Source organism: Ictidomys tridecemlineatus, chromosome 10, assembly GCF_052094955.1.
Source record: "Ictidomys tridecemlineatus isolate mIctTri1 chromosome 10, mIctTri1.hap1, whole genome shotgun sequence".
Taxonomy (NCBI): Eukaryota; Metazoa; Chordata; class Mammalia; order Rodentia; family Sciuridae; genus Ictidomys; species Ictidomys tridecemlineatus.
Window position 1 is genome coordinate 28,652,845 of NC_135486.1, and position 288,358 is coordinate 28,941,202.

The 288,358-nt window shown below is 41.1% G+C and overlaps 1 protein-coding gene, 1 long non-coding RNA gene, 2 other non-coding genes and 3 pseudogenes across 7 annotated transcripts; 6 read left to right on the forward strand and 1 right to left on the reverse strand.

Moving 5' to 3' along the window:
* Nucleotides 1-17,140: 17,140 nt before the first annotated feature.
* LOC144367681 (U6 spliceosomal RNA) lies at nt 17,141-17,247 on the forward strand. Its single transcript, XR_013427215.1, has one exon. It is a non-coding gene; the product is annotated as a U6 spliceosomal RNA (small nuclear RNA).
* Nucleotides 17,248-17,261: 14 nt separating this feature from the next.
* LOC101971144 (T-complex protein 1 subunit alpha pseudogene) lies at nt 17,262-18,056 on the forward strand (annotated as a pseudogene).
* Nucleotides 18,057-27,836: 9,780 nt separating this feature from the next.
* Trnaa-ugc (transfer RNA alanine (anticodon UGC)) lies at nt 27,837-27,909 on the forward strand. Its single transcript has one exon. It is a non-coding gene; the product is annotated as a tRNA-Ala (tRNA).
* Nucleotides 27,910-77,447: 49,538 nt separating this feature from the next.
* On the forward strand, nt 77,448-205,813 carry Nr5a2 (nuclear receptor subfamily 5 group A member 2). 4 transcript variants are annotated; one of them, XM_078022543.1, is made up of 8 exons: nt 77,448-77,778; nt 89,624-89,761; nt 93,674-93,792; nt 95,308-95,449; nt 98,333-98,979; nt 152,889-153,008; nt 162,761-162,908; nt 204,901-205,813. In XM_078022543.1, the coding sequence occupies exons 1-8, from the start codon at nt 77,715-77,717 to the stop codon at nt 205,146-205,148; spliced, it is 1,626 nt and encodes a 541-aa protein (XP_077878669.1). In that variant the 5' UTR covers nt 77,448-77,714; the 3' UTR covers nt 205,149-205,813. The 4 variants fall into 4 exon arrangements, with proteins under 4 accessions (XP_077878669.1, XP_077878671.1, XP_077878672.1 ...); XM_078022546.1 differs by lacking the exon at nt 77,448-77,778 and adding an exon at nt 88,938-89,081; XM_078022544.1 differs by lacking the exon at nt 77,448-77,778 and adding an exon at nt 89,208-89,437.
* LOC120887751 (small nucleolar RNA U3) lies at nt 101,960-102,123 on the forward strand (annotated as a pseudogene).
* Nucleotides 205,814-222,954: 17,141 nt separating the features above from the next.
* Nucleotides 222,955-229,425, reverse strand: LOC144367163 (uncharacterized). Its single transcript, XR_013426462.1, has 3 exons — nt 225,261-229,425; nt 225,095-225,164; nt 222,955-224,687 (listed from the first exon to the last, which is right to left on the reverse strand). It is a non-coding gene; the product is annotated as an uncharacterized LOC144367163 (long non-coding RNA).
* Nucleotides 229,426-279,433: 50,008 nt separating this feature from the next.
* Nucleotides 279,434-280,616, forward strand: LOC101972267 (glyceraldehyde-3-phosphate dehydrogenase pseudogene; annotated as a pseudogene).
* Nucleotides 280,617-288,358: the final 7,742 nt, after the last annotated feature.

Genomic DNA, 288,358 nt, shown 5'->3' on the forward strand with positions numbered 1-288,358 from the left:
TTAATATGTAGTATTTAATTCTGAATCCCAGGAAGAAGGAAAAAGGAATGGTGCTACACAGAGGTGTACATTGAACTAAGCACAGGGTTAAGAAATGAGTGTCCCAGAGGGGTTAAAAATGGTCTAATGGACAAGGAGACCAGAGGAGATATATTGGAAACAGCTTTACTGAAGGATGAGGCGAAACTAGCCACTGTAAACTGGATGTGCTCTAGTGTAACAGGGGTCTGCTTGATGCTTTGACTACGTCTCTTGTCACTTTAAAACTTACATGTTTAAAAAAAAGAAAAAAGAAAAACATATATTTTTTATTCATTTTCCCAACTTTCTTTTCCCTGAGCTTCTCCTCCCTGATCTTCTTTTCCCTGATCATTTCCTTCCTGATCTCTCCTCCCTAATCTCATTTCTCTGAAACACCTCTTTTAAAAACCCCTGTTTCCCATAATGGGCAGAATCACAGGCTCTGAGACAAGAGTCCTCTGTGGTTTTTTTTTTTTTTTTCCTTTGCTAGCAAAGCAATAAAACTTTTCCCCTTTTTCTCCAAACCTAGCCTTTGTTTTGGATTGGCGAGGAGCTTTGGTTTCCACTAGGAAAGCACCTTAAGATGCAGCTCACAGCAAGGAACTGCCTCCAGCTAAACCCAGAGGAGGAGAGCCCAGGCCAAAACAAAGAGAGGAACCTCAGATCTCGCCTCATCTAATTTTTTGTGACTCCAAGATCAAGTAAATAAATAATGGGCAATAACTGACTTCGTTTGGAGCCACTTAAGATGACCGCCTCCTTCCGCCGTCCTGCGGAACAGCCCGCGCGCAGATAGGAGCTGACAAGCCGCGGTTAGGGGATGCTCAGAACGCCCCGCGGAGGGTAGGAGGGGATTTGGGAAAGAGAAAGGCAAATGAAAGGAAGCACTTGCCTGAAATCCCCAAAGCCTTCTCCATTAATGCCGGTTTCAAAATGCCCAGAGCATTTCTGTGAACTATTAAGGGTAGGCAGAGTTACCTAATGAGGCTGTTAAATTCATTAGTTGTGTGCTTGATCCATCTCAGTTTCAAACGGTGCATCTGAACCAGGGACCCGATGGTAAGTCTGTCGGAGGTCACAATCGATAGCCGTGTGGTCACTCTGTCCTGAGCCATCATGAAAGGTCGAAGGCTCCTCCGCCTAAACCCTTTCTTTGAAAATACCAATAGATTAATGATTGTCATTTGCATCCGCACTATGCAAGCTATGGTAATGATGTGCTGTAATGAAATCTATGCCTGGGGCTAGAAGCTGATGACCTGGGGAGGGCTGAGGGAAGAGTCTCTCTACCTGTGTCCAGGGATTGCACACTTTCTAAAGGATGTCAGAAAATTTCTGGAATCGTTCATAACTTGGAAAGTAAGTTTCTAACTGTAGAAAAGTGGTACTACATTTTATATTAATATTTTCCAGGAACACGTTCATGCCACCATTTAATCTACGTGGTGCCCAACACAGCATTTATTTGGGTCGAATACTATCTAATCACAACTGGATCCTAATTTATAATTATCAAAATTTGTGCAAGAAGAATACCTTGTTTCTAATCTATTTTTTTTTCTATTTAAAAGAGTGTACTGTCTACATAAACACAATGATAATCTTGCTTGTTTTTGTGTTTTGTTTTGTGTGCCAATGATAATCTTAACGCTCTTTAAGCAGTGTTATGATTTTTCACATCTTGGGAAATTGTTGTATATTTATTAATACTTACTAGGAAGGAAGCTTTCTTGGTGTTCATGCTTTCTTTAATATCAATTGTGTGTTGTACAAAATAAGAAGTTTCGTAAGAACCTTAAAAGACCATAGACTGAAGCTGGACGTTGGGGTGTACCCTTGTAATCTCAGCAACTCAGGAAGCTGAGGTAGGAGGATCCCAAGTTCAAGGACAGCCTGGGTGATTTGTGGAGACCCTGCCTCAAAATATAAACCGCTGGGGATGTAGCTCCTGGACTCAATCCCCAGTACCACAAAATGTTATTTATCTTGATATTTCAACATATTAAGTTTTCATTTCTCATCCAAAAATGTTATAGTTGGATAGCCTTCTGTCAGGTGTCACAACTACACACTTCACTAGGCAAACTCTAATAATTATTTCATCAGTTTCAACTTTGTTTATTGCATTAGTCACAGCAAGATGGGACAAATTTGAAGGTGAAACAACACACTGGGATTTTTTTTTCTTCTTCTTTTCTTTTTCGTGGTACTGGGGATTGAAGCCAGGGGAACTACCACTGAGCTACATCCCCAGCCCTTTATATTTTGAGAGAGGGTCTCACTATATTGCTCAGGCTGGCCTCAAATTTGTCATTCTCCTGCCTCAGCCTCACGAGTCTCTGGGATTACAGACGTGTGGTATTGTTGTCAAAAGCTTGGTCTTTGTCCAATAACAAGGACGCAATTTTCAGAAAAAGGAAAAAGAGTCATTGCTTTGCTAGCAAAGGAAAAACACAGGGGACTCCTGGCCCAGCGGCTCTGATCTGCCCACCAGCAGGAACAGGGGGCTTTTATGGAGCTGATTCAAAGGCTACATTCCTATTCTCTGTGTTTTCTGTTGGAGTTGTAACTCACTTGTTAATTTAGGAGATAACTCAAGATCTTCTGGTGCCATTCCCAAAGTCTGGATTACTTCGTTCCTATGGTGGGTGTGTATTCAAGGATGGATAAATCTGCCTAAAATGGAGAAGAAAGGTAACATAAAGTAGACCACTGTTATAGCACCAGACCTGGCCACGAAGAACTTTTGCATATCATCTAACACAAATCACTCAGCTGATATAAAAAAAGAAAAATTTTACCCAAAACCCTGTTTGTTGGCCCATTGAAACTTTATGATAAAATGTTTAATAAATATTTCAAGATTTTCTTTTACCCTAGTAGGGTTACCACTTAGTTACATTTTAACTTCACACAAATAATCTGTTTAGTATTAATATGTCCATGCGATATTTGAGATGTTACTGAAAAACTATTGGTTTTATATCTGAAGTACAAATTCAATCTGGTATTCCGTATTTTACTTATCAATCCTAATAATGAAGAGCAACCTAAAATTTCTCTTCTACCCAGACTATCCAGACTATCAAGTATTTGTTTCAGTAGAGAACACTAGAACATGCCCTCTTTAGAGACAGTCTGGCTAAGTAATTTAGTAATGCAAAGATTCCTTTTATGAAACAATCATGCCTTAAGGTATCATTTTTTAATATTTGTATTTTTGTGTAATATGTTTCTCAAAGTATTTCATGCCATTAAAAGCATAATTTTGAAGTAGAAAAAAATCATTCCTGTATGAGTCCTGTTTCAGACTCAAATGAATGACAAAGGAACTCAGTCGTTTAAAAAATAATAATAATAATTCAGCAGCAAAAAAAAAAAGTGATGAACTTAACTTATTGTAAAGACAAAGAAATTAAAGCAAATGAGGAAGAAAAAGTGCCTTTTCCAGACATCATTTTAATCAGCCAGAATATGATTGACTCCACTTTATTTTGGTCTGTAAATATAATACATAGAGGCCTTGTCTTGTTCCTGACAGAAGGTGCAGTGTTTACATGGGGCATGTGGAAGTTGCAATTTTTCCCATCAGGAAGATGAGTAGAAAGTCTGGGTCTTAAGAATAAATCCAAGCCAGGCAAAATGCACATGCCTGTCATCCCAGTGACTTGGTAGGCTGAGGCAGGAGGATCTCCAGTTCAAAGCCAGCCTCAGCAACTCAGTGAGGACCCAAGCAACTCAGTAAAACCTTGTCTCTAAATAAAAAGATAAAAAGGGCTGGGGATGTGGCTCAGTGGTTAAGCACTCCTAAGTTCAATACCCAGTATGGAAGGAAGGAAGGAAGGAAGGAAGGAAGGAAGGAAGGAAGGAAGGAAGGAAGGAAGGAAGGAAGGAAGGAAGGAAGGAAGGAAGGAATCCAGAGCTCCAGATCTGTCTGTGCAGAGCTTGGAATACGCTACTCAACACAGACTTGGGGGACCATCAGCCAGGGCCCTCTACTCGCTCTTCCAAGTCCCTCTGAGCCTCCATCAATTCCCTCCGGTTGCTATTATCAGGAAAACAACTTTCCATGTGACGTAATGCCAAGAAAGCCCAATTTGAAGCATCTGTATTTTTCAGGGTCTTATGTTCAGATTAAAAGCTGCTTTCACTGAACCTATCGTGGCATAATCCTATGCCATAAGACAAGGAACCAGCTTGGAGAAGGAAAACTGAGGTCACATTCACCTCAGACCTCCACAGTGTTTAGAAAAAGATATGAGCGATGATGCTGTCCCGGCCCATCCTTGGGAAAGTTCAAGTGCCCCAGCGTTTCAACAGGGGCCCCTCCTCCCCGGTGACTTATGGCATGAGTGTTCTCATAAATAATACATGCGGGAGGCTGCAATTGTATTGTTTTGAAGCTGAAGGCCATCAGTATGCTTTCCAAATTATCACAGTGGTGATTTTATTTTCCCAGAACTTGCTTGTTTAGAAGGGTTATTCTATAATTGTTTGCATCTGTTTAGGACACAAGGCTCATGACCGACCAACACAAACAACCAAAGGGCAGGTCATTTATTCAAGATAAAACCCGAAGGGGGATAAAACCCACAATATTTAGAATTAGATATCTTCTCCATAGAATCATACGAAACAGAAGAGGCTCCTCCTGTCGTATCAGGGCTCCTGGGAATCCAAAATCTGTCACTCTTTCGGATTGATTCAATTATTTTAACAAGTAAAACAAAATAAATTTTCATCTTTCCCTTCATCAATCAGCTATCTTTTTTTTTTTTTCTGAAGTTGCACGATGCCTGCTTATGACTCACTAGGAATAAATAATGATCATCGGCTGAGGGCAGTGGCCCACGCCTCTAATCCCAGCCACTGGGGAGGCTGAGGCAGGAGGAGCACAAGTTCACGGCCAGCCCGGGAAACTTAGCAGGACCCTGTCTCAAAATAAAAAGTAAATAAGGGCCGGGGATGTAGCTCAGTGGCTGATTGTCCCTGGGTTCTATCCCCAGTACAGGGGAAAAAGAGAGAGAAAGAGCAAGAATAAATTGTAAAAAAAAAAATAGGCAGTTCACCACTGGGGTGGGCTTCTGGTTCATTTTGTTGTTTTGTTTATTTGTTTGCTTGTTGAGCATCTGCTCCAGTGTCCACTTTCTGAGTTCAGGTGACAGCACCCGATTTTCCCTTTAGGGAACCTGATCTCCTGAACAATCAGTCATGTTCCCGAAGGGCCAAGAGAGTGCAGGGCAGGAAGAAAAGGGTCCAAGGGAGAATTTATTCTCCAGAGTTAATTTAAACTCCAGAATTTATTAACTGCTCGGTAGAAGGTGAAACCTCCAAGGAGATGGGGAAGAGGTGGCAAAAGAGGAGGAAGCAAGGTCTAGAAGATCCGCATCCTGGAGGCCAAAGCTAGCCATGTTTCTGGAGGAGAGCAGGCCAACAGTGCCACGGCTGCTAAGAGGCCGAGACCCTGGACACTGGAAAATATCCCCTGGATTTATTAACAGGAAGATAACCGCAGAGAGAGAGAGACAGATGTTACCAGAACAGACGATTGTTCTGACCCTTTAAAGCATTTTACTGTTCAAGAAAGATAACAGTAAGGGAATGGAGGACCCAGTGAGGGCTGGCTCATTTTTAACTGGATACACTTAGACCTGTTGTAAAGACCCTGGGAAGACCCCGAGATGGAAGGTGGGGAGCACCGTGCTCCAGAGCACAGCCGGCAGGTCCTCCATGGAGACGGGAGACAGAAGCGGGGGCAGAGGAGAGGGAGCTTGGTGTCCAGAAGGTATTCTCAGACCATGGCTTCCACTTGCTGTGTCCAGTGGGAGGTATGAATGGTGTGGGGTTAGACACCAGGACGGACCAGAGGTAAAAGGGGGAAATCAAATTGAAATAGGGGGATAATCTGCCACATAACTCCACAGGTTGATTTTTTTAAAATACAAGTATTTATTTGTACATTGGCTCAGTGTGCCCATCCAGGCAGCTATAATGGAAAAAAAAAAAAAACCAACATTAAGGATACTTAAAACTATTCTTCTCATTCTTGAAAGTAGGCTCCGTAAATTGCAAGTAAAATAATACTCTTAACCCTCCAGCCTCAGCTTTCAGCAGTCTGGGTAAATGCAAGTTTCTCTCTCTCTCTCTCTCTCTCTCTCTCTCTCTCTCTCTCTCATGTTGGGGATCAAACTTAGGGCTTGCACATGCTAGGCAAGTGCTCTGTCATACCCATAACCTTAAATGCAAGTTTTAAATGGTAAAATTGAAAGTAGGTTTTTTTGTTGTTGTTTGGGTTTGGGGTTTTTTTGTTTGTTTGTTTGTTTGCTTTTTTGTTTTTTTGGTACTGGGGATTGAACCCAGGGGTACTTAACCTCTGAGCCACATCCCCAGCCCTTTCTTAAACTTTATCTCACTGAGCTGCTTAAGGCCTCGATAAAATGCTGAGACTGGCTTTGAACTCACAATCCTCCTGCCTCAGTCTCCCAAGTTGCTGAGATTACAGGTGTGCACTACCATACCAGGCTGAAAGTAGGTTTTGAAACCAATTAAGTTCAGATTGTCCACTGGTTAATATTCTCATCACTTAAGAAGGGTTCATTTTTGTAAATTACATAAACTGCAACTACTGGCAACTACTTCATTCAAATTTAGTCAGTATAAGAATAAATAACTGGATGGATGGATGGATGGATAGATAGAAAGATAGATAGATAGATAAAATAACGGTTTTGTCTTCGAGGCTTGCCTCTAAAAGTCTTATTCCATCACAAATATTTTCAAGGTATCATAGTCAACAGTCATCTAACATAAATCAGAGTATATACCTTGCAAAGCACTATCTCTGATGTCTATTATCTAGCTCTGATTGATTATCTGCTTACCCTAAACTCATCTTCATGCCAATCCAGAGTGTATACTGAAAGCCAGTTTGGTTCTAAAAATAGGGAGAAAAATTTTAAAAGCCAGTGCATTAGTAGTTTAGAATTTTTAATTACACATCTTAAAGAGACTCAAAATCTGTGATAAAAATAATTGTTAGGTGGTAGCACAGTAGCCAAAGGAGCATGAGAGATGAGAAAGATCTTGGCATGATCCTTGGAAATGGAGTTTTGTTGTACAACTTTAAAGACAGCTCTGTTTAAATAACACAAAGCTGTCAATGATTATGTATTATTTTTAAATATTTGGACTTTTACCATTTCTGCTTACTTAGTGTAACCCACAGCTCCTTACACCTCATGTCCTTTAATGTGCAATTATCTCTGACACCCACCTCATCTGCCAAAATCTATTTTTAAATGCCACCTCCTCTCTGAAGCCTTCCCCTATCCATTTAGTAAATTAAACCCACTCTTCTCCTTATAGGCCAATACGTGTAGTTAATCACCGTCTCCACTTCCAGACCTCTCTGTGCACTCTGCACGGAGCACAACTCCTGAAATTATTTTAAGACTCACTGGAACTTAGGTAGGCACTAAAACAGCTGTAGCATGACATCTCAGTGCTCCTTTCTTCATCCACGTTACCCATCCATCTCCTCAGACAATAGGCAAAATACAAGGCCTTTCAGGCACTCCTCCTGACCTCGACTCATTCCATGTTTAGGACCTAGTACTCTCATATTCCCACCCTCACCGACGTTCCAATCCCAATCTCTCCCCCGACTCTCACTTATCATTTTGCATCACCTGCTAATTGCTGCTCTCATACTATTCCTCCTGCACCTTGATCCACCAAACCTCCCCACCTGAAATCCATGCTACTTTCTCCTACCAGCTTCTCCCTTTCCCTGCCAATTCCAATTACCCGTTTTAAGATCATTACCCAAAAGCCACTGGTGACAAGCAGCACCTAGTTCACATCTCTCCTTTCCTACCTCATTGCAGGCAACTTCAATCATTATGTGGAAGCATTAAAAATCACTAGCTGGTATTTACTGAGCACTTTCTGTGTGTCAATCACTGTTTCCATGAATTATCTCATTTAATCTCCCCACCAACCTTTTGAGGCATGGGGCACGATGAACTGCATTTTACAGAAGAAAATATAAAGCTTAGAGGTTCTTATCGACCCTGGACAAGGATACAAGTTGAGAGTGAAACTTTGGCCACCTGACCACTCGGGCACCGACAGCACCCCACTGGAGTGTCTCTACGTTGACCCCGCAGCACTGGTTCCTTCCTCCAAACCCAAGAGTCTGGGGCCAGCAGGAACCGCTCACGTATGAAATCTGAGTCTTCCAAATCCCATGACACCACCATACCCTTGCACCTCACCTGAATGCCTGCCCTCCCTCCACCTGTTCCCTTGCTCCATGGCCATCTCCAGTCCATTCCTTCCTCTAACTTCCTTGATTTGTCCTTCCTAGACCATCAGTCACCAGGCAGCCAGACCCTGCAACAAGAAACCCTTGTTCCATGCTCCAGCCTCACCTACTCCCCAGGATTCCCAATCACATGCTGCTTGGGTTGGAGGTGAAATGTCCCTAAAAGCTCACGTGTGTGATAATTGCAATGTTTGGAAGAGAAATGATCAGATGGTAGCTTTCATTTAATCACTGAATTAATTCCTAATGGAATTGACTGGGTGGGTGGTAACTGGAGGCAGGTGGGGTACGGCTGGGGGAAGTGGTTCTTAGGGGTGGGGCTATGGACTCTATATTTTGTATCTAGAGAGTGGAGAGTCTCTCTGCTTCCTGGTCACCATGATGTGAGACTCTTCCCTCTGCCACACAATTCCATCAATGATGTTTAGCCTCACCTTGAATCCTTGAGGAATGGAGCTGACCTTCTAAGGACTAAGACCTCTGAAACCGTGAGCCCTCAAATAAATGTTTCCTCTTCTGAAATTGTTCTGGTCAGATCCTTTTAGTCACAGCAGTGAAAGAGCTGACTCAAACACAAGCCATTTTAGTCATTGGCCTGTCCCCTCCTATAGCTAGTCTTCTAATTATCTCACCACGCAGCAGCATCTGATGGAGGTGCTTTCCCATCCCATCCATTTGCAATGCTTAGGACTAAACTCTCCATCCTAATTTGTTCTTTTGGCTTTTCTACTGTTTCCTGACCTCTCTTTCCAAAAATCCTTATTTGACTTTTCTGCCCCACCATTCAAGGCTAGCTCCCTAGGGTTCCCTCAATGACTCTTTTATAAGTTTTAAATTAATTCTATTATGATCTATTTTAAGATCATGAAAAAGTACAAAGTGAAATAGGAAAGACACCAAAAAAGCATGATAGATTTGTCATGTTTTTAAAGAAGTATATTATAAATATAATAGAATTCCCCTGAGTGCCCCTCAGCAGTACCGTTCTCATGCCTCCTGCTCAAAGATAACACGGTCTTTATTTGGGGGTTCATCGTTCTCATGCATATTTTTGCAACGCACGTGCAAGTCCTAAAAACTATTTATATGCACGCAATAATTTTTCAGAGTTTAAACCTTTGTTATGTAAGCTGTACATAGCTTTCTACAACTTGTTCTTTGGGGTCAAATTTTCAACATGATTTTTTAGAGACTGAAAATCGTTTCTTTATCTTTTCTTCTATTGAAGGACAATTTTAAGCGGTTCCCAGCTTTTCACAAATATGATGCAGTAAGCATTCTTCTACATTCCTCTTTGTGGACATTTATGAGAATTTCTCTTGAAACTCTTGGGACTCAAGACACCTTTAAACTTTCAAAAATTAGGACCAGGCTGGGAATGTGGCTTAGCGGTAGAGCACTTGCCTAACACAGGAGGCGCTGGGTTCCATCCCCAGCAGAGCAAACAAACAAATAAAAATTACCAAGGACCCTGAAGAATTTGTGCTTATGTGGAGTATACCCACTGATATTTGCCATATTAGAAATTAAAACACAGATGTTGACAGTGCAGGAGCTCTCCGCATGCATTGATGATGACCACGATGGTGCCATTCTTCATCCTCAGTCTCTGGAAAAGTCCATCATAGCTGGAGGGAACGAGAGTGTGAAAATCAAATAACTTCTCAGCATTATGATGGAAAGTTGTGACCTTACAGAAGGGTCTCTGGGGCCATCTACAGCTCCAGATCACATTTGGAGAACCGCTGCTCTGAGGTGTGTGATAGGTTGCAGATCTCTGTGCTAATAGGACATGGTCAGATTGCTCCCCAAAGTGGCTGTACAGATACATTCCTAGCCTCTGACAGTTCTGCTTTTTATTTTTGCCCAACTAATGGGGATGAATGACATCTCTCTTTTTTTTTTTAACTTTCTATTTCTCTGATTCTGAAGGTGTTTGGGTGTGTGTGTGTGTGTGTGTGTGTGTGTGTGTGTGTGTGTGAACTCAGGGGCACTCTACTACTGAGCTACATCCCAAGCTGCCACCACCACCACTACCCTGTCTTTTTTTTTTTTTTTTTGCAACAAGGTCTTGCTGAGTTGCCCAGGCTGACCTTGAACTTGCAATCCTCCTGCCTTAGCCTGGAGTTGCAGTGGTATTACAGGCATGCACCACCGCACCTCGCTGAGTCAGGTCTCTCTGATGTCCTTGGCAAGCTTTTTCCTCCAAAAGAATCTGCTCCAACCACAAGCAGAAATCAGATGTTTAATACTCCCATTACTATTTAATATTCATATGTGACTCGACATCTTAATAAATAGTTCTGTTCTCCTGACCAATGCAAACACCTGAGCCAGGGATGTAGCTCAATGATAAAGCACTTGCCTAGGATGAGTGAGGCCTCTGGCTTGGGTTCAGTCCCAGCACTGCCAAAAAAAAAACAGCGCAAAGACCTAGAAACACTTCAACTTTTATCCTCTTCTTTCTCAGTCCATCTGTTCTTCTCTCAGACTCTTTTTAAATTCATTTTTACTGATTTCCAGCTTTGCAAGACTTCTTACTTCCCTAAATGTAATGTGCATTTAGGACACTAGGACACCAACCCTTTCAAGAAGAGAGCCCTCCTGTCAAATCGCCCCCACCACGCACCCCACTGGCCTAGCAATATCCTGGCATCTCTTAAGTGTCAGTTCAAGAATCATTTTGCTCCCGGACACCTTCCCTAACTTTCTAGAAAACTGCTTCAGGCAACATGAACATCCCTTCGAATTCCCACGGGACACATGCCAACTACCATCTATCACACTGTTTGGAAAAACCATTTCAGTTTCTGTCTCCTCCATTAGACTGTGAACTCCTTGAGGGGAGGGATTGCTCTCTATTATTTATCTTTTCACTCTGGGGGCCTCGAAAAGTCCCTGACCCATGGTAAATATTATCCTGACTCCTCAATAAAAACTGTCATTCCTGCAATTTAAGAAGGCCTCTTGGGTCCCTTACAGATCTAAGACCTGCGACCTTGTATCTTCAGCCAAGAGTCAAAGTAATTTCACCTAGAAGGGTACAGGCAAAATATGCTTATTCTTTTTCCTATTTGTAAGCCCTGTGTTGAAGGCTCTCTGTAACGTCAATGTCACTGTACGCTGCCCCCTGCCTGTGCCACCTCCAGCTTCAGTCTGTTTTTTAGAAAGCATAGGGATGAGTGTACATTATCCTCTCTTAGAGCAAATGGCACTTCAGCTTGACCAAGTTTAATGTCCATATAAAAATCAGAAATGCCACAAATTGAGGCATATAGAAACATCTCTCATCTCTCCTTCAGGCTCTGTCTGCCATCTGCATCCTACATCCCCCCTTGCCAAGCGGCCTCTGACCACTTTTAATCTAGAAACCTCATTCTCTGCAGAATACTCGAATCAGAACTAATTACAGCAATAACTAAAATGGTCCTATGAATGCATGCGCTACACAACAAGAATACTTTGACCGGATTACTTAGCCGTGCCATGCTAGGTCTGTTAATGTGCTCTGCCTGGCTTCACCTGCAGACATGCTTCAGAAAATGTAAGCCTGCAGTTAAAGTAATAGAGGGCCAAAGAAACCTGGAGGAAGAAAGAAACAAATTCATCTCCTTGAGAATATGTTTTAAAACAATCCACTAATGGGAATAAGGGATTTAAGAGGTTCATTTCGGAGCAGATGGCAAAGCTGAGGACAGTTCAGTCTTGGAGCTTTTATTCACTGGTTGCATCCATTTGACTTCAGTTTTTTTGTTTTGTTTTGTTTTGTGGGGCTGGGCATTGAACCCAGGGCCTTGTGCATGCGAGGCAAGCACTCCACCAATTGAGCTGTATGCCCAGCCGCTTGACTTTATTTTTTCAGATTGAATCCTGGAGACTGTAACCTCTGAGCTACCATCCCCAGGCCTTTTTATGTTATTTTGAGAAAGGGTTTCACTAAGTTTCCCAGGTTGTAATCCTCCTACCTTATCCAAGTCCCTGGGATAGTAGGTATGGGCACTGCATAAAACGTTGCACCGGGTTATGAGGTTCAAGCTCCCTCAACATGCAGACACCCACTGAGAAGGAGGAATGAACAAGGCCACTCCTCGGTCTCCTCTCATCCAGTTCTAACCTCACAGTTTTTACTCTCTGAAGACATGATGAAAGTGGAGAATAAAACGATTTCAGTATGGCTTGCCAAAGCATAAAAGTAATCAGCTCCGTCATTAGCTAATTCCTGAGAGACAGAAGGAGGCAGGGGCAGTGGCACATGCCTGGAATCCCAGCTACTCGAGAGGCTGAGGCAGGAAGATCTAGAGTTAGAAGCCAGCCTCAGCAATTCAGCAAGGCGCTAATCAACTTAGTGAGACTCTGTCTCAAATTAAAAATTTAAAAGGGCTGGGGATGTGGCTCAGTAGTTAAGCACTCCTGAGTGCAATGCCCAGTACCAAGAAAAAAGAAAGAAAGAAAAGAAAAGAAAGAAAAGGAACTATGGGAATAAACAGACAACAGGACAGGCATACAGCATGGCAGTCAGTACTTTGGATGATGAATCAAAACAGAGACAGATTTAAGCCTTATTTCTTCTAGGACTGGGGGTGTAACTTAGCAGTAGAGAGCTTATCCAGCACACATAATCCTCAACACTGAAAAAATAAAAACCACCACAACAAAACACTTAAATTTTCTATTTAGAGTTGTGTGACTTTACGTCCTTGCAACTATAGGGTCTCTGCCTGTAAAATAGAACAATAGTACCTAGGGTGGTAGTAATCGTTACCTGAGGTTTGGCACAAAAAGTAAGAATTAATTTAAGACATATTTGTTTTAGCCCAGCATGGTGGCACACACCTGTAATCCCAGCAGCTGGGGAGGCAAAGGCAGGACAATCCCAAATTCAATGCCAGCCTCAGCAATTTAGCACTAAGCAACTTGGCCAGACCCTGTCTCAAAAATAAAAAGAGCTGGGGGATGTGACTCAGTGGCAAAGTGCCTCTGGGTTCAATCTCTGGTACTAAAATGTGCATGCATTTTATTAGGCTATGAGGGGTTTTCTTTGTTTTTTTGGTACTAGGGATTGAACTCAGTGCACTGGACCACTGAGCCACTTCCTCAGCTCTATTTGTATCTTATTTAGAGACAGGGTCTCACTGTGTTGCTTAGTGCCTCGCTTTTGCTGAGGCTGGCTTTGAACTCACAATCCTCCTATCTCAGCCTCCAAAGCCACTAGAATTATAGGCATGCACCACCACACCTAGCCAAAATTGAGTTTTAAGTCTGTAAAAAGTACTTTTTTTTTTTCTTTTTCTTTTGATGGGAGAGGGGAGGTGCTGGGGATTGAACTACCACTGAGCTGCTACATCCCCCGCCTTTTTTAATCTATAAAGTTTTGTTTGTTTTTGAAAAAGGGTCTCACTAAGTTACCAAGGCTGGCCTCAAACTCCTGATCCTCCTGCCTTGGCCTCCTGAGTCCCTGGGATGAGTCTTTTTCACCACATTGAGTGAAAAAGGTGATTCTTCAAGTAAAAGGCCAAAATCAATGAAAAGTATTCATTTATTTCCAAAGAAATGTTAAGGTCATAGAGATGGATGATTTTGCTATGTGCATGAAAATCAAAACCTATTCTAAATTAGCTATCATTTTCATAAAGAATTATATCTCAACATCTCAAGAGGTGGCATATACAAGGAAACAGAATTGATTCTAATGTTAATGGAAGCATGGGAAGACGGGCGGGCGGTTGATCCCAGGAAAAAATTTAAATGCTCTATTATTCAATAAGATAGTATTTCCCCAAACTACACACGCCTGTAACCCCAGCAATTTGGGAGGCTGAGGCAGGAAAATCTCAAGTTCAAGGCCAGCCTTGGCAATTTAGAGAGACCTTGCCTTAAAATAAAAATGAAAAGGGCTGAGGATGTATTTCAGTGGTAGAGCACCCCTGGGTACAATCCCCAGTATGGGGTGGGTTGGGGCAGGATGGGCAGGTTTCTCCAAAATCCAGACATGGTGTGCAGTCCCAGCACTAAGGATGCCGAGGTGGGAGCCTCCCTCGACTCCAGGAGTTCAAGACCCGTCTGGGCAACATTATAAGATACCATCTCAAAAAGAAACAAACAATAACAACAACAAAAATCCTAGAAAGTTCTTTTCCAATAGGTAATCAATTCCTTACATTCAGATGCTCAAGCATGAACAGGAAACCATTTCTTCATTCAAAAAAATACCTACTAAAGTCTCCTCTTATCTGTGGCTTCACTTTCCATAGTTTCCATTATCTGTGGTCCACTGCAGCCCAAAAACATTAATTGGGATATTTCAGGAAAAAAAAAAAATCCAGGGCTCAGGTTGTGGCTCAGTGGTAGAGTGCTGGCCTAGCATGTGAAAGGCCCTGGGTTCCATCCTCAGCACCACATAAAAATAAACAAATAATAAAATAAAAGTATTGTGTCCAACTACAACCAAAAAAAAAAACTTTAAAGAAAAAATCCATAAGCTTTCAATTATGTACCATTCTGAGTAGCATGATAAAATCCCATGCCATAGCATCTCATCCCACTCAGATGCAAATATCCTTTGTCCAGCATATCCACAAGGTATACTCAACCTGCCTGCTAGTCACTTAATAGAAGTCTTGGGGTTAGCATATCACCTGTCACACTACCACAGTGCTGGTGTTCAGATAGCCCTTATTTTACTTAATTATGGCCCCCAAATGTAAGAATATTGATGCTGGTGATTTTATTACAGTATATTGTTAAAATTGTTCTATTTTATCACTAGTTATTATTGTTTATCTATTACTGTACTTAATTGACAAATTAAACTCTATCATAGGTATGAATGTCCAGAAAAATACATAGCATATATAGAGTTCAATTCTCTCTGAGGTTTCTGACTTCCACTGGAGGAGGCCTTTGAACACATCTTCTGTGGATAAGGGGGAGCAGCTGAAGCTGCTAAGGCAGAGTTCTTAGTCCTGTGCTAGTCACAAAAGTGGGATCAGTTATGATTATGGGGCTAGGAGAATTTACAGCCCACTTGAGGAACTATAATATAGGGATGTAAATGCCATTAGAATACCATAAATAAATTAATGGAAGAAAACCAACACATTTGCTCAGCTTGGGGCAATCAATGAGGTTAACAGAAGAGGCTAAATTTGGGCTGAATCAACCGAAAAGTGGAAATAGGCCTGGGCACCTCCAAGAACCTTTGGTTGTAGGAAGGCTCTGTATTTGAGGAGGGCTGGGCATGAAACCAGGCATGGTACTCCATGATGCGAGGAAATCTCATCCCATAGCATCCACATGTTGACACCAGGTGAGCTATTTTGTTTGTTCCATGGGTATCAGAGTCTGCAGGTTATTTTAAATAGAAGGAAGTTACAACTACCACCACTTTGTCCAGGACAAGATGGTCCATCATCATCCAGATCAACAGTTTACTCACCTGGGCAATGAAGATACTCGCGTCCATTACTGCCTGCCTGCTTTCTAAATCATAGTTGTTACTGAAGGTCCCGATTCTCAGTTCTGACCTCCAACTGGTCTTTGGTCTTGATTTCACTGATGTGCCCCTTGGATTTTCTGAGAATTTAGATTTAGACTAATCTTTTTGACTTTTTCCAAGTTTGGTCCCTCTTCTGCAGGTCTCTGTTCAGTTAGATACCACATATAATGTTAAAAAAAGAAAAGAAAAATCCAAGCCTGGTGTGGTAGACAATCACCTGGGTTTAGGAGTTTGAGAACAGCCTGGGTAAGACAGGAAGATCTCATCTTAAAACAAAAACAAAAAGAATTTTGAAACAGGTGTAACTGACAAAGAATTAATATAAAGAATTCCTATCTATACATCAATAAGAAATATGGGTTCACAGAGAAGAAATCAGAATGTCTGATAAATACAAAAAGACTAGTTACCAGGAAAATGCAAATTGAAATAAAATAACATTTACAACTCATCATATTGACAAAATTTAAATCTCTAGCAATATCAAAGGGTGGAAAATATGTGGATCAATACGAAATCTCACATATGACTAATATATTTACTCTCTAGAACAGATTAGCCACATCTTAGAAAATCAGAAGTTACCCATACTCTACCTATAAAGCCCTAGTGTATGCCCTAGAGAAACAGACACAGATTTATGCAGTGGGACATGTATGAGAATGTCTTCACACAGCTTTTAATAATAAACAGTGAAGCAAACATCCACATGACCGTGAAAAAGAAAGAACTGATCCATAAAGAGGGATATGGTACAATATTTAAAACCAGATGACAATATGCTATTGTATCAAAATACAGTCATCTTAGAAAACATGAAATGCAGCAAAATAATCTGTACAGTATAATTCTGCTTACATAAAATAGAGAAATGCAGGGCTGGGGATGTGGCTCAAGCGGTAGCACGCTTGCCTGGCATGCGTGCGGCCCAGGTTCAATCCTCAGCACCACATACAAAACAAAGATGTTGTGTCTGCCAATAACTGAAAAATAAATATTAAAATTCTCTCTCTCCCCCTCTCTCACTCTCTCTTAAAAAAAAAAAAAAGATAAATGCAGAAGTAGCTACACATCTGGGGATGTGTCTCATATAGGGGTATAAACCATTATATATGGCAGCAGAAAGAAGGAACAGCAGATACCAAGTTTAGCATTCTTATTTCCATTCATAGCACATGACACACTGAAGAATAAAGACCTGAGAATTTGAACAAAAGGATAGGGCTAAGGTCTGCCCAAGTCTTCCCATGAACCACAAGGCTAGCTATGGAAGAATAGTCTATTAAAACCAATTTCCAGCTCTCTCTTCGGCAGCACATATACTAAAACTGGAACGATGCAGAGAAGATTAGCATGGCCCCTGCTCAAGGATAACACGCAAATTCGTGAAGCGTTCCATATTTTTTGGTGGAATTGATGATGTGTCTGAAGTACTTTGTGGAGGCTGGCCCCACGGTAGTTAGAAGAGTTTTGAAAAGGGATCTTAAGCGCATTGCTAAAGTTTCAGGAGCAACTATTCTGTCAACCCTGGCCAATTTGGGAGGTGAAGAAACTTTGGATGCTACCATGTTGGGACAGCAGAAGAAGTGGTATAGGAGAGAATTTGTGATGTTGAGCTGATCTTAATAAAAAATACTAAGGCACGTACATCTGCATCGATTATTTTATGTGGGGCAAATGATTTCATGTGTGATGAGAGGAAGCGCTCTTTACGTGATGCTCTTTGTGTGGTGAAGAATTTTGGAGTCGAAATCTGTGGTTCCTGGTGGGGGCGCTGTAGAAGCAGCCCTTTCCATATACCTGGAAAACTAAGCCACCAGCATGGGCTCTCTGGAACAGCTTGCAGAGTTGGAAAGATCTCTTCTTGTTATTCCTAATACACTGGCAGTTCATGCTGCCCAAGACTCCACAGTTGCAAAGTTAAGAGCTTTTCATGAGGAGGCTCAAGTTAATCCAGAATGTAAAAATCTAAAATGGATTGGTCTTGATTTGATCAATGGTAAATCAAACGAACAACAAACAAGACAACAAGACAACAAACAAGCAGGGGTGTTTGAACCCGCCCTAGTTAAAGTAAAGAGCTTGAAATTTGCAACAGAAGCTGTAATTACCATTCTTTGGATTGATGATCTTATTAAATTACCCCCAGAAAGAAAAGATGATAAACATGGAGGTTTTGAGGAAGCTGTTCACTCTGGAGCCCTTGAAGACTGATCTGATCTCCCTTTTATTTATAACAATGTTAGTTACAATGTCCTGTACCTTGAGTGTTATGCACTAAAGTACAACATGCTATAAAAAAAAAATCCATGCAAAATAAATAGCTCTGGTGGATGTCACAAGCACTTTGATCTAAAGATAAGATTATATCTAATCTAAAGACAGATTTCTATTTTCATTCCATCTTAAAAGAAAAATAGGAACATTAAATTTCTTTCTTTTTTTTTTTTTTTTGTACTGGGGATTGAACCCAGGAGTACTTATCCACTGACCCAGTCATATGCCCAGCCTCAAGCCCTTTTATAACTTTTAAATTTTTGAGGTAGGGTCTCATTTTCTTAGGGCCTCACTAAGTTATTGAGGCTGTCCTCAAACTTCCCATCCTCCTGCCTCAGCCTTTGGAATCTCTGGGATTACAGGTGTGCATGAAACTAAGGTTTTCTCAGATTGGTAAAATAAGAAATATATTTGGTCTTTGTCCCCTCTTCCTGGCATGAACCTCCTAAAACCTTTGAGATTTTCACAGTGAGAGGAATGTCTTTTTTTTTTTTTTTTTGGTATGTCAGTACTAGGACAATTTTTATTATTAGAACATTTTCAATCCTTGGATATAAAGGATCACAGTGGTATAAAAAGACTTGACTTAACATCAAGTCAGTTGAGTTGGGGATTGCTGTCAAGTTACCAAAAAACAGGAGACACTTGTTTGATTTCTAGCTTTTTGGATTTTGGAATGGGGGACTCAGAATAAAAAGACATTTTCTGACAGCTCTCATGGGCTGGACGCTTTTGCCACTTCAGCTCAGAAGGCCTGCAGGGTAGGTGCCACGGTGCAAAGTCCCACTTCCCAGATGAGGCACACAGAAGCACAGAGAAGTCACTTGCCCAAAGGCACTCATTTTGCAAGGGCCAGTCCATTCCAATTTAGCACATGAGAGAAGGAGAAGCAGAGAACTTGAGCCGTGCCCCAGTGGCTGGCGGAAGAGTGGATTTAAGACTGCAGCTGGGGTCGTCCTCTCTCTATCTTGGATTCAGGGCCATCTTTGGCAGGTCTCTTGGGTAGATATTAGGAATCACAAGATTCCTCAATCTGATCCTGATGGTGTGCATGGAATGGAGAGGGCCAGGGTCACAACCTCGGGACCCCACCAAGAGCCTTGAAGCTCTTCCTGGCATGGTGCAGGGCGAGGCAGAAAGCTGGCAGGAACCCTGCCCCTTTCCCCCACAACTCGGTTCCCCAATCCCTGCGGCTCCCGCAGCGTAAGATGCTGCTGCCACCCGCACTGCACGCCAGGAATGTCTTTTATTATTCATAACGAGTCCTTTATGATCTTACCAAAGTTTAGGAAGTTATGTAACTTGGGATGGGGCCTTCACCACAAAGCCTAAATGATTAGTGGGTTGGAATCTTCAGCCCTACCCAAAGACCCCCGGGAAGGGGGAGGAGCTTGGGTAGGTGAAAGTATCAATGTGTTGAGAGTGACACACACCAACCCTCAGGGACAGAAGCTCCTAAGCTCAGGACTCTTCTAAACTCTTTTTGCATTTTGCCCCGGGCCACATTCCCAGCCCTTTTTTACTTTTGTATTGTGAGACAGGATCTCACTAAGTTACCTAGGGCCTTCTTAAATTGCTGAGGTTGACCTTGAAATTGCAAGCCTGAGCTGCTAGGATTCCAGGCAACATCTATATCCTTTATAATAAATTAATACATGTAAGTAAACAGGTTGCCTTGAGTTCTGTAGGTTCTGATGTGCACATAGAGAAACTGTTTATCACTCAAATAGCTTCATTTGTGTCTTCAATTATCTTACAGATTCTCAAAACTTGAGAGGAGGCACAGTAAAATTAGTTGACTTTGGTTAAATGCAAATATGCGTGAGTTTAAACTATAAGTATCAAGAAAGGATTCTTCTCCACAGTCCAGATTTTGAAGCTATTCCAAACTCTTGATAGAACTGAGAAGGAATTTAGTAGTTTCTAAATCTGATGAACAGACCAAACCAGCTGCAGAACTTAAAAAAAAAAAAAATTTAAAAAAAGAAGAACCATTGAATGAGAATAAAAATCTCCAGCACTAGAACTTGAAATTTAAACTCTAGAAAACTGGGGCCGGGGATGTGGCTCAAGCGGTAGCGTGCTCGATCCTCAGCAGCACCACATACCAACAAAGATGTTGTGTCCGCCGAGAACTAAGAAAAAATAAATAAATGTTAAAATTCTCTCTCTCTCTCTCTGTCCCCCTCCCCCTCTCTCTCTCACTCTCTCTTTAAAAAAAAAAATTAAAAAAAAAAATTAACTCTAGAAAACTCCTCATGAAATTCTGGTGGTCAGTTGGATTTGCACACCACTGATCTTCTTCCTCTTTTTCCAATCATATGTCAGTCCTAAACAAACACAGATAATGCCAGTCCAGCATGCCCACCACTGGGGCAATCATAATTAGTGTGTAGACAGTGTCTACTGTGCACCAGATTCTTTTTTTTTTTTTCCAGTAGCCAAGGCCTCACACATGCTAGGCTAGGACACCACCCCTGAGCTACATCCCCAGCCCTTTCTTTATTTTGTGACAGGGACTGGCTGAATTGCAGAGGCTAGGCTGGAACTTGGAATCTTCCCGCCTCGGCCTCCAGAGTCTCAGGATATAGGCACACACAAGGCACTTTCAATGATTAGTGGATTGGAATCTTCACAAAATCTATTGCTTACAACTGTGCTTAATTCATGCCGTGAGCAGATAACTTCTGACAGCCTACTTTCTCTCAATGATCAGGACTTTTCTTATGCAGTTCAAACTCTGATATGCTCTTGATGGACACATTAAGTTTGTTTGTGTTACTGCAGAAAATCCTCTCATCTAAGCAAAGAGAATTAAAGTGATTGAGTTGCCTTTTCTGTCAACAGCAGATTTCCCAGATATAGACCATACCATTCCCAGGGTTGTGGGTTTGCCTGGCAACCCCCAAGACAATCAAGGTTCATGATCTGGGCTGGGAATGTGGCTCAAGCGATAGCGCGCTCGCCTCGTGCGGCCCGGGTTCGATCCTCAGCAGCACCACATACCAACAAAGATGTTGTGTCCGCCGAGAACTAAGAAAAAATAAATAAATGTTAAAATTCTCTCTCTCTCTCTCTCTCTCTGTCCCCCTCTCTCACTCTCTCTTAAAAAAAAAAAGGTTCATGATCTGTCAGAGTACAAAATTACAACAATTTAAAGATCTTATTTGGCTTTTTTTTTTTTTTTTTGGTACTGGGGATTGAACTCGGGGCACTCAATCACTGAGCCACATTCCCAGCTCTTTCTTATATTTTATTTAGAGACAGGGTCTCACTGAGTTGCTTAGCACCTCGCTTTTGCTGAGGCTGGCTTTGAACCCATCATCCTCCTGCCTCAACCTCCTGAGCCACTGGGATTACAGTGTGTGCCACCATGCCGGGATGGCTTCATTTTTTTACTTTAGAAAATAGAATGAATCTTCCAAGTATCCCAGCTGAAGAGGTTGATTTTTATGGACAGAAAAGGGCTGGAAGAAAACAGACTGATCATTTCAGAATTACTTTCCTTGGGCAGGGACAGGGAAACAGTAGGAAAACAACTGTTTAGTTATCTTCAGGTTATTTCAGGTCACTTTTTTTGTGTAGGATTAAAGCAGAGGGAACTTCATTATCATGCCAGTTGAACTTGACTGCCTTGAAAATGTGGCTGTTATCTCTCTAATCCTGATTTCTCCAAAGGGCAGGTAAACAGTTTCAACTTGGTGAAATGGAACTTCAGCCTGGGTGACTTCATTTTGATTTTTAATCTTGTCCATCAGGGTCCAGTGCAAGTGTTCAGTTCGAACCAAGGGCCTCCTGGAATGTTTATTTAACAGAACTTTTGTGAAATGAATGGGTGCATGATTCACCAGCTGCTGTGATCCACCCAATGCAAACCTTTTCCAGGAGCCAGGGCTCCCAGAATTCAATTCCTTTCCCATCTCTACCCATGTCCATGTGGAAGTCAACATACGATCTAAATTGGTAGGCCCACCCAAACCAGTGAGACACCTGGCTGTATGTCTAGGCTTTCATGTAGACAGTCATTTGGCTCTCATTGAAAATAACCACTCCCCTACCCTGGCACAAAAAAAAAAAAAAGAAAAGAAAGAAAGAAATTTCTTTTTCTTTTTTTTTTTTTTAAAGAGAGAGTGAGAGAGGAGAGAGAGAGAGAGAGAGAGAGAGAGAGAGAGAGAGAGAATTTTTAATATTTATTTTTTAGTTCTCGGCGGACACAACATCTTTGTTGGTATGTGGTGCTGAGGATCGAACCCGGCCGCACGCATGCCAGGCGAGCGCGCTACCGCTTGAGCCACATCCCCAGCCCCAAGAAAGAAATTTCTACAGCAAAATAAATTTAACTTGAAGCAATTTTGTTACTGCTGCTTGCTTCTAGAATTTCTAGCAATGCACACTTTGACTTTTATAAAAAAAAAAAAAAAAAAAAAACTTCACTTTTTATTTTTTTTAAAGAGAGAATGAGAATTTTTTAATATTTATTTTTTAGTTTTCGGCGGACACAACATCTTTGTTTGTATGAGGATTGAACCCGGGCCGCACGCATGCCAGGTGGGCACGCTACCGCTTGAGCCACATCCCCAGCCCCAAACTTCACTTTTTAAATGATTATTTGGCACCCTAAAGAGAAAGTTTACCTATTACTGTAATTTGCCAAAAGGATGGAATGAAATAAGATAGCACCCAAAACTAGGCCTGGTACCGCTCCTTCAGTTCCTGCTAGCTTGACTCATCTCCTTGAAGTCATTTTGCTTTATTTTATTGATTTATTTTGGGGAGTGGGGAGTATTAGGGATTTAACCCAGGGACACATTACCCCTGAGAAACACCCCCAGTCCTTTATATTTCTTATTCTGAGTCAGGGTCTTGTAACAGTGGTCTACTTTATAGTTAAATATAGCCCTTGCTGCTCAGCCCCTATAATTTATTTTTTAAATAAATGGAAGTTTCTTTATCTTCTTCTCTCCCTGCTCCTCTCTAATCTCTCCCCTCCCTAATCTCAGGGAAAACAGGATTACCTTTCTTCCCCATCCTAGACAGAGTCACAGTGTCCTTGAGTCAACACCTACCGAAGGCAGGAAGTAATTCAGAATTGGTGATGGTATCAGAAGATCTCAGAAATGACTATCTCCCAAATTAACAAGTGAATTACTACTCCTGACCCAGAACACGTGCAAAATTGCCTTTGAATCATCTCTTTCAAAGCCCCCTGCTCTTGCTGATGGGCAGACTCACAGCCTCTGGGACAGGAGTCCCCTCTCTTTCTCCTTTGCTAGCAAAGCAATAAACCTTCTTTTTTCTTTTTTCTCAAAACCTTGCCCTTGTTATTGGATTGGCATTGGCCACAAGGACAGAACTTTCAGCAACAGTTTCCCTAAGCTGCTGAGGGCTTCACTAATTTGCTGAGGCAGCCTCAAATTTGCAATCCTCCTGTCTCGGCCTCCAGAGTCCCTGGGATAACAGGTGTGTACCATCACACCCAGCAACTTTAAGTTATTTCTGAACCTTAATCCATGTCTCTCAGGGAAACATTTGGCAGCCTGAAGATATAACTAAGCTAATCCCCTTATAAATAGTTGTTCTTCTAAATTGCCAGAAAACTGAATGGATTATAACACAATAGAGCTATAAAAGTTAGTGCCTCCACAATAAATGCCAATAACACTGCTTTGTGATAATTTAACCTCCCTCATTCAATCATGTCATTTAAGCTATCCAAACTAAACTATGGATGAAACAGAGAGGATAAGAGATTCTTACAAATTAAAACCCACATGAGCCCTACTTACAGAAACATGGCTATTCCAGGGATTCCAAGATCTCGGGGTCATACATAGCTCGTGGTAGTTTTCCAAGCCTGTTCATAGACACTGTGGTGCTCGATCCTCACAAGAGTCATCGGAGAAGGCAGTAAACCCTGAAGAACAGTGTCCTGAAGTCTGATCTTGAGTTTGAGTCCAAGTTCTCTGACTTACATGCTATCTAATAAAATGCTCTTTGATCTTTCTGAAGCTCCATTTTCATACCTGCAAAATGTGAATGATGATAACTACTTTGATTTGCTGAAAAGACTAAATGAATTAAAGACATAAAAGCATCTGACTTATTCTCTCCTTGCAAATATGGGTTTGGAGGGGTTGTTTGTTTGTTTTACATACTAGAGATTGAATCCACTATATCCCTGGCCAGTAAACTGTTTTAAAGAAGAGCAATAGTCCCCAGGAGTGGTGGCATGTTCCTCTAATCCTAGTGGTTCAGGAAGCTGAGGCAGGAGGATTGCAAGTTCAAAGTCAGCCTCAGCAATTTACCAATGCCCTAAGCAACTTAAAGAGACCCTCTCAAAATTGTTCAAGGACCTAAGAAATAAGAAAAGCATAAGCAATCTCTTAAAAACATGGCTGCAATAAGTAAGAAAGGGATTACCCAAGCATATGAATAACCTTTCCCTACAGGTCTGACTTCCTTTCTTTCCTTCTGAGTTTATGTTTCATTTGTATTTTAAAATTTTTAAAGGAATTTGGTTATGGTAGCACATGCCTGTAATACGTTTCTTCCCCATCCTAGACAGAGTCACATGTCCCTGAGTACACACCCACTGAAGGAAGGAAGTAATTCAGAATTGGTGAAGGCTGAGGCAGGAGGATTCCAAGTGATAACTTGCAAGGCCCTGTCTCAAAATAAAATAATAAGAAGGGCTGGGAATGTAGCTCAGTGGTAGAGCACTCGTGGGTTTAATCCCCAGTAATGCAAAAGGAAAAAAAAAAACTTAAAAGATATTGAATGCGTAAGTTTAATTAAAAATTCATGAGAGATTGTGTAATATATAAAATACAGGCTAGGCCTTATCATTGAGAATTGTAAGATATAAAAACAAAAGTAAATTTAAAAATCAAAATGAAAGAGTAAACTTCTTAATTTAGTGACTAAAATATATACTTACTTTCTTCTCTTTTCTCACTTATATAAAATGAACTAAAGTCCGGCTGGGGTTGTGGCTCAGCAGTAGAACCATGTGAGGCACATGTGAGGCACTGGGTTCGATTCTCAGCACCGCATATAAGTAAATAAAATAAAGGTCCATCAACAACTAAAAAAATAAATTTAAAAAATGTTTTAAAAATATTATAAAGTCTAAGACAATTGAAAAAATTACATGAAAGTGATGTGGAGTGTTCTGCTTTATAAGCATTGGTTTTATTTGGATAAGGCCTTATTTCACTTTCTACATGTTCTTTTGGTGCGTATATGCCAGTATTATAATATTAAAATTTATAGACAGGAACAGTGGGACACACCTATGATCCCAGAGACTCAGGAGACAGAGGCACGAAAATCACAAGTTCAAGACCAGCCTCAGCAATTTAGCAAGGCCCTTAACAACTTAGTAAGACCCTGTCTCAAAATAAAAAATAAAAAGGGGCGAGGCACCATGGCACAACCTATAATCCCATCAGTTTAGTAGGCTGAAGCAGGAGGAGCATGAGTTCAAAGTCAGCCTCACCAACTTAGTGAGGCCCTAAACAACTCAGGGAGACCCTGTTTCTAAATAAAATATTTAAAAGGGCTAGGAATGTAGCTCAATGGTTAAGCACCTCTGGGTTCAATCCTCAGAATGAATGAATGAATGAATGAATAAATGAATGAATGAATGAATAGGTAGATAAATAAGGTTGGGGATGAAGCTCAATGGTAAAACATCCCAGAGTTCAAACCTGAGTACAAAAAAAAAAAAAAATGGGAATAAACCGAAACCATTCTGCAATATATTCCTTGACCAAACGAAAGCTGTATAATCCCATGCAAAATATCCTAAATAAGATAATAAAATAAGTAGAATTAAAGCTGTACTATACAAGGGCACATTTATATTTCTGACAACTATAGATTATTCAGTAATACCTCTCAGTGCACCAGTAAGCAGAGAGCACAGAGAGCTAATAAAAGTAATGAAGTCTTCGAAGTACGGTGAACTCACTGCTATTAAATCTCTTCTGAGAAATGGGATGAGCCTGCCAAGTTTGTTGTGCCGACAGCTAAATTTGTAGGCTGGTGGAGTGAAAATAAGTACCGCCATATGGCAGTGGTGGTTGAGCGAGATAATGGGTATTAATGCTCAGAAACCGAATGCTTCATCTAGCCTTCAACTTTATTGGGAAGTGATGGTGACAGAGAGCTGGGTTTATCCTATTTGTTCTTGTCAGCAAATCTACTGATCAAATCATAATTTTATAACCATCCAAAGCTTGGGTGGGTCATGTTGCTATCAACACAGAGGAGCTAATAGAAATACAGCCACCAAATGCAAACTCCACATTTTTCATCCAACCACGGCTCATCATTTGTCATGACTGTTACAGGAGAAGGAAGCCTGGGGGAGAGCCTTAGTAATCCAGAATCCCTGAAATGCCGGGAGAAGGTTGAGGTCTATGGAAGGCAATTCTCAAGTGTGTCGCTCGAGGACCAAGCAGGACACCACATGCTAGGGCACAGCCATGGGGCACATTAACCATCCTGGGTCTAATGGGTCCAGGGAAGGGAGAGGTTACGGGAACCTGGAGATAGCAAAAGTTATGCAAGAAACTCACCCTGCAGGAGCTTGACCTTCAGCAGATGCATTCAGCGGCCCAAAGCACCCTGCATGGAGGGAGACTCCTGCCCAGTCTCTCTTCCCCCTACTCTCCATCAGGGGCCGCCTATTGACTGAACCCAACCAAAAGCCAGGTGTCGGGAGAATCCCTGGAAGCCATATCCTGGGACATGAAGTATGTGTATGGAGTAGGAAGGATGAAGAGTAGACCTGAAGGGACACATGGAAGGTATCCAATCTAAATAGGAAGACAGGAGTGCTGTTTGAAGTAACTCACGGGTTTGTCTTTATTTAACCAACAATTCCTTAGAGGAAATAATTTGCTTTTCCCTGAAACATGAAAAGTTCTAACATGGGTAAAGGGCATTGATCTCAATTTCCCTAAGCATTTCTAGGTAACATGATATTTTGCTTCCCTGAAAAAAAAAAAAAAAAAAAAGACTTCAAGAATTCACACTTAAATCCCTGGGAGATATTTATTTTCATTTTACAAAGATTGCCTGTTTTTGAGTGGTGATGTTTTTTAAGGAGAATAATTAAACTCTTGTTTTTTTTGTTTTTTTGTTTTTTCTTTTTACACATCAGATGAGCAATGCACTTAATCTGAACAATGACCGTTTTTTGGCTGCTTGTGAACCCTGGAAATATTGATCAGTTAAAAATATTCGGATGCTTGCATCTCTTGAATTTGCTTACTGCAGCCCTTCTTCCTGGTCGCCCAGAAGAACACCAGCATTTTTGTTATCATGATAAATTACCCTCCCTGGTAGGTCACTCTTTTTTACCAAAAGTCACAATTTGCTACTTCCTTTAGGTCATAACCTGATTTTTCAGGGTGACAGATTTATTGCTTGCTTTGTGCTCCAAAAAACAAATCGCCACCATTGCTCAAAATACAGCCCTGTCACAATAACTTTGGATATTTCCCCGTGGGAATGAGACCCAGCATTTTTATTCGTGTGTGAATATGGTAAGGAGGGTCTTTCCATATTCCTCTGGACTGGATCTGGGAGGACGGTAGCTAGGTTGAAGTCACTGCTGCTATTTAAGCAATTGATAAGCAGGTGTTTGTTGGCATGGTCTTGGGGGATTGTTTCTTCTTTTGAGGAAGCTCAAAAAACAGAGCAAAGGCTGGGGATGTAGCTCAGTTGGTAGAGTGCTTGCCTTGCATGCACAAGGCCCTGGGTTCAATGCCCAGCACCACCAAAAAAGAAAGAAAAAAAAAATAGAGTAAATAACTCTTTCTATCCTCCAAAGCAAGGTTTCTCACTAATGGCCCAATTTCCTCAGCCATTGATAAAGTGGTGTCCCTCATAGAATGTCCCTAATGCTGAGAAGGAATCTGTAACATTACCATGGTTAGGGAAGGTCAGGTAGGCCAAGCTGTCTTGGTAGAATGTGAACCAAAGTGATAACACCTCTATTTATAGTTCATTAAGTCCCAGGCCCAGCCTGCACCCTTTCTTCACCAACCTCACACAGCCAGGCACACCACTAATCTACAGTCCTGCATCTGGTCCAGATCCTGCACCTTCCCTTCTTTTTCTTCTTCTTTTTCTCATTTTGCAGTACTAGGGATGGAACTGAGCATCTTTGCATTCAAGACAGGTGTTACGCCCCTGGGCTACACCCTCAGCCCTGCATGCTTCACTTCTCAGTACGCACTCCACACACTGGGCTCTCTAATTTCACCAAGCATTTAACACAGTCCAGTGACCTAGGATCTAACCCATCCATTGACCGTTCCTTCTTTACCTACTTTAACCCATTTTTGTCCCATCACTCCAGATATGCAACACTTACAACATTTTTGATTGAACAACAAATATAGCACTCATGGTAACTTTGAAATCATTATTAGGTTTTTAGAGGTCTCTTCTTTTGAGAAAAGTAAAAAGCAAATGGTTTAGAGCATTTGAAAATATTTTCAAATTTATTGTGAAAGTAGCATAAACTTTACTGCAAAAATCACTTCTACTGCTGGGTACAGTGGTGCACACCTGTCCTGAGACTGGGGAGGCTGAGGAAAACGGAATCACAAGTTCAAGGCTAACCTGGGCAACTGAGTGAGACGCTATCTCCAGATAAAAAATAAAAAGAGATAGGAATGAGACTCAGTGGTAGAGCATCCCTGGGTTCAACCTCCAATACTGGAAAAAAAAAAGTTATTTACATTAAATGTTTAACTGAACAAAATATTGCATACATAACTGACAATTAATATAAAAAAATGAAAGTATTTTGTAGAATTAGGCTGTCATTTTACTTCAAGGAATGCACTATATTTTAAATCATCAATGGTAGAAAATAGCTGCCAGGTCAGTAGGGCACTGGGACAACATATACTGCATAGTAATGTGCAGTGTAGTGACCGAATGTTCCAGGTCCCTGAAATGAGCCCATCTGCCCTTGTTATTCTCTGTTTGTACATCAATGTTCACATTTGCCCTCTCCACCCTGCCTTGAGTTCTGAGCCTGACCTTAAAGGATCAGGATTCCCCTCTAGACCCATGTCTGGACTTGCCCAATGAAAGTTGTTGCCAGAAATTGAATGAGAAGTCAGGGTAATTGTTCTCTGTGATCCTGTGTCACAGATGGCAACATGACCGAACCTCTATTCAGAGTCACAGTTTCAGCACTCACTGGTTTTGTTAGCTGCTGATTAATAATAATAATGTGGGTAATAATTGCCACCTTCTGTTGGTAATCCCTGGTGTTTCGCCCTATCTGATAAGGTTCTATAGCCTTGTTTGTTCCTTTGTAAATAGTTTCTTCTTTGCACTCCCTTCAACTACCCCTTTGGAATGCTATTCTCTTTCTGCTGAGGCACTGGCTAGAGTACTGCCCTTGAGAAATAGTCTCATAGCAAGTCAGATACACAAGTAAACAATATGTTATGCCTACTGCTATAATAAAGATAAACTAAAAGTTCAATAGATACATGGGTAGTTCTTTTTAGTCATCTACTCCAAATCCATTTTCCTTTTTTTTTTTTCCCCTTGGGAGTAGTAGGATAGTTTTACAAATGCTGGAAGTGATAGAAAATCCACAGACACATTTTAGTTTCTGTTTTTGTTTTCCAATCATCTAATCATTGCTTATGACTTATGGTGTACCTTCAAAACACTGGATTTCCAACTACAGGTACCAAGAGGGAAAATAGACAAGTGTCTTCTGAAACCAACAATATTGATGAAAAAAATAATCAAGAGGGCGATATGATTACAGATTCAATGCAAATAATTAAATTCCCATTGCAAAATGGTGAGATGATAAAAAAAGTGTCATGTTGAAATGAAATATGACACAGTGGAACCCCTTGGCAAATGTCACTGGTAGAAAAAAGAAAGAGCAGAACCAATAGGCCTCAACCACAGGTAGAGGGACCTAGGATAGTGTCCGTGGTGTGTGGATGAATACAATCTGTTGGTCTCCAAACTTTCCACTTCCATTAGAAGTAAAAGATGATATTGGCCTTTGTTCAATTGAAAAATTGATATGTGTGTTTTAAATGCATAGATTATTCACTATGCATTTACTATGCATTATTCAATTTGTAAACAAAGACAAGGAATCTCATTAACTTCGAGCATTTATAAAGAGACATCTGACAGGGTGTGGTAGCACATGCCTGTAATCCCAGTGACTCTGGTGATTGAAGTGGGAGGATAGCAAGTTTGAGGCCAGCCTCAGCAACTTGGTGAGATTCTGTTTCAAAATAAAAAATAAATGGGCTAAAAAAATAAAAATAAAAAATAAATGGGGGTGAAACTCAGGGTGCCCCTTTGTTCAATCCCCAGTACAAAAGAGAGAGAGAGACATCTGCTTAGCATGCCTAAAATGATACAATGAGAATCCAGCAGGAGGAAGAAAGTGCAACACTCTTAGACCTTCCACTGTCCAAGATGATGCCAGATTTGACATGAGAAACCATAATTATTCACAAATGATAAGAATGACAGTGTCAAAACAAGCCATGTCATGGAAAACCAACACATATATCAAAAGTGTAATGCAACCCTTTATCTGAGTGATTTACTCCTTTCCAGAAAAAATAATCATTTACAGATCATGAAAGCTACTTCTTTGTATATATAATATGTGCCCAGTATCCTGTTTATAAAATGGCTTGTGTATATGTACTATATTGATCCAGGGTTATTAATAGAACTATCTGTATTTTTGTTCTCATTGACAATGAAGGCTATATAACCTGCAGATGATTATGATTTCCTATTATATCACACCTGTATCATTGAAATATTCACAGAATTGAAAACTTAGAACTTCATGGGTTAAGTTCATCCCTTGCCCCAGAGAATTAATTCTTTTCCTATACTCCTGATCTCAGGACTGGCACCAAGATCACCAGATAAATCCTCTGGACCCATCCTCCTCCTCAATTCATCCATCTGAAAAGTTTCACTTTTCCTAAATATGCTCCAGGTCTACAAGGGTGTAGTGTATTTACAGAATGGCACACGATCAAGTGATTTTCAAAATACTTATAATCAATAAGTACAAAAGAATTCCATGTTTCATTGTGGGTAAACCTCTACAACATAATATTGAAAGGGGAAAAGCCACAAATAAATGCACATTGTTTCTATTTAATGTGCAAACAGAGAGGCTGAAGCATTGTTTGACCCTGTCATGAATGGCTATCTTGGCAAACTGTAGGACAAGGTCAAATACAGATGGCCATGGCCAAAGGACCATTCTAGAACTGGACAACAGTTTGTTCCACAAAATAGAGTCTTTTTCAATGGTCTGCAGAGAAGGGGTTGATTTTTATATACAGAAAAGACCTGGGGAAGGGAGAAGCCAAAGAACAAAGAGCAGACTGGTCATTCCAGAGTTAGTTTTATTGTAAAGTGAGACAGAACAATAGAAAAATAACTGGATGGCTAACAGCAAATTAGTTCATCTGACTTTTCCTGAGGATTAAAGAAGGCAAGAACTAAAGCACAGGAAACTACATTATCATGCGGATGAAACTCATCTGTTTGGGAAATTTGGCATTTTCTCTCCTTTGGTTTCTCGAAAGCACAGATAAGTAGCTTAGTTTCTTGGTGACATAGAACTTTAGCATGAGTGACTCCATTTTGATTTTGTCTGGTTTGGGGGAGCCTCGTGTACAGCTACCTAATGTCTTTCTACTACCACGTGAGGGTACAACGAGGAGACAGCTGTCTACAATCTGGAAGGGACCCCTCATCAGAACTCAACCACACTAGCAGCTCAGTCTCAGACCTCTGCCCTTGAAACTGAGAAATAAAATCTCTGTTGCTGGTAAGCCACCCAGTGTATGGCACTTTGTGATAGCAATCGGAATTCACTGGGGTAGAGGGATTCTTTTCTTTTCTTCTTTCTTCTTTTTTTCTCTTTTTTTTGGGGGGGTGGGGTGGGGTGAGGTACTGGGGATTGAAACCACGGGTGCTATTTTACCACTGAGCTACATCCCCAGCCCTTCTTTTTTAATTTTTTATTTTGAATCACAGTCTTCCTCAAGTCCCCCAGACTGTCCTTGAATTTGTAATCCTCCTGCCTCAACCTCCCAAATCACTGAGATTACAGGTATGCACCACCATGCATAGCTGTCATGTTTTAAATGTAATTATAGAACATGCCTTATACGATTGATAGCTATACAATATTAGATGATTTTTGAAAAATCAGTCTGGTTATAAAGAAGTAGTATCTCCCTGTGATTTTTCATTTACGTTTCCCAAAGTTACTACACCTTTAAATTGTTAGTGTCTGTCTCTCTCGCCCTCTCTCCCTCCCCCTCCCTCCCTCTCCTTCCCCTCCCCCCCTCCTTTTTCCTCCCTTAGTGCTAGAGATTAAACCTGGGACCCTGTGCGTGGCAAGTAGTTGATCTACCACTGAGCTACATGCCCAGCCCCATTAGTCTTCTTTCTATGAATTCATTAAAACTCTCTATATATTCTGGATTAATCATGTGTTGTTTACATATTTTGCAAATATCTTTTTTCACCTTGTGTCTTGTCTTATTCACTCACTTTAAGATATATATAATATAGATCTTAATCTCAGGGGAAAAAAACTAACTTAGAAAATTTAAATAATAAGTGAAGTATTTATTCCAAATGAACTGACTGCCAGCATTCATAAGATAACCTTATAACATTATAACATTCATAAACTATATAACTATATATTCATAACCTTATAACATTCATAAACTAACCTTTCCCATAGCTGCTTATGAAATCAAGCTGGCCCAAATATCACATCAACTTCTTAAGTCAGAATAAGTTTATATTTTTGTAATTGCCAATAAAAACAAACCCAGAGATACATGGGGATATAAAGCACTGTTCCTGTCTCCATCAGTTTTAACATCTAGCTATGATGAAGAAGATTAAAAAAAAAAAAAAAAGATCTAAAATGACAAGGCAATACAGTTGTCAGGCAGTAAGCCCTGCTGTATACAGTCCTACAATTCATTCTATACTCAGGAAATCCACTTCCTAGGTCACACTTACAAAGATAATGAGTTGGGGAAAGCTCATCTCCTACTGTGTTGACGGTGATTCTTAAAAAGTCACCCCGTGTGGCTGGGGTCATTAGTCCAAAGATGGGAAATAGCCACAGGCCCCAAGAGGATGATGGACTGCAGGAAAATCACTGTTCTATTCTCCTGACCAGATGCCATTGATGGTTCCAAACATTTTGTGCAGATTGAGCAACTTGCATCCTTTTAAAAAGTTAGGCCAGGGACAGTGTCACACACCTGTAATCCCAGGTACTTGGGAGGCTAGGGTAGGAGGTTCACAAGTTCAAAGCCAGCCTGAGTTAAAAAAAAAAAAAAAAATTTTTTTTGTTGTTTTTTGGTTTGTTTGTTATTGTTGTTGTTGTTGTTACTACTAAGGACTGAACGTAGGGTTGTTTTGCCACTGAGTTACATCCCCAGCCCTTCTTATTTTATTGTTTTGAGACAGAATCTTGCTAAATTGCTGACACTGACCTTGAACTTGCCATCTTTTTGCCTCAGCCTCCCAAGTAGCTGGGAGTACAGGTATGGGCTACCATGCCTGGCCAAAATAAAAACTGTTTTTTTTTAAAAGAAGATTGGGAATGTAGCTCAGAGGTAGAGATATGCCTAGCACATACAAAGCCTCTGTACTGGGGGGGCGGGGGGGATTATCTCATTTCTGTAGGAAAACATGGTTTCTTCCTGAGAGTCATTTGAGTTTTTCAAGGCTCTTTCTATGTAAGTCCTCAATAATAACATGCAAGTTGGTTGTAATTATTTTAATTCTTGATTATTTGATGAGCCCTATGGATTCTGAATATTAAAAGTCTAAGCTGTTTGTTTCAAATCAATCCAATTTTGACCTCTAGTTCAATGTCAATTATCAGAAAACAAGAAATATTTTTTAAACACAGTTTTCTCTGGACATTAAAAATATATTTTGCTAACCAAAATTGATTCCAAAGTTATTTTAATTTTTCTTAGGAACCAAAGGGCCAATTATCAGAAACAAGTATTTGAATTCTCATTTATTGTTTCAATTCAACAAATATTAATAATAATTATAGCTAATATTAAATGAGTGTGTCTGTGCCAGGCCCTGAGCAAGGTGCTTCATGCGGTTACTTCGTGTGATCTCAACGGTGACCTCATGTGCTCGGTATCATTAGCATCCCTTTTGAGGGGGTACTAGGAATTGAACCCAGGGCCTCCCATACACTAAGCAAGTGCTTTACCACTGATCTCATTCTCAACCTCTCTTTTTGTTGTTTTTGCTCTAGTTTTTATTTTCTTTCAAGACAGGGTCTTGCAAAATTGCTGAGGCTGGCCTAGAACTTGATTGCAATCCTCCTGCCTCAGCCTCCCAAGTCACTGGGATTACAGGTGTTACTGTACCCAGCAGTGTCCCCATTGTTGAGGGCCAATCTGAATTAGGGCTCATCATTCAAGTCAATAAACATTTCTCGTGCACCTGTCATGTGAAAGGTGCTGTTTTAGGAATTTTGAAGACTTTAAGGTTGCAACACCACTGATTAGTCTGCAAGATAGTACAGAGCTATAAAGCCTCCTATGAGAAAAACAATTGTTCTGATAACTCACAGACAGGAGTGCCCACATCTCTAAAGGAATCCAGAAAGGCTTCATTGAACAGTTAGTATATTACAGCTTTAAAATGGAGGAAGTCCCTCCCCTTCCTTCCCACTCCACACCCTCCACAGAGGCTCTGCCTTGGGCCTTTAGCAGAATCATCTCTTCTGTAGAACACTGCCACGTGACACCATCTGGATTTGCAACACAGGATTTCTAATCTCCTCTCCCCATCCATATGCTTTTTTGGGTCTGATTTTGTGTTTGAATTTGGTTGTTGATGGTGTCATTTGTGCATAAATTGGCTCCTGCTCGTGGTTCATGCCAACCTTAGCCCGTCCAATATCCTCCAAAAAGATCAGTTAGTACAAAAAAAAAAAAAAAAAAGAAAGAAAGAAAAGAAAATGCAAATCATCACTTAAGTATGGTAACATGTGCCTGTGGTCCCAGCTACACAGGTGGCTGAGGCAGGAGACTCACTTAAGCCCAAGAGTTCAACGACAGCTTGAGCAATGTAGCAAAACACTTTCTCAAAAACAAAATGAACAAAACCCACAAATGAACAAAAAATTACATCATCACATCACTGAATTCTTTTTATAAAAATTAAAGATGGTGCCAGGCATGGTGGCATACACCTGTCATCCCAGCAACTAGGGAGGCTGAGGCAGGAAAATCGAAAGTTCAAAGCCAGCCTCAGCAACTTAATGAGGCCCTTAGCAACTTAGCAAGGTCCTGTCTTAAAATAAAATATAAAAAGGACTGGAGTGACTCAATATTGGATTGTTTAAAAATTTTTTTTTTAAAGAGAGAGTGAGAGAGGAGAGAGAGAGAGAGAATTTTTAATATTTATTTTTTAGTTCTCGGCGGACACAACATCTTTGTTGGTATGTGGTGCTGAGGATCGAACCCGGGCCGCACGCATGCCAGGCGAGCGCGCTACCGCTTGAGCCACATTCCCAGCCCTCAATATTGGATTGTAATCCTCAATGGCTATAAACATACAAGACATTTGGGGGAACTATCTTGGGCAAATAATAGCACCATGACTCGAACTCGTATTTTCCCAATTATTATTTTGTAAATGATCTGTAATAGCCTGCCATCAGAAGAGGAATACTTCCCCCAGGAATCCAGCAGAATTTTCCAAGGCCCTGTTCAAACCACCCTGCACATATGCACACAAACTGAGTAAGAGAATCTCTGCTCTCCTGTCAGTCTTTTTCTTTTTGTGGCCATCAGAAGCTACCAATGAGATAACCCAGGAAATGTCATACACCCAATGCTAATGGGGACGGAATCTGCCACAATGGTCTCAGGAAGCCCACCTCATGCAAGACATTCCAGAGGCCCCCAGCCTGACTCAGCAGGCAATTTGTCAGAATTCCATGTACAACTCCTCCTGCTCTGGGCATAATCACCTCCAGGGGACAGGAAATGAAAGCCAATCCTGTAAAAAGTGGTCTGTCAAAAAAACATCCTTTCCTCCTCACCCTCATGCAAACTGCTAATAAGAGAAGTCAGTGACCTCAGAGCAGAAAGAGAGGAGATCTAGTCTGCCATGAGATAATCCTCAGACTTCATCTAAGTCAGTTCTCCAGTTTCTTTCCCTATCAAATGGGTGGTGCAGGAACTGAGCTCTGAGATTTCTTCGTGGTTTGAACGTTTTCTTGCTCATTCTGAGTTGCTATGCAACAGACTGGCTTCTCTCTACACAGTGGGAGGAATCCCTCAAAGTGGCAGAGGTTAGATTTCAGGTCAGAATCTCTTTTAAAGATTAGATTTTTTTTTTTGCCAGGTGCAGTGGTGCACACCTGTAATCCCAGCCACCGCAGAGGCTGAGACCGGAAGATCTCAAGTTTGAGGCCAGCTTCAGCATCTCAGTAAGACCCTGTCTCAAAAAAATAAAATAAAAATATAAAAGGGCTTATGCTGTAGCTCAGTGGTAAAGCACCCCTGGATTCAGTTCCCAGTACCAAAAAAAAAAAAAAGTTTAAACTTTTTCTCTACAATCCAAAACAAATAACATCTCTCAAATTGATTGGCAAAAATTGACTTTCTCCATGCTTTTTCCAAACCAAACTGATAAAAAATTTTTAAATATATTTAAAAAGTCAGGTGTGGTGGTGCACACTTATAATACCAGCAGTTCAGGAGGCTAAGGCAGGAGGATCATTGGTTTAAAGCCAGCCTCATCTACCTAGCAAGGCCCTAAGTAACTTAGTGAGACCCTGTCTCAAAATAAAGTACAAAAAAGGACCAGGGATATGATTCAGTGGTTAAGCACCCCTGGGTTCAATCCCTGGTACTGCTAATAATCATAATCATAATCATAATACATTAAACACTTGTTGGTTAAGTCTGTTATTGCATCATTGAGTTATTCAGATATGAGAATTGAAATTTGCATTCAGCACAGGATGAATATGTCTACTGCAGGACTGCCCACACCTCTCCTCCCCATTTATTCAAAGATGTCTTTCCTAAGGGGGTCCTTCGCTGGCCTCTGTGACAGCCCATTCCAGAGGCCCTGCCCTCACCCCTGCTTTCCTTCTCTCATTAGCACTTGTCATCATCTAACATATTACATATTTTACTTATTTAACTTATTATCTCTCTGCTGTCTAGGAAAATAACTAGTACATAGTGGACACTCAAATACTTGTTGAATGGTAAATGAATATTCTTTATTATGAGAATATGATAATTGCCATTTATAAAAGAGTGGCATATGTTAGAATAGATTCAACCCCTTCCCTCAGGATGTTTTCCAGTTCCAGGTTACAAGAAAGGTCGGTCTCACACACACACACACACACACACACACACACACACACACACCCCAAAAGATAACCTCATTGATCAACACTATGCACTGACATGCGCAGTCTGAATGTGCATGGCATCATCAGGGGATACCGCCTCAAACAATGAGAGAATCAGAGAAGCACGTTACTCTACATAGATTTTCAGTGGGGGGTGGGGGGCGGGGGACCCTTAGAGCTAGCACAGGCTTCTTAGAAGCCTTTTCTGCTGCTGCCGTGGCTTCCATCCCAGGGCAGCCACAGCCTTGGCTTCTCAACCCAGTAAGCCCCAAGTTTCCAGTCCTGTGAATACTTCAGTGAAATTGACCCAGGTGCATTATAATAAGTTAGAAATCATACTCTAGACCTTATTACATAATTTATGACCATTAATAATATTAATGACAACATTAATAATATTAATGGATATTATCAATAATCATTCATCACTTTTCTCAAAAGAACTCCCAAAACATAAATATCTATTTCTTTCTTTTTTTCTTTTTTTTTTTTTTTTTGTACCAGTGATTGAACCCAAGGGCACTTAAGCACTGAGTCACATCCCCAATCCTTTTTTATATTTTATTTAGAGACAGGGTTTTGCTGAGTTGCTTAGGGCCTTGATAAATTGCTGAGGCTGGCTTTGAACTGGCAATGCTCCTGCCTCGGCCTCCCAAGCTGCTGGGATTCCAGGCATGCACCATTGCGCCCCGCCCATGAATATCTATTTCAGAGTTACCATAAGTGATGTTTGTGTCTCAATTCACATTTTTTAGGTGTTCCACAGATGGGAGGACGGGAGATAATTGGTTAAGCACAAATTATAATGAATATCTCACCAGTAAAATAATATTCTGGTTCTACATTCCAGAGTAGAAGGAAATCCAGAATCTCTCTCTCAGGGCTCCTAGATTATTCCAACTGCAGCAGCTCCAGTAGTCTAAAAGGGCAGCGGGCAGCCAGTGAGATGCCCCCTCTGCAGTGAGAGGGGCCATTGGATGCCCTGTCTACCCGTCCAGCCCTCTGAACGCTCCATCGACCTCACATTCCAGCTCCAGCCAGCAAGAGAGCACTGCGTAACATTCATTCTGTAATCTAGCCTTTATGGATCAAAATCACTGTCCTATTTTCCCTCCCAAAGATCAGAACTATCCCCTCAACCATTGACACACAGTTTCCTTGTGCAGTTCCTATTGGTGGATCAGGCCTGGGGATATAGCTCAGGGGTAGAGCATTTTCATAGCACAAGTGAGAGCCTGATTTGATTTCCAGCACCACAAAAATAAATTAATTAATTAATATTGGTAGTTCACTTTCAGGAAGCTCAGAGCTGGAAACACAAGAGACTACTTATCATCTTGCTGCCCAACATAAACAGGAATGAGTCTGTAAACTTCATTAATATGAATTATTGGAATTGCAAGTGGGTCAATTTTGATCTAATATTTATGCTTAGTAGAAGTGGTCACAGCTAAATTTTCGTCACAATATGCTGTTATAATCTAACATGAATTCATGCAAACCACACTGTGCAAAATCTCAGTCATTAGTAGTAACAGTTTGATAAAATGAGTGGAATGAACAAATCCCATTAGATGGAGGGGATGCTTGAGGGGCTGGGCGGGTAGCTCAGTGGTAGAGCACTTGCCTGGTATGCCTGAGATTCTGGGTTCCATCCCCAGCACTGCAAGGAAAAGAAAGAAAAAGACTCATTTGGGAAATTAAATCAACAGGGCAGGGCTGTAGCTCACTGGTACAATGAGTGATTAGCAGGTGCAAGGACTGGGTTTGATTCCCAGCCTGGGGGTGGAGAGGGAATACTTAAATGATAAGGAAGCCAGGGAAAAATGAAGAAGTGTAGGGTAAACATCGAGACTATCGGAAACAAGAGGAGATTTTAACTTTAGAAGTGAGTGTTTCTAAATAAATGGCTTTAAATTCCAAAACACAGAAAACAGCTGCCTGTTGGCAATTAGTGAGATCTTGTCCCAAAATACAATAAAAAGGACTAGGGATGGAGCTCAGTGGTAAAGCACCAAGGGGTTCAATCTCCAGGACAGCAGAGAAAGAAAAAAAGAAAGAAAGAAAGAAAACAGCTGCCTTTTGAAGGTGTGGTCACCATCTTCATCATCAAGCAATGATCACTATGTCCCTATCAGTCCCTGATTAGCCCGTGGGAGATTCCCTGAGCAGTTCACACCTTTAGAAATCCCAGAAAGAAAGAAAGAAAAATTCCCCAGTCTCAGAAGTCACATGGCCTCTTCCAGATCACTAACTCTTGCTCTGGATTGACACACCTAAAATAGTTATTCACATGACCTTAACATCCTCCTAGAGGGGTGCTTTATGTGCCAAGAGATTGTACAATGCATGGAGTGCCTACTGCCTACCAGCTGTCCGGCTGTCTGGGGAAAAAAAAAAATCACATCAATTCTAAAGGAGTTAATCTTTTCTTCCACAGCACAAAGCCCAGTTTGCAATTAACCATGTTTGTGTGGTGATTATTGATTTGAATTCTGGCTCCTGTATTACACAGTAACTTCCTGAAGCCTAAATAGGACACAGTAATTACCTTACAGGACTCTGAGATCACACTATATGGGTTCCAATCCTGACTCTGTTACTTACTTGCTATGCAACTTAGACAAATTACTCAGCATCTCTGCACCTCAGTTTCGTCATCTAGAAAATACTAATACCTACCCCTTGGGTTTGCCATGATGATTAATCAAAATACATCTATAAACCCCATAGTATAGTGCCTGCTATACAGACTTGCTCCAAAAATATTAGACATTTTTAGGGCAGGAGCTCTCACATTTGCTTATAAGTGTATTCCTTGAACCGGCAGATGCTAAATGAAATAAATTAGTTCCTTTTGGCCATGTTGTAAAATATAGAATAGGCACTGAAAACACAACTGGATTTTTTTTTTCTCCCCAGTGCTAGGAACTGAACCCATAGAACTTAACTACTGAGCCCCATCCCTAGCCCTTTTTATTTTATTTTATTTTATTTTTTTATTTTAAGATAGGATCTCACTAAATTGCTCAGGGCCTAAGTTGCTGAGGCTTGTCTTGAACTTGCAATCCTCCTGCTTCAGCCTCAGAATTTGCTGGGATTATAAGCATGTGCCACCATGCCTGGGTCACAATTGAAATCTTTAATTCATTCAGCAAAACTTTCAGTGCATTGCTGCAGATACTGGACAGCAATTAATTAACCAGTCAAATATCCCTATTCTTTTTTTTTTCTTTTTCTTTTTTTTTATTGTTGGTTGTTCAAAACATTACATAGTTCTTGATATATCATATTTCACACTTTGATTCAAGTGGGTTATGAACTCCCATTTTTACCCCATATACAGATTGCAGAATCACATCAGTTACACTTCCATTGATTTACATATTGCCATACTAGTGTCTGTTGTATTCTGCTGCCTTTCCTATCCTCTACTATCCCCCTTCCCCTCCCCTCCCCTCCCCTCTTCTCTCTCTACCCTCTCTACTGTAATTCATTTCTCCCCCTTGTATTATTTTTCCCTTTCCCCTCACTTCCTCTTGTATGTAATTTTGTATAACCCTGAGGGTCTCCTTCCATTTCCATGCAATTTCCCTTCTCTCTCCCTTTCCCTCCCAAATATCCCTATTCTTGTGGAGGGTATAATATAATGGAGGAAAGACAGATTGAAAACATAATGTTCTATGCAAGAGGTTGAGGCAGGAGGATGGCAAGTTCCAGGCCACCCTCAGCAACTTAGTGAGATCTGTCTCAAAATAAAAAGGGCTGGAAGAGTATCAGTAAAAGTGTCTCTGGGTTCCATTCCCAGTACTGCTAAAATAAAATAATGTTACTATTATGGTTTGGATATGATGTGTCCGCCAAAAGTTCACGTGTGAGTCAATGCAAGAAGGTTTGGAGGAGAAATGATTGAATCATAGCCTTAACATAATCAATGAATTAATCCCTAATGGGGGGGCTGGGGATGTGGCTCAAGCGGTAGCGTGCTCGCCTGGCATGCGTGCTGCCCGGGTTCGATCCTCAGCACCACATACCAACAAAGATGTTGTGTCCGCCGAGAATTTAAGAAATAAATATTAAAAATTCTCTCTCTCTAAAAAAAAAAAAAAAAAGAATTTATAATCCCTAATGGGATTAGCTGACTGGTAACTGGAGGCAGGTGGGGTGTGGGTGGCTAGAAAAAGGGATTCACTGGGAGCATGGCTATGGGTATATATTTTGTATCTGAAAAGCAGAGTCTCTCTCCACTTTCTGATCACCATGTGAACTGCTTCCCTCTGCCACACTCTTCCTCCATGATATTCTCCCTTGCCTTGAGCCCCAAGGAATGGAGCCGGCCTTCTATGGACTGAGACCTCTAAAACCGTGAGCCCTCAAATAAACATTTCCTCCTCTAAAATTGTGCTGGTCAGGTCTTTTAGTCACAGCAGCGAAAAAACTAAAACAGCTACGGACTGAGATTTCTGAACAAATTAAACTTCTAGAGGACAATCAAACCCACTCCTGATTTGCTGATTCCACTCACAATTTGCATACGAAGAAAAACACTCTGCCCTTTTTATTTTGAGACAGGGTCTCATTGCTGAGGCTGGCCTGGAACTTGCCATCCTCCTGCCTCAGTCGCCCAAATTGCTGGGGTTACAGGTGGGCGACACGGCAACTGATCCTCAAGCATTCTCTTTACCACTGGGCTCATTTATCCTTTTGAAGTAAAAGTAGAAGGGGGTTTCTCTGTAGCTGTCCTTTGGTGAGTCTGTCAAATCTCTCAGGATCATCTTTCCCGAAGGGGAAAAATCATATGGAAGCTGGGCGCATGGCGCACACCTGTATTCCTAGTAGCTCGGGAGGGTGAGGCAGGAGGGTCATCAGTTCAAAACCAGCCTCTGCAACTTAGGGAGGCCCTAAGCAACTCAAAATAAAATACAAAAAAAGGGCTCAGTGGTTAAGTGCCCCTGGGTTCAATCCCTAGTACCCAAATAAATAAATATCATATGGGCGAGTTACTTAAAAGATGCCCTTTATTATATTCTTGTGCCTTTAATTTATTCTGCTGATACTTATTTTATTGAGGGTTTTCCGTGTACTAGGTATTAAAGTTGTTGATACAAATGAGAAGAAAACAAAACCCACCTTCCTAAGGCACGTTCGGTATTCTCCAACCATACAATCATGTACAATGTTCCATCTAACAGCAGAGCTGGAAATCTGAGCATTCCTTGGGGTTTGGCCTTGAATTAGAAACAAATAAGCTGGTTAAAAAAAGGTTTTCTATTTTTGTTTTGCTGTTGGTTTGGTCTTTGCTTTTAATTATTCTGTACAGAATGCTAATCCGCTACACTGTAACTGCCTTCTTGAGCATCAACTTGTGAGAAACCAAGGCAGAAGGTAATTTCCACACAACTTCTGACTCCAGGGAGCTCCCGGGCAGAAATGGCCAGAATCTGAGTTTTCTAGTAGTTAAAAGGAAAAAAAAAATTGCAACTACTAGAATCAATAACTGACTACCTCCATCATCCCTGTGGCCATATGTGTGGAAATATCCTGGCAGCCCAGTCAGTATTTGTGCTAACATTAGCACACTCAAGGAAAATCAAAATTGCTCTTTAAGGCTGTCAGGCCCTCTTAAAAGCTCTCCCCCTCCCACATCTCTTAGATGAGACTGACATAGATGCAGGATAATGGAAGAGAAGGCAAAGCCCATTTCCCTCTGCAAGGACTATGGCTAAAATTACCTAGAGAATCTCTTCCCCAGATAATTACATGTCATATCTACCTAGATTAACAAACAGAAGGTTGAGTAAAATAGAGGAAACAAGTGGATTACTCAGCTGACCTTTCTGGATCTCAGGATCTTACTCCTTGGGACTCTCTCTGCCTGGAACCCACTTTCCTTAGAAATTTGCTTAGCAGCAGCTTCTCTTGAAAACTCTCCCAGCTCATGCATAGCCCCAGATGGGCCATCCCTGACCTTCTAGAGCAGAATTCTCTCACCCCAGCCCCACAGCCTTGTATGATGATGAGAACCTGGAGCTGATGTGACTGCACCTGTCACTCTGAAATGATCTTGCTTACTCTTCTGGCCCCACCCCACATACTCGGGATTGAACTCAGGTGCACCCTACCACTGAGTTGTATCCCCGGTCCTTTTTATTTTTTATGTTGCGACAGGATCTTGCTAAATGGTTCATGCTGGATTCAAATGTGCAACCCTCTGCCTCAACCTGGGATTACAGGTGTGCGACACCATGCCCAGCTTGATTACTTGATTTTGCCTTTTCTCACTTGGCTATAGGCTTCATAAGGGCAAGCACTTAGTCCTTTTGGGTCTCCATTGCAGGACCAGGGTCAAGATGCTGTTCAGAATGAGGCAAGTGCCCAATAAATTTTATTATCAAATGAGAAATTGCAGGAACTACATTACCCAAAACATGGCCTGCAATAAAGTCTGAAAATCATTTCTGAATTGCCCATGCCAATAGGTTGAATCCCTCAAAAGCTAGTCAAAAGCAAGCATGAAGCTGGGTGTCATGGCACACACCTTTAATCCCAGCTGCTCAGCTGGCTAAGACAGGAGAATCTCAAGTTCAAAGCCAGCCTCAGCAAAGCAAGGCACTAAGCAATTCAGTGAGACCTTGTCTCCAAATAAAATACAGAGTAAGACTGGGTATGTGCCTCAGTGGTCAAGTGCCCTGGATTTCAGTCCCTAGTACTGGTATCGAAAAAAAGAAAGAAGAAAGAAAGAAAGAAAGAAAGAAAGAAGGAAGGAAGGAAGGAAGGAAGGAAGGAAGGAAGGAAGGAAGGAAGGAGGGAGGGAGGGAGGGAGGGAGGGAGGGAGGGAGGGAGGGAAGGAAGGAGGGAGGAAGGAAGGGGGAAGGAAGGAAAGAAGGGAGGAAGGAAGGAGAGAAAGGTGGCAATTATCCAGGTAATTCAGATTTTTTAAAAAATCTATTTTGACTTCAAATACTTGTTTCAAGACAACATTAATCTTTCAAGTTCCTTCAATTCCCAACTTGACTTCTGATGTGACTATAAACACTTTCTTTTCTACTCTTAAAATAAAATTGGCAAAAGACTATTTGGACTATGTTCCTACACTGGGCCCAGCATACCAAACCAATATGGAGTCATTTATGCCAAATGAAATTAAACTTGAGAGGAAACTTAGCTGAGCAAATTCCTAGGTGAGTTTCAGCTATTTACCGTGATTGAGTTTTAGTCAATCCTGGGTGCTAGTTGGTTCAAATAAACTGGAACCGATTAAGGTTTTCTTTTTATCTCTCTTCTGTTTTCTATCCATAAATATTGCTGTCCATTTTGCAGCTCTGGAGTTCCTGGAAGGTTTTCTGGTTCTGGGAGCTGCCCGATCACTAATTGTAGCCCCTGCCCCACCCACACACATACACTGGGGCCACCACCAAATCATCATAAATTTAAACTTGCTTACTTGTTTTTTTTTTTTTTTTTGGTACCAGGAATTGAACCCAGTAACTGAGGAATGAATGAATGAATAAATAAATAAATATTAAAAATAAGTAAATCATTGAATCCTCACATCAACTCTAAGAAGTAGAAAATAAAATAATCATTGTTTCACAGATAAAGAAACTGAGGCACACCAGAGATGACAATCTTGCTTCAAGTAGCAGAGCCTCACTTTATTGCCAAGCAAGGACTTTAATGGTGTCCATGGTTCCCGAGTTCACATGTTTAATCCCATGCTATGTCCCTGGATACAGTATTGTTCCACACCTGGAACAGAGGAAGATCCATGCCTTTATTGAAAAAAAAAAAAATATATATATATATAAATCAGCTTAATCTTTCTTGGAATTTTTTTTTACAAATAAATACCTGGAGCATTAAAATCAATCATAAATGCAGAAACACATGGATGATTTTGAAAATCTTGACAACTGCACTCTCTGGATAGCAGGTTATATGAGGGATCATTATATTTGATTCTACTTATGTTTACATTTTTACATGAAAAATATATTTAAGTATTAAAATATTTTAATTCAAACTTTTTAACTTTTATTAAAAATGTTTAATAAACATTTTATATTGAAATATGTTGGTTCAAACATTTTTATTAAATTTAATTAATGTTTGAACCAACATATTTCAATATAAAATGTTTATTTTGCTATTTTTTGGTACTGGGAATTGAATCAGGAATGCTAAACCACTGAGCCATATCCCAGACCTTTTAATTTTGAGATAGGGTCTTGCTAAGTTTCTTAGATCCTTGCTAAATTGCTGAGGCTGGCCTCAAACTTGCAATCCTCCTGCCTCAGCTTTCTGAGTCACTGGGATTACAGGTGTGTACCACCAGGCCTGGAAGAAAAATTTCAATTTAAAGAATTTCAATTCCTTTTATGCAACAATTTAAAGTTTAATATCACCAGGTATGGGATAATCCCAACTACTTGGGAGGCCAAGGCAGGAGAATCACAAGTCAGAGGACAGGTTGAGCAACTTAGTGGGACTCTGTCTCAAAATAAGAAATAAAAAGGTCTGTGTGTATAGTTCGATAGTAAAACAACCCTAGGTTCAACTCCCAGAACTGGGGGAAAAAAGTTTAGTACAATATTATTCATGTTAACTTCACTTATAATACAAAAATCACACACACACACACACACACACACACACACACACACACACACAAATAAAATAAAATAAAAGCCCTTTTACAATAATCGAAAATGGTTTTAAAAATAGTGCCAGATTGAGGCAGGCTTGGTGGCACACTCATGTAATCCCAGAGACTACAGAGGCTGAATCAGAAGGACAGAAAACTCAAGGTCAGTCTGAGCACTTAGTAGGACCCTATGTCAAAATAAATTAAAAAGGGTTGGGGTGGAAGTTCAATGATAGAACACCTCAGTACTACTACTACTACTACTACTAATAATAATAATAATAATACAGTGCCAGATTGATATGATGGAATATTAAATAGCAATTCAAAAATCATATTAATCTAGGGATGTAACTCAGTGAAACAGTGCCTGCATGGTCTCAATTCCCAACACCCAAAAAAAAAAAAAAAAATTCAAGTTTTCACCATCCACTCTTGCAACAGATGTCAGACCCCTTATCTTTTGGCTACATAGAAGGCATGTCACCTTGAGGTAGTTGAGAGAGAGAGACAAAGCGCGCACTCTATTTGTAATAAATTACACCGATACTTTGATTATTTATTTATTTGATTATTTATTTGATTATTTTAAAATTCTAAAGATGAGCTTGTGTATAGAAAAATATGTCCATAGAAATGATTGTTCGTTTCGAAAACTTTCTGACTTGTTATTGGCTTCTTGAATTTTTCACAATAGAATTTTTGGAAACTATTAAAAAAGAAGAGAAAATGTTCCATGCGATGGAAAGATATTCCTGGGAAAACATCAAGTAGAAGGAAAATAAAGTTACACCATTTTGTTTTTCAAATACACAAACACACACACACATACACTAGGGAGGGATTGAACCCAGGGGCACTCTACCACTGGGCGACATTCCCAACCCTTTTATTTAAATTTTGAGGTAGAGTCTTGCTACATTGTCTGGACTGGCCTTGAATTTGTGATCCTCCTGCCTTAACTTCCCCAGTAGCTGTGATTACAGGTGTGTATGTGCACACCCAGCTCTCAAAAACATATTTATGCCAATTGGGCTTGGGGGCTAGTGCCTGTGGTCCCATCTCCTCCCAGGGATGCAGTGGGAAGATAATGTAAGCTCCGGAGTTCAAGTTCAGCCTAGGTAACAGAGCAAGCACCATTTCAAAAAGGAAAAGATATCTATATATATACATGTGTGTGTATCTTATATAAATATGAATATAAATATAAATATAAATATAAAATACCACCCAAAAAATATGGAAGAAAAATACCCAAATTAAACACAGGTTTTCTTCGATGGTGGGATAATAATGGCTTTTTGATTTTTTAATACTTTAAAAAGTTTTTTTTTTAATTTTTCTACAATATTCATGTAGTAGAGTTGTAACATTACATTATAAAAGGGAAATTTTAATATAAATATTTGACAGTAGACAGAAAAAAGAGTGTGAAAGAAAACCACAAATTTAAAAATTAATTACACTTGAATTCATTTTGTCATGTCCCTAAAAGTACAAGTATAGTTTTTTGTTTGTTTCACAATGCTGGAGATGGAACCAGGGACCTCTGCATGCTTGGGAGGCCAGCCTCTACACTGAGCTATGCCCCTGGCTTGGCAGCAACCATCTTTAAGAGAAGTGTACAATAAACATGAAAATGTCCCGAGATGTGGCACTCGTGGCCACATCTCCTGAAAGGACTCTTCTCTTTCTCAAGACCTAGAATTTTAGGAGTACTGGCATCTATTCAGCTGACATCTGGGATTCTATTTGAAAACAGTGTGTCAAGCCCTGCTGGAGAGCAGTCACTTGATGCACAGGTGATAGAGTTTGCAGGCATGTGCCACTTTTGCTGTTGTTCTTTCAAAATGAAAAAATCTGCCAGGTGCAGGGGTGCTGACCTATAATCCCAGCATCTCAGGAAGCTGAGGCAGGAGGATCTCCAGTTCAAAGCCAGCCTCAGCCACAGAGAAGCACTAAGCCACTCAGTGAGACTCTGTCTCTAAATAAATACAAAATAGAGCTGGAGATGTGGCTCAGGGGCTGAGTGCTCCTGAGTTCAATCGCCAGTACCCCCCCCAAATATTAATAATAATTAATTAATTAAAAAATAATAAGTGTTGGTTAAGCACCCCAGGGTTCAATCCCTGGCACCATAAATAAATAAATTGGCAAGATTCCATTGTATCTACAATGATATCTGGCATTCAGATTCAAAGAGCTTTTGAAAGAGATGAATAAGTGAATATCTTTAGTTTTCCTTTAGTTTTTCAGGACAAAATGTCTGACGTTCAAGCCTGTTCAGACTCAAAGTTCTCCCCTTTAATCTTCTCTACGGCAGCCTGCTTTATCCAATCACTGCTTCTCCTGCACATTCTGTTCCTTCAAGTCCTCTCATTTTCTTTAGGCTCCATCTCACCTAATGTTCTCCATCCTTTCCTCATCTCCTCCCATCCGTCCTTCAAGACCCAGATGCCTCCAACCTCACTGAGGAAGCTGTTGGTCATTCTTCCACCCCACACCGACCTACCCCTGAACTTTCCTTCCGTGAATTTCCATCCTTGGCTCTGTGTAGATACTGGTTTTTACTGGTGGTTGATATATTGTCATGTGTGTAAGTCTTTTCTCTCTAACAGGATTGGGAACTTCTAGAATACAAAAAGCACAGTTCCCTGCACAGAGATGCACTCTCTAAACTCTGTGCATTTTTGACTAAATGGCATCTAACCTAGTCTATGGTGTTTCCCCTGTAAGAAAAGTGGGTAGCTGGAAAGGCCATAAAGATCATCTCTCACTGCTGCAGTTGAACTGGAACAGAACCATAAAGGATCATGTCAGTTCACGATGGCTAATCCAGACTTATCTCCCAACAAAGCTTCTCAGACAAGATCTAAACACACGAGTTCCACCTTCACTGGATGATTAAATGACTCAAAGCTAAGCAGGCCAACCTTCCCCCGACTCCACAACAACTGGTTACATGGTAGAGGAACAGATTATTGGAATGGTATACGAAGAGACATGTTAGTAGCACTAGGGTCTATTTCCAACGAAGCCAGCTTCTTCTGACATGCTTTAATCAAAGCCAGCTCCTGTTCTTCTGCAAAGGAAACAAACTTTTAGCCAGGCACCATAGATTTTGCCTGTGATTCCAGCACTCTGGAGGCTGAAGCAGGAAGATCACAAGTTCAAAGCCAGCCTCAGCAACTTAGCAAGACCCCATCTCTATGCAAAAACTAAAAAAGGAATGAGGATGTAGCTTAGTAGTAAAGCACTCTTGAGTTCAATCCCCAGTTTCAAAAAAAAAAATATTTCAAACTATTTTTGTATAAACAAATATATATGCTTGGTATAATCTCTCATGGAGTTCTACAGAGGTGGAAACATTTGTAACTTAAAAGAGCTGAATCGAGAAAGGTATGTTTGTGTAATGAGGATAACCTGACTTGGTTGACAGAAGACCATTTTCTGCTTAAAAGCTGTTTTAGTGCTATCGTAAGAAACCCCTCTTCTTTTTCAAGCCCATCCCTTAGAAGAAAAGAAAATACGGCTGGTGATCATTAGCCAGTTTTATTTTATTTACTAAGATAAGATTTACAGCTTCCAAGTGAGACTAAACTCCGGTGCACTGCCTACAATTGCCTTGTGACATGGAATATGGTTGTCAAGACAGTGAGAATTCCTGAGCACCATTTGCTCCAGTGACCTCAGAGAGACAAAGCACAGCTCACACCGATTGGCACGGTTGCATAATAGAAGGTGACCTGTGGAAAATCAGTTATCCCAAAACAACGGAGAAGGGAAGATTATTTTTAAATGATGTTAGGATAACCAGATAACTCTGTGGACAAGAGAAAGGAGACAAGACAATGATTTATCTTAATGCTTAAAACCCAACACCCAAACAGGATCTATGAATTTGCTTTTAAATCCTTAAAAATGAGCAGAAAACCAAATGCATGTTTGGAAGACTGATAATAATTTCCTCAGATCTGATGAAATAAAAGAAAGTATGAAAGAAAACTAGATAAAGAGAAGTAAAATCTTTGTAGCTCTATATAATAAAAAATTAAGATTAGCAGAAAATCAGTATACATATGGTAGAATGGTACCAATATCTCATCTTAAGGATTAAGAAGGACAAAGAGGGGTTGGCCACTGTGGCTCAGTGACAGTACTTGCTGAGCATGTGTAAGATCCTGGGTTCAACCCACAGCATCGGGGGGAAAGAGTAACACATAAGGCCTCCCAAAACCCCCAAATTTAGGACTGATTTACATAAAAGAAAATTAAAATCATAAAACATTATATGAGGTGGGGCATGGTGAGACGTGTCTGTAATCCCAGTTACCTGGAAAGAGAAAACAGGAGAATGGCAAGTTTGAGGCTATCCACAGCGACTCTGACCCTGTCTCAAAACAAAAGACAAAAAAGACTGCAGAGAAAGCCCAATGGTACAGCGCCCTGATCAATCCCTAGTATTGGGTAAATCAATTAATTAATTAAATTTAAATTATTTTAAAGTCTAGGGACTTATTCAGTGGTACAGTGCTTAGCTAGTTTATTTATTTATTTATTGGTACCAGGGATTGAACCCAGAGGCACTTAACCACTGAGCCACATCCCCTCTCCCTTTTTTTTTTTTTTTTAATTTTTATTTTGATACAGATCTCACTAAGTTGCTGAGGTTGGCTTTGAACTTGCAATCCTCCTGCCTCAGTCTTCCAAATTGCTGGGACTCGGCTTGACTAGCATTTTTAAGACCCTGAATTCAATCTTCAGTACTAAAAGAAATAAAAAGACAAATACTACATGAAAAAAATATTCAACCTGTTAGTAGCTTAGAAAATAAGAATAAATCCTAATGGTTATAGTAATAATAATAAACATTGATTTTAATTTTTACATTAAACATATGACTTTATGTTTTTATTCTTGTTTTACAGATGAGGCAACTGAGCTTAGAGATGCACACGTATAATCCCAGCAACTCAGGAGGCTGAGGCAGGAGGATTGCAAATTCAAAACCTGCCTCAGGATTTAACAAGGTTCCCTGCATCTGTCTCAAAAATTTAAAAAAAAAAAAATTTAAAAGGACTGGGGATGTAGCTAGGTGGTAAAGCACCTCTGGGTTCAATCCCCAGTACCAAAAAAAAAAAAAAAAAAAAAATTAAAGAATTAAGAATGGAGCTCAGTGGTAGAACACTTGCCTAGTACATGCACGGCCCTGGGGTCCATCCCCAGTACTATAAACAAACAAACAAAACACTGCTTTAATAAAATTAGAAAGGCTGTTTCTGACTTCTTGTAGTTTCTCTGGAAGGCAGCAGAGTGGAAATGAAGGATGCAATAGAAAGCAAAGCTTTCTTCAGCTTGACATTGCAGCAATTCCCTGGAAATTCAGGACTGATTAAAAAAAAAAAAAAAAAATTAGCCATCCGCCCTGTGGCCAAGCCTGCAGAGGGGGGAAGCAGGAGACCCAATGGCTGGCCACCTGTCTCTTCCCCCACAAACTCCAATGAGCATCACCCCTACATACCCCGGCCCTTCCTTCCTCTCTCCCAACCAGAGGAGGGCAAATGTGTCCCAGGCCAACAGAGGTGAATGGGGAGACTGAGCCCAACTGGAATTTCTCTATGAGTTTGTTTACTGTCTCCTCTCCTAAAATCTAAGTTTCATCAGGGAAAGGACCATCTCTGAAGTCTTGACTAGAATATCTCCACACCGAACAAGTGTGTGCTCATGGTAGGAACTCAGAAACACCTTTGGAAATTTTACTCATTTACTTATAAATTTCAGCTCATTGATGAAGGCCCTGGGACCTCCCCCACCAACACCCAAATCCACAGATGCTCAGGCCCCTGTATAAAACAGCCTGGTGTTTACATATAACTGACACACGTCTTCCTGGAGGCTGCATATCGACTCCAGATTACTTATACCTAGTACTGTACAATACCTAGTACTGTAAATGCTGTCAGCAGTTGTTACCTTGTGTGGTTTAGAGAATAATAGCAAGAAAAAAGTCAGTATATGTGCAGTACAGACGCAGTTTTGTTTTCAAATGTTTTTCTCCTAGAGTGAGTGGAATATTTTCTCTGATATAAGGAGGCTGATTCACAGTGAGATAGGGAGGGGGAGCATGGGAGGAATAGACAAACTCTAGATAGGGCGGAGGGGTTGGAGGGGAAGGGTGGGGTCATGGGGTAATTAATGATGGTGGAAAGTGATGATCATTATTATCCAAACTACAGGTATAAAGACACGAATTGGTGTGAATACACTGTGTATACAACCAGAGATATGAAAAATTGTGCTCTGTATGTGTAAGAATTGTAATGCATTCTGCTGTCATATATAAATTTTAAAAATTACATTAAAAAAAGAGTGAATGAATCCACAGATACATCATCTGAAGATATGAAGGGATGACTCCATTTTTTTTAAATAAAGCTAGCATTATGAGGCAAAGAGACCTCTTTAATCCTCTAAGCATTTTTTTTATATTTTTAGTTGTATATGGACATGATACATTTATTTTGTTTATTCAGATTTTGTTTGTTTGTTTATGTGGTGCTGGGGATCACACCCAGTGTGTCACACGTGCTAGGCAAGAGCTTTACCATTGAGCCCCATCCTCAGCCCTCTAAGCGTCTACTGAGTGATTATTGCCTTTTATAGTTGATACTAGGGATTAAACCCAGGGGCACTTTACCACTGAGCTACACCTCCAGCTGTTTTTATTTTTTTATTTTATTTTTTTTCATTATGACAGTAGAGTGTATTTTGATAGATTTATACAAACATGGAGTTTATTTTTTTATTTCGAGACAGGATCTTGCTAAGTTGTTCAGGGTCTTGCTAAGTTGCTAAGGCTGGCTTTGAACTTGTGGTCCTCCTGCTGAGTGGCTGTTACCTACTAGTAACTGAATTGGGTGTCATGGAGAACACAGAGATACAGGACAAAAAGTCCTGTAAAAAAAAAAAAATAGATATGAACCTACAGAACTTTTTCAGGACAGATGACAGGTGCTATGAAAGAAAGAGAACCCACTTCTAGCTGGAGAGCTCAGTGTCTCTATGGGCACTCACTTAACTGTCTGTTAACTTACCTAAATCTTACACTAAACTGAAAAATTCCTAGAGAATCAGGGTTTATGTCTTATCTACCCTAATATCTCTAGCACCTAGTATGATGACTTAGAGTAAGCACTCCATAAATATCAGTTAAATAAATGAGTGAATGAACTGCTGTAACAAAAACCTTTTACCTTCAAATCTACCATCCTCTTTCATGGATGATCTTGGTTAGTCCCCAGAATAAAGACCAAATAGGGTTGTTAAAACAGTTTAAATTTGAAAACTCCATCTCGAACACCAACTCCAGTTTGAAAAAAACAAACAAGGCAGCACCTTAAGGAATGTTCATAAAAGGACATTTCAAGGCACTAGACAGTAAGAAAATATCCCACTGAATCATCCTATGGCAGCCAACCAACCCAAGAGTTCTACGAGGAGCTAGTTAGCTCTGGTCTTCTGACATAAATAACCCCAGGCTTTACAGCCAAAATGTAAACACTGCAAGACAGCAGGGTCATGGAAGTTTCCTGCCCTCAGGTACCTCTCTGTGCCCAGATGGAAGAGTTAGCTGACACCACTTGATTTCACGGACATATAATTGTCCGGTAAATTAAGACTAAAGCAGGAAAAAGAAAAAAAGTGAAAATGGCAACTAAGTTGGTTTGTTTCTATGAACGTCAAAGGAGAAGTTGAGCACCTGGAAGACGGCCGTCTTGAGGAACTTAAGGTGTCTATGGTCTTCCACCAACTAAAATGAAATGAGTGAAGTTACAATGTTCATTTTTCACATTGTTTCAGTCTGTTTTCCATGACTGTAACAAAAATACTTGAGGCTGGGTACTTTATAAGGAAAAGAGGTATAATATCTTACAGTTCTGGAGATTCAAGGATGTGGCACTGGCATTAGCTGTCAGCTCTGGTATGGCGCTGGCTCAGCTCTGGTGTGAGCCTCTTGAAGGATGGTCTCGGTGGTGGGAGCACTTGTTGTTGGGGGGGCGACATTATACAGTGTGGAGCAAGAGACAGGGAGGAGCCAGGCTCACTCTCTTTCAAAAACCCACTCTCTCAGGATGTTCCCCTCCTACCAGAATCAATCCACTCACGAGAGACCAACATTAATCCCTCTGGGAGGCTGGAGCCGTCGTGACCTAATTACCTTACCCTAGACCCTGGAGACCAAGTTTAAATGCACGAAGCTCTGGGGGATGCACCAAATACAAAACATGGGACGCACATGGTGTAGTCTGCACCTACACAACTTGCACATCTGTCATTCCTTTTCTTAAAAATCACAAGACTAAGGGAGAGGAAGTCACTTAGTGAAGGGTTAGGAATTGGGATGCCTGGGATATAAAAAATACACAAATGAAGCTGGGCACCGTGCACAGGCCTATAATCTCAGCAGCTCAGGAGACTGAGGCAGGAGGATCTCGAGTTCAAAGCCAGCCTCAGCAAAGGTGAGGCCCTAAGCAATTCAGTGAACCTCTGTCTCTAAGTAAAATGCAAAATAGGGCTGGGCATGTGGCTCAGTGGTCAAGTTCCCCTGAACTCAATCTTTGGTATGGAAAAAAAAAAAAACGATACAAAAATGAATGTCTTCACAAGAATGATTGCTAGGGGCTTCAATAACTGTTAATGATAACAGAAACAGCTACCACTACCAGTAACTCTGATAAGAATCCCAGAGCTGGCCCTGGGGGTGTGACTCAGAGGGAGAGTGCTCACCTAGCATGCATGAGGCACTAGGTTCGATCCTCAGCACCACATAAAAATAAAGATATGTGTCCACCTATAACTAAAAAATAAATATTAAAAAAAAAATCCCAGATCTGGCTGCTTTAAATATATCCTCCTTAATTTATCTTCAATCCTGAAAGGTGGGTATTATCCTCCTTCTACAGATAAGTAAACTGAGGATCCAGCTGGTTAAGAAATCTATCCAAGTCGGGCGTGGTGGCACACTCCTAGAATCTCACTGACTTGGGAGGCTGAGGCAGGAGGATCAAAAATTCGAGGACAGCCTTAGCAATTTAGCAAGACCCTGTCTCAACATTTTCCAAGGGCTGGTGGTTTAGCTCAGTGGTAGAGAGCTCCTGGGTTCAATCCCTAGGACTGCCCCCCAAAAGAAAAAAATCTGCCCAAGATCAGACAGCTACTAAGGGAATTTGGACTTCAACACAGGTCATTGTGACTCGGAATCCCATGCCCTTCCCACAACTTGACATTATGAAACCCAAGTTACTCGTGCCACCACACACCTGCTAGGGTAGGTTAGTAAAAAGAGCAAACCTGAGGCCAGATTATCACCACTTGCACCTGCCACACAGAACTAGCACCTGCCCCACAGTCCTGGGCAGGGAGCACCACCGTCATCCTGCCCTCTGCCTTCTGCTCTCCTCCCTCTCGGGTCCTCCGTGTGCTGAGTCCCTTGAGCCTTCCTCCCTTGATCAACTCTACGTCTTCAGTTCAACAGCGATCACCCTGCCAGGCAGGGTGGCACATGCCTATTACCCAGCAACTCGGGAGGCTGAGGGAGGAGGATCTCAAGTTCCAGGCCAGTCTGGGCAACTTGTCAAGACCCTCAGCAACTTCACAAGACCCTGTTTCAAAATTAAAAAAAAAAAAAAAAAAGACTGGCCGTGTAGCTCAGTGGTGAACGGAACTTGGGTAACTGGGTTCCATTCCGGGTACTGGTACTGAAGTGATGAATAAATCAATAGCAGAGTGCTCACGTCTGGCTCTTCTTTGTGCCTATCACATTTGTGACAGAGATCACCTCACCGCATTTTATCCTCTTTTTGTCCCAGAGAGAGAGTCGGGACACCAATGGAAGCCCTTAAGCTTCCGGAGACCGTCTCCAGTACCACCTCCCGCCACATCTGTCCTATTGCCTGCGGGGTCTGCAGCCAGCCATCAGTCATCGAGCACTAGGAGCTGCTGCGTGGCTAGACACTTCACCTTCACCTGATTCTCACAAGCAGCCCAGGGCGTCGATACTGTTGCTGATCCCGTTTCATAGACGAAGGCACAGGGGTGGAGAGAGCTCCAGAGACGGGGTGGCCGTCCCACTAGGTCGTCTGGAGTTCATGTGCTTCACCACCACGCAGGACAAGGCCCTGGACCGCCCATCTCTCCACGTCCTCCTCAAGCTTCAAGCCCCAATTCCAGGTGTGGGGACTGTCCAATGCCAGATTCCCATCTCATGCTGTCCTCTGTTGTTCCGTGGCCTCTAGTCTCATGGACTAGACTCTGAATTCTAAAGACAGGGTTTACCTCTCCCATAGTGCTCAGCACGGGGATCAACACAACTTCAAGGTGGCAGAGAAAGTGTGTGTGTGTGTGTGTGTGTGTGTGTGTGTGGATGTGTGTGGGTGTTGATAAACAGCAATCATGCTGTATTTCACAGGAAGTTCATTCATGGTGAAAGAATTAAGATGGATCTTTCTGTCAAAACAGAAATAGAGCAAATGTGCCAAACTTGACCTCTCTGATGCCTTTTGTTGGAAGAGCGCAGGTGAGAGGTAGGAGATTTGGCTTCAGTCCCCACTCAGGAACCCACTGGGCGTGTATTTGTTCCGGGTCATTCCATTCTATACTTGTGTTCTCATACACACAGAGCAGTAGGGCAAGCAAGACTCCAATGTTTTGTTCAGATCAAATTGGTATGGTCTTGGGGCTGGGGATGTAGCTCAAGCCATAGCGCGCTCGCCTGGCATGCGTGCGGCCCGGGTTCGATCCTCAGCACCACATACAAAGAAAGATGTTGTGTCCGCCCAAAACTTAAAAATAAATAAATATTAAAATTCTCTCTCTCTCTCTCTCTCTCTCTCTCTCTCTCTCTCTCTCTCTCTCTCACTCTCTTTAAAAAAGATGGTATGGTCTTAAGTGAAATCTTAGAGCAGACGAATTGTTCAGGATGGATTTTTCATTTGTAGGAATAGAAAGTAAAAATAAAAAGAAGGAAAAATTATACACATAGCAAGTTTTATATTTTCTCCCCAGTACTAGGATCAAACTCAGGGCCTCATGCATGCCAGACAAACACTCTTCCCTCTGAGCTCATCCCAACTCTATGTATTTGTTTGCTTATTTACTTATTTTTATTTATATGTGCTGAAAATTGAATCCAGTGCCTCACACATGCCAGGCAAGTGCTCTACTGCTTAGACATTAAACTTTATTTTGAGGCAGGGTCTCGCTAAGTTGCCTGGGCTGGCCTCAAACTTGCAACCTCGTGCTATAGCCTCCTGAATCACTGGGAATACAGTAGTGAAGGGGTTGCTGCTGCCTTCGACTGTCCCCCAGTTAAGCTTCCCACATCTGGAACATCCATGCCCAAATGAAGTGCTTCTATTCTTGCTACTTAAACATTTAGTTCATGCTGTCTTTTTTATGGAGGGTAGGGGGGGTACTGGGGATTGAATTCAGGGCACTTGACCACTGAGCCACATCCCCAGCCCCATTTTGTATTTTATTTAGAGACAGAGTCTCACTAAATTGCTTTACACCTTGCCATTGTTGAGGCTGGCTTTGAACTCAATATTCTCCCGCCTCAGCCTCCCAAGCCACTGGGATTATAGATGTGCAACACCATGCCTCTTCCTCCTCCAAACTGTTGTTGAATTAAAAATAGAAAAGAGAGACTGGAGATATAGCTTAGCAGTAGATTGTGTTCTTAGCATGTGCTAAGCCCTGGGTTCAATCCCCAGCACCAAAAATACATAATAAAAATAGAAGGGCTGGGGTTTCAGCTCAGTGTTTGAGTGCTTACCTGGCACCTATGAGGCACTGGGTTTAATCCTCAGCACACATAAAAATTAATTAATTAATTAACTAACTAACTAATTGATTAAAGGCACTGTGTCCATCTCAAATAAAAAATGTGGTTTTTTATTTATTTATTTTTTTAAAGAGAGAGTGGGGAGAGAGAGAGAGAGAGAGAATTTTTTAATATTTATTTTTTAGTTCTCGGCGGACACCACATCTTTGTTTGTATGTGGTGCTGAGGATCGAACCCGGGCCACACGAGGCGAGCGCACTATCGCTTGAGCCACATCCCCAGCCCCCCAAAAAATGTGTTTTAAAAAATAGAAGAGACAACAATTATAAATCAAAGGGGGGGCACGTTTTGGTTATTCTGTTCAGTCCTTTATATCACTTGCGGAAATAATGTATCCATTGTAGCTTGTGATTTTCTCTAGGAAAGGCCCTGAAAATAGACACGTAACATCAAATGATGCCTTAATAGACACTAAGTATTGGGATACATTTGGGGATTTTACTCAATGAATACAAGATATTGCCACAATTTAACTCTATTCTCAGCCAAACCAACTTCAGACACATTGGAACGTCAATTAGACATTGTTACCCAACGGAGTCCATTCAAGGCAGATTATCTGCTTGGTCTGGGGTCACGTCACCATCACCTCCCAGTTCCTTAAAAACCCAGTTCGACCTGAATCCTTTTCTTGTTTCCTCTAAGCAACCAGTGGAAGCCTATATAATTCTCATCTTATAAAAGAATTCATTTAAAGGTGGTTTGAGAGTTAATGGTTAAACCCATTGTTTGTGCTTCCATGAATATAGGTCACAATAGTAACAAGCCTTTAGACAGAAGGTACATAAAGAGGTAGAGAACAGTTCAGGACCTTATTACAACATGTCTATCAAACCCAAAGGGACAAACAATGTGTCAGATTGATTTAAAAAAAAAAAAAAAAAAAAGGGCTTGGAAGACAACACTCATTGTGTCACTAACCGCCCCCGCCCCCCAGTACCTTGTCCCAAACAAAAACTAGAAGCTGAAGCCAAAGCTTTCCTTACTCAGCTTCTCAGGAACAGCATCCTTCAGGGCAAAATTGTTACAATCTTGGTTCTAATCTTTCCTCCCATAAATTCAGCTGCTGGTGACCCACAAATGCCCACGTGTAAACAATGATCCTCAGATGGGTACACTTATGGAGAACAAACCAGACCCACCCACCTGCCCCCAACAGCACACATTAACTCAGACTTTCACTGTCCCCCACCCAGTACTGGGGATTAAATCCAGGGGCACTTTTACCACTGAGCTCCATCCCAAGCCCTTTGCATTTTTTTTTTTTTTTTTATTTTGAGACAGGATCTCCCTAAGTTGTTGAGAGCCTCACTCAATTGCTGAAGCTAGCCTCAAATTTGAAGTCCTCCTGCCTCAGTCTCCCAAGTCACTGGGATTACAGCTGTGCAGCGTCATGCCCAGCTTGCCTGTCACTTTGGTTACATCCATCTCTCTTTCTTGTGAAATAGGCCAAGACCTCACATAGCCAATGAACAATATGCATGACCCTTTGGGAATAGTTTAGGGAAAATACCATAGTTTGTGATGCTCTAGTTATTTTTTTTCCCATATTGATACCATATCTAAAGTCTCTTATTACCAGTTATTTGGACTCTTTGAAGCCTATTGGTAATATTATATTGTTGTCTTCCACATGGCCAAGCATGTTCCCTTGATTTTCTTACGCCTGCACCACATCCAGTATGGGTCACAGGAGAGGAGATGGGAGAAGGTATGTGTGATGAAGAGCTCTGCAGGCAAGACTCGTTTAAGAGGTTCAATATCAGGACACACAGTCTGTATCAAGTTATGGGAGAAGAATATTTTAGATTCAAACAGGTAAAGGGAATGCAACCAGAAACTAGAAGAGTAATGAAAAGAAAATTGGACCAGGCACTGTGGCACATGTTTGCAATCCCAAGAATCTGGGATGCTGAGGCAGGAGGACTGCAAGTGTCAACACAGTTCAGCAACTTAGCGAGACCCTGATTCAAAATAAAATAAAAAGGTCCAGGATGTAACTCACTGGTGAGTACCTCTGGGCTCCATCCCCAGTGCCAAAAAATAAATCAATAAGCTGGGCGCAGTGGTGCACACCTGTAATCTCAGCGGCTCGGGAGGCTGAGGCAGGAGGATCACAAGTTCAAAGCCAGCCTCAGCAATGGTGAGGCACTAAGCAACTTAGTGAGACCCTGTCTCTAAATTTTAAAAAATACAAAATAGGGCTGGGGATGTGGCTCAGTGGTTGAGGGCCCCTGATTCAATCCCATTATGATAATTCCCATCATCCTTCCCAAGCAAATGTTGGGTGTTCTTGGTTTTGTTTTTGTTTTTCTATTAAAGCATATATAGGGGCTGGGGCTGTAGCTCAGCAGTAGAGAGCTTGCTTCACACATATGAGGCACTGGGTTCGATCCTTAGCACCACATAAAAATAAATAAATAAAGTAAAGATATTGTGTTCATCTTAAAAAAAAAAACTTAAAAAAATATGTAGAGCTGAGCATGGGGACACACAACTGCAGTCCCAGCTACTGGGAATGCTGATGCTGGCCTGGAGCATGTGATCCTCCTGCCTCAGCCTCCCAAATTGCTGAGATTATAAGCATGTGCCACCATGCCCAGAATGTGCCAGGCTTTAATTAAACAATTAAATCTTCATAATGTTATGATATAGGTACAATTGCTATCTTGATTTTACAGATGAAGAAATTGAGGCACAAAGAAGTGCCCAAAGTCTAGCATTAGCTGAATTCAAGTTGATGCAATTAGATTCAACCAACCTGCACACAGAACCCCAGAACTCTGCTGCCACTGGACAAACACACTCACCTCAACTTGAAATTAACATCTTGATTTCTGTTTGGCATCAGGAATGTACCTTCTTAGCATCTTCTTAGCACATATTTGGTAGATATTGTGATCTAATAACATACCGAATAAAAGCGAGGACAAGCCAGGCAGGGTGGTGCATGCCTCTAATCCCAGTGACTCAGGAAGTTGAGGCAGGAGGATGGCAAGTTCCAGGCCAGCCTGAGTCACTTAGCAAGACCTTATCTCAAAATAAGGAATAAAAAGGGCTGGGATGGAGCTCAGTGGTAAGGTGCTCTTGGGTTCAATACTGGTACCAGAAAAAAAAATAAAGAAGAAGGAGGAGGAGGAGGAGGAGGAAGGGAGGAAGAGGAGGAGGAAGAGGAGGAGGGGGGGAGGAAGAGGAGGAGGAGGGGAGGAAGAGGAGGAGGAGGAGAGGAAGAGGAGGAGGAGGAGAGGAAGAGGAGGAGGAGGAGAGGAAGAGGAGGAGGAGGAGGGGAGAAAGAGGAGGAGGAAGAGGAAAAGGAAGAGGAAGAGGAGGAAGAAGAGGAGGAGGAGGAGACAAAGTTGGTTAATATATCACAGGGCCAGCATTTCATTTGGTCAGAAGAGTTGGCCATTTTCTGCCATAACAACTGACTCTGGGTTTCACCTGACTCCCTCCTAATCTCTCCTTCTTAGCCATTAAGATGAAAACCCCACAGAGGGGATGTTTGCATTCCAGGGATCCCCAATTAAAGATAGGTTTGTACTGCTCTAACATAGACAAGGGACCTGCCAGGAGATTTTAGGATTTCTCTTCTAAAAAAAAAAAAGAAAGAAAGAAAGAATGCTTTTTTTTGTTTTTTAATGACTCTTTTTGTTGCAATGAGATGCCCAGAATTTCTGCAGCTACCCAGCAGCCATGAGAACTACCAGAGGACAAGGAAACCTTGGGGTTCTGCTGGCAAGAAATGGAGCAGAGAAAGCAGTCAATTCTGTGTGCCATGTCTCTTAAGTTCTGTTGGTGACAAAGGCAGGGACAGAAAGAGGAGGGATCCTCATGAGGTCACTGAGCCATGGATTAACTAGCCTTGGAGTATTCTGCCTCCAAACTTCAACTACCTGCAGCAGAGTATATTTTCCTTATTGCTGAGGCCAATTGGGGTCCGGCTGTCTGTTACTCCAAGCTCACCCAACCCAAGGGGAAGCAGGGTCCTCAAGGGGGAAAGCCCCTGAATCAGGGACAGAGACAAAGAACATGGACTGTGTCTTGGTGGATTCACGTGTAGTAAATTAAATTAATTAATTAATTGTACCAGGGATTAAACCCAGGGGTGCTCAACCACTGAGCCACATTCCCAAGCCCTTTTTTATTTTTCATTTTGAAGCAGGGTCTCTCTAAGTTGTTTATCTCCTCGCTAAGATGCTGAGGCTGGCTTTGAGCTACTGATCCTCCTACCTCAGCCTCCCAAGTGGCTGGGATCAGGCATGCACCACGGTGCCAGGCCAAAGCTGAGTTTTGATATTCCCCCAACAAACTTTGGATTGAAAAATATTCAGTGTTGAACACAAAACTGTGGTCTTTATCCAAAGATGGATAGACCAAGAGCCCTTTAATTTTTTTTTTTTCAAATGCCTCAAGTTCATCAGTCAAATTAAAAGTCAAATCCAGCTGGGAGGAGTAACACAGGTCTGTAGTCCCAGCGGCTCCGGAGGCTGAGACAGGAATCGTGATTTCAAAGCCAGCCTCAGCAATGGCGAGGTGCTAAGCAACTCAGTGAGACCCTGTCTCTAAATAAAATATGAAATAGAGCTGGGGATGTGGCTCAGTGGTCAAATGCCCCTGAGTTTAATCCTTGGTATCCAAAAAAAGAGTCAAATCCAGAATCTATTCCTAATCATATAGAGTTTATCTTAGGTGATGTTATGAAAAGAAAATCACTGGGTTCAATGCCCACTACAGAAAGAAGAAAAGAAAGAAAATCAATGTTAATTTTTCAAACCATTAGTTCCCATTAACTGACACCCCGAATCTGACACAGTGATTACTTGCAGACAAACCCAACTAACCATGGCAACTCCCTATTGAGACTGAATTTAGGCAAGATTGTAAGTGACTTTTACCTTTGGTGAACTAAATAGAAGGAAAGTATTTCTCAAAACGCCCTCCAGGTGGGCAGCCTCATTAGGAATTTGAGCCTCACTGGGTAAGGTAGCACACATCTGTAACCCCAGCAGCTCTGGAGGCTGAGGCAAGAGGATCTCGAGTTCAAAGCCAACCTCAGCAACACAAGGCACTAAGCAACTCAGCAAGATCCTGTCTCTAAATAAAATACAAAAAGGGCTGGGGATGTGGTACAGTGGTTGAGTGCCCCTGAGTTCAATCCCTGGTATCAAAAAAAAAAAAAAAACCCAAAAAACAATCAAGGTAGCACACGTCTGTAATCTCAGCTACTCAAGGAGGCTGAGGCAGGAGGATCTCAAGTTTGAGGCCAATCTGAATAATTTAGTGAGACGCTATCTCAGAATTTTAAAAGATTATTTTTATTTGTTATAATATATTCATACGTTCACAAAATAAAACAGTATAATTTAATCAATTTCATTCCCCAGTCCCTCCTGATTCCCTCTGCTCCATTCTCCTGTTCCCCTTCTTCTATTCTACTAGCCTCCCTTCTTTTTTTTTTTTTTTTTTTTATTTGTTCCAATCAGTCACACATGGCAGCAGAATGCATCTTGACACATGGTACATAAATGGAGAAAACAAAAATATTTTTTAAAAGGCCAGGGGATGTAGTTCAGTGGCAGAGTATCCCAGGTTCATTCCCAGGACTGCCACCCCAAAAAAGAAAAGAAAAAGATTTTAAAAAGAGCTGGGAATATGGTCAGAGGTAGAATGGTTACCTGGCATGTGTAGGGCCCTGGGTTCAATTCACAGCACAGAAAAGAAAGAAAGCTCCTGTCTTTATTTTATTTATCTAGTTTTTCTATTTTTCTGGGTGCTGGGGTTTGAACTCAGGGCCTTACATATGCTAGGCACAGTCTTGGCTACTGGGCTACACCCCCAGCCTATCACGTCTTGATTTTAAAGAAGTCTGTTTGCTCCTAGAGCTCTCAATTATTAAATAATAATAATATATGTGTGTGTGTGTGTGTGTAGGCATATATATGCACATACATGTATTTTCTTAAATTCAACTGCTTTAGCTTCTTAACTGCTAAAGTTGTCAGAATTCGAGTCTCTTGGAGAAAACAGAGGTTTGGGTTGTGCCCTTTACCCTGCCCACGTCGCCCTGCCTCTCTACCCGACACTGGGCTGCTTTTCCACCATTCATTAGAAGAAAATCTCACCTCCCGTCTCCTGTGTCTGCTCATCGCTTTTCTGTTCACGGATGACTCTGAAGCCATCAGGTGACCGAGGTGGCTCCACAGACGGCCCAAGCCTCACGGCTGTGGAGGAAAAGGGCCATGACCACTGCGTAAACTTCAGCTGGGGACACGGAAACCCTGGCCTCTCCTCAGGACACCCTGACCTCCTTGACTTGGCTTCCTACCGCGGGACCTGCTCTCCTGACCGATGACGGGCTGCCCTGGAAGAAGGTCAGTGACCATCTGCCAAAGGATTAAAGAAGAGAGCGCCGAGAGCCAGGCTGGCCAGGCAAGTCACCACCGTGACTGACCGCACACACTGGACCTTCTCCGACAGATGCAGAAGCCAGCTCTGGACCAAGCTCCATAAAGGACTGAGGAAGCCGCAGTGAGCACTGGGGCTCCAGAGCTGGTCAGAGCCATGAGTCACTGCCCACTCCTCCCGGCCAGCTGGCCTTGAAGAGACCACTTCACTTGACAAACCTCCAGTTTTCTTATCCCTCAAAGAGGTCTGAGGGGCTGGTCGCCTGTGGGAGAATCGCTGTCATTACCTGATGCAGGAGGCTTGTCATGATGAAGAGAGACAATCTATTCGAGTTTAGCCTGGCACCTGCCACTTCACAGGACCCCGAAGTTAGTTACCCAGAACCTGCACCCTAGCAGTCAGCGACAGTCTCCTCACTCTGTGTTTTCCCCCATGAACAGCCCGTCACACCACAGAGACCCTCACCCATGGCAATCCCATGATCTCCACCTTGTCGCCTCCTCATTTCACCTCCGCCATTTCCCTGACAACACAGTCCTGACGCCTGTGATCATTTCTCTTCTTTTTTTCTCTCACTTCACTTTCTTCTTAGATCTTCTTCCTCTTTTCTATCCCTTTACCAAACACCTGGGCAATTTAGTGAGCCCCTAATCTCAAAACGAAATAAAAAGGAGGATTGGGGATGCAACTCCGTGGTAAAAGCCCCCCTGGGAGCCATCCCCAGTACACACAGGGTGCCATCTGAGTACCCGGAAAGAGCAACTTAGAGATCAGAGAACTGCCAAGGCCCAGGAGGAATGGACCGAGGCCTACAGTGTGTAAGTGAGGCCCCGGGGTCACATTGTTTAATATTTACCTACAATATCATCTTCTTCACCATCTTCACTTTGGAAAAGCAGCAGCTCAGGCTGATGAAGGGAGCTTCCTAGGCGTGAGTGTTAATTGAGCACCTATTCTGCACGAGGCTCAGTTCTGGGGGGGGAATCACTTATTCCTTACAATCACCTCATCCTATCGTGAACAGATGGATAGGTGGAAGGATGAATGAGCAAAGAGAAGAATAAATAGGGGCATGTCACATCATGGTATTTTCAAGAAACTACAAGTCGTTCTGTGTAGCTCATGAATAGAATGAGTGCAAACTGTGACAGGTAGGAAAGGTCAGCACCTAATAGTTCTTGCCCATCCAAATTTAAGAGTATGAATTTGATACCAGACTATGGAGGACCGTTGAAAATTTTCAAGCAGCCCAATGCCATTTTAAATTCTGAATTTCATTTTGTTTTATTTTTATTTTTGTGGTACTGAGGATCAAACCCAGGACTAAGAACACAGAACTACCCCCCCCCCAAGCCCCTGTTTTGTAACAGGAATGTAGAAGACAGCCTAGAAGATGCCAGTAAAGACCAGGCACGGTTTGGAAAGAACAGAAGTGATGGAGGTAAGAAAAGATGAGAGTCAGCCATATGTCAGTCACTGCACTACAGCTGGTACATATGTTCTCACTTAATCTTCCCAGCATCCCAAGCGATGGTATTAATTTAAACACAGCCCAATGAAGGTTTTGGTTTGTTGCTGGCGATTTAGCCCAGGGCAAGCTTAGCATACTCTCTACCACTCAACCAGCTACAGCCACAACAAAGTTATGTGATAATGGAAAATAATGAAAGAAAGAATGTGGCCTGGGGTGGTGGCACACACCTGAAATACCAGATACTTGAGAGGCTGAGGCAGGAGGATCACAAGTTGGAGGTCACCGAAGGCAATTTAAGAGATCTTGTCTCGAAATAAAATTTTGAGAAGGGCCAGGGGGCGTAACTCTGAAATACAGCAATTACCTAGCATGTAAGCTCTGGGTTCAATCCCCAGGATCTCAAAAAAGAGGAAGGATGGGCTGGGGATGTGGCTCAGGCGGTAGCGCGCTCGTGTGGCATGCGTGCGGCCAGGGTTCGATCCTCAGCACCACATACCCACAAAGATGTTGTGTCCGCTGAGAACTAAGAAATAAATATTAAGAAATTCTCTTTCTCTCTCTCTCCCCTCTCTCACTCTCTCTTTAAAAAAAAAAAAAAAAGAGGAAGGAGGAGGAGGAGGAGAAACAGAATCAGAATTGGGTAACTGAAATCTCTCTAAGTTCTAAAATTTTAATTTCTTCATCATTTCAACTTCCTCTCCTCTTAATTATTAGATAAATATTAGAAAATTGAACAGTTTATGGCCTTCTGAGAAATGCTAAAGAACTGGGAAATTTTTAAATGATAAATTTTCAGTATCTAAATAAGAATAGTGTTCAAGGGTATAACTTGTTAGATTTATAGAAATAAAAACTATAGATAGAAAGTGAAACTACCTTTTTGAAATTCTTGAGTTTTGCAATTTCATATGGTATAAAGGGACCTTTCTAAGTATCCTCAGTGTCTTTTTTTTTTTTTTTTTTTTTTTTTGGTACCAGGGATTGAATCCAGGCGCCCTTAACCACTATGCCACATCCTCAGGTTTTTTATTTTTTTACTTTAAGACAGGATCTCACTGAGTTGCTTAAGGCTTTGCTAAATTGCTAAGGCTGGCTTTTAACTGGCGATCTTCCTGCCTCAGCCTCCTGATCTGCTGACTGTAAAGTCATGCATTCCACCATGTTGGGCTCCTCGGTGTCTTTTAATTTATCCTTTTCTCTTTGGGTTTTATACTTTCTTTCTCCAATATATTGGGAAATGAAACATCTACAAATTTATACCTTTATTCTACGACAGTCAGTAAACTGAAGTTTTGACCACAGATTGCTATTTTAAGAAACTGTTTAAAAAAATAAATATTTAAAATTCTGCTTTAACACTTATCAAATATTTTCTTATTTTACTAAGACTGAAAGAGCAAAAGATGTTCTTTAAGTAAAATACAAATAAAAATTGAGTTATAGGGACTGAAGTTGTAGCTTGGTGGCAGACTGCTTGCCTAGCATATTTGAGGGCAATGGGTTCGATCCTTGACACCACAGAAAAGTAAACAACTAGACTAAAGGGATGATGTCCATACACAACTAGAAAAAAATGATTTTTAATAAATATTTTTTAAAATTTAGTTATATAGCTTCACATAATCCCAGTGGCTTGGGAGGCTAAGGCAGGAGGATTGCAAATTCAAAGCCAGCCTCAGCAAAGCAAGGCACTAAGCAACTCAGTGAGACCTTGTCTCTAAATAAAATACAAAATAGGGCTGGGATTGTGGCTCAGTGGTTGAGTGCCCCTGAGTTCAATTCCTAGTACTCATCCCCGCCCCCCAAAAAAGAGATTTAGCTATATACAATATTTCAGTCTAGAGGAACATCTAGTATTTGAATGATTGTTGTTGTATTCATGTGGTTTACTAGGTAAAATTAGATAATATGTAACAACCCATTTCATGAATTAAGAATGTCTGTGATCAATTTTGTGGCTCTATATTATAATAATGATGTGATTTCTAGGGAAATTACCTTGGATGCTCAACAGTTTTGTCTTTTAAAAACAGCTTATTACTTTAATTATTTGCTTAAATGTTTTAAAAGGCCTTAAATGGAAGCAAAATGGTACTGAGCTTATTTCATTTGCTCTAAATAAAGATGTGAAATATAAGCCATCAGACATAGATCCCAGAGTGTGATAAACATGGGGAACTCAGCACAAGACTACAGGAGAGTAAAGTCTTAAACATTTCAATTGCCAAAAGATTGACTAAGGCTCTGTTTAATTATTAGTGCTATAAAAAGTGAGTAATATTTACCTGGCCATAATAGCACTGTGTAAAAGTCACTTATCTTTCCTGCCAGGTGCCACATTTCTCACAGTTATTAAAAAGAATGAACAGAAATCTTTAATCACTTCTCTCCAAAAGCCCACCACTCCACCATCTTTTATAATCTAACAGGGGAGAGGATTATTAAAGAAGCTGATTTTTTAAAAAAAAAAGGGCCAACCCTAGCTCAGGTCCTATATAAAAGAGTGACAAATGCCTTTATCAGTGAAGGTACATGCAAAATGCCCTATTAAGCAATGAGTTGGCAAGAACTGACTGGGAAAGTATTTCTAAACCTTCTGTAAAATCTCCCCGATATCTGGTGCAATCAGTCTATTGGAATGATGAATAATCTTAGGAGGCTTGTTCTCAATAAACCCAGACTATAAACATACTGAAAGGGACTTTCTTGCATGTTCATATTAGGTCTTCACCATAAATCCAATTTTGCAAGAATATCAGTTCCTAAGAGATATGTCATAATGTCCTGGAAGCGTATATTCAGGAAGTTTACATTGACTGTAACTCATTAACTGAACTTTAACATCATCGTGCAATATGAGTTCAGATGACATTGTTGAATACCTCTCAGATTTTGGCAAAGATACCTTGGAATCATTAGTTATCTGTCAATCATTTACAAATCTTTCCTGAAATCATTTAGTAAATAGTGTTTTATCATTATAAACGTGCATTCATATAAATATGAGCCATCACAAATATTCTACATTATGGTATCTGATGAGGTTAGCGGGCTAGGGAAGGTGTTTAAAATAGAATGCCCTCATGAAAAACTGCCCACATTTGCCAAAAGGACATGTTTAGACTGTAATTTGTTTGAGAAAAATAATTACTAAAAATTTAGGCCATGATTTTTTTTTTTTTTGTACATATTCACTTCTCCCAATAGGTGAGAGGTAAATTGCTTGCTAACTTTGGTTGAGGCTGAGTTCCAAGCACCTGTTATTTGAACCACATGTGAACATTACACTAGTCCCTCTTTCAGAAAAATATGTTCCTTTCTCACAAGTTGCTGAGAACCTATTTTTATTCAATTAGGCTGATAGATAAGCTTCAAAAGTCCAAAGTAACTCATTAATAAGTTTCCTGAGCATGCCAGTAAGTTTTATAAAAGAATAAGTAAGAGAGTAACAAATAGCACAGTTTTTTTCTCAAAGTGTCTGGTAGGAGTTCTTAGGCAACCTAGTAATGCTACTATTCCTCAACTTTTGTCATACATTTTTTTTGTTGTTGTTGTTCCGGGAATTGAACCCGGGCGCTTAACCACCAAACCACATCCCCATCGCTTTTTTGAATTTTATTTAGAGACAGGGTCTTACTAAATTGCTTAGTCCCTCAATAAGTTGCTGAAGCTGGCTTTGAACTCGAGATCCTCCTGCCTCAGCCTTCTGACCCACTGGGATGATAGGCATGCACCCCATGCCCAGCTTATCATACATTTTCAAAAATAATTGTGACTAATCACAGGCAAATGGCATAACGTGAAATTCGATATTTGTGCCATTACATGTTTTTTTAACCACATACAAAATAAAAGGAGGGAAGCAGAGCATGTCACTTTATGGTGCTATTATAGGAACTCATGAAGTCTTCTAAGGCTGTATAGTAGTATCTGTGGCTAAAAGGAAATTGACATCAAAAACAAAACCCAAAACGAAACCTTGCATGTCTTCCACAATTCCATTTAACAAGATGTGTCTCTAGGCACAGAGGCACTCGCCTGTAATCCCAGCAGCTCCGGAGGCTGAGGCAGGAAGATCTCCAGTTCAAAGCCAGGTTCAGCAGGGCAAGGTGCTAAGCAACTCAATGAGATCCTGTCTCTAAATAAAATACAAAATAGGGCTAGGGATGTGGCTCAGTGGTTGAGTGCCCTTGAGTTTAATCCCCTGTCCCCTCCACCACCCAAAAAAGATGTGTTTCTCATCTAAGATCTTAGATGAGAAAACACCTATTTCGAAGGACATTTAATGTGTATTGAGCACTTTCTCTTCCTCTGAGCACTTTATATACACAAACTTTTGTTTTACTTCTCATCACAGAAACGATTAGTTTCCATCCTTTTGGTCATTTTTACTTAGGAAGAATTCAACACTTCAAGAGGGTAAGCATTACCCAAAGAGGAGGCTGAGCAGAAAAAATAATCAAAAGTTTTCTGATCATCAATCCCAGGCTCTTAGCCACCCCTGCTGCAAGACCTTCATTCCTCTGGGAATATGGAATATGTTTTCAGGCTCAGAGTGGTGGCATGCACCACCCCAAACTGCATGGTCTCCCAAGAAGATAATCAGAGCTACAACAGGGCGCAGAGAGGATCTGATGAACAATGCTATTCTATGGCCTGAATAAAGCTTGGACATCTCTAAAAGAAGACCTACAGCAAAAAGTATTCCAAAGTAGTTACAGGTATAAAATATGCCTGGAGAAATATATGTCCCTTCTGGATTTTCATCTCACATTTGAGAATAAATAATCCATTTCAATAAAAATCACAGTTTGAGCTGGGCATGGTGGTACATGCCTGTAATCCCAGCTACTTGGGAGGCTGAAGCAGGAGGATTGCAAATTCAAGGCCAACCGCAGCAATTTAGGCAGGCCCTAAGCAACTTAGTGAGAGCCCGTCTCAAAATAAAAAATTAAAAGGACTGGGGATGTAGCTCAGTGGTAAACTGCTCCTGGGTTCAATCCCCAGGATCACAAAAACAAAAATAATCATCATCATTACATTTAAAAATACACCATATATTTAAAAGAAAAATTAATTGAAATAAAGAATAGCTAATACAGTGTTAATGAATACTAAAGAGATCACGTGGGTTATGTGTACACAACAACGCTTAAAGGAAAAACAGCATGCTTACCTGGCTCTGCCCACAACCAGGGTTCACACCTCACTTGGTGTGAACCAGTGCCAGTTTTAAACTACTCACCTGCCACAAGCAGGTCTCCTCTACAAAATATCACCTTCGTAAGGCCACCTGGACATCTAACTAGGGATATTCCAACACTCATCTGGACCACAAGTTATGGCCACAAGCACTTCTGACCCTGCCTTCCAGGGGTCACCCAGACCCCACGCCACCCAAAAGTGGCTGAGGTTAAGTCTGCACTGGACAGAGCACAGGGCCAGCAGCCCAGTGCACAGCTCAGAGGAGAGGGGAGAGGACTTTCTGTGTTCTCACTTCCCTGCAGATGCCATATTCCAACATTTCAAGTAAAATGATTTTGGGGCAAGAGAGAAAATATGATGCAACCAGAGATAGAAATGAAGTTTAAAAAAATGATTCAAAAATTCTTTGACATGGCTGGGCACAGCAGGAGGATCACAAGTTCAAGGCCAGTCTGGGCAACTTAGCAAGACTCTGTCTTAAAATGAAAAATAAAAAGGGTTGTGCCTCAGTATTAAAACACCCTTGGGTTCAATCCCCTGCACCAAAAAATAAAAATTAAAAAAAAAAAAAAGTAACACGAACCTTTGGACAATAACTGCTAATTCTTTTATATTATGTGTGAAATTTCATTACAGTAAATGCTCATATGTTGAGTTAGAAATCATGTGTACACATACATACATACCCCATATGCTTCATTTAAAAGAGGGTTCAGGGGCTGGGGATGTGGCTCAAGGGGTAGCGCGCTTGCCTGGCATGCGTGCAGCCTGGGTTTGATCCTCAACACCACATACCAACAAAGATGTTGTGTCCGCTGAGAACTAAAAAATAAATATTAAATTTTTTTTAAAATAACTCTTTCTTCCTTCCTTCCTTCTTTCCTTTCTTTAAAAAATAAAATAAAATAAAAGAGGGTTCAATATTAATATTATTTAAAATCAATAAAGGCTTGAAAATATATATACATGTTTTATTTACTATAGATGCAAATTCTCTTCCATAACCAAAACAATAAAACACATTTTAGCTGGGCACAGTGGCAAGCGTCTGTAAACCCAGCAACTTGGGAGGCTGAGGCAGGAGGATTGCAAGTTGAATCCATATTTATCAAGGCCATAAGCAACTTAGTGAGACTCTTGTCTCAAAATAAAAAGTAAAAAGGGCTGAAAATGAGGCTCCATGATAAAGCATCCCGGGTTCAATCCCCAGTACCCCCCCCCCAAAAAAAATTTAAATTTAACATTGGTAGATGTAATAGTATAAATGTATGTTCTAATTTATCCAGTATCCTTATCTATTTGAAATTTTAGGAAAAGTCCCTTCCCTCTTTATTAACTGCACAATAAGTATCACACATTGATCCCTTCCTAATTAAGGCATAATTTCAGGGATCCTGGCCAGAGCTAGTAGGTGTCTCTCTGATCTTACAAATACTATAGCTTTTTTCCTTTGAAAACCTTTTTCCTGCTTAGGAATTAAAACTTTAAGTTCACTAACATTGCAATTTAAACTAAGGTAATTGCATTATAATGTGTTCCTTAAGGGGATAGACAGCTACTTTCCTTATCATTCAGCTTTGGGTCCTGGGGTAGGGGTACATTTGTTTTAGTATTGCCCCCCACAAGCCCCAAGTCCTTCTATCAACAGATTCAAAAACCAAAGGAAAATTCTGAAGTTTGCTAACATTCTGTCCTAAAGTAAATAAATAAAACTGTTTATCCAGGAATTAGTCTTCCAAGCAACAAAGAAGGCTTCTCTTAGGTATGGTCAGGTGCATTTTTAATCTTGACATTTATTGCAAAGAGGTGAAAAGTCATAATAGTGGACAAAATGGTGGGTTTTGGTGGTAAGAATCCAGCTACCCATGTTCTGCAAATCTCTCTGAGTGTGAGTAGCATGGCAGGACACTGACCCTAATAAGACTGGGTAAAGTTTCCGTAAACAAAGAAATCTCAATATGCCTCCTTTCAACATCCTAGGAGGAAAAAATGACTCACAATCTTTAACGAAGATGATGCAATCCATTTAATCCGATTCTGATTTCTTACCCCAATTTCAAAAAATATAAAGATGAGAGTTTATTTTAAACACAGACCAATTATGTATTTTAAAAATCCTAAACGTCATGTTCTCTAACTAGAACATCAGCAAGTGCATTCAAAATAGAGATGTGGTTTTCCAAAATTAATACACTACTCTTCAAGAACAGTTATTTTATAAAGCAAAACACACTCTCATCAAGCTAAACCATAAGAATTAAATTTTTCCCTAATTACATTGCCTTCCATTGTCCTTCAAAGCTCTTCAGTATCATTGAATGATTACAGCCAAGCATGATGGCTGCCTCTAAGAAAATCACTGACACAGTTGTTTGAGCTGTGAGCAGATCTCACTGCTGTTTTCATGCAATAGCATTTGAACATTTTAAAGGTGACTGACCAAGCTGGGCGCAGTCGCTTACCTCTGTAATCCCAGTGGCTCAGGAGGCTGAGGTAGGAGGACGTGAGTTCAAAGCCAGCCTCAGCATAAAAAAAAAAAAAAAAAAAAAAAGGCACTAAGCAACTCAGAGACCCTGTCTCTAAATAAAATACAAAAGAAGGCTGGGGGTGTGTTTCAGTAGTTAAGCACCCCTGGATGCAAAAAAAAAAAAAAAAAGAGAGAGAGAGAGAGAGAGAGAGAGAGAATGGATGATCAGGGCTGGGATGTAGCTCAGGAGTAGAATACATGCTTAGCATATAGGAAGCCCTGAGTTCAATCCCCTGTACTGCAAAGAAAGGAAGGAAGGAAGGAAGGAAGGAAGGAAGGAAGGAAGGAAGGAAGGGAGGGAGGGAGGGAGGGAGGGAAGGATAAAAGACTCATAAAGTGTGGTCACTCAAATATGGGTACTTGGAGACATTTTCTAAAACATAAGTGACATGAACCTATTACTTTAAGGAAAAAAATTAATGGCACTGTGTGTGTGTGTTTTACTGGACACTAAACTCAGGGGCCCTCCATCACTGAGCTACATCCCCATCCCTCCCTCCCTCCCTCCCTCCCTCCCTCCCTCTCTCTCTCTCTCTCTCTTTCTTTCTTTCTTTCTTTCTTTCTTTCTTTCTTTCTTTCTTTCTTCCTTTCTTTCTTTTCTTTTTTCTTTTATTTATTTATTTGTTTGTTTGTTTGTTTGTTTGTTTGGATACAGGTATTCACTAAGTTGCCCAGGCTGGCCTTGAACTTGAGATCCTGTTGCCTCGGTCTTCTCAGTGGTTTGGGATTACAGGCCGGCTCTGACAGTGCTTTTGGATGATAAAATTCAAGCTTTTGGATCTTGGAAAACTTGTATCTGCCACTATGATTTTGAGATCTTCCCAGTGTTTGGGACTCCGATAAGATCAGTGGTGATATTAGTGAATATGATTTTTTATTTTTTAAAATATTTGTTTATTTATATTTATTTATTTATTTTGACACTGGGGGTTGACCTCAGGGGCATTTTTCCTATTGAGCCACATCCCCAGTCCTTTTATTTTTTATTTTGAAACAGGGTCTTGCTAAGTTGCTTGGGGCCTCATTAAGCTGCTGAGGTCAGCTTTGAACTTGAGATCCTCTTGCCTAAGCCTCCCAAATCTCTGGAATTACAGGCCTGTGCCCCTGTGCCTGATGAATTTCTTAATTTTGTATGATGAAATGCATCAACATTTGGAAAAATCTGCAAAACTCAAGGAACTTCTATCTTCCAAATTATTAATGTATGATGTTACAAAACCATGCACATGTAAAAGATGGATTTGGAGCACAACATAGACTAATGAATTTTAATGTAATAAAGTTCATTGATATGGTTTCAGAGTCCATATTTCAAATAATCTTTAAAATGATACAATTTGGGGAATTTGGGTATAAAAAAAATCCCTGATTATCAGGAAAAGCTATTATAATACTCCTCCCTTTTGAACTTCATATGCTATTTGTACTAATATATAATAGGTTTGCTCTTGTTTTCTTCCTTCCTTCCTTTCTTTCTACCAAGGGTTGAACCCAGGGGCACTTAACCACTGAGTCATATCCTCAGCCTGATTTTTATTTTTTATTTTGATATAGGATCTCACTAAGTTGCTTAGGGCCTCGATAAGTTGCTGAGGCTGGCTTTGAACTCACAATCCTCCTGTCTCGGCCTCCCAGACCTCTCTGGATTACAGACATGCACTACCACACCCAGCTATTGTTTTCTATAAATAAAATAAAAAATTTATAAGCAATAAATATTTTAAAAGTTTCTCAATTTTAAGTTCTTTTCTATTTTTCTTTTTGTCTGTTTTCTTCTTTCCCTCTCTCTGTCTCTGTCTCTCTCTCCCTTTTGGGGTACAGAGGATTAAATCCCAGGCATTGTACATGCTAAGCATGTGCTCTACCACTGAATAACGCCCCTAGCATCTTCAATTTTAACTTCTAACACAGTAAATATAAATAGATATAATTCACATAAACAAAAACTTTTTTGAGTCCTGAGTAATTTTTAAGAGAACAATTATTTTTCAGAGTTATATGTCCTGTATCATGTATATGGGTAAATTTCTAGTAGTGTGTCATGTTATTGTTTGATTGTTCAAAGACATAGTAGCAAAGAGCCAACCAGAATTACTGTAATCACACAATCTTTTTTTATTGGAATACATGTTTAACTACTCAACTAAAATACTTCCCTTTGGACCCTCCTTTGCATCTGTGGGTGTGGTTCTAAGTTCTGCCTAGTCTTCTGTAAGCAAAGTGTTTACATGCTGCTTTGAGAAAGTGGGCCTAAAAAAGAGCAGACCTCCTCTCCTTCTCCCCCTGTTTCCTAATAGTGAAAAGAGAGACTACTAAAATGGAAGGAACTCAGGTCCCAGACAACTTTGTAGAATCATTTTCCATGGCTAAATTGCCTACCTCTGATTTGTTGTTGTTGTTGTTGTTATTTTGGGTTTTGGTTTTTTGTTTGCTTGTTTTGGTTCTGGGAATTGAACCCAGGGGCACTTTACCCTGACCTATATCCCCAGCCCTTGTTATTTTGAGACAGGGTCTTGTTTAAATTGCTGAGGCTGCCCTTGAATTTACCATCCTCCTGCCTCAGCCAACCAAATCACTGGGATTAGAGGCATGCCCCTCCACACCATGCCTGTCTCTGCACTTCCTTTGTAAAAGAGAAATAAGCATCTTGTTTAGAACATAATTGCTCTGGTTTTTCTATTATTCCCAGTCAAATCTAATACTTAAAAGAATACAATTTTAAATGGGGAAAAAAAAACTACAGAAACATTTTGGTTTTTCCAAATAGAATTTCTGGCCATGAAGCAGAGGGGAGAGGGGCAAACTCAAAACAAATAAGAAAAATAACAAAATAAATAAATAAATAAATAAATAACTGGCCCACAATGTGCATTGCTCTAGATTTTGGCTGGGCATGGTGGTGCATACCTGTAATCCCAGCTACTTAGGACGCTGAAGCAGGAGGGTAGCAGTTCCAGGCGAGCCTGGGCAACATAGTGAGTCCTTATCTTGAGATGTATCTCAGTGGTGTAGTGTCCCTGGGTTCAAGTCCTGGTACTGGAAAAAAAGAAAAGAAAAAAAAGAAAAGAAAATGTCCTGCAAAGTCTTCATTTTGCCAGCATTCCTCTCAAAGTATAAGCTTTACTTTATATTGGGGTAAAAAAAAATATATAGATTGCCCTTTTAACCAAATGATCTAGCTACAAACATGCTAAGATTAACTCCTCATCTAATGAGTAAGAATGACTTTTTAAAAAGTTAACAAGACGTAAATAAATAAATGGCCATAAGCTTAAAAATGCTACCTGTAGTGTTTCAAAGTGTGGATCATATTTGCAGTCATCACTTAAAGAATTAATGTCTACCAATGTTATCACCTAAAATGTATTTACAGAGGTCAGAAGAGCTCTGCAAAGAAGCGATGACATCAAGAGGGTATGTCACAAGCCTAAGCTTAGTTAGTGGATTTAAGCTGGTTTGGAGTTTTATCCACTAAGTATGATCTTCTGACCCCTCAGTTTTACAACTTTCCACTCTCTGTGCAGCATATCACCCCTCCTCTTCTGAGTTAATCATTTCTTTGCCATTATCTGCCAAGAGTTCTTATCTCTTTTGCTGTCACTTTATAACAGGGTCCTCTTATCAACCTGCATGGAGTCATGTGATCAGTCAAAGCCTATCGAAAGTTTCCATTCTTCTGATTAGAAACCATCATGAAACTGGATACATGGTTTACAGCGGGTCACTAATGTTGGAAAAAGTACAGAGTCCAGGGAAAGACCTGCTTGTAACTTTCTGAATTCTGGATTTTTTTTTCCTTTTTTCCTAACTTTCACTAAGGGAATAAGGACTACTGTAGTCTGATGTGTCCTTCCCAAGGTCACAAAATATGACAAACTGCACTTTTTCTTGGGCTCGATGATTTCTGCCTTAAGCCAAAGAACTGCCTATAATTTCACTAAAAATGTCTTCTAATTTGGATCCTGGGGATTTACCAGAATCTCTAAAGCATGGACTTACACCTATTGGTAAGTAGAAAGTTGCCTATTTATCATCTGGTTATTATTCTGCTACTACAATAATACATGTAATTCAACTTCATTGATGGATTTGGTGTTTTAAATCTCCGTTTCTCCTATTGTGTTTATTAAATGCACATAAAATAAGCCAATGCATACAACACACATTTATCTTTCTTACAGTTCAAAACAAAAAGCAAACAGACATTTCAATATAGATTACATCCATTGTTTGGGGGACTTTATTCTATTACCCAGAAAATTCATAATCTATCAATTTCAAGCTTAACATTTTCTGGTAATTTTTAATCAAACATAATAACTTCAAATTTGAGCAATCTGAAACCATTTAATACACTGAGTGACTATTGGTCAAACTATCTTAACAGAGACTTTTCCAATATTTGTGACATTCCCAGTTACAGGGCATTATGGTGTTGCATTCATTGTAGATACTGTCAAAATATTTTTATTTATTTTCCCAGCAAAAGAAAATCATGCAAGGAAACAAATTGAAGAAAACAATTAGAAGTTAAGCCAATGTTTCTTTCTTCTTCTTCTTCTTCTTCTTTTTTCCTAATAATGAGCATGTCTTGTCTTCATAAACAGAAATAAGTACATATAGCTTTGGGGGTGGGGTGTGGGGGGTGTTGGAGTTTGAAGCCAAGGCCTTGTGCAGGCTAGCAAGTGTTCTACCATTGAGCTATGTCCCCAACCCATAAAGCTCTTTTTCATTTAAAAAAAAAAAAAAAAGACAGTCACAAACTTGTGATTACATTGAATTAACCCTAAAAGTCAAGTTCTAGAGGAAAGTGATTTCCAATGGCCTGTGGTTACTAGTCTGATGGCAATCATGCCCTCTTCCTTTCCTCTGGCTGCTGAAGGACCTGTGCCTTGTCTTGAAATGCTTTCTTAGGCTTTCGAACTGGAATTTCCCTCCGAACTCCCAGGGGCCTGGCAAGAGCTCTGAGTTCCAGCTTCAGTGGAACCGAAGGAAAAATCAAGCTTTTCCTCTTTCCCCCGGGGTAGCCAGCTGACTCCACCGAATGCCGTGATTGCTTGATTTATGGGCCGACTACACCCTAAAGTATATCAGTTGAGGAAATGTTTCCCAAAAAACATTCTGTACTGAACGAAAAAGAAACACGGGGAGAGCAAGCAGAGTGTAACAGAGAACTAACTGCTCTGCAAATAGCAAAGAAAATACGCACAGCAGAGGAGCTGGGAAAGAAGGGGGGGGAAAAAACGATTTCAAATCGTTCTCTTCGGGCAAAACCGCCACAGTGCACCGGCCGGAGTCTCTGCTGCAGGGAACTGCGCTCTGCGTGAATCAGATGGGACGACTCGGGCTCGCACCGAGAGCGCGCTCCAGCCGCAGACGGGACGGCGCGCGCACGCGGAGAAGCGCGCTTGGGGGCTAGCGCGCGCGCGGGGTGATCCCGGCTACTGCGGCGCTCAGCTCCCGCTGGCAGCAGCCCCGAGACCCGAGCAAGGTCGCGAGACCACCCACGTGGATCCAGGGCCGCGTTCCCCAGTCCACTTTGCACTTGTCTCTGCTACCGTGGGAGAACTGTTTTCACCGACCGCAGCAGCACATGCTCCCGTGGAACCCAGGCGGGTCTATCTGACAGTAAATAGAAAACACCTGCAGGTCTGAGATCAGCACTGTCGCAGAGGAACTGGCGAACTGTCAGTCTAACCCCGGAGGGGCTGCTGGTACTGAGCCTCCAAAACAGTACTGGAAGGAGGCGCTCATCAGACCTCAGCAAGCTAACCCCACTATCCCTAAAGCTCTCTAGGTAATTCCTGCCACCAGATCCCAGGATGAAAGAATTCCAGTTAATTCTTCGGTGCAAAGAAACATTTCTCTGGATCTTGATTGTAGTCACCCGGCCCAGCCATACTCCCTAGTCTTTCTCCTGATATTGCAGTCCCACACGAGGTTGAAAGGTGCTCCCACTTGTAATATCTTAGTGACCTGAAGGTGGCTGCTGGCTCCTAGACTCCATCTGTTAACTGAGTGGCCTCCAAAAAGTGTTGACAGTCATTTCTGAGATTCTTGTCTGGACAGAGCTGTCCAAAGGGCTGAGGAGCTGTGATGGAGTCTTCAGAGCTCTAACTGTAGTACTGAAGCAGTGTGACCTGGTTCCTGAAGGACGGCTGTCTTTTGGTCTTTCTGATCCCCCTCCCCCGCCAGGGCAAGCCCACTTTGAAGAACCATAATTGTGGCTATAGTATCTGAGGTTGCTGGGTAGCTTTGAGGTGGCAAACTGAGCCCAGCGTAGGTAGATATCAGCTAGGGTTCCCAATACTACATTGAATTCAGTTTTGTTGTTCTGGGAGGTGTGCCTTCTTTGTTTTAAAAGTTCAAGGGGCCTTAACTGCATGACTTTCTTTCATGTAACTACAAAAGCTATGTATAGATGTCTGGGTTGATACAGAAACAGAATTGAGACAAACTTGTTCCTTCTGCCTACCTCAATGTAATCCTCCAGGCTCTCATTATAACTAGATTGTTCCCTTCAAATAACTGGCTCAAGAATACTGGTCTGGCTAGATTACCTTGTGCATGCTAGGCAAGTGTTCTAGCTCTGTGGTGTCACAGAGCTATAATCCCAGCTACTCTGGAGGCTGAGATAGGAGGATCACAAGTTTGAGCCTACCTTGGGAAACTTAGTAAGTCCCTGTCTTAAAAAATAAAAAGGGAGACTGATGTAGATCCATGGTGTGAATGCCTCTGGGTTTAATCCCCAGTACCTAAAAAGAAAACTGCAATAAAAATCGCTTGTCAAATTCTTAGTTTCTGGCCCCTACCATCCCAGTTCCCAAGTGGATTAATTGTACTGAATGTTATACTAACTTAATAGAGATTTTGTACTTATCTGTATCTACAAAACACCCCAAAATCTATGCACACCTGTAATCCCAGCTACACAGGAGGCTGAGGAAAGAGGATCCTAAGTTTGAGGCCAGTCTGCCTCAGCAACTTAAAAAGACCCTATCTTAAAACAAAAAATAAAAATAGGCCGGCTGCAGTGGCAAATGCCTATAATCCCAGTGGTTCTGGAGGCTAAAGAGCATCTCCAGTTCATACCCAGCCTCAGCAATTTAGAGAAGCCCTAAGTAACTAAGCAAGACCCCATCTCTAAATAAAATATTAAAAAGGGCTGAGGATGTGGGTCAGCGGTTAAGTGCCCTGGATTCATTCCCTAGTACCAATAAATAAATAAATAAATAAAGGAAGGACTGCAGATGTAGCTCAGTAATAGAGCACCCACCCCTTAGTTTAATCCCTATTATGGGGGGGGGGGTTCCAAATCTGTGTGATGGGAAACATGTTCTAAAACAAGTTTATTGACACCCTCCATATGCCCAACATCATGCTTTGCACCAAATTTACTTAATTCTTCAAATTAAGTGCATTTATAGAATATTTTATGCACATTCAACATAATGTTGCACATTATCCACAGGAAGTTATGACTATATAGTTAAGGGTGCCTCCTACACAGTGTAAACACTATATTGAGTCTGCGATACAAGGTTTGCTATCTGGTCCCCTTAATACTCTTGAAATCCAATTTTTTAAAAAATTTATTTATTTTAGTTGTTGATGGACCTTTATGTTTTATTTATATGTGGTGCTGGGAGTTGAACCCAGTGCCTCACACATTCAAGGCAAGCGCTCTACCACTGAGCCACAACCCCAACCCCCAATTTTATTTCAGCAATAATAACTTCTACCAAGCTCTGTGCTCATAGGGATCTCTAAAAGTAGACATCATTCAGTGGGAAGTGTGATAGCTAGTTATGTCCCACTAACCTCTAACCAACTTTACTTGCAATGCAGTTTGGAATGTCAGCCACCCAAGTCCAGTGATTCTTGCAACTGGGGCTTAGGCTGCCAGTTCCTTCCAGGAAGCTAAATTCTGGAGCCTCCTTTCCTTTCCTGCCACAGCCCATCTCCAAAACAGTGCTACTCAGATTCCTCCGCACTGGCCTGGATCCACAAATGCTGACCAGAGTTGAAGGATTTCTTTAATATGTCTCTTGGGGCTGGGGCTGGGGCTCAGTGATAGAACACTTGCCTAGCATGTGTGAGGCACTGGGTTCGATTCCCAGCACCACATATAAGTAAGTAAATAAAGGTCATTCAACAACTAAAAAAAAATTTTTTTTAAAGTTGTTTCTTAAATAAACCAAGAGAGATTTATGAAGAAAACAAGAACATTCTTGGTCATGATTTTCTCCTTTTCCTGATCCTCCCAACAGACACAGTGTCTAGTGTTAGTTTGGATTCAGACTTGAACTTGAGCTGAGCCAGAGAAGGGCTCATTTCCTGGTCAAGGTATGCATCTGACACCTCACTCCCCAGATTCACAACCTACCTCATGATAGAGCTACTTCTTGGAGTTATCCTTCCTCTTCATCTTATTGGAACAAAAATCTTCTGAGAAATTCAGTTGGTTTCAAGGAACTTCAGGAACCTGTGATCTAGAGCCCCATGTGACCAATATGAGTTTAAGAAATTAAGTCAGGGGAAACCATGTGTACTGAAATCGACCAGACAAATTGATAAAGCCTGATTCTTTTTTAATCTTTTGGGAAGCCATTATGTGTGCTTTTGTGTGGCTGTTAAATAAGAAAAGACACATTTGACTTTTAAACTCCCAGTAAGCTGAAAACAGATATCCATGAGCAGTTTGGTGAGCAGTTTTATTCTGGAGATAACATCATTGCCTGTAAGGACTGTGTCAAGCCCTACAAGATGATCAAATTGGCAAGCCCTTCTCACTTGGAATTATCTCTTTTTAAGGTCCTAGAATGGTTCTCTTCTGAGTTGTTTTCCTTAAGGAGAGATGAATTTGGGTGAAGTTAGCAGGAAAGAAAGACAAAGGAGAACTGATATTTATCAACAGATGGTATGCTGGTTTTCTGGCAGTTTCATGTAACTACAAAGTTTACTTGTTAACCCTATTTATTTAACAAATTGAATCAGAAAGGTCATTTGATGTACTGAAGATCACTCAGATTGTCAGGAGAGAGAGCTTTAAATAGAATCCCAGAAATATGATTCTGAAATCCATGTTCTTTCCCCCAAGGTGGTATCTATGTATATGCTCTTGATGTAAAGGAATTATGATTCTAAACAATGTTGGTCAGACTTTCTTCAAAAACATTTTGAGTTTCAGAAAGACATCTGTAGATGGCTCTTTATACTTCTTTTTATTCCATAATGGAAATCGACTTGAGTCCCTATAGAATTCAGAAGGGTGGGATGGGGAGTGGTACCAGGAGGGGTTGGGGCAGGGGACAATGTGGAGACTGGTCTGGGCAAGTTGAGGCCAGAACCAGAGCAAGTAGGGTGGAAGGTACTTCTGGTCTCCTTCTCTGGAGTGTTTCTGAAGTTTGAATGAAGCTCGATTTGAGAATGTGTGGCACTTCAGGAGGCTACCAACATTGGATGAGAAGGAACTGAGGGAATTCAGAACATCCTCTTGTTAGTGGATCTAAGGAGGACAGGGACATCCCTCAAATTCAGTGACTGCATTTAAAGGAAACATACTGTTGCCCTGGGAGGAGGGGCTAGGGACAAAGACATGCAGTCACTTTTCCTTATATTTAGCACTCTGGACAAATCCAGCTATTCCTCCTGCAGTGAGGAATGCTGGTCCCACGCCTGGAGCTATTTATTTATTTTTTAAGTAGTAAATGTTGGATTCCTATCTGGAGTCTGCACACCTCATTCTCTGTCCCCGCCCACCCCACTGAAAACTTCACTCCCTCCAGCGATCTCTATGGTGTTCCAAGAAAATCACTTGGAATCCACCGCTGGGTCCTGGAATCAACTTCAGTTTCCAAACAATAAACTCGGGGTGAGGGGGGAAAGATGAATGATCCCCCACTCCCCTCCCCAAGCCTTGTTGCAGGCTGGCCAATATCTCTTGATTCCCAAAGTTGTGCTCAGGTTGGAGAAGCCGACGCCCTTCAAACTGCGCAACTTCTATAACGGTCCCGACTCCTAACACTTTCTCTAGTTTCGCTCCGGGTGCCTGAAAGTGACCATATCATTATAAATCTGGCCTCACCAAACCCATATTTTCTTTGCGGACTAAAACCCAAATTGCCGGATGCGCATTTCTCTACACAGACCCCGCGCTCTTTGATTTTAGGAATCAGAAAACCCAAGTTTAGGGTCTTTTTCCTAAGGAAGAAGGTTCTAAGGTGCGTCCATCCTTTCTCTGCAGGGATTCGGAAACACTGTGAGAAGTTACCCCTGCCCCAAAGAATCTTTCAGTATAGTTGGATATAGTTGAGTAGTAGCCTAGAATAGTGCTCAGGATTACATTCCTCGTACAGATTGATGTCGAGGTGGGGTCGGGGGAGGGTCAAGGAGAGTGAAATTGCAAGTGTTCAACAAGTTTCACTAAGTGCTTGGTGGCCTGCTGGCGCCTGGATTGTCCCTTCCAGTGTCACTCCACTTTCTGGTTGATCTCCAGGAATGGCTGGGGGTGATCCTGAGGATGGAGTCTCAGTTTTGAGCAACAGCTGGCTTAGTCTCCATGTCAGTTAGAGACAGGAAGAGATCGATTCGATTGGCCCATCTGCCCAAGAGTATTTCCTAAGCCACATCCTTTCTCTAAACCAGATATCCCTTCGAAGACATCTCACTTGAAGGGCACTGACCATACCGAGGCTGGCGCGCTCGGATCCCTGGATTTGGGGCCTCATGCTCCAAAGAAATAAAAGTGTAAAAGTTCTCCTTTGAAGTCATTTTTTATGCAAAGAGTCTCCAATTCCGATAATCCAGGCCAAACCCTTCCCCCCAAAAAACTTTCCTTTCCTTCGGGGCTAGGGAGGAAGGTTGTCTGGGGGAAGAGATGGAGACGCTTGGGTCATCCAAATCATTGTTTCAGCTTTCATTTGCCCTCTCAGTAAAAACGAGGCATGATATATTAAGATACTGATTGTGACCCAATCTCCATTTGCCCACTACAGGCAGATTTTTTTTTTTTTCCCCAAAGGTAGATTGTCTCTATGGGCAGCAGTTTTACCTCCGGCACTAGAGATTGTTGACGATGTCTTGGTAATTTAAGAAACTCAATAGAAAGGGATTTCCACCTCCCACCCCACCCCCACCCCCCACCCCCGCGGAGTACGCAAAGCTTTGGCCAGTTCGGTACTCTACGGTAATTCATACAGCTGTACTGAAACTTAATCTGTTTCTTTTTAAAACAAAGGGTGAAGGCGGGTGGAGCCTAGGGGCGGGGGCGTACAGCCCAGCCCCCAGAGCCTATCACCGAACTCGGTTGAGTTCTTGCTGCCTTTAATTTCTAAGGAAAGGCAAAAACGGCTTCTGTTGGTCTTTTCGAGTGGGAGGGGCGGAAAAATTAGGCAGAGGCCGAGTTTCTGTATGAAGACTGATAAGCTCGCTTCTCTTTTCCCTCGGGCTACCATGGCCCAGTGGTGAAGACCTTTTGAAAACAATCTAGGTTCCTTCCGAAGGCTGAAAAGTAAATGCCTGGGACGAGAAAGGTAATTGTTCTGGTTTCTTAGAAACATCAAAAAGTAGGAACGGAGAAGAAAACGTTAGAAATTGTTTGCAGGGATAAAAGTTTGCAAGTTTCTTATGAGGCTGAGTGGATCACGCAAGGCTTCATCTACCCAAGCGCGCGGGAGAGTGGTCTGTTTGCCATGCCCAGGAAACTTGAACCGCTCAAGGAAATCTAGACAATTTATCCCACTGCAGCCTGCAGGGGTTCAACACGCAGGGCGGACTGACACTTCTCAGGTCAGGTCAAGGTCAGGCTATTCCAAACGTGGGCTCTGAAAACCCGCGGAAAGGTAGAGGCGGGGAGGTGAGCCGGCAGTTGCATCCTCGCGGGTGGGGAGCGCGAGACCTTTTCAGCTCCAGCCAGCTGGGTGAATGGGGCGCGCACGGCCCCGTAACGCCGAGCCTGGATAAAATATGCCAGGACTGCGCTTCTCAGGCTCATCAAGGCTGCGGGAGCCTCCCTGAGCCATCATCCTCTGTAATTGCAACCGTCAATCAACACTTTAAGACAAAGTCAGAACCAGGAAGGATGAGCCCAGGAGACAAGTCTGGTTGGAAAGGAGGAGGAGTGGGGGAGGTGGAGGGAAAAAAGAGAAGTTTGCCAGAAGTTGGCAAAGGGAGTGGAGAGAAGAAATTGAGAACGCGCACAGTAGCTAAATCTGGAGGCATCTCAGGCCTGCAGGTTTCAGGTCTCTGGTCTCTGGCACTGGTTAAATGACCCACAGGAGGGAGGCCATGGTGAATCCCTAAGTGTGCTTCCACTAAGCGGCAAAGTGGCATTTGTTAAATATGTCCTAGAGGAGGATGGGATCTGTCTGCCCGCTAGCGTTTGGTGTGTGTCTGGGTCCGTATAGACCACCGCTGTCATTAGCATTTAGACCACACGGGTCCTGTGCCATCCACTTCCATCTCAACTGCCTCCCCTCCCCGCGGCCGCTAGCCTCTTCCATTCCCACTGCGGCCTCGGGAACCTAGAACCATCCCAAGAACCCGGTTGTAGACGCCGCGAATAGCTCTCCTTCTTAGAGTAATCTAGGGGGCGCCGGACCCACACAAGGTCACAGAGCAAGAGGGTCTCCGGTTTCCTTGGGGTCCCCTGCCCAACGGAATTGAAGGGTCACGGGACCAGAATGAGTGTTCGGAAGGAGCAAGGGTGCTCTTGGAGGTGCGTAAAGAGCTTGGCGTGGCAGCCTGGTTCCGCCGCCCCTCCCCTTGCGTCTGCGACCCTGCGGCGGGCGCAAACTCCTGGAGGACCGATCTGGGGAAAGGTGAGTGCGCCCTTGGATCTCTGACAAGAACAAACTCCAGTAGATTCCCGCCCCGAGTTTTGACGTCCCTCCGGGGGCTCTGGAATAGCGCTGGCCCTACAGAGCTTTTCCCACCTGGAGGTGGAGGCCTGCAATGCCCAGGGCTGTTGGGCTTTCGTGCTAGGAGTTCCCTTGGTTCTTAGTTTTTTCTCGGCTTGAGACGTCCAGCTCTTTCGGTGCTCCTTTGGTTGGCAGCTAAGCAGAAGGGTCTGCCTGGACTAGATCTTAAACACAGGGAGAAAACTCCTGGATCATTCCTGTATGATGCGGCTAAATTTTTAAAGGTCGAATTTCTTTTAATCCTCATCTGCAACCCCTATTCTCTCTCACTTCCCTCCCATTTTGCAAGGATTTTTTCTTTCTTGTTAAGTCTTCCCATGGGAAGATAAATGGATGTCTGTTGGCTTTTTGCCACCATCGCTCTCAATCTTTGGGGGATATGGTAGGACAAACTTGGCCTCACTGGGTCAGCCCCAAGTCATGGCAGGGTTTCTTTGCCCTTTGCAATCTAGCAGGTCCTATCCTTCCTCTTTCAACATCTTTTCACTCTCTTTGGCCTTCTCCTGCTCTGTGAAGCAGAGGACTTTCCATCTCACACCCAATGCTGGAAGCTCCCATTTACCACCAAGAGTCTGCATTCCTGCATTTTCGCCAGGGTTATGTTTGGGAAAGTGTTGTGTACGTGCCCACATATGCTCTTTGAATTGCAGTGGGAGGAGGTGGATCTTAAGACTTTGAAATGCACTGATTTTCCAAGTTCACCTGAACTCCAGGCAGAGGAGGGCAAGCAATGGTTTGAGTCCTGAGACTCACTCCCTTTCTGAACTATGTAAGAATATGTATTCTTAATTCACAGTGATGTCTTAAACAACTGGTAATACTGAAAATGTATTGACACTGTTACTTGATACTATCACAAAAATCTCTGCTTCTTAGGGGTCACTAATTTTGGCAACTTTAGCCCACTTTCCCATACAAACTAATGGGCAAGACTTCCTAAGTTTGTTTCCACAAAACCTAAAGATATTAGTAAAACTAAAATTTAAATAACTTAGACTCTGAATATATATCGAAAAGCAAAGTGGCAAACCAGTTCAGAAAGTTACTAGTATCTGAATTGCCAGGAATAGGGGATGAATAGCTCACTTCATATAAAGTATAAATTGTGCACTAATAATTGGAATAATTTAAAATTCATCCAATATTAAACGGGGCAGTTTGTGTGATCCTTGTGCCATTTAAATAGAATAAATTCAGATCTTTTGAGATTCAAATTCACCCCCTTGTGGGTGGACTCTGATAATTACCCAGTTGCACAGCAGACTCTGAATATGAGGCTTTTCGAATTCAGTCAGGAGTCTGGAAGGAATGTTTTTCATCTTGTTGGGATGAGATCTGAAAACTTTGAAGATGTGGCTGGGCTGGTGGCCGAAGAGCTTGCATAACAGATGGTTCTTTAAAACTTTTTTTTAAAAAATGCTGAGCCTCTGGGCCTCATGTGGATCAGTCCAAGCAAAGAGACGCTAGAATGAAAAGGGAGAGCCAGGAGTGATCTTTGCATTCTATATGGAAGCACTAAAGCTAGGAAGTCTGTCACCAAGATAATCTTGGGCTGAGTGGAGGACCGTTTGTAAGTGGGGAAGGGACTGGAGAGCAGAGTGGGAAAACAGGGGTAGCTGCCCCTTCCTCTTATTCCCGGTAATTGAGTGAAATCCCAGGGTCCTGGGTAAACCCTCAGTAAGCCCCGACCCTCGGGCTCTCCAGGGCTAGGGGGATCCATGGTGTGGCCTCTCCACTGACCGAGTGCTGTGGGGGAAATGAAGCTGGGAGACCGACTCTGCATTTGAGAAGGTCTGGTGAGTTCAACATGCCTTTTCTTCTTTAGGTATTTTAAACGGTTGTTAAACTTCTTTGCTCTTCACCGGCCCTACAAGCCAAGGCGTGCACCTACACCCACCCACACCCGACCCCCGCCAACACACACACACACACACACACACACACACACACACACACACACACTCCCTCTCCTCGCTTTCCCTCAGCTCTTGGAAATCGCCTCCGGGGTTTCTGATCCATCGCTCCGGCGCTCAGACAGAGGTCGCTTCTCACTAGCTCTGAGACCCAGCAGCATTTACATCCCCCCGCCCGGGGCCAGGGTGGAGTGGGAGTGGGTTAAGGCGGGGTGAAGAGGTTGGGGCAGGCGAAGGGACTGGAGCATCCTCATTGGCTGGCGGTTAGTGTCCGACCCGAGTCCGGAACCCGCGTCCCCATTCACTGTCTTCACCCCTCTTCCCAATCCAATCTCCCACCCCCCACCCCCGCCACCCGGGCCCTACTTACCTCTCGTCTCCTCGCCTGTCCCCTTTCCTTCCCAGCACCGTCACCCTCGGGGCTGGAAGGGGCTGCTCTCCGATACGCGAGAGAAGTCCACGAGGCAGGAGAGGGAGGTTGGAACTTAACTCCGCACTTGTGATAGGGAGCGAGGGGGAGGCAGAAAGAGATAGGGGGAAGGGGCGGGGAGGCGAGGAGAGCCGAGAGCAGGCAGGAGAGAAGTGAGGCGAGAGAAAGAGAGAGAGAGACCCCTGCCGATCCTGAGCCAGAGGGCGGGCGGAGGGAGGGGAAGGAGTCGCCCGCGCCGTCCGGCAGCAGAGGCAGCGGCTCCGTGGCGGCGGCAGTGGCAGCCCGGCGGCCGCCTAGCTGCCCGCTGGGAGCTCGGCGCTTCGCGGATCCTTGCCCCGGGCAGCTGCTCCCTGGCCTGGCCGAGCGGAGCCGGGGCACCCGGACGCAGTCTTCTCTTGGTCGCGTAAACCTGACCTCCTCGCAGCTCGGGGGCGGCTCCGGGGCTGCGAGATAGGACAGGGCTCCGAGGTCCTGCCGGGCAGCTCGGGAGGAGGCGGAGGCACGCTCCGGAGAGCGGGTGGGTGAGCGGGCATCCTGGTAGCCCCTTCCCTCTTTCCGCCGGAGTTGAATCTGTGCTGCCCGTGTCCAGGTGCTGGGCTTCCGGACCGATACCGACTCCCCATTCCCGCCCTCGGCCGCCTTGTCATGCTGCCCAAAGTGGAGACGGAAGCCCTGGGACTGGCTCGATCGCATGGGGAACAGGGGCAGATGCCGGAAAACATGCAAGGTAAGGAGGCGCCGCGTAGCTTCTCCACCCTCAGGCTAGCTTTGTGGGCTTCAGCCTCCCGCCCGGCGCCGGCCCTGGAGCAGCGGGGCTAGGGACTCGAAGCCTGTAGCCACTGGCTGCGGGGCGGCGCGCGGGCATCAGGATCCCTCCTCAGGTGCAGACATAAAAGTTTATGGCTTATGAACAATGCGGGCAGAGCTTTGCCAATCGATGTCTAATTGGCTGCTTCTGATTAAGAGGATTCCAGCTCTACGGTAACTCGAGCGGCGGGCAGCTGGAGGCTGAAGGTACTTTAGAATAAATAAGATCGTTCTGAGAAATGGAATGTGTTATTGGACATTGGAGCAGGTTCTCGGTTTTGCGGTGTACTTTGATAATCCGTCGGGAGGGAGAAGACTGCAGAAAGAGAAGGCGATCGCGGAAAAGCTGTGCAAGCGGTGTCTGTGAGCACCCCCTGCCAAGCCCAGGCTGACCCCAGGGACGGCTTGGGTTTGGACAACTTCAAAACTGTTGGCAGAACTTAAAAAAATCAAAGTTACACCATCCTTCCCTGGTAGGGTAGTACCGAGTTGAGGGGAGTAGGGAGGTATGGTTTGTTTATTGTCCCTCATCCATTCAAGAGCTGAGATTATAGAAATCCCATTTGTTTAGCTCTTGATTGCTAACAACAATAACAGCAAAAACAAAACAAAACAAAACAAAACTCAATGGCTACATTTTCTCCGCATTTCAAAATAGCAGCTTCAGATCTGGCTTGCATTAAGTAAGCCCTTCAGAAGTTTATAGCATTTGCGCTGGGCCCGGGAGGGAACAATGCTAGGAAAAGTCACCGGTGTTCTTCCATCCTCGCCCCTTCCAGAGCGCAGGATACGTGGGCCGGCGGCCTGTGATCCCGGAACGCTTCCTGCCATCCCCTTGAGCGAACTTGAAAGGGCCGGGGAGGTGTTGAGAAGAGTTCAGGGCTGTTGGCTCTGCGGAGCGGGGTAGGCAGTTTACCCCGGACGCTCTGGCAGGGAAACCTGACGATGCCCCATTGCAAAGGGGAAAGGAGGTGGCAGGAGGGCGTGCAACGTGCTGGTAGGGTCATTTATTCCCTCGGTGAACCCGGGGTCTCTCCAAGCCTTCAGAGAGGGCTGTGGAAGTCTCCGGGGACCGAAGCCCGGGAGACTTAACTGGGTTTGGCTGCAGCGGGAAGCCCGTTGACCCAAAGAGGCGTTTCTTCCCGACACCTGAGATTCCACCAAAGTGTGGCTTAGGGGAAGCAGCGCTAGAAGCTGTACCGGTTTCCTTCGGCCGCCGACTGCCTGGCAGAGGGTCTGCACTTTCGGCCACCCGCTGCGACCAGCGGGGATTCTTGGGTCCGAAAGGAAAGTTGCAGCTTCCAGTTCCGGCGCGGAGGGACTCCGGGAAGGCAGCTCCGGGAGACGCTGGAGCTAGGAGTGGGGAGGGACGACAGCTTATTTGGAAGGGAGAGGAGAGAGATGCCAAGGTTACATTTTCTTTCTAAAAGTTCGAAAGGGATCTTCAGGACACTACTTACTGTTTTCAATCAGAATAAGCTTGTCCTGTGCCCAGGGCTCAGGAGATTCGGCCCGCCGCTTGCTCAGCCCTGGGTTCAAAAGCAGCGTGGGAAGTGTCTGGGCTCGACTTTCCCTGGGCCTGTGTGTCGGGCGGTGCCTGAGGGTCTCTGATCTCATTCCCGTGCTTCTTACGGTCTCAGTCGGGGTCACATCCTAGTCCGACCTGTGCTGGAGTCCAGAGAGGGGATCTGCTACCGGGTTCTCTGCGCAGCTCTTCCAACTTCGCGGGAACTTCGCGCGCCTCTCTGAGGCCACAGTTTCCCAAGACCCTGCGGTCCCCTCTCCTTTCTTCAGACTGAGACTCGGGAAAGTGCGGGTATTTCTTGGCCCGGGTGCATTCGGTCTTCCCAACGCCTACTTGGGCTGTGTACCAGGGTACTTGAAGGATGCCTCGGCCTCTCACTGTGACTTCTGTCTCCCCACCCGAATCTGTCTCTGGATTTTCCGAGAGGATCCCAATCCCAGACCTCAAGTCTTTGGGGGTGTTGGATTCCCTCCGTGAACCCAGAGTCTCTCAGAAAGTGGTTGCTTCTCTGAGCCCCTTACGTGTGAAGCAAGAGAGTACTTTGTTGAGGAAGAAGGGAGGTAGAAAAGAATACACTTGGTAAAGTACTCGTTTTCCTGTCCCTACCACATGCTTTGAGACTGTAGTCACCAGTTTTCTGGGGCACCGTAAAAGTTTAGGTTATAAACCCTCAGGTCACCGAACCCTAGGGACTTTTTAGGGGCTGGGATTCAGACCAGCATTACTCAGAGAACTGCGCTCAGCATCCTGTTTCCCTGTCGGGGATCCCAGAATTCTGCCTTTGGGGGAGCCTTTTTCCTCTGAACTATCCCAAACCTTGATTTCGAGCCTGAGCCCGGGCTCAGGATTCTGACTTGGGAAGAGATACATCTCTACAGGTCTGCGTTCGCTTGCAAAGTGACCCCCATCCCTAGCCCAAACACCAACCCGACCGCCCTTTGAGACCCTGAAAAGCTGGAGAGAAAAAAAAATAACAATTTTTAAAAGAATAAGTCATCGCAGGAGGCCACTACGGTGATTAGTATGGCCGGGTACTTTGGCTGTGGAGCAGACGCGATTTCTCTTTTCCTGCTTTGTAAACAAATCAGAGGAAACTTCTGCCTGGCGGTGGGCACCCCCCACTCCGCCCCCGCAATGCCACTGATTAACTTAAAACAAACTTGCCTTGATGTTTGTGCGCCACTGAGTAGCAGAAGGTTGAGCAAGGGGTGAGAGAGAGGGTGCCCCTGGAAAGTGCGCGCGGTGGCAGTTCTGTGCAGACCTGTCCCTCGCCCTAGGTGCCCGCCCACCAGCACTCTGGGACTTGACCCACGCAAATGCGGAGTCTCAAGGAGGGACAGGATCTGGTACTTCTTGGGGTCTCCAAGCCACGGTCCTTTATGCGCATAGTTTATTTTTTTGGTGCCTAGATGCCTTGGCTGGTTAGCCGTCCCCAGCAAGGCGATCATCCGATCCCGGCATTGAGCTGTCGCGACGCCTGATTTCTGATTAACAGGGAGATCTTGAGGTGTTTGTATTTTGATGATGATCAGAACCGTGAAGTTCATTACAGGGCACCGGTATTTTGTGAGGAAACAAACCTTTGTGTGTTTCTTCTGATTTCTCTCCCGTCTGGCGTCTTCTCCTTTCTTTTTCCTTCTTTTTGTATTCACAGGATATTTTCAAACGTAAGGAGATGGAAATATTCAGAACTGAAGTCAATACAGAACTGAATGTTTCGATTGATCTAACAGATCTGAACATTGGGAGCCGCCGGCTGTTTGTAAAAGTGGGGCTGCTCCCGAGAAGGTTTCTAGGGTTTCGGTTTCCTCTGTGAAACTGAAAATTGGTGTTACTATCCTTACAAGCAAGGTAGACCTGCAGGAAACTACTTAAAGAGTTGGGGAGTAATGTGGGTGCTTGTTTCTCTCTCTTGGGTACAGGTGACATTTTGGGACTTAACTTTGCAGAGGTTTAAAAGAAGTTCTAGGTGCTTACTTTAAGCGATTCATGTTTCCATTGTGATCTGTTGCTCTGCAGAAGTTATGAGACTTGTTCAACAATGGTCCACTTTAGAATGTTCACAAAATAAGTTGGAATTACTTTTAAACTTTAAAATATGAAGTGCATCTTCATTGATGCTCAAAGATTTTTTACTTGAAGTGTGCAAAAATTATTTTTTCAGTACTATCTGGGTAAAAATTATTTTTATTTTATATTTTACCTGGTGATTGCCCACCAATCACCAAAGTACTTCTCCTTGCAGGATTAAAACCTATGCAATAAATTAATTGGATATGTGTGTACATTTCTCTTCTTGTGTTTCAGTGTCTCAGTTTAAAATGGTGAATTACTCCTATGATGAAGATCTCGAAGAGCTTTGTCCTGTGTGTGGAGATAAAGTGTCTGGGTACCATTACGGGCTTCTCACCTGTGAGAGTTGCAAGGTTTGCTCATAAGTTGCTATCTTAAAAAATATATATATAATGCTCAAAACCAAAATAAACCATTGGATTACTTTTTAAAGCTAAATTCAGACTGCTTTTTTTTACTCAAAAATGAGAGAGTTAAGTCTTATGGAGATGATTCTTAGAAATATGTGTCTGATATAGTTCAAAAAGGCAAAGAAATTTATGCTGTTTAGAAAACTTTGCCAGTCTCATGGCCTTAAAATATTTTATTGGAATAAAGTGATGTAGCTGTAGAAAGGTTTCCATTTCTAACAGTCCTAAATATTGATTTTGCTTGACTTATATATATTTAAAGCATCCCTGTTCTTGAAAGGGAACATGACAAAGTATTTCCCAAATACATTTTAACTTCAGAGTATTCTGTGCTACAAGTCTGAGCATTTTTTATCCACAGCTATAAAAGTCTGAATTCCCACTGCATGATTTCATCCTGGTTTATTTCAAAAAATCATTTTAATATGTTTTTTAAACTTATACTTTAAACAGCAAGAAACCACATTTTAGTTTCTAATAATTTCATTAATGTATCATGTGACCTATTTAAATGCAAGGAATTTGAATATGCAAAACGTACTCTTGTTACTAATCATGTCAATAATACATTAAGAATTTATGTTAGACTTTCTAATACAGTTCTAATAAATTCAGTATTCCTTATTTTTCGACATTTTTTGATTTGAAAACAGTACAATTACTTAAACCATTGCCAGGAAAATTCCTTCATTCACTAACAAAATATGCTTGGTTCTCTTTGTAGCTAGTAAGAAAAACAAGAGTTCTATTTTAATAAAAGCCGTTGTTCTATTGTAAAGCTACAAATTTTATTCTTGATTAATTTTTTTGAGTGAAATATAAGGAAAACATGAGCTGCTTTCTCCAATTTAGTGCTGTGACATGCTTCTTTCCATGAGTTTCATCTTTTTCTTAAATAGCACTCATGCTTGAATGTATTCCAGGGAAATTATGACCATTTTCCCATTTTAAATCTCTTTAAATCCTTTTGCTTTTAAGTATTCACTGTTGACATTTGTAAGAGATCTGAGGTGTTTTGCTAGTCAGTTTTTCCTCTGGCATTTTGCAATGGTTTGTCTCTGAAATTGTATCAGACTACTTGAAAACAATGCAAATCTCCATGAGGACCTCTGTCTGGAACATGAGGGTTAATAGGGAAAACAGGTTTAAAAAAAAAAAAATCACTGGTCGATATAGAGTATATTTTTTTCTGACTGTTGGGATGAAATGATGTGGAAGCCAAATCTCCCCCAGATTTGACGTAATTCTTCAGGAATATAACTCTGAGGCCAGATAAATCACTATGGCCTGGCACTATTTTGGAGGGTTGATCTTGCTGAAATGTAAAATAAACCACAGAACCACATAAGGGCTCAAATGGTACAATGAAAAGATTTAATGGTGATTTCCTAACATGAAACAATGGAAGAGACGGGTATTAGATTTATAATACGTCTCACTATTTTCTCTGTCTTATAGGGATTTTTTAAGCGAACAGTCCAAAATAATAAAAGGTACACATGTATAGAAAACCAGAACTGCCAAATTGACAAAACACAGAGAAAACGTTGTCCTTACTGTCGATTTCAAAAATGTCTAAGTGTTGGAATGAAGCTAGAAGGTAAGATTCTTCTAAAGACTACTGCCTGTTTAAAGTCTCCAAGGACATGGACTTTAAAACAGCATTGTACTTATGCCATGGTAACAGTATTTTCCCAGTCCTTTAACACTACAGCCATAAAGTAAGATCTTTTTAAATTTTGTCTGCAGAATAGAGTGTCTCATTTAAACATGGTGACATCTATAAGGAAAAGCATTTAAATATCAAAGTTGTCCCTTCCTTTTAGTTTGGGGAGCAGATCAAAAGTCAGATTAATTGATAACAAGACTAAAGGGATCCATCTGAGAACAAATAAAATTAATTTGCCAAAATATCCTTTAAGTTTTCAAATCAGGATGTCCTGGGAAAAGTTTGATTTCAATCCTTTTTTTTTTTTTTTTTTTTTAAATAGGTGTGCTTATCACAGTTGTCCCTGTTAATTTCATGATTCTTGAGCCTTGAATTGTGAAAAGGAATTTCTCAGGTAGAATTTCATTTTTTTTTTTTTTTTTTAACCACAGATTGAACCCAGGGGCACTTAACCACTGAGCCACATCCCAGCCCTTTTTATTTTTTATTTTGAGACAGGGTCTCACTAAGTTGCTGAGGCCAGCCTTAGCCTTCCAAGCTGCTGGGGAGGTCTGCGCCACAGCGTCTGGCTAGAATTTCATTTTTTTATAGTGTAGAAATGCACATTTTTTAAAAAGATAATGACTGAATCTGCAAAATAAAATAATTGAGAAGCAAAAACATGAAAAATAATGAGCGATTAAATCAGTTACAATGGTTTGAAAGAACAAGACAACCATTCCCCCAAAGCCACACTAAACCTTGTTGAAAGAGCAAAACCGTTCCATGTTCAGATTGGCAGGCAGTGAAGTTAATATGTGACTGCTGTAAATAATTTGTAGTTCATGGACTGCTATGGTGTGCTACTATTCTCCAGCCTTTGACCCACTGGCTTTCTACAGATTAAATATACTGCAAATAAAGTAATAACAATGTCACTAATGGTGCTAGATACAAGAGTGCATTTTATTTGATCAATGAGGCATGAGCTATATTTATTTGGAGCTTTCTCCTTACGTGGAACTCATATTTGATAGAAATACTAAAAAACTAATAACAGTCATTCTAAGAAATGTGCCAAATTGCTAACAGATTCCTTCAAATAGAATTAGTCATTTTGGTTGTTATAAGAACTGTTAAGTCAGTACTGCTTTAAAGAAGAAATGGAGAAAGGAAGTAATTGATGCTCATTAATTTTCTTATCACCAATCATTTTATTATTTAACCAAACAACAGAATATTATGGAAAGTGGTTATCATGGTGTGTGACTGAGAAGAAAAAAATGTTAAAAAGTCGATGCTGTGATTTCATATGATGTCATATGATTTTTTTTTCCAACAAAAGAAAGAAGGTTGTATTTCTTTACCTTGAAAATTATGCTTTCTTAATTGTAAGTAAGTCATGTGGGGTACATGCTCATACTTCCTTAATAGTGGTCTGAAACAATTGAATATTCAATAAATTATCATCCAGATGAAAAACTCTTTTATGATCTTCTGCAGTATTCTGGATACCTAGAATTCACAATAAATTTTTAATGTGATACTAATCCTAAGATAAAAAGCTCAAAAACTTCACCTCCAGCAATTTCAGTGTGTCACAAGCTGTCAGAGGTCTCTGGTTTCTGTCTAATTGCCATTGGCCACTATGGGCTTGGAGAGAGCTGCTAACTAACTTATTAGGCATGGCCCCAGACTCCACACACCATTGTGACAGAACAGCCTCTGGACCACTTTTGAAAGGAATTTGCTTTAATTATGTCCAACTCTGTTTAAATTAAAAGCAATAACTGGTGGTTACCGATGTGCACTTATCAAGTTGAGGTAAAAATAAACTTCCCAAGAAAAGCATGTACTCAACCCTTTTACAACAAAATAGCCAAAATGGCTGAGAGGGAGGAAAATATCCTAAGGCAAAATATTCACAATTTAATCCAGAAATGGGGTGTTTGATTTATTTTTCTCTGAGAAAACAAAAGGAATTTGGGTTTCCATAAAGAATCACTGGCATAATAGAAATTAATGCTTCCAGTAGAAAGATTGATGCTCTATCTTAGAAATATGAAATAATCCCTATGTGTAGCAAAAAAAAAACCAATTATTAAAATTTCTTCAGTTCTCAAAAGGGTTACTATGTCTATGTATCCAAGATTTTTAAGTACTGAGCATTGAGTCCTGGAGCGCTTTATCACTATATAACCCTATAGAGTTATAGAGCTATAACCCTAGCCCTTTTTAATCTTATTTTATTCTACTTTTTATTACTTGGAATTGAAACCTGGGGTGCTTAACCACTGAGCCACATCCCCAACTCTTTTTGTATTTTATTTAGAGACCAGGTCTCACTGAGTTTGCTGTAATCCTCCTGCCTTAGCCTCCTAAATCAGCAGGATTACAATTGTGTACCACTGTGCCCAGCTTATTGTCAGTCTTTATACCATTGTTCAATGCATTTATAAGCTTTTTTTTTTTCAATGATAAAAGGCACTTAGAGGGTTGTGGCTCAGAGAGGTGGAACATTCGCCTACCTAGCATGTGTGAGGCACTGGGTTCGATCCTTAGCACCACATGAAAATAAAGATATTGTATCCACCTATAATTAAAAAATAAATATTAAAAAAAGACAGTAAGCAATTCATAAATAAAGAGGACATGGTGTTTTTGTTTTTGTTTTTCCTTGGAATTCTTGTGAGCTATTATAATGAAAACAGCCACACAAAACATTTATGGTTCATTTTCAACATTTCTAAGTATGTAGATATCCTGGAGAATGCTAATAATTTTCATCTTATATATATACGCCCCCCTCCCCTTTTTTTTTTGCTCCCCCAACAGCGGTAAGGGCCGATCGAATGCGCGGGGGAAGGAATAAGTTTGGACCAATGTACAAGAGAGACAGGGCCCTGAAGCAACAGAAAAAAGCCCTCATCCGAGCCAATGGACTCAAACTGGAAGCCATGTCTCAGGTGATCCAAGCGATGCCCTCTGACCTGACCATCTCTTCTGCCATTCAGAACATCCATTCTGCCTCCAAAGGCCTACCTCTGAACCATGCTGCCTTGCCTCCTACAGACTATGACAGAAGTCCCTTTGTAACATCCCCCATTAGCATGACAATGCCACCTCATGGCAGCCTGCAAGGTTACCAAGCATATGGCCACTTTCCTAGCCGGGCCATCAAGTCTGAGTACCCAGACCCCTACACCAGCTCACCTGAGTCAATAATGGGCTATTCCTATATGGATAGTTACCAGACAAGCTCCCCGGCAAGCATTCCACACCTGATACTGGAACTTTTGAAGTGTGAGCCTGATGAGCCTCAAGTTCAAGCCAAAATCATGACCTATTTGCAGCAAGAGCAGGCTAACCGAAGCAAGCACGAAAAGCTGAGCACATTTGGGCTGATGTGCAAAATGGCGGATCAAACCCTCTTCTCCATTGTGGAGTGGGCCAGGAGTAGTATCTTCTTCAGAGAACTTAAGGTATGCCCTCTGCTCTCACAACTCAATATCCCTTCCAAGGGAGACCTAACTTTCTTCCCAGTGAATATATTCTTGGGGCTGAAAGTACTTTTTCCTTTTCTTCTTTGGGTGATTTGAAGTAGCTATATTTTATAACTGTGTTTTAGGACTATTTATTGTAGCTTCACTTTAGGACTATTTATTGCATTGAACAATGGTATAAAGACTGACAATAATCTGGGCACAGTGGTACACATTTGTAATTATTCTGTGTAGCTCTTAATTGGGGTGAATGACTTTTAACATAAAATATAGGAAACTTGGTTTTTTTCTGTATACCATAATATGTTTATTCCCTCTATCTCAGATAGTTTGTGGCTAAAATATTTTAATGTTGGCTAAAGATGTTAATGTCAAGTGGTGCCCAGTATGCTGTTTTTTCAAGTTACCCCATTATGAACTCTATTATAACGGTGTTATCCTGAAAGTAGCTTTCAAAGGAAAAGATGCCAACATTTAGTTGTGTTTAGAACCTAAAGAATGCAAATGTGATACCACTGGTTATACTACCAAGTAGGTATTTACTACCTGTTTACCTTGACATTAGGTTAGTAAAGCCTTTGTTTTCGGAGCAGATTCCAATAGGATGTTTACTGCCATTGGATGGGGGAATGAGCTAATGATGATTGCTAGCCTATGTGTCCCAGGTTTTAGTTCTCAGAATGTATGTCTGCTGCTGATTTTAATGGATTGGTACATTGTAAACATAGTACTTGTTTGCATAAGGATCTATGTTTAACTACGTGATTATTTTATTTCCTGAAACTAAAGACCGAATTAATGTGGCAGAGTCACTTAGAAGCTTGGAGTCTGAATCTGGTGGCTAGGGGTTTCATTTCTGATTTTAAAGAGAACCCTGGATTTGATTTCTCAGTATATTCTACTATGAAATCAACGTCTTCCTTTTGCTGTCGTGAGAGATGTGGCTGCTAAATACCTGTGGCTTCTGATTACCTGAGGCATTGGAAATTTAAAAATCTGAGAGCAGAGAAACAAAGCTGATTTTTTATTTAAAGAGTTACTGTAAAATATGGTCTGTGTAGACAGAAGGACTAGGGGATGTGGAAATTATTTGCAAGTGGAAAATAATGTTTTTCATAGAAGTCTTAAAGTACCGTTGTTTGCACATGGAAACAAAAAAGTTATCTGAATAGATCTAATAAAATATCTCTAGCATGCTGTTAAAAGATGCTGGATATTTTCACATCCTTTATTGCTAGACTGAAAGACAGCTGAAGGCGGAGATACCAGGCTACAGAGGGCAAGCAGAAAGCATCCAGTTCTCACCATCTGGCCAGATATTTCTGAGTATGTAGTGTTTGCAGCTGTTCTACATTCAGCAGAACATTCTTCATTTAAAAAACAAAAAACAATAAAAACAGCTTTCCTGGTGTTCAGACATTCACCACCACGTCCTTAGAAGAGCAGGTGAGGTGATGAAAATAATTCCAGATACATCTGAAAGATTAGGTGACATAAAAACCATGAAAGCACAGCCTTTGCAATCAGATGGACTTGATCGGAATTAATAACCTTGTCTTCATGGGCATTGTCCGTCTCTGAGCCTTAGTGTTCTCATCTGTAAAGTTGTGAACGTGGCGTCTATGGAATAGTAGAAAATAATTGACCTTACTTGGAGGAGGGTTTGCAAAGAAAAAAATGAGAATTTATAGGTATAAAGTACCCTAATCCTGGGAGTTTGGCATATACTACCTACTCAGTAAAGTGGTACATTTTAAAAGTTAATTGTTGCATGAAAAGTTGAGTTCTTTGTGTAATATGGGCTTATTCAGGCAAGAAAACAAGCAGGTGTCGTGTCTTCGTATGACAGTGGGAAATAATATTGCCAAGTATTACAGCATCATATAATTGTATCATAATTAACAGTCATCAATCAATATAAATTAAGGAGGGCTGGGACTGTAGCCCAGTGGCAAAGTGCTTGCCTAGTATGAGGTACTGGATTCAATCCTTATCATTACATAAAAATAAACAAATAAAATAAAAGCATTCTGTCCATCTACAACCACAAAATAAATAAATAAAAATTAAAATACATTATATATATATATATAAATTAAAGACTAAAATTTGATAAGGACTAAGTTGGGTATAAGATTAATACAAAGTTTGATAAAATATTTCCTCTTAGAGTTGCGATATTTCCATAATTATTTTGTTTTTAAAGTAAAGACAGTAAAGATAACATTTCACAAATCAATGAGGAAATAAATAAAAATTATTTGCATGTGAAAAAGATATTTACATAGTGAACATAGCTAGCCACAGGTAGGACTTCAAGAATGCTGAGAATATATTCCTTTTCTCTAATTTTCCTCCTTCTGCAGCTGAATTCTATGAAATTCTTTTATATGGCATGAGATTAAATATTTGACTAAAACATAAATGCCTATGGGAGCAGAGGCTTTTAAAGAACTGTCAGTCATTTTTCCTTTATTTTTAAAATGGTGCTGGGGATTGAACCCAGGGCTTGATGTGTCCTAGGCAAGCACTCTACCACTGAGCTACACCTTGCAGCTGATTATCAGTTGTTATTGTTTGTTTGTTTGTTTATTTTGTTTTTCCTGTACTGGGGATTGGATCTCAGGGTGCTTTATCACTGAGCTACATCCCCAAACCTTTTTATTTTTTATTCCCTGCCCACGTTTATATTGGTGCTTCATAGTTGTACATGCTATTGGCATTTGTCGTTACATATACGTACATACACGCAATACACAACTTTTTATTTTTATTTTGAGATAGGTCTGACCAAGTTGCTTAGGGCCTCACTAACTTGCTGAAGCTGGCCTCAAACTTATGATCCTCTTGCCTCAGCCTCCTGAGTGCTTGGGATTACATCATGTATGGCTTATTGCCTGTCCTTATACAGGTGTTTGATGGAGTTATCAGTGTTTCATGGGAACATGTGTTGAAAAAGAAGACTATAATTTTTAGGGATCATTTCTATAGTTTGTTACTAGCAAAGTTTCTCTGATCTGGCTGAATATTGGAAACCATGAGGAGGAAATGAAACATCCTCTCCTAAGTGTGAAGCTGGCTCTTGGTGTTGCTTTGCTAGGGAGAGAATACTGTCTGAGCAGGGGAAAAAAAGCAAAGGAAAAAACACCCTACAAATATCAGGAGGCCTCTACTTGGGGTGGAACTGTCAACAGGGTAGAGACACTATCTTGAACCCACTTTACCATTGCCTTGGCTTATATTGAACAGGAATTATTCCGTTTAACTATTTTGTCAAGAACAAAAAGTAGAATCCAGAGTAATTGGGCAGAGTTGGGAGGTGAATATTCCCATAGGAAGAATTTCATTTCATTTGTGAATTTACTTCGTCAGTCTTGGAGATGCCAGCATCACAAGACATCTCCAATGTTGTCACTTCCACATTTTCTGTGTCCTGCAGTGGGAAATATACTTTACACTGGAACATGGTGTACCAAACTCTCTTACACACACTTACACCTTAGACACACCCCTAAATCACAATTTTGTTAGATGATATGTGACCTACATGCCATGTACTCCAATATTTTCTAGTTTATTCTGCTTTCGCATAATTTACTTCACTTAAAAAAAAAAAAAAGGACTTTTCTGGTCATGACCTACTAAATTCATGTCACAGCCCACTAATGAGGCATGACCTGCAATTCAAGAAATTGTCTCTGCTGTGGGCCACCTGTTGGATGGAGCCTACCTGCCACCATTTTTAGCAAGACTCCTTTTCCTTCTGGCATGACCTGTAAGACATTCCTGAACCCTGCAGTCCAAGCCCCCACCCTAGCACTTTGCAAAATTGTGGTTTTAAAATATTTTTTTAGAAAGGTGAAGTTTCTCCTTTAAACATTTTCCTTTTTCTTGTTGACTTCACAACAAGTAGTACATTGAGTGACATACTTCCAGGGCAGATTGCCTATACCTCTACAACCTCAGGATGGAAAGTCATGTGTTTGCTCCTGGGAAACAACAAGATAATAAGGCAATTTTGCAAATGCCCTTTTGCTGACTTTCCTGGGCCCATGTACACTCCCCCTAACCTTGTCGAAAGGAGAGAGTACACCATTCATTTCTTTACTAGTTAAGGGAACAGAAGGCCCAGAAGAAATTGGTGTGTCTTTTTATTTTTCTGCACATCTACCTACCAGGTGCAAAAAGGGTACTCTGGTTCCCACTTAAAATACTGAAATGGGAGATAGGAAATGAGAGCCCCCAAATTCTCAACTTGGGAAGCAACATGAAGCAGCAATGTAACTAAGGAATAATGAGGCTGGGGGTATAGCTCAGTGGCAGAGCACTTGTCTAGCATATGCAAGGACCTGGGTTCCATCTCTGATAAACACCACACAAATAAATAAATAAATAATGATAATAATATAAAAACAGCGTGCTCATGGAAACTGGAATTTCTGAGCAAGAAGATGGAAGTGGAGAGAGCTGGAGGACATACATTAGGGAGCACTTTGGTTTTTATTTCTCTTTTATATTTCGGTACTGAAGTTTCAACCCAGGGCACTCTACCTCTGAACCACGTCCCCAGCCCTTTTAGTTTTATTTCGAGACAAGGTCTTGCCAATTTACCTAGGTGGGCCTCAAACTTGCCATCCTCCCACCTCAGCCTCCTGAGTTGCTTGGATTACAGATGTGCGCCACCAAGCCTGACACCTGTAAGATACAATTCTGGTCTCCATCCATCCAAAATAATGGCATGAGAACGGTGAAAGGAATACTTGTGGTTCCCAAAATAGCAACACGTGCATTGGAAGATTCTCAGTGTCTGATCTGTAGATCATGGGTTTTTCAGAGCTAGAAAAGATGGTGAAAAATCCTGTGATCCTAATCTCTTCTTTTTGCATATAAAGAAACCACGACAGGAAGAAAGCGCAACTTACCCAAGATTCCCCAGCTACCAAAGGGCAGATCTGGGACTGGAAGTTTCAGATTCAAAGGAGCATCCTGTGCCCCTCCTCTGGTGCTCACACGCACTCAGTGGAACCTTTCGACTCCCACTCTGCAGGCCTCCACCAGGAAAACTAAAGCAAATCTAGGTTATCCAAGTCCATCCCTACCACCTAATTACTACTTCACTAACAATCAGGGGGACAGACTTTCCCTGAGCCCAGACAGCCCCCTGGGAGTCAATGAGTCACTTTCGAAAGCCTCGTAATTCTTTCAGGCCACCGGGGTATCTTTCAGCACAATGGGGCCACCAGCTAACACTTCTGGACCTGGAGGGCTTTGCCAGGCATCCTCCAGTGCCTCATCCTCTGCTTAGAGTCTGCTCCAGGGAAGAATCTGGTGCAGTCACAGCAATATGGGCTGGGCTCCACAGACAGAAGTGCCAAATGCTGTTCTGCCCTGTGTTCTACCTGGTGCAAGACACGTTCCATGTGGGTTCCTTGGTGTGCCTGTGAAGGAAAATGGGTAGAAAGAGAACAGGGTGGTAAGCAGGTGATAGGTGAGCCATGAACGTCAATTTTCTGAAACAATGTATTAAATGCACCTTCTGAACTTTAAGCCAAATCTGTCTCAAAATAGCCTATATATTCTTGACTTTTCCCCTCGTTTTTTAGAAAAGAATAGCAAATTCCAGACATTTCCACTCTGCTGAATGAGCTGTCCCTGTGTGGGAAAAACACTATGCCCCGTTATTTTGCCCTCACCTGTGACTGGCGTATCTCATAAACATGGAGCAGTGAGGAAATAATTCCCACTTTGTTAAGCAACTAATGAATCTGGAGGATCTATTTGATCTTCTAATGAGACCAGATGTCTTTGGAGAATTGTGGGAATGGATATATAAGAACTTCCCCTCCATGAATGATTCTGATACATGTAGGAATAAAATAAAGAAAAAAAAAACCAAACTAATCGTGACTGAAACTCATAACTAGCATTTCTGTGGAAAATAGGTTTCAGAGACTCAGGGAATTTGTGTCAAAGGAATTCAGCCATGCCAGAGCCCATTTTTAAGTGTGGTTTTCTCTAAAGCAAGGGAGTAAGGGGAAGGGCAAACCTTCCTTTCTCTCTGGTTCATTATAGAGGCTTTCTGGGCAGAGTTGTATTTATTTAGGTACCAGGAATTGAACCCCGGGATGCTTAACCAGTGAGCCACAACCCCAGCCCATTTTATATTTTATTTTGAGACAAGTTCTCACTAAGTTGCCCAGAGTCTCTCTAAATTGCCAAGGCTGGCCTCAAACTCGCAATCTTCCTGCCTCTGCCTCCTGAGAGGCTGGGACTGCAGGTGTGTGCCACCATGCTTTACTTAGTTTAACATTCTAGATACCTTTTCCCAAGCTACAGTTCACCATTCCCAACATACAGGTCTATGATCTGAGACTTGATGAGATCTGCTTCCATTTTAAGCTATTTTATTTCTTTTTAAAAATTGGTCCTAGGGATTGAATCTTTCGCCTCTCACATGCTAGGCAGGTGGTATACCACTGAGCTGCATCCTGAGCCTTTTCTATTTTATTTGAGGCAGTAACTCACTAAGTTGCCCAGGTTGACCTTGAACTGGGTGATCCTCCTTCCTTAGCTTCCCAAGTAGCTAGGATGACTGCCTCCCAGTCCTTTTATTTATTTATTTTTTAAATTTTGAAACAGGGTCTCACTGCATTGCTAAGCTTGGCCTTGAATTGCTGTGCCTGGCCCTATAGAGGCTGAGATGTTGACCACCATTTCCAGCTCTAACCTTTCTTCCTTTGGTTTCTATGGAAGAGGGAAAGGAGAGGCTGCACCAGGCCTCACAATGTCTTCCGACACTATCTGCCACGTGGCTATCCATGACCTTTGCTTGCAAATTGGGGTCAGGAACCAATTCAACCTCAGCATTCCTGCTTACCAGTATGGTTTCCAAAATGATCATCAGCTACCTTACCTAAATTCTGTTTTCACTCTCTGTTCTGTTTTGTTTTTGTGCTGTTGGGGATTGAACCCAGGGCCTCTTCTATGCTAGACAAGCCCTCTAACATGGAACTACATCCCCAGCATCCTGTTGGAGAAGGATACAATCTGTAAACCATTTATTGCCGGTTGTTCTACTCATTAAAGAGACACTAGAATTAAACACATCTGTGCATCCTGGGGTTACAAGGAAAAGAGGAAAATGGTTTTTCTTCCACTAGAGGTAGACGTGGACATTGCCTTCTGTCTTTGTGAATTTGGAAAGAACCTTAGAATCAGCAGGTTTGACTTGATGGTCTTTCTTCTCTCTTTGGGTATTAAACAGCTGCTTCTGTAATATTTTCCCCCCAGAAAGATCTAAAACAGAAGCCTGTATTCTTGCTGATGGTGTTGAGAATTGATATTATTCTAGCCTTGTTTGCTACTGTACTCTTGTCTGTGGCGGACTGAGGAACCCGTTATCTGAGCTTTCTTCTGACTCACTGTTCCCTGGGCGAATCAGCTCTTCTCAGTCAATACCTGTTTGTGCTATGGTCAGTTAGCTTCTGGGAGTATAGGTGTGGCCTATACTCAGGTTCACTAGACCACTGAGCCACAGCCCCCACCCTATTCTGTATTTTATTTAGAGACAGGGTTTCACTGAATTGCTTATCACCTTGCTGTTGCTGAGGCTGGCTTTGAACTCACCATCCTCCTGTTACAGCCTCCCAAATCACTGGGATAACAGGCATGTGCTACTGTGCCTGGCCCTCTTCTGTTTTTGTCTAAATAGATTTTGTCCAGTGTTATTTATTTTTGGTACTGGGGATTGAGCCCAGGGGTACTAGACCAATGAGCTATATCCCAGCCCTTATTATTATTTTTTATTTTGAGGCAGGACCTCAACTAAGTTGTTGAGGCTGGCCTCATATTTGTGATCTTCCTGCTCTGGCCTCCCAAGTTGTCCCTGGGAGTCTAGGTGTGGCCACCATGCCCAGCTCTTGCCTGTTTTTTAAAAGAACTAAATTGTTTTATTCATCAAGCATATATTTCCAAATGGGAGAATCTGTCTATCCTGCCTAACTTCCTGAAGCTTAGTTGCAGTACAGCAGAACATGAGTTATATCTAGGTGAACACATCCTTTGTGATATTGGATGAGAATGGTTCTGCAGAGGATCACAGATTCACACTGGGTTTGCCTGTTCACGAAACCAATAAGCTTCCTGTTCCTATTAATCTATTTGTTATCTACTAAGAATTATAGGGACAGCATCAGAATAGCCTGCCATGGCTGAGAATTCCAAGATTGACTAGGTGAGCCATTATTAGGTATCTGAATATGAAGAAGAGTAGGAAAATAATCAGCATTTTCCTTGGAATGTTGAAGGACAGATGGTAAGGAAGAGAAGTGCCTTTTTTGTTTGGGGGGTCCATTGGGCATTGAACATAAGCGCACTCTATCACTGAGCTACATCCCCAGACATATTCATTTTTTATTTGGAGACAGGGGATCTTGCTAAGTTGCCCAGATTGGCCTTGAACTTGATCCTCCTGCCTCAACCTCCCAAATCACTGGGATTACAGGCATGTGCCACCATGTGCAGTGAGAGGTAAATTTTAGGGGGTGTCATGAAGAGCCTGCCCTGGTGCTGGATGTTTTCAGGCCATATTCTGGTTTGACTCTTAGGAGAGTCTGTGAGGTGGGCGTAGTATACGGTCTCCTTTTGGTTAAAGAGTGGGTGTAAAAGGGTTAGACCTGTCATTCTCACATATATGCTCTTTCAAAGGGACACAACCATTTGTCCCTTCTCTTGTTTCTTAGGGTTGTACAATCCCATAGAGACATCCAGGAAACTGATTCGTAGAAGTTTGCTACCTCAGTTTTTACCTCACCTATCCTTTTAGTCAAGTAATTTGTTAACACCAGTAAAATTGATCAAGGCCATTGGGTCAGTTTGGAGATGTGGGAGGAGGATGAGAGACAAAAGAAACTGAGGTAGGTGAACCCTCAGGCCAGCTCCCCTTAAGGTTTGGCGTTAAACTAACAGCTGAGGATTTAAAGAAAATACTTGGATTTTTCCTGGACTAAAGTTTGAAGACGACAGTACTAATGGGCACCTCTTATTGAGCTAGGAAGCAGGCAATTGTTAGCTATTTCACATCTGACATGTAGCTACACAAGCTAAAGATGCTGGTGCCCTAGGCATGATTTATACCCACCTTACAGATGAAGATACTGAGACCTGAGACATTTACTAACCTGAGCCATGTCACATAGCTAATGTGTGATAATGCTATTATCATAGCAAAAAAAAATTGTGTGTGGAAATCCTTTGTAAACTGTGAGGTACTTTATACTTGTTACCATGACCAAATTACCCATACTTGTACGGTAGATCTTAACCGATTACTTTCACTGTAGAGAGCAAGTTTATGATCAGTTGACTCAAGGGTGTGTAAATTCATTATTATTTTTTTTCTAATTAGGGGAGGACCATGTAGGAAACTGAGAATAGAACAATTCAGTAATCCCCATCAGAATGGAGAGAGGTGTTTGCCATTGTCTATAGCGGCCTACTCCAGAGCCTTCAAGCCTTAGTTTATCAAACTGGGCTTTACTTGGGTAGCAAGGAATGAGACCATCAGTATGCAGTAGCAGAGCATCCTCCCAACTCCAGAATACTTGGGGGGGCCTTCCCCAACCCCTTCCATCTCCTATACCCAGCACCATTTCTGACTGAATAATCAGTAGAGTTTTGTCAGTTTGTCCTAGAAGTAGTTACTTGCCTGTTTGCTGAGAATCACTAATGTCCTTGTACACTCTAAATCTTGCCCTTGCCAAGCAGGTCATACAAATTGCTCACAGATTTATGAAAAGCCTGCCAGTGACAGTTCCTCAGTGTTGGACAGGTGGGGTTCCCTGAGTCTGCACCCCTGGGTCCCTGTTTGCCCACAGGTATCCACTGTATACAAAGTTGGGTAACGGGTTAAAAAAAAAAAAACAGATTCATGACTCATGTGTGACACCCCCTAACACTGTTGAAGGACTTTGCCCTCTGAACCTGAGGGAAAATAGATCATTTTATTTTCCAGGATAAGTCAAGAATGACTTTGCTCTGACTTATTCTTCTTCGGCTTGGGAAGCAGATCATACAAATCTTTGAGAGTTCAACATCCATTTGCAGAATGGCTGCATGGAAATTGGGCATTTAAACTATTCTTCACATTAAAGACATTAATCTCTAACCCGAGGATACCACCCACAGTCAAGAACAATGACAGACACCGTGTCAGTCCCCTCTTCCAGCATCCTGGTGTTCTCCCGTGCCTGGTACTGAAACCTGATTTGCTCTCCAACCTGTGCTTGGCTCAGCTCAGGCAGCCAGAGGGATGGGGTCCCTGCCAGCTCCTCGTAGACTTTCTAACCTACACCACACTTTCTAACCCTGCTTTATTTTCTCCACTCCCTTCCTCCTGTCCTTTGCTATCTGCCCAGGCTGCCTTCTCTTTTCGTACTCAGCTTGCTTTTTTCTTTGCTCTTTCCTGGGCCTCAGAGATCCAGACATAAGGTTAATCTTTAGGCATTAGGCTTGCAGAGAAGTATGGTCCCAGGTCCGGGTGGTTGCTGACCCCTGTCCTTGACTGCATCTGCATTTATCCTTCAGGTAGAATGTGCTTGTAGAAAGAGGGTCTGAGAATGCGCAGACAAGGCAAGACAAACAGTTGACCTCTAAGGATGAGTTGTATTGAGCCGGGCTTGGAGGTGCATGACCAATCCCGCAGGAGGATTGCAAATCCAAGGACAGCCTCAGCAGTTTAGTAAAACCCTGTCTCAAAATAAGATTAATTAATTAAAAGGGCTGGGGATGTAGCTCAGTGTGTTCAGCCCCTAAGACCACAAGCAAACAAACCAAAACCCAAGATGGGGTATGTTTAATGATGATGGATAGAATTTCTTTCCAATCCTTCCACGGTGACAGATGACTCTCACACAGTGGCAATTTCCTTTGAGGGTCAGCTTTGATGTGCAAGGGCAAGAGAGAACACTGCTTCAGGCTTAGGCAGGTGAATGTGGATGGGACCCACGGAACTCCCACACAAGGGAACTTCAAAATCCCCTTTGGTTTTCAAATAGTTGTGACAGTTTCTGTGCAAAACAAGGGAGTTCTACTTTAGTCTCTCATCCACATAGTCCCACAAATGGTCATCCTTCCTTTTAACTTCCTCCTGGAAATGTTTTCAAATGCCACATTTCTGACCTACCAGAGCCAATTCTATGAATTCCTCATATAAATTTTGAAGAGAAAAAATAAATAGAAATCTCAGGTGCACAGAGCCTCTGAGCACTACTGCTGTTCATTTCTCTGTGAAAACTCAAAAAGAAAGCCACATTATCTCCAATATTTAAAAACGTCACTGGGATTACACAACATTCAGGATTAACTTTACAACCCAACTTGATCCAACTTCTAATTCTGTGAGAATGCTTTTTCTTCCATGACAGATGGAATCATTGACCAACAGGTCTAAAGTCTATCCGTTATTGTGCAAGGCGGAACGTAACCTCCGAATGGTGCTTCAAAAGCTCTGGTCTCTGTCTTCCACTGGGGAGCAGGGTTGTAACTGGCCTTTCATCACCAGTTCAGAAGTGTGGGTTTTTAAAGTCTCCAGTAAGACCACCTCCTATGAGTTGACTATTGCATTTCTAAATGCCCTGTTTACACAACCATTTAACCTAACAGAGCAGGATCATTATTTCATTTAAATTAGAAACATGTTTTATAGGAATGAAGCACTGTAGACACTGGGACATGTTGAATTAATGCACTAAAGACTTAAAGGCCTAGCTCAGTGGTAGAGCATTTGCTTAGCATGTGTGAGGCCCTGGGTTCAATTCTCAATACCACATATCAATAAATAAATAAAACAAAGGTCTATTGACAACTTAAAAAAAAGACTTAAAGGAAACAAACTGCTCAATGGTAAAAAAGCTATATATTTTTTTTTTTTTGCAGTGCTGGGCATCCAACCCAGAACCTTGCTAGGCAATTGCTCCACCACCAAGTCAGACCCACAGCTCTTTTGTCTTTACTTTAAAGGAACATTCAATAAATAGTCTCAATGATCTGAAAATTCCAGAATGATATTTTAAATGGCTTCTTAATGGTGCTGATTTTTATACAGACTCTTTCCCTTATTTGCATAGGTTTGGGGTCCCGAATAATTTTCCCTGGCAGATCTGGTGTGTATATATCACAGGGTTTTGACTGCATGTTCTGTTTTTAGATCTGTTCTCTGAAACGCTGGCTTGATCTAACGCATGTTCTTTTATTTGCACCTCTATATCTGGTCAATACTGAAATCTCCACAAATGCTTCTTTATCATACACATCCTATCACAATTGTGCTTTTTTGATCTAAAGTTGTGATGCAGAAGAGGCTTTATTCATTGCCTGATTTAAAAAAAAAACTTACTAAATATTACATTTCCCCTTGTAAAATAATGATATAGATTAGGGTTGGTGCAGACATGTTGGCAACAGAATTCTTCAAAAGTTTTCCTTTGGGTGATGAGAAGCTGTTACATTATTTTGACTAGCTAATCAAATGTAATTGGGTAGCTTGAAGTGCCTTAGATTTTCCTTGTACAGTTATCAAAGCGGGAAATGTAACTCGGGGAGCTGATGAAAGGCGTCTCTCACGGTATTCTTTCAATTATAGATCTTACAGAGCAAATGAAAGAAGAGCTCTGCCTCTAAAAACTCAGAGGCTTGAAATGCCCCTTAATGTTAACTGCTGTATTAGCTAGTTAACACATTATTATGTACTTTAATTGATTCTTGCTCCAGCTTTGGAGGGAAAAAAAAAATTCTGGATCTGTTTGGCACGTACATGAAGCGAGGGAAGATGCTTGAACACAATAATTTGTTGTTTACATTCGATTCAGATCACATCAGATATCTGCCGTGGAAACACAATAGCCCTGGTGCACTGTTGTGAGAAATAACGTGCTTCTACAAAAGCATTCATATTTTGTACTCATAAATGGGGATTAGGGGTTATGCATGTTTTCAAAGGAGTTTTATTTGACTGTTGAGAATGACTTTCATGGTTGAAACAATGAAATGTTGCAATTGGGAAAACAACTTCATTCCTGTAATAGATTGAGGAGAGTCCAGCTGAGACTGAAATGTGTTTTGAAAAAGATCAAAACTCTCCATGTTGGCATTTCTCTAGGAGGTGGCACTTGTCTTCAGAGTGGAATAACACACACTGCCCTTGAAACACTTTGGCCATAAAGGACAAGGTTCCACCTAGGATTAGGCTAGATTTAGGGTTTGATTCAAAGTCTTTCATTCACTTATTCATTCATCAAACACTGATTGAACTCCCTACCATGGGTTCATCTCTTTGCTAAATTGCTAAAGACAACAGTAGTCTTCACTGTCAACATGGGACCCCCTCCCCTTCCTGATTTTGCTGCAGGATCAAAACAAAGGTGAGCTCTGACTCTGAAATCTCAGGCAAGCACTGTAAGAATGGCACACGCGTGATCCTATCTAGATTTGCACCAAGATTTAAGATGACATTGGAACTGAAAAATAAAATTGAATTCCCATAGACAACAAACTGATCCCTGAAACTGAAAGAGAGATTAGTCCAGCATGCAGTGAAGCTCTTTGGAGGGCTTTTAACCCAGTGTCGGGGAGGGGGAGAGGTCAGGGAGGGAGGAAGTTACTCCCCAGAAGAGTCTAGGAAGAGGAGTCAGAGCTGGGAACGAGGTGGGCGGGGCGTGGAGGCAACACTAGCAGACAAAGTGCAAACCATACAGGTTTTGTGCAGTGCTTCCTGCGACCTTGGTGTGATCCCCATGCGGGAGGGTTGAGTGGGGGGAAAGAGCAAGAGGTAAAGCTGGGTGATGATGAGGGGCACTTACATGAATTTGTTGTAGGCAAAGGGAAGCCCCCAGAGAAACTTAGGTAGAGAACCCAGTACCATCATAACTACTGGAAATATACCTGCAATATGATTTCACAGATTTTGGGGGCCGGGGCCATGGATTGAACCTGGGGCACTTAACCACTGCGCCACATCCCCAGCCCTTTTTATTTTTAATTTTGTGACAAGATCTCACTACATTATTTAGGGCCTCACTAAGTTGCTGATGCTGGCTTTGAACTTACGGTCTTCCTTCCTCAGCTTCCTGAGCCACTGAGATTACAGGTGTGTGCCACTGTGCCCAGCCAGTTGGTATCTCTTATAGGCTGTTATTATTATTATTATAATTTTAGTTGTAGATGGACACAATACCTTTATTTTTTGTGTGTGTGGTGCTGAGGATCGAACCCAGTGCCTCCTATGTGCTAGGCAAGCCTCTGCCACTGAGCCCCAGCCCCAGCCCTAGGCTGTTGTTTTATTTTTTCCAAAAGGACTTTTTTCCCTTTAGGTAAATTTTGCTATTGGTGACATGTACGTAATTGAGGTCTTGGTCCTTTGTTTCATATTTAATTTAAACAAATTTGATGTGTTAAAATTTCTTTTTGTAACATCATCCTTTTGACTAGTACATCTTTTTTTTTTTTTAACTTCAAGCTGATTTAAAGCTGTTTATTTCATAGTCATTGATTTATAGGCACCAAATCAAGCTTCTTGTGTAGGTGTACACTTAGGGGGCTGTCTGTCCCAGTCCAGGATACCTAAGTGATCACATCAGGTTTTAGAAATAGATTATTCCTAAATCTTAACTGGACCTAATGAATTATTCATTCCTTCATTCATTCCCTCAACATATGTTAATTAAACACTCATCATGTGTCAAGTCCTCTTCTAGACCTGGGGCTACTAGAGTGAATGAGATCTACAAGGGCACTTTTATTGGTGCCCAGGTTTGTGTGGGAGGGAAGCAGATGAGGTAGTGTTGACTGATGGCCAGTAGGGAGGGCCTGTGGAGGGAGAGAGGGAGCTGTGAGAGGGCTTCAGAGAGGACCAGTGGGAAAAGTTGAGCTGAGATCTGAACGGCAAGACAGGACTACCCTGGGTCAACCTGGAGACTGAAGTGCAGGCACAGGAGAGAAATGTGCAGAGCACCCCGTGGTACAGACTAGCTTGGTGTTTTCAATAGACAGGAGGAAAGAGGCAGACCAGTGCCCACCCTTAGAAACCAGTGACTGAGAGGAAGAGTGGCTTTGATGAGGTCACAGAATTTGCTGAGGTCCAGCTCATGGAAGGGGCTTGATTTTATTCTGTTTGGAGCTGGAAATTCATAGAAGTAAGCCATGGAGTAACTTCACCAAGTTCTCATCGGGAAAACATATCGCTCTGGCTGCAGGAGGGAAATGAGTTGAAGTGACAAGAACAAACATGGGAGGTCCGGCAATCCAGGGAGAGATTTTGGTGGCTTTGAGCAGGGTTAAGAGAACAGAGATGGGGGAGAAGGAGATGCACCCAGGGCATGTGGAGGGAAAGCCAGTGAAATTGTCTAAAAGGACTTGGAGAGGAAAAGATGAGACAGGCGAAATTATGTCCCTGGCTTAAGCCCTGGGGAGGCATTGGTGGAGAAGAGGAACCAGATTCTCTAGGGACAAGTCTTGCAGTGTCTAAAATCCCCTGAACAGATAGATGCAGATGCCAGGGCTGGTTCTCAGATGCCCCCTCTGGGAACCATTGATTTATTCTAATCCTTTTTATTCGAGCAAGCACAGCTAAACCACCCCACTCAAGCTCTTCTCAAAGACTTCTCAAGGGCGGGGATCCTCTGTACAAGTTCCCTGGCTGTCTGTTTTGGATTTGATCAGCACTCCAGACATTTCTTTATATACAACTTGAATCCTTCCTTTGGCAGTATATATCATTCCCTCCGGGTCTGTCGATAGAGACTGTGCATGACCCATTGCTTAATTGTCATATATTTTCTGATTGCTTGTTCAATTGCAGCTACATGGAAATAATTCAGTCATGAGAGAATTCCCAACTCACTTCAGTCATTAAGTCAGAGGACTCTAGTTAATACCGGGCTTCTGTGCAGACACAAACTGACCAGGTTGCAAATTCAACTGCGTTGGTATACGGGGAAACAATGGCTAAGTTCATTTAGTGTTTGCCCTTTTTGACATTCCTGTTTCTGAGATTGACTCTGAGCTCAAGGAAGCAAGGAACATGGTACCCCTTATTTTGTTTTGGGCCTGGGGATTAGACTTAGTTCTTTTTATTTTTTAACACAGGGTCTCACTAAGTTGCTTAGGGCCTTGCTAAGTTACCCAGTTGGTTTGGAATTTGTAATCCTCCTGCCTCCCCAGTAACTGGGATTACAGGTGTGCACCACCACACTCTGCTGGACCCCTTGTAATACATTAGGAATTTGGGATATTGCATTTGGAAGTATTCTTTAAACCTCACTATGGATTCTCTAGAATAATTTGGCCCATACTTTGTGTCAAGACCAGTTTGTTTACCTCAATAGTTGTTGTTGTTGTTGTTTTTCCCTTAAAGGTCTAATTGGCTTTTATTTGCAAATTCATGAATGAGACAGCTTGCACTCTACAAAATAAAATGATGGCTCCCATAGTTGTTGTGGGTTTTCTTTTTAAACAGTGTTAAAATTGCTAGTTAGTTTAAATATATTTACTAAGTTTTACCTTCAAGTCTTTAATCATCTTTGTTGCTCTTTAAAGAACTCTTAGGACTGGGGACACTGCTCAGTGTAGAACATTCTTGCCTAGCATGTTTGAGGCCCTGATTCAATCCCCAGCACAGCACAAAATAACTCTCAACTTTGTTTCCTTCAGTGGCATAAGATACCCAAGACACAGCCTTTCCAAGGCTTTTCTCCCCATAGGACAGAACATTGGCCAGTGTTTGAATCATAAAACAAATGCAGGGACTTATCTACAATATTATAAATGAGGATGAATATGTTGTACATATCAGGATCAATAACCCCATTAATAGATGAGCATTTTATCTGTGTGTGTATTGGTGGGGATGAACCCAGGACCTGATATATCTGCTATAATTCTTACATCTTTCAATATTCTAACGGACTTGGTTTCCCAGTATTTAGTACCTTTAGTACCAATATTTAGTATCTCTAGGCGTTAAAAAGGAAAAAAAGTAGAAGGAAAAACTAAATGATACAGTGTTGTCTAATATCTGTGCAGTTGAAAAAGCTCCTTGCAGGCTTAACAGAAATTGATCCCAACTTTGTGAACCCTGAAGCTTACATAATTTAGAAAGCTCCCACACAAATAAACAAAAATCTTCCTCTTGCATGATTTCCAAAAACATTAGACCTTGTGTGTACACATGGATTGGGTTCCCAAGTGCCGTGGAAATGCCTGTGAGAGGGAAGGTTCCTGCAGGGTAAGCCCATTACTTACAGGAAACTCTGCTTCTGATTTGCAGTTTTGCTCAGGTGTTTCTCATGTAGAGCATCATTGAGCCAGGAAGAGATGAGAATGAATGTAGAAATTCACAAAGATGATAATGTTTTAAAATGTGATCAAATCAAGTTGACTATTATAGAATGTTAACCCCAGATACCTTTAGTTTTTCTTCCTAAAAATAAATTCTCATCAGCCTTGGGACTATCAGAATAGTCATGCTTGTAGACTAAATAAGTGATTTTTCTACGTGTTAAACTCAACATTTGCAGCATCGTTGAACCTTGTCTGGCTGTTTAATCATTCCATATTCCCTCACCTAGACTGGCTGATACCAGGCACCGTCCCATTACTTATATTTCACTCTTTTTACCTCAAGGGATTTCTGATATGTATCTCAAGCATGTTTGTGATCCTACAACTTGGGAGGCTGAGGCAGGAGGATCACCATTTGAGGTCAGCCTGAGCAATTTAGTGAGGTCATCTCAATATAAAAAATCAAGTCTGGACATATAGCCCCTGAGTTTAATCCCCAGTACCACACAAAAAAATTTTAAAGGAATAAATAAATAAATAAAAAGTGATGTAAATTCTGTTTTGCTTTTGATGAAGGATCCATAAAGAATTCATATTCTATAATAATAAGAATATTGTCTAGAGCTGGGGATATAGCTCAGTAGGTAGAGCACTTGCCTCACATGTACAAGGCCCTGGATTCAATCCCCAGCACCCTCACACACAAAAAAAGAATATTTTCTATAAATATAGGTTTTAAAATCATTTCCTTAGAAGAATGTAGGGTTGTATGAATATAGGGGTCCCTGTAGTCTAAAAATTTAGTTTTTTGTTCTTAAGAGGTATCATCTAATAAACTATAGATTGAATTTTTCTTGTCCAAAATGCTTAGGAATTCCTATTTTTGGTTCTTTTTGTAATTCTGGACTATTTGCATATGTATAAGTAAAAAGTGGGACCTAAGTCTAAACATGAAGTTCTCTTGTTTTACATAAACCCTATACACATGCCTGAAGGTAATTTTGCTTAATATTTTAGTGTGCCTGTAACTACTCACATGAGGTCAGGTATAAAATCTTCCACTGCATTGTCTTGTTGGCACTCAAAAGCTTTGGAATTTTGGAGTGTACTGGATTTCAGATTTTTGGATTAGGGTTGTTCAACCTGTATTAAGTAATCTCAAGCTTCCTATTTGGTTTTATTTATCCAATCTTGCCTTCCACATTTAAGTAAAAAGATTAGAATTCTTAAGTGGCTGAGGTACATGCTTGTAATCCCAGCAGCTCTGAAGGCTGAGGCAGGAGGAGTCTAGTTCAAAGCCAGTCTCAGCTATTTAGTGAGGCCCTAAGCAAACATAAAAAGGGCCAGGGATGTGGCTCAGTGGTTAAGCGCCCCTGGGTTTATTATTGTTTGGTATCAAAAAAAGAAAAAAAAAAAACATTAGAAGCCAGGCATCAGGTTGCTTGGCTGTAATCCCAGAGGCTGGAGAGAACTAAGGCAGAGGATTGAAATTTTGAGACCAGCCTGAGCAATTTAGAGAGACCCTGTCTCAAAATTAAAAAAAAAAAAAAATAATAACACTCTGGGAGCACTATTCACAGATGTATAGTGACATATTTTGAAGATGAGACCCAAGTCTAAACACGAAATTCATTTGTTTTATATGAACCTTATACACACAGCGCAAAGGTAATTTTATTTATTCTTTTAGTGTACTCAGTGATACAGCACCCCTGGGTTAAATCCCTAGTACCACACCTACACACACACACACACACACACACACACACACACACACACACACACAGTACATTGTAAAACATGATCTCTAATTATGTACACAGATCCATATGTAGTTATCATCTAAGATGTACCCAAGTTGACTTTAAAATGGAATATTAGCTGGATGCTGCTACTCCCAGTCACTCAGGAGGCTGAATCCACCAAGATAGCAATTTGGAGGTCAGGCTTGGCACTTAGTGAGACCTTACAAAGAATAAGAAGAGCTGGGTTTGTAGCTCAGTGGTAAATCATCTCTGGATTCAAATCCTCAGTGCCACAAAAATAAAATAATAAAGTCAATTATTATAATTTTGATAAAGAATTCTCTCCTTAGAGCTATGCCTGGTTTCCAGTGTACTCTTGAGTTCAAAGCTTGTCATAAATTGAAAAGGCTTTGAGAAAATTAAAAAGAACCAAGCAGGTATAGTGGTACACCCCTGTAATTCCAGCAACTCAGGAGTCTGAGGCAGGGGAATCACAAGCCCAAGGTCAAGTTGGGCAACTTAACTACACCATGTCTTGATATTTAAAGAAAAAGAAAGAAAGCTGGTGGCGGTCTGGGATTATAGCTCAATGGTAAAGCATCCCTGAGTTTAATCACCAGTAATCAGGGGCTGGAAAGTTTAAAAAGAAAGAAGGAAAAATTTTCTTTATTTACTTCTAGTATTGCCAGAGAAAGAAAATTAGTTCTTAAGTACTTTTCATTTGAGAAGTAGTATGACTGATATACATTGTATAGGGGACCAAAGGAGTATTTTTTTTTTTTTTACTGGTGCAGTATAATCATACATAATAGTGGGTTTTGTTATGCGATATTTGTACATCCACATAACTTGATCAATCTCATTCTCCAGTACTTACCTTTCCCTCCACTTCTCTCTCCCCCATCTGCTTGCCCAAATCTCTTATCTCCCCTCTATTAGTATTATTATTTCAGTTTTTATTATTTTAATAAATGCATTATGATTATATGTAGAAGCTAGATTCATTGTAGTGTACTCGTCCATGATGAAGCATAATTTGGTAGATGCCTCCTCTCCTTCTTCTCCTCTCTTCCTCTACCCTGTTGGTTTCCCTTCTATTTTCATGGGATCGCTCCTTAATTCCTTATGTGTGTGTGTGTGTGTGTGTGTGTGTGTGTGTGTGTGTGTGTGTGACTCTCTTTTTAAGTTCTGCATATGAAATACCATTTAACTTTCTGAGTCTGGGTTATTTCGCTTAGTATGATGTTTCCCAATTCCATCCATTTACCTGCAAATGATGCAATTTCTTTCTCTATGCCTGAGAATAAAACTCCATTGAGAATATATACCACCTCTTCTTTGACCATCCAGCTGCTGATGGGAACCCTGGCTGATTACTTAACTTGGCTATTGTCAAATGTGCTGCTATAAACAATGGTATGCATGTGTCACTATGGTGTGCTGATATTAGATCTTTTGGATAAATACCAAGGAGTGGGATAGCTGGGTCATATGGTAGTGGCATTTTTAGTCTTTCAAGGAATCATCACACTGATTGTACTAATTTGAAAGTGGTTGTACTAATTTGCATTCCCACCAACAGTATATAAGCATACCTTCCTCCCCACACATCCTTGCCAGCAATTATTGTTATTTGTATTTTTGAAGAGTGCCATTCTAACTGGAGTGAGTTGAAATCTTTGTGAGTTTTGATTTGCATTTCAAAAGAGTAGTTTTGTACACATGGGTTTTAGGTGATTTTTCCTGTCCATGGTAAGCTGTCACATTAGTTAAATGAATGGAGAGCAAAGGCCTTTGTGCATGTAGGCTTGGATCTTTTCATTTAGGGAGTAATTAAAGTAAAAAAAGAAAGCAGCCTAGCAAATTTTGAGCCACATATTTTCAGGTGACTGACGATCTCTATTTTTAAATAGTCTACCAGTCAGGAACTATGCTTCAAATAAATAAAGTGATCATCAAGAGATTTCACCAATTGCTCTTGCATAACATTTAATCAAAAATCTAAAAATTAACTGAACATGTAGACAAGCCTGAGTAAGGACTGGCTTAAGGGGCTGGGGAAGTGGCTCAAGCCTTAGCATGCTCGCCTGGCATGCCTGGGGCCCAGGTTCGATCCTCAGCACCACATACAAACAAGATGTCGTGTCTGCCGAAAACTGAAAAATAAATATTGAAATTCTCTCTCTCTCTCTAAAACAAACAAACAACAACAACAAAAAACTTGCAGCTGAGTGGCATCTGATCCCCCAACCTAAAGGGTCAGCTGCAATTTTCTTTAAAGAAAAAAAAAAGGACTGGTTTAAGTTGCTAGCTTTTGCGCTGTAAGAATACTGATACCTGATTGCACGTATGTGAGCTTTTATGATGATGCATAACAGTGCCAATATGTGAAAGCTCTCAAGGGAATGGGGGAATTCTGGAAGCGTCCATAAGGAATAGTGGAAATGGGAATCCTTTGTAAGAGAGTGAAAGTGAGTTCATCTTTTAAAATGAGAACGAAACTTCTCACCTTTCTGAATACATGTCCTTTTATGGGATGCTCTTTTTTTTGAGCAACCGACTTCTTTGGTTCAGAATTACTTACCCAGATGACTAACTAGCAAAAATTGTCAATCAGTCATATCATTTGTTTTAAACTGTTTTGTTTATTGTTGTTTGATTTCTAAATCAAAGATACCAGATAAAACACTTTTGGAGACCGAGGAACTGATATCCACAAAATATTATTTCATGGGCTCTTGCTGTAGATTTTCCCTAGCTTTGAGCACAATCCTACTTCACCTCAGGAGGTAGAGGAAAAATACCTAATATCAATAATTAGCTTAGATGTAAAATTACTTGCTGCACAGATGTGATGTTTCACAATGGCTTAGGAGCTGAAGAGTATTTATTTCGCTTTAACTTTATCAAAACAAAACATTAGGTAAAAATACATTGAAATGACACTTTGAACACATTGAAATGACACACAACAAAGGTGCCCCCAAATCCATTGTTCCCTTGCATTTGAGTGTAGAGCAAATCCAATAGCTAAATTATCCCATATTGAGAATTGGTGAATAAATGTTTACAAAATTGCTCCCACTTTTGCTGAATCTCTTAGTTCGATCACTTTGAAAGCAGAGGAATAAAAAATATTTTATTTAAAGAGAGCTTTTGAGATTGAATGCTCCAATTAACTGTTGATTATTTCTCTAAACGGGAGTGTTTGAGATAAGCCCCTCATTGTCTCCATCCTAGTGCATTTTGAGGTTGGAATGAAAGGCAGAGCTGATATTTCACAGGGATGGCAGGCAACACTACCACCTGTGTTCCTCAGTACCTCCCTACTCAGCCATAGAGCCAGTCACAGTATTTAGCAGATTTTTTTCCCCCTGAAGGTCTTCAAAATGGATCAATTTAAAAGTAGATGCACACAAACTACCTTGAGTCTGACCTTGGGGTCAAATCAGTCTGTACTGTTATATAGGTCACCATGGGTGCAGAATGTTGGTTCAGGATGGCAGAATATGCATTTTTGTTTGTTTGAGCTGTGATGGATACATGATAGGACTATCCTCACCAGAATATGCTTCCAAAGGCACAGGGTCTCGGTCACTCGTCAGAAGTCAAAGGAGTAGCAGAAGTACTTCTGGTAAAAGTGGGTTCTGGTTTTGGGTGCTTCTTGGACCAGAAAATTCCATGTTTTTCAAAGGGAAGTCCCAAGCGGGACCATGTTCAGAGACGTTGTCTTCCAGTAAGAAATTTTTTGTGAGGCAGAGGGGACATTTTTAATATTACATTTTCTAGTCATGTTTTAAAACAATTGAAAGCTCTATTTTAAAGTTACCGTTTATTATTTATGAATACATGGTGGGATGGCCATACTGGAAATTTTACTTCAACATTTAAAAGGAAACGGCGAGTGATTTGAGAAGGTGTGAGTTGCTGCCTACACTGAGACTCTTTTAATCAAAACACCTAAAGGTCAAATCACTAGATTTCATATGCAATCTGGAAGGAAAACACAGTTGTACGCCCCTCCCCCACCATTGAAATCTGTTTTTAGTTAATACGGAAAGGGAGCGAAATATTTAATGGAGTCTAAAGATAGGCTTTCATATATTAAAAGAAATGCTATTTACAACTGATTTGTTACTAAATAAAATCTTGGATGAACACTTTTAATTACTAAAAAGGTAAGGTAACAATAAACACAGGAAATATAAATGAATAAAGTGTTCACAGAGCCATACTGTTTTCAGGACTATAAATAGTGCCCCCAGCTCTGCCACTATTCTTAGCACCAATGAACAAAAGAAGGTGTTCAGAAATAGAAAGGGGAACAGCATCTCCATGAGCCTTGTATTCCATGGCCTAGGAAATGCTCCGAGCAAGCTCTCGAATTCAGGGGGTTAATTGATTTTTAAAAAGGACATTTCCACGCTGTCACTTTGCCAAGGAAATTCTTTTACTGGCATGTTTGTAAAATTGGCAGGCTGACGTTTCCTCTGGGTGACACAAGGTGTGATGAAGAATTTTATCTTTACTTCCTTACTAAAATCAGCACCGAAGGCTTGCCTTTTTGTTAACTTATTTGGTCATTATCAGATGACATCTCTAGAGGGTCAGTTCATGCCAGAAGTTGGAAGGAGCCATCCACAGTAGACAGACCTGAACCAGGAGCTGAGCCTGTTCACCTGAGCCACTCATGAACACTACAACCTTGGTCAAAACATTTGGGTACACACATAGACACATACTCACAAACACACAAATACACATAGTTGTTTTTTTGTTTTTTTTTTTTTTTGAACCACCATGTCCTGATTAACTCCTATAGTAAATATCTATACATGGAAATATCTATACATGGAATCCTCTTACGTGCCAGGTATAATTCTAAACAGTAGGGATACAAGGTAAATTAAAATACCTAGTCCCTAGAGCTGGGGATTTAACTCAGTGGGAGAGCATTTGCCAAGCCTGTGTGAAGTCCTGGGTTTGACCCCCCCAGTGCCAAAGAAAGATACAAAGTCCTTGCTCACAAGCCTGGCCTGGCAGCCAAACAGACCTGTGAAGATACAATTAGGTTTAACCAAGGGTGTACAATAGAGATAAGTTGCCAGGAGGCAGAGCAGAGGGACTCTGAATATGGAGGGGAAAACTGCAAAGTTTCTACCATTTGAATCAGCTAAGTCAATCTTGAAGGATTCCTTGCATATAAAAGGAGGAAAATAGCTGTACTTATTTATCTTACAACAGCCACGTGATGAGCCAGTGGCAGGTAAAAGTACCTTGAAAAGCATAAACAACAATATAAACATAAGCTACTGTCCTATATAATACACAACAAATTTCAGTTCTATCACAAGAATTCTTGTACATAAGTATTATCAGATCTACTTCTAATTTCCAACTGTTTATTTATTCATTTTTTTCTTTTTTTCTGTTTTTGGTGGTACTGGCGGGATTGACTCCCGGATCTTGCATGGGCTAAGCAAATGTTCTACCATGGAAGTGCATCCCCAGCCCAGATTTTTTTTCTTGTTTTGATAAGTAATTATGAATGTAATTATTTAAGAATATGTTATAGACTGTCGTTAAAAGTGAGAGATACAGGGGCTGGGGATGTGGCTCAAGTGGTAGTGCGCTCGCCTGGCATGCATGCGGCCCGGGTTCAATCCTCAGCACCACATACAAACAAAGATGTTGTATCCTCCAAAAACTGAAAAATAAATATTAAAAATTCTCTCTCTCTCCTCTCTCTCTCACTCTCTCTTTAAAAAAAAAAAGTGAGAGATACATGCATTTCAAATACTTTTATTTTCAAAAAACATCAGTACAAATTGGAGTCAAATGAAGAAAAAATAACTTATCCAAATATGAATATATTTTCCCACAAGTAGTAATAGTATATTGAATGATTATTTTTAAAATGTTTTTTGGTGGTTTTCAGCATGTGAAATTATGAATATGTGGTATTAGGCAATAGTTATATTAATACTTAGAACAAATCATAAACTGTATTCTGGTGAAAGATCAGAATATGATCTTAAGCAAAATAAGTATAAAATTATTTCTCAGCAGTAGAAATTTATTGTTGGTTTATCTTCAATCCGAAAAGTCAGATTTTTCAATTTAAAGATATAGTCCACAAAATTTTTGAGACTATTATGTGTAATGTCAAAAGAAATAAACAGTATCTTATAGATTGTCAATATACCTTTTTAGAATTAAACATTAAAATATGTGTCCAGGTCAGACATTGATTGCACATCCTATTCAACATTTCCATTAATATGCCATCCCATTTTTAACCACCAAAAAGAGGGGGACCCTCTAGCTGAAGCAATATGCAAATGACTTTGGATATGCAAAATAGTTGGAGCATTTTTGTTTAGAATTACCACTGTGAAAATTTTTCATTTCCATTATTGCTTTTGTTAAAACTAAATGCCACAGGGAGGAACAATGTAAGCCAGTAGAAATCTGTCCTGTACACTTAATGGTTATTGATAGACTAGCATAAGCCATTAGCTCACAGCACAGGTTCAAGTGTAAAACAGAAGTTCCATATCTGTGGCTTGTCACCACCTCCATTTATGCTGTTCATTTTGGATTTGGTCCTAGCAGCTCTTTGCTTGGCTCCTTTTAACCCTGGGCATTGAGGTGAGGATATTCTAGTCAGGGGTCTTTATGAGCTTTCTGTTGCCAGGGTTTCAGACAATGTCAGCTTGGTAGTGTGAATTTAGAAAAAAAATAAAAAAATAAAAGTGTATACAAAAGCTCTTCTGGTTTCATCTAATGTTTTTTGTTAAGAAACAATAGTGTTTATTTATCATGTTGGCTTAGAATTTCTTTGGTATTCCAAATGTTCTCTCAATTTTCACAAGAAACGAAATTCAATAACATCTTTAAAAAACAAAATAGTTTTTAGTTGAGGGTGGGTGAGGAAGTTATATGAAGATGAAGTGGGAACCTCAACCCAAGGACATAATAGACAAGAAATGATTTTTTTTCCCTCCCCTTTCTTCAGAAGTAGTCTTCCGCACGGTTTAATGTGCTAACATAACCCCGGTTCCAATATTTCAAAAGATACAGAACTTCCCAGCATGATGATAAAGTTTTCCTGTGTTCCAATAATAAAACCTCAACGTACCAGTGATTTCCAGTTCCTTTGTGGCTCAGCAATTTGTGAAGACCAACTAAGTCCCAACCAGTGGCCTGCAGTATCAGTGTGGGAGTCGGAAACAGATGTTCATGGGACAATGCCATTTGTTGTCACTGTCGATACTATGTGGCAACCTTCCCAAATGAAATTGTTTGTGGATGGAAAAGAATGTAAGCAGTGATTCATGCCCAGGACTTTTTTTTTTTTTTTTCTGGCAGAAGGCTAACCATCTTTTATTTGTTTAAATCATAGAAAATTAGTGAGTTAAAATTTTTAGGATAACTTATTATAAATGAGTCCCCCCCCCCTTTGGTCATATACTTTTTTCTAAAAGGAATGACTTAAGTGGCTTACTGAAAATAGCCAATATCTTACTTTTATTTGAGAATTCTTACAGCAACTGATATATATTTCTTCAGAGTTAAGTGTTTTAGATTTGGGTATTTTAGTATTTTATTTAGTAGTAAAATAAGTTAAACTTAAATGAATAGTATGCATTGCTTCTCTTAGTAATTTGGAAATAGAATTTAAAAATTTATTAAGTAGAAATATTTATTGAAGATAGGCAGTGTTGTGTGATCTTGGGTTGAAATTTTTATAAATATTAAACTGGAATATCCATTAATCTTATTTACTATATGACAATGAATTGATCTGTGTAATTTAAATATTACTTTTTTTTTTAGAAACACTGCAAAATATACTTAAAATTAAATAGATGCAACAAAGCTACTTAAAACTTAGGTATGCTGTGCCATAAGAAATATAAACAAATGATCTTTTTTCAGGAAGAAAACCAAACAAAAGTTCAAGGCATAATATCTACCATTCTAATTAATGAAATTTTTATAAAACAAATTTTAGTCCACAAATGAAAGCCTTTTACCATTTATTCATAGCAATAGATGCCTAAGGCCATAATTATAAAAATGTTTTTTTGTTCTTTTGCAAACATGTATTTTTCACAATTAGATTTGTATATCACAGAAAAATTATTTAAAGGGACATAAAACAAAATCAGACTCAAACAACAGTCAAAGGGAAGATGGTAACTCATAGTGGAAGAGTCCCGGGTTTAGGAAGTGAGAACCTTGGGTCCCATTATTTGCACTACCTATTGTTTTCATGAATTGAGTTTTGTAGCTCCCTCTAGCTCCAACTCTTATTCTCAGATGCAAAAATACCAGGTCAGGTGGATGACCTCTAGGATCCTTTCAAGATCTCACAATTTTTCTTGTTTGTTTTGTTTTGTTTTTATTGAACCCAGAGGCACATTACCACTGAGCTACATTCCTAGCCCTTTAAATTTTTTGTTGAAACAGAGTCTTGCTATTACCAAATTTGGCCTCACATTTGCAATCCTCCTGCCTCAGCTTCCCTATTAGGTGGAATTAACAGCTGCTATACCACCACACCCAGCTCCCAGTATAGTAACAAAAGTATAGTAACAAAATCTTTCAAGATTGCATATTCTATACTATCACAGTCATGGTTAACATTCCTTGGAATCACAAACACATTAGAGAATCTGATGAAAGGTATTATTAATCTTTCCAGAAAAATGCATAAGCAGAAAAATTTGCATGCAGTCCTCAGGACTTCATTGACCCTTTGAAGCCTGGGGAAGGTCTCAGATGAAAGACTCAGTGGCTGACTAAAGAAGATTGGCAGCTTCCTATTTTTGTGAAGATTTAAGTGGGTATTTGAAATTTTTCCAAACTTTGGCATCAGAACTTTCTAATTATCATTTTTGTAATTCTTAAATGACTTACACTAATTGTACGTATATATACCAGGTATGGCGTAATAGTTCAGATCCTTATACACTGTATAAGGATCCAATTAGGGAAAATTGTATTTTTTAAGCATTTGTGTCAACATTTTGGAAATTGGACATTGGTGTCAGCGTGCTTGAAAAATGATAAAAGCACATTACAGTTGTTGGCTGCTAAGGATTTGAGTAGCACCTAAAGAAAGATACTGTTGTGTGCACATGTGTGGTAGAGGGCAACAGGGAATGCCACTCATGTCCTGGCTAGAGTTCTTCCTTGTTTTAGAACAGGAAATACATGAACCGGAGTGTGCCTGCATCGCTCAACCAATAAATCCAACACTGGCTGTTATTGTTTCTGTTTTTAATATAGACGAAATTAAAAATGAAATGTTCCTACTACAGAGACAGTGGGCCTAGCTACAGAGGACTACTTCGAAGTCTTCTTTATTTTCTAGACCCAACAGAGAATACCAACCTGAATACCAAAATGAGTGGAGAAGCAATAAATACAAACTAGAAAATGGTTTAAATTCACATTTAAGATATTCAAACTGCTAATTTCCTTCCAATATACATCTTCAGCTCTTAACTCTCTCTCTCTTTTTAAGCCATTCATGGGTGATTCTACATTTTCCTAAATTCTAATATCATTTGGAGAAAACTTGGACTCTTAAAAGTAACTTTAAGGGCAGGGATATATATAGCTCAGTGGTAGAGCACTTGCCTAGCATGTATAAGCTCCTGGGTTCCATTCCCAGCACTGCAAAAAAAAAAAAAAAAACACAAGCAAATTCATGTACATGATCTCATGACTTCCTTGAGTTACTGTCATTTTTTATGTCATCCATAATACACAACAGACATGTATGATCCATTTTAATGAATAAAAAAAATTTACCGAACTACTTTGACCTGGAAAAATTTATAAGCTATAGTAAAACTTTCTATTTGCCCTCATACCTGTACCTTTAAATATTCAAGCTAACACATCCTGTATGGACTCACTTGTACGCTTTCCCAATTCTATAAATTTCTCCACGTTAAGGTTGAATGGGATGGGTTTCTGTTGCCTCTTCCTGGCATTCACACAGCATGAGCAAGGCAACAGAAATTTCTAATCCCGATGTTACAGGAAAGGCTCCAATTCTACTTGACAGAAGTGATTTCAATTAGGGAGTCCCTGGGCTACCTTTTCTGTTTCACTAGAACAAATGTTATTGGTTTAAGGGGAAATCCTTGGATACCAGATAACCTGCTCACTGTATGGAGCAAAGTTACTTAGAGCGCTCCGAATCCCATCTTTGATCCCCGGCGATATTTTTCTCTGTTATGTCACAGAGGTCACCTGGCTCATGTGTGACAAACTGCCTGCATAAGTCACAGTGCCAGTGGCAGAGATTTGTAACCGTGCCCCTGGTCCATTGCCTTTGAATTATTTCACAGGCCCGCTGCTTTACATTTACAGTCTGTCGGAAGATGAACAGGGGAAGAGAGTAAAATCAAGGGCAGGGTCTCATCCTGAAGGACAAGGGGAAACAGGTGGAAGGTTAATGGCCCTGGAGCGATTCCACAAGCCTCTCAGGCTTGATATATGGGCCTCGGGCCTAAAACGGGCATTGGCTTTCAAAGATATATTATTTCATTTGAGGAGAGACATTCTGGAGTTCCTGCATTTGCCTGCTGATAGATGATCCTCTGTCCACAATTGGTTATGGCGGGTGAGTTTTCCTTGGGCCTGCTCCCGTACATAAAAATTCTGCTGAGCTCTCCAACCTTTCACATGTCTTTAAGAATGGGACGTGTGCAAGCCGGTTGGCAGGCTGTGGGGTTTTTGTGGCTGCTATTTTGGTAGCTCCTTTTGAACCATGAGGCAAGAAGGGGATGAAAGACACCTCTGTTCATCCACACATAACTTGATAAGGGTGGCCTTGCAAAAGGACAGAGAGGTGGAAGGGATGTTGGGAATCAGGCATGTCAGGCAGTCTGGGAAGATGAGCTAGGCCCAAAATTCAGTTGTTTGGCTTTCCAAAGTTGCTTACTTGAATGATAGAAGCCACTGAAAAACCTTTTGACTTAGGACTGTTTGGGTGCTACCCCTAAGCTTTGGACAAATGGCTTACCCTATTTTATGATCTTTTTTTTTTTTTTTTTTTTTTTAAGTTTAAGGTAGTTGCTTTGGCAGAGAGAAGACGCTTTACACAGAGACCAGTAATCATTTTCTTAACAAGAACCACCAGGCAGTGCTACCAAAAACTATGTCTCAGTTGTCCAAATGAATTGAACTGGTCACTAGATTAACAGAACCAGTTTCTTGAATTCATCTTGTATGGTCTCTCAAAAGTTTAAGTGTATGGCTGCACACATCACTCGACCTCAACTCAGTGTTCATATATTTCATATTCAGAAAAAATATTGGAATTCTAATGCTTCCATTTGTAATATCTTGAAATTATTCACTCTGGATTTGGGTGTGTATATGTAAGATCTTTGACTTTATAATTAATTAATCACCTATAACTTCTGTCTGCTATACTAACTTTGCTCCAAAGAGAGAATTTTTTTTTTAATGGTAAGGGGGATTGAACCCAAGGGCATCTGAGCTACATCCCCAGTCCTCTTTATTCCTTTAATATTGAGAGAAGGTCTCAATAACTTGCCCAGACTGGCCTTGAACTTAAGACCTTCCTGCCTCAGCCTCCAAGTATCTGGTATTCCAGGTGTGCACCACCACACCTGGCCCAGATAAGGCTCATTTGGAAGGCAAGCATTAGGGGAAAAGAAACAAGGTGATTTTTCTTTCCTTTTATTTTGTGTTCAGCTGCCCTTGGGTTTGATGAGTTCACCCACCACTATTTGAAATGTCAAAATTCTATTTGTGGATATTTTTATCCTGGCTGGCTTTGTCAAAAACAAATTCTTCACATGGAAAAAAAAATTTCATTTTTATCCTAGACCCATTGATATGTATAGATAAGAAGTTAACATTAGACAACTTATCTGATAATGTATATCAATAAAAATTTAATTCTTGAATGAGAGGCACTGCTATATAATAAATTACAAATACTTTTGCATATACTTACAAAAGACCTTCATCAATCCTTATATGTACGAAATCAAGACCTGGGTTGGGGATGTAGTTTAGTGAAAGAGTATTTGCCTAGCACAGAGGCCCTGGGTCCATCCCCACCACTGCCTCCCTCCCCCCAAAATATCAAATCCAGGACCTCAATAAAAAGATGCAGTTTCTGGCCACTGGCCTCTGTTAAATCATGGGATCATAAAGATATTCTTTTCTTGTTCTCTGGAATATTGCAAAGTAAAGGTGAGACCAGAAGCAGAAAGATGGAGAGACATATTTTAGTACCTTCAGGAAGAAAATCTGATGACTTTTTAAAAAGATTCCAAACCCCTAATTGTACAGATTCAATCAGAAGTATGAGCAGTCAAGAGAATCTGCTTTTCCACTTGTTGCTTAGAAGAATGGACAAAGGCTGCTCTGGATCAGGAGCCCCAGCTTAGTGCACCATAGATAGAACATTCTCAGCAGAAGGTGAGGCCCAACCTCAGTCATGCTTTCCAATCACAGAATCAAATGTGGTTATTTCAGTCTTTTTTTTCCCCCTTGTGACCTAAGTGCCTCATTTTCATGTTAGAAAGTTTACCAGTCTATTTCCGTCGTATTTAGAGTCTTCTGTGATATTTCCCAGTCTGTACACTCCAGCTCTGTGGGTTATGTCAATGCTTACTAAAGCAAAGATCCAGACAAAGAATCCGACATGACTGGTTAACACGGAAGCTCATTCCGCATTAGTAAATAATGTCACTGTCTTCTGCATCTGTCAAAGTCTCCCAGCTCAGATGGACACCTCCATAAGCCCGTCCATAGGAAGCCAAATACTTGCAAACAGTCTCTTAATTGCTCATTTGCAGTTGGACAAAATGGCTAAGCTCAGAAAGACTTCAAAGCAATGGAATCTGCATTGAAAACAGGATCTCAATACACATAGTCGCTTATTGTTGCAAAATTAGAATAACAAATGTTCCCAGCATGAAGCCAACATAAACTTGCCTGAGTTTTATTCAACCTGAGATGAAGTCAGCTCCCCACTCTTTTTCTTAATAGCAATAGAGGAGACACCCTTAGTGCTCTGTTATTCTATACTGTTAATTTTAATGATATATTTGGGGCTCCATCACAGTTTGTATTTTTACGTGTAATTACCCATATTAAAAAAACACTCATTAGTGTTCTGTGCCACTGACTTAATTATGCCCCTTAATTAAATCTTGACTAACTGGGGGTCACTGCAGTGTCAGTGGGATTTGTCACTGTTTTCAGCAGGTGTCTGGTTGCATCTATTTTTGGTTTTCCTATGGTTTGAATCTAAGAACTCGCCCCCCCCCCCCACTGCCAGAGAGAGAAAAGAGAGGGTATGTTAGTTTTCACTGGAGGAAGAAATGGCATATATTTGGTAGGTAACAGCTCCCCAAAAGCTTTTGGTAAGAGGAAATTTTTGTTTTCATTAGTCTGGAAAGTTCCGTGCATTAGGGGGAAACATACTTGCATACAACAGATGTACTTTCTTTTCTAAAAGATCAATTTGTTTACATTCTAGAAATTATGTCCAAATTTGTGGATGCGATTCCAGAAGCTCCTAAAAGAACAAAAGAATGATTGTTGTTGTTGTTTATGTTATTAGAATCCTATTCAGGGTTTTGTACCATGGGACATAATTGTTATTTTTAAAATATAAAATAGGACTAGGGGTTTGCTCCTTGATAGAGTGCTTTATAGCATGTGTGAGGCCCTGGGTTCTATTCCCAGCACCACAAAAATTGAAAATTAAAAAAAAAAAATAGAAATTAAACTGAAATAACGTCCTTTACATAATGGACATAGAAGTCAAATCATTGTTTGGAGTGAGTCTTGATGTAATATTAAGATTGCTTATCTTTACATTCCACATTAAGAGTATTTAGACTCATGATTTTAATATATTGTGTCAGCAGAGAGACACAACTCCCATGATTCTGTATATAATAGGCATCTAATGTTGATCAGAATAATTGATTAGTCCAGCCAGGCTTTTCTAACTAGTTGTCAGCTTCTCAACATAAACCCTGAAAACACTGACTGTGAACCTACAAAGCTTTTACATTTATTAATCTGTTTTTAATCTAAACAAGGTACTCAAGCACCCAAAGGCATTTGTTTGTTTATCTATTTTGAAATTGGGACAAACCTTCAAACACAAGCCCTGAGAAATCAGACTATTTACCTCAGAGTTTTACCTTCTCAACAATTTTGGATTGAAATTCAGACTTTTAAAAATAATGACATATACCTTCATTGAAAGATAAAATAGTCAACAATTTTTCTACCAGATAAGATTTCCAAAACTGGCATTTCTAATAGTTAGTTTAAATGAGACAATAGGTTACAAATATCAATCAACAATGTAAAACAGTATTATGACCTTAATGTCATTTTTTAAAATTTTTAAAAAAATATTTATTTATTTTTTTAGTTCTCGGCGGACACAACATCTTTGTTGGTATGTGGTGCTGAGGATCGAACCCGGGCCGCACGCATGCCAGACAAGCGCGCTACCGCTTGAGCCACATCCCCAGCCCCTTTAATGTCATTTTATAAGCAACTTCATTTTTATTGGTTTATGTACAAATATGGTAGGGCAGAATAAGAAAAATTTTTTAAAGAAATTATACAATAGTTTAACTTACTGTATTTCTAAAATTCAAATCAATTCATTTGATCCAAAAGAATTAATGCCATTTAATGAGACCCTGTCTCAAAATACAATTTTAAAAAAGGAGTGGGTATGTACCTTAGTGGTAGAGTGCAATCCTAGCGTGTGCAAGGCCCTGGATTCAATTCCCAGAATGGCAAAACAAAATCAAAATGAAAGGAATTAATTCCATCTGTGTTTTAAGTAACAATATTATTTGTTATCCCAGTAATTCTCAATACAGTACTCAGTTGACATTTCCTTTAAGTTCTCCCAACATTTTTAAGTAAGCGATACATTGAATATGAGAGCATACACGATTTTTTAACCAATTCAAATGGTGAGAGAAGAATTTTAATGCATTTTAAGGATTCCTACAAAACCTCCTAATTGTTACTGGATAACAAAAGATTGAGTCATGTTTTCATGATGGGTCCCATGTATCCCTAGGACCTACTAAGCAATATGAAGTTCAGATTTCCTTACATTTTTATAGTTTAATTTAATTTTATAATATTATAAATTTAATTTTATAGTATTCTTGATCATAGGCTTAAATATTTATAAAGTATCAGTAATATGCCAGGTATCATTTTTGGACTTAAATCTTCCATATGAAGAGTAATAAAGAAAATTTCTTTTTTTTTTTATAATTTTTTTTTTAAGGATAGAGTGAGAGGGAGAGAGAGAAAGAGAGAATTTTAATATTTATTTTTTAGTTTTTTTGGTGGACACAACATCTTTGTTTGTATGTGGTGCTGAGGATTGAACCCGGGGCCGCACGCATGCCAGGTGAGCACGCTACCGCTTGAGCCACATCCCCAGCCCCAAGAAAATTTCTTTTATTAATTTATTTATTTGGTACTGGAGATTGAATCCAGGGATGCTCTAACACTCTGCTAGAGTCCTTTTTGTGTTTTTATTTTGAGACAGTTTAAGTTGCTTAGGATTTCACTATGTTGCAAAGACTGGCCTCGAACTTAGTGATACTCCTGCCTCAGCCTCCCAAATCTCTGGGATTATAGGTGTGCCACATCATGCATGGCAAAATTATATGTATTCATGATTATAAATCTTTATTTATTTATAGTACTAGGGATTAATATAGAGCCACTCTATCACTGAGCTACAGCCTCTTTTTTTTTTTTATTTTGAGACTGGATCTTACTAAATTGCCCAGGCTGGTCTCCAACTGAGATCTTTCTACCTTGACTTCCCAAGTAGCTAGAACTGCTGGTGTCAGCCACTGTACCCCATTACAAATTATTATTTATTTATTTATTTATTTATTTTTTATTTTTTTTTTTTTTTTAATATTTATTTTTTAGTTCTCAGCGGACACAACATCTTTGTTGGTATGTGGTGCTGAGGATCGAACCCAGGTCGCAAGCATGCCAGGCGAGCACGCTACCACTTGAGCCACATCCCCAGCCCACAAATTATTATTTATTTATTTAAATTCTTTACCATTATGGGGGTTGAATCCAGAGGGTTGCTAGTACTGAGCCGCACCCTTACTCCTTTATATTATTTATTTATAATATTTATTTTTTAGGTGTAGATGAACACAACACAATGCCTTTATTTTTATGTGGTGCTGAGAATGAACCAGGGTCCCGGCTGCTAGCCGAGTGCTCTACCACTGAGCCACAATCCCAGCCCCTCCTTTTTATTTTTTTTGAAACAGGTCTCACTAAGATACCCAGGCTGGCCTCAAACTTGCAATCCTCCTGCCTCAGCTCCTGAGTAGGTAGGGTTCCAGGTGTATTACACACAGCTCCTAAATCTTTAAGTGTTTGCACTAATCTAATCCAAAGCTAATCCAAAGTAGTTTTGAAAAGCTTTGTAACCTAGGATGTGCAGGTAGTGGATGTCTCTGCTCTCCCTGTGTAAGCCCTCGAGACCTTACCATTTTCCCCATGTGGCGTGTATAGTGAGTTCAAGTGCATTTCTGCATGTGCTCAAGGGTGATCCTAATAGTTTTCTGAAGCTCAAAGTTAAGGGGAAAGTGAGAAATTTGATAATATAACAAATTTGATAATATAACAAAAACACAGTATGAGAGTGCAAACCATCCATAAAGTGTAACCGGAAAACAGAAGCACTGAACAAAGGGAATCCAAGATTTCTAGGCAAAAAATAATACTGTGATTGAATTCTGTGAACATTGCTAAAATCCAAGTTAAAATTCTGTGATCGGGCCACACTCTGAGCTGATTTCTCTGAGGTCAGATGGTTGAAGAAGAGAAGCAGGCAGAAGTCTAGGGAACTTTGCCCCTAAGGGCCCTCAGGCTAGGTTCCTGCTGATGGGTCCCTAGTGCTTCTGCCTACTGGGTTTGGGAGGAGGACCTTCAGCAGTGGCCACTCACCTTTCACAGTTGTATGTCATTAGCTTAACTCTGCCACAGTTTCCTCAGCTATAAAAATAGGGTGCTAAACTCTGTCAGAGATTTACTGGGTATTAAATGATTGGACAGAAACAAGTTCCTGGCAGATAGTATGTATTCAAGAATTGTCAATTTCCTCCTTCCTGCAACATGCTTAACTGTTCCCAATGCTGTATTTGATGCGTTCAGTAAAATGCTTAGGTTTGGCACAGAGTCCTGGATAGACAGTCAATTCTCAGCACAGCAGAAGCCTCCTGAGGTGAAAATTAGGTGGGTTTGGAGACAAGACTTGACCTCTAGTCCCAGATAGCCACATGCTACTAGGAAAGTGACTTAACTCTCTCCACTCTTGTGTCCTTGCCTATACAATAGGGGTAGAGTACAGCTTACGTTATAGATTGCATTGCCTTAGAATCTGGGGACACAGAGATGTATTAAAAATGATCTTGGGTTGTGGCTCAGAGGTAGAGCACTTGTCTAGCACATGCAAGGCCCTGGGTTCAATCCTCAGCACCACACAAAAATAAATAAATAAAATAAAAGTATTGTGTCCAACTACAACTAAAAAATATTTGTTTATTTGCCCTCGAAGAGGCAAGTGCATCTATATAAAATTATGAGATCTAGCGCTATTTTTATGGGGGAGTATGCTAGAATGCTATTTCTAAACTGTATCTCAGCATCACCAAAGCAAGAATCACATTTCACAAAGTCAATATAAAGAAACATGCTAAAGGCCAACACATTTATTGTCCAAGCTAGCAGATATGTTTTTTCGTGTGCATCTAATATTTCCTCGAGTTGAACATAACTCTCTGAGAGATCTTAACTCTATTTTCTATTGAGTGTAATGTAAGTTAAGCCCTCTCCTGTCCCTAGTCACCTCTGAAGGACAGAGAAAGGAGAGAAGGGAGTGGCATTCTAACCCTTAAATGGCTTGTGTTTCTGTCTAACTACTAGGTAAAGATACTGAAATGCTAATTAGGGTTGGGGTGGAGAAAAGGAGAAGAGCCTGAAGAGTCCAGTATGACTCATTTACTGTTAAGTGACTTTCAGCCTGCCTTTCATTAGTATGCCAAACAAGTCTTATTTATGCCAAATAATTAAGTCTATTATTAATGGAAAGGTATAAGGGTGGAGACAATGACTTCCGCAAAGTTTTTTAGAACTAAAAAGTTCACCTAATTGCATTACAATATGGTGAGTGCAATAATAGAAGTCCCCCAAGGAGGGTGAAATCTTTACCAAAGTTGCTCCTTTCTTTCTGTGTAACCTTGACCTTGGTTAAAATCGGAACCACACAAAGGGCAAATTTGTCTTTGATGATGTTGCTGCCTGGTGATCTTTTGGGTGATTTCTGCCATTTTGCTCTGACCTCCGGCTACCTGCAGGAGGTACACACACCCCCCTCCCACTTGTATTGAGATGTCCCTCCCCCGCCCAGCCACCGACACTGCTCCGGACACACATGCACAGACTTTGCACTAAAGCCTGCAGTCCACAGAGGCTATGTCTGTGCCTCCATTTCAGAATCCCTTCTTGTGAACTTTGAGGGGTCTTTTTCTTCTGCTTCTCTCCCTCGTGGTTCCCATTCTACTTCTTCTAGTGTCTGGCTTTTTCATCCCTTGCTGATATTTTAAATCTTTCCCACTCTCCTGGCTCCCTTCTGTCCACTCGTGTGTGCAAAACTGCCCTCTTATATAAGCACACCTAAGCACAGCATCTCCTCACACAGACACCCCTGTCTGTCACCACCCTGCCCTCTCTGCTCCTGGTAACCCCCACCCCCATCCCCCCACTCCCGCACAGCCAACCCTTGAGAGTGGAGTTCTCATCTGGCAGCAAAAAGACCAGTTTCTAAGTGGGGCACATCGGTATTCATTTCTGAACATTTTCCCCCTGTGAGGTTCTTTCCCCTTTATCTTTCTCTTTTCTTGGGGCGGGGGGACAGCGATTGAACTCAGGGTTACCCAGCCACTGAGCCACAGCCCTATTTTGTATTTTATTTAGAGACAGGGTCTCACTGAGTTGCTTAGCGCCTCACTTTTGCTGAGGCTGGCTTTGAACTCGCAATCCTCCTGCCTCAGCCTCCTGAGCTGCTGGGATTACAGGGGTGCGCCACTGTGCCTAGGATCCCTAACTCTTGAACAGTAGTCTTCTAAGTTTCTGCTTTGGTTCCCTTTTCTTCTCACTGTACACATTCTTCTTACTGACGTCACCTACAAACAGTGATGCCATTCCTGTCTTCCAAGCTCCATACTAGCATTTTGGATTGCTTGCTAAATATGGAAGTATTCATCAGCTCCAAGAAGCCTCCTTTTGTCCTCTTTTTTTTTTTTTCTTTGATATACTCCCATGCTCCCCTCTTTCCAGTGAGTGTCCTGTGTTTTCTGATTTGACCGGAGGAGGGTCTGAGGAGTTGCAGGAGGGAGACATCAAGTGGTTCTTGACAGATGTCTCAGAAAGGAATCGAAAGACACATCAGATCTGAGCAAAGACTTCGTTAGGAAAGCAAGGATTACACTCTTGAGGGGAAAGAGCGAGTGTGGGTTTGCTTCCCAGTGAGAAGAAGCCCTTTGGTTAGAGGTGTTAACGTTTATAGAGGGACAGCAGCTAGGACGGGGCTAGAGGTGGAGCCAAGGTGGGGTTACACAATTTTGACCACAGTATTCCTTATTCTTGTGCATTGTTCTCATATTACAGTACTCTGTGTGGGCAGGGGCAGGGGCACAGGCTGTGGGGTGGGTTATTCAGGAGTTGCTTGTTTTGTATTCCAGGAGTTCATGAGTGTTGTTTGGTACTGGGGATTGAACACAGGGGCACTTTTTATTTTGAGACTAGGTTTCTCTAAAAGTTTGGGCTGGCATCCACTGCAACTTGCAATCCTCCTGCTACAACCTCCAGAGTAACTGGTATCGCAAGTGTGCACCACCATTCCTGATGGGGTGCTTCTCATTCAGCGGCTCAGTGTGACTTTCTTTCTCTATAGGCCCCAATTCCTATCTGAATATCATTCACAACTTTACATGGCATCACAGAAAAGTGAAGATTCCCCAACCTGGTATTCAGGCACCATCATCTTCTAAGTGATCGGTTTGACAAGTCCAAATGTAGTCATGGGACTACTAGGGCAAAACTGGGCACATCTGATAATCGTCATTGCACTCCTTTTCTCTTTTTGATGCTACCCCTTTTCTTCCTCACCCCTTACTCATTGCTGTCTTCTTTCCCAAGCTCTAGCACAGAGATCTGAACTCAGTCATTACCCCACCAAATTTTTGACTTCGTTTATGATAATATGGAAATGCTTGGTATTGATATAAAGCAGTGGATCCCCAAAACTTTTGGTGTCAGGACGCTTTTTGCTCTTCAATGATGGACACCAAAGACCTTTAATTTGTGCAAGGCTTTCCGAAATGTTTTTGCAAGCATTGGGGATCGAACCCCGGGCCTCACTCACCTGCAATACCACCAAGCTACACCCCCAGCCTCAATGTGCGTTTGGACCATCAATATTAATGAATTAGGAGTTAAAACAGAGAAATCGTTAAAACCCAAGAATTCACAAGCACACATTCCATCTGCTTTCAGAGTAATGATGTCATTGCATCTCTTGGCCTCTCTATACTCCTGAGAGGTGGAAGGTCAAGAGAGCAAATAACATCTTGGTATAATTGAGAAAATAGTTTTTAACCTCTTAGATCCCTGACCACACTTGTCAAACCACTGATTTAAATATTATCACTCTTTTTTTTCCCCTTTTTAGAGAGAGAGAGACTCGCAGAGAGAGAGAGAGAGAGAGAGAGAGAGAGAGAGAGAGAATTTTTAATATTTATTTTTTAGTTTTCGGCGGACACAACATATTTGTTGGTATGTGGTGCTGAGGATCGAACCTGGGCTGCTCGCATGCCAGGCGAGCGCGTTTTACTACTTGAGCCACATCCCCAGCCCTAAATATTATCACTCTTGTGGCATTATCTATTCTTCCACAGGGGTTAAAATTTGATGCAAACTGGAGAACTAGAACCAACCTTCTAGCAAATAGCAGCCCTTCTCAGAATCTTGGGATTTTTCTGCCAGTGGTCCTCAGGCTGCTTTTCTGGTGGGGCTGGTAGCCTTGCTAAGGCTGGGGGTGGCTCTGGGAAACAGCATGAGTATGTGTCTAAGTCACTAACAAAAGGACACAGCTTTTCTCTACCTGTCCTTCTCCCCACAACCTGCGCTCACATGCCTACCCACAAGCCCCCGTGCGTGGAGCACGATAGAAGTTCCAGAGATCCTGGTCCTAAAGTGACCTGGTGCCACCCTGTCTTAGGTTGCCTTTAAGGGGCAGCAGGTCCCCTAGCATTCATCTCCCTGAAGTCAGGGTCCCTCTGGGCCTGTATGACAGCTATGGTTTCTCTCCAATTAGCCCCCAAGACAGTAAGAGAACTAGCAGCGTGGTCGCATTCAAACCACAGCCCGGCGTCGGCACCCTGTTTATGAGCATTTTGCATTGGCTTCTTATTTTCTTTGTCATTGGGTTGAGCTGGGGGTTAGGAGCTAGTTCTGACTTTGATGGAAGAACAGTGCTGTTCACTAATAAAGGCTGTTATTTATTGAGCCCAAGCCTTGTCTTACCTTCTATTTATACAGTAGCTCAATGAACCCTCACAACTGGTGGGTTCACACAGAGGGGGCATCAGTATTAATTACAATTTGACTGAAGTGGAATAGACTAAGGCTCGGGGAGTTAAATCATGACCAAGTTCACCCAGCTCTTTTGGCCCTGGGTAGAGCTGGGTTTGCATCAGGCTTGGGTCCATAGCTCCTACCCTTGGCCACTGCGGCATGTGGTTCTAAGGCCATTCCTGTGCCTGAAACTTTAATGCATGAGTGTACGAGAGATACTTTACTCACACTTTCACACACGGGAAGAGAGCATCTGGTGGCTGCAGTTTTCCGGAGCTTTTCATTCAGTGTCACGTGGGACTGTCAGCCCTGCTGCAAGGTCACCTTGTTAGACACACAGAGTCACAGTCTTTGACCTGCTGAGTCACAGTGCACATTTTAACAAGGCCTCTGGGTCAATTATAGGTGTGTTGGAAAGTTTGAGGAGCATGAATCTTGAATAGAGTTGCTTCTCCCTGAACTTTTATGAGAGATTTAAATAAAGGCACCAGTAGGACTTCCTGCTCAGAATCGTTTGGCACCTTTATTATACAAGACCAAAAATACTTCTTAAAATAATATGCTTTAAAACCTGCATCGATGTCATCTATAACTCCAGACATAATATACGAATTCTGCAAGAACTCCTAGTCTCTTAAAAACAACATGCTATATTTTGGGGGTGTCATCTTTGAGGTCTGCCTGCAGCGTGCTTTATTAAAAAGGAGCAAAGACCTTTAAAGGTCTCCATTCAGGAATGTGGCGTGTGGTGGAGTCTAATTTGTACTACCGGGCAAAGGTCACCTAGAGGAGCTCGTTAATGTACTCACTGTGGGCTGAGATCAATCTCCATACTTCACCATATTGATCTGAAAGCTCATTGGCACGTCCCTCCTTGAACCACTCAGCTCACGTGTGAATGGAGATGGATCTCTTTCTGAGCCTGAGCATTCTACCCGGGCGGATGTTTCTTGTTTTCTTTTTCCTTTCTTACTTTTTTTTCCCCTTTACTTCTTTTAGTACTAGAGATCAAACCCAGGGACAGTCTACCACTAAGCCATATCCTCAGCCTTGAGGACTACACTGAATTGCTGAGGTTGGCCTCAAACTTGCAACCCTCCTGGCCTCAGCCTCAGGGGTTGCTGGGATCCTAGGCATGTGCCACCGTGCCCAGGCATGGAGTGGATATTCTCTTGTCCTCGCCTGGGCGACTCCTCAGGTTCCTGGTGTTAGGATCTTGTCGTTGTTTATCACTTAGAGAAGAGATTTTTAGTAGAAATAGATTGTGTTTTTTTTTACTATAAGCAGTGTCATTTTTTTCATCTGTAGTTTATATAAATCGTGTGTTTTTCAAAATAGGGATTAGATTAATCCACAGACAGTCAGATGGCTTTAAAGTGGAACATTGATGTTACTGAAGCCAAGTTCATGTCTTCTTTACAAGGTATCTACTCACTGCTGTCATTAGGACCCAGCTTGAACACACACACACACACACACACACACACACACACACACCCTTCCCTTTGCCAGAGCTCACTAACATTCCTGTATAGACATGATGATTGCCCAGTGGCAAAAACCCCAAGGAGGTGGTGGTGGTGTGTTGAATCCAGCTAGTATAATTTAGTGCACTCCTTCCTTGAAGTAATGAGCCATGTGAATTCTAGAAATGAGGTAGAAACAGGGCAATAAGCCAAACATTTTCCATTTTCAAAAAAAGTTACAAATTCCAGATTCAAATTGGTCCAAGTCCACTCTGAGCCCTCTAACTCTCGGATGCGGTTTCCAAGAGACACTTTGGGTATCGGGGGACCATGGCTCAGTCACTCTGGTGCAGGACCCTTGGGATGAGTTTCCTCTTCACCCTTGAAGCCCTTCTACCCAACCCAGTGTTGCACACGGCCACAAGCAGGGGCCCTGAATCCTGTGGGATTCCCCTACTTTCCATTTTGCCTGGAGAAAGTGTGTGAAGCCCAAGTTGGAGGCAAATATACCTGGACCAAAATTTGGCAGAATGGCAAAAGAGCCCAGGATCAAATGGAACTATCATTTGCCTAGATATCATGAGAGAAGAATCTAGTCCATCATGTCACCCATACAATTAATTTGTGGGTTTTCAAAATTATGAAGTCAGTGCAACATTTTATTTCTAGACGGCTTCTCCATCCTGATTTTATTGTACCCAGAAACACCTCATTCCTTCCTCAGTGGGTCCCCATCCTGAGTCATCTTCACAGTTTTGCCCCAAATAAGAAGAATATCTTTAATAAGATTTTATATCCAAATAATCCCAAAGTTCTGCTATTTGGTATCTATGGATTTGTATTTTGTAGTCTGAGAGAGGACCTTCTAATTTATTCCTAAATTGCAAATTTCTTTATTCAAAATAGATTAGATTACGGTTAATGCAATTTACAGGAAAGAAATCGGGACTATATTGTATTAGCTTTCTGTTGCTGTGACAAAATAAATGAGGTCATCAACTTCAAAGGAGCAAAGATTTTTTTTTTTTTTTTTTTTTTTTTTTTGGACCCAGACAGTCACTGTGGAGCCTGCGGTGAGGTAGTATCTCTTGACAGCAGGAGAGAGCGCCACTTCATGGCCGCCAGGAAGCAAAAGAACCCTGAAGCTTCCACCACCTCCCAGTAGCACCATCAGCTGGGGGCCAAGCCTTTAGCACTTGAGCCTTTGGGGGATACTTAAGATCCCAACCATAACAATTATGTTTAAAAATTAAAAAGAAAATAAAGATTGCTCTTTATTTCTAAATTCAATTGACAGAATAATAAGATTTCTGGGCTAGGATTCAGAACACCTGGATTCCCATTTTTGGCTGGCACCTGAGTCACTTCAGATAAACCACAGGCTGCCCACCCTGAGTGTCCTCTTCTGTCAAATGAAATAGTTGGATTAAAGTAGCCACTAGAGCCTTTCAGTGTTGAGCAAAGCACCGACGGTGAACTCGGCCTGTAGGTGTGATTCTGTAGGATGTGGGGTGGGGTCTTCCCGTCCAGGTAATGGGAAGGGATGCCATTTACAGTGCCAGAGAGAGACAGGAAGCTTGCTAAGAACTGTTAGTATCGACACGCAGTGTTTCAAGCATTGGGGTGAAATTCCCTGATATATGCTATTGAGAAATGTCACAATGCAAAAACTGTCTGGTTTTCCTGAAAATATACTTTCTGCACTTTGAGGCCAGATTTTGGGCTCTGCTCCGTTGCCACCCCTTTCTGTGAGTCCATTTCTCTGTATCCCTGAAGGCAGAGACCGACCTGCACTTAACACTGGTCCCTGAGTGCGGGTAGGGGGTTTGCACTGTGTGAAGGAACAACTCCCCGTGTCTCCCAGGGGAACCTAGCAGAGGAATCCTCCCAGGAGCCTTTGTACCCGGAGAATTCCCATCACTACACTGTCCTTGGGGACCTCTCCTTTACTTCTGCCCTAATTTTAGTTGTATTTTTGGTGAGTGATATTTAGGCCACTGGGTTTTTTTTTTTTTTTCTCCTTTCTTTGGCCAACTGCCCGATTGAAACAGTCAGCTAAAAAGAACCCAAGGACATTTTAGCCTCCAAACATTTTTTTTTAAAGGCTGTGAAATGCAGTCTGTGGAGGAAGAAGTTGTGTTAAATGACTTAAAGCACATAGAACACGCCCTGTAGAATGTCCCCCACCTTACCCCTTTCTTCTCCACCCTGCCATCCCAAGATGGGTTCACCCATCACCCCAAGGTTGTGTTCATCTCACAGGCAGAACCTTCCTTAATTGAGGACTTCAGATGTCCAGAGGATGGGCCTGCTTCACACCTGCAATTCTCCTATGGCTGGTGGTGTTTTTTTACCCGTGAAGTCTGTGTCTGGAAAATGAGAATTATACGCACAACTTCATCACCTTATTATAAAATCATCGCTATATTCGCAAATGCTCTCTTGACATCCCAGGCCAACCAGCGTAAAATGGGCCATGCTTAGAAGGAATTTGCTTTCATTGCCTGAATATTATCTGCCAGGTCAGACATTCGAGAACATTACTTTAATTACACATAGGAGATTTCTAAACCGGAGGACAGGAAACAGGTAGTGTTCATAAATGAAACAATACCCAGCCAGAGAAAGCACTGGAAAATACTTCACATTAATCAACTTGAAACTATTTCTTATCTAGTTCATCAACTTATTTAGGTTACCTGGAATTTTTTCCTTTGTATCTGGCCTTCTTAGTTATTAGATGTATATAAATGCTGGAGGTATATTCAGTATTTTTAGGGTGTGTGCCGTGTACTAGTCACTGGGGGGCCAAGTTTGCAGTCATCTCATTTGGTGAAAACAAGGCTGTTGAGAGCAGCTGGGGTCTGGCCCAGTTGAGTTCTTCACCCAAAGTCACATGGAAATGAGAATGCCCAGGCAGGAGCCCGGGACCCTGCACTCCACAGCCATGTTTCCTTACAGTGGTTGAAGGATGCTACCAGTAATGGTGTGCACGTTCTCCCCATTTGTGGACTGTCTCAATTTATATCTGGGATAAAACAGACCACCAGGAAGTTGTGTTCTAGGGCCCAACTCTCTTGACTCCTCTTAACATTTGCCACATGAAGGGCATTAAAGGAACTCTAAAGCTAAGCCTAGTAGCTAGCCTCCTGTACAGCATCCCCTGGAGCCTTCTTATTGACAGGTTTCTCAGAAGTCCTGCCCCAGGAGAAGTTGTTTTGCAAGTGACTGTCTTGATTTTTATCTCATGTGTACTCCACAAATCATGTTAGTAGTGGCGCCCCAGCTACAGGGAACCAAACTGTGGCCCATTTCTGACAATTGAAGCAATGCATGGGGTGCTTTATTTGGGGGACTGACTCTAGTCTTGGTTTTGATTTGTTTTCCTACTTTTCTTTTAGCTTCATTTTTCTTGTATATTTTGTTATTCATCTTATATTATGTGTATATATTAACTGCTGCAAATTGATTTCAAGTTTAGTTTAGTTTTTTTTTTTTTTGAAGTATGTATTCAATTTCTTTCCTTCTTTTGCTGTGCAGGGTTGAACGCAAGGCCCCAGGTTTATGAGACAAGCATTCTACCACTGAGCTGCCTACTCAGCCTCATTTTCCAATTATTTCATACAAAGTTTAAGACTTTGTATGCTACCTGGTGCACTAATTAGCTTATATTAGTGTGTTTGGTTTGTTCAACTCAGTGATAAGGTCCTTGAGGATATGGACCAGGTCTTATATTCATTAAAGTCTTGGTTACACCCAGCAGTAATATAATTATTGTTGTTGTTAGTGTATCAATAATCTGACAAGATAAATGACTACTAGGTTAACCATGCCCTTATACCAAAAAAAAAAAAAAAAAAGATCTTTTTATATCAGTTTCACAAAATCTGAGGCTGGGTTGGCCATGAAGCTCATCGATATGATAATTTTTATGGTTCTTTACTTTGCAGAATATTGCGCTCATGGCATTACCATCGTCAAGCTAACTGAAACATCATGTATTTCAGTGACAGGTCTTAGGGAAAGTGTGGACATAGCTAAACTTCAGTGAGTGGAAGAGACCTCCTTTCTTCCTGTCTCTTTGCATATATTCATGCTTTGACTCTCAAGCGATGGAATGTGATTGATTCCATTAGCCATAAGGAAAAATAGTCTCATTACCTTTTACTGCCCACCATCGTCAGGCGGTAAGAGTTATATGTGGGGCTATATGTGGTAACTGAAGAGAAAGAAAATTCTACTAGGATAGCTGTTTGAAAATTCCTATTTGATCTCCCCAAATAGGCTGAAATAGAATTGTAGCTGCATATTCTGAATTTCTCAAACCAAAAGATAAATTTCAGCCAGTTTTTTTATATTTGTCTTAAAACCATTTTTTAAAAAGTCTCTTGCTGAAATATCAATCAATTATAATCTTTTGGTTTGAGAAATTCAGAATATGCAGCTATAATTCTATTTGAAAGAAATTGGTTAAATGATATACCTGGTGATATGTTTTTCTATATTCACCATTTATATATGCTTTGCAGTCTTATCTGTAAACCTCAAAGATGTTTCATATATATATGTAGCCATTTCACATGTATGTAAACATACTCTTCCGCATCCACACATTTTTATATAAAGTAATATCACATTTTACATCTGGGTGAAATTAGTTTTCCCATGTTTATAAACATTCTGAATAAGTAAAACTTCCCCTCTGGAAACATTGAATTTTGAATAAAATTTTAATAATTTTTGATGAATGCTCTCTACCAAATTACAGACATCCCCTGATTTCTTTTTCTATTTTGAGGTGCTGGGCATAAAACCAAGGGCCTTGCATACACTAGGCAAGCGCTCTACCACTGAGCTTCATCCCAGCCCTTCCCGACTTCTTACATGAAGGGCTTGATGAGCCTGCTGCCGAGAAACCCTTCTGGTCACGATTGTCCTCTTTTGTGCCCTGAGTGTCACAGTGGTTTCTTTGGGGGTCCTATGGTCTAAGGTTCTGGCGTCCTTACTGAGTGACTCTGCATTCAGCTGCTCAAGTAGCGGACTGGTCTGTCTGATTTTCTGTCTACTCCTCCTGCTGAACAGCTCTCCTACATTTTCCCAGCTGCTGCTCCTCTTTTACCAGGGAAGAACCAGTGCCCGGTCAAGTGGGGAATCATAATTAGTCCATAATTAGGGTTCATTGTGAATATAAAATCAGTTCATGCATTTAAAGCTTTTATTCTTTCTTTATTCATTATTGTTTTTAAAATGTGTTGACACGAGGCACAGAACCCTCTCTTCTTCTTAGGCTTTAGAAAGCTGCCCATAGTAACCCTTTAGATGGTGCCTGACAGCACTAAGTGTTTCCTAACGGCAGCAGCAATAAATCATGAAAAAACTGCCTACAGAAAATAGGCGATGTTGCCAGGCTCAGTGGCACACGCCTGTAATCCCATCAGCTCCGGAGGCTGGGGCAGGAAGATTGAGAGTTCAAAGCCAGCCTCAGCAACAGGGAGGCACTAAGCCACTCAATGGCCCTGTCTCTAAATAAAATACAAAATAGGGCTGGAGATGTGGCTCAGTGGTCAAGTGCCCCTGAGTTCAATGCCCAGTACCCACCACCACCACCAAAAAAAAAAAAAAAAAAAGAAAAGAAAGAAAGAAAATAGGCAGTGTTTACTAGAGGATTAGTATGTGATGGGATAAAAAGTTGATATGAGAAAGGAACTTCAACAGAAAGCTTCATCTTATGACTTGGCAGACGTTGAAAAATGCTAATCTTCACGTGGCACACCAGTGTAAACAGAGCAGATTGCTATGGTCAGAGGCAAGGATCCTCAGCTTCTGGCTATCCCAGATCACCCTTGGCTTGAGGATCAGCAGGCCCATTGATAAATTATTGCTGACATGCGATTGCTTGGGAGCTCTGGTTTGGTGGAGCTCTCCAAAGGAAAGTCTAGGGAATACGAAAGAGGTTCATGTCCAAAGGAATAAATGAACAGAGTAGGTAATATTATTAATAACTGTGTATATGATGGATCAGAACAAGAGGGAGGAGCATCTTGAGCATCTCTGGTCAAGTGGGGAAATACCTGGATTTCATTTGTAGTGATTCTGAAGCATCTTCCAATCATTTTCTATTTGTTTGTGTTTTTGTTTGATTTTGATCCAAAAGCTATTCTAATAGGAACCACTGAGGGGGGAAAATGTAGGATAACCTTTATGGAGGGGACTATTGTTCTTGACCTAGATGGGAGGGGAAATGAGTGAAAGCCCTAGAGGGGTTGATGGGAATGGAAAAGAAGAGGTAGATACCAAGTAGTTAAACCTCCTGCTCTTGCTTCCATGTCTGAAACATTCAGAACCTTGGGGCAGGAGCAGGGGGACTGGAATGGGACAGACCCTTTGTGGCTCTATGGGAGAAATAGAAAGGAGGCAGGACAACTCAGTTCCTGACGGATTTGGTAGATAGGTTTCTGTCTTGTGGAACAACAGCAGCCTGGTTGGAAAGCACTGGAATCACGTCCAGTTCCCTTGGAACAGGGAAGAACCTCTGGTTATAAATCTATTGGGAATTGCAACAATTGACTGGAGAGTTTTATCGTCTGTTAGTTCTCTTGTACTGTATTGTTTTTCGTGCTTGTTTAATCATTGTTAATGTGAAATCATTTTTTTCTTGGACTTTGTAGCAGTTTATTATAGAGGTTTCAGATAATCATCAGTGTTCTTCATAAAAACAGTCAAGGAGTGAAGTAGTAGTGTGTCTGTCTTGCTCAGACTGGCCTCTCGTGGAGCATTGAGTTGTTTTCCTGCAGCACTTGGGGTTGAATTCATGGGTGCTTTACCACTGAGCTACACCCCAACCCCTTTTTTATTTTGAGGCAGGGTCTCACTAAGTTGCTGCAGCTTGTGATCCTCTTGCCTTAGCCGGCTACATTGCTGAGATTACAGGCATGTGCCACTGCATCCAGATGTCATTGGGTTTTGTTAAATTGATTTGGATTTGTTTGGGTTTTTGGTTTTTTTCCCTCTCTTCTGAATATACCCCTACCAATGTAATCATTATCACAAAAAGAAATGGTGATCTACCTCTGGGATTTTTTTCCCCCTTCTTCTTGCCAGAAAGAGAAATATAATTGAATACCTGGATTTCATTTGTAGTGATTCTGAAGAATCTTCCAATCATTTTTTATTTGTTTGTGTTTTTGTTTGATTTTGATCCAAGAGCTATTCTAATAGGAACCATGGAGGGGGCGGGAAATGTTTGATAAGTAATTCTGCAAGGCAAATTACTGACTCTCCCCTGAAGGTCTCCCCAAGAAAGGGACTCAGGTAAAATGCTCATGAGCTTCTTGTGCACAAGGGGTTATAAAAAGGTACTCACACCTGTCTCCTCTCAAAGGTAGAGATCATATTTTAGTCACCTATTTCCCTCACTTTTTTTTTTTGAACACCAAGTTGAATGGTCAGAAATATGAAATGGGTTTATGGCCACTTTAACTATCAGTCCATTTCAGCAGAATGTTTTCTAATAATATTTTTCTTAAAGCTTAATTACAATGATTCATGATGATGTCAGTTTTCAAAAACCCTCTGCAAGAGGGAAAGTGAAATAGCTGAGTCTCTGGACTGTTCAAAGGTAAAGGGAGGGGAAAACAGAGAGTTTTTGATAAGTTGAATGTGAGACTGAGAAAGATCCACACATTTTTCTTCTCATAATTGTTTGCTAAATCCACTCTTGGTATGAGAAAGCACACATTTCTAATGATTAACGTTCTGGATTGTGGGAAGTTGTGCCTGATAACAATATGAGACTTGTATTCCTTATGCTCTGGTCTATAATACCAATATAAATAGTTTCTCTGATAAATAACTATGTTTCTGAGATAAGTCCTTTCTTTTATTGCAGCTGATAACCCAGGATTATGTGAGGTAGTATTGCTAACTATTAGTGAGAGGTTTTGATATATTAGGGCATTTGTACCCAGTTGGTCCCCATCCTGGGTTCCCCAAATGCAACTCCAAATTGCTCATTACCAGTATTAGCATCCAGAGGATTGACTTAGAAGGAGTGGATTATTTTTTCCCCTCTTCCTCCTGGCTTCAATCATTTAAAATACGTTTTCTAAAGAAAAAATATCTTCAAAATTGCCAGCACTTCTTATGCAGGGAGAGGGAGCAAGCCAGCCATCATACTTACCTGTCCTTTTATTCATAGCACTGCATAAAAACCATGTCATCCAAAAGTCCTGCAAAGCTGCACACTCACCAATTTCAAGATAACATAAAATATCACATAATCAATTATGGAAAATAATGAAATGGAATGTTGGCGTGGAAAACCTCCTCAGAGAGTGTTCAAACAAGGAATCAATTGCTCAAGAGGGGTGTTGAAATTACAATCAGTCAAGAAGTCTTTACCAAGGGCCAGCCGTGGGTGTGAATCTGCAGGGCACGTGTGCGAAGGGTCAAAGTTAAGTTGCTGGTGTGTTCACAGCCATGCACGCATTATCATGCCACAAACACCAAGGGAGGCGCTTACTTATATGGTGGGCTTGGATATACAGGGAAAAGGTGGAAATGATCCAGTCATTTTTTTTCTTAATTTAACAAGCATGTATTAAGTGCCCTCTTCTCTTGCCAAGCACTATGGAGGGCACTTTTTGATCTGCAGCTTCAGGGGAAGGCAGACAGATAAACAATTGCAGTACTTTGTGAAAACAGAGAAATCATAGGAGGCCCTCTCTTGGATACACAGGGAGAAATAAGGATATGAACAGCATAGCATATAAGACAAAAAAGTGAAGTGCTAATTATGGGAAGGAGATGAAGTCAATTTTCTCTATTCTGGCAATTTCCAAAGAGCAGAGCAACTGGGAAACAGGCAGATTGGCAGTGTATCCTCAACACTTTAAAAGGCTGGGAAGCTAAGTTCTTGTAATTTTTTTACATTTTTTGTGGCACTTTGTTACCAGTACTATTTCTGTCACATTATGTATGCAAGATAGAGGATGGGGTTGGAGACGTAAATGATGAGAGGGCTCCGAAAAAACAGGCTCCTCAATGTTCACTAAACTTTGCTTCTATTCTTCATGGCCCCCAGAGTCTCCTCTCTCTTTCATTTTTCTATCTACAGCACAGGATAATAAATTTTCTTTCTGTCCTTAACTGGAATCCCCTTTATGCATCCATAAATGGACATTGGAGTCTATATTCTCCACCCATCTGGAAATTCTGTGCAGCATTAACGTGTGGGTTATTACGTTTCTGGAGAGATAATCTCAAAGTACAGTATTTTGTGCTTCCCTGAAAGAGCACTAAAGAAATAACCTAAGCTTCGTATCACAGGAAGAAAAAAAAATGAATGCAACCAAATTGCCATCATAGACTGATAACTTTCAAATAAGAGACTGATAGTGATGAGATTATAATAAAACTCAGAAGCCAAGTGCACTTCGTTTTGAACTCACCCTTTAGCATCTGAGAGACAATTCCAGGAATCTGCTCTGGGTGTGATGACATGTATGTTGCTGGGACACTGGGCCAACAGTGTCCTGCTGGGGTCTAAGCTGCTGCTCAGAGCCTGACCTGGAACAATCCACAGTGCTCCAGAGATGTTCCTCTTAAAAAGGACATGAACTCCCACGGTCAGCTAAACTGCTCACCAGGGTTTGGGTGCCATCCTCCCCCAGAGGAAGAATCACACAAAGGCAGGGACTGTATTTACCTTGTTCACTGTTTTATCCAGAGCCTGGCACTTAGATTCACCCTAAGTGGCTCTCAAAAAAAAATAATAGTAATAGTAATCCACAGGGGTAGATGCATTTTGTGTATCACAGAGCTGGATGATAGCTGCAATACATGCAATTGCCTTTTTTTTTCTTTCGATTCGGAACTATATGGTCTGTTAGCTCGGAGCCTTTGTTTGTTGGTTCTTCATTTGTGTATCACTGTAGATTTTCACCAAGGGCTCTCTGTTTATTATCTCATCTTCTCGTCACAAGAAGACCCACTTTATACATTTTTAACCAAGAAAATAAGGCTTGAGAATTATATGGTTTGGCCAAGCCCTCGTAGCTGGAATATGTAGAGCTGTGGCCTCAAATCCTTGTTTCTCCTCAAAGCCTCGGTGTTCTCCTGAATGTGTTCACCGTGTCCTGGTCCAATGGAAGCAGAGTTCACCACAAGGTCTGACCACTGCTAATGTATCAGTGGCAACTCTCTGGAGTCCCATTGGATGGCTACTTAAAATGAATCTGTTAAAGTGAATTCTATTAATTTGACTTAAAAAATTCTAGGACCTCTTGATGTGATTTGGAGACAGCATATAATTTGAGCAGGAGAAAGAAAATTCTTCAGGCATGCCCCTTTGTCTTTCTTCGACCCCATTTTCCCACCTGAATACTGAATATAATGATATCAGTTCTAACTGGATAATGCAGAAAAACTCTTTAAAAAATTATGCAACATGTCAATGTCAGGCATTGGTGTTTTTTTCTTTGATTTTACTTTTTGGTTCTGGAGATTGAACCCAGAGGCACTTCACAACTGATCTACATCCCCAGCCCCTTTTTACTTTCTTTAATTTGAGGCAGGTTCTCCTTAAATAGCGTAGGGCCTCATTTAATTTTTGAGGTTGGCCTTTAACTTGTGATCCTCCTCCCTCAGCTATGAAGTTGCTGGGATGACAGAAATGAACCACCATGCCTGGCTTTTATAAATGCTAGGTCAATATCCAAACATGGGCACTGGATTTGGGTGGACAGCAAGGTTCTTGACTGGTATATATTACAACAGGAAGAGTGAACTGTTACAAATAGCCATGGAAATGGATCCATGGGCTCCCCATATTGAGACATACATGTGAACTCTACATGAGGCAGATGCGTATTTGTGACCGAAGATTATAGTTCCCTGGAGGGCAAGACATGAGTAAAATGCCCATTATAAGCCAGCATTTTTAATCTTCATGGTGATCCCGGTAAAGGAGAGAGTAGTTCTTGACCTATTTTTTTGGATAAGAAACAAGTTTAGAGAGTTGGTGGGGAAATCATCTAAATCATAACAGCAGATGCAGGTTAACGCCAAGAATAGGCGTGTGATGGTTCTGTCCAGGGTCTAGCACAATTAGGACTGTCAGTGAAAACCTGTGAAAAATAGTGGCAGTGTGCTCCTGTCTGCGAGAGTCCTGTGGACTGTCATCCTAATTTTTGTTTCTATAAATCCTCTCATTTTGGCAGCTTGCTAATGTTTATATGTGATTTCCAGCTCAGTTTAATGTGTCAACCTTTAGATCTGGCTATTTGGGGTCATCTCATGGGGTGTATGAGGACAGTCCCAGGCAACCGTGCCTCTCACAACCACTAGCTCTGTTCATGCCAGATGGACCAACCTAATGGAGTACCTCATTGATCACAAGTACTTGGAATGAGTATTTACGTTTCCCATCAAGTATTTGTCTAAACAAAAATAAGCATTTTCAGGAGGAGTGATGTAAATTCTGAGCATCAGTACCTTAGTGACGACTGGTGGAGATTTCTTTGCTTATAGTTGTTCTCTTATGTGAAAAATTTATGCGAAAACACAAAGGTAGTAAATAACTGCCCTCCCCCCTTTTTTTCTATTACAGGTTGATGACCAAATGAAGCTGCTTCAGAATTGCTGGAGTGAGCTCTTAATCCTCGACCACATTTACCGACAAGTGGTACATGGAAAGGAAGGATCCATTTTCCTGGTTACTGGGCAACAAGTGAGTGTAGAGACCAAAAAATAAAATAAAAATAAAGCGCATCTTTTTATTAAGCATGTTCAGCATGGCAGGAATTTAACTAGATCAGAAGCACTCTTGTGCTTTGAAAGGGAGAGATTGGCTGCCAATAATTTAGAAAAGATGACTTGGTGCACTCAGTTCCTGCTCTGATGATTACAGATAAACTTGTAAAAGCAAACATAATCATAAGCATTCTGCTGCTTCTAGTCTGCAGGGATGGAAAGTTCTGCTTCCAAGGGTCAGAACAATTGCTCAATCAAACTCGGTGATTAGTACTGTTTTGTTTTGTTTTTTCCTCGAGCTTCTACATTAGCCTACTATACTTGTGTGTTATTTAAAAACCTTATACATTGTAGGATCCTTACCTTTGTTGGAAGAGGCTGATTCAAACGTCACATATAGTTGAAATATTTGACATAAAGGCCAGCATGGGAAAGGGACAGGAGTTCCAGCTTTCAGGAGCCAGATGTCCAAGAACAATAGAAAGGAAAACATAACCATCAGGCTTTTTACCCTATTCTGAATAGCTATTTTTTCAAGCAAGAAGGAAATATTGAGCCCTGTGCAATGACACACTCCTGTAATCCCAGCTACTCAGGAGGCTGAGGCAGGAGAATTTAAGGGTCCAGGCCAGTCTTGGCAATTTTTGAGACCCTGTCAAATAAATAAATAAATAAATAAGGGCTACTGGTGTCGCTCAATGGAAGAGCACTTGCCTAGTATACCCAAGGCCCAGGTTCCATCCCCAGAATTGCAAATAAAATAAAAAGAAAGAGTACTTATTGAACATCCTACTTAGTTCTAGTCACTATTTTGAGGCTTTGACCTGTTTCCTGTCCTTGTGGAATTTTATGCCAAAGCAGGGAGAAGCTAATAATTAACAATAAATAATCACGATAAATCGGGAATGTTAGAGTTGAAAGTGTTATCAAAGTAAAGATCCCCTATCCCCACCAAATAAATAAATAAATAAATAAATAAATAAATAAAAGAAGAAGAAGAAGAAGCCAGTAGGTAAGGTGGAATGAACAAGCATCCATGCCATGGGTTGTGATGCTAAACAGAACGATTGTTTCAACCTTATTGAGAAGGTGACATTTGAGGGAACACTTAAAGGAAGAGAGAGGGGCTTGTAGATATCTGGGGAAAGAGAAACGGCCTTAGTGGACCTAATTCCAACTTGATAGGATATGGGCAAGTCCCTCCAGTGTCTTACCTTCCACTTAGAAACTGATGGATCAATAAAATAAGTCCACGGAACCCTGGTTCCTCCAGCCTGTAGATATACCTAGGCAGGACAGCAGCCCATCTTTCAGCCATGGTGACTTCAATACTCAGGCACCGTGATCTTTTACATCCCCATAAATGTTTATGTGCTGTGAAACCACAGCAGTGCATATCTGAAAATGAAAGGCTGTCTCCACACCATTTGCTGTATTATTAATAAATCACATGTTCCCAATCAAATTAAAGGCATCATGCACTACTTCAGTTTTTGCCAGTTGGATCAATTCAACCAGCTCCCTAGCTATTGGGTCCCCACTTTCTGTGCCTCCCAAGAGAAAAGCTTTCCAGAGAGGAAAATGCTCTGACTCCCTGTGCTTTTGGGTGTTTTTGTTTAGCACTTGTGTCTCGTGATCCAAGTCTTTGAAGGAAACGTACCCGTTTTCAGAGTCTAAACACAAGGTGTGCCTCCCACCTCCTGACCAACTGGGAGCTGCATTAGAAGGACAAGACTCGGCTCACAAAATGTAATTCGATTTCATTTCCTTCAGAGTTTCAAGAAATGAAATGGGTTTCATCCCTGCTCTTTAGAAATATTCCTTATTTCACATTTCATTCTGCCTTAAGTGCTGCCCCTGGTAAAGGTAATTACCATTTAAAAAGTAGAGAAAGTACATGTCTTGCCTTTCGGATTTTCAACACCCAGAAAAATCAAGGGATAAATAAAATCAGAGTCTATAGTCTGTAGTCTGTTATTTATGCCTTGTATGTGGCAATAGATCTGGAGGAAGGGTCTCCCTTAGCTAAAAAACAGTCTCCCTTGCACCTTTCCCTGCAGCCCATATTTTTCTGCTGCCCTGTTTGAAACATGTCAGAGTCTATCGAAGTTCTCCCCCTGTGCTTTTTCCTCCAGTCTAGGTGAATAGCCTAATGCTGCTTCATTATAATCACACAGTCTCGTTGATGGTTATTGGAAAAAAATATCTTCTCTTCTGTCATGGAATAGACTGGAAAAGGCATTTAGAACATGTCTGGGATTCCTTCAGTGATAGAGTAGAAAGCCACAGTGCTACCAAGGAAGACTTTTCTAGAGCACATACCTCATTTAACAGAATGAGAAGAAAGCCTCAATTTTTTCCCCCTTTTTTTAGTGGTAAGGATGGAACCTAGGGCCTCATGCATGATAAACTTAAACTACCACTAAGCTACATCTTCAGTCCTGAGAAAGAGATTTGAATTCAGAGTGACAAACACATATTTATTTTATATCCCCATAGTTCCTCCTATAATATCAAATATGGTAAGTACATGATAAATATGAACTAATTTCACTAAATGAGGACTATCCCATCTCTAACCTGAATGCTTAAATAAAACAAGTAGGACTCAAGACCCAGAGTATTCACCCTCCCCATTTCTACATTTCTAATTTCTCTTGTCCCCTGTCTTCCAACTAGTTCTCATGGATCAGAGACACCCACAATTCTTTCCCAACAATAAATCTCCTTTTCACTATGATAGACCACTTCCTACCCTTTGGCCCAGAGAGATAGGTGAAATTCCAAGTTCAATTTTCTTAAAATGGTATATATTTCCTAATGGCAAGAGAAGGGAAGCTAGATTTTTGTTAGAATAGCACCAATAACTGTAAAAATAAAATATCTTATGTGTACCAATTTTAAGAAGATGGTTTATACAATGATGGAAGGAAGGAAAGGAGTATAATAAGTGTCAGAGTAAAGTGATATTCTGGAGAAAAAAAAAGTATTTCAAAAAACATGGAAGAAACTGAAGGAAGGAAATAGAGAACCACATACACCATTGAGTTTGTATACACTATAGTGTATATTTATTGCAGAGTGCTTTTGGGGTATTAAAAAAGTGTGGGGGGGCAGGGCTCGGGTTGTGGCTCAGAAGTAGAGTGCTCACCTAGCATGCGTGATTCACTGGATTTGATCCTCAGCACCACATAAAAACAAAATAAAGATATTGTATCCACCTATAACTAAAACAAATATTTTTTAAATGTGTGCGTGCATTTGCATGCACACATGTGTGCAGAATACGCATATGCAGCCTGGGATGAAGGCAGAACAACTCGTGTTTATGTCTCCTGTCCAGAACTTACTAGCTCTGTCCTGTTGAGCAAACGCCTTTACTTATTCAAGCTTCATTGTTGTCTCTTGTCCAGTCAGGATTATAATGGTATCTCCATGAGAGAACTGCACTAGGAATCACCGGAAATAGTTCTGTAAAGTGCTGACATAAAAACTTTAAATTATCAAAACTAGTGTGAGGGTTGGGGGTGGGGCTCGGCAGTTAGAGCCCCTACCCAGCATGCAGGGGCCCCTGAGTTTGATCCTCCCCCCACAAGCCTCCCGGAAAGAAGAAAACTAAAACACTAGGCAGACATGAGGCTGATATTTATGAACACAATAATTGCAAGAATAAAATATTATCATCCCCTTTTTTGCAGTTAAAGAATTGAGGCCAAGGGAGGTGAAGTAGTTGATTCAAGGTCAAAACACAAATCATAAGAGGGAGAATAGAGATTCAGATCCAGGCAGGCTAGTGCCACAGTTTTTGTATGGTTTGGGGTTGTTATTGTTTTCAAGGTGGCAATCTCACCATGTTGCCTTGGATGTCCTCAAACTCCCCAGATGAAGTCATCCTCCTGCCTCAGTCTCCCCAGTAGCTGTGACTACAGATGCACATCACTGTGCCTGGCTTAGAATTTGTATTCCTAACCAACACATCATCCTATATATATATATATTTTTTTTTTCAATTCGTTGTTGATGGACCTTTATTTTATTCACTTATTTATATGTGATGCTAAGAATCAAACCCAGCACCTCACACATGCTAGGCAAGTGCTCTACTACTGAGCCACAACCCCAGCCCCCAGCCCACTTCTTTGGGTCATTCCCAGATGCTACAGAGCTTGCTTTCACCACGGGCGTTTAATTTGGTCTTTGTGAATAACTTTCATGCATAGCAGGCTTTATACGCCGAGAGTCATCAGTGGCACTTCCAAGCAAAACAAATTCATCTCCCTTTTATAGAAGCTAAATACACAAACATTTGTGTTCTTTATTTTGGAGGGTGGTGATTCAAACACATTGTAATATAGTAAATTTAAATTATCCAGAAGTAACTTTAATGTGATTACTACTTACTATGAAATTATTTCAGCATGAAGAAAAAAAAATTTTTTTTTCTTTTTTTGGTACTGGGGATTGAACCCAGGGACACTTAACCACTGAACCACATGCCAGCCCTATTTTTTTTGTATTTTATCTAGAGACAGGCTCTCGCTGAGTTGCATAGGGCCTCACTAAGTGGTGGAGGCTGACTTTGAATACTGTATCCTCCTGCCTCAGCCTCCTGAACTGCTGGGATTATAGGTGTGTGCCACTATGCCAGGCAAAAATATTATTCCTAATGCCACTGCCCTAAAATCATCATTTTTGTTAGAGTTCTCATTCAGTGTTTGAAAACTGTATGTGTGTGTGTAATAAGAGCTTTCCTTACTTTCTAAAATGAATTAAAATAATCCACCATGGAGACACATTGACCTAGTAGCACATATTTGTGTGGAGTGTGAACTTTAAAATAATGTAGAAGTCTGTGCCCATGATGTATTGCATCAAGGCCATGACACTGATATCACTGCAGGAAGGGGGGGGGGGTGCACAGAATGGCCTTATGCCCATAAAGCATGCAAAATTCCCCTACCAGCAACTTAGCTAACACCCATGTAACAGGTGAGGAAGGAATTTTTTAATTAAAAATATTTCTAGTAGTCTGATAGACAAAGGGAAGTCACATCTTTTGTGAGTGGAGAAAAATTCAACACAGCCCTAGAGTCAAAAGTGATAAGAAATGTGATCCCTCTATCTAATTAATGACTACAGGGACTGCCCTTTGCCTAGGGCCTGGCACTGTGCACTTTCACAGGTAAGCCCCATGACATGGACTCAGATAAGGTGCATTGAATTTCAGAGGAGGAAGTACGCAGGGAACCAGCCAGCCATTCAAAGTTGTCCGGATGATTCAGCTTCTATAAGGAAGCGCCTTGCCCCTAACACCAGGCTGTGAGATTATACTGTCCCCACAAATAAAGGAGAGACAACGAATTGCTGGATAAAACTTTAACTAAACTCGTACAACCTTTTCCAGCCTCACCCAGGAGAGAGTACACCCAAATCACTCATTATCAATTTTTAGGTTTGCATATGGAATTTTTCTCCTTTTTTCTTTCAATTTTTTTCCCAGTTTTCTTGTAATGATTACTTCTGGAACAATTGAAAATGTTTATTTTGAGTGTTTTAAGATTAGTAAATAGTAATATTATACACGCCTCAGTCCACGAGATCACAGCCAAAAGTCTTGCCACAAAGAAAATTCCAAACAGCAATTTCATGTCACCTTGAAGCTTGTATGTGATGTCTGTACATGGCTTTAGAGCAACACTCCTAGACAGACTGAGAGATGCAAGTCTCCAGGTGCTCCACAGCCCAATCTTTTGGCTTTTCCCTGCTGAAAAAATAATGTGGGGAACCTACCACAGCAGAGGAGTGGAGGGGAATGGAGATGTACCTCCATGGTAGAGGGCTTGGCTAGCAGGAGTAAGGCCCTGAGTTTAATCCCCAGAACCCTGATGGGAAGGAAAGACAGAAGGACAGAAGGAGGGCAGCGAGGGATTCTCAGGAGGAACTGCAGCTTGGAACCTGAAGAAAGAGGCAAATTAGAAAAAGGAGCACAACTTTCCTCTTAAGCCTGGTGACTAGTGAGTTTTCTTGTCGATTGTTGGCAGAATCCAGGTCTCTTGTGTGTATTCAGAACTGGAGTAACTGAAATAGCACCTCAGAGAGGGTCCAGGACATAACACCTGGTGCTGAACTCAGTATTCGTGTTTCCCACTAAGCTTTTTACTTAACCTTAAAGTTTGCTACTATATTTTAATTGCATCTTTTAATCACGCATGTATTTAACTTTATTAGACAAAAAGGAAGCAATGATCGCCAGTAATAATTGGCACTGTCAAATCAACAACCAATACATAGCATTAGCATTTTATGAGATGAATTCCTTCCTATTCAGTATTTTTAAAACACACACGTAATCCGTATATATGTAACATAAAATAGAATCGTTCAACATGGGGTCAGATTTGAGTATTTGCATATTGTAACTAATTAACAGCCACTGTAACCTCATCCTAAGGGAAATGTCTACTGTTACTATCTTTGACTGTTGTGTATCATATTAAAATGACAGGCATCGGACAACATTCAAGTCATCACAATTTTGGAGGTTAGAACTAAAAGCAATTTCGCTAAAACTGTTTCTATCTTCATGATAAATGAAATTTTATTCAACAGGGGCATCGGTTTAGAGTATTTTTTCAATATCTCCCTTGAATTTAATGGCACAAAGATTACATGTAAGAGAGCAATAAATTAATTTTACTAAGTACATAAAAGACAAGGCCAGCTGCTCGTGAAATGAGCACAAACTCTGCATTCAACAATGAAAATATAATTATGTTTGTAATAAAATATAAGGAAGTTGCAGATCTCTGTGCCGTTTCGGGGATAAATCACCCATCCTCCTTCAGAACTGTGCAATTTGATAAATTATCCTTGAAAGAAGTGTTATTGGAGCCCTCATTTAATAAGTATGTTTGAGCTTTCAAATTAGCATGTAAATAAATGTAGGGCAATAAAGTTGTTGGTATGCCAATTGATTTCCTGAGGTCCCTCTCAGTAGAGGTCTCTCACTAAATATATAATCCCAAGAAACAATTTAGATTCCTTTCAGTTATAATATATTTTCAAGTATGAATTTCTAGTATTTGAATTTAATTATTACAGATCTGCTGGAACTGTACATGCGTCAAAAATCTCATCAATCCATCTTTTTCCCCCCCTATAGGGTCCCACCATGTTACCCATGCTGGCCTTGAATTTTGATACTCCCACCTCAGCCTCCCAAGTAACTGGGATTACAGGCATGTGCCACTAGGCCCAGAATTAATCACATCTCAATAAAAATTAATTCATATTACATATTTGTACTTTATTTAACATGGTCTTCCTGGTTTAGGGCTTAAATAATGATTTCTATTAAAATATACTCTGACCAGGCATATTGACACATGCCATAATCCCAGCTATGCTTGAGGCTGAGGGAGGAGGATCATAAATTGGAGGCCAGCCCGGGCAACATACCAAGACCTTCAAAGCAAAAAGGGCTGAGGATGTAGATGGTTAGTAGGACACCCTGGGTTCAATCCCTAGCATTGACGAAACAACACCACACACACACACACACACACACACACACACACACACACACAGTACTTTGTATGTATTCTGCTACTGTCACAGAGCATTCAGTTAGTTCTTTGCCTAAATTGGTACTATTATTCCAACTATGATGATTTCTTACTAATCATAAAAGTGAGAGGCACCTTATCAGCATCTCTCTTAATGGCCTTGGTTGAAGATGAGGAGAGTAAGGGATGGAGATGTCGTCGGATTGGCCCAAGCCCTCTGTTTTCAGAGGGCAGCATTGACCCAGGTAGCGTCTTGTCTCAGGTTTCTTCTACCTCTCACCTCATGGCCTTCCACCTGCTGTTGATTCATCTAGCCCAGTTGTCTCTGTGGAAGTCCTATTACGGGTTAAGTGTCCTTTATCTGAAATGCTTGGAAACAGGAGTCATTTAGATTTCAGATTTTTTTTTTTTTAAGATTTTGGTATATTTGCATATCCTTAATGAGATATCTTGGGGCTAGGACCCCATCTAAACAGGAAATTCATTGGTTTCATACATACATAGCCTGAAGGTTATTTTATACAGTATTTTTAGTGACTTTGTGGTTTGGCTGCAACTCATCACGTACACTTTCCACTAATGGCGTCTCTTGGAATTCAAAGGGTTTCAGATTTTGGAGCATTTCAGACTTTAGATTTTTGGACGAGGGATACTCAGCCTATATTATTACCTAACCAAATAATTGTCAGGCATCATCACTTTGCACGCTAGGAAAATGTTCCCACTGTGGTCTATAGAGTTCGACAGCTTGTCCTGTCTTCCAGCCCTGGTACTGAACTTGTCTTTCCCACATTTGGAGTACTTAGGACAGATGCCCGCCCACGGATGGATACAGCAGGAGGACAGTTTGGTTGATGCAGGAGATTCCACACTTTAACTGTGGCTTTTTCATGCATAGTTGACTATCTATAAACTGATTGACACCTTTGGGGGTCATCTTTCCACTGACTCATAATTTTTCTCACTCTTGAAAAAGGTTTCTGTACACCTAGTATTCTCTAGTTAAACCTGAAAATTCAACTCATCATATTTACACAATAAAAAAAAAATCCATTCTGCCTTGTTTTTAATTGCAAATTCTACTCAAGGGACTAGTTCTCCTGCTTAGGAGGCAGCCCCGTGCCTTCTCCTAGAGAAGCAAGTGCAGTCAATTATGGTAATGAAATGTCAATAAATATAAAAATTTAATACAGTCTGCTCTGGGTGAGTGGCAGATGAGGACTTGCCTCCCAGACAAATTTGCTGCTGCTGCAAATATTAAATGCACCTAAAAGAGTATTTGGTTGCCTGAGAGCTCTTCAGGAAAACAAGGACTGGAGCTGCAGGTACCAACTGGGCTTTCCCATTATGCTGTAAAGGAAGCAGCACAGCTAGTACTTCCACTGACAGCCATCCCGACATCTTAACTTATTATAAATGGAGCTTCGCATGTCCCCATGAATAATCTAAGATCGGTGCCTTGCCATGCTTTTCTTTTTAACGAAACCAGGAATATGCTATTTCTGTTTTGTTCTTCCAGACGAGGGAATTATTCTTGCAAATAAGGTCACTGCTGTCTTTAGAGAGAGAGATGTATTCATTTGACGGCATCTAATGTGATCACCTGAAACTAGCAGGTTTATGTCATAGCTTTTAAGGAAGCAGCATGCTGGAATACTTTAAATGTGATTTTATTATTATTATTACTATCATTATTATTATTATTATTATTTTGTTATCCACAAGTATATAATCTTGAACTAGGATTATGTTCAAATGTGATCTCAAAATACAGAGAGAATGTGACTCAGCCTGTATTTTCTTCGTGTACTGGTCATTGTCATGGTGTACAGGTAGAATGCTGTATATGCAGTATATTTTTTTCTTTCAACTTGAGTTTAAATATTTTCTATGACAATATAACTTCCTAAGAGAAAGAAGGCATGTACACTTGTAAAATGCAGGCTGTCAAAACCTGTTTCCTACAAAGCTCATCAGCGCGATTAGATGTAACAGATTAATGGCGATTCATTTTATGATAATAGGCCGTGTCTCAAGCTACCTTCAAGGGGAAAGCCCTCTCTGGTATAAGTGTGTGTTGCAGTCTGATTTTACCCACGATGCTTAAGAATCTCAAGTGAAATGTGTGTTTCTGATCCTAACGTTCGTGAAAACTGTGTTGCAGGTGGACTATTCTATAATCGTGTCACAAGCCGGGGCCACCCTCAACAACCTCATGAGTCACGCACAGGAGCTAGTGGCAAAACTTCGCTCCCTACAGTTTGATCAGCGAGAGTTCGTGTGTCTGAAATTCTTGGTGCTCTTTAGTTTGGGTAAGCAATCCTTTTCTCATGCTAAACCACCAAATATGACTCAATGTTGCCCAAGGCCAAGTCAATATCTTTCTCTAACACTAAGATGATACCTTTCCATTCAAATCATGAAATCTTCCCACGTGAATATATATACATAGCCACAAAAATATATATTTCTACTTAATTCCTCCCCCTTTACTGAGAGGAGCAGAGATGCTAGTCAAAAGCCACAACAGAAGTCAAAGATGTGTGGTCTCAGATTTTTGCCATCTTCCTGCCGTTGAGCAATCCATGTGCCTTTCCTTTTGGCTCGGCTACCTATTGCTTCTTTTATTCTTCTAACATGTGGATAGTAATTAAAAGCCTGTTTTTTAAAATCTCTATCAGGATTAACGAGAGCATGTTTATAACCAGATGCTGCACTATGCAAGCATAAAGGATGACAGTTGTCAAGGGGAAAGATGCTTCTTTAGAAAGCTTTAGAGAAGAAAGATAACTAAGCAAGACAGATTAGCTAAATCAAGGTTCTCAGTGAGCCAGTTGAGAAAAATCACCACTGCTTGGAATAAAAAAAGGATTAAGGAGATGGATTTTTATTGACTTCAAAGGAACAGATTTTTCTGCCTGTCCCTTACTTGATTTCTGTATTTTGTTGGCTTAATAAAGCCAACTTAAATAAACTTTTTGCCAAGTCCATTTATTCTTCCCTGACAGACGGCTGAGGGAGGCAACTTCCCTCCAATAAAAAGAAAAAAAAAATGCCGAAATCAGATTTACCAACATGTGTTTTTTCTTTAGTCTTCAGTTATAAGATAGTTGTGAATTCATATCCCAAGAAATAGAACAATAAAACACACTGCGAAGTAAAACAGATGTGTCTGCTCTCCAAATTGGGCACTTTAGCCTTAAAATGCCTCTTGACAGCATCGCACAACTGTTGCTAATAAAGGAAGAGTTGGAAGTAGTGGAACCAGAGTTAATTTTTCACATGTAGTCTGCACTTAAACTACAAAGAGCATTTTCACATTTGGGAAAGTGCGATAAATATAGCGTATAGAAATGTTATTGAAAATTTAAAAAGACAACAGAATTTTATAGATGTCGTATTCAAAGGTTTATAATGCCCAGGCTGGACCCTGTGTGGTTTCTTTATTAACCACAATAAAGAGGAACATTCCAGTCAAGGAAGTTTGCATCTGTCACCCCAGAGCAGTTTTTAGAGAGTCAGGAGGAGAACATGAGTCTGCTTGCTGTCATCTCCCATGTTATTCAGTTTTATGACCAGATCTCAGTCTTGTCAACTAGTACATTTGATCAGTCATTAAACAGAAACTGGGGTAACACTTGAGTAAGAAATCTTATGGTGTCTCAGTGATAAAATATTTAGAAAGAGTCCTCTCACCTCCGTGGTATTTAAAATTAGTGGGGGAACTGCATTACATTTGATGATGTGCACATGAACCTTTTATTCTCACCCCATTTATCTTGCCTTAATCATTTTTCAAAATTATTATATTCTCTGTCTGTCAATAGGGAATGGGTCTAAATGGCTCTCAACCTGCGTCCCTTACAAATTATCTTCTTGAACCTCATCACATCCTCCTTCCTTGTTTGAGCATGCTGTTACACGGGGCAGGTGTAGGACACCAGGGAGGCACCACCTAAAGTGTGCTAAAACCCTAGTGATTTGTGTAAGGAAGACAGGATGGCATGGGTTTCAGGTCAAGGTAAATTGAGTTTGGGTCAAGAATTCATTTTTAAAGAAAGAGGAAAAGTGGAACTCATTGTAAAATACAGGTGGCTTTTAATTTATGAGTGGAAAACCTTTATTTCAACTTTATTGACTTATATAGATAATCAGCCTTTAGATTCCCAGGCCTGCCTCCAGACACCTATTCTACCTGTGATTGAGAATGAAATCATATAGGGTCACAGGTGAAAGCCCAGTCCAAGTCCAAGCCAGGTATCTGCTGACCCAGACCCTTATGAGTCGTGAGCCCCCTAAGCCTGAAGCCAGGTAAGTTCTGGTCCCAGCTCAACCTTGAGCTTCCTTCCTGCTGAAGAAAAATGAGGATTTGGGGGAATGATTAGAGGCCAGAGACATTGTAGAAAGAGGGCTACAGCAGTATTCTCATGTCAGAGATGAAATAGCCATTTCTTCGCCATTTCTTTATTGGTGCATTATAGTCGTACATAATGGTGGGATCCGTTATTACACATGATGTTGGCCAATATCACTCCCCAGTATTTTCCCTTTCCCTTCCCTCCCCCTCTCCCTGGTCCTTTTTCTCTACTGATCAACCTTTGATTTTCCTGAGATACCCCCCACCCACTTTTGGTTTTGTTTGTCCTTTCTAGCTTGCACTTATAAGGAGGAAAAACCTTGCTTGACATTATAAGTTTGTGTGTTATACCACTTAATGTTCTCTCCCACCCATTTTTCTGCAAATGACATAATTTCGTCCTTCTTTATGGCTGAATAAAACAACGTTTTACATATATCAGATTTTGAAGCAGCCTTTTCCAGATTGATTTGGTGAGAGGCGGTAGGGTGTGATCTGTGTAGGTGCAGTTCTAAGACCAAAAAAACGGTCAATTTGAAAACGTGAAGGCGAAAGAGAAGAACATGAGTTGGGCGAGCCAGGCATAGTGGGGCATGTCTGTAATGCCTGCTACTGGGGAGGCTAAGACAGGAGAATTGTAAAGCCAGGACTAAGCCTGCCTGGGCAACTTAGTCAGACCCTATCTCAAAATTTAAACAGGGTTGGGGATGCAGCTCAGTGGCAGAGCACTCACCTAGTGTGTGCAAGGCCTTGAGTTCAGTCCCCAGTGCTATAAAAAGATGAGTTGGGGGAACAATTAACAGATGAATATGGTATAAGGAAGGAGCAAATGCAGCTAGAGAGGTAAGCCAGAGGCTGGCACAGAAGAGGAGACTCCAGACACATTCAGCAAATTCCCATTGAGCCGTATCCATGTGCCGGACATTGAAGTAGCCACTGGGGTATAGTGTCAGCAAAAGTAGGTGTCATGGCTTTTATTCTGTAGGCAACTGGGAAGCAATGCAGAGCTGTTAAAACAGGGGTGAGGTGGGTAGTTTGGGTTGATTTGCTTTTCTTATAGCCATGTGCAAAGAGGTGGTTTTACCCCCTGGAGGTGGAAAGGAGATAACGAGTATAAACCAGTCATAAGTTGTCAGAGGTCATGACAGAGTTTAAATAAAGAGGTCTAGGGTGAGTCTTGAATTTCTGGGTGTTTAGTCCCAAGAATCAGTAGCTGATCATAGCTGTAATACATTCTTAAATCTTTCTAAGTTACCGTATTTTGTTGCCAAACTATGAGATAATATATTTTGCACCCATTGATAACTTGGCAGAAAAGGAAATATTCTAAGTTGGCCAGTTAAAATTGATGACCCAAGAGAAGCCAAAATAAAAGTTTTAATGTTCATACTACCACCTTCTTCTCTAACAAGGAGTCAAAGTGAATGATGAAAGTAAATTGACTGACTGTCACCCATCAGTGTAGAAATAAATCCTACAGAGTAAGTATAGGCGTTCACGAGCCTTGGTATCATGGATGCATTTTAGATGAGTAGAAATCCTATGAAATATTACCTTCCCAAGACAAGGACAGAAATGGAAAGCGGTCACTTGGTTTTTACCTGTGGTATCCTGAACAATGTCATTACAAGTTGAAGCCCATCAGGAATATTAATATAGCTTGGGTCCTCAAAGCAATAAGTGCCCAGAATTGCCAACTAAGTTGTTACTCTGGCCTAGAGAGTCCCCTAGCCTGGAGATTCAGTGGCTGAACATTGTGACTTTTGTTGTATCCCAGGTGGCAAAAGAAAGAAATAGAAACGTATGATATCCTATTCCCCTTAGTGAGTATCCTTGGATTTGTTGGAAACTATTCTCTTTGCAATACTTTGTAAGCACTTTTTATGTTTAGCAGCATTACAGAGACTGTTATTCTCTTTGAGGGTATTTACCAAACTTCAAAACTGGGTAATATTTACTTCAAGTCTCTTTGCTACTAAAAGAGTCTGTTCTGCTTTGTAAATGTTTCTGTGCTCCAATGCTTTAGAGTGAGGTCCCACTGAGGTTAGAAATTGTCCTTCATGTTTTCCTTGTACACCAGGTTTCTAGAACGTTCCTTGGTACATAGAAGGACCTAAAAAATATTTACTGATATGGTGCATGAATAACTAGACTTATTTAAACTCAGAGCAAAGCCTTTACCAAAATATTTGTGATTGGTAATAGGAGATTAATTTAGTCGAAAAGTCACAGCTCAAGTGCAGGTTAGTTCTCTGACACAACTTTTTTTTCAGAGGGCTCTCTAAAAAATGTCTTCTCAAAATTAAATCATTTCTGCTTTTTCCAGGTTAGGAGAGCAGATGTTTATTCATAAGCTCTTTTTGGAAAGCTAACTTTAGAAAGAAAGAATGTTAATGACGAAAGGTAGCTCTGTATGGCATGCATTTCTGTGGCAAGCAAATGCAAGACCAGAGACTTTCAGCTCCTGCTAAGGAAAGGTGGTCAAGGCCCAGTGTACGATTTCTCCACGGCATTAACAAGATCCCTGTTTCCAGTAAACCTCATGGAGAAAATCGTATCTTTGTTCATCATGGTAGTCCTTTGCTTCATGCCAAATTTTGATAATCTAGTTGAGGCCTTTGATTGTACCATCACATGACCTCAGCCAATGTCCCACGGAAGACAGTTTGTGCTCATCTCAGAGAACCACTCTGAAGATCCCGGCAGAAAGGCTATCTGCTGTTGGATGCCCTCACCTGCCTGCTGCCTGAGCCCTTTCTCAGGAGAATCACTGGGTAGGCAAAGAGCACCAATCACTGAATATGCAACGTAAGCGCCATCTGAGAGCTGTTTGCTTCCTCCCCAGGTCTGGTTTGGGCTAGTTTCAGACCACAACACCTCCATGTTGAAGAAGTTAGGCCCTATCTTAAATAGAAATGGCATCCGAGCTATTGCTACAGTGTCCCAGAATAAGCAGTATTTGTGTGACTTGATCAACAAGTTTGATGTGGACCAGAAGTTAAAATGGACCAGAAGGTTTTGAAAAACCTTTAAAATCATATTTGGGATGAGAAAAAATGAAGTATTGAAGGGCAAAGCAGAACATTTTTTTTACCTTGTCTGTTATGGCTCCTTCTAACTACCCAAGTCTAGCACTAAACAAAGAGGGGCTGTGTGGTGAGGCACAGGCCTTTTATCTATCAAATTCATAAACTCCGAGCTCCGTGAGCACAGTGTATGTTTTACTCCTTGAATACTACCTGACAGGTATGGGTTTTTAATAAATATTTATTGCAGTCGTGAATGAATGTATGCTTTTCCTCCCAACTTCCAGGTTAAAAAAAAATTATAATGGGAAACACAAAAATAGTAAAAAAAAATAAAACAAAATTTCAAGAGAGGAACACTCGAAAATAGATCCCATGTATAAATATTAAAGGATTTGGCATTTTTTTATGGGAGCAAGAGTATAAGTGTTCACATTACAAAGGGGGTTATTATAAGGCAAATGGAAATTAGAAAGTCTTTTTTCCTTTACAAACAAAACAATAAGTGAAATTAATCACTAATGATTCGCATGTAGGTCCTATTTGAAACTGTGGCATAGGGAATGTCAGATATCCAAATGAGCCATAGAAGGAAGTGCCCTGTCCTTCAAAAGTGTTAACAATAAAATATCTTCATGTGAGTAAATCATTCAGTTTCTCCCTGACAGACAGAAGGGACATATGAGACTCTCGCTGATTCTGTAGCTGAACAAACAAAACAGGATGGTTTTACTCAACATTTTAGCCTCAGTCAGGTCTAGAACCAACAACCGCAAGTGTCCCCAGCATTTCTCTGCTCCTACACAGTGTCCTCTTTAGAGACATCGAACTCATCAATCAATACTTTAAAAATACTACATACTTACTAAGGCACCATTTATATCAGCAAAATGATGCAGGAAATCAGGATGATCACCTGAAGAATGTGGACCAAGAAGAAAACCACTTTTTAGGTAAAAGCATAACAAGTAGGGCCAATCCTCTCTATCCTGGGCAGGAATTGGTGTCAGTACTACCTGCCCCATACCAAAATCTAAAGATGCTTAAATTCCTAGATTACTTAAAATACCTAACACAATGTCAATTATTAGTATAAGTAAATAGTTTTGATACTATATCATTTAGGGACTAATGACAGGAGAAAAGAATATAAATGTTCAATACAGATGCAGTTCCTCCATGCCCTGGAGATGGGTTACCCTTGGATAAGAGGGCTGAGCATAATTACATAGCTTTGAATTCCCTTGGTTTCTAAATATATCATAGTTTTTGTTTGTTTTTATCTCTGTGTGAATTCTTGATTTCACACATCAGCGAGCTTGTTTGAAATCTCTTGCCTCAAAGTCTCTCAAGACTTCTTTCTTCTATTATTGTTGCCTCTTAGGGTTGATATTTCTTTGGACCAATCAGCAGGCCTTAAGAAAGCAAAATGATCATAAGTTCTCATTATTTTTATGTCTATTTTAGCATCCATTTAAATTTTTTGAACAAGGTTAGCTTTTTGGTTATAATCCTCCCTTTTGGAGGGCATGACTATAATAAACCTTAAAGTTGGGGGGAAAAAAGAAAGAAAGAAAAAGTATAACTAAACATCTCTATCAGATTCATGTGGATGAAGTTCCTTAGGAAAGGATGGGGTGTTGGGAGGTGAGTGAATTTGTAGAGTCTGTTCTCACGTATAAGAGCCTTCTATTTCCCAAAGGGTTTGATCATAATCTGCTCATGTAATATGATGTTGACATGGTTAATAGTAAACAAAATTGCACCATCTTGACTAGGTGAACAATGTGGTTGATGTAGCCTTTGGGGTGAGAAAACTTATCTGCACTGGTCAGTTTTCAAATACCCTTTATTTTCTGATGTGATCAATGTTTTTACCTTCTTTGAGTTTTGTTTAGTAATTTTTCTTCTTTAACATTTAAAATTAAAAATCTAGTACTTGTTCTCTCCTTGACTACATTATACCATTCATCCCTTGGCTTTCAGTAGCAGAACACAGTGAAGGTTCACTGCTGAAACTTTCCACAGAGCAGTTGGTGAAGCAGGATGCCAACAGGTGCCCACCTCAATCAGGGCCTCTGGGCAGATTGAAGACTCCAGCACAAGCTGTCATGTATAGGAATCCCATCACTGTCAAGACTATATATAAAGGCATGTATATATGCATGCTTCATTTGCAAAGTCAAGGCATTGTAAATGGGCAAAGAATTATAGAGCAACTGTTGATTCCCCATCTCAATTAACAAGAGGTAACAGGGACTTGTAGAAATAGTAAACCTCAAAATCATGAAGTGTACCATACAAAAGATTCCTATTTAACATATCCTGGAAAACCATGCAGAGCCCCTGGCCTGCTGTGATTCTTGTCTTTAAGGGAGGACCTTTAGCTAGACTAGACAAGCTGGTGTATGCTCTCCTATGAGAAGAAAACACTTCACTGTGCGCAGCTTCTTATCCAGTCTGCTCAGTGTTTTGCTACCCCTTAGAAGGACGCCCTGATAGCAGGACATTGAAGCCCAAACTGGTCGTTTGAACTGTAATTCCATCTCCTAATCCTAGACCAGATGTCAGTGAGGCATCAGAGTGTTGGTCATCAGGAGGGTTTTCTGCTATCTTTTGTGCAAAGGATGGGCCTTTTGTGGGGTAGTTCCGGCCTGGGCCATGCTCTGGAATCTTGCATTCTGTCCTTCCTAGGCAGTAATCCCCAGGGGGGCACTGCATGTGGGGATGCAGTCCAGGGGCCTCCTCTCCTTAGCACTTCAGCAATGGCCTGGAAATATCCTAGCCGTGACTTTGGAGAAGGAATGCACACTTATTATAAGTCTTGCAACTTGTTCAGTTTGTGAGAGTTGTTTTTGTTTGTTTGTTTGTTTATTTTTTGGTGTTCCCCCTGCCCCATCAAACTAGAGGTCTTTCTGAGTCTAAGGAAAGTCACAGAAACAGAGAGAAAATTGCTTTTTTACAACATTAAATCCAGTTATTAAAAGAGGTTGTCACCTGCTATAAATACAGCACGCCTAAAGTAAAGGAGGAATTCTGTTCTCACACTTTGGTGGACTGCCTTGCTCCAGAAAAACCGTCAAAGATTCTGAGGAATTTAAAACTAGTAAGCTCTTCTATTTGTGCATCACAATTTATATCTGAATATTAACGATATCCTGAGACAAGCAGGATAATCTACATGTCAAAAAATTCTTGTTTCATGGAACCTGATAAAAGGTGGTCTTGCAACAGCAAACCCCAATCTTCCCGTTTTTTTCTTTATTTTATTGGTTGTTCAAAACATTACAAAGCTCTTGACATATCATATTTCATACATTAGATTCAAGTGGGTTATGAACTCCCATTTTTACCCCAAATACAGATTGCAGAATCACATTGGTTACACATCCACATTTTTACATAATGCCCTATTAGTGACTGTTGTATTCTGCTACCTTTCCTATCCTCCCTCCCCTCCCCTTCCTTCTTCTCTCTCTACCCCATCTACTGTAATTCATTTCTCTCCTTGTCTTTGTTTCAGCCTTTCTCCAAATTTAGCGCACATGCAGGCACACCAGGCACACACCCACTGCCCCGATGGCTTACAGAGTCTGGTGATACTGTGTATTCGCCTCACATCTTGACCCCAGAGCTTTGCTTCAGTGGTTCCTCATGAAGTCAGATAAGCAAAAGAAACATCCTGGGGGTTTGTCTGACAATTAGCATGCAGCTTCAGTTTTTACCTTTTCATTTGTGATATTCTAATTTAGAAAAACACTCACTTGACACTTGTCAAGCCACCACGCATATCTTTATACTAATGCCTTGCTGGTCTGAGAGCAATGCTGGCAAATAAGCATTCCCTAAAATTGATGTAATCATTTGAAATTCAGAGAGGATTGATTAGCATTCAAGAGATGCCTCTGTTCAATATTTACACCATAGAGATTTGGCAGAAGCAAATAATGGCACATAAAGTTGATGCTTGTCTTAATTAAATGCAGTATAATAGGTGTTGTGTGGATTTCTTTTTTCTTTCGGTGAGCAAAGCAGTTTAGCAATGACCAGATATAATTCATTTTGGAGTTCTAAGTTTGAACGTAATCAATACGTATTTACAGCCATGGAAGAAGTGATTATCATTTGTTATCTGCTGGCACAAGAATATAATTGCCTAAATAGCATTTGTTTAAGCATATTTCTGAATAGCTTATGTCTAAAAATATTTATTATATTTTAGTTATTAATACTAATACTGTCGCTTTGCTAACTGCTGCTGTTTAGTGAGATGATTTTTCAGAGACATATTGGCCCATCAGGTCAAGAAGTACCAGGATGGAAAGGAAGTGAGAGTGTCATTTGCTCTGGTTGACATTTCTCCTTGCTTTAGCCGTGCCGACTGCACTGTTAACATCTCAGAACAAAATGCCTATCTTAGTGCTGTGCAGCAGAGGCTAGTGACATGGCCAGCTCAGGTCCTGCACATCAGTGACCTCTGTTTAACCCAAAGCTTCAGGTCTCTTCTAGAATGGAGCAAATCTGTCTCTGAGTCATTTGAGAAACCTTCCTCCCAATTCATCTGTAAACTGCCGTGTCCAATCTTGGTTTCTGCCTGTGTTTGGTTAAGAGGGTTAAATTCCAAACAGAACCATCTAACGCAGGTAACAAGTACAAATATGAAAGTAAGAAGCCTTTAGTCATCTTGAAACACTCAATTGTACAAAACATATCGAACACCTATTATGCAAAACCATTGTATTGGGCAGCATAGGAATTGGTAACACAGCCTGTCCAAGAGAAAAAAACTCCTCCGTTTGATAAGAACTGCTCTTTGGACCCTGCAGGCAGTGTCCTGAATAAGGCACTGTGCACCAAGGGAATAGTCCAGAGCACGGCCTGCCACCAGCAACATTGTGTGCACCTTTCCGCTTCCTTTCTCCTTCTTCTTTCCTCTGAAGCAATGTATGTTCCATGCACATGTATTCCCTTTAGTGATATTTTATCAGTGAGAAGCCACTTGTGGATCCCCATGTTACACAAATCTCAGAGCCATCAGAGGCATGAAAAGAGAGTTGGGAAAACCGTGTGTGTGGTCACCTCCTGGAGCCTCGCCAGGGCACTGTTCCAAACTCAGATTTTGAACAGCAACTTCATCCTCAGTTCTAGAAAGACCCAATTCTAGAACATTAGCCTAGAAGAGAACCTGCTGTGTCAAGAACCTGCAGTGTCGCCTGCACCTCTCATTTCTACATCACAAAATTGAGGCTAACAGAAGTTAGTGACTTTGTACACAGTCACATAGAGGCAGAATTTGAATTTGAACTTAAGTTACTAGACTCTTTGTGTAGGAAAGGAGCACAGATATAGATGAGAGTAATTATGGAAATAGTGTTTTTGCATTATTTGGGGTCAAAAAATTAGACTTTCTTATTTCTTGGTTGTCCTTTTTAACTAAATCTAAAAAATTCATCATTGTGATGCATGAAAGCGATTTCTCAGAAAAGATTGGAAGACACATTACATATTTACTACATTGGGGCTCTACTGTGGGTGCTCAATTGTGTGACCCTGAGTTTTGAAAGACAGTAGCATTACCTTAGTAGAATTCACCCAGCTTTTTACCTTATTAAGACTCTCCCAGCTTTGCATAGGTACATTAAACTCTGTACCATCAATAAACGTCAGTGTGATAATGCCAGAGCTCACATCTGGATATTTCTGTCTATATCCCTGGGGAAAATGACCACATCATAGTTGTGTATCATTTTATCCCATCTTAGTTTTATATGTATATATAAAAGTAAAAGCATTGACAGGACATCTGAAATAATCCTATCTTTCACTATTTATCCCTAAGAGAAAAAATAGTTATTCTTAGATATTGCTAAAATCTATGTATACCTTTTTATTCCTCTTTCTTGTGGAAAAATCTATGTAACATGAAATTTACAATTTTATTACAGTTAAGTACATACCAATTGTTGTACAACCAACCCCAATGGATATCTGAGAACTTCTTTCGTCTTCCAAAACTAAAATTCTGTGCCCATAAAATAGTAACTCTCCATTCCCCATCCCTCTACTTCCTTACCCAATATTCAGTTTTCTGTGTAGGAGTTTTGTTTGTTTGTTTGTTTTGTGGTGTACCAGAGATGCTTTACTACTGATCTGCCTCCAGAGCCCTTTTATTTATTATTTTGAAACAGGGTCTACATTACTTAGACTGGCAACTTCTTGCCTCAGCCTACAAAGTCATCAGGATTATAAGCATGTGCCACCCACCATACCTGGCTCAAACTTTTTTATTTGCAAAGTATTCTACGTCTCACATTTTCCTTTGCATATATCATAGTATTAAAAGTTTTAGTTGTTCTACAGAACATGCATGAGGAACATGCCCAAGGCCACATAGCCAAAACGCTGAGGGATCCCATGGATTTGACCTAGAGAGGCCTATGTCTCTTGGAACTATTACTCATTTGAAAGAAATTGTTGGAATTTGAGAACTGAAACCTTCTAGAACTTTGTTCTTTCATAATGCTAGAAATGATCCAAAATGAGACAATGCCCTCTTAATACTGATTATTCATAATAACTGTATAATAGTAATTTCAACAGCTTCTCCCCTCACTTTGCAATCCGCAAACTCAAGGAATTAAGTAGGAGAATAAGGAGTAGGTATTAAAATTAAAAACTTCTGCATGTTCTAAAATAATTTTAGTTCAAAGTTGTGGACTTTTTGGAGTCAACGTCCAGGGTCCTTCTACCTAGAAGCAGGGGAATGGGCATTACATGGCTTCTGTCAGCAGTAGCCCCACTTACTAACCCTATGGAAGTCCACCATAAGCCTTGTTTTCACAAATGCCAGTACCTACTTTGCTGGATGTTTATGTGAAGTTCATCTTTCATGTCCCAGTATAAGAGTCCCTAATGTTATAGATACTCTCACTCCTTCCTCGAAGGTCGCACTGCTTCTTACACAAGTCTCTACTGATCAGAGTATTTTGTAATTCTTTCATAGGTTTCCCCAGCTAGATTGCCAGCTTTTTGTTCTGTATTCCTAGCACTTAACCTCATGCCTGGACTATAGTTCATATTAAAAAGCAACACTAGCTTAGTTAGCGAGTTTAGTTGTAATAGCTACATGATACTGTTTTCTGTGAGCAGAGTATCTTAAACGTGTTTTTTCCAACCCTCAAAGTAAACCAAAGGAGACAAGGTGTCATTGGCTATTCTTGCTTTACAATCAGAGAGGCGAAGTACACAAAATTACCCAACTATTAAGTAGAAGAGCTGAGATTTTCACAGTTCGAACACCAAAGGCCAGATTTTCTCTACTACTCACTACTTTTCTGGTTTATCTATGAAGTTGATAAACTGTAAGTCACTGTACTAATGTTTGTCATTTATGACGATGGTTAGTTACCCTTTCTGGTTAGACTCATCAGGAGGCTGAGGGAAATCTGCTCCTTCCTAGCTCTTACCACTGGCATGTACAAGGACTAAGTACCGATCCTTCCTTGTTAAACCAGGAACAATTTTCCTTCACCGACATCTTGCTCAGGACTAACAACTGTGATTTCAGCTGAGCTACTCCCTGTTTACCCATTTTAGGAGTGGGGTTAAAAATTTTATCAGTACAAACCCAGAGGCACTGCAGAAATTATAGTATACTTGTCCTTTACACTGTCTCTGCAGATTTACTTTGCAATAAGAAGAAGCAACTGGTGTCTAAATTCCTGTACTCTTGCAAATCTGTATTGTGAATGTTATCTGATGTTGATCAGAGGTTTCAAGTTTGCATTATTAGCAGATTCTCCCTTTTCCAATATTGCCATCTGTATCCCCCAAAAGTTTGGGATTCAATAGAGGAGAAGAGGGAACGAAGATTAAAACATGTACTTGTGTATGTTTTCAAGAATACTAAAAAAAAAGTTTCCTCATAAGTCCTTCTATGTTCTTGATACTTAGAGTCAGAGTTTAACTAATTAGCAATTTCTTCTAAAACAAATTTTTTTTAACGTTGTTGTTGGCCACGAGAAATTATGGGACAAATTGGATAACCACATGTGCTGGCAATTGTCCAGAGCAGCCCATATCAAAAGGGACTGGGGCGGGCGAATACTGTAACAGTATCATTTCTAATTATAACTTCAAGGAAATTCCTCTCTCAAAGAGGTAGCTGCAGAAACTTATTCTTGTCTTACAAAAGAATAAGGCTTTTAGGATTTCAAAACATCTTAATTTGCCCTTGTTGCTCCATGTTATGTTTTCCAGATTTCTATTTTGATTCATGTAGCTCTGGAATCCTTAAGAAATCCAGGATCTGGGTCATTATTTTCACTGACCCATTCTACTTCATTATATACTGAACCCCACAATTTATCGATTCAGTCTCCAGTCAATGGATATTTATTACCAGCAATATTAAAGGAACATTTTTCTCTGTGTCTTTCTGAAATATATTTTTGGGCAACTAGTCTCAATTCTAGAAGTTTACAAATTGTTCTTCAAAATGGCTGTACTGAATTATTCCCATCCACAGTAAATGAGAGCTTCTATTTCTCCTTAATACCACCAAGACTATAATTTAACTTTTTATTATTATTATTATTTATTCCGAGGGATTGAACCCAGGGTTTGCACATGTGCTAGCCAAGTGCTCTCCCACTGAGCTATCAGACTATGATTCAATAGGCGTGATTATTCTTTTTATTTTGTATTCTAAGTACCAACAAGATTGGTCTTTTTGTTTTCTTGAAGTATCTGTTCACATCCTTTGTCAACTGTGTTACAGGTCTTTTCTTACTGATTTGAAGGTTCCTGTTTCATAGAGGGATGGGTGGTGGATGGAAAAATAATTTGGTTTCTCTTATCTTTCCTTTTTTTTTTTTTTTGAGAAGGGTGGGGTTGGTACTGGGGCTTAAACCCAGGAGTGTTCAACCACTGAGCCATAATCCCAGCCCTTTAAAAAAAAATAAAATTAGTTGTAGTTGGATACAATACCTTTACTTTATTTTATTTATTTTTATGTGGTGCTGAGGTTCGAACTCAGGGCCCCGCCCGTGCTAGGCAAGTGCTCTACCGCTGAGCCACAACCCCAGACCCCTTATTTTTATTTATTTTGAAACAGTTGCTTAGGGCCTAGCTAAGTTGCTGAGGCTAGCCTCCTGCTTGCAATCCTCCTGCTTCAGCCTCCTGAGCCCCTGAGATTAAAAGTGTGCATTGGCTTTTTTCCCTTCATTTTTTCTTTAGTAGAAGTAGCCATAAATCCATCAATATTTTTCTAGATGATTTTTTTCTTTTTATATCTTCTTTAGAAAATCCTTCCCAGCCTTTAAGGTCATGAAATTCATATTAAAACCTTACTTTTGGTATTTAGATCTTTAAGAAATTTATTTTTGTGTGTGGTGTAAGAAGAAGACCCAGTTCTTATTTTCCTTGCAGGTAGTCAGTTGTCCAACACTCTCAGGCAGTACCTTGCCTTCCCCACCATTTCTAATGTCACTTCTTTTATATGCTCAAGATCTGTACACCATGGATCTCTTTCTAGACTTTCTGTCATATTTCATTGCTTATTTCAGGTAAATCTCACACATTTTCAAGTGTTCTTAAAATAAATCTTGATATCTGGTTAATCAGTCCATCCACCTTTTATTTCAAAATCATCTTAATTATTCTTAGGCTTCTGATTTTTCCATACACATTTAGGTTTGGCTTGTTGTCATCCCCCAAGAAACCACGTTGGGATTTTGTGTTAACATCGCACCGTATTTAGAGATTGATTTGGAGAATGTTATTTTCGTCAAAGAATTGAGTTCATCTCATTCATGAACATAGTTTATCTTTTCTTTCATCAGGAGTAGCTTGATGTTCTTCAGGACTGCCATGTCATTTTCTCCACAGAGGTATTAGACATCATCTGTTACTGCTGTTTTTTTTTTTCCCCTTGCTATTTTATATAGTTTGTTGCTACAATGCAAACTTTTTCTATAATGTTTTCTAATTTCTTACTAATCATATAACTAAATATTTTTATGTTGAACTTGTGCCTTAACAAACCTGCTGAATTTCCTTAACATATGAAATGGCTTTTCTATAGTTTGCATCAGACTTTCCATGTAAACAGTCACAGCCTGAAAATAAATACAAATTTATCCTTTGACCCTCCTATGTGCTTCTCTTGTTGATTTGAAACTAATAATAGGCACTCCTGCCTCACTCCAGCATTCAGTGGGAATAATTCTAACAGATTACAGCTCCGTATGAAAAGTTTTATTTTCTTAGCATGAGAGGGGGGTAGGGAGGTAAGAAAGAAAGAGAAGATAAGGGGGTTGGGGGAGAGAAATACTGTTAATCTTTGAGATCCAACAGTTGTTGGGTTTTTGTTTGGTAGTTTTGTTTTGTTTCGTTTTGTCTTCTATTTCAATGAATTCTCTTCTTTGTTGGCTTGTTCAAATTCTAGCTTCTTGAGTTGAACATTCTGTGGATCCATTTTCAGCCATACATTTAAGTTACTTTTTCAAGGGTTACAAAATTGCCTCGTGGCATAGCAATAGTTGTAGCTGCAAAAGTTTTGGTGTGGTTCCCTGTGACCCTCAGGGCGGCTGCGAGGTTAAGCAGGTCACTGCACAGAACTCCAGGGGGCACCACTCACAGCTCATCCCTTGAAGCTGAGCAGTCCACAACCTGAGTGGCCCTGTGTGGTGGCCACTGAAGTCAGCCTCAGACATCTTGAGATCTCTGTTATATTCTGTTTTGCTTTTGAAATTCATGACTTACAGTGTATTTAATAATGTTTTAAAGTTTCAAACAAATAGGGATTTTAACTGTCTTTTCATTTGGAGGTTGTAAGTTGACTGCATTATGAGATTGCACATATTATTGAGGCTTCCTTTGTAATGTGATCTTTAGTTAATTTGTGCAAACATGACACATGGGATTCAGTCTCTATTTGTGAGGTGCCAACTTGTATTCTCTCGTAGTCATTCTGGACAGCTTTGCTACACCTTTCTTGCTAGATTATTTCTTCTCATAATTCGCCTTTTTTTCCTGTTTTGTACTTTTATCTTAAAATCTACTTCATCTGATATTTAAAGTTTTGTCAGATTTTTTAAATTAATATTGTTTTCTTCATCTCTTGTTTTCAAGTGGTTAGTTGCTATCATGGGTTTTCCTGTGCTTCTGTGGTGTGGTAGGTTTCTGATCAGCAGCACGTGACGTATTTTGTTTGGCTTTTTGTGAATTCAGTCTGTAATCTCCTTAAAATTTAATTTTGTGGTCATTATAGATTTGCAGGAAAAAAAATCACAGAGGGAGGTCCCTAACCCTAACCCTGTGGAAACATCTTAAATAACAATTATTGATGAATAGACCAGGAAAATGACATTGATGCAGTCAAATGGGCTTATATATTTAATAAGTTTGAGTATTTCATTAGTTTTACATGTATGTGTGTGTGTATGTGTGCATGAGTGTGTCATTTCTGTAGCTTTATTACTTGTATGTTCATAACCACCAACACAGTTCTTTTTTACAGAAATTACAGGATTCCTTTATGCTATCCCTGACCGCCTCTCGTACCTCCCATTCTTCACCTTTGTCAGTCAAGTTATTCTCCATCTCTATAATTTGTTTATTCCAAGAATGCTATTTAAATATAATTATGGGGCTTGTGAACTTTGGGAATTGACTTTTTTTTCACTCAGCAATATTCTCTCAAAATCCATTCGTAATTATACGAATAGTTTGATCCTTTTTATGTTTAGTATCCCATGGTGTGGGTGTAGTACAGTTTATTCACTTGTTGAAAGACATTTGGGTGGGGCTCGGATTGTGGCTCAGCGGGAGAGCACTCACCTAGTATGTGCAAGGCGCTGGGTTCAATCCTTAGCACCACATTAAAAAATAGACAGATAAAATAAAGATATTAAAAGAAAAAAAAGAAGACATTTGGGTTATTTGCAGTTTAGGAGCTGCTGTGAATCTCACATACAGGTGTTCATGTGAATGTACATTTTCATTTTTCCTGGATAAATGTCTTAGAATGCATTTGCTGTTTCCTATGACAGACACATGTTTATGATTTGTTTTTTAATAGGTCGATTTGATCTACTCACTGATTAAATCATGCTGGTCTTTGTACATATGAAAATGTTTTACATATGGCTTCATCTTGGGTGCTAATTTAGTTGGCTATAAAAATCTAGGTTGACAACACATTCTCTCACACTTGGGAAGGCTGTTGGAGTTCTACCACCTTTATCTCCTTGGTAGCTCTTCAGACCTCTTGGTTGCTTATAGCTTATATTTTCACTGCAAAGTGTCTAAATATAGATTTATACCAGGAGGGGCAGTCAATAAGAGGATATTTAAAATTTCTATTACTTTCTTTTTATATATGATTTCTATGCACATCACTCTAATTCCTGCAAAGCGTGTATTAAAATCTTTAATCTGTCTTCTCTATCTCTCATTTTTACACTCCCCCCACAGTTTAGCTCATTGTGCTGCTTTTTGTGCTCGCATCTTCTATTCTCTCAACTATATCTAGCCTAGCATATGTCCCATCAATTACATTTTTGTCTTTGATTATTTTGGGTGGGGGGGTACTAGGGATTGAACTCAGGGGCACTAGACCCCTGAGCCACATCCCCAGCCCTATTTTGTATTTTATTTAGAGACAGGGTGTCACTGAGTTGCATAGTGCCTCACTTTTTGTTGAGGCTGGCTTTGAACTCACAATCTTCCTGCCTCAGCCTCCCTGAGTGTTTTTTTTAAATTTTCAAAATTTCTCATAGGTTCTTTTTCATTTGTAGAATACCCATGCTTTGTTTCTGCTTCTTTTGCTTCTTTTCTGCTTCTTTTGCTTTTTTGTTTTTAATATATATACCAATTTTTAATCTTCCTTCCTTTCTCTCTCTCACATGGTAAACAAACTGGTTTTGACTCTTCCCTGGAAGCACTTTGTCCTGGAGTGAATTGGTGACTTCAGCGCTCTTGTCTTCTTCCTTAGCCGTGTTCATCGTCCTGGCTTTCAGGGTACACTTTGCTGGCTCCTTTTGAGTCAGATTTGTATCAGCTGCTGCTGTTTCTCTTCCTCTTGTTTTTGCTGTCCTGCCCACTTTGTGCTCACTCCTCCTCGTGGTGCTTTTCTGTGTCTGTTTCCTTCCAGCTCCATGAGATCCTGAGTTGACAGCCAAGTCTTTTAGTGGCAGTTTGCCTTCTGCACGGTGGTGGGATCAGGGATGAAGTTTCAGATCCCGTCATGCAGATGCTGTGTGACCTGCCTTCGTTCCTAGCTCAGAGCCTGCTGCCATCCTTTTACAAAAGACACAGACATAGACTCCCTTCCTGAGCCCAGTGCTGGGCTCTGCTGGATGCATAGCCCTTTGGGCCCCATGAGCCCTCAGAAGGTGGGCTCCAGCCACCGTGGCCCATAAAAGTCCTTGCCACTGCTCTGCACTGCTGTGCTGTTTTTGACAGAGATTTTGAAGCTGAGCCTTGCTCTGTCTCGCTCCCTCTCTTTGTGTTTTTCCACCATCGATGTGTTTATAACAGAAAGATTGCACCAAAATCAAACCTACTGCAAGATTTCCACTGGAACTTCAGCAGGATTTTCTCTTTCCAAAGATCCTGACATCTTTCAATCTCCTCACCAACACCACCTCCACCTGCACTATCAGCAGTTCACACACACACACACACACACACACTCACTCACTCACTCACTCACACTCTCACTGTATCATGGAAGGCCCCAGTCTCATGTTAAAACCCTGTACAACAGGACTCCACTCTGCCTTTCCCAGTTTATACGCCACTGTCCTCTCCCATCCTGTCAGTACACCATGTTCCCCAGCACAGGGGACAGTTTGACATGCCAGGACCTCTGCTTCATCTTTCTCCCTAGGAATCGCGTTGAGGTCCTGCTCAAACACACACTTCTTCCTCCACTAGAGACTTCCACAAACCTCCCTTTGGAAAAGAGATTTTTCTCTTCTATTAACTCATTTCATTTTCTTTTTCAATCTCTGTGACCTTTGCCATAGTCTGAAAATATTATAAAACCCAACCCAATCTCAAAAACTTGAAATAGTCCTATATTAACGATGTGAGGAGGAATGTTTATTAAGATGCCTTGTTACTTCCTTTAACTTTTTTTCACAACAGGTGATGAGTTGAACCTTAGGTAGGTGAGGACTGGGCTTATGTCTCACAGCGTCAGCTACTAGGTGGTGAAGGAAGGGACAGTCCTGAGCCGAGGTTCTATCCACCATCCCACTGTGTATCCCACATTTCCTGTACCCAGCATTTGGGAAATGCTTGCTCCTGTGATGAGCAGGTGAGCCCCTATTGTCCAAGAACCCATCTGTGTCTGCCTTACACAGGTCTTTAGAGACCTGAAACCATTTTTGGCCCAGAAATCTGCATTTTAACCACCTCTTTGGTGATTCTTCAGCACTCTAGGTCCTAACTGTTACTCCTCATTGTTGCTCACCAAAATCATCTGAGGGTGGGGGTGGAGTGAGTTCCTAATGCTTAAGATGACCAAATCAGGATTTCCACAATTTTAACAGCTGCTCAGGTAAATAGGAAGCAGCTCTACACTGATTCCTGCCTGAAAAATACTAGGTAAAACGTCTTAAAGTGATGACCATTGATAAATGAATAAATCCATGTAAAATAGGAATTTCAAGTTCCTTCTGATAAATTAGTCCTCGGGTTGCAAGTTTGGGGTGTCTTGATGCCTCAAATAATTCAAATGACTAGCAGAAGTACAGTCACTTCATGGTTGAGCATAAGAGATCATTCGAATGCAAGAGGAATGTAGTTGGGCTGGGGCTGGGGCTCAGTGGCAGAGCACTTGCCTAGCACGTGTGAAGCACTGGGTTTGATCCTCAGCACCACATAAAAATAAATGAATAAAATAAAGGTATCGTGTGCACCTACAACTAAAAACTAAAAAACAACAGAGGAATGCTTTCAACCCTACGAATGCATTCCCTGCTTTCAAAAACTTAGACATGAGGAAATTTGAACATTCAAAATAAAGTAAATTTACGGAACAAGTAGACTAGATAAATTCTTCTAAACTTTATAAAGATTTATTCCAAAATATAGTCTTCTAATATTTACTTATAAAAATGTATTGGAAACATTTTACACCCTCAATATAAGCAAATAAAATTATGAGATTTTACATTTTAATTTTATTTATCTATTTATTGGTAACAGGGATCTAACCCAAGGGTGCTTTACCACTGAGCCACATCCCCGGCTCTTTTTACCTTTTATTTTGAGACAGGGTCTCACTAAGTGTCTGAGGGTCTTGCTAAATTGCTGAGGCTGGTCTCAAACTCGTGATCCTCTTTTCTCAGCCTCCAGAGTTGCTGGGATTACAGATGTGCACCACTGCCCCCAGCTAAATTTAAAATTTATAAGACTACTAAGTACAAAATATCAAATTAGTAAACATGAATAAGGTTTCTAAATCTTAACTATTTGGTTCCTAATGGACCACTAACTTTCAGAAAATCATTTGTTGTTCTTTTCATTTGGTGCTTGAACTCTGGACCTTGCACATGCTAGGCAAAGCACTCCACCACTACAGCTACAGCCTCAGCCAGAAGTCCATCTTTGAGTTTCACATAGGTATAGAGAGAATTCTTCTAAGTGAATCTAGCTGACTACAGCACTCCAAATAGAAATAAGAAATCATAATTGGTTTCACTTCCTGTAATCTTCCTTAATGAGCACTGTTTCTCTGGATTATTTAACTGTGACCACTGTAGGCGAGTTTCTGTGAAGGCACAAGATAGTTTTTCTTTATCTTTTTTTTAAATGATACAGCCGTGATTTTTAACAGCTATAAATTGCCATCAGTAGGTATCACTGAAACCATCTGCCACTCTTTATTTCTGTCCCAGTGAATACTGAAGCCTTCCTCTGGCAACTTATAACTTCTCGAAGATCTCATTTAATTAATAACAGAAGATCCTCATGGCCTTTATTAAGAAGTGCCTGACCATGGGTGAACTGCTGGAGAGATACAGGAAGGGCTACCCTCTAGGTCTCTGGGTTGGTAGATCACTGGGCTAAAGTGGGACTGGAACTCAAAATTAATGAACGGATGACCTCAAGTCTTGTCAGTACTTTGAAAACTTCATTTTGAAGTTGTTCATTTGTCTACATAAGGTTGTGAAGTCTGAATGACACAAAATATTTTATTTAATTGTAGCATGTCCACAGAACAGTAATCATTTCATGTTGCATAGATGACTGATTGGCAATTAAATATGTTTTTAAATAGCTACAAATACTGAAAATTGGGTAATTATTAGTTAATAATCATATTAGTAAACAAAAGAAACTCAGAAGTGGGGAGAAAAATAGTTACTGTAGAAATAAACAAATGAGAACATATTGACACTCAGTGAAAACGTTTCAATCAAAAATAAAGAAGATAGGTGAGCTGTGAATTTGAGCAAAAAAAAAAATTTTAAGCAAAAATCTTCCTGATAATTTTTAAAATTATTTCTAAACAAGTTGTTTTCTCTTTTTCTTTCATACATTTTATTTGCTTAGTAAATAATCTTACAAAATTGAAATGTGAATTGAAATCCAAAAATATGGAGGTGTGAGGGCCACCCTCTGGGGTGTGTTTTCTCTCCTTCCTCTTCGTGGCTCCAGTGCCTGCCACACAGCACACGGTGGGCCATCTACTTGGCTTGCAGTTCTTGGCGCTGTACATTCCCAGCCCATATTCCAGAGTGATTCTGGTGGATGGGGGTGGGATGCAGGAACGGGTGTGTGGCTGAGGGTCCTTTCCACTCTTTGGCCCTGAGAACTGATTAACTGTGTCTCCAACACAGGCTTCAGTGTAATTATGACTGGCCCACGGAGCTCTTGGGATTGCATGTGGTGTAGAGGCTAACAGCCTCTTTTTTATTCGGATTGTGACCCTCCGGTACACCTGTCAGCCACTGAGTCATGGGTATTTGTAAGCAACCAACAACTATATTGCCATGTCTGTGTGTTGCCCCCAGCACACAACAAAGTACAATAGAGAAAGTGAGAGTAGACGGAGGGAACTTTCACCAGGGGAAAAGTCCATGAGTAGAGGACTCTGTCAGAGGTTTCGGTAACACCCGAGGCTATTTTTAGTAAGATAGCTAAACTCAGGAAACCACGCACTGGCATCACAGTGCCAGGAGCACATATACCATGAGTCCCCAGAGACAGGGAGCCTGTCCTGTATCATTTTCTTTTTAAATCCCAACTATATTGAGCACAATACAGGGGACATCCCTGTCTGTAATGACTTAACCTGTGTCTCTACATTATGGACTCCTAGTCATCTTTTAGTGCCTGTCTAAATGTTGCTTCTTTACGAGGATGTCTGCTTGACTCTCCCATGGCGCGCCAAAGTCATTTGTACCAAGATTGACATCACTTGCTTGAAATTCATAGCCCCCAAACTTGGATGGATGAATGAATGCGTGAACATTGATGGAGCTGATGCTGGATCAAACAATTTGAAGATGTCTTCTCTTGTCCTTCTTCCGCTCCTTCCCCAGGACCCTTCCTTTTCATTCTTCTTACTATTTCAACTCATCCAATCCCCAGAATGAGAGAGCCAAGATCAAATTGGAAACTAAGAGCCTGAGCCTCTTGTGGTCAACTGAGTGGAGGAAATATGAAATTGGACTATTCATACAGGGAGCCAATAGGTGAACCATTACCAGCTTGTTTTTATAGCAACAACCTGGCGTAAAAACGAAAACAATCTTGGACACTACTGGGTATCATCCATATTTAATGCCTCTGTGCTCTTGCAGTAAAACTCGGGATGATTATGGGCGCTACTTAAAAATATGACTCCTTGTTCAATAATTAATACATTTGATGGAGGGGAGAGTTTCACACAGTGCTCAGAGCTCCAGTAATTAATGGACTGATTACGAGATGCTTGTAAAACGGTTTAAACACTAAAAAGTACTGCCTGGGTGTAATTGTTTTAGAGTTAACCCTGTGTATATAAATGTTGAAAATGTACAGGCAAGATCAGGGAGGGGCGGGAGAGATCATGAGATGGCAGCAGTTTACAGCTCTTAGCTCTTAATTTAGGATTTTAAAGAAGACTCTATAAAGGGAGAATGCAGGCCTTCCTAATACCCCAAACATTTTTCCCATTGTGTCTCTAATCTCATGAAAGAATCACCTCTAATTCACAGGACTCACTCAGTACCTTTTCAGAAGCAAGAAACTTCAGTTTAGTTACCTTTAATGACCCGATAACTAAAACACACTGACAATGCTCAGGTTCCACCAGAGTAACTCCCCTGTTTCATTCCACACCGGAGGGAGTTAAGAATTAATGGTAGCTCTGTTTGTTTGTTCTCCCTGTTGTTTGCTCTTCTCAGAAATGACCTCCTCTCTGAGCTTTCTTAGAGAAAACCCAGCTATGGCATCTCAGTTCTAGGAAGGAGCGGGGAGGAAAATGGTCCCCTAACTTCAAACCAGCTAGCTGAAATGTCCCCAGCCCCCACCCCCACCCCCAGAGGAACAGAAAAAGCCTTCTGTGGAAGATGAAGCGTTGCCTTGCGTCCTTTAGCACCATTCAGGGCAGTCAGAGTGAGGACATATTGGGCGATTATAGGACAGTCTTTGTAGAGGGAGCCATGGGTTTCGAGTTAGCAGGAACCATCTATCAATTCTTAAGATTATTCCATGATTTACTGTCAGAGCATCATGTATTCTCTGATTTTCTGCCTCCCGTGAAACATTGTGCTTTCCTTTTCTATTGATGTATCAACTATAATAGTTACAAGCAGCTACAGAAAAATCAATAGTGAGCTTTCATTACTGTGTACATCAAGTAAAGAGCCCCTCGCTGCAAGAGTGCACCTTGTTAGAGTCTTGCCAATGGAACATAGCTGCTCTCCGTGATGTTTGCCTAGTCTGAATTAGAAAAATCAACTTACACAGGGAATTTTAAACAGAGGGGATTTTTAAAAATATGGTCATCTGCTAAATGGAAGCATAGAACCCTGGAAAAACAATCTCTCAACAGGTCTAGATTGGAGGCATGATCATTTTTCCAAAGGAAAGCAGCCATTTCCAAAGCGAACATAAACACGTGCAATTTCCATGTCTTCTGGTTTGGAATTGTCTTTTTAAGATCACCTGGACAGTGGGTGTAAATACTAGGTTGTCACTTAAAAATCAACTATAAGGGGCTGTGGCTGTAGCTCAGTGGTAGAGTGTTTGCCTAGGATGCGTGAGACGCTGGGCTCGATCCTGAGCACCACATAAAAATAAACAAATGAAATAAAGGCATTCTATCCATTTGCATCTACCAAAAAAAAAAAAATCAACTATAAGCAGAAAGTTCCCGGCACTGTGTTCTTGTGCTGACCGCCCAGGCAAGTGAGGAGGACCCAAAGAACAGTGGGAATGGAAAGCAACATTCCATAATCCTAATGGAATTTAGGAGTCCCAGACATACATATGGACAAAGTTTCATTCCCTTTCAAAGCACATGTTGGGAAAAGAAAAATACTTAGGGTTTTTAAATAGCAAATACCTTTGCTTGCCTTTGGGAGCCTATAGCTACCAGTTAGTTCATGTAAATAAAAAAAATGGTAGAAAACAAAATGCAGGTCCTGATAGTGAGGAGGTGGGGGGCTGGCAAGGAGCAGAGGGTCTCTGGCATCTCAGCATCCATCTGGGCAAAATACCTAGGAATTTCCAAAGCAGGTCCTAAGTCTTGATTCTGAACCATGCGAAAGTTTAATTCCCAACCCCAAAACCTATGCAGTGAATATATTCAGGTCTATATATTAAAGTAATTAGTTTATTATTTTCTGAGAGTCATGATCTACACAAAGAATTTTTGCATTCTATTATTATCCAACTCCAAATCCCAGTTCTTATGCTCTTGAGAGAGAACATATTTAGATAGAACACACAAATTTATGACTTGATAATTTTTGTGTTCATATAAAAAACTTGAAAAACTATAAAAAATATTTTTTGAAATATCAGAGCAACATTAAACAAACATCTAACAAACTAAAACTTTGAGGACCAGATCAACCTCCCCAAAGTAGCATTTTGAAATATTGATGAATCCTAACAAGTGTTTTGATTTCTGTAGGGTTGTCTTGTCTTGAGGGGAAGGGAGAAATATTTCCATGATGAACTTGTAAAATATCCCATTTTCTTTCATAGCTTTTCCAAGTTCTTTTTTAAACATCTCCTTCAGTGTTTTTATATAACCAAAAATTATGTGAGGCTTTTAAATCTCCCTTTGACAGTCCAGCAATAGAAAGAACTGCCATTCAGCTATAGGCACATTGAGTGTTTGATGTTCCCAAAGGTTTTCTCTGCAAGGATTGTGAAAAGATTAGTTAGCACATGCTGTTTACATCAGAGGATGCCGAGAAACTAGCAACAGGCTGTCTGTACTTCTATACCCCTGCCTGGGAGGAAGACCCTCCTTGTCCCAGCTAATCAGGTGGTGGTAAAATCCCCAAGATTAGTTCTTTTTATTTTCCAATGTTCCTAACAATTAAAACTGTAAACATAGTTTATATATTGCTACTCTTAATTATACTCTTGTTTTCGTTCATTTCTTTTGCTACAACCTAGGTTGGTGTTTTGCATGTAATTACATGCAGAAGTACTTTATTAAAAACCTACTTGAGTTGTAGTTGTCCTAAGTATAATTGGAGGTCCAAGTTGAATGAATATCTTCTGGATGATTACATAATCTCTCTGAATTTAACTACTACTTCCCTCTATGTAGCATTAATGCTTTTATTAAAAGTATTGTTTTCATATTATACTTTAAAAAGTATTATTTTCACATACTTTTTCTTGCATAGTTAAAAAAAAAAAAAAATCCTGGGGCTGGGGACGTAGCTCAGAGGTAGAGCGCTTACCTAGCATGCATGAGACCCTGGGTTCTACCTTCCAGGGCACTTTGAACCTTAACCCCAAATAATCTGATGCTTCTCCTGAGCCACCCAGATTATGTTTGCTCTAATGCATCAGTCAAAGGGTGCAGACTCTGGCAGGAAAACCCAGAGCAGGATATTATGTACAGTAGGGGCTTTCCAACCCAGCTGTTCCAAGCCCTGTAGGGTCAAATTGATGGGGAAATCCAGAATGACAGCAAATTTGCCATCAACTCATGGCTCCCTGCCATGAGAGAGGTTGCTGGTCCAACACACAGGCCATCGGTGTTTAATAGGTCTTAACAATAAGTATAGTGAAAGAATGCATTTTAAGCAGAAATTGAGAATAAATTAAGAAAGAGACAATAGTGGATAAGCAAATAAATAGAGACAAAGATAAAGAAGAAAAAAGGAAAGAAAGGTAGATCTGTGATCATAATTTTTTTATTCCCAGTCTTATAAGATTTAAATTTTTATCCTAATTTAAAAAATAAAAGAAGTTCATATGCTAAAAAAAAAACTTCTGAATTGCACCGACAAAAATGCTAATCTGAGATATGGTTGAATTCTTAAATTGGTTTATATTTATGCAAATTTTTTAAGAAAAGATAATTTCCAATATTTTAATATGTCTCACAAATACACTTTTTGCATTTGCTGCTTTCTTTCCAGAGGTGCCTTTCCAACCACAGGGCTTCCCTGTCTGTTCACGCTTCCTAACAGCCCCTCAGCCCATATTCCTTCAGATTCTTTTCAGCAGATCTGACCTGTGCATGTGTAAGCACCATCAAGCATACTTATGTGGGAGTGTTCCGTGACCAGCCTCACAGCCGGTGTTATTTCCTCTGCTGTATTTCCCACTTGCTGGGAGCTGTGCTCACACTTGGCATATTTTGGAAAGGGACAGGCCTGCTCCACACTTTCTTCACTGTCCCAAGTCAGCAACAGGCAAAGTCTTTGCAGCCTGAAAGGGTGTCGACCACTTAAAGGTAGATAAGCTGATGGTCAAGGGCATTCTGGAAATTTCCACAAAACATTTACAAAGGGTTTCATCAGTGACAATGAGGAACATGTGGTCAAAAAGCAGCTCAGTTCATGCTCTGATGCCCAGCTTACGTTGACTGTCATCTTACCCACGTCCCCTCTCCTGGCATTTGCGTTAATGTCCAGAAGCTCTTTCAGAAACTGAAAAAGATGTTTCATTTTGCTGACCCATTGATGCTTCTGCACCCTTCCAAGCCCCCCCCCCCTTTTGGTGGACTGTGCTTCAGGAACAACTCTGAGACCAGGATTCAACAGAACTTCAGGAAGTTAGACGGAGGTGCACCTTGTGAATTATTTCCCTCACCTCCAGTCCCACCACTTTGTCTCCTGTTAACAAAATACAGATTGTAGATTAGGTACAGAGAGTAGGACTTAGAATCAGGTGGACCTGGGTTCTAATTGCAGTTCTGACTCCAACCATTGTCAATGCAGGAATAAAAATAATCTTAATATATAACATTAATAGAATAATGCAACCTCATTCAGTTGTCAAGCATTGAAGAAGATAGGCACTGAAATGTTTGTGGCTGGCATTAGTATTAGTTAACAAACCATTAATAATAAACAAACCTTTATACAGTGGCTAAACTGAATGTACTTAGACAGCTGTTACTGGGTAATAAATACTTCCATATTTCAAAATGACTTTTTTTTTCCACCATGACTTTTCAGTCAGTGACGTAAGAACTGTTCTTGATCAGAACTGTTCTTGATTATGTGATCAGGAATTTGTTGGCTCTGAAATAGAGTAGGGAAGATAAACAGTTTCTCCATTTACTTCATCCTATCTAAGATTTAGGCATTTTTCTTAAACATTTTACTGTTAGAATGACATTTTCTTAAGAGTTTAAAATAAAACACAAAAGCCAAGTTTTCACTTATTATTTATTACCATAGACTTGGAGGAAGACAACCAAACATCTCAAGAGTCACCCCCCGCCTCCCGCTGGGCGCCCACAATACCTTTATTTTATTTACTTATTTTTCATGTGGTGCTGAGGATCAAACCCAGTTCCTCACAAGTGCTAGACAAACACTCTACCGCTGAGCTACAACCCCAGCCCCCATTCACTCATTTTTTTAAATTCTAATTTAGTTATACATGGCAGTAGAGTGCATTTTGACACATCATATGTAAATGGAGTATAAGCCGTGTTTAATTCCTTGTAGAAGTATTGATTTTAAAATCTGGGAAATGGAAGCTTCTTTGTTTCTTCACAGCCAAAGAATACTCACACTCGGGTTTGTTCTTGGAAGACCCTCACAGAGAAGTGATGCATTTCTCTGTGTTGGAACTTAAAAACCTCTCCTCAGTTTTCTCTGTTACTAGAGGTTGCAAGGCATTCCTGAATCCACACCTAATCCAAAACTCAAAATGTAAACAGTTATTTGAATCCTTTGCTTCACAAAATGGGAGCTCTACCCACCTCAAAACTTCAGTGTGGAGAGCTCTGCGTGATTCCGGCTGCCCTTGATTTTGACATTGGAGTAATTGATGAATGGGCTCGTGGGAAGAGGATTTGGGGATTTGTCTTTGTCCTGAATACTTAAGTTTGAATCTCCAGGAGACAGTAGTGGCTCTACCCTGGCACCCTGAACTGTGGGAACATCCATGGACCTGTCTCCTCCCTCAGCCAAGCCCAGTGAAGATGTCCAAGCAGCTGACTACTGATACTGTTCCTAGAGTTTTGAAAGAGCTTTACTCTGTGGAAGCTGGCTCAGGAAAATCCACACCTGAGCTGTCCAGTAGATGAGCACTGGATAGACTCTTGTTGGATAGAGTAATTAATTAAGTCAACACTGCAATAATATGAAATAACAAAGTATTTTAGGAGCCAAGCACCATCCTACCTTGTGATAAGTACTGTTAAGACACAGTTTAACCACAAGAATACTAGGTGTAGAGCAGTTCCTAATTCATGGTCTCGTAGCTAGTGGAGTATTCACAGATTTAAAGTCACTCTTACTCATTTTTCAGATCTGTGGAAGTGCAAGTATTAATAATTTTCCTAAATACTCAAGAGCTGGTTATAAGAAAACTGTAAGAACATCAACGTCTTCCCACACTTATATCAATGACATGTATGTGAATGTCTGATCATCATATTTTGTTGGTTTCCTTCTCATTCAAGTCTTAATATAGCATTTACAAAACCCTATGATGGGATACACGATATTTTATCACTGTCTTAGCAAAATCTACAATTACACACATGTGCGCACACACACACGTACACACACACAAAGTTTCCTTTGCAAAATACAAGCTGCTGAAGTTCTCAGACTAATCTTCGCTATTATTTTTCTCTGCCACATGGTTACATAAATATAAAAGAGGTTGGTAATATAGATTTTCTGTCTTTTATATACAAATACAAATCCATGAGCGGTTGAATGAATTATTAATCTTAAGTTATGTCCAAAAACTAGGTATTTGGCTTTAACGGTCTTGTTAGCTAACCAGTTTCCCACTCCAAAGACCTTCTCTTTTCTTCTTTTAGGCCAAATAATTCAGAGTAAGTATTGGTTTCCTGAATGATGCTTTTTTCTTCTTCTTCACTTCAACATCTGATCTTACAGAGCAGAATATTAATAAACTAGGAGAAATGATGTAATAGCAACTTGAGAGTATTTCTAGCTCTTATAGAACAGCTTCATTTTAAATCTTCAAACTAATAAAACCTTGGATATTTAGAATTGATATGTGTATAATCAAGTTCTCCTATGGGCATAAATTTGCCAGAATTTTACTGATAGTCATATATTACTTTTGAGAACAAATGGAAACAGAACATATGGAAATACAACAAACCTAGCTAATTGAGAACATTTCAACTTGGCAGCAGAGAGCTGAACGTACTGGTACCTAAGGAAATGCAATTCTCTCTCTAAAGCAATGTAGTGAGCATAGTGGGTTATGTAAATGGAGTCATGTAAATTGTTGGAGATGATACACATAAAAAGGGGTTGGGAGCACTGGTATAGCATTAAAATATCGAGTTCTTCCAATGCTGTCATTTATTCATTGTGCACCTCTCTCTGGAAGGGTCATACCAGACCCACCAGAAGTGTTAGAGAATGTGAGATAAAATAGATGAACAGCTTTGATGAGAACTCACAGAAATTGCAATTCACAGCAAGCCTGCCTTTCATAACATACCCTCACAAAGGCCTTTAACATTTAGAAATTGGATTTTAAAATAAGTTACACATTAATCATTCTCTTAATTCCCTGAATTTCTGGTTCAGCTGCTGGTTTTGAATCAAATTTATTTCTCGTGCCTTAGATACTCAGAATCTGAAACAGAAACTTAAACTTCCTATCAAAATTAAAATCCAAATACACTAATTAGTGTTATTCAAATGGCTGGGACTTTGAATCAGTGAACTATAGTTGCAGTGTTTTCCATATTGTATATTTTATATTCTAAGTTTCCTATCCTATTATATCTTTTTATATTGACTTGATTATAAGGTAATTCCTTGTTTTATCATGATTCACATTTATTCTATCAATATTATATTCATAATTTGGTTTCCATTTTTCTGTTGAAATGAATTGGTGAGAACTGAGAGCAGGGGGCAGTGGATACCCTTCCACAGAAGGAATGAAGCCCACCATTGCAAACACGTCCTCCCAGGTCCACATCACCCAGGGATGTGGGGTGCAGTTGGGAGTGTAGGAAACAGTGGAGACCCCATGCATGTCTCTCTAGCACCAGATAATCTTACCATTTCTGGACTAAATTTGAAAAAAAAAATCATGAAGTTTCTTGCCTTCATTTTATGCAGTTTCTCACAGCTGCTGGGATAGAGGCAGGAGTGATACAAATTATACAAAACATGCTGATTATTTTGTAAAGATTCTTGAATACTTTTATTCAGCTTTTCTATTTTGAAAAGATATTATTAAAAGTGTACTCTGCTTTCTTTAGTCTCATGCAAGTTTCCTTCTCTAGGTAGCATGTTCCTCCCTTCTCATCCCTGTCCATTTTCTGTGCGAGCCGGTATCCCTTGCTGCCCTCCAAAACCCAAAGGATAGGTTTTACAGCAGGCTCTAACCAGCCTTCGGTGGGGAACAAAGCCTAGTAACAGAAGCTGCTCCTGGCAATCCAAACTGCACCATGGCCCATGGACTAGCAGGAGTTTAAAAGGAAAGGATTTCTGTAAAGTGCTGAATTATGAAGGAGTATTGATTGTGTTTGTAGAAATATCTAGAAGATTTCATCTTTTGTCTTCTAGACTCACTGTAATGTGGAGAAGCGTTTCAAGTCTTATTTACTCTGAATGTGGTACCTTATCTACTAAATGCACGCTCTATTCTCAAATGTGACCTGTTTTCTCCCTCCCTTAGAAATAATCTTGGAAAGTCAGTGGTGCCAAAGCTGAGAAAGTTGAGCTGCACCGGGCTCTTAGCCACACGCACACCAAATAATATTTTAATTGGCTAAGCTAATATTTGATCCAAGTTCATAAAAGTTTGAAATCAAATAATTAAATGCAAATACGGTCTTCATCCCAAAGACGGTAAGAATGCCTTTAAGCTAATATTTTTTAACAAGAACTGTTCGACAGTGTTCTCTTGTAAATTTTATCATACCTGAGGCACTTTTCCTCATTCGATTAGCTGGAAAGCTGAATTTATCCCGAGGCAAACCAGACATCTAGTACCGGCTAAATTCAACAACTGGAGCTTAAATTTGGCTTAATATATCCCCACTTGGATCTGCCTGTTTAATTCTCTTTCATATGATAACGTTGGTTTATTCATAGTCTTGCCTTGCCACCTGAACAAACTGAACCTCATATCTTATTCTAAGAAAATAAGAAAACTTTGCAAAACCCACAAAAGTTCCTGAGTGGAAATCAAATGCAAACTTATGGCTCAAAAACGGTTTCGGGACGTGATTAGAAGAATGGGGGGAAGAGCTTTTCTCTGAGGGAGGTTTGCTTTTTATGAATGTGCATGTTTCCTACTCATGTGGGGACAGATGGTCTTTAGAAAAGAATAAGGACTATGACTCCCAAGACCAGCCTTGGCAGCTGCAGTCTTAAGGCTCATGTTTGAAATGTGGTACGCTACCTATTTCATCACACTTTGTATGGATTTGGCCTTGTTATTAAGCATATTTTATGCACAACTTTATTTGATGCTTAGAGACAACCAGGAAAATGTTGGATTCTATACCCCTTTAAATTCTGTTTCCTGGCTCAAAACATTCAGTCGATTCCCAGCCAGAGCCCTTATTTTTTCTCATTCTTCATGCATCCTAATATTTTCACTATCATCTGGTGCAACATATGATCTTTTTCCTGGCCTCAGATCCCCTTTAGCATAGCCTTTTGTCCTCATTTTTATCCCTAAGAATTCTGGAAAGCAAACTACAAATTGTACATAGACATTTAGATGAAAGTGCTCTCTGTCCATCCATGTGATGGTCCCTGAGCACCACACGAAGCTCCAATATAGGTTTCCTGGAAAATATTTTGATTACTGCTTTACAGCATCACATAAGTATAATGCTTTTCCTATATTTGTGGATATAGGAAATAATTTTGAGTCAAATGACATTTTTTTCCAGGGATAAATTGTATTTGAAGTTGATTTTGAAATCTTTGAAAATAGCTAATAGTTGGAGGACTGGCACACAGAAAGTGCTTAGTATATTTTTTGTCAGATTACTATGTATATGTTTTACATACATGGGAGCTTAATGCAAATTAGCAAGTCCAATGATGTAGGCACTGGGTGTCTTGTGGTGGTTGTGGTGGGGGTGCTGTACTTGCTCTATGGGGGAAATAAGCATAAAATCATGTTCTGAGGCCTTCAGCATGGTCACTGAGGGAGGTAATGAAGGTGTGGAACATGGTAATGGGTTTTCCACCTAAGAAAGTCCAAAGTCCCAAGGACTCAATGACAGAAGGCAAGCTTGGCACTGTGTACAAAGCCCCTAGCCAAAATTCCTGTTTGAATCTGTTTGCCAAGAAAGCACAGTACATAACAGAGTTTATGCCTTTCGCTTGGTGTTATAATTCCACACAAAACACAAATAAAATCTGCCACGAATTTGATGTGGAAGAATAGCAGCATGTCAAAGGCAAGAGAAGAGAGAGAGAGAGAGAGAGAGAGAGAGAGAGAGAGAGGTGTTAAAGTTTAGATTTGATTTTGACACTGAATATTATTTTGTTGTCTGAGTGTAACAAAGTTAATCATTCCACCCACTCAAAGGGCATCTTGATTCCTTCCAAGTTTTGTCAATTATAAGTAAAATTGCGATATAAGCATCTATGTGCATTTTTTTGTGGGGACCTAAGTTTTTAATCTAACCATTTTTAAATACACAATTCAGTAGTGCTAAGTTGTATAGCCAATCTCCAAACTTCTTTTCCTTTTGCAAAACTAAAATTCTGTGTCCATTAAACAACTCCAGCCTCCAACCACTCTTCTACCTTCTGGGTCAGTGAATTTGACGACTGCAGATACCTCATATAAGAAAGATCATAGTGCTTATTATTTTGTCCTTGGCTTATTTCATGTATCAAATGTCCTCAAGGTTCATCTGTGGTAGGATATGCCAGTCCCCTTCCTTTTTTAGTATCCTCCCCTGTGTGTACATTGGGGGGGGGGCAGGTTTTGTTTCTCCACTCACCCATTTATTGATACTTGGATTGCTTCTACCTTTAGGCTGTTGACAATTATCTATTTCTTTTATACTTTTCATGTATTTTAAAGGAAAATTTGTAAAAATAAGGCAAGGTGAGGGAGCAGACAGTGATAGGATAGTAGAGCTTCTTCGAAAAGAGTGATCATCTCCTTGAGTAGATGAGTGTAGTCAATGAAGTGAGGAAGTGAATCTTACACAACAGGGAAAGAACCATCCAGAAAGAGAGAGTAGTAGGTAGAAAGGTCCCGAGGACAAACAAACTTGGTACATTAAAGTAGCACCAAGAAATACCAGGAGGTGCATCTAGACAGGAGTAGGTGAGGCAAGGAGATGTGCTGTAAGAGTCAGACTATGGGGGATTAATTTTTATTAATGCATGAATTATTGCTTTGTTCCAAATATCAAATTGATGTCATTTATACTCAATTCTGTATTCTGTGTCCTCACAGAAGAGATGCCAGACATCTCTAGGCACACAGGAGCTGCTTAGAAACTTTTGCAAGCTTTGAATTTATACCGTCAAAGCTACATTGTTTCCTTTAAGAGGGGGCGACTTTCATGTAAATGAGTTCAGTTGCCATTTTTGAATGGCACATTGTCTCAAATACTTGTGGAGATTAAAGTACCATCCAGACAATTGAATGAAAAAGCAAGTGATGGGCTGTTGGGTAAATGTGGAGTAATACATGTACTAGTTTGCTAAGAATTCAGTGTCTTCTTGTCAAAAATCCCATTCAAAATTGCGCAGAATAGTAGAGCTATGGTGACAATAGAGACCTTCAAGTCCAGCCCTTGGTATTCACAGATGTAAAATCATTAGACTCAAAATAGTGACAGGCCCATGATCTCACAATTTAATAGAGATAGAACTAAGACTGGAAATGAAGACATATTACTGAGAAAGACATATTCCTTCTCTTTAGGAACTCTGCTGCCCTTTGGGGACTATGTATGTTGCAGGCATCTCTCTGCAGATGACATTCTTTACACAGTAATATTTTCTGAGCCCTGCTTTTCCTGGGCACTATGGTAGGCACTGGATTAGTGACATTTTATGCAAAATGCCATATACATCTTGTGGAAAGTGGGCTTCAAAATTAATAAACAGAATGGAAAATGCTTAACTGAAACCTAAGACTAAATCATACTTTCTTGAATATTGTTTTCGATCAAGAAAGGGATAAATTTGCAGGTATTCACTTTTCTTTGCATTAACTTTGGAAAAGTGCATAATCAGAGATTCTGCTTTGTCCGTGAAATGTCACAGGGGGGGAAAGGACCAGATTGCTGTTGAGGAAATTCCCCTTTCAGTCATGTACTAGGCAAAAAAAAAAAAAAAAAAAAACCTCCTCCAATTTCTAGCTGAGATTATAAGAAAAATAATGCCTTGTGAGGATACTGTACCTGTATATTTTTTTAAGTTCACTATTAAAGTGTCTTTGGCTTTAAGAAATGAGTTATTTCATTTATTTTGCTAATAGAAAAATAGACTCAGAGGAGTTCAGTGACTTGCCCAACAGGGTTGGTCCCTCAGACTAGATTAGACCTCCGCTTTCTGTGAATCTCTTTGAACACTGGTATTAGACCACAAGATCAAGTTGATTTAAAACTTCTTTGATTAATGAGATCTGTTTTTCTAGCCTGTACTTAAATAAGGCAAAGGTGGAGAAACTTATTTCTTAGCCTTGGTATCTGTATGGTCCAAATGTAAAAGGCTGGGGTGAATCTTGCCCAGAGGATCCTCCACAGAGACATCCTTTGACACTACACTGTGTTCCGTCTCAGTTGTGACTACTGTTTATAATGATCTCTGACATTTAAGATGTCAAAATTCCTGACAGGCGTGGTGGTGAATGCCTGTGATCTCAGCTACTAAGTCTAAGGCAGAAAGATCACAAGTTCAAGGCCAGCCTGGGCAATGTAGCAAGTCCGTTTTTCTCAAAATTTAAACAATAAATAAATAAATAAAGGGGCTGGGATTGTGGCTCAGCGGTAGAGCCCTAGCACGGCGGGGCTAGGTTCGATCCTCAGCACCACATCAAAATGAAAGCATTGTGTTGTGTCCATCCACACCTAAAAAACAAATATTTGAAAAATAAATACATAAATAAATGGATGAATAAAAAGAGCTCAGTGGCGAAGCACCCTGGATTCATTAAGCAGGGCCAGGAGAGGGGAGATGATAAAGTTCCTTCGAAAACATCAAGATAAGGTATGTTACATCCCAGTGTGCCAATACTATATTGTTTCAAATTCTCTGAGGATGATTCATTCATAATATAATAAGACTTTTTTTTTTTTAAAGAAAAACTGAAGTATTTGATTATTCAGCATCCGCAAATCTCCACCCCTAGTAGGTGACTGAAACTTGCAAGCTGTGATACAGGAAGAAAAAGCTGTAGGAATTGAAAGTGATGCCTCTGTAGGCTTCCGGTCCCACCATGTGAGGGCTCTAGGGTGACCCAGGCCCGTTCACACAACACTTCTAAGTCTTAGTTTCTCTTCTGGAATATAGGAATACTTTCTCCATAAGCCTCTTAACTAGATTCAATGAGAAAACATGTTAAAAAAAAAATACCTGGCATACCTGCAATACTTTTGCAAGATGGGGTCTTTACACGTTAGCTGCTACAGGCCCCCACCCCTCAGCCTGTTCTTTTCTACATGCTCTCACTGACTCCTGGGTTCTACCTGTTCTCTGAGAGCTCCCAAATCAAGACCATCAGCTCAGGCTTCTCTGCTGAGGTCTAGACTTCCCCACCCCCAGGGCCATGTTTCCCATCTGTCTTCCTGTAGTGGCCTTGGTTCTAGTCTCCTTCATGAGCCTGCTGATTCCTCACCCTCCTGCACACGCCAGTCCCTTTCCCCCACTTTCAGTGGAGTTTTCTTTATTCTTCAGAAAACTGACCATTTCCTTCTTTCCTAAAACCTGTCAGTGCTTCTGTATTGCTTTATAGTAAAATCCAGGTGTAATTCCCCAGATGTCCCCTCCCCTCTCCCCCCAGGAACTCAACTCTTCTTGTCCCTTGAGCCTTGTGTTAGGTGCCCACCCTGTGTGGCTCCCAAGGCATTCGCTGCTTATCTGTATCACACTGAATGAATTGCTGTGTGCAGAGATGGTTTTTCACTCCAGTATTAATGAATGAGTGAGTGAATGAATGAGTAAATGAGTGAATTAATTTGTACATTGTATGTATATGAAGGTATGAAATAACAAAGCCCACAGTTTTAAGAGCTTTTTATCTCTATGTGCATAAAAAGTGCATATGCTTTATGTACATATTTTTGCACACCACTCCTGTCAGAGGTTGCATTTTCTTGTTCCTAATTTGCGTAATGAGGACAGTGAATCGTATGTTCTAGTTGGAAAAATAGTACTTGAGTTGATAAGCTTATATATGCATGCCTATATTATTGCAAAGGATTTATAGGCATGAATTTGAAATCTTCAAGTTTCAGGTTTTACTGGAAACCCGGCTAGAAGCTCCTCTTGGACATAAACATCAAAAATACCCGGCCCTTCGTTCCCAAGCCCAGACTTTAAGTGCACTTTGTTGGTGTGAGAAAGTTTTAAGTGAACTTTGTTGGTGTATGCATGTTGCTCTCCAACCTCTCACAGTTCTTTTGAAATTATTTATACAAAATTATTCAAATTTAGCCCTATTAACATAACTTTACAAATAGGAGCTGGGGTTGTGGCTCAGTGGTAGAGCACTTTCCTAGGATGTGTGAGGCACTGGGTTCGATTCTCAGCACTATATATAAGTAAATGAATAAAATAAAGGTTCATCAATATCTAGAATTTTTTTAAATAAAATATATTCCTTACAGAAAATTCATTTCTCTTTTTCTGTATCAAAGCAAAAGACCTTCTGAGAACAAATTGTGTGACAATTTATAGATGGTCATCCCCCTAAAATCCTTGAGAAAAAGAAATATTCTCTAAGTGCAAAATAGTACCTCTTCCCCCACCTTTATGTCTTTTAAAAGGCTACGTTTTTCTTATTAAGACCCTATCTCAAAAAAAAAAAAAATTAAATACAAAGGGCTGAGGATGTGGCTCAGTGGTTAAGTGGGTTCAATTCCTGGTATCAAAAAAAAAAAAAGTTTCTTTTCCTCCCACTTGTCAGCAAATAACAATTCATACCCCTCCCCCAAGGCTCCCTGGCTCAGCAAAGAACAACACTGTAAAAGTGTGTTGTATGTAGTGTGTTGAACAGGAAGGTTTACAGGCTCTCCCACTGCCGCAGTGACCAGGGAGGCAGAGATAAGAATCTTCATCTTCAGACAGCCCCAGTGCTATGCAGGACTGAAAAGTCGGCCCTGTAATATATTCAAGAAGACCTAAGGGTTTACTTTCCAATAAGGAGGGGAAAAAAAATCTGAGCACCCCACTGTGAGCTTATCCTAATGCTGCTTCATATAAAAAGTGGGTAATTAGTCCCTGAGTGAATAAAGTAGAATAGATGATAAGAGATTGATACTTAGAGGGGAAGCACAAAATGCTCTTGCCAGTCATCAAATTTTAAAGGCTATAGAGAAAGGGTTAGGGATGCTTCTGTCTGTTTATATACAATCTCCAACTCAGAATTTGTAATGATAGTTCATTAACCAGTGTTTTTAAATTGTATTAAGATGAAGCTTATATAAATTTCAAAGGCGCACTGATGGTGCCAGACGCAGGAGATTTTGAGACCCAGCACCAAAATGCCACAGCACTGGTTGGAATTTGGGTCTGATGTCCATCCCTGTACCTCCTGTTGCCAAAACCTAGAGGTGGTGCAGTGCTATTTGATCTGGGAACCAAATCCCCAATACATTTATTTTTGACAACTCCAGAACATGCATTCATGTTTTCCAGATTTTGTTTTCTCATATAATTTAATGTGAATTTATCTGTGAATGTTTGGTGTTGTAGAATAACACCTACAGAAGAGTTAAAACTATAAATCTTGATTTGGAGGAAGGACATCTCAGGGAAAATGGTTAAGATGTTAAATTTCTATTGATTAAATTTTCCTGAAAGGGCATCGTTTTGCATAAAACTAATTCCATGAGCATTGTAGAAACACATTCAAGTTTCCTGAAAAATAAACATATAAAAAATATAAGTATTTTTATATAAAAATATTTATATAAAAATAAATTGAACCACCCATCCAAATTTTTTAAATCAGCTTCTAACTAGAAAAAGGAGACTGACTGCCAAGATAAGGTTTAACAGGCCATTTTCACAAATGTGGCTATATCATTCTTGAACAAGTGAACAATAATATCAACAGTAATTGATGTATTTTCTGGGGATGCCTTGACTGATGCAGCATCCTCACCCCAAGGAACTTAGAGTCTTTGCAGAGAGTGGACACTTCAAAATAGACCAGGCCGTCTCAGGGGCAGACAGGAGAGAAATGCTCCAGCAACTTCTATCAGCAAAGGAGACTAAATCAATTGAAATTGCTCTACATCCCTTCCCCCATTCCCTTTTTTACCTTATAGCTTATGTTAGGATCTGTATAGACACAGACACAAAATAGATATTTAGCAAGTAAGTATCCTTTGGTGCAATTAGCAGATTTGTTATATTTAGTGATGAATTCATTGAAGTTTTGTTATATTTAGTGATGAATTCATTGAAGTTTTGTTATATTTAGTGATGAATTCATTGAAGAAACTTAATCAGATCATTAATTCAATCATGTGAATTTAACTCTGTTGATCTTTAGAGAAAAATTAGATATTTGAACCAGTCACTATGGCTTCTGCCTATAATCCTAGCAACTCGGGAGGCTAAGGCAGGAGGATTGCAAGTTCAAGGATAGCCTCAGCAATTTAGCAAGACCTTGTCTCAAAATTAAAAATAAACTCCTGGCAATGTAACTCAGTGGTATAGCATCCCTGGGTTTTATCCCCAGCTTAAAGAAGGCTATTTGACCAAAGCTTGATAAATCTGTGTATTTTTCTGCCAGAAGGAAAATTTCACGTATTTTTACAATTTGGGGGGAAAGGTGTCAATTTGAATATATTCATAAAGCTAATTGAAAGACTTTAAATGATCATTCTATAAGAATGTGTGAATAAACTAGAATTGATGATCTACCCTTTGTTTTCTGCTCATTGGGAATGGGTTCCCCACCCTTCAGGGTGACGTAATTTATCACATCGTTCTCAAAGGATACATTTATCAAAAAAAGAAAGTTTCAAAAACAACTTTCTAAAAAGGCTATTATTCACTTATCTTACATTTTACACTCTTCACATTCCTACACCCTCCCTATTAATCTCTATGACTGTTGCTAGCTTTACTTGTGAGAGTTGTCTTTCACTATAGTGTAAAATAATATTCCATTTCAAATGTTTTGTAGTTATGTTTAAATCACTATAACACACACCCATGTAGATTTTTCTGTGGTACAGAGGTACAACATATGAAGGTATTTCTGATTGTTTACGTTTTATAATTTTGAACTAAGTATACCTCTAAGTCCTTAGCCAGGTTTATAAATAGTTTAAGTAATTTAAAGTCATTTTAAAAAATATTTCCTATAAGGTAGGTTGAAAATGCTTTATTAACTGTGAAGTGCCACATATATAAAATATCAAGTGGATAACAACTGAGCTGCCAAGTCTGATGTCACAAGAAGATGCAGAGTTCCTGGTAGTGTGGTGTGTGTCTGTTTGCACAGCTTAATGATCAAATTTTTTTGCATCTCACTTTGAAATAGATGGTGGTACTCAGTTCTCACACTCTGTATCTGTTTCAGCACTGATTACTCACTGTTTCAAATTTGGGCCAGAGAATTGGGGATAGAAAGGAGCATGTTTAATGCATGGTTACAACCCAAACATAAACACCAAAATAGTCTTGAACACATTTCAACAGTACACATGGGCTGGGCTTGTAGCTCAGTGATAGAGCACTTGCCTAGCATGTGTGAAGAACTGTGTTCAATCCTCAGCACCACATAAGAATAACCATAAAGAAAAATAAAGGTATGTGTCCATCTCCATCTAAAAATAAAACAGTAAGCGTAAGGCAGACTCCTTGTATATACATTCAGAACTCCCAAACTGTAGATCATGCTCAAAATATTGGATATGTGTTACTAAGGTAACCATTAACTTGTTTTAGTGAGTTTAACCTTTTATTCATACCATTTGGTTGTTTTCTTCAAAATTCTTCTTATTTATTTTTACCCAATTAAAAAGCATCTTTTTACTTTCCGTGCAGGGGTGTGTGTAAACACACACACATCTGTGTATTTTTTCCCCATCGGCTTCTATATACACATTGTAGTAAAGTTGTACAGTTAACATAAATAAACTCCAGGAGAGAAATTCCAACATTCCATTTTCCCTGGCCCATTGTCTCTGTGTATATCTGTAGTCAGTCTGTCTTTTCTGATTCTGTGGTATTCTCTCTTATTCAGTATTTATAAGGACCTCTAGGGCAGATGTCTTACAACAACTGGATGCTCACCAGGAGTTAGGCAGAATGAATCGCCTATGTCCGGCTTCTCCAAAGAGGAACCCCAGGACCAGAAGAAAAATAGAAAAGGACACAGTCAGACTTTAGAAACCATGTTCAGGTTAAAGGGCACCAACCAGCCTAGCTTGTATTCTGCCTAAAGGACAAGACTTTCATTTGATAACGATCATTAGTCACTGAGATATATATTTTAGAGAGTTCCCAGTAGCGACTATTCCGTTGGCAGTCAGTGGAGTGTACAGATGGTTCATTAGCATAGGCTAGACAAGTCAAAGGCTTTCAGAATCATTTAGAAAATGTCAAACAGAAACAAGAACCCTGTCACTTTTTATTAGAATTAACTACATCATACCCTGGACACAGATTTCACCTTGGGTCAGAAAAATTAATACAGAATTATATGAATTGTATAATATACTGGGTTAAGATAGGTCTTTCTCTAGGGACTCATTTGCTGGCAATATATTATGATCCCTCTACTTTAGGAATCCTCAAACCTTTCCTTTTGTAGGATATGAAAAGAGTTGACCTTGCTCAAAATCCATTGGTGTCTAACTGACTTGAGGTACATGCAGAATTTCAACAAGACCTTCTTCTAAAGCTCTTTTGTGATCATTTTTCCCAGGAAGTTTGGTGAGTCCAGCTCACTGAATATTCAGCAGAGTATAGAGTATGCTTTATTTCAGGGGGAAAATACATCCACTCATTGAACACACTGCTTTGGTAAACGGGGGAGTTAGAATGCCACTGAAATGTTGTTTTCTTTGTTTTTTAAATGCAGATGTCAAAAACCTTGAGAACTTCCAGCTGGTAGAAGGTGTTCAGGAACAGGTCAACGCAGCCCTGCTGGACTACACCGTATGCAACTACCCCCAGCAAACAGAGAAGTTCGGGCAGCTACTTCTGCGACTACCCGAAATCCGGGCGATCAGCATGCAGGCTGAGGAATACCTCTACTACAAACACCTGAATGGGGACGTGCCCTACAATAACCTTCTCATAGAAATGTTGCATGCAAAAAGAGCCTAAGTTATGACCCCTAAGAGTTCTGCTTCCAGAACACAAAGAGATTTGAGGGGAGGGGAAAGAACAGGAAGAGGAAAAAAAATACTCTGAACTGCTCCAAGCAACACTAATTTAAAAACTCGGTTAAAGATACTGAATTTAAAAAGGCATAATAATCAAATACTTAATAGCAAATAAATGATGTATCAGGGTATTTGTATTGCAAACTGTGAATCAAAGGCTTCATGTCCCCAAAGGATTCATGTGAAAGACATTGTAACGGAATGGATTTGAACTCACAGATGGATTCCAGCACTATGTCAGAATAAAAATGGACAGAACAATTCTTGTATATTTAAACTGATCTCCACTATGAAGAAATTTAGGAACCAATCTGTGTTATTAATTAGGCTTATACAGTGAGGGATCGAGCTTACAGAATTCCTCCCTGGTGAAGCTGAACTGAAACAATTCTCAAGAATGCATCAGCTGTACCTGCGACAGCCCCTCTCTCTTCCTCGGAAGGCCTCGCACCTTCTGCCCTGTGATCACCAAGTCTGTACAAAGGACCTATGCTCAGCCACGCCCATTAGTAGCTCCACTAAATCATGAATTCCAAATGTCTGTGTCTTAGACCTGCAAACCGCTAATAAGAGCGATCTATAAATATGTCAGCTTGCCATTTTAAATATGTTCTCAAGTTTGTTTTGTCACGTGTTCATGATTTTACAAAGAGCAGGCAGTATCCCTCTTCTATCTTATATAAGCATTCATGAATATTAAGGGAAATGGCTACAAATTTTTTAAGCAAATGCTCCATAACTAAAGCAAGTTAGATCTTATTTCTGCTACTGTTGCTGAAATGTGGCTTTGGCATTGTTGGACTTCATAAGAATTTCTGGCTGAAAGGCTTTTTAGGCTACATCTGCCCTTTTTAATCATAAAGGTTTGTAGTTCATTTTAAAAAAAAATACAGCTTTAAAAATCTTTTGCTGGAATGTCAAATAGTCACAGTCCTAAGTAGTTGAACATAAAAACTGAAGCATGTCAAGCTATGAAAATGAAAAGGTAGGAGAAGCTGATAGATTGGTTGACACAAAGTTCATTCTAGTTGCCACTGAGCATCCCCTATCTTGAGATGAGAACAGTAATTTTTGAATGCAGCCTGGAAAAATCCAACAGTCATTTAAATCTTCCCCAAAGAGGAAAGGAAGAGAGTGATACTGACCTTTCTAAGTCATAGACCAAAGTCTGCTGTAGAACAAATATTGGAGGACAAAGAATTGCAAACAAACTCTCCAAACAATGCCGTCAGTATTATTAACACTCGATGCCACAGGTATGAAAGTCTTGCCTTATTGCGCGATTCTGGAAGGTAGCTGTGCAGATGTGGATCAACTTTAAAAATAAAGTATTAATGCTTTTAAAGTCAGATAAAATATAGTGTTTACATTCTTTAGGTCCGGGGGTGGGTTGGGCGGGGATCATGATATTACAGAATAACAGAAGCAGTAATTTCTTTAATGTTATTTTTCTGATTCGTAATTATTTTTAACAGGACTTAATTATTATATGTCGTGAGACACTAAAATCAAAAAACGGGAATCTCATTTAGACTTTAATTTTTTTGAGATTATCGGCAGCACAATCACTTGTAGAAACTGTAAAAAAATAAAGTATCTCCTAGTCCCTTAATTTTTTTTTCATAAATGTTTCTGGCTTTTGAATAGTTTATTTATATTGTATATCATAGTTTCAACTGTAGACAATTATGATGCTAATTTATTGTTCTCGGATTCACCTTTGTATAAGATATAGCCAAGACTGAAGAAACCAAATACATGTGTTTACTGTAGCATGTCTTCAAGTTAGTGGGACATAGTTCAGGGACATAGAAGGGTCTTAATGAATTAAAATCATCCACTTGATTAAATGTTTCTGTAAATCTTCCTAATTCTTACTGTAGTTTATTTAATATCTATTGTAAATTATGGGACCTGTAGCTTCCTCTGTTTTCAAGTAAATTTAACAAGGTGGAGTCTTACCCGGTTTTCCTTTCAAGCATTGTAAGTCGTATACCAAAGATATTAGTTATGACTTCAGCGTGTACAAAGAGAATTATTTTATTACTTTTATTAATCACCTTTAATGCCCGCCCACCCGAAGGGGACAGGCTAGCAAAGCCCAGCCTCGACTTGTGCCGTGTCTGTCACCTACGTTATCTTCATGGCCCAAAGAGCAGTGAAGAATTGCAGGTCAGAGCTCACAGCCAAAGCACCCCAGAGCTCGGCAGCATCACTGCTACCCCCATTCTAAACCAAGTCAGAAGACACGCGGAGGGGCACAGTGGTGTGGACAGTCAGGAAATGTTCTATCCCTTGTGTGTGTGTGTGTGTGACAAATAGGGCTGGGGATGTGGTCCATGCCCTTGAGTTCAATCCTCCACGCACCACCCACCCCCAAATAGTCAAATACATTCACTCCTATCATCTGTGTTTCTTCCTACTGAATATGACCCTAAAAAATGTCAAATTTTGGTATGCTGTTAACCGAGTGGATCACACCCTGGGAATGGTTAGAAAGAGACCATATGGAGTTACGTCCACACTCCTGGTGACATTGAGGACAGAAGCTGATAAACAAGAAAGCACCACAGCCGCTGGCTGTGGCCCATCCAAAGTTGGCAGATGCCATTTTTCTGATGTTCATTGTTAACCAGTTTGTAACCAGACATCCATCCAGCCAACTGCCTTATCCATTACAGGACTTATTAGTAGAAGAAGACTCAAATATAAAGGTTTTTGGCTTAGCTTGGTTTATTATAGCTGGTCTATGTTTGTAAACATGCAACCTGTAGCGTCCTGAATATTTGTGTTACAGATTTTCTGCGGCTGCCTTGGGCTCAAATCCATGCCATGTTTAGAGTGTGGAGTCGGTTACTTGTTGACGTTTTCTTACTGTATCAGTGAAATACATATTGTCATGTCAGTTCTTGCCAGGAATTTCTCAATAAAGTGGAATTTTTTTTTTCAGTATTTCAATAAATATTGATATGCCCAGCCTGATAACTTTTAAAAGTCTTTATGTTGTCCTTATTCTATTGGGTGCTAAAACTTCTGAGTAATTAACTACTTGATGGGATCGGAATCAATAGAATTTCACAAGAGGAATTACTTTCCTTCTCTAGGCATTTTTGATAGTCATCTGATGCCCTGCTTTGGATATCTGAAGCATTAAAGTAATCATAATCCATGCATCACAGTTCCACATTGGAAATGAAGCATTTGTGTCACTGTTAAAACTGATTGGTGGGAGAAAAAAATTATTTATTTATTTGTTTATTTTTTTTGTGGTACTGGGGATTGAACCCAGTGCCTTGTGCATGTGAGGCAAGGACTCTTCCAACTGAGCTACAGCCCCAGCCCCTAAAATCTTAATAGTATCTAACTTTTTCTAATAACTCCTGCACGATTTATTGATTCCCTTGATCCTCAGAACAACTTCATTTAGTAGCATCCTCATCTTATGATCTTGCATTATGAGATGCACTAGTCAGAGAAGGAGCAGGGATTTGATCTTTGGTTTATGCCGTGCTGGGGATCAAACACGGGGCCTCATACGTGCTGGGCAAGTGCTCTATCACTGAGCCACACCCCGGCCCAGGAGCAGAGCTTCAAACCCAGGCACTTTGACCCCAGGATCAGCACACGTAAACATCACGATATTCTGTCTCCAAAACAGAATGATACGTAGGAAAAGATACTACAGAAAATCAGGCATCCGGTTCAATGAAGTCTACAAAAATATCAAGTACTCAGGGATAGAAAAGCTTTCATATTCTCCATAGTTGAACCACGGAAGGTAGGATGCCCATGTTCTAGAAATCAGCCTCCTTCAATACCATTGAGTATTTGGAGAGGTCTTTGTGTTTCGTTTTGTTTTGTTTTGTTTTGTTTTGAGATGGGGTCTTGCTAAGTGGCTGAGAGCCTACAACTTGCCATCCTCCTGCCTCAGCCTTCCAAGTTGCTGAGATTACTGGTGTGCACCACCACATGCAGCTTGGAGATGTTTAAAGCAACAAAGTAACTAATGAATCCATTTGGGAAATAAATAAAACTTATACTATAAAATAACAAAAGAGGGGCTGGGGCTGGGGCTCAGCAGTAGCACGATTGCCTGGCATGTGTGAGGTATTGGGCTCGATTTTCAGCACCGCATATAAATAAAGGTCTATCAACAACTAAAAGAAATACTAAAAAAAAGTAAGAGCCATCAAACAATAATGCTTATGAGTCCAGCCCTCCCAATTAGCCCCCACCCTTCTCATCCTCTCTGGTGGCTACCAGGCTCAGGAGGCACAAGTCCTGTCCAAGCAAATCCTAATTTTTCTTAGGATCCTTCAAAAAGACACCTAGGAGTCAGACTCAACACACTGCACCTGAGGATTTTAAGTGCAAAACTGAGATTTTTAGGTAACAAAGAGCAACCTCCAAACCCAGATCTCCCTGGTCCACCTCCAGGAAGAACTTTTTCAAAATTATTCTTGCTGACATCCCATGAAATATGAAAATACATGTTCATATTTAATTGGACTATAATTTTCATACAGAAAAGTGTATACTTTGATACATTTTTACACACGTTTACATCCAGGTAATCAACACAACTGAAGCAAGATGAAAAACATGAACTTTAAAAAGATTTTTTTTTTAAGTAGTTATATACATTTTTCTCCCAGCTCTCTCCTGGATGCTGGCAGGGGTCATTGTGATGAGAGCTGAGGCAGCCCTCCTTCCCTCACTGAGAATAACATGCACCAAGTTGCTAAATCCATCAGCATGAGCAGCCTCTAAGGATATAAAGGGGGGAGCTTGTGCTGATGTGCATTTGATTGTTATATTTGATATTCAAAATAACTTTGCGGAGGTTTATACCTTTAACTAAGTTTGACATTCGGTTTGAAGCCATCTCTGATGTATATTTTTATGAGAAACATGTGCAGTCTCTGTTCAACATAACGCAGGTCAGAATGCTGCAGTACTTAGTGATTTTGACATTTCCCTGGAATAATAAAGACCAATTTTCCTTAACGCTGAACAGGAAGTGTATAGTTTAGTCACTCAAAATAAATACTCTTTGCAATACTTTAACCGTTTCACATAGGCATTTGTTTTATGTTAAGTTAGGAATTAATAATTCAGTGACTGATGTCAGGCTGTGATTGTGATTTTGTTTGTAGAAAGGCTTTGCATGTTGCTAGGAGAGAGGGGAAGGGGAAAGGGGGGTGTAATTAGACTAATTGCTGAGTATCCCTGAAGTAAGTTTGAAACTAAACTATCAAGAAACTGCAGAGCGCTGGGCCTCCACAGCCCGCTCCAGCCAGCGCAGATCAGGCCTCAGGCTGCACCAGGAGGTTTTGTGGATTCTAGGCCAGTCTGCCTGGGACACTGCCTCAGACCTGAGACTGTCCTGGGGACCTGTTAGTCACAAAGAGCCCAGGAGGGACGGGAGACCATGTGCAGACACCTCATTGCTGTCTTAACTCTTCAACTTTATGGAGGTAGCCATGGCCATCAGCCAACAGCGGTTCCCCGTCCTTGGTGTCCTTGAGGATGGAGCTGTCTGGGCCAGAGCCTTCCAGCTCTCTAGTAACAGGAATCGAAACCCCTCTGGAGTCCCCGCCACCTTAGGCCTCTCCTGCTCAGGCCCGTCTCTAGCTTTCCTTCCTACACCTCTCCCTGGTTCCACATGGCCTCAGTCTCCAAATCCCACAGCTCCTTTTCTTATTTCTTTCAAACCAGTGCCTGCCTTCCCTCCTGTGGCTTTAGATCAGGTGCCTGGCCTTTCTGGCCTGAACTTCAGCAGCAGCCCGAAGGCGAGACCCCTTCTATCCAGTTCAACCCACTCCAAGCCTCACTCTAATCCTTTGACCCAGAGCAGTCTTCCCAGCTGAGAGCTGATATCATTCCTTCGCTGATCGTCCAAGGATGCTTACCATCTGTAGGAAAAAAGTCCGCGGAACCTTCCTGACACAGCCTCTACCTGCTTTCCCAGCCTCTCTCTCCAGCCTCCCCACACCACCTGCTGTTGTGTAGCAGTCACACCAAACAACCTGCTGCCCTGCGCCTTTTGGCCTCTCTGTTCCCACTCATGCTTTTCCCTCGTGGCTGGAAAACTTCAATCAAATTCAAAGAGACCTTCCTGACTGCCCCTCCCCATTCGGTCCAGTACATCCCCACCTCCTGGGTCTCAGATTTCTGGTGTGGTTGTTTTGTTGTTGTTGTTTAGTTTTTTGAGACAGAGCCTCACTAAGTTGCTGAGGCTGGCCTCAAACTTGTGACCCTCCCGCCTCAGCCCCTGACTAGCTAGAATTACAAGTGTGCGCCACCGCATCGGGCTCTCTGATGTGACTGAGCTCTAGTCTCATCGTGTCATTTCCCAGGATTGTCCCTCTACACGGTGAACCTAAGGGCAAGGACAATGACTCCCTTGTTTCTAAGCCATTGATTCTGTGCTGGCACGCAGCGGGACCAGCACGTGGTTTCCACAGAACGTATTCAAGTTTCCTGAATGAGAGCGTAGAGTTTTTCATCACTCAACAAAATCCACGAGATAGTCAACTTTCAAAGAAAAAGGTTTATTTTGGCTCACACGCGTGGAGGCTCCAGTCTTTGATCAACTGGCTGCATTGTTTGGGGGCCTGGGAGGAGGCAAAATCATGGCAGGAGCATGTGAAGAAGAAAACCACTCACCTCCTGGCCAGGACACAAAAGAGAAAGGAGGAGGAGGCGGCCCACAACCTCCCCCTGGGGGCGTGCACCAATGACCTAAGGTCCTCCCACAAGGCCCCACCTCTAGAGCTCCCATCACTTGGATAATGCCACCCGACAGTGCCACCAGAGGGCCAAACCTTCAAGACATGGGCCTTCTGGGCACATGCAAGATCCAAACAATAGCACCCCTTTTTCATCTCTTGACCTTGACAAGAGACATCTTAGTAGGCCCACCTTGGGATGATCCAGTGTCCTTCCAATTGGCTTATCCACCCAAGTCCAGAAACACAACGTATTCCATGTTCCTCAGGCAGGAGTGATCCACATGTAGGACTGCAAGTCAGTGCCCACCCTAGGCATGTTGTCAACCCAAAGAATAACCACTGAGAATGGCTTTGCTCTCGGCATTGCTGCTGACCATCTGAAGAAAGAGCTACAAATGGGATTCGAACTGTGCTTTGTGATCCCAGAAAGTCAAACCTATGGGAGGAAGACAGGTGGATGCTGTCGTGGAAGAGATTTTAACACATGTGGAGCTGGGGAAAATGTCTAACCCTCAAAGCCATCCCATGGAACCAGCTCTATCAGAGGAAGTGACCCTCCAGTGATTGTTCGATCCCAGGCTGGCCTGGACAGCACTGCTGGGGGACTCCTGCACAGGAGGGCTGGGTCATCATTAACAATCCTCCAACACTGACAGTCCACAACTCCAACACGGGCAGCCAAACACACTGGCCTGAAACTTCAAGAAAGATCACTCCCCTCACACGTCTTCTTTCTGGAAGAAAACTACTCCTGCACCTTTGAAATTTTCTAGAATCGTGAGATACCAAGAGGCAAGATCCAGCCAACTCCAGAGATTTAAATGTATATAAAAAAAATGGATTTACAATGCTTGTATCAGTATTCATTTATGATACAGGAGAGAAATCACAACCTGTCAAACATGTTAAACCAATTCATCCCTACAATAGTTAATGTTCCAAAAAAGAAAATGTCCACTTTTTGAAAAGTTGAATTCAACATTCAAAATTCCTTCTCGGTGGGTCAAGGTGTGTTTCGCAGTGGAAGAGAACTTGCTTAGCAAGCAGGAGGCCCTGGGTTCCAACCCCAAAACCACAAAGCAAACAAACAAAAACCGCTTCTCCAGCATCTGCTGTGCAGTGGAAGATGGCTCATGGTTTCCCTACCTGGACCTCCTCGGTGAGGGTCAAGGATGCCCCGTGGTCGATGAGGTCATACAGGAACATTGCTGAGACCTTTCTCCCAGCCCCTACTCATAGTTCTGTCAACCGTCTGACAGAAGAGAGCAAATTGAAGTTGGAGAACCCCAACATCCACAAAAATGACTTGAACGAAGGCAAAGTAATCTGTTCAGCTCCAATATTTCTCAGTTGAAAAAAAAAGAGATATTAATGGAGCATCTATCAAGCAATGATCTAGTTGAGGAAATAAGAATTGAAGAATGCACACTGACACACTAAAGATAATTCATGAAAATAGCAAAAGTAATTCTTGTGCTTAATCCTGTGTGCTACATATACTGTGAAATATTGTTATCTCCCCAAAATTTATCCTCCTTTTTTTTCCCCCTGGTACATGGCCACCCAATTTAAGTCTACATTTCCCAGTCTTCTTTGCAGCTAGATGTGACCATGTAAGACGGGGTTATGGCCATGGAATGGGAACAGAAATGATAAGCACAACTCCCGCTGGTCTTCTCCAGCTGTGGAGAGAAGCCTCTTCCCTTGCTCTTTGGCTTTTATAGATTCCTTGTCTGGACCCCAGATGTGGACAGTGATCCAGGAGACAGAGGAGCCACCTTATGGAAGTGAGTGACCTGGTGCAGCAGTGTCCATGGACCCATCCTCAGGTGGGAGATAAACTGTTCTCTTATTTGAGGGTCTATATTTGAGTCACCGTATTTGAAGGTTTCTTTGTTTCACAAGCGCACCGTTCACCCTAATATACAAACATGATTTCATGTGGTCGTCACGACAATCCCTTCATATGACCAAGGAAACTGAAGTACGCAGAGGTTAAATGGGTTGCCCTAAATCCTATCACAGGTGAGTGATTGAGCAATGGTTCAAAACAAGGTCTTGAGCCAGACCCCAGGCTCTCACCACTGAGCCACAGTGCCTTCCTGCAAGCACACACCAATGTCTGCCGCAGGCTCGATGCTCACTCATCACCTGAGCATTTTCTTTAGGACTGTAAAGAAAGAGTGGTGGCACTACATTTCTAAACATCATGGCACCAAAAAAAAACAGGAATGCTCTTGTCCTCAACAGGAACCTGGACAAGCCTAGCTATCACCACTGACAGCTGAAACGGGTGTCAAGTGCCCCACCCACCACACGGGCATTCTTTGAGTCTTACATAAATGAGAATTCAGAGTCAGAAACCTTTACTTATATGCCATCTAGACAGAGGCACAGTCATATCACCAATCTTCCCCAAATATGTGTCCTGACCATGTTGCAAGAGCACCACGCGTTTTATTTCATAACCTCAGTTTGATTAGTACTTTCCCTACTTATTTTATCACAAGATCATTTGAGAAATGCCCTACATGCTTTAATTATTGGAGAATATGCAAATCCAAAGCAATGTTTATGGAGAGAGAACATTCTGGGCTTATCATTTCTACTCACATTCCACTGCCACTTGGAACAGTTAGCAAACTGCTCCCTGTTTTAAACTTTTTTTGGTTCCAAAGATTTCCCCAGAAAAATAAGTTAGGACTCTGAAAAGTTCTGTCCCATAGACGTGGCATGAGCTTCTATAAATAAGAGTGGAAACACATGTTCCATCCCTCTCCCGAGCGTCACTGTAACAGGTTTTATTTCCCCTCTGCTCCTGCTTGTGGCCTTGTGTTATTTGAATGTCAAATGTCCCTGCGACCATTGTGCAGCTGGGATTCCAGCCAAGTTCCCCGGACAATGCATTCATCTCCATCTCCCTTAAAGAAAGAGGCCCAACCTCCTAGAGGTTCTCATCCCCTGACAAGGGCGGGACTCAGTCCCTATGTGGGACTCAGCTGACCACCCACCCACCCACACGCCCACTGCCATTGGTGAAAATAAGGATGAGGATGATGATCAATAATAAATCGCCTCTCAAGTGCTGAGCACTCATGTCCTTAAATCATTTCTAATTCTCCCAACAACCCTACAAGGACGTATGATTGTAGTGACATCACAGATGAGAAAACCATGGCACCGGTACTGAACGTTTCCTCGGGTTATAGCTGGTAAGTGGCAAGGCCAGGAGCAGACCCAGCCAGCTCTGGCCACTCTGCCCAGGCTTCTAACCACAGAGCCATGAATTTTATTTTGTATTAACACAGAACCTACGAAACCAAAATGGAAGAGATGGATTGTTAAGCTCCTCGCCTACTCTTTCATTTCATTGCCTAACTCTTTGAAAAATCTCCCTTTTCTCAACCTTAATCCAAACACTTAAAAAGAAAAGGCAATAAAGCACACTATGGTCATAGGTTTATTTCACACCTTTAAAAACCATCACCTTGGCATAACTAAACTCGAAATAAAAAGAGCCGAGTTCTGCTTTCTGGTTTATACACCTTTCTCTTTATTGGCTTTTACTTTGTTTAAATAAATTCTTTTTTAATTTACTTTATTTAAAGGTGGTGCTGGGAGTCGAACCCAGAGCCTCCCATGTTGGGGGTGAGTGCTCTACCAGTGAGCTACATGGCTAATCCCCTCTGTTTTGTGTTCATGTTAAGGGAACTCAAATGAGGACCTGATGTGTCTTGAATAACGCAGAACCTTATCCAGCCATATTGTGCCTGAACTGCTCTTGGCCAAAGACAATTTTTTGAACAGTGTAGTATCTAAACGTGTGCTGCTTACAAAAACATAGAAGGCTGAAAATTAGGTAAGTATGGAGAGGAAAAGTGGGAACCAGGAGCCAAGGGAGATCCACAGATAAGAAGATAAGGAGACCAGAAGAAAACATCTAAAATGCACCAAGTATGGGCTTCAGGAATGGAGAGACTGAAAAAAAAAAAAAAAAGTAGGAGGTAAGCTAAAGTTGTTACACTAAAGAATCGTATAAGCTAACATCAACTAGGTGACAAAATGAAATGTTGTTTCTAATATTAACACTGTCATCATATTACCCCATATTACCCCTGGGAAAACTTGGTGACCAAGTTAGGTGTCCTTGTGCTTAGAGTTGTATCAAATGATGGTAATGATGTGCTGCACAATGACGTTTTAACCAAAGACAGACCATATAGCTCGGTGGTTCCGTAGCCTGTCTCACCTGGTGACACATTACAGCCACCTCAGTCTTGGTAAATACGTACTGTGATGTTCGCACAATGATGAAATCGCAGGGGTGCCTTCCTCCGACTCACCCGCCCATCATGACAGGCCATGTGGCTGGACTTGGATCAACTCTATTGATCCAAGCACCCAAGACCCACCTGCATTATTTTCATGGGGTGCATCTCTCTGATGGTTCTGTGAGAGTCAAAAGAAGGGGTTTTCCACCTACACTTTGATTCACAAGCCACAGCAATGCCAGTTTCCTGTTTTCCAAGCCTTGTTGGAAAACTTTTCCCAAATATAATCTGATAAGCAACAAAACCTCTTAATAAATGCAAGATACACAAAAGGACCCATACGCAAGAGTAGGAGGACACTGCTGAAGTCCTAAGGATGTAACTTCAGGGACACTTGGGATTACAAATGTTTTCACATTTGAACATGATTCAATGGGAATAGGGAACTCCAAAATGTGCTTATTTTGTAATCAGTAAAATACTCTTTATTAATAATCTAGCTGGGCATAGTGACACACATCTATGATCCCAGCGGTTCAGGAGGCTGAGGCAGGAGGATCAAGAGTTCAAAGCCAGCCTCAGCAACTTAGCAAGGCCCTAAGCAACTGAGTGAAACCCTGCCTCAAATTTTAAAAAGGACTGGTAATGTGGCTCAGGGGTAAGCACACCTGGGCTCAATCCCTAGTACCAAACAACAACAACAACAACAACAACAACAACATTATGGTTCCAAACATGAAAACCTACTCAGCTTTCACAATCTATTCCCATGAATGTCCCTACTGTTTGGAAGTTTTAAGAAGCAATAGTCTTTGCACCTAAAAGTCAAGGGTTAAGATCTTCATGTGCCCTTGCAATTATTACATCATAGACAATTCTGTTCTTACTTAGGTAAGTATTTTGTTGGGTCACTCTTTAATCTGCCAATATAAATGAGAATCTCCTAATTTCTTCAAGTGTGCCATAAAAGGAACCATGCTTCTGATATCCCTGTAGGACATATCTTGATTGGGGAGAAGCTAAATGGCAAAGAAATTTGTCTTAGGAGTGATGAGAAGTGTCACTCTCCTGGCTAAGATTCTCACAGTCATGATCCAGAGGCCAAATGCTGGGGCCATGGCAGGAGCGCGGCACCAACGTTCCCCACTCCCCCAACCCCAACCCCCATGACTAAGAGCATCCAACATAAAATCACCAATGGATTTGTCTTAGGGTGTTCGTTATTTCACATTCAACACATATTCCTTTGTACCTGGTCTATGTGTTAGACACCACCCCTGCGATCAAGGGCTCAGTCTAGGAAGATATGACTTTAGTTGATGTCAGGGACCAGCAAACTATGGCCCACATGCCTGATCCAGGAGACCCATGGTTGTAAACTTTTGCTGAAGTTTAAAAACTTCACCCACAAGTTGAAGTGCCATCTACACCTGCCTTCCTGGCATAATTAACTACTCTGACTGCACGTTGCCTATAAATGTGACTGCACATCGCCTGTAAAGTCTGAAATACTTTCTGTTTGACTGTCCCAGAAAGTTTGCTGATCCTTGGCTTCAATTCAAAGTTTGGGATCACAGCTGGGTCACTTAAAAAAAAACACTTTTATTTGAAACAACTATCCCATCAGCTCTAAGTAGCTCCAACTGTCTAAAAAGGAAACCTGGGTAGGAGGGAGAATAAACAAAGAGGATAAAGCATAACCAAAAATAAACAAAGAGGATTATTTGAGGCCTTTGCTTGCTGTCTCTGCTTCTTACAGGGAGTCTTCTGTGCATTACACTCACGTTGACAAGGAGAGAAAGATCTATTAACCAGCGGGGCACGGTGGCCCACACCTGTCATCCCAGCTGCTCAGGAGGCTGAAGCAGGAGGATCGCAAGTTCAAGACTAGCCTCAGCAATTTAGCGAGGCTCTAAGCAACTGGGTGAGACCCTGTTTCAAAATAAGAAATAAAGGCTGGGGATATGGCTCGGTGGTTAGGCACCCCTGGGTTCAATCCCCAGTACAAAAAAGAAAAAAGAAAGATCTATTAACTTGACAATGCGGAAGGCTTTTAGCAGCTCTGGTATCCGGATTTACAAAGAAAGATCAGAAGACCTGTAGGTAAGATCAGAGGGAATGAACACGGGCTTGAGCCCTTCCTCAATGGCCTTACCTCCACGTGGCCCTGTGTGCTTCCATCCCTGTCTTCATCCGACCAGTACTTACTAAGGAATTACTGTTTGGGGAACTGAGGATCATGCAGTGTAGGAGACAAACTGTGTTCTTTATAGAGGGTGAGCTGTGGGGGGAAGAGGCAATAATGGGCAACACCAAGCATGTGCTACAGCAGGTGGTGGTGGGGCAAAGGGCCAGAAGGAGACATAAATTGGGGCAAGGAGACTGAAAGTGACCGTGGGCAGGGTGGTAGGAGTGGGATGTGGTCAGGGAAGGGCTCTCTGCCTGTTGGGAGAAACCTGAAGGAAGAGGGAGAAAGCCATTTGCCTATCCGCACAGTTTGCTGCAGGGATGAATACGAACAAAGGCACTGGGGCAGGGTCTTGGATGACCAGGCTGGAGAAACAGCCAAGGGACACAAAAGTGAATGGGGAGCAAGGGTGCTCAAGGGGATGAAATCCATGGGGGTAAGGGTCCAGGCCACGGAGGCCCTTGAAGACCACAGCAAGGACTTCACTGTCCTTTAGAGTGAGATGGGAGCCACTAGAGGGCTTGGGACCACAAGGACTGGCACCTGGGTGGAAAAGAGACTGTAGGACGTAGGGAAAGAGTAAGAGGTGGTTGCACTGGCTCCATTTGGACCAGAGGGTACCAGGAAGACTGGCAAGGAGCAGACAGGTCCTGGAACATTCCACAGGTGACACCCAGAGAGTCTGCCCATGACTCAGATGTACGGTTTACAGAAAGGTGAGGAGGCGAATTCATTCCTTGCTACACATGAGTGACATTTCCTCAGCCCCATATAAACCACGGACAAATGTACCTTCAGGAAAATTACACATGAACTTGACAACACAATCTAAGCAAGAGTGCACTTTGTCCTAGAGACGTGACTTCCAGATCAGTTGTCTAGCCCTCTTCCAAATAGATGGCCTTCCGGAAGCCCCTTCCAGAGAAAATTCTGGAACTCCCTGTTACTAGACACATTTCACTCATTCCGTGGCCCTGTGGCCCTTTTATAAGCAGAAATTTCCTTTATCTGCCATTATATCCAATGCAAATGACAGTTTACATTTTTTATTAAAAAGTCCTCATACTAGGAATATGTCACTCAGGGTAACTGTGTTCCTGGCCATAGTCACTCATATTTGGCTCAGAATAAACTATTTTCTTATTTCCTTTAAAGTCGAGTTGTAATTTTACATCAACGCCAACATACTCTTTTTTTCAGTTAACTTTCACATTGAATAACTAATTCAAACAAAACTTCTTAAAGTGCATTGAGAGTAGCAACACACACACACACACACACACACACACACACACACACACACACACAGGGCCCTCAGGGATGGGCTGGGAGGTGGTGGTGGTACAGCCCTTGCCTGGTGTGAATGAGGCCTGAGGCTCGGTTGCCAGCACTGCCAATGACTAACTAAACAAAACACCTCTCAATATGAATTTAAAAGTTGCTCCTAAAAATCAGCTTACTAGAGTTTTAATTACGAATAATCAAATATCACGATTTCAGAAGAGGGGTTAAACTCTGGATTATAGAATTAATTATAAAGAAACAAAATGGTCTCACTTTTTCAATCACTCATAGCCATGCTTTTCAAAGCCAAGGAGGACAAGGTCACCTGGAGGACGAGATCCTCTGGGGGCCGAGATCACCTGGAGCTCTGTGGAGATGCAGGTTCTGATGAGCAGGTCCACAGTGGGATCCACAGTCCGCATCTCTCATGAGCACCCAGATGGTGTTGCTGGTCCTCCAACCCCGTGTGACCTATAACTCAAGCTGAGAAAGACTCGGCTAGGAGACCCTTGTTAGAACAGATTTAGTAAACAGATAGTAAATAGAACCATTTATTCTAGAACTATTTATTGAGGGTCACGGTATGTTAGAAGCGAGGTTTGAGATGGAGTCCAGTCCCTGGTGAGAGGAATCCATCCCCCAGTCTGATGAGGGGGAAATTCCATTCATAATCCATCCTAGCAGCTAAGGGTGCTGGACAGACAGGCTGCTGGGGACCCGAGAGAAGGTGGGGCAGGAGGTGCTGGTAACTACAGAGACTGCCCTGAAAAATCCATGTGAGTTGCATCTTGAAGTGTAGGTGACAAGGAGGACACAGAGAGAGAACCTGTTCCTGATGCGAGAACTGCAGGGCCACAGGCAGCTCTGATAGCTCATGAATCCCTCTGTAATTGCAAATTGTTCAGCAAGACTGGACCGCAAGTGCCTGTGGGGGAGGGTGGAGAAGGAGGCAGAGAGTGGGTAGCCAGGAGGGCCGGGGGCTGGAGCAACTGACGGGACCCTGAAGGATTTTATTTATTTATTCCATATTTTGTATTGGTGCATGGCAATTCTACACAATGGTGGGATTTACTGATAGGTATTTGCACTTGCATATGATGTCACAATAGTATTTCCCAGTATTTTCCCTTTCTTTCCCCTCCTCCAGGTCCCTTTCCTTTACTGATCTCCCTTCGATTTCCATGAGGTCCAGGACCTTGAAGGATTTCAGAAAGAATCCATTTTCCATCTTGCAGAGACCAGTCTAGCTCTAAAGCTTGAGTATATGAGGAAAGGACAGGGGCCTTCAGTCTCTATTTAATTCAGGATAGGAAACAAATATATTTTTAAACAAACAAGCAGTTCCTATGGACTAGACAGCATTAATAGTATACACAGTAAATAGGACTGAATACAATTCGCATATCAATGATTTGCAAAGATTCATCCACAATCACTTGCAAAAAAGAGAATATTCTAACACAATTAATTTACTTTGTGAAACGGTAAGGGTAAATTCAAAATAATGTCTACCCTAAAAGTCACAAATTTTAAATGGAAAACTAAAATCAAGGAAGACAAAGTCCAGCATGGTGGTACATGCCTGTAATCCCAACAATTTGGGAGCCTGAGACAGGAGGATTGAAAGTTTAAGGCCGAGGGTTGGGGTTGTGGCTCAGCGGTAGAGTGCTTGCCTCACATGCGTGAGGCACTGGGTTTGATCCTCAGCACATTAAAAAAATAAATAAACAAAAAATATTGTGTCCATCTACAACTCAAAAAGTATTTTGAAAGAAAGTTTAAGGCCAGCCTCAGTAACTTAGCAAGACCCTGTCTCAAAATTTTAAAAGCTGGGGATATAGCTCAGTGGTAGAGCATCCCTGGGCTCAATCCCCAATACTAATAAATAAAGTAAAATAAGATCAGAGGAGATGTGGAATGGTAACTTTTTGACTGCTTTGGTGCTGCTAGGTAAAGACAACCTATGTGAGCAGGCCCCAGGAAGGAAGGTGGGGCCGTCTGCAGTTTTCTGTGATCACGGAGCAGGCGCACTGTTGGCTAAATCCTACAAAGCCCCTCAGGTAATTCTGTGCCACCAAAACTGTGCTGACCCCTGTTATGGCTTGAATTCCTGTGAATTTCAGTGTCAAGCATTTATATGAGGGTTCATAATTCTGATTTCTAAGACTGAAATCTGCCTCCCAAATTGGAAGTGATAGAAACAAATTCTGCTTCATAAACAGAGAAAAGAATAAAATGAACTGGCAGGAGGACGGTCAATATCCCGAGGCAGTGCAATTTGTCTGCCTCAGACAGGGGCAGCCTTGGGACAGGGAGGCCCAGAGGCTCAATCAGAAACCACTGTGTGGCCTTCGTGTCAAAAAGCCCGGCCACCCTGGGCTTGGGTCCAATAGGGTAAGGATCGTACTGCAGAGAGAAGTCTAAATAAACATTAGTCTGATTAAGAAATCAGACATGCACATCAATGATAAGCAATTTTTAATATGGAAAGACCCGAGCACTACCCCCAAGCGTACTGTTTTCTCTTGTGTTGAGGTCACGTAGAATTCCAAGTCGCACTTGCAATCTATGCAAATCAAACAATCATGAAAGGAGTCACCACACTTGTAAAGACCCCAACAGCTCCTGTTTGCCTGGTACCTTAATCTCCTCTAATGAATTAATTTTACCAGTTAATTTGATTTGCCCCTCATAATAATCTGGAATAAGCCAGACAGGAGGGATTGTCCACCCACTTTACAGAGGAGAAAACTGATGTCCTCGGAAGAAAAGAAACTGGCACCAAATCACTCAAAGGTAATAGACTTTTTTTTTTTAATTCCCTAGAGGTGGCTATGTGTGACACTGTTGTTTGTTTTGGTTTGGGTTTTGTTTTTATTTTGTTTCTATCCTGGGGATGGAAGGGGAGGGGGGCCTCTCACATGCTGCCCAAGTGCTCTATCTCTGAGCTGCATCCCCAGGCCCCTCAATACTCAGTTCTTAAGAAATTAGAGGGCACATACTCACTCTTTCAAGCCAAGTTTGTGCTCTCAAAATGTAAACATCTTCATGCCACCAAAAATTTGGCAATTTTTAACTTGTGTTTTCCCACAGGTGGCCGTTCCTGCTTAGATTAATTGGCTTCCACACTCCCGAAAGCCATTTCCTTTCTGAATCACAGCACAGTTGGCAATAGATAATAAACAATTTAGAGAACCATAGAAAAACACAGCCATCTGTGCTAGAAAATAAGCACGGTGGAATTCGAGGAACCCAGCACAATAGAAAGAACAAGGCCTGGGCTGGGGGTGACATGGCACAGGGTTCCATGTGCCAGCAGGGTCCCCTGAAGATAGGCCAGGTCTCACGGGAGCCCAGCTTCACTGTGGCCCACCGGCAAGTGTGAGGACAGAGAGGGGCGCCGGGGGGGGGGGGGCTCTTGTTTCTCCACAGCCTCAGGGGCTTCCACCATGGCCTCCTTTCTCTTCTTGGCCTTTGCCACTGAACCTTCTAGAACTGCCTGTCCATACCTGGCACTCCCTGAATCCTCACAGTTTTTTTTCCCCAACATTTTATGATTATTTTTTAAATAATAACCAATTGAACCAATATGTTTTTTTTTTACCAAAAATTTTATTAGTCCATTAGAGTTGTACGTAATGGTGGTATTTGTTAATATATTCATATATGCACAAAATATATCAATATAATTTGGCTAATATCACTCCCCAGCACTTTCCCCTGAATCTTCACATTTATCAAGGTGTTCCTTTTCCTCTCTGGTCTTCACTGAAATCCCAGGTTCCAGGACTCCACCTTCCCAATGGTCCCCACCGTCTGTTGTTAGTTTCATTTGTCAACTTGGCTGAGCTCTTGTACCCAGTGGCTGAAACCCTGAGCTAACTGCTTCTGTGTAGTTAGTTATCTTGTAGACGGAATAAACATCTATAAGCATTTGATCTTCTATAAAGAGGTTGCCCTCAATATCGTGAGTGGGCCTCGTCCAATCAGCCAAAAGGTAAACGCAAAAAGACATCAAGGACTAAACCCTGCCTTCCTCCAAGCCTAGTCCTCAGCTAGGCCACACACACCCCTCAAAGAAGCTTCTCCAGTGAGGGTCAGAATGACTGAAAAGCAACAGAGGGTGTTTTGGGGCTTGGGAAAGGATGAGTAAGTAAAGAGCTGAAAGTGTCAATGAGGGGCACGCACACACGCACACACACACACACACACACACACAGATCTATTTTAAGCAGTGGCTGAATGGCTCATGCAATCATGGAGGCTGGTGAGAGGGGAATTTGTGGGGCAGGCTGGTAGACCAGAAACCCAGTCCTCTACAAACTTAATCACTAATCATCCTTCCCTAAAGAAGATACCAGTCCCTCGATTGCCAGTTTCTGGCTCTGCAGCCACTGTTTCAGTTACCTTCAGATGCATACACTTTTTCACCAGTCCTGGTCCAACACCACATATCTATGGGGCTTTTTTTTATTTATTGGTACTGGGGACTAAACCCAGTGGCATTTGACCATTGAGCCACGTTCCAGTCCTTTTTATTTTATTTTATTTTTGAGACAGGGTCTCACTAAATTGCCGAGGATGGTTTTGAACTCGTGAACCCAGCCTCCCAAGCCACTGGGATTACAGGTGTGCACCACTGCACCTGGCGACTCATATTTTAAATATTACCGCTTAAACATCTAAAATACAGTCAGTCCAGATTGAATGGCATGGTCTTCCCAGGACTCCCTGTTATTTTCAGGGGTTCCCAAGTTCAATGTGTGACACATCCATCCATTTTTGAATATGTAATTCAAGATCAAACTTGGAAGTCTCTAAACTTCCCTCTCTCTCATACCTTCATTTCCGATTCATCATAAAGTCCTCTAGATTTTATTTCATACATTTCTCTCAAATATGTCTGTCTGTACTCATCTCTTCACCCTATTCAGACCACCATGAGAGAAAGTCCTTTAGTTCACCATTGGTAGAAATGTAGATTGATGTAGTCGTCAGAGGTTCTGCAAAAAAAAAAAAAAAAAAGTAAAAATAGAATGAGTCCATGGTCTAGCAATCCCACCTGTGGACATGCTCTCAAGGGAGATGAGACCATGACATCTGCTGTCCCATTTTCACTGCATCATTAGTCACAGTACTCGAGACACAGAAACCAGGATGTGGAGGGACACATCTGCTGGGCACAAATAAATAAAGAAACCGGTGTGTGCCTACAGGGCCATCTGATTCAGACTTAATAAAGGAGATCCTTCCATTTGCCCCAACATGGAAGAACCCAGGACATTATACCAAGTGAAGTAAGTCAGATACAGAAAGCAAAATCACATGATCTCACATGTTGAATCTAAAAAAAAAAATCAAATACACAGAAATAGGGCTGGGGATGTGGCTCAAGCGGTAGCGCGCTCACCTGGCATGCGTGGGGCCCGGGTTCGATCCTCAGCACCACATACAAACAAAGATGTTGTGTCCGCCGAGAACTAAAAAATAAATAAAAATTATCTCTCTCTCTCTCAAAATAAATAAATAAATAAATACACAGAAATAACAGAGATAGGAAATGAAACAGTGTTTACCTGGGAGACAGGGAATGGCCAGGGGTGGTTTCAGAGGATGCAAAGTAGCAGGTATGTCGGTGAACAAGTCTAGGATTCCGCGTACAACATGAGGACCGTCAATAATGTATTGTATTGGAGATTTTACTAAATGAATAGGTTTTAGCTGTTAACTGCTAATTGATTCACCACAGCAACCATTTCCCAATTTTTGTGTATCTCATATGTCATATTGTATACCTGTAATGTACACAATAAAATTCATTTTTTAAATAAAAATGTTTAGGATTAGGGGTATAGCTCAGTGGTGGAGTGCTTGCCCAGCATCTACAAAGCCTTAGGTTCCATCCCTAGCACTACACACAAAATAATAATAATAATAATAATAATAATAATAAATTTCAACAAATTTAAAGAAAGGGTTAGAGAGGGAGCTTTGGAGTTTGTGAATTAAGAAAAAAGGAAAATCAAATTATATGCCATTTTCCAGACATTCTACAAAACCTCAATTTTATAGAAAGATGGGAGCTGTCAATATGGATGCTTCCTCTAAGTCCTATGGCTTCCATTCACTTGCCTAGTAACTACAAACCTCAAACTAGAGGTTTCCGTTGGCTTAATATGTAATTCAGAATCTTTTAAAAAAAAACTCTTTTTTTATATATATTTTTTTAGTTGGACACAATATCTTTATTTATTTATTTTTATGTGGTGCTGAGGATCAAACCTATTAGAGTCTGTAAACAAGTCTGGATGGCGCCTGGCATATTGCCAGAGGGAGTGGTTTATGAAGTAACGCCAGCAAGCCATTAAGTGTGGAGATTCCTTATTGGTTGACTGATGTATCTAGTTTATGTTAATTAAGATAAGCTGTGTGAAATGTATAAATACCACTCCTGTCCTACAATAAACGGCTCCCTCTCCTGCTATATCAACGTACCACCCCCCTTATTTTGCTGCAGCCAGACTGCTGCACGAACGCAGGGCCTCACACATGCTAGGCGAGTGCTCTACCACTGAGCTGCAACTCCAGCCCCTTAGAAACTCTTTGTCTTCTAAAAAGAAGGAGGGGGACTGGGCATGGTGGCACATGCCTATACTCCCGGTGACTCAGGTGGCTGAGGCAGGAGGATCGTGAGTTCAAAGCTAGCCTCAACAATTTAGCAAGGCCCTAAACTATTTAGTGAGACCTCTGTCTCTAAAAAAATATACAAAAGGGTGGGGAAGCGGCACTCGGCACTCAACTAAATTAGCAGTTAAGCACCTCTGGATTAAATCCCTGGTGTCAAAAAAAAAAAAAAAAAAGGAGTAAACAAAATACAGTTCCTGCTTTTGAGGAGCTCACACCTGGCCAGAGAGAAAGACAGGTAATGGGGACATTATAACAAGGTGAAGAAAGAACCACAGAACACGGGAGAGGGGACTTACTCCACCAACATGCAGAGGAAACAGACTCACAGAAGGGACAGGCAAACTGGACTTTGAAGAGTAAATAGCAGTCCACTGGGCAGAGGGTGTGGCCAGTACAGACACCAGTGTGCAAGAAGGCACAGAGGTGTCACAAGGGTGTACGATGACAGGGAGTGATTGGAGATGAGGCTAGAAAAGTAATTGAGGATGGACATGCAAGGTCAGGCTGTACAGGAGTCAGGCTAAGGAGTGTGCCATCTCTTCTCCAAGCAACCTGAATCCTGGAAGGTTTTTTGGACAGGGAAGCTGCGCGTGCCAAGCTGTGTTCTAGAAAGATCAAGCTGGCGGCAGCACTGACGACGAAATGAAGTGGGAGGGACTAGAGGCAGAGGTCAGCTAAGCTACTGCAACTGTGTAGGTCCAAAAGAGACCAGGATAAAAATGAGCCAGAGGGCGGTGGCCACAGGAGAAGGTAAAGATGGGCAGGCTCCAGAAAACTTTTGGATGAGGTTGGGTCTGAAGAATCCACATAAATCAATCTCTGACTCTGTAGATTTGGTGGCTAAATCCATATGCATACTACAAGGCTCATTTTGTAGATGAGATGTCACAGAAGCATTTTACAGCTTGTCCTCTGCTGGTTCAGACCCGAAGACCTTAAAGAATTCATGTGATCTTTCCTCTTGACACCAGCGTATTTTTTAATTTTTCATGTCTTCGTTTTATTAATTTATTATTTTTATGTGGTGCTGAGGATCAAACCCAGTACCTCACATGTGCCAGGAAGGTGCCTACCACTGAGCCACAACCCCAGTCCCACCAGTGTATTCTTAAACCTCACAATGGTTCCTGGAACATTGGGTTCATAGTGTGAAACAGCTGTAATGACTCGGGATAAGATTCATGCCATTTTTATAAACAGAAAGTTAACTGAGGGGTGTGATACTAGGAAACAGAAGAGAGACACAGGATCTTTCCAGAATGTGGACAGTCTGGCCCTTAAACCAGAGCCTGAATGTTAACCTACATACTCTCTTTTTGTTCAAATGTTGTAATTTCCTTGTCATTTAGATAAATAACTTTTTTGGTTTTTTTTTTTTTTTTTTTTGTAATGGACATTTAGCACAGGGGCACTTTATCACTAAGCTACATCCTCACCCCTTTCTTAATTGCTGAGGCTGGCTTTGAACTTGTAATCCTCCTGCCTCCGCCTCCTGAGTCACTGGTATTATAGTTGTGTGCCACTTGCCTAGAACACTTCACATATTTCTGAGAAGAACAAAAATTGGTAAGTTTATTCCAAGAAAGAGGGCTCAGAATAAATTCCAGTCCAGATCCATGTGTCATGTAGAGTTCAGTTAAGCAGGAACAGTTACGGGGTCCACAGGGTCAAGTGGATGGTATGTACGCCTGGCATAGACAGGCTATACGAGGCTCAACAGAAATCAAAGACCTGGACTCAAGATTCTGCATGAGAAGAGGCAGTAAGAAATGCATCTGAAGCCAAGAAAAAAGGCCTAAGAATGAAACCAGCCCTGCCAACATCTTGATCTTGAACGTCAAGCCTCTCAAATTGTGAAAAATCATATTTCTCTTGTTTAATCCTCCCAATCTGTGTTGTTTTATAATGGCACCATAAAAAACTAACACAGCTGTCATTTTTAATCCCTCCCTGACTGTCCCCATCAGCCCACAGTGTGTAGACTGATGCCATCCACTGGTGATGCCATCCACTGGTCAGTCTCAAACTAACAGACCTCACCATAGTGCGACACACTACAGCACACGGAATCACTTTATGGTGGCATACTTTATTTATTTATTTAGTGGTGCTGGGGACCCCCAGGGCCTTGCACAAGCCAGGCAAGTGTTCTACCACTGAGTTACATCCACAGCACTTTTTCATTTCTTTTATTTATTTATTTATTTTATTTTGAGACAGAGTCTTACTAAGATGCAGAGGCTGGCCTCTAACAACTTGTGATATTCCTGCCTCAGTCTCCTGAGTCACTGAGATGATATGTGTGTGCCATTGTGGCCGGCACAATGACATCCTTTTATACATATTTCCGTTAAATAATAGACCGAACTCCCATCTTTAAAAAAGGTATTTAAAAGGCTTGTAAAAGAAAGAAGAGTACACAATCCCTCTTATTCAGGTTCCCACGGACCTCCTATCAATAGCTCCTCCGCTTTGACTTACCTGACGATGAATCATTTCCTTCTGCCTTTGGCCTGTTCTTTGTTTGATGTGAAGGCCTGCCAGTATCTAGGTAACCAGGTTGTCGTTAATCAATGATAGATTTCAGTGGTCAGCATCATCATAAATCTGGCCACTGGGTTTGAAGGGCGTGGAAGTTTCCAAAAGCAAGATTTTTACGAACTTTCTTAAGCATTTTTTTTTTTTTTTTTAGGCAGAAATATTCGCTACCAAAATCCGAGGTCAGTGTCTTAGTCTTTGGTACTTTAACCTGGTCAAAGATGGACCCTCGAACAGGGCTTCACCCCTTACTCATCCACCCTCAGCCTTTTCATTAGAAATCAGTTCTCATTTGAAATATTCCCTAGTTGCCGTTCATTTCACAGAAAGTTAACTTCTGAAAGCAAGAACATTCTCATTAGTATTTAATAAGCCAATTCCAAATTGCCTTTCACTGAAATCAAAGGCACAATTCAATTTATTTGAACACAATTTCTTATGAATGTACTTGGAGAGGTCAATAAAACAGGGCTGGCCGAATTTCCCTGTATCCATTCTGCTTTTCTTAGCCTGCCCGGAAGTCAGGGACTTCCAAGTATTCAGACAGAATGTTCAGCATTCCAATAATTAACTGCATATAACCTGGAAATGAAAAGGGGGGAAAAAGAAAAGAACTCTCTCTTGGAAACCAGAAATAGCGCACTCAGACCCCTGCACACAGGTCCCCAGTTGACCTGTGGTGAGCCACACACATTAAGCTGAAAAAGAAAAAAATTTAAGGCCACGTGCCAGAGCATCTTCTAGCAATTACACAACTTAGAAAATACATATGCCTCCCTATTTTCTTCTTCCTTTTTTTTTTTAAAGATAATTATTTTCTAGTTGTAGTTGGACACAATACCTTTATTTTATTATTGTTACATGGTGCTGAGAATCGAACCCAGGGCCTCGCGCGTGCTAGGCGAAGGCTCTTTGGCTGAGCCACAACCCCAGCCCCCTAACTTTTTCAATATTTGTTTTGTTGTTATTGTTGGTGGCGATACTAGGGACTGAACTCAGGGGCACTTAACCACTGAGCCACATCCTCAGCCCTTTTTGTATTTGATTTAGAGAAAGGGTCTCACTGAATTGTTTAGGGCCTCACTAAATTGCTAGGGCCTGGGCTGGGGTTGTAGCTCAGTGGTAGAGCACTTACCTAGTATGTATGAGGCACTGGGTTCGATCCTCAACACCCCATAAAAATAAATAAATAAAATAAAGGTATTGTGTCCATCTACAACTAAAAAAAAAAAAAAAAAAAAAAATTAAGTTGCTGAGGCTGGCTTTGAACTCACAATCCTCCTGCCTCAGCCTCCTGAGCTGCCAGTATTACAGGCATGCACCACCAAACCCGGCTCCAATTTTTATTTGTTATATTCAATTTATTTATGTTTTGCTTCTCAATATAGATAACTTGGCAGCATGTAGCCTAACTACTTAATTACTGATTATTTTTATTTCTCTCACTTATTTTCTTTAAAGTCTCACCTCTTTTGTATCAATTGGAAAATGTTATCAACAGCTTTCCAGTGGACAGGTTAGTTTTAAGCTCTTTCAGAAAAGAAGATCAAGATGTATCTTAATTGTAAATATAATAGAACGTCTTACTCCTCCAGTAGGAGGAAAAAGCCAGCATAATATAGTGGAGACAGGGGAGGCTGGTTTTTAGAATTCCCTGGATTACAATCTGTGACGGGCAGTTCTCATCTTTAAATTCCCCTAATGTCTAAAACTTGGGTTTTAGTAATTGTTTAAGAGCTCCTTGAGGAGGGCAAGGAAGATAAAATTCTAATTCCAAGATTGACATTAAAGGCTGTCATTTCATGAGGAATTTGCAATAGCTCGGTGGGAGGAATAGAAGGTGGGGTTTTAGAATTCTTGTTCCTGGGACTATTTCATTATACCCAACAATCCATAAAAACTGTAAGTAATGGCAGGGGCAAGACTACTGATTCTTCCCACTTGGTTTGCCCTGAGTTGGTGTCAACTGAGCAGGAGCTCCTGTCCCCTGAGCCAGGCACAGCCACCAGAGCAGCAGAGCCTTCCACCACCAGTGACTGTGAAGTTTAACACATGACCAGGGACCAGGCTCTGGGGCAGCACACTGTCATAAACCACACCATTAAGTGAAGCAGTGAATGGAGAAGCTGGCTTGTTGCATCAGTGGGGACAGTCACAAGAAGCTCCTGGGGAAGGTAACAGGTTAAAATGACCAGTTTAAGTTTCCAAGACAGAGTACAAGATTTGAGTCATAAAACCTGAGACCGGGTGTGTTCTGATCTTAGATCAGTCTCTAATTGTGTAACCTAGGACAATTAATTTTGCTTCCTTAGACTCCACTTTCTTTGTCTGGAAAACGAGAAAAAAGATGATCTTGAGAGTTCTTCCAGCTCAAAAATCCTGAAATTCCATCAATTGGCAAGTAGTAATCCAACTACTAACTTTTCAACATGAGTAGAAAGAACAGATTTTAATTCACAGAAATGAAATAGAAATGGCTAAACATGTGGTACGTGACTGCAATCCCAGCTACTACTCATTATTCCAGAGGATGAGGCAGGAGAATCGTGTGTTCAAGGTCATAATGGGCAATTAGCCAGACTCTGTCTCTGATAAAATAAAAAAGGGTTTGGAATGCAGCTCAGTGGTACAGTGTTCTCCTAGTATCCCCAATACTGCAATAAGTAAATAAATAAATAAATAGATAGATAGATAGAAAGAAAGAAAAGAAAAAAGAAATGGCTAAACATATTAAAACATTACCGATTTCATTTGCTTTTGTGTTCATTTCTATGTTTGTTTTTATGGTTCCAGGGATTGAACCCTGGGCCTCATTCGTGCCAAGAACGTGATCTACAATTTAGCTACACCCTCAACCCTATCATTTGTAATTTTAAAATGCAAATTAAAATAATGATATACCATTTTCACCTATCATTAAAAACAATACAAAGTTTAAAGATATCCAGTGGTGATTAGATGTGAAGAAACTAGCACTTTCCATGCTATTGGCATGAATGGAAATTGGCACAGTCTTCTGGGAAGTCCATTTCTTAATATGCATTCAAAGTTGGTACTATATCCTTGAAAAATTTCACCTCTAGGAATTTAGCTGACAGATACACTTGCAGAAGTACACTAAACTATGAGTACAGCAATGTCCCTGAGAGAATTGTTTGAAAATTAATCAGAAATATAATATAAATGTCCACTAACATTTAGCATTAATAGATGTGCTATTAATAGATGTGCTATCCTATTTTATGGGATAGCATACAGTTTCTAAAAACCATTTTGTGTGTGTGTGTGTGTGTGTGTGTGTATGCTGATAGTAAAAGATGCCAAGAAACATTTCTAAATGAAAAACCATATTGGAGATTCATGTTCATAATATGATATAATTTGTTAAAGAAAAATTAGATGATGGATCGAATGATAGGAGATAAATAATTTGTTTTTAAAAGAGACATTTCTGGAAGTCTAAACCATTTTGGTTATGTTGGGGTCTAAGGGCTGGTGGTTAGGGATGGGAGAGACTTTTTTCATTTTATCTTATGTTTTATTTGAATTTTTATCATGATTTTTTACATGGTAATTACATTTACCATCTTTAAAAAAAACTATTTAAAATAAAAAACAGACTTGAGAATTAGGGGTGGGGGGCCCACAGCAACCACATGCAGCCATATCCCGTGGTCCCAAGGCCAATCTGGACTTCGCCTGTAAGAGTGAAAGGGGGAGATGATCATGTGACTCAATGGACACGCCCACTCTGGGACACACCTGTTATTTTGCTTTTCTAATGTCCCTTTCTTCTTTTGGTAACAAGACATGCTTTCCCCCTGGTTTTCAGGAACCACTTTCCCTCTACCCCTCAGCCATGTTTCAGGATGGGGACTGGACCTTGGCCTCAAGCTCCAAGAGTGGACATTGCCCCTGGCCCAGCCAGAGCAACACAGAACTGTCCTGGATGGCTTAAACAGAGACACTGGCCCAAACCCAGCCAGAGTGTATCTTCCAGAACTTCTGCTGGAGCTCTTGGACAGAGGTGCCCTTTCTCCCTCTGGGAGCAGGGCTACTGGGACCTACACCTGGAACTGCAGCAGCCACTTTTGCCAGCACCAGGGTAGAGATTTGCCTGAAAATACAGCAAAACACAGGAAAGCAGAACTTGCATGATGAGAGACAGATTCCTGTGGACACGCCACACCTGGATGCAGCCATGCAGACGTTTCTGCGATTGCTTCTCTGCTATCCTAGATTTTACATGAGCTTATCATTTCTCATTCTTCCTTGAACTGGTTTGAAATAGGCTTCTATCCAAGTCTCCCAACAAATACAAGCACTCGGGCATTACCCCGGCGGCCAGCAGAGCTCCTGGTGCCCTTTCAAGCCTTGTCCAGCATGTGGACCCCAAGCAGCAGTACTTACCACCAATGCTGTCTGTCATTCTGCCTATGACGTCCTTACCTTTCCCCCAGTCCCAGTGGAGGGCCCGGCAGACCACAGAAGCTCAGTGAAATGTTTGCCATATAAAACAATTACTCTAAGTTTCAATGTTCATAATTACTCTAATTTTCAAATTTAAGTGCCTCTGTGTAAGACATAAATATGTCTTAAATATGAGCAATAGATACTCTCTTGTACCCATTTTTAAAAATATTTTTTATAATACATGAGCATATTATCTTTATTTTATTTTTATGTGGTGCCGAGGATCAAACCCAGTGCCTCACACATGCTAGGCAAGCGCTCTATCAACTGAGCTAACTCCCCAGCCCTGGACCTATTTTTTCCTTAAGTCTTGAGACTTCGAGGTGATCAAGACTTAAGGATGGATGGCTTGGAATCATAGACTTCTAAGCCTCAACCCTTCACCAGAGAGCAGTTTGTGAAAAGCCTGAAGGATCAATCAGCTCAGCCCTGGGTGGCAGAGCCACACGAAGCCTTGCTACACTTGTTACGCTAACACTGATTATTTTTATACTTAGAATTTTACTATAAAGGGCAAGAATTATAAAGACTGAAGAAATTTTTAACTGATCAGTCCCATTTTTTTCCTCTTCTTTCTCTCATTTTGATTTCTTTCTAGTTTTGTTACCAAACTCATACATGACTTTAGTAGTTTGAAGGGTCTTAGAAACAACTGAAAACGTGGTGTCCTTAAGTTCCACTTAAGTCTTGGTTGTAATAGCTGCTCAACCCCTTATAGCCATCAGACAACCACAGTTCCTGGTGTACACGTTCCAATGCCATTTCAGGGGTCAACACCCACTAACCAGCCTCCCTAAATCTGCTGCACAGAACAGGAAGTTCTGACTCAGGTGCACCCAACACCACGTATCTGAAACATCATATTCCCTACTCCTTACACAAAAGGGAGTTGCTAGCAGGGCTCCATGTTGCGTACCTGTAATCCCAGCTACTTGGGAGGCTGAAACAGGAGGATCACAAGTTTGAGGCCAGCTTGGCAACTTAGCCAGACCTTCAGCAATTTAGGAAGAACTTATCACAAAATAAAATAAAAAGGGCTGGGGATGTGGCTCAGTGGTAAAGTGCCACTGGGCTCAATCCCAGTAACAAAAAATAAAAATTAGTTAATGCATTTCTAACCCTTTTGTGGCATAACTATTCCAATAACACGACTAGTAGAAGACCTCAAAGACCACTGGAAGATGTTCACATTTCTCCCCTCCCAGATGTCACCACCACATGCCCCGCTTAGTGGCCAGAAGCCCAATGACACACTGCTCATTGTACTAATTCATCAAGTCCAGGGTCGTGTTGGCTCCAGGCACCCTAAACCCACTCACTTGCTCTCTCACTGGGCATGTTCACTGCCAACCAACTCCTCCAATCATCTGTAAACTTTGGAGATTTCTAGGGCTCAGGGAAAAGCCCACCCCGAGAAGGCACCTCACTGCGCTGCCACAGTTACGGCGGACAAACCCGTTCAGCAAGACCCCAAATAGAAAGTGACAGCTACAGCGAGGCACCTTACAAGCCGGTGTGCACGGATCAAAGGGAACAGCAAATAGCCATCTGTTAGTTCTGAACACTCCTCCTGTCACTTCTCTGCAAAGTGGCAGGCTGGCACTGACCCGCGGCAGCTAGAGCATGTAGCAGTGCCCTGACTGTGTCTGATTGTCAAGACTTGTGGGGCTCCTGGGGGACCACAGAGGCATTTCAGTGTTAGGCTTTTTGGTCTCAACAAACCCAAAGGCAGCTGTGAAAGGAGGGAATCATAAAACCCAAGAGGAAAACGCCACTACTCTATTTCACTCTACCATCCTTGGCTCCTCTGCATCTGAGTCTGCTGTCACGAAGTCCTGCAGATGGAGTTACTCATCTCAGTACAGGGATCGGGAAAACAGGCAGATCTGGATTCAAGCTTGGTATTTGCCTCAAAAGATTGTTAGCAGGATGGGCAGCAGGAGGTGAGCAAAGGTCTGGAAGCTGGAAGTCTAAGGTCAAGGTGTGCCAGCAGGTCAGGCTCTGAAAGAGCCCTCTGCACCGTTGTAGACTGCCATCTTCCTTTTATCTGCACAAGGCAGTCAGAGAGCCAGAAAGTCTCTGTGGTCTCTCTTATAAGGACACTGTCCCCATTCATGAAGACCCCACCCTCCTCACCCAAGCTACCTTGGAGAGGCCCTACCTCCTAATGCCATTGCACTGGGGCTCAGGATCTCAATGCACAAACTTGGGGAAGACAGAAGCATTCAAACCATCCAACGCCATAACACTGATGCAAGGCCCACTCTGTCCTTGGCAAGGGCCCAGCAGAATCCAGTTGCATAATATAAATAAAGGCTGAAGAAAATATGGCGCCCAAGGTTGAGATGAAGTGCTGGCAATGGTGGCTGGCGTAGAGAGCCACTGGCAGTTGAACCTCAATTCTGTTTTCAGAATCAAAATTATCAGAATTATTTTCAAAGCTATTTAGCTCGAGGGTACATGTTCCTCAGTTCTGCCCTCTGTACATTTTTGTGATTTCACTTCTGTCCTTGCAGAGTTGCCCTGCTCCTCTGCCGGCGGATCCTTATTCCCTTATTCCTGCCACCGTGCATGCCACCACCTCCACCTGGACAGTCACTTGTCTGACACATGGGATTAGGATTCAGGCAGACTTGGCTTCTTTCTTGGGCTTTTCCTTGAGGGATAACTGATGTCACCATGACAGGCAGCAGGAGGTAAGAGTTTCCAGTGGTCTGCCTGAAACACTTTTTCTCCTTTTATTTACATCAATACAAAATTTAAAGTATTTTGAAGAAAGAATCGTTTTATATTAATCTAGCTTGGTGCTTAATTAAATAACAGGTGACTCATAAATTGTTGAATTGATTGATTACTCCTCTTTAGCACTATAAGTCACAGTTCAAATAATATCACTTCCATATGGGCTCATGACCTTCCCTCCTGTATGTTGCAGGGATCTCTCCCTCCTTTGAACCACTGGAGCATCTATTTTATATATATATTTCTGTACTGAGGATTGAACCCAGGGACACTTAACCACTGAGCCACATCCCTACCCCTTTTGTATATTTTGTTTGGAGACAGGGTCTCACTGAATTGCTTAGGGCCTTACTACATTGCTGAGGCTAGCTTTGAACTCACAATCCTCCTGCTTCAGCCTCCAGAGCCGCTGGGATTACAGGTATGTGCCACCATGTCCAGCTTCTAGCATCTATTAGCTGTATAATTCTTTTGCTCATTTTTTGTGCTGCCGTTTCTATTTTTTTCATGAGTTTATGCTTTCTCTTTTCAGGGACCATGAAATTTTCTCCCTTACTGCTACCTCCAGTGTCTTAGATAGTCTCTCAATAGGCACAAATAATACTTATCCATTTACCTTGCCTCAGTGAATCCTAATCATGCATAATGTTTAATAGTAGGAAATTAATATTTTTTTAATTAAAGCTTTTTAAAATTTTTATTAATTAAAGGGTTTTTTTAAAGCATACTAGAATTTTTATAATCCCCACATTGTCTTACACTGAAGAATCAAACTATTTCTTTTTCATCTAACAATTGTGAGTGACACATAAAACACAGCCAATTAGTACTGGAATTTGGAAATCAAAGTACAATTTCTAAAAGAATCATTATGGGAAAAAATGTGTAAGATAGGCTGTCTAAAGATTTTTTCCTGATATATGCACATGGATGCTATTTTGTCTCTCACATTTTATGAAAGCCAACCTCCAAGATGGCCCACCTGGTACTCATGCTCCGGAAGTTTCTAATGTCCTCCCACATTAAACAGGACTGACCTGTGTCACCATGAGGATTTGGTACAAATGATGGAGTGGGACCCCAAGACAAGTTCAAAAGAGACATTACAGCTCTCCCCTTGCTTCCTCTGGGACCACCCACTCCGGGGGAAGCTAGGTGGCCTGTCGTAGGAACACTCAGACGCTCTTTAGAGGGACCTTGTGCTAGGGAACTGAGGCCTCCCACCAACAGCCAGCACTGACTTGCACACCATGTCAGTGGCCACCTGGGAAACAGATCCCCAGCCTCAAGCCTTCCCATGTCCCACCTGGCATCTCGACTTGCGTATCTCGAAAGCATCTGCAGCAGGACCATTCAGCTCAGCTTCCTCCACGTTCCTGAGCCACAGATTCACCTGACACTGGCAATGTTTACTAATATTTTAAACTACTAAGTTTTGGGGTCACCTGTTATACGTTACTGTGTGACTCACGAATCCTAACGTGGGAATTTTTACTTAACGTAAATCATAAAAAGAGTTTCTATGACCAAGTAGACAATTGTTAAGTAAAGGACAAAAAAATGGAGGTCATATGGCAGAAACAAGTCTCTTAGTGCAATGGACTCAGTGAATTTATATTTGGAACATGGAGAAAATGTTTTCAGAAACCAAGACTGAAGCCATCGTTGTCTGAGGCCTCATGGATTTGTTTAGTTTATGAAAGAGTCCAGGACACAACTGTGACATGTAACCAAAGAAAGTCGTCTGTGTGGCCGTCTTAGGCAAAACCAGAGTCACCTCTCATGTAACTGCCAGGAGAGCCTCCCCACAATCTCTCGGTCCCTATAGGATCAGACTGAAGTCAAGATTGTCTTTTTTTTTTTTTTTTAGTTGTTCAAAACATTATTTTTTTTATTTTTTATTTTTTTTATTAGTTGTTCAAAACATTACCACGATTGTCTTTTTAATGTTTTATATCACCACTGCTTCAGAAAATATTCCCTGGCTCCTCAGTTGAAGCCCAAGTCTTGAGCAGGGCCACAGGGATTGCATGCTTTGGCCCGGCCTCCTCCTCCAGCCTCAATCCAAAGCACTCTCCATGTCCTCCCGGTTTTCCCTCCAGATACCTTGGCTCTCTTGACATCCCCTAAGCTTATCTTATCTTCTCTCACCTCTAGGTCTTTGCACACGTGTTTCCTCCATCTGGTAAACTCTTCAAATGTCACCTCCCATCCCACAGTCTCCCTCCGACCCTCCCATCCTCACCCTTGAATGTCAGGGCCAGGGTTGTCCCCTCAGGGAGCCCTGTATTGATGCCCAGGTTCAGGCAAAGATCTTGTCGTACGTTGATAGAGCTCTGTGCTCTTCCCCCTCGGTTTCAGCTGAGCCAGTAACTGTTTGATTCGTAGGTCTCTACAGCAGACTCTAAGCCAAGCCACTGCGACACTAATTTGCGCCCTGCACAAGGGTGACCGGCCCAGGGTCGGTGGCAAATAAAACCCTGCCCAGGTTCAGCCTGCCGAGGTCTTCAGGGCACCCTGTTTGGCCTCAGGACGCGGCATGAAAGCAGGGTGGCAATGTGTACCGGATGCTCTGTAAGAACAGAGGTGGCTTCTGGTTGGGGTCATCAGTGCAGTCTCAGCAATTAGCATAGGCAAGACACTAGAAAAATTTTGTTTAATTAGTTCATTTATTAACTAAGGGCCAGTTCACTCAGGACCTTCCTGAATGTGAGGGATTTCTAAATGTTTCTTGCTTCTAAGTATCTTCTCTGCTATTGTCCTAAATTGTCCATACTCCATTATCATCCTTTGAATAATCCTCTAAATAAAGATACTTCTGAGAGGGGTAGCACACTAAGTCAGTATCTTAATATGGGTTCATTTATCCAAAATTAAAAAGTTGGTTAATTTAGAAGACCCCCCCCAGAATAAGAAAAAGAACAAGTAAGTTATAAAGGGGAAAAAAGCTCCAGAAACTTCCCCAATTTTTTCCAGAGCTCTTCCTCTCACAAGAAATAATTACAATAGATCGTAAGACATAATTCCTTTCCATTGTAAAATGAATATGAATTACTTAAAATTAATCATGGGGCTAGGGTTGTGGCTCAGTGGTAGAACGCTTGCCTAGCACACATGAGGCACTGGGTTCAATCCCCAGCACCACAGGGGGGGAAAAAAAAACCTAACTAAAAATCAATTAATTTTCTAACATATAGATGACCCAGACACCAGTGACAGACATACTCCTTTTTTTTTTTCCGAAGATTGAACCCAGAGGCACTTAACCACTGAGCCATATTCCCAGCCCTTCTTTGTATTTTATTTATAAAGACAGAATCTTTCTGAGTTGCTTAGGGCCTTGCTGAGTGGCTGAGGCTGGCTTTGAACTCACAATCCTCCTCCCTCAACTTCCTGAGCAGCTGGGATTACAGGCGTGCGTGCACCGGGCGCGGCATGCTCCTTTTTACCACCCTTTCATAATATGCTTTCAAATAGAGGTGCTGGGTTCAGGGAGTCAGAAGCTAATACAAGGTAATGAATTTTGTTCGAGAGAAATATGTAAGCACAGTTACACAAAATGCTTGTGAATTTACGAGTACCAAACACCCACGGCTGCTCCAACATCACCCAACAGGAGCAGAAGAGTGAGGATGATTGTGGTGGAAATTTCTCACTTTTCCAAAGTGTTCACAAATATATAGGACCATGCGAACGTGTAAGACAGAGTGACGTACACATCATGGACAGAGGCTTAGAATGGGCCACTCACGGAAGAAGGCCTGGAAAGTGTCTCAGCATTCACCAAGTCCCAGGGCACCGCATCCCGGCTCTCCTAATCCCTGTAGAGGACCCATTTTTTGTTTTATGGTGAAGCGTCAACTGTTGTCAGGACCTTTATATTTCCTGTCTATTCCTTTTTCCTTTTAGCTCCGTAACACCTAATCTTTGAATCTTCTCTCTGGATCTGCTTTTCCAAATGCCTTCTCTAGATATTGGACGTACAATACACTCCCTATCTTGAATGGAGGATGAGGAAGAGGGAAGGTTGCAAGCCAGTTCATTCTTTTGTTGGTGGGGGAGGGGTACTGGATGGAGTACCAGTCTGGGTTCCACTGAGCTGCATCCCTCAACACCACCACCACCACCATCCCTTTTTTTTTTCTTTTTTTTCTTTTTTTTCTTCTTTTTGCAGTTCAGAGGATCTGTCTCAGGGCCTCACACCCCATGCAAACACTCTACCACTGAGCCACATCCCCAGTCCCCTTCCTCTTTTTTTGAAACAAGGTCTTGTTAAGTTGCCCAGGCTGGCCTTGAACTGGGAATCCTCCTGCCTCAGCCTCCAGGGTAATTGGGAATACAGACATGCACCACAAGCTGGGCACAGATATAACTTCAGTGTTGTTACTTTTCCCTCTACAGTTAGAGAAAAAAATAATTCCCCTAAATTGGAGGCACGGAATCAGAAGGATCCCACCCACCCCAGCTCCAGAATTAGGTAGACTTGGACCCAAATCCTGGTCCAATCACTCAGTAGATTCCCCCATTACTTCTCTGAACCTCCGTTCCCTGACCTCTAAAATATGGTTAACGGCGTCTGTACAGCATTTCAGTGGGAACTGAGTGAACTCATGCAAGTACAGAGCATAGTCTGTTGCTAGGTAATAACACGGACAAGGTCCTCTTCCCCACAAGAAAGCTGAGCCCCAGGCACGGGTTGCTGGTGCAGTCAGAGCAGATGTCTCCATTGCCCTTCACTTACAGTTCAACCCTGCCACTCTTTGAAGCCCATCCAATCTTACAGAACTGCTTTTGTGGGTGAGACATCTCTGAGAAGTTCAATTGTGTTTTGGCCCAGAATCATTTGCCATTTTCCTGTCCCTAACACACAGGTCCCTGTGTGTTGATCTAACCAATTGGTAGTGTTTTGAGTAATACATCATGAGACCAATGGCGCCTTAACGATGTATTACATTAATATATCATCAAAGCCATGGCATTGTTATGATATATTACTTTAATACATCATTGGAGTGCCATGGCTTTAATGATGTATTACTCAAAACCATAGCAACAGCTAGAAAGATCAAGATAAGTTTTGTATTTTTTAAACTTATTCTCAGTAAATACGATTTTTTTTTTTAAGTTTCTACAATAAAATATGTGTTCAAAGGAAATAGGAAGATACAAGTTCTGGTGATAAGTAAGCACCAAGAGGCTTCCTTGGTCATCCTCCTCCTGCTGTTTGCTAGGTACCTGCCCTCAAGTTCATTTTAAAACATCTTATCCAATCACATAAAAATAACCTCACCACCGAACCACAGATTCTGTTAAGTTTCCCAGGGATCTCCAGCGTGATGTTACAATTGCATATTCGTAGAGCAGCCGTTCTTCTAACGGCAGTGCAAGCATTTTCTACCCACCTTTCCAAAGGATCCCAAACTGTTTGGACAGAAAATCCTTCAGTAAACTATTGGGCAAGTTTGCTTTTTGATACAATAAGAAATAGGAAATACCCATATCTCTAATTTTTCCTGGTTGTCACATGGTAGGGGGGATATATGAAATTGCATATCTTCTGAGAGATTTCCAATGTGCTGGAGGGGTTTAGAGGTAAGTCTAAATCTCAAATCTTCCAGCGGGCACCTGGAGCCTTCACTATTTTCAACACAATGAGAATTGGCCAATATATGAGAGTAGTGTAACTGGACCAATTGCAACAGAAACAGTATCGATTAGTATTAGGAGCATCTCCTAATTCATATCTCATGGTAAATCTAAAATGTCTAGCAATAGTTCCAATCATTTGGAAATGGTTTGAAGAGCAAACACACACACACACACACAGAAATGGACACTGGTGTCAAGCAGCTGACCCCAAAGCAGGCCTTCTTAAAGAAGACCCTGGGGCTGGGGATGTGGCTCAAGCGGTAGCACGCTCGCCTGGCTCGGGTTCGATCCTCAGCACCACATACAAACAAAGATGTTGTGTCCGCCGAAAAACTAAAAAATAAATAAAATTCTCTCTCTCTCTCTCTCTCTCTCTCTCTCAAAAAAAAAAAAAAAAAAAAAAAAAAGAAGAAGAAGAAGAAGAAGAAGACCTGAAGCCTGATGTTGTGGCATATGCCTATAATCCCAGGAGCTGGGGAGGCTGAGGCAGGAGGATTATGAATAAAGCCAGCCTCAGCAATTTAGCAAGGCCCTAAGCAACTCAGCAAGACCCTGTCTCTAATAAAATACAAAAAAAAAAAAGAGGCTGAGGATGTGGCTCAGTGGTTAAGTGCCTCTGGGTTCAATCCCTAGTACCAAATAAAAAAAGAGACACTGAGATTCTAATAACCACACTTCCTTGAAATCAACATTAAAATTTGATTCTTACGAAAATTCAGGCCCAGTACAGTGATGCACTCCTGTAATCCCAGGTAGTCTGGAGGCTGAGGCAGGAGGATCACAAGTTCAAGGTCAACCTGGGCAAGATAAAAAAACACACAAAAAGCTGGGGAGTTAGCTCAGAGGTAGAGCGCCCCTGGGTTCAATCCCTAGTACCAAAAGAAAAAGGAAATTCAGAATCAGTGTTACATAGAGAGGAATAACCCACTTCTGGACATGAGTGGGATCCTACGTCTGAAGTCCCCAGTGGTGGCTTTGAACTCTCAGTGTCTGGTGCCTCATGAGATTGAGCAGCACCTAGTCCACTGCTGTGCCCCAGACCGACTTGCTGGTGGCTGGTCCCCCTTTTCTCAGGGTGGGCTTCCATCGATCCTGCCCGTTCCCTCTGAACACCTCTCAGGCACGGGAAAGCCTTTTCTCATTCCGAGGGCCTGACTTGGGAATTGAATTCTCTCTCCCTCTTTCTCTCTTCATCTCGGCTGAAGCACGCAAGGGAGCTGCTGCAGGAGGATAGATTGGGCGAGAAAGGATGACTCAGCACCCCCCACCCCCCGAGTTCCCTGCCCCAGCTTCCTGCCCCCAGCTCCACCATCAGTTTAGGCTCCATCAGCAGACAGAGAAAGAAAAGGCCTGGGAAGAGACCGAGAGTCACACTGGAAAGGGGAAGAACGACAGAGACCCTCAGATGGGAAATGTGAGATGTGTGATAAGGTTGGGCACAAGAAGAAAATGCACTGCATGTTTTTATGGTTTATTCCTGAAGGTAACGGGGGAAAGTGAGCCTCTGTTCATAAACCACGATTAACCATGGAGCTGCAGGAGGCACAGGAAGCACTAAGTGGCCCCTAAATGTCCCAGAGCACATTTGGAGGAGTTCATTATCACACTCTTGTTACAACCAAAAAGAAGAGTTTTTTCTCTCCCCAGAGTGGCTACCCCATCTTCAAATGCTGCTCTCTTAAAAGTCCAGCCTCAGCCCCACGGCCTCCATTTAGCCTCCCTGACTCCCCAAAGCCTGTGATTTTGCCAATTTTGAAACCTTGCAGTTAACTATTCCTCAGCTTTTATCATTTGCAACTTTGTATTATCATTTGCTGTCTCCACAGTATGCCCAATAACTTCAACTTCAGGAACGTCAGAAAGGTACCCCTTGGGGACACATGCACACACTCTGAGCAGGGTGAGGAGTGGCGAAGAGTGGGTGAAGACTCAGCCTTTGGTTGGAAGAGCAAGCTTGGGAACATGCTATGTGCTGCTCTTCTAACTCACCTTTCACAGAGTGGCTGTGTAATACAAAGGGTCCATAAAGTCCAGAAATGAGTGATGTTACCTGATTCTTTCTAAACACTGAAGATGCTCTTACTGCCATTATGCATGTCTGCCTGGGTCCAGACTCTATGGACAAGCTGGCTATGCTGATTATTTGCAAAGAGGAAGAAGGCACTGACGCCAGTCTCTCAAATGAGTATGTAAAATAAGGCATTTCATCCCAGAATTTCTGGCCCTCTACTATAATTACGCTTTTCTAAATTTCTAAGTTGAATTTGTACCTTATTATTTTAATAAATACTATGATATATACAGATAGATTTAAATATAGAGAGATATATGCCATCTGTGGTTTTCTCTACCATAAAAAAATAGTTTGAGCTGAGGCAGGAGGACCACAAGTTCAAGGCCAGACTTAGCTAAAGCCTGCCTCAAAGTAAAAAATAATAATAATAATAATAATTTTTTTTAAATTTAAAGGGCTGAAAATATAGCTCAGTGGTTAAAGCACCTCTGGACTCAATCTCTAGTATCCAAAAAAAAAAAAGTTTGAAACACATACAAATAAAGACTACAGAGGCGCAGTGGCGCATGCCCTTAATCCCAGCGGCTCAGAAGGCTGAGGCAGGAGGATCGCGAGTTCAAAGCCTGCCTCAGAAATTGAGCAAGAGCTCAATTTAAATAAATAATACAAAAATTTAAATTAAATTATTTAAATAAAAAAGACTACAAATTATTTGGTAATTTTTGTCTGTTTTATTTAAAGAAAATTAAAAATTGATGGCTTTACCCAAACTCTTATCAAGAAACAGATATTATTTTATAGTCTCTTAAGGAAACTTGTGTTTTTGTCCATTCACAAATTAATAGTTAGTTTAAGTAAACGCAAGTCCATTCTCATCAAAAGAAGATGCTACATTAATTCTTCTAACTTTAACTGCAAACCATTCCGATAGCCATTCAGCATCGACTGAATTTTCATGCTATAAGAAAAGGCTCATTGCAAAGCACTCATCTTTCAAATTCATAAAACTCATTCTCATGAGAAGACATACCCAAAAAGTGTCTCTCCACTTTTCAGCTAATGCTGCATAGATTAACAGAAGACTAAATACCATAGTTCACCCATCTAGTGAGTCTGCACAATTAATTGGTTTCAATAAATCTCATACCTTCAACCACATGGAACACACACCTCCTCCCTCCTTCCCTTCCTCCCTCCCTCTGAGGGTTCAAATGCACACAAACAACATGAAAATTTAGCTTCCTGACAGGGTCAGGATGCAGCATTTTTGCCTTATACACAATAAACAGATTCCTTTCCTTTTTCACTTTCCAACGATGGTTGGTGTGTGCTGGGCAGATACAAACAATAGGACTCTGGACTTCCGAAATTTTAGCACTGGTGCATACATTAAATGGAACAAAGCGGTGTCCACGTGACATTTCTCCGAGGCAAAACACATCTCCCCAGGAAAATAAATAAATAAATAAAAGACGTGGCGGTATTATACGTTTCCCTAGTAACTCTAGTCTCTTCTTGACCTTCCTTCCTGCGGGTACCATATCCTTTGTTACCAAGATAACTTGTTTACAGAAGTCTCCTATCAGTTACTGAACACAAGTGACACATGCTTTACCTGGGGTGTGTTACAAAAGAAATACCAGAAGGGAGCAAAAAGCTAGAGAGGACTCTCCTTTCAGAAGCTTGAGGTCTATTATGATGGGAATTTGAACTGAGAAAATTTGCCCTTTGGATACAAGAATTTCCCCAGAGTAATAGTTTTGCTGTGAAAATTACAGATTTTTTAAATTTCTTTCTTCTTCTTTTCTCTCTCTCTCTCTCTCTCTTTCTCTTTTATTTTCTTTTATGTTCAGTGATTTCCCTTCATATTATAAATGACTGAGACTCAAAAAGGGAGAAAATTTTAGATGCAGCCACACATTACCCTATTAGGGACCCTTGGCACACGTGGTAGACCCTCCTGTCCTCTTTGCTCTGGGCACACTGCACTTTGCAATCCCCAAACACCCCCATGCTCACTCCAATTCTGTCCCTTGCTCAGGTGACCCCCCACACACACACCTGGACCAGTCCCTCTCTCCATCCTTTGCCTGGCCAATCACTATTTGTATTTCAAGTCTCAAACAGGCTTTGCTTATTCCAGGAAGCCTCCCCTTGAGGCCCAGTCCTTTTCGAGGGTGGATGCTTTTCCTCTGTGTTCCCACAGCCCACTGTCCTTCCCCTTATCAGACCCTTTATCACCTCACACTGTAACTGGCTGCTTCCTTCTCTAGCTTCCTCCCACCACTGGGGTTCCTTGGGGACAGGGACTTCATCCCTGTCTCTTATCACTAAGCACAATATCTAACACTGCACCGTAGACTTGCTCAGTGCATCTTTGTGGAACGAGAGCCACTTGCTAAGTGTCTGAACATTTTCAGAATCACAGAGAACAGTGAGGACTTACTCCTACACAAAAAGCTGGATGGCAGTAGCCGTGTTTCCTCGTGCCTCCATCCACTGTGCTGTCTCACTGTGCTCTGCTCTGTCCTGTCTCAAATTTCATCCCCCAGGTCCTCATGGGGTTAAATGCTGCTTGTCATTCACATCTCAGCCTCAGGGTTGCCAGAGAGGCTCCCTCTTCATTCAGTCAGTCTACCTGAACTACCTAGGCACTTGATGTATATCACCTGTGACATGTCTCTGCAAGGCTTGCATTACTATCTGATCTTTTAAAAGTTGTTTTAAAATAAAATTTTTAAGATGTATTTTGTTACCCTGCTATCATTAGAAGCTCATTGAGTGTGGAGACCTTGTTTGTTTTATTCACAGCTATGTTCCCACAGCTTAAAGCCTCACTGGCACGTAGTAGATGCTGAATGAATGGATACATGAATGATTAAAATATCTAAATCAAGGGCTGGGGATATAGCTCAGTTGGTAGAGTGCTTGCGTAACATGCATAAGGCCCTGGGTTCAATCCCCAGCATCACAAAAAAAAAAAAAAAAAAAAAGGAATCTAAGTCAAAAGTTACCAGGGCAGCAGAGCAGGCGGTGCATGCCTATAATCCCAGTGGCTCAGGAGCATGAGGCAGGAGAATTGTGAACTCAAATTGCCAGCTTCAGCAACTTAGCGAGGTTCTAAGCAACTTCGTAAGACCTGTCTCAAACTAAAATATAAAAAGGACTGGGGATAGGACAAGTGCTCCTGAGTTCAATCCCTGGTCCAAAAACGTTATCAGGGTGGGCTGGGAGTGTACCTCAGTGGTAGAGTTCTTGCCTATCGTGTGTGATTGGTAAAAAAAAAAAAAAAGAAAGAAAGAAATAAAAAATTAATAAATAAAATAAAGTCATCATGAAAATATTCAGAAAAATACTTCAGAATCAGCTAAGAAAATCACTGAGGTGACATAACACTTATTGATAGTAAGGTTACTCACGTTGTGTCCTTTTCCACATCTTAGTCACTCTGGAGTATACCAGGCCGTGACACTCCGAAGGGAGGGAATCAACTATAGGTGACCTTGGATACCAATGCACATAATGGTTAAGGAGCTGACCAGGAAAAAGGGGAGATCTCCTTGGGGAAAGAATATCCTACCTGTCCCTAAGCACAGGAAGACCCCAAAACCTGCCTAACTCAGCAGGAAGAAATCTTAACTCCTGAAAAGGATCAATGTCTAGGTTGTAAGAGCACCCAGAGGGTATTTTTTTTTAAGTTGTAGTTGGTACAACACCTTTATTTTATTTATTTATATGTGGTGCTCAAACTCAGGGCCTTGCACCTGTAGGTGAGCATTCTACCGCTGAGCCCCAGCCCCAGGCCCACCCAGAGGGTTTTGAGTTCACCAGAATAGCTTAAATCAGTGAGTTCAGAAATTTGCGCCCCAAGGATTTTCCTGGATCTTATAAGGCATAAACCCAGCCTCTAGATAAATATGTCTCCCCCTGGGGAGCCATTAGAGATCCTGGGGACATTGGCAGCTTCTAAAACCTGGAACAGCACACAGCAGACCCACTGGCACAAAGTATCTGCTAAGTCCCATCCCGATCCTTAGTCAACCATACAAAACACGTAACTTGTAGACCTTAAAGAGCATCCTGTCTCTATTCCAAAAGTATTCAGTTCTCTTTTTTTTTAAATTTAATTTATTTATTTATTTATTTATTTTGTGTCAGTTCTGAATGAATGGATAGTACCTCACACTTGCTAGGCAAGCGCATTACCGCTGAGCCACAACCCCAGCCCTACTCAGTACTCTTGAGAGCTACAAGACACAGGAAAAGTCACCATCAAACTGAGCTTCAGAACCAGTAGTGGCAGTTAACCATCCCAGACTACGATGAGTAATACAGCATGGGCTACTCTCCGTTTGAATCTAGCCTTCTACATGATCTGGTACAACTACTTTAACCTTTTGGATCTACTATTTTTTTAAAATAAAATAATGGTATAATACTGTCTTAAGATGTATCAAGACTAATGAAATTTGCTAAGGTATCTAAAGCCTTTAGCGAAGATAAAGCGTTCTATAAATGGTGGCTATTATAATTACTGTCATCATTAATAAAAGTTGCTGTTATAAAGATATAAAGGTTGTGGACCACAGAATTGAGGCTCAGAATGTTTAGTTATATGAATCCTTCTGCACAAGAGCTACTGAAGAGGGCAGGGGCTGTAGCTCAGTGGCAGAGTCCTTGCCTAGCATGTGTGAAGCACGGAGTTCCATCCTTAGCACCACATAAAAATAAATAACAAAATAATTTTTTTTTAAAAAGCTACTAAGGAATAACTTAAAGTCCAAAGTTTAGCTGCTAACTACATGCTAACTCTTTTCCAGATCCCTCTTTAACGAAATGGCTTTGAAATTTGGGGCATATAAACTAATATGGCATGTTATTAACAAGATGTTATTGCTTCTTTAAAAGGAATTATATTGTATATCCGCAGGATGAGACTCACCACTCTTGGGCTATAATTAGTTCATTCCATTAAATAGCAGTTGCACAATTTCCTAGTAATTTACTGGAATCCTAAATTATAAGGCTTTGCTTTTTGAAAATAGTTTTTGCCTGCATCAGTTTCTCCTCTCAGTCTTACCAAAATCTGCCTCTCTTAAGCAGGAATGAAAACCTGTTGCTTTTTGTATATCAGAGAACAGATTCTGAAAGTGCCCACCTAACTGCAGCCTAAATTTCACCAACAAGAGAAAGTTTACAAGGCAATCAAAACGGAATAAGGCAAATGAGCTCACAAGGAATCAACCCTACCAAGTCTACCGTTTCGTACTTCCCCCAAATGCAGTTCTTAGAAATGCCCTTAGTTTTTGTGTGGTATGCCACGACATTAAATGGATTCTAAACAAACTCATTAGGGATGGTGTACACTCTTGAGCAAGAAAATTTAAATCAATGACAGGCACTGCCCAACAATCATTAAAGAGATAAACTATATTTTTTTTTAATACTGGAGATTGCCAGGGTCTTCCCACACTAGCAAATGCTTTACTACTGAGTAACAACCCCATTCACTTCCTCGCTTCTTTTTTTTAAGTTGTAGATGGACACGATACCTTTATTTTATTTAATTATTTTTATGTGGTGCGGAGGATCAAACCCAGTGCCTCACATGTGCTAGGCAAGTGCTCTACCACTGAGCCACAACCCCCCCACATCACTTTTTATTTTTATAGAATACACACACACACACACACACACACACACACACACACACACACACACATATATATATTGTTGGGGGACACAGTACCTTTATTTTATTTTTATGTGGTGCCAAAGATGGAAGCCATTGCCTCACACGCGCCAGGCGAGCATTCTACCACTGAGCCACAGCCACAGCCCCACCACATCGCTTTTTAATGAGAAGAAAAAAGGGAGAAAAGGATTGTTTCACTCTTGAGGCAGCCGCAAAAAAACAGACTTTAAAATATCTTAAATGCAGATGCATTATGAAAATAAAATACAGCAGTCTTTGGTGGAGGGGAATTGAACCCAGGGGTGCTTTACACTGAGCTGTATCACCAGCCCTTCTTATTATTTTGACACAGGGTTCCACTAAGTTACCCAGGGTGGCCTTGAACTTGAAATCCTCCTATCTCAGCTTCCGAATCTCCGGGATTACAGGTGTGTGCCACCATCCTGACACCAAGCAGTCATTTAAAAAAGAAACAGTATCTTAAGTGAAAATGAAATATATTTGCATTCACTTAGAAAATTTAAAGTAAATCAATACCCACATAAAATACAGGTACTAGAAATTGAGCAGTTGCTGACTAAAAACTAGATAACTTACGCTATTCTTTCATATGGTGTTAAACAAGCATGACCTGAAAATTAAGTGAGGTGGAGAGCACACTGCTTGTCCTAGTGAATCAGCACCCCAAAAATACACCAGATGAATGTTCATGATGTTCCAAAACAAGAAAGATAACAGAGGGTATTAACTCTTCGGCAATAAGGCCTCCTTGCACTGGAGTCTCCAGTACCCACCTGGAAGATACCACCAAGATGCTAAAGAGAGGTTTGTTCTCGTTATTTCCCCATCAACTCTGCTACACGTGTACAAGTTTCATTTACATTTTCTTATCTAATTACATCTTGCTCGGTTCCTCACTACAATTTATAGCAAACTTTACAAAGCTTTTGAGCTGTATCGTCTTATTAAACTTTTATGAAAAATCAATAGAGTTCCATCATCTCACAGAGCTCTTCCTCACACATTTGTCAGTGGGACTGGAGAAATCTATTTGTCCCCAAATCTGAAGGAGAGAGAGTTGCACTGCAAGAAGTTTTCATTTTCCAAGCTAAGGTCCAATACATCAGACATTCTCTTTATTTTTTCTAAAACCTGGCATTTGGAGAATTGCAACCTGGTGAAGTTAAGCTTGAAAGGAAAGCAAAAAAGCAAGTTTTTCATTATTTGTCTTTCTTTGGTGTCTTCTCTGACTGTGCCCCAAAAGGACACGTCAGTCTAGACCATAGAGAACTTGAGAAACTGAAAAGACTCAAACGCTGAGCCATTACAGAAAGAGACGGGTCTGCAGAGCTGTAGCAGACAGAAGAAAGTGCCCTGGTGTGCAAGGGACATGTAGCGCTCAGAAACACACCTCCCTAACCCTAACCCTCCACTCCCAACACAGGGCTTTGTTAATGGTTCACGTTTTCAAAGAAATAGCCGGCTCCCTTACCACTTTGCCAACCAACACAGAAGTCCCCTTTCCTCCTCTGCTTCCTCTCCAAAAGTCACCTGATTTAGGATCCAACAAATTTTTAAAAGAAAAATTCAACCAACTCAAGAACTGAGAAAGGAACTCGTATCAGAATCCAGGCTTTACATCCAGGTCCTTCTTAAACTCCATTAGTATCAGTTACCTGCAGAGTAAGGCCCAGTTCCTCTATGATAGTACAAGTCCCCTAAGTTCAATGTGTCCCCTAATGTTTATAATCCCAAAATAAGTTAATGGTATTTGGAGGTGGGGCCTTGGAGAAGTGTGATAGGATGTGGTCATGAGAGTTAAGTCTCCATGATAGCATTAGTGACCTTGTAAGAGAGAAAGAGACCCGAACTTGCACACTTGCTCTGTCTCCTTCCACCATGTTATGATGCAGCAAGAAGACCCTTGAGGGATGCTGGCTCCATGCTCTTGGACTTCCAAGACTCCATCTGTGACTACATAAATTTCTATAATTCATAAATTACCTGGTCTTGGGTATTCAATTACAGAACAGAATACAAATTAAAACAAAGAAGCAAACACTCATCTCAGTCAGAGGCCTATGGCTGCCCTTTTCTTAGAGTTCTTGCTATTAACATAGGAATTTCAGGATACTTTTCAGGCCACACACCCATCATAGAGGATAGGGAGTAACTGAAGTAATTGCCACCGATGGAGTCCTAGAAGGACTTTAGTGGAGGGGAATGCTATCAGAATGTCTTTAGAGTAGTTCATAATGGTGTCAGGGTTTAGCATGGAGGCACATGGCCGTGGCCATGCCAGATCACGTTTTTCTATTTTACATTCCTGGCAAACATTGGAAGTCACAATCTCCTTGTAAAACTGCCTCCCTCTTGATTTCTGGGATCTAGCAATCTGGTTTTTATTCTGACTGAACATGATAACATTGGGCCTTTTGTTTTTGGGGATTGGCTTATTTCACTTAACATGATAGTCTCCAGTCCCATCCCTTTACCAGCAAATGCGATAACTTCATTCCTCTTTTTGGCTAAGTATTATTCTATTGTGTACATATACCACATTTTCTTTATCCATTCATCTGTTGAAACGCACCTAGGCTGGTTCCATAGTTTCACTGTTGTTAACTGAGCTGCTATAAACATTAATGTGGCAGCATCACTATAGTATGCTTATTTTAAAACCAAAGGCTGAATAGACTCTCTGATATGCAGATGCTAACTCACAGAGAAGGAGGGTGGGCAGGGAAGAATGGAAGTACTTTGGATTAGACAAAGGGAAATGAAGGGAAAGGAGGGGGAATGGGAACAGGAAAGATAGAATGAGTGTATGAATATACAACCAATGTAATTCCACATCATGCACAACCAGAAGAATGGGAAGTTGTACTCCATGTAGTATAATATGTCAAAACATATTCTACTGTTATGTACAACAACAACAACAAAATTTTTTTTTAAAAAAGAAAGCATGATACAAAATGATGAGATCCTGAAACTCACCACTATCTTACTTTTGTCAATAGTCTCTCCCTTACCTTAGACCTTAAGAACTGCAGTGATTTTTCCTAAGGAAGAAGCAGAATGCCTAAAAAGTCCAGCAGAGAATCAACTCAAACACTCTATGGTTGGGTAAGGCAAAGCCTCTAAAGAGTTCAGAGCATTAAGACAACATAGCATATCCTAAGTAATGGTCCAGTTTCTGCCCCCCAAAATGTAGAGCTGGTGAACATACATTGGAGGCAGATTGCCTGGGGTCCAAGTCCCCTGCCAATTACTAATGTGGGGACTTGAGTTACACAACCTATAAAGGGTGACACTCCTGATTGCAAAACTCAAAAGCATCCTAAGAAAACCGAACAAAAACTTAACACAGAACCCAGGATGGAGTAAGAGCTCAATAAAAACAAGCTTCTACTAAAATTATTAATACATGACCTAACAAGGCCCCTTCTAGTGACCATGATCCTCTTACCCCATGTACCCCTGTTTGTCCATGACTAATTTCCTATTTTTTCTCCACCCCACACTGTACCACGCAACAATTCTACTCAGTTGTCCAGACAGTCAAACAGAAGTTAAGATGCATTTTCAAAACAGTCTTAAATTCTTTCTCTAAATACCTCTGAGGTCCATGTAGTTCCCAAGACTCATCCTAGGAATTCTCATGTTTCACAGTTCCTTTGGGAAAGTTCACACACTTCTATGGTACCTTGATCCTTATTGGTCACCTATCATGTTCCTTTTCCTGATAGAACGCCAATTCGCATTCAACTATCAATCTCGCCCTCATGCACTTTACAATGAGATTAGTCAAACTTCTTTGAGTTGTTCAATAAATGGTGATCTCCTGACCCACAGACTGATTTGGCATGTGATCTAACCGTGACCGTTGTTCTGGAAAAGCCTTTTGTGCCAACCTCTTTTATGAGAGATATTTTGGGCTGGGGATTTAGCTCAGTGGTAGAGGATTTGCCTAACATGTGCAAGATTTTGAGTTCAATCTCCAGTATCAAAAAGACAAAAAAAAAAAAAAAGTTTAAAAGACACATTTCAAATATGTTTTCTCTCCCTTGAGGAGTTGTTGAATGTACCATAAACCTGGGGCTGACAGAACCATCAACCACCAGCCACAGGAAAAAGTACCACAGGTAAACCCCGGGGTATGTCAGAATAAGGATAGGTCCCTGACCACCACTTCACCTCTGGGTCTTTTCATTTTTCTGAGCTAATACCTCTCTCCTATGTTTTGAGTCATTCTAAGTGTATTTCTACAATCACCTACCATTCAAAGCGTTCTGATTTCAATTACCACCTATAACTGATGAGCTCGAATTTCCAGCAAGAACTTGCCAAGCTCCAGACCATATATCAGACACTGATTTATTACCAATATTCAAAGATTAATTGGTCTCACTATGTTCCTCAAAAACCTGCTCCCCACCCTATACCCTCTATCTCTGCTGAATCAATACCAACCTCCACCTCAACATGCTGGCCAGAATCCTGGGAGCTATCCTTGACCCCTTCCCTGCTTACAGTAGACCCTCTCTCTGCCCCTCTCTATGCTGAGTGAACCACCAGATTCTGTTACTATACTTTACCTTCTAAACTCCCAGGATTTGCCCCTTTGTCATCTCCATCGCCATTGCCTTGGCTCAAACCCTCATTTGTCCCCTGGATTAGTGTAAAAAGGCAGTCCATTTCTCTGCCCCAGTTTCTCACTGCCCAACCCAGAGTGCTAACGATAACAAACACTGAGCATTTGTTGAGCCTATATGATGGGTACCGTGAAAGCATTTCACATGTATTAATTCCCTGGATTCTCACAATGACCCTTTGAGTCACAGTTGTTCCCAGGACACAGAGGCATTTAGGTGACAAGCAGAAATAGAATTTCAACTGTCATAATGAAGTTCTTAACTATCAAGTTGCCCCCCATCTAATCACATCATGTGATCACCCGAGACCCTTCAGGGAATCTACCATTTTGCCTAAAGAATTCACAATCCAAACCCTACCTTGCTGACTGACCACACCCGCCTCTCTCCCAGGCAGCCTGTGTGGTAATTCCTTAAATCACACTCCGCTATGACCCAGGATTCATGAACCATCAGAGGAGGAAAAATTTATCTGGAGGCTCAGGGTTTCAGAACTCTCAGCCCATAATGGCCAACACCATGGCTCTGGGCCCAGGATGAGGCAGAGCATCATGGCGGAAGAGTGTGATGGAGGAAAGCAGCTCAAGACGTGATGACCAGAAAGCAGAGAGAGAGAGAGAGAGAGAGAGAGAGAGAGAGAGAGAGAGAGAGAGAGAGAGACACTTCTTTCAGCAAGGACAAAATATATACCCCAAAGGCACGCCCCAGTGAGCCACCTACTCCAGGCACATTCTGAGCAAGGTGACCACTCAGTTAATCCCTATCAGGAGATTAATGCAGCAGTCAGGTTAAAATTTTCATACTCAATCATTTCACTTCTAAGCCTTCCTGCATTGTCTCACACATGAGGTTTTTGGGGGACACCTCACATCTAAACCTTAACCCTTACGCAGCTCTTCCTTGCCCCAGAAATTCATATTCCATTGTACACCTTCGCAAGACAAACTCTTATCCATGTTGTAAAATTCAGCCAAATTTCATCGCCTCCCCAACTCTTCCAGGGAGGAAAAGTCAGACCTTACTTGCTTATTGTCTTCCTTTCACACTGTGTGAATGGTTACTGCCTTCCCTGTCATATATTAAGTTCCCTAAATTAAGTCACTCCACTGTGTCATTAGTGAATTGTATACAGTAGGTCTAAATCAATACTATGTACAGAATGAATATGTTCTACCCTCTCTGTCCAGAGGACAAGTACCTCATATTAGATGCAAGCTCCAAACTGAGAATTGATCTACAACTACTAAAAAATATTTTACAGCCTCTGACATTTAATATTTGAATTAAACGATTTAAAAATTACTAAAAATCTGTTGAAACTGTAACCACTGAACCAAGTACATCTTATGATAATCTTTATGACAAGCCATTGAAAAAAGATCAAATATAATAATAAAAGAAATAGTATCCGCCTGCCTCCCATGCAAAAGTTATTAGAAGTCAAGGTTTTCTCAAGAAGAAAATCAACAAATGCCTTGGCAGTGAGTCGGGAAAGTCAAATTCAGTTAGAATGATATTATCATAGAGAGGAATTGGTCCAGTGGGCCAGTCTTCTGAAACTGTTCTGCTCATCTTGATGTACCCTCTAAAGGGAATACGATTTTTCTCTGACTTTAACCTTGATTACCTCTGGGAAAAACCTTAAATGGGATGCTTTTCTGATGATAGATAAAACATGTGTGCTGATGCGTCACACAACATGAGCGCGATTCCCTGAGGACTCGAGTGTTTAGTCATTCTGTGGCCAACAGAGTATCATGCCCTATTTTTATGAAGCTGTGTTTATAAATACGGCTGATTGTGGAGTACTTGCTGAGACTGAATTTTTACTGCCTTTTAATCAATTAGCCATATAACACAGAACCATGACAATTCATAAAGAATTTTTTAAGAAAAAAAAAAGGAAAAACACAGGAGAGAGGGAAAGGTTAGCAATATTGATCAGTCTGCTTAATGTAAATAGTTTCAAGCTATTGATACTGGGGAAAACTTGGTAGAAATGTCTGAAAAAGATTGTCTAAAAGATCTGAAGGGGAAGGGGGAATAATTTTATAATGTAACCAAATTATACAATGCCACAAATGGAAGATCTCTTACAGATCATAAGACTTCAATAACTAAATATATCCCCACCACCCAGTAATAAACAATGACAAGGTACAAGAATATTCCAGCTATCAGAAGGGCTTCAGCTCTCATTGGATAAATAAGTGCTGTGATTTTAATTCTTTGCAGAACCTCTGTCTTTGGTCCCCCTTTTTTTTTCTGTTATATTGGGATATACTATACTCCCTTGACTTTTTATTACATGTTTATTGTGATCACACCATATATCAGGTATGTTACAGGGAGACCTAGTGTCAGATTAATACAATCTTCCCAACTTTAATCTTGTGCTCTTTTATAAATCAGAGTGCAACGTGCTGAAAGATTTCTCCATCAATTACTACAAAGCAAGAATGTTTCTTGTAGTGTGATAATTAAAGCAGAAACTGAAAATAAATATTGAGAATCATAAAGTTAAATTAAAAACAGAATTAAAGGTATTAACAAGTAGTGATGTTCCATCTTCATTTTTTGTCTGTTTTTTTTTTAATTTGTGGAATGCATTTTTTGTTGTTATAGATGGACACAATACCTTTATTTTATTTATTTTTATACGGTGCTGAGGATTGAACCCAGTGCCTCACCCGTGCAAGGCAAATATTCTACCACTGAGGTACAACCGCAGCCCTTGTCTGCTTTTTAATAACCATCTGCATTTATCTTTTATACTTTGTACTTTCACTCCCCAAATATTTGTGTGGCACTTGATTTCCAAGACATCCAGCTCACAGGACTCAATGCTCAGAAGAAATCTGGAAAGCCCGGTGGCAATTCAGCTTCTTGTTTGTTTAAAATATGTACTTTATAAAAAGCCAATGGAATTTAAAAGAAAACATAGCACTCATCAAAATGATTTTATGTAATTTAGAACTGTCTGAAAGGATGGCTACTTCTTAGGAAGCTTAGGAAAAAAAAGGAAAACAAGATACAGTTCTGTTGAGATAGAAGAGGAGAAACTTCCGGTGCCTAACTTCTCACTGCGCAGTCTGAACTTGGACTATATCTAAACTTGAACCATGTCTAGAACTTGAACTATACCTAAACTTGAATTTTTAAAAAAGTAGACCCCCACCAGTTAATGAATGCAAGAGAAGACAATGTCAGGAAGTTTCTGCCTGCCCCTGAAACCTCTCCACCCAGCAATCTGAACCTATCATTCCATAAGTGGATTCTTTTAGCTCAAATTTTCATCTTCTAAATAAACCTTAGGAAGGCTGGCAATTAAGCAAAGTGTCTCTTACATTTGAACATGAACTAGTTTATCACAATGTTTCAAGGTATTGATAAGAGTCAGAGAGAAATGAAACATCTGGATATCTACAAAATAGAAAAAAAATATAAAATAAAAAGTAGGGTGCCAGCTCACCTTCAGCTAATTTTCTCTTTGGCTGAAGCCACAGTGATTTCTAAATTTTGAGCAATTTAGCGCAGAGAGAGTGCTAGAACTTCTTCCAATAACTAGCTAGGTCTGAAGTGCTGGATATACCCGAGTTTGTGCACCCCAAAGCCTAGAAAGCACATTTGGCATCTATCCCCTCTACTTCAGAGACTCCCTGACCAAGTTTGTTTTGCAAAGGTCACTTAATTAGTACCCTGGGTAATGGTTATAAGTTAACATTATCTTCTCCTAGATAATGACAGCATTTTGCATGTGCTAAGTAAAACAGGAATTAACAAAATTCCAATGGCTTACTGAGATGATAAATATGAGCCATTTTAAGGAAGAGATCTCCTGGGGTGTGCGGAAAAACCTGCCGCTGAAGGCAAGTTGGCCCGGATGTGGAACTCTGTACAGGCATAAACAGGAAATGGAGCAGTTTGCGTTAGGGCTGACAGACAGGCTTGGAATGGCTCCTCTAAAGTGGGCATAGTGCTTGACCCTTGGCAAAAGCTGAAGCTCTTGTTTGTGACATTTTATTTTCACATTTGTATGGTCCATATTTTCAAAATCCCATCCAATTGCTCTGAGACATCTATGATAAGTACCATGCATATGAACAACCTACAAAACTACTCCCTGATCCAAGTTATAGAGCTGCCTGGGATGTTTTCGCTGATTCTATGCTGCCTTCTTGAGCCGGCATTTAGCAAAATACTTATCAGTAAAAAGTTGTAAACTCATCCCTAAGGATGGCTATCATATTTCTTGTATATGAGTGTCATCATGAACACAAAATATATTGTCCTAGGCTAACTTTCTTTATTCTTTTTTTCTTTCATTCATTCTTTTTTTTTAAGCGGGGATTGAACCCAGGGGTACTTAACCACTGAGCCACATGCCCAACCCCTTTTTATATTTTATTTAGAAACAGAGTCTCACTGAATTGCTTAGGGCCTCATTAAGTTGCTGAGGCTGGCTTCAAAATTGTGATCCTCCTGCCTCAGCCTCCTGAGTCACTGGGATGACAGGACCATGCCCCGCTTTGGCTGACTTTCTATATTTTTTTAAAAACTTAAACATAGGAGTTAAAATTTTGAATCTCATGTGATAATACAAGGAAGGTCTATAACCTCATAAAAATATAGGAAATCAGGACCTGCTTCTTCCCAAATGTATTGAAACAATTCCATTTACCAGAACACTTGTGGAGTTGAAAGTCTCCCCATGCAATGGAGATAAGCCCAATCTACTTGTGCTCACAAAGAGCCCCACACCAATCTTTCTTTGAGTCCATTACTTCTCACTAGTAAAATTCAGTTCTGTGTCATGGCATAAGATATTGTTCAGTATTCATCCTGAGCTTAACCTAAAACGAAGGTTCTTTCTGGAGGAAATAAGGTCAACAAATCATATTCCCTTAAGCATTTGACTTTAATCATTTATGAGACCACTTATTTAATAAAAAAAAAAAAACTTCATTAAAAGTTTGAAGCATGGTAATTTAAAAATAACAGAACAAATGATGTGCAATTATTTTTAAATTCCTCCATTTTCCCTAGTATGATATATAATTGTGTTTAAATTATCTATTTTATCTATTTATATAGAAAATTATTATTTAAATTAATTACTGAGCTTGCACTTGTGAGGGTCTTTTTCTATTCTTATACTTTGAATTTTAGGGCAAACTAATAAATGGTATGTTTTAGTATTTACACATCTGTTTAGGTGTGTTCTGATAAGAGAAGTTGGTAATGATTAACATACTGAACACACAGAGAGTTTTTCTAGATTTTTTTTTTCTTCAGCAAGAAATAAGCTGGACACCCTTTGTGTTAGCATAGTTATTAGTGGCAACAACAAACCCTTAACAATGCAGGCAATGCATCTGGAATTTGTAAGGAGATGCCATAAAGAGGTCAAAGGAAGAAGACAGAAAAATGTAGGTTTATCAGTCGTGTATATTAATCCCCAATAAGACAGGACCAGATATCACAACGTCTAGGAGGAAGAAAACAAAACCATTACCACGTAAACATCCCCAGTGAGGAGCCAACAAGACTCGGAGGCCCTGTCTGCAGAGGCAGATAGCAGTCGTCCATCTATCCATCCACGACACACCCCCACTGGAGAAGAGGCTCTGCTTTGTGTTTACTGGGTCTGGAGCCAAGGCTGCAATCGACGATCAATAAAACAGGACGAGGGGGCAAGTCACTTAACATAGCTGAACCTCCATGACTGGCTGACATTCTTCAATTTCCTAACTTGCTATTCAACTTTGCTTTCCAGTGGGTGCGGAGAACATCGACACGCATGCAACAGGAGTTTATAAAAGGCTGGACAGAGCTGAGGACAGAGCTAAGCACCTCAGTAGTGACACAATATAAACTTCACTCCATGAAATCCTGGAAGTTGATGTAAACAGCTTTTAATAGCAGCGAACATTTGTTCGCTTTGTTTGGACCATCTGGATGTTCCATTGTGTTCAGTTCAACACTGACTGCCGCCGGGTGACAGTTGATATATGTAAAGTACAAGCAAAGTGCCTCGGTCCGCTCTGGGGACCTTAAAGAGAACTTTTCAGTGTTTTGTGGAATATTCTGTCAGATCGCAGCCGAGTCGCCTGCATCCTTAATGGCTGCGTGCCAAAGTCCTCCGGCTTTTTTATCAAAGGAGAGTTTTGCTTTTACTGTTTGAAAGGTTAGGAAAACTATGCCAAAGTTCTTCTAGGCAGCCTGGAGAGCAACGGGCTCACAGGACTGATTCTCAATATGGAGGAAAGAATAAAGGGTTCTTGGGATCCTAAGAGGTTGCAGGCTTTGCTTGTTTAATATGCATCATGTCTGACAAACAAGACATTAAACACCACCAAGGAAAGCCTCACCATAAATGTTAAGGAGGCTGGTTTTCTGAAAATGAGAGATTATTCCTTAAAAGTACCTTCCCCTCCACCTGCCCAGACCACCATGGGATGGGCAACTGTGCAGACGCATGTTTACTCTCTGATGCAAAGCAGCCGCCCCTTGCTTATCCCCAGGTCACACTGAGCAGAATTATTTGAGTGAGAAATGTCACTACAAAAAGACAGAACTAAGCAAATCGACATTACTGTGTATAAAGGTTACGCGAACACAGTCGGTACCCTGCAGGGCAAGACGGAGGGCTTAGAAATCTGCCCTGACTCCCTCAGCAGCCAGTTGGGCTTTATTGGAACATCTGTGAGCTGCTAACCGTGCACTCTGGAGCTCTTCACATCCACTGCTATCGGGGTGAGGTGGCCACGGAGCTGGGGTGGTGCTGGAGATGAAAATACAGCTCAGGTGGTTTGCTTTTGATTTTTATCCTGTCAATTTAAAAACGACTCAAGAAACGCAATTTCATGTTACTGCAGAAGAGAGAGCAACCAGATAATGTCTATTGGAAACGACTCGATCTCAGATTTGTGTTAATGTTGGAGACATAACGAAACCTCTGGTGTTTGGAGTCCTGCCAAATCTCAGTGAATCAGAGAAATAAAGGCATACCTTTTATGCATAAGTGAAATCTGTGATTTATATAACCCCAGACACAGTTTACGTAACACCCAGATGTTACAAGTACCACAATTGTTGCACTATCCTTGTTTATCTTGGGTGGCATGAAACAGGTAAGGAAGAGCCTGCGGGAAATGAGGAAAACGGGGGTGGGGGGTGTCCAGATAGACTTATCTGTGAAGGGGGGCTGTTAGGACACCATCAGAGATTTCTTTAAGGGTTAAACAAGATAGTCCCTCCAAAGGCGTCTAGTTCAACATAATATTTCAACAAGTGTTGAAATCTCTTAATTTGATTGTAGAAAGTTGTTACATCAGCAAATAAGAACTCACAACAATACATTTTAAAATATATCTGCATTACTATGGCTGGAGTATTAGTTCAGTGATTGGTCGTATGCTTGCCCAGCATGTGTGAGGCACCAGGTTAGAGTCCCAGTAGTACAAAAAATAATAGTTAGTAAATTGCTAAATAGAGGGAGCAGTGGCCCAAGCCTGTAATCCCAGCTGCACCAGGGGCTGAGGCAGGACTATTCCAAGATCCTGTCTCAATATAAAAAAAGAAAAAGGGCTGGGGACATAGCTCAGTGGTGAAGTACCCTGAATTCAATCCTCAGAATTGGGAAAATTAGTTTTGTTTTGTTTTGTTTTGTTTTTTAAGAGAGAGATCTCTATATTCTATTGAACAAATTATACCAAAAATTCTAAGTGTCATTTGTGGGTTAGTTAAGATAAACAAGCAATATAAACATTCCAATAGTTTCTCAAAATTACCTTTATCTCATTTTTTATGATAACAAATTCACCAAAGAAACCTTGTTCAACAGTTAAAAAAAAAAAGAGCACAAATAAGATTATTGGCAAAATATTCTTTATTACACCTGGTAAATAAAATTTGCATGTGTAATTTCATGCAATTGAAGGCACCACTCTGAGGATAATTTTTAAAGTCCCTAGAATGGTTCTTGGCACAATATAGAATCAGAATTAATATTCACTTAATGCATAAAAAGAACAATTAAAAGTTCCCAGATACATAAGTCTACAATACAAAAATCTCAAGTTTTAGTAAACATCAAACACAAATACCACAGCCAATGACATTCTGAGTTTTTAATGTAACAATAAACAACAACAAAAACTAACTAAACTATTCTGACCATGTGGCTCCTTTTTCCTCAGAACTTAATTGATTTTCAAAGGATGGTAAAGAAAATACGAACCAAACAGTCATTATGTTTTTTCAATCCCTCGTCTTAATTTCTTATTACATCTCACACAATAAATTACAGATTTCATGTATGATTTCTACTCATTATCTCATTTTAAATGGCCTATTTTTCTCTGAATTAAAAAGCATCTTAAAGCATATGGCTTTAAAGAATAACTATTGTTGGATTATTAGAATCAGATTTGTTTTTCCTATTTACATCTCTCAAACTCAGCCATATGCAAAAATAATACACGTTGTATGAAGGGGTTGAACACTTGGCTTCCGTGGCAGGTTTTATCTTCCACAGAAAGTGACAGCATGTCCCCTTCGACAAGGTCTTCTGACACTCTGACCGTGATGCTCCTCCCTTCAGATGGTTGGTCTATGTCCCCTTCCCTTGAACCCAGGTCTTTATGACTCCCTCAGTCAACATAGAAAAGGTGCTGTGGGACTCTGAGGCTAGAGTTGTCAGATGCCATATACTTCCGCTTCACCTCCTTGGGACATTCCCTTGAGAACACTGCCATCAAACTGGGAAGTGAACCAAGTCGCCTATGGGGAGACCCCCTGTGGACAGCTCCTGGCCCACAGCCCCAGCTGAGTTCCTAGACGACATTCTGCACCAACTCTCCAACCATCCAAATGTGCCTCCTTGAAAGCAGGTCCTCCAGCCCCCTGACAAGTTGCCCCATCTGAGGCCACCTATGTGGATGAGCCTGCTCAAACCAAAGGTTCCTGAGTGACATTTTATGTTAGGCCACTGCTTGCAAAAGTGGATAGCAGATATATTTCTAAGATTAGAATGCTAAGATTTTTCACAGCAAGGGTATGTTTATAATTTGTAATATTCTATTTAAGTGGCTGGTAGAGCACCAATTACTATGTGTGGGACTTAGAAATAGCGAATTGATTTTAGTATTAAAAATTACATTGAGCCAGGTGCAGTGGCACATGCCTGTAATCCCAGCGGCTCGGGAGGCTGAGAGAGGAGGGAGGATCCTGAGTTCAAAGCCAGCCTCAGCAAAAGCAAGGTACTAAGCAACTCAGTGAGACCCTGTCTCTAAATAAAATACAAAATAGGCTGGCGATGTGGCTCAGTGGCTGAGTGCCCCGGAGTTCAATTCCCAGTACTGGAAAAAAAAAATTACACTGAAGCTCTTATCTAAATTTTATATTTCACCTACAAAATACAAATAACAATTTAGGTCTCATACATCCTTATTTAGTCTAATACATTCTAGAAGGTATACATAATAGATGCCATGAAACAAAAATGTAACTTCAAATTATTAGAACATGTAATTATTACTAAGTCAGTTTAGTAAACTGAGCCAGAGGTTTGTTAAAAAAAATCATTTCCCTGAGAAATAAATTCAGTTATTGATCAAAAAAGAAACCGTAAGTGGAAAAATACTTTTTAAACCATAAATCATCCTAAGAGAAGTTGAGATTTTAAAACACACACACACATATACACAAACTTATCATTTCAAAGTCTGTTAGTTCCAGTTAGATATACATGATCAGAACATTGTAAATAATACATTTATAAATTCATTAATCCTTTTTAAAATTCCAGACTAATGAAAAATAGTGCATTTTTAAACAGCTACTTTGGCAGCAGGGGATTGGATTAGATGACCTCTTAAAGTTCTTTTCAGGGACTATGAATCTGAGAAATACAAGCTGCCCTGCTATCTACAGACACCAGATCACAGAGGATTTAAAAATCTAATTTCAATTATTTAAATTCTGTGTTTTATCCAAAAATGAAAAGTTCACTTGGATGCCTATATTATTAATGAAGGAATAATTCAATCACATTTCATAATAAATAGCATCAACATAAAGATCTTTCATTTTTCAGAAACTTGAATATTATTTGTCTCTGATTTCACAAATTACCATTATTTTTAATTTTTTAAATGCAACCATCTTCTAAGAACTACAAGACAAAGTGAGATTATAAATCAACAAAAGGTAGTCTCCATGTTTCTAAATAATTATATTTCATGCAGGTCCCCAAAATAAGTAGTTAAACACTTTTTTAAAATCATGTTGAGGATATCTTACTGAAGGGATTTTTAAAGTGTTAAATGGAACCATATTAATATTCATGACCTCATCTGCATAAGCATGGGAAGACCCTTATTTGATTTCTCAATTTTCTGTATAAATATGTGTTTAAATATTTGCTACCTTGGAACAAAACCAGGACCTCATTAGGCACTCAAGAAACAAAAGCAAAATATGAAGAGCACATTTTGATCAAATAGAGTGGTAGGAGCAAGCCAATGATTCAAAAGCATCTGTACCATAAAACGTAATGTCACCTAGTTTTTTAAGAAGTGAAGATGCTAATTCTGCTGATGAAGATATTGTTTTCCCCTCTTGTGCCCTATTCATTATGCAAGGCTGCAGAATATGAAGTGTAGACGTGTGATCCGGGCGATCTAATGATCCCCCACACCTGCTCATCTGGTACAATTTTAATTAACACTCCAAGGAGGTTTGTCAAGAGTAATCAAAAACATTGTCGCTTATAAAGCTGTGGCAAGAAATCAATAGTTTTCATCAGAAAAGGTAAAGTCTAGCATAACTGAACCATTTAATTGCTTCATTCCAATAAACAAAAACTGCACATTTTAATGACTTGATTCGGGAGATCAATATCTAACCACATATTGCATTAAACAGCAACATGTGGTGGGATATTCGGAGTCATTTCCATTCCGAAAGCAGCAATCCTCTTTTTTATTTCATCCCCAGTGGCAATAGGTTGCTGCGCCTACGCGGTGCTATGATTTATATCAAATGAGTGACCTCTAGGGCCGTAAGACTAGAACGGGTGACTAGTTCTCAATGGTAAGCTACTGGCACTTGACAAAGAACCCGAAGCAGAATGAATTTACTTCTCTTTTCCTCAATCATCAACAGGCTCTGCCCTGACCCCCGTTCTGACTCCTATAACAAGATCTCCTGTCGCTGCCTGAAAAATTTACTGTCGTGCCTACTTCTCATTGAGCTCGAGTAAGTACTTCTGTCACCTTCAGTGAACTGAGTCCGGAGGAGATTTAACTAAACACCAGTCCCGGGTTAAAAACTAAATAAGCGTGTTTCCTATAAAGCAGGCGGCGTTCAAAGGCATCTGTTTCCAAATGGTATGATTTTCTGAAAAGTTAAATCTTTCTTTGTGCTACATTTAATTCAAAGCAACACTTGGGTCCCCAGACTCATTTATTCATGATGTGCCATGAACGTGAAGCTCTGGTTAATACTGCAGACTTTAGGAACTGTTTATTATTGGAGGCCATTAGAAGACTGGTGTCCGTGGGGCACTTAAGTCATTTTGAAGGTTATCTGAAAATAGAAATTCTTACTCACCATTGAGAAATATCGTATGTGATATGCATAAACCGAATTCCCTCATGTTCGGCTGCAATAAATACACAGATATGCAGGAGGAAATAAAGACATCAGATTAAACAAGGTAAGCAGTCTCAGGTGTTCAGGGCATCTCTCTTCAGAGGGATATTTTAAAATATATTGTCATAAGGGCTTTTCAACAATTACTTTTAAAAAAATCCAGATATTAAGTATCGATATAGTATACCAGTCACTACAACATTCACATAAAGCACACGCCCACGTGAATGCAAGATACATGACTTTGAACCATCAACTTAAAATTATTAAACAACCGAAACAAACATTTGCAACCCTCATGTCAACAGCCAGGCAATTAAAAAACTGACGTTTGACGGTTTATTCCATCTCACTAAAGCCTTTACGCAAAATTTCCACTCCCTCTTTAATTTTCAATTCTTCTACCCTCCCTGCTTCACAGCTCCTGGCTATTGGCTTTTACAATCTGTCCCTAGGGAGCTAGGAGTTATTACCCCTGTCGATGGAAGAGAAAGGGATGTTATTCCCTTGTCACCCTCTTCGGCTCCAGCAGATTCCAAGTGCTGATGTATAGCCTTCATTGGAGAAAGGCGGCCGAGGCGCTGTTAGTCCTCAGGCCTGTCAGATCCATCTACCTGTGCCACTGGCATTACTTACTGGAGTCAGAGTGACACTCGGTGTCCCCAGAGTCGACAGAAAAACTCCAGGAGCAAATGCTGCACAGGGCATTCTGGCACCGGGGAGTAAATACCACAACAAAAGTCCAAGCGCTGCTGAGGCAGAAAGGACTCCTGGGCCGCCCTCCCTTTGCACAGGGGCCACAAAGCAAATGCAAATGTGCATCTTAGACATCTGCAGAAATGCACCGAGTTTGTTTTCTAAGGCACTGAAAATGAAATAAACATGGCGGTGACGGCGGGAAACGCTGAGAAAAGCTCATTTACAACATTTTGGGGTACTGTAACATGCGTTCACACTTTTTCAAATCTGTTGATCCCTCTTGATACAGTGATCTCATTATGACATCATGACAGTTAAGAAATTGGAAATCTCTACCTTATTCTTAATTTGTAGGCCTCTGCTTTTGCATTCTGTCTCATACACACACATGTTCAAAATATATGAATAAATGCTTCCATTGATTATCCAAAAATCACAATATTTTACATGGCTAGAATATTAATATTAATTTCTAGAACTCAGTCATGAGTCTTCCCCCTGCCCCACTAAGAAATGTCTGGTCAGCTCCAGGCCATGGGACTTTTATGACAAAATACATGAAACCTTCTATTCATTTTGTTTTTGGTTGGCACTTTTTATCTGTCCTTCTCCCTACCTGACTTTACCCAAGGTGGATATCAAGGCCTGGTCCAACCTGCCTAGTGAGTGAAGAGGACCAAGTCCTGATGAGGTCACTATGAGTGGCACAAGGGTCTGATACAGTGAGCTTCAAGAGTCTTGGATTTCATGCCTCTAGCAAAAAAAAAAAAAAAAAAAAAAAAACCTTCTGAGCCTGCAACTTTATTTATCTAAATTATATACAACTAGGGGTCCCAAAGATTTATCCAAATGCTCAGCGTCAAATATGCCTCAGACTTTTCCAATGTTAGCAAGATAATAGAGTTCATATCTTACAGATTATGTAATACCCCCTGGGGCGGGGGCGGGGGAGGGATCTAGGACAGAAACACACAATGAAACACATTAAGACTTCAATAGAGAAATGCATGATTATTCTAATTATTTGCACTAATTTATTTAAGTAAAGGCTATCAATAGTCACATCTCTGTTCAGCCTGGGTCAGGGGAATTGTCAAATGAATTATGAAGTAGTTTCCAGTTTTCAGAGCTTTTTAGACATCAGGATTGTCGATAAGGGATTGTGGACCTTCACTTCTATGTTAGGGATGATATAAAACATGCTTTAAAAAATAGATAATAGGGGATGGGATAAAAACAGATGGAAATTCTAACGTTTTCCTTTTTTACGCCCGCAGTGCACACCCTCTCTGTTTTGTTCAAACCTCTAGACACTAGAGCTTGTAAAAAGGCTCCAAAGGGCAGCCAGATACGTACGGAGTCACTTCCTCTCCCTGCAGAAAATGCAAACTGCAAACTGTCTGCAGTGAAGAGCCAACACCCAGGCGGGCCCTTCCGGTCCTCTAATTCCTGGGATGCACAACACCTTCACGGGAAGACTTTGCCTTTCTCAGGAAGAAAGCCTAAGATGATCCCTTTGTCAACCCAAGTCTCCGATAACTAGGGGGACCCATTCACATAGTTTACATTTTGTATTTGCCAAAATTCTTCCAAGTGTCTCGGATTGGCACCAACGTTCTTTCTCTAGACTCGACCTGCCTTTGCTGTTCCTGATGGCAATGTCCTAGTACGAGTCGGTAATCTATCTCCCAGAGTAGGCCCAGTGAAGCAAGGAGTGCAGAAGGCCAAAGCCAATGGACAAAGGGGCTGTTTTTGCTTGAAGTCATCAGTTGAAGTAAATTTTAAATTGTGGGGCTGGGGATGTGGCTCAAGCGGTAGCATGCTCACCTGGCATGCTTGGGGCCCGGGTTCGATCCTCAGCACCACATACAAACAAAGATGTTGTGTCCGCCGAAAACTAAAAAATAAATATTAAAATTAAAAAAAAATTTAAATTGTGGGTAAAGCACTTTCCCCAAAGAGCTACCATTCATCATGTGTGGCTGTCCCCACACCCCCTGGCCATACCCTCCTTCACGCTTATTCACATTCTTTTAGATGAAAAGAATCACAAGGAGGCCACATGATGGATGATCATGATGCCCGAGTACCTACACTACTCCTAAGCGTTAGAATTTTCTTTTCTCTAAATTTTTCCTCTGGCTTTTACTTTGCCTCCACTTAGGCCAAAAGGGCACCACTGTTCCTTCATTGATTGCTATTGCAGTGACCATCCTGGGCATCACAAGCAGAGAGTAGACCCCACCCCATCCCTCACCCTTCCTTATGGCCCTGTTCCCCCAACCCCTCCCAGCCATCAGGTAGGGCCCTATGTCTAGAGGGACAAAAAGTCTCTGTTGATGAATGCAGAAAGTCTTAGAAGTCGCATTAGCTGTGTTCTTATGTACAATACCTCAGTTTGGCTCTTCCATGGATGTTACCAAAGCTGTTGTAACTCTGGACTCCACACGGGCTGAGCGACCTGTTTTCATATCCATTGTGTTCACTGAATGTTAGCATTTATAAAAATGTCCTGAGCCTCTTCTTATTGTCAACACAAAAGGGCTCAGAATCAAATATGCCTCTGGCTTTCTATTATTAATTCTATATACCTAGAAATTATAGAATAAATTCTTTATTCCTAGAATTTTGAGATTCCCCCGCGGAGGCCTGATCATTCCTAGCCCCATGGACCACAGCCGCCCTAAACATGGACTGTCCAAAACAGCAGTGAACACAGACATTTTAAATCCTCAACTTTTCTCTTTTAAAATAAATAAATAAATAAGTGAGATGATATCCTCTTTTCCCTCCATTGTGATCTGTATCTCTCAGCTTTCTGCATTTTTGTTTCTCACCAGGTCACAGATTTGGCAAATAAGAACGATAACCCCTCATGGTGTACAGACCGTGTCTGACCCAAACTGCCTGGCCCAGGAGAACCAAAAGTCCTGGAACTTTTCAAGTGTTAGGCTAATTCCAGTCACATTTCCAGGAGGTCATCCAGTTCCTACTGATGACAGGAGGCTGTGCAAGTGACACATCATCCCCAGGATGGTGCCTCTCGTTCTGGGGCAGCACAGACAAGTAGAAATGTAACGCCAGCCACCAATGTTAAACTACATGTTTTTGTTTTTTTAATTTATAATAAAAAGATAAAAAAAGAAGCAGATGAAATTTTATTAACATTTTATTTAATCTAAAATATTGACATGTGAAATTATCAATGAGTTATTTTATTCATACAAAGTCTTCAAAAGGGAGGATTTATTTTCTATTCACACCGCATCTCAATGTGGAATATGTATTTTCATGAGATATAGTGGATATGCACTTAGGGTTCATAAAACTTAATGAAGAAAATGTAGATTCAGGCCCGGCTCAGTGGAGCACTCTTCCAGTGGCTCAGGTGGCTGAGGCAGGAGGATCACAAGTTCAAAGCCAGCTTCGAGGCACTAAGCAACTCAGTGAGACCCTGTCTCTAAATAAATTCAAAATAGGGCTGAGGATGGGGCTCAGTGGTCAAGTGCCCCTGAGTTCAATCCTCAGTACAGGAAGGAAGGAAGGAAGGAAGGAAGGAAGGAAGGAAGGAAGGAAGGAAGGAAGGAAGGAAGGAAGGAAGGAAATATAGATTCACCTGGGCATGATGGGTGCCGGCCTGTGATCCCAGAGGCTCTGGAGGTTGAAGCAGGAGGATTGTGAGTTCATCACCAGCCTCAGAAACTTAGAAAAGCACTTAGCAACTCGGTGAGATCTTATCTTTAAATAAAATACACAAAAGGACTGGGAAGGTGGCTCAGTGCTTGAGCACTCCTGGTTCGATCCTCAGTACAAAAAAAAAAAAAAAATGTAGATTCACATACTCGAGTTGTTCCAAACCAGACTTAAAAGTTTCCCGCCCCCAACAGATTCAAGTTATATCATTAATTTTACATTAAATTAGTTAAAATTTAAAATCCAGTCCCCCAGTCACAACAGCGACATTTGCAGTGCCAGATGGCCCCCTGGGACTTGTGAGTTCAGAACTGACAGGGCAGACCTAGAGGAACACAGGTGTCGGGTCGGAGGCCAGTGGGCAGCTTCAGTCCCCTTTTGGTCCCCTTGGAGGTCTCTTCAGCCTGGCAGCCAGTCCAGCCTTGCTCATGTCCTTGGCTAAGAGAAATTCTGAGCTATTAGAGCTACCAAGGGAGATGAGCTCCACTGCACTGTGCCATGTCCCCCCATGAGACACGCCTGGGTCAGGGTTGGACTGGGAAGCAGAACTGTAATGAGCGCCGTGGACCAGGATTTATTATAGGCCTCGGACATTACACAGTGGAGGGCAGGAGGAAAGGAGGGAGGGAGGGGCTGAAAGATCAGAGATACCCCCTAGCCAGCGTCGTCCCGAAGCCCTGGGGTGGGGGCCAGTCGGGGCCCTGTAGACCGCCAGGCACTTGCAGCTGCAGGCTCAAACACAGGGTCTATGGAAGGAAGTCTGTTGCAGCTGCTGCACCTGGTGACAGTCAGGGGTGGCTCTTGTCACCAGGGACAGTAGTTAGATGCAGAGGAGAGGAGAGCAAACACAAGCTGGAAACCGCTGCCATCTCTGTGTCTGTCCCTCAGTGACATCTAACTCTGCCAACCTACAAGAGTAAAAGCTGTGGATTCCCTTCTGCCCGCTAAAGCCTCCCCACCCCCCACCCAACACACACACCCTATTTTGTCCTTCAGCCAGTTCTACCCAGAGCCATCTAGGGGACAGCTGGGAGTCACAGTTCCCCTTAGCCAAGTTAGTGCAGTAGAAAGCCACCACACAGGAGCTTTGCCCCACTCTCAGGACGGAGGAACGTGTTTGCTCCTATCTCAGGGACAACATGAAACACATAACTACTCTTATTTCTGTCTATGCAAGCGACTGCTCAGAAACTCAAAACCCAACTTGCAGAACCCCGTCCACAGCAGTACAGGTGCCGAGAGGTGCATTTGCCTGCTTCTCCCAGCTTTATTTTATTTTTCTACGCAGCCCCCCCTTCTCTTTTTATTTGTTTTACCCTGTTTTTGTTTTAGAGGTTATATTTAGCAGTTTCTTATGATTTTTGATCAAGAGATTGTATAAATACACTTATGGATAGATCATATAGACGGGGCAGATGAATAGATGGGTCTGGCCACAGCCAGCCTCTCCGACCTTGTCTTATTAAATTCTGCTTTCCCTGCTCCAGCTAAATGGGCCTGTTCCCTAAACACACCACGTTCCTCCCACAAGAGTTGCTTCTCTTCCCTGTGATGGTTTGGATAGTTCCACATGTTGGAAGCTTGGCTCCCAGGGTGGCAGTGCTGGGAGAAGGGGGTGAACCTTTAAGAAGTAGAGCCTCCTGGGAAGATGCTCAGGGATCAAGATGGTCTCATAGGACCCCTGGTTCTTTTGTCAAGGTGCATCTAAAAGAACAAGCCTGTTGACTTCCTGTCTGGCAATGTTATCACTCCCAACCACTGTCCTGCTATCCACAATGGGGTACTCACAAGAGCAGATGCCATGCTCTTGAATCTCCAAAACTGTGAGCTAAAGAAACCTCTTTTCTTTATATAAAGTCCTCCAGCCTTGGGCATTTTGTTATAGTAAAAGAGAATTAACACACTCCTCATGACAGCATGCTGATTCCCGAAGATGTTTTAGGACTGCTCAATCTACAAGTAGACCCCTCCACTCACAGTCACTATGGTACCATGCTATTCCTCCACCACTCGTATCACAATCAGCCGTAACCTGTTCTATCTATTTCTCTCTCTCTCCCCCCGCCTTGAAGAGATGTAAGCTCCATGAGGGCAATGAGCTCACATGTCTCTTGTGAGGCTGAATTTCCAAAGCTAGAACAGTGCCTGGCCCTAAACTGACTCTTAATACATATGTAATGAGTGAATTAGTGAGTGGACATCTCATCAATCAATCAATAGAAAGATACCTACTTTTTATTTTAAATTAATCTACAATTTGAATTTCTATCTCAAATTACTTATCACTAATAATTTTTTTAAAGGAAATAAAAGCGGAAGGAAGGGTTTGACAGGAGAGGGGAACATGTTCAGCCTCCTGTTCAAAATAGTTTAGTCAAAAGTTAAGGACATTGTTTCCCTCCCCTCTGACCAAATAAACAGTAGTCAGGGGTCTTCATGAACACATACACTTCTCACTGTTCCTTATTTCTCCCGAGTATGCAGAGCACTGTGACAGTTTGTGTTTATTTTTGAGCTATTTTTTCCTGTACCTGTGCTGTTGGCCAATCCCAGTTCCATCCAATTTTTTTTTTTTTTAACAGAGAAGACAGAAGAAGGTTCTAAGGAACTTGAAAATATTCTCACAAATATTTTTTTGCCTTTGACATCAATTCTGGTGTTTTCTCTTTATTGGGATGAGAGAAGTCAGGGCCTCCTGCCAATATAGCAATCAACCCTGAGAATTTGAATGGCCCAGAGCCTTGGTGCCTATTTTCAGTTGCTCCTAACTTCTGCATTAGCTGCTGCCCTGAACCACATGGATAGCACCATGTGAATGATGAGACTACTCATGGCAGAGCTATTAATTGCCAAGTGCAGTGGCTCAGGCCTCTAATCCTAGTGACTCAGGGGGCTGAGACAGGAGAATGGGAAGTTCAAGGCCAGCCTGGACAATTTAGCAGGACTCTGTCTCAAAATAAAAAATAAAAAGGGCTGGGGGTGGGTAGCTCAGTGAGCTACTTATGGGCTCAATTCCAGTACCACATACCAAAAAAAAAATCTATAAATTAAAATATTCATTACAAAAGTGTGTCTACTCTTCTGTGAAATGTTGGATGGTGTCAGCGGCTCATTTTTCTATGCTGCTACTTAACTTTTTCTTGATGTTTTATAGGAATTACTTATATTATCTAAAACTAAATGAATTGCCAATATTTAATCGTTTTTTTTTTGCTGGGTGGGGGGACCTATAAGAATGCCAGTTTGGACTGGGCACAGTGATACATGGTGATACACACCGTAATGCCAGCAACTCAGAGACCAAGGCAGGGTTATCACAAGTTCAAGGCCAATTTCAGCAACTTGGCAAGACCCTGCCTCAAAACAAAAAAAACAAAAAGGGCTGGGGGTGTGGTTCAGTAGTAGAGGGCCCCTGGGTTCAATTTCCAGTACCAGGGGCTGGGCTTGGGGCTCAGTGGTAGAGCGCTTGTCTAGCTCATGTGAGGCCTTGGGTTCGATCCTCAGCACCACATAAAAATTTTTTAAAAATGTATAAAATATAAATAAGTAAAATTTCCTTTAAAACAATTCCAGAAGAAGAAGCCAGTTTTGTACAATTCAACCTAATATATTCTGGAAATTTTTTAAAGTAAATATTTTCTTCCAGTGTATGGTTTTTAAAAAGTATCTACAAAATGATCAACACTGTGATTCCTCTTATATGAGGTACCCAGGCTAGACAAATTCATGGAGATGACAATGGAATGATGGTTGCTAGGGCCTGGAGGGAGAGAGAATTAGGAAGCTACTGTTTCTTTCTTTTTTTTTTTTTTTTTAATTTTTATTGTTGGTCCTTCAAAACATTACATAGTTCTTGACATATCATATTTCACATTTTGATTCAAGTGTGTTATGAACTCCCATTTTTACCCCGTATACAGATTGCAGAATCACATCGGTTACACATCCACTGTTTTACATTTTGCCATACTAGTGTCTGTTGTATTCTGCTGCCTTTCCTATCCTCTACTATCCCCCCTCCCCTCCCCTCCCCTCCCATCTTCTCTCTCTACCCACTCCACTGTAATTCATTCCTCCCCCTTGTTTTTTTCCCTTTCCCCTCACTTCCTCTTGTATGTAATTTTGTATAACAATGAGGGTCTCCTTCCATTTCCATGAAATTTCCCTTCTCTCCCTTTCCCTCCCACCTCTCATCCCTGTTTAATGTTAATCTTCTTCTCATGCTCTTCCTCCCTACTCTGTTCTTAGTTACTCTCCTTATATCAAAGAAGACATTTGGCATTTGTTTTTTAGGGATTGGCTAGCTTCACTTAGCATAATCTGCTCTAATGCCATCCATTTCCCTGAAAATTCCATGATTTTGTCATTTTTTAATGCAGAGTAATACTCCATTGTGTATAAATGCCACATTTTTTTTTATCCATTCATCTATTGAAGGACATCTAGGTTTATTCCACAGTCTAGCTATTGTGAATTGTGCTGCTATGAACATGGATGTAGCAGTGTCCTTGTAGTATGCTCTTTTTAGGTCTTTAGGGAATAGACCGAGAAGGGGAATAGCTGGGTCAAATGGTGGTTCCATTCCCAGCTTTCCAAGGAATCTCCATACTGCTTTCCAAATTGGCTGCACCAATTTGCAGTCCCACCAGCAATGTACAAGTGTACCCTTTTCCCCACATCCTTGTCAGCACTTGTTGTTGTTTGACTTCATAATGGCTGCCAATCTTACTGAAGTGAGATGATGTCTTAGGGTGGTTTTGATTTTCATTTCTCTGACTGCTAGAGATGGTGAGCATTTTTTCATGTACTTGTTGATTGATTGTATGTCCTCCTCTGAGAAGTGTCTGTTCAGGTCCTTGGCCCATTTGTTGATTGGGTTATTTGTTTTCTTATTGTTTAATTTTTTGAGTTCTTTGTATACTCTGGATTTTAGGGCTCTATCTGAAGTGTGAGGAGCAAAGATTTGTTCCCAGGATGTAGGCTCCCTATTTACCTCTCTTATTGTTTCTCTTGCTGAGAAAAAACTTTTTAGTTTGAGTAAGTCCCATTTGTTGATTCTTGTTATTAACTCTTGTGCTATGGGTGTCCTATTGAGGAATTTGGAGCCCGACCCCACAATATGTAGATCGGAGCCAACTTTTTCTTCTATCAGACGCCCTGTCTCTGATTTGATATCAAACTCCTTGATCCATTTTGAGTTAACTTTTGTGCATGGCGAGAGAAAGGGATTCAGTTTCATTTTGTTGCATATGGATTTCCAGTTTTCCCAGCACCATTTGTTGAAGATGCTATCCTTCCTCCATTGCATGCTTTTAGCCCCTTTATCAAATATAAGATAATTGTAATTTTGTGGATTGGTCTCTGTGTCCTCTATTCTATACCATTGGTCCACCCGCCTGTTTTGGTACCAGTACCATGCTGTTTTTGTTACTATTGCTCTGTAGTATAGTTTGAAGTCTGGTATCGCTATACCTCCAGATTCACACTTCCTGCTTAGAGTTGTTTTTGCTATTCTGGGTCTTTTATTTTTCTATATGAATTTCATGAAGCTACTGTTTCAAGAGTAGTTTTGAGCTTAAGAAGATAAGAATGTAACAGAGATTGGTAGTGGTGATTGTTGCACAACCATGTAAATTTACTTAATGCAACTGAATTTATGCCCCAAAATGGATGAAATGGCAAATCTTACGTGTAAGTTACCACTGAGTGGGTACACAGAGTCATAACTAGCCAGTGGCATTGGACAGTATAAATTTATACCTTGCAGTGGGTTGAATAACAGCTTGTAAAAACATCCAGATGAGCCAGGCGAGGTGGCGCACGCCTGTAATCCCAGCAGCTCAAGATGCTGAGGCAGGAGGATTGCAAGTTCAAAGTCAGCCTCACAACTTATCGAGGCCCTAAGCAACTCAGTGAGACCCTGTCTCTAAATAAAAAATATAAAAAAGGGTCGGGGATGTGGCTCTGCAGTTGAGCAACCCTGGGTTCAACCCCGGTTCAAAAAAAAAAAAAAAAAGCTTCAAACTCCTCAGTCAGGTTAATGCACTCACAAGGATCTTATCTTAATTTGCAATTATGCACTCATTAAGTGGTCACTTAAGCCTATCTCTCTCGTTAGACTTTAAAGTCCAAGAGACTGAGGATTGTTTTTCATCACTCTTGAATCCATGGTGCCTGACCCTTGTAAATATTTAATATGATAACTGTTGAATACATGTGCAAAAATGGCTAGACTGATTTGTGACATACACAAAATTCACTCAAAGGAGCCCGGAGAGGGCCATCAAAAAGATCCTTACCAGTATAATTCTGCAGAGCGACCTGCCCGAAGGCCGTGTTCCATGACACAATACCGACTGAGTTGAGGGGCGCAGGCTGAGCTCCCTAAGTCATCCCACCCAGTGCAGGTCAGCGGGACTCAGATGTGGGTTGGGGAGAAGCCTGCACCACAGGTCTCTCCCCCTGCCAGACCAATGGCCACCTGGGACAGTCATAGCTCCATGCAGATCCCTGGAGCCCAGGAGCCCAGTCCAGGGTGCAGCACACTTACGGCCCCTGCTCATGGCGCTGCCACTACCAGTTCTTTGATCAAAGCAAGTCATATGGTCAAGTTCAAAGTCAAAGAGACAGAGAAGTAGACTATGCCGCCGTGGGAGGGGAGGAAGAGGGAATATCTGTGGCACGATGATTTCAGCCATCACAGATGGTCATGCTCCAGAGCAATTGCATCCAAAGGAAAATGAGAAGCCAGGGCCACCGCCAGCTTGGGCAGACATACCGCAATTATGAAGTCACCGTGAATAGAGAAAACAAACAATGGTATCAAGTAAAGCCCCCAAATGCAAAGGCACAAATAAGAGCCACCACTGCAAATTGATTTACAATCGAGATACTTCTCACTTCGGCGGCTCTGTAGCGGGCTCCGGGGTGAGTGACAGCTGGGATTTATTTAGCCGTGCTAACGCGTGCCAAGGAAGCTTTCCACCAATGACTGCGATAGTGTAAGAAGTGAATGTGCAAGGAGGAAAAAATGGAAAAAAAAAAAAAGGAGAAATAGAAGAAATGAAATGCAGTTAAAGCAAGAGAATCGGGGGTAAAATTTTATCATTATAGTTTGGAATTTTCTTTATTGTGGTTTTTATAGTCTCTCAATTCAAATAGAAAGGATTGTTTTAAAGTTTCACATGATTGCACAGTAAATACCCAATCCGTTCTCCTGTCCACAGCCACGGTGGTTATTTGAAAATGTAAATGAGATCATGTCACACCCTACTGAAAGCTCTTCAAAGGCTCCCTGTGGCTCTCAAGTTAAAAATTCAGCCCCCCCCCAAAAAAAATTCAGCCCCCTTTCAATGGTTTCTGTCTCAACTGGCCCCAGCCCAACTCTTCCACCTCATTTCTCATCCATTCCCCTTTCCATCCTCTGAGGTCCAGACATGTTAGGCATTTGTGTTTAATTCAATGTCAGGTGTCATCTCTAGGATTTTGCACATACTGTTCCCTATTCCTGAGACACTGTTCCCCACCTTTCTTTGGCTAATTTCTACTCCTTTCCATGGGAAAACCATCACTTCCTCAGAAAAGGCTTCGGTGACCTATGCTTCCACTATCCTAATAGTTGCCACATTTTAACCTGTTTTCCTAAGTTTTCCTACCCCAAACAAGACCACAGGGCTGACCCACTCCCCACTATACCCTCAGTCTACTGGTACATAGGAGGCACCCCCAAAATATTCCCTGACCCAATAAGTACATGAAATTCATGGCCAAATGGCATCTAAAATTACCAGCTAAGGACTACTTCCTGTTTGTCTCTATAAAAATAAGATCTGGATTCATTTTTATTAAATCAATTTTAAAATTCAGAATATTTTTTTAAAAATCATGGTTTCTGCCATTTTTGCCAAAATTCTCTCTTTCCCCTCTCAGAAGCTGCAAGCTCTAATACCAGAGATTTTTCACTGTGACGGAAATACTGTTGAGTCTTTCTCTGAAAACACTATGGACTCAGTATACCCTGGGCACTGACAGGAGGCACCCTGCTTCCAATTTGTACTCATTCTTCAAACTCCAGCTCAAACATCACCAAGAAGTCTTCTCAGATGTATCAAACCTCAGCCCACGCCTGAGAGCCCCTCTCGTGTGCCCTCATTGATAGCTGCACACCTTCATCCTAATACTGACCTAATCTTGCAGGTAAGCATTTGTCAAGCTTAGGGGAACTTGGCATAAGTGACAGGTGATGTATATGTGACCTTGGTCAGAATCCTTTTTATGACCAATTGATGACTAGGTTTTTTTTTTTTTATTTCCAAGCAATATGCTACCTTCAAATCAATACAAGCATTAAATAATGTTCCCATACTATTACCTGCCTGACTGGGGTGCTGTAAACACACAATTCCACAGGCTTTAAATATGAGATTTTTTTTTTTGTACCAGTGATTAAATCTAAGGGTGCTTAACCACTGAGCCATATCCCCAGCCCTTTTTATTTTTTATTCTGAGACAGAGTCTTACTAAGCTGCTTAGGGTCTCACCAAGTTGCTGAGGCTGGCTTTGAACTTGCAATCCTCCTGCCTCAGCCTCCTGAGCCACTGGGATTACAGCAGTGTGCCTCGGCACCCAGTGAAAAGCTTTTTAAGATAAACATAATAATGATGTTCCAGGAGTTCCACATACACTCACTATCTCATTTCCTCTCCCCTGCAACAATCATCATCTTCCTGTGAGGTGGAACCTTTGCTATCATTCCCATTTTGCACACAAGGAAACTGAGGCAAAGAGAAGTTAAGTAACATCTTTGAGGTCGCACAGCTACTACGTGGCAGAGTTGGGTTGACACCAGCACAGTCCAGCTTGGGAGCTTGGGCTCCAAACCGCCTTGCTGATGCTGTGACTGACCCAGCGCTTCTGCTTCTCTCGGCTCTCAGTTTTAAATTCATTTGTTTTTTTCAAGAAGGTGAGGGAAAGGTACAGTACCATTTTATAATCGATGGAAAATAAAACAAAAATTCTGTTTGGAAGGTAGTATAGACTGAGTGGTAACCCCCTGAAATTCCTCTTTTGAAACCATGAATTTGAATGTGACTATGTTGAGAGATGGGCTTTCAGGAGAGAATTAAGTTTAGATGAAGTCATCAGGGTGGGATCCTAATCTGGTCGGATCCGTGTCCTTTTAAGAAAAGGAAGAGGCTCTCTGCTCCTCCCCGTTCGACAGGCAGCAGCCTCTCACCGTCTCATATGGTGAAGGTCGGAATGAAAGGATTTGACCGTATTGGGCTCCCGGTCACCAGGGCTGCTTTCACCTCTGCCAAGGTGGACATTGTCGCGATCCATGACCTTCATTGACCTCAACTACATGGTCTATAGGTTCCAGTATGATTCTACCCATGGTAAATTCCATGGCAACGTCAAGGCTGAGAACAGGAAGCTTGTCACCATCTCCGTCTTCCAGGAGCGAGATCCCGCCAGCATCCGATGGGGTGATGCTGGTGCTGAGTATGCCGTGGAGTCCACTGGTGTCTTCACTGCCATGGAGAGAGCCGGGGCTCATTTGAAGGGTGGGGCCAAAAGGGTCACCATCTCTGCCCCCTCTGCCGATGTCCCCATGTTTGTGATGGGCGTGCACCATGAGAAGTGTGACAACTCCCTCAAGATGGTCAGCAACGCCTCCTGTCCCGCCAACGGCTTAGCCCCCCTGGCCAAGGTCATCCATGACAACCGTGGCATTCTGGAAGGACTCATGACCCCAGTCCACGCCATCACTGCTACTCGGAAGACTCTGGATGGCCCCTCTGGGAAACTGTGGCGCGATGGCCGTGGGGCTGCCCAGCATATCATCCCTGCATCCACCGGTGCTGCCAAGGCTGTGGACAAGGTCCTCCCTGAGCTGAATGGGAAGCTCAGTGGCATGGCTTTCCGGGTGCCCACTCCCAACGTGTCAGTTGTGGATCTGACCTGTCGCCTGGAGAGAGCTGCCAAATACGATGACGTCAGGAAGGTGGTGAAGCAGGCATCAGAGGGCCCCTCAAGGGCATCCTGGGCTACACGGAGGACCAGGTGGTCTCCTGCGACTTTAATAGTGATACCCACTCTTCCACTTCTGATGCTGGGGCCAGCGTTGCCCTCAACGACCACGTGGTGAAGCTCGTTTCCTGGTATGACAATGAATTTGGCTGCAGCAACAGGGTGGTGGACCTTATGGTCCACGTGGCCTCCAAGGAGTAAGAGCCCCTGCACCACCTTCCTCAGCAAGAACACAGGAAGAGAGAGGCGCTCAGCTGCTGGGGAGTCCCTGCCCCTAACTCAGTCCCTGGACACACTGAGAATCTCCCCTCCTCCCCATTTCCATCCCAGATCCCCTGAAGAAGGGGAGGGGCTTAGGGAGCCCTACTGTCACATACCATCAATAAAGTTCACTGCAGTCCCCCCGCAAAAAAAAAAAAAAAAAAAAAAGAAAGCAACAACAGAGAACTCTCTCGGTCCATGTGTGCACAAAGAAAAGGGGATATGTGAGGATCACAGAAAGAACCCAGGAAGAAAACCCTCCCCGGCCATTAACCCTGAGAGTCCTGACTCCAGCCTCCAGATCCATGAGAAAATAAATGACTGTCATTAAAGCCACCCGGTCTGCTCTATCTTGTATGTCAGCCCAAAAGGCAGTCACAGCTGGGTGCAGTGGCACTTGCCTAATCATCCCAGAGGCCTAGGAGGCTGAGGCAGGAGGAACCCCAGTTCAAAACCAGCCTCAGCAACTTAGCAAGACTCTGTCTCAAAATAAAAAAATAAAAAGGGCTGGGGATGTGGCTCGAGAGTAAAGATCTCCTGGGTTCAATCCCCAGTACCAAATTTTTAAAAAGGGGAATCACCAACAAACTTCATAGTTACAGACCAGCTGAAGATTAGGAAATAAGTAGTAAAGGAAAAGATGTATCAGAAACTAGTTTTGGGCTGGGATGTCACTCAGTGGCCCTAGCACACACAAGGCCCCGTGTTGGATCCCTAGCACCATCAAAAAAGAAAAGAAAAGAAAGAAAAATTAAAAATACTAGTTTGATCAAATATCCCAACGCTATCAGGGAGTATTCCATTTTGGAGTATATGAATTTCTTGTCATCAACAAGAAATGTTTGCTGCTATCTACCATCTCTTCCCCCAAGAAGTCTGTGGTCAACTTAGACATATACTGAACAGCATGTGAGTGAGAAAATGTGACTGCAAGACACCATGTGCCCAAAGAGGGGTGCAAGTGCTCATTTCAACAATAGTTTGGGGGGGGGGGCAGGTACTTAGGATTCTAGGTGATTCACAGAGGAAGAACCGTTTGCAAATAAGCAGTCACGTGGAACAGACACTAAGAACAAGGCGCGAAGCCCAAGAGGTGAAACACAACTGGCAAATTCAACAGCCAGGAGCTGAGAGGTCTGCAGAACAGGGGAGGACTCGGAATGCATGCGTAGGGGGAAGATGCAAAGGCGGGTGAGTGATTCGGGGAAACTAAAAGCCCGAGTTCTCGTGTAGAATTCATCCTACACAGAGCCGGACTGATGGGGGGAAATGCATGCAAAGATGTGCTTGGGAAGGTTATTCTGGAATGTGCGGTGTAGACTAGAGAGGGGAGAATCTGGAGAGGGGATGACTCACCCAGAAGCAGGACAGTAATCCAACCTTTCAAGCTAAGATCTAGACTAGCCTGGTGGCCATGAAGACCACCACTGAGAAGGCCAAAGTGACACTCCAACAAATCTCTGCTTCTAAGTGGCACTCGAACAAATCCCCGCTTCTCTGAGGAACACCGGCATGTGGCTACCCCTTGCCCCCTGCCTCCACTGTAACCAAGGGACCACGCCTCATCTATCCGAGAGCTGCACCGTTGGCTCCCTGTCTGTCTCTGGAACTGAAACCCCACCAGTTACTACCACGAGTGGTGTTCTGCAGCCCACTGGCACCAGCTCCCAAGAGGTAATGGGGAGAGTCTCAAGAACGTTGCAAGTCGGTTGTTAAAATTAAATTATTAAATGTACTTACAATCAGATAGAGAATACTTACATTATCACAGGTATTATTACAGGTAGAGTAGTAATACACAAAACTTGCCAGGCTTTAATGATTCTTATCTACTTTGATCTATGATCTTGAGGTTGTTCGGGTTTGTTGTATCCATAAGGTAGAAGGGTGGTATGTTGTATCCATAAGGTGGTATAATGGCCTCTCCTAGGAATTCAGCAACATCTGAATTGAGTTGGTAACTTGGAATCCAAGCAGCATTTACCCCAGAGAAATTGGTGAACACCACAGACCAGGGCTGGATTTATCGCCTTCAATGTCCATGTTTAAGAAGTTGAAGGAGAAAAAGTTAATAAAGCAGGGCTAAAGTTGAAAGATTGGAGTTTGACGAATACAATAAGAATGAGAATAAGAGGGACAATGACTCACACAAAGAGGTAATAACAATCAATTTACTAGAGAAAAAATTAGTGGATTGGGATACAAGTCCTGTCATCAAACCACAGGCTGCTACGGACAGAGGAGTTTGGCAAAAACAATGAAAGCATTCAGTGAGACTCAACTGGCTTTATGAAATTTATAATAAAGACTATTGATTTTTTATTATTATTTTAAATCATGCACTATATACCCTTTTCACAGGAAAAATTTATAATTAACTTATATACTCATATTTTTTTAATATCCCTCCATCCCCCAAAACCTGTTGCTAAATATTTACCACCACATCCCTGCCTATTCTCCATGTGGATATGCTGGCTTATTCTTTATTAATTGTGAAAATTTTGATACTCTTGAGGATGATTTTAGTGTCTCAAAACTACCATTTACTATGCTTTCTATTTTTTCCTAATACTTAATCCTAATTAAGTTTTCAAATTCAAAATCAACTTTTTTCCCTTAAGTTTTAAGAATTATTCAATATATCCTATTATATTATATATGATTATAAATATTAACAAACATCTTTAAAATATGGACTCAGCTGGGCGCAGTGGCACACGGCTGTAATCCCAGCAACTCAAGAGGTTGACGCAAGAGCATCCAGATCCAAAGTTCAAGGCCAGCCTCAGCAATTTAGTGAGAACCTAAGCAAGTTAGCAGTAACTTCTCTCAAAATAAAAATAATAATAAAAAAATATTTAGGGATGTAACTCAGGGTAAAGTGCCCCTGGGTTCAACCCCCATTACCCCCAAAAAATAAAATAAAATATGGATTAAAATTTGGTTTCAGCCAGGCTCAGTGGCACACACCTGTAATCCCAGTGGCTCAGGAGGCTGAGGCAAGAGGATCTCAAGTTTAAAGCCAGCCTCAGCAATTTAGCAAAACCTCACAACTAAGGAATTTGGCAAAACCTTGTCTTTAAGTAAAATACAAAAAGGGCTGGGGATGTGGCTCAGTGGTACCAAAAAAAACACAAAAAACAAAAAAACAATTAGTTTCCATCATATAACTTTGGACATTCTTTCTTTCTTAAAAATTTTAAATTCCAGTTATAAATTTAACATGTCCTTTTTATATAAAGTATCTCAACTGCCTAGTATCAAACAAACCCCAGGTGCCTCAATAACACATAAATCTGATAAGCAAAACTTGCACACATTGAAATAGGTTGACAGAGCTCTATCTACACGCACAGCTTCTACATTGGAGGCTGCAGGGGGTCCAGACTTCCTGTGTCCTTCCGGCACCATGTTAGGCTTTGCCTATAACTAATTTTTTTTAACATTTGAGTTAGTCTGGGTTGTCTAGAAAGTAGACACCAAGGTGGATTAGAGGTGCCAGAGATTTAACTGGGAGAAGGACCAGTAAGGGAGGATAGAGCTGGAGCTGGAGAAGGTTGAGAAAAAAAGTGGAGGGAAGGAAAGAAGGAAGGGAGAATGAATAGGAGGGGGGAGGGAAGGGGAAAGGAAAGGAAACTGCAGCAAAAGTTTTGCCAAGGTCATCCGGGAGTCCTTAGGCCAAAGCTGATCCCCAGAGGCGTCCCTCCGTGTCCAGAACAGGCCTGCTCAGTATCCTCCACCCACCTCCTGAGAACAGCTCATGAGAATGTGGCTTTGACCGCGGGCACTGATGGACCTTAGGGTGTAGTCACTGGGATCATCAGCCAGTGACCATGGCACGCTGCAGAAGGAGACCTAGGAAGCCCAATCTCAAGGCCACCCCGACCCCTGAGCTTTGCCTTCCACTGTTATTTTTAATTATTGTGACGACAAAAGTAACACACAGTACCTGAGTACTCCTGGTCCATTCCCACCTGAGCCGGAACTGCTCCTCTGCAGGGTAGTTGCTGTGAACAGTTTGGCACACAACCCTCCAGACCTTTTTCTACGCTCGTTGTATTTATTTTTAGATGTAGAGAGAAATCATTTATAAAAGAGGATTTTCATTTGCTTTTTATGAATAATACATATTGTTCTGTCACTTACGCTTTTTTTTTCCTTTTTCTTTCTTAAAATTGTTTTCAAACCCATTTCACAGTCTTCGACATCCCCTTTGGAACTTTTTAACCATCTTTCTTTTGTAGTTACATGATTAAGTAAAAATATTTTTTATTTTAATTAGGAATCATCAAATATTATTTAAATATGTAAAGATATGTAATGTATAACAAATTTTTATTTTTCCATTAGTAAGTGATACGCATAATTGACGTTAAAGTTTTGGTTTTTTTTTTAATGGGCTGGGGGCGTAGCTCAGTGGTAGAGTGCTTGTCCAGCACATCCACAAGGCCATGAGCTAGATCCCCGGCATGGCGAAAACAGATGGAAACAAAAATGATCTCATGTTTATCATTTTATGGTTGGTTTAGGAACAAAATGTGTACCAAATGTAATTAATACATCTAATATAGATTAAAGCTACCTTCAGAACTAGATGTTTGGAATTATTTTCTTTTTGATACTAGGGATTGAACCTAGGGGCGCTTAACCACTGAGTCATATCCTCAGACTTTTTGTATTTTTGATTTGGGGACAGGGTCTCGCTAAATTGCTGAGGCTGGCTTTGAACTCACAATCCTCTTGCCTCAGCCTTCCAAACCACTGGGATTACAGGTATGTGTCACTGCACCCAGCTGTTTGGAATTCCGTTGCACGGAAATAGTTATCTTTATAAATTGTTTTATTTGTAAATAAGATGAAAGAGAAGGCTTCATGGGACAATTTGCAGGCTGTCTCGCGTGCCCCTGTGGACAGTCCAATTCTCTGTAAACGAAGAGCTAAATTGGACATGATCACCATTCCAGTTCCCCTTCCGACCACCGGTTTTTGAGAAACTAGAGGCATCTTGATGTGGCTTTTAGAATTCAAATCAGATTAATGCAATTTACAGACGTGATGATGAGCGTCTGGATGGAAACTGCAGGATCACCATGATTTTTGTGTTCTTCTTTACTTTCCCCCCTGTTCCAAACAGGGCTCCTTCAGCTTCCCTTCTTGAGTGCACAGTCCGCTGTGGACTGAACTAAGCAGCATGTGACCGCAGGAACGATGGGATGAATCCCTGCCATGCAGCTCTAGGGTACCACGTCAGCAGTGGGCTCCCCTGGTCGCCCCCAATCACTGGACACTGTTACAGAATTGACACCTGGAAGCTGCTGTTCTTGCTGTACCCTTTCCTGACTGACACTGTAAAAAAGTTTTGTAAAGCAGGAGTCCTGACCATCTCAAATGTTGTAATTACGAAGAACTTAGAACTTCCCAGAAAATGCACTCCCATGCCTGGGCAGCGCCTTGGCTTCCCACTGTCCACTGCGCAGCCCTCAGCAGCACAGGTGTGCCGTGATTGACACACTCAAGTCTGTAGGGTCCTTTCCAACACTAACACCCCACGGTGCTATGATGCTGAGTGGAGCCTGAAACACAAGTAGTTAAGTTGGAAGTCGGCAGACTCCAGTGCCACATCCCAGCACTGACTGCATTTATCATACAATTTTCTTCTTTTAAGTCAAGACCTGGGATGCTGTAAAAGGCTCTATTCCCTTAAACAAACTATTCCATGTCACCGTTGTGTCCTTCTAGATAACTACGACAGAAATAATAGTCCCTTCAATGGAGGATTTGCAGACAACCTTGCAGGGGTCTGCAAGACAACAGGTTGGTGATGACTTATCTCAAAAATGGATGGACAACAAACACTTCAGGCAAATCCTCCATAAATATTGTTTCTCTCTGCAGGGCTTTCGAGAGGTATTAATGGCAGTGAGTTTGAGATTATATTTCCCGATAAGAACCTGGGAAGCCACTATTCTAGGGAGCCAGTTAAAAGCAAAACCTAATCAGACGAGATCAGGACCCCAGATGTCTATGTGTGCTAAACAGGTACCAGTGACCGTCATCTGTATTGTAAAAAGGGCCATTATACCTGGGCTTGGGCTACACCAACCCTCCTTCCATATCCCTTGGAAGAAAGATTTCTACTTAACATTTATGGGTTTTTCCTTTTCCATATGTGTTAGTTATTTCAAAAGAGAAAAACAAAAGAGCAATTTGTCTCTGAAGAAATGAAACGCTCACTCAGGTAAGCCCACAACCAACCACTACACAAATGTCAGTGAACTGCATGATCAATTCTGTGATTAGCAGAGGAGAGCTCTGCACCCACATTGATTGTAAAATGCAAATCTGAATGCAGCTAATCTTCACATAAATATAATAGGCCTCGCATTGATTTTTTTTTACCCTCATGATCCTATGAAAAATTAACCATCTAAAGTGATAGTAAAGAAGTAATACAACATTAGTTGATGGTATTCTGTGATAAGTAAAAGATGCATATTGTAGTGTCTAGAGCAACTATCAGGACACACACACACACACACACACACACACACACACGAGACAGAGCTAAAAACTCAATAAAGATAAGATGGAAGATTTTAAAATATCTGAATTACCCAAAAGAAGACCAAAATTGAGGAAGAAAGTAACAAATAAGCTAGAATAAATACAAAACAAAGATGGTAGACTTGTGCCCAACCATATAAACACTCCAATTAAAGTGATGATAGAAATGTGGGAGAATGGTATTAGTCATAACATTGTCCACTATTTAACATCTTTTTAAAAATAGATTTTTTGGTACCAGGAAAAATTATCATTAATATATTTTAACACCCGTTTGGTTCACGTGTGGTACTCAGTTTCACGTGTGGTACGTGGACACAGAAGGAAAAAGTCACTAGGTAATTCTCAGCCAAGATTCTGTCAGCAAAGATCCCTCAATGGAGGGCAACCTGGTGTATGTAACCATGCGGAGGCTGCTGCCATCAGTAGAAATGCTTGTTTATTTAACTGATGCCTGCTACCTTCAGAGCATAGGGTCCCAGAATGGTGTGGACTGGACATATCGAAAAGTTGTCCGATCCCCAAAGCTAACAGCTCTTGAAAGTTTGAAACAACACTGGGCGCCTCAAATAAGTAAAATTTTAAAAGGACAGATTGAGACATTAGTCACACACAGAGAGCTCAATGAATTTGACATTAGTAAGAAAGCTGATATGATGTATGGACATCTATAGCTAGAGATTTGAACAAACAAATAGTTTCCGGATCTCATGATCAGAACAATATATCAACATTTTTATAGCAAAGCAGGCTGAATTCCTACGAGTAAATCATTCCCACACGGCAGGAGTCTTACATCCTTAATAACAAAAGAGTTTAATTACAAAGCCCATGAGTTACGATCAGCACTCGCAGCCTCCACCACCAGGTACCCCAGCTGCATACACAAGTGGCTACGCTCACGTGTCCTTCTCCTTTCCAAGGCACAGGAGTGTCAGGACTGACCACAGGCTAAGTCCCCCAATGACGAGCACTCCTCAAAGACGGAGGAGTTGTTACGGTTAACAGGTAAACTCACGCTGAAGTGTAAGGGATCCTTTATTAATCAGGAATATCGAAACAGATCCTTCTGAAGGAAATAGATCTGTTGTGACATTGGATCACATGTGAGCCACTCTGCCGTCAACTGGTACCACACTTGGTGAAGAAACAGGATCTGAGAATTCGATTCCAGCACCAGGACACCACCTGGCCTCACACCTCCTCCACCAACTCTCGGATCCAAACCAGCACTGGGTCTCTCTTGGATTCTTGCCATGACCTCCTGACAGGTTTCTCTGTTATCACCCAGAATCCTACACCACATCCTTA

Excerpts from the sequence above, each read along its gene's own strand:
- Nr5a2 (XM_078022543.1), top strand. The coding sequence starts at position 77,715 with ATGTCTTCTAATTTGGATCCTGGGGATTTACCAGAATCTCTAAAGCAT. Across the intron at positions 77,779-89,623 it reads GCATGGACTTACACCTATTG|GTGCTGGGCTTCCGGACCGA; the intron begins GTAAGTAGAAAG and ends GCCCGTGTCCAG. Across the intron at positions 95,450-98,332 it reads TGTTGGAATGAAGCTAGAAG|CGGTAAGGGCCGATCGAATG; the intron begins GTAAGATTCTTC and ends CTCCCCCAACAG.